The 288,358-nt window shown below is 37.3% G+C and overlaps 1 long non-coding RNA gene across 2 annotated transcripts; it reads right to left on the bottom strand.

Annotated features, from left to right (window-relative positions):
* Nucleotides 1-79,501: 79,501 nt before the first annotated feature.
* LOC129010401 (uncharacterized) lies at nucleotides 79,502-269,787 on the bottom strand. 2 transcript variants are annotated; one of them, XR_008492990.1, is made up of 8 exons: nucleotides 230,184-230,348; nucleotides 200,035-200,230; nucleotides 152,127-152,290; nucleotides 150,459-150,512; nucleotides 116,917-117,055; nucleotides 109,938-110,057; nucleotides 81,063-81,137; nucleotides 79,502-79,520 (listed from the first exon to the last, which is right to left on the bottom strand). It is a non-coding gene; the product is annotated as an uncharacterized LOC129010401 (long non-coding RNA). The 2 variants fall into 2 exon arrangements; XR_010122652.1 differs by lacking the exons at nucleotides 79,502-79,520; nucleotides 81,063-81,137 and adding an exon at nucleotides 269,624-269,787 and having other exon boundaries at nucleotides 107,683-117,055; nucleotides 230,184-230,249.
* Between the last annotated feature and the right edge of the window lie 18,571 nt (nucleotides 269,788-288,358).

The raw sequence follows: 288,358 nt of genomic DNA, 5'->3' as shown, positions 1-288,358 counted from the left end.
AGTTTAAGAGAAAAGGGAAGGGAGTTCCATATATCTGGCAAACAAAACATTAAAGATCCATTAATGATTCAAACAAAAATCATAAAAATTATAATCATCCTTACCAGTTCATTCAGTTCCACATAATTAATTCTGGTTCTGCTTGAGCTCAGGTTAACAGTTTTATGAATCCCTCAGTTTCTTTAGTAAGGGATTAGTGTCTGGAAATTCTTAGACAGCCCATTTGTATGGTCTTAATGTTACCAGAAACTGAGTCTTTTCCATGAAGAATTTTGGCCGATAGTTGATAGTGAATGCTTTTAGATAAGAATCAAATTAAAACAATAACTCTCTGTGCATGACAAAAGTCTCAAAGATAGCCATGGTTAAAGATTTGGTGAGAGTTCATCATAATGTAATTGACAAGGAAATTTGGTTATTTCTGTGGCATATCATATTTTAAGATAACAATTGGCATTATGGCAGATAACATTACACCAGATATATGATGAGCAGTGAGGGTATTGCCAAAGTTTTGGGAATTTTATACAGTTTCTGAAACAGTTATATTAATAACATGGTAAATGTAACCCAAAGAAATCCTGTCATCACTTCTTATTTGACAATGCTTCCCATATAATTTAACATATCAAATAAACTTTGTTAGTTCGATATCTCTTTTACAAGATGAGGGACAATTTCTTTGAATTTTCCAAAGGCCTTCTGAAAAATCTCAGAGTTACTTTGAGGTTACAAAGACTATTTAGAATTTGATTTGAGGAAGTTTATCAAAAATGTCAAAAGATTTGAACACAATTAAATATGACCTTGGTGATCTATTTAACCAAAATAGCAATAAAAGATTTAAAGGCAAATACAGAAAATTACACAGATGTGAAAAAATTAACCCTTTTAATATTGAAAGGACTTGATTTCCTTAAGTAAACATAGACCTGATAAAGACAACATGAAGCACAGGAAATTCTTTTAATAAGACAGAATTTTTATTTCCTAGGCATATTACTTGAAAGGTGAAGACAAATCTTTCTACAATCTTGTATTAGGAGCGACCAATAATCCAAGAACACTTTGTCCTTTTAAAAAAAGGAAAACCAAATTCTAGTTTTACATCAGTGTACTATTCTTACTAAAACTAACTTTTACAAAATCTTATAAATAAATCCATCCAATCTTACTGGCTTTGACTACACAGATGCTATTTTTCCAAAATTCCTTTTCCACAGACCTTCTACAACCTTCCTTCTTCTTAATATTAATTCGGTTTCTGTCTTACTCTTTTATTCTTTCTCATTCTGAAACAACTAGTCATCTTATTTTAGGACAACATTAATTTCTTTTTTCTTTAACAAAGATCACATCTTTTATACTTTGAGTACTTTTCCTTCCCACAAGCACATCTTATTGTTCTTGTATTCTTTATATACAGAGGGGTTTTGCTTTTTTTTTTTTTTTTTACCTTTACTATTTCTATAGTTTCATTTATATAGATTGACTAAAGTTTTAACAAGTTTTAACCCTTAGTAATCCTAATTTCTGGTGAGAACTACGAAGTCAGCAATTATACACTATCACATACTAACATTTAGTAGTAGGTTAGAAAACTTTTGTGCAGGTGTAAAACAAAAAAAAGAAAATTTATGAATACACAATTTCACAATTTCTAGAGGCATGTTTTCTCATACAATTTTCAAAGTGACAAAGGTGTTGTTTATTAAAAAACCCAAATATCTTTCACCTTCAATAAAAATCAAGAGGCCAAAAGTAAACAAACCTTAACTTTTATTAAGCAATTAATGTTTCATTATTTTATTAAGAAATAATATAAATATTAAATGAATATTATTTAATGTCACTTAGTATAGCTTTAAGATTTTGAGTTATCAAAAGGATTTTAAAATCATTTTTAAGTAGACATTATAAAGCATAATTATTGTTGAAAAGTTCATTTATACAATTTTTCCACTTACATCTATTTAATTCACTTTTTCTTAATTATGCTTGAATGGCTCATGAAAACTTCATTAGCCATTAAACAAAGCTAGCCATCACATTAAGTTATTTTTGGTGTTGTTGACAAATCAGACACATATTAAAAATCACAGAAGCAAAGAATCTAAAAAGTTAAACATGTGGTTTTAATCTTTTCTTCTGTTTTTCCTTCTTTTATGGCTGTGCTTGACATACATAAAGCATACATAAAGCCATTCATTTTTATTGTAGCTTTCATTCTTAAGTTGGATTTATAGTATTGTAATTCATAATACCTAGTAATGATAAGGTCAGCTTTTCTGAGTTTAAGCCTAGGTAGAAAGAAAATTATGTCTGTATTACATTCAATGTCAACAAACCTGAAGACATGTCTGTTTTATTTTACCAACAATCTTAAGGCTAGCTTTTTTAAAAAACCAATTATTATCTAAGATACAATAGCTTAAGAAAAAAAAAAAAATTTGAGTGACTTTCTTAGTTTAGCCAGTTAGTCAGAGGAGGAAGAATGAGTAAAATCAGTGGGAAGGAAGAGGTCTTAGAGGAAACACTTTCGGGAGATCTTAAGTTTCACAAAGAAAGCCAGTGACGCTCCAAATTATCCTCAGCAAAATTATGCCAACAAGAAGGAGGTGAACAGAGTTCATAGAGCATATAGTCAACAGTGGTTGACTGTAGTGGAAAAGGGGGTTTCAGTTGACTGAGAAGTTTCCATGGGAAGAACAGACTCAACTAGAGAGAACAGAGGTTTTAGAAAAATAGCTCCCATCAAGCTTTGAATATCAGCTCCCAGTTAGGCCAACTTCTGACCATAGAGCTCTTTACAAGAAAGTAAAAATCCTTTCAGATATCGCATTATCAGGTTTCAGCCAGAACAAACTAAATATTCCCGGCAGTATTGAACTCTTTACTTTTTTTTCTTTTACCAATGGTATACCTATTTCTAGATACTTAAAATCAAAACCAGTAAGTCTTTTATGACGTAACCATGGAGAGCAAGTAGCATCCCCAAAGAGGGTGCAAAAGATGCAACCCTCCCAAAATCCTAAGCCACTCCCAAGGATAACCAAAGTAAAGAAAGATTTAGACAACACCCTGAGGGTTGCCAAAGGCTGGTAGGACATTAGTCACAAATGAAGTGTGACGCACATTGCTGTCTGGCCACACTCTTTGGCCCCCAACCAGACAGTTGGCTGCCTGCTAACACAGGTCCAACAACCTGTGCACCCCAGCAGGTGGAAAGCTAAGTCAAGATCTCAGGACACAAAACAAGACAAACCGGAAAGCAATAGCTGTCCCTGGGAGAGAAAGGATCAATAACCAAGTGGTATCCCCTGCAAAAATTAACCAAATTTACCTGAGTCACAATTCAAAGAGCTAATTTTTACAAATTTTTTTAAATCTAAATTTGGAAAGGAAGGGACAAGCAAACATTTTACCTTCCTTATGTATCTGGGCACTAAAAACGAGATCCAGGAAACAGGGTAAGAATTTATACTTCTGACAGCTTTTTTTCAGTTGTGTCAGATCTCAACTGTAGTTTCTGGAGTGAGTAGAGTACCCCAATCATGGACACCCCAATCTTTGTGATCACCAGAAACTGTAGGGGAGAAAAAATATCTTTTTCCTCCTACCCTTTTTGGTTCTCTGTTGGGACTCTATAACAAAAGATAGATTAACAAGAGAAAAGCATACACATTTATTTTTCACATGACTCAACAGCCTTCATAAGGAAATTGATGACCCAAGGAAATAGTTAGATGAGTATTTTTATGCTAGGTTTGATGAAGTACAGAAAGTTTTGCAAAAAGGTGATAAGACAAAAACAGGTATGAGCTAAGAGTAGTGAACTGAGGGAAACTTTACAAGACCTATTCATTCTGATTCTATTAGCATTTCTCCATTTTGGGAGATAAAGATGTTCGTTTCCTCTGTGTATAGGGAGGGTGCCTCTCACATAAGGGTCTTATGGCCTACTTCAGCGAGGTCCAAACCCCATCACTCCTCTTGAACTTCACATGAGTAGTAAAATATTTGTTGTAAGAGGTTGTATAAAACCAAAAAGTATGTATAGAAAAGTAAAACATTACTCTAAAGAAGAAATAAATTAGTGTACGTTCTCCTAACTTATATGTATACATATACAAATAGGTGCAAAACATGTACTGCATATAAATTATTTCAGTCTAAAAGTAGGTTGCCATTACATGGATAGTTCTACAGCTCTCTTTTTTACATCAACATCTTTTCATGAAAGTACACAGAAATTTATATCATCTTTTAAAACTGGAACATAACAATTCAATGTATCATCTATTATTGACCTATCCTTTAGCTGATTGGGAACCATTGAAAATGTTCTGTAGGAAAAAGGAAATTGTAAATGTTTTAAAATCTGCTAATCAAAAGGATAAATGTTTACAGGAGAAATAGGAGATTTAAAAAAAAAAAAATTACGTGGCTGATGCTTTCCATTACTTTGGGAAGCTGAGATGGGAGGATCACATGAGTCCAGGAGTTCAAGACCAGCCAGTGCAACATAGTGAGATCCCATCTCTAAACAAATAAAATAGAAAATCAGCCAGGTGTGGTGGCTTATACCTGCAGCCCCAACTACTTGGGACATTGAGGCGGGAGGATCTCTTGAGCCCAGGAGGTTATGGCTGCAGTGAGCCATGATCACGCCACTATACTCCAGCCCCAGTGATGGAGTGAGACCCTGTTTCAAAAAGAAAAAAGAAAGAAAATACTTAAACGATTATTACAATAGTGTAGACAAACTATAATAATGAGAGCTTGGAGTAAGACTAACTGTAAGAGATGTTTCAGATAATGTAATAAAAACAGTTTATAATTATCCTAGTTTACCATGTGAGAACAAAAAGAGCACTGAGATGAAAGGCCAACTATGGATGATTAGGGATATCAGGAAGCTATCTCTAGAGAAAGGCAAATGAGCAACACAAAATAGTTTATCTGGGGATTCTCCTACTGTTCACCCTGAGTTTTCTTAGTTCCCCCAGCATCCTATCACTTTTCAAGTTATGTCAACCTGATCACAACAATATTTCCAAATCTGTACCATTTTGTCTATTCCATTCATCACTATCCTCATTCATGCCCTCATCATCTCCCTCACAGCACTGGTCTCTCACTTCTAATTCACCCAAAATTGCTCTCAGATTAATTATACTACAAGGCCAAAAGTCAAGATAGTTCAGGTGGCTAAAGTTCACTGTTAGTCAGATTTCTCCAGAGAAACAGAACCAATAGGATATATAGAGAGAGATGATTGAAATAAAGATAGCAATATATAGAAAGAAATGTGTTTATGATAGGCATTGGCTTATGTGATTATGTAGTCTAAGAAGTTGCACAACCTGTCATGTGCAAACTGAAATAACAGGAAAGCCAGTGGTGTAGTTCAGTCCAACAATGAAGATCTGAAAACTGGGAGTCCAATTGTTTAAATCCTGGTCTGAGTCTGAAGGCCCAAGAACCAGGAGCATCACTGTTCAAGGGCGGGAAAAGTTAGATGCCCAGCTCAAATAGAGAGAGTGAATTCACCCTTCTTCCTCCGTTTTTGTTCTATTCAGCCTCTCGAAGGTTGGAATGATGCTCATCCTTATTGGTGAGGATGGACCTTCTTGACTCAGTCTACTGAATCAAATTCTAATCTCTTCCAGAAACCCTCAGGCACACACCCACAAATAATGTTTTACAAGCTATCCGGGCAACCCTCAGCCCAGTCAAGTTGACACATAAAATTCACCTTCACTGTCACTAACAGATACTGCATATCTGCTACATGCCAAGCACTATGTTTGCTTTGAACATACATTGTTATGTCGTTACATTTTCACAGAAAGCCATCTTTTGGTTTTGTGACTTTAATAAAATTATTTAATATTGCCTGAAGAGTCCATTTCCTCATCTGTCAAATGGGGATAATAGTATCTGCTTTGTGCATCTGTTGCATGAAAAGTATCCATGAATATTAATCGGTATGACCCTGCCACACAGTTAAGCACAGGTATCTTAGCTTCCATCATCATGAGTCCTCAATTGTACCAAAAACTACCTCTGCAGCCTGACAAACTTTCCAATGTCCTGCTTATTACGTATTTCTACATATGCTCCACGTGTTCACATCTTACTGTCTTAGCCCATGCTGCTCTGACTAGAGAATGCCTTTCCTGCCATCTCTACGTCCATACTTGTAAATTCTCCTCACTCTCATAGGTATCAATTACATGAACATATTCTGAGATTTCACATCTAGTAGTATTTGCTCACCTCCCTCATGCCAAAGCATCTTATATGTAGCCACCTTATAACGCTTTGCTTTATCTTAAATTCTATTTTTATACACATTTGTTTGCATGCTTTATACACGTGGTTTATATACTTATAGATACGTTATAGATACATACATCTTTATTTCTAGCTTCTGAACTTCCACAGAAGTTGGGAGCAGGGCCAATTCTTTATTTGTTAATGCTTAAAAAGATTATTTTACTATACTAGGCACACACAAAAGAAACATTGGTTAAGGTTTATGCTACATATCTTCCATTTATTTCTCCAAACACACACTCCATCCTGCTGTCTATGCTGGCAAGCTGATCTATAGGCCTTATCACCAAGCGTTGGAGAGGAACAGGCAAGAGATGAGAGGATGGGAGGAAAGACTCCCTTTAATAACCCTCCATCCTTGAATTATCTGAATTTGATTATGCCATTTTTTTTCTTGTTGGGACCATCTGCTCAAAATTCTCAGAGATTTTAGATAAAGAGGAGAGGATTTGGGAAAGTAACTCCTTAAGTTCTGTCTTTTGAATCAAGTAAAAAGAAGTCTTTGCTTAGATTGAAGAGGACAATAGAGTGGTAGTAAGGTGGAGGAAATTGAACTAAGGATGAGAACAACTGCTGAAGGAAATGCTTTAGGAAGTTAGTTAATGATAAATAAAAAGATAGCAGAACAGCATGAGGGGCCTAATTGCACAGAATTTGATTGTCAAACTAGCCTGAATTTCTCCAGCAGTGCTTAGCAGAACAAGATCAAGAGGGTTGTTAAAACAAAGCAAAGCAAAACAAAATGCGAGTGATAGAGTTTAACTACATTGGGAATGATAGGAGACTAAGAAGTCCTTGGATCCAAAGGTGCTAAGAAGGGTCATGAACAGGACCCAAATAGAAGTCTGAAGGGAGACAAGTGAAGTCAAGAAGAGGTTAGTGGGCAATTTTCACTTTTAAGGGAAACATTGATCAGACTAATTGTTCAACATTACTAACAGCAAAAGATACTGATTGTTTTTATTTTTAATTTACAACCAGAAATGGCTTTGCTTACTTGCAGTATAGTTTATGTGCCAAAAATTAGGCTTCCTATTTTAAGCTATCTTTTCAGATAATATAAGATTTGGATAATATTCTTGTTCTTGTTCTGAAATCTTGGGCTCCCTTTGAAAATTTGATTTTACAAACATGTTTTACTTTCTAAAATTTAAATTTTTAAAACTTCATCTCAATTTCTCCTGAATTCTTCTTTTTGCTTCCAAAAATTTGCGTCTTTGACAAATTAAGAACCACCAGATTTTAGACCTTAAGGTAAAGTAAGCACAAGGGAAAAGAAAAATGAGGAGAAATGCCAAATGATCACATTAACAACAATCAAGTTCTTGACTGCAGTATTAAAACAGGAGAAACTGCTGTGCTAACTCATATGCTCTACACAAAGGTTACCAGGGGAACCATACTTGCACACTTCCCGGTTCTCAAAAATGTACCAATGTGATGTTTGTGTCCGTCTCTTTTCTTTTCCTTTTTGGAAATCTTAACCAAAAATCTCCTGTACTCTTGTGGTTTCCTTGTTATTCAACTTGTAAATTCATTTTTTAATGCTCACATCACAGAATCCACTAAGCTGGCAATATATAAGAAGGCACTGATATTTTTTTCTCCAAAAGTTATCAACGCAGCATGGAATGCAAATTTCTTCTCCTTCTGGAGCCCCTAAAAGTAAAAAAGTGTAAATTGTTTTTGCCTCTAAGTATGTTTGATTTTTGTTTACTCTCTTCCTACTTCTAGATTATAAGTTCCTCCAGGGCAGGCACTAGATCTATAATTTTCTATATAAGTCCCTATAGAAATGAGACAGGTCTAAACCCATAGTGAGAGATAAATAATTCTTTTCAGCTGTTATTACATGTAAGATAAAAGAGTAAGTTTGGAAATTGTGAATTGACTTTTTTTTTATTTGTTAAAATAAACTCAGGTCTCAGATTTTTTTTCCCCCACAGGTAAATACCCACATCTAAGAAAGAGACTGCAGAAAGAAAAGTGTTTTTGTTTTGTTCTGGGAAGTGCATTTGGAGGCTGATTGAAACGGAATTGCCACTCCCTCCTCCAGTATCTACACTAGCTTTGCTGCCTGGTTTATGAAAGAGCTGGGTTGCTTTTCATTTCTGTATCAGAACAAACAAAATGGATTAGGCATGAATAACTTTTACTATATTTAAGGGTTTACCAAAATTAATATTAAATCATTAACAAAGACTATAGGTTAAAGACATACTGATTATGAAAAGAAAACAAATTCTTAGTAATATGACAAATTTTAAGAACAAATATACATTAATTAATACACTTGTCAAACAAACACGTGGATTCACCAAATGTTTATTAAACATTTATATGAATGTGCCATGTTATGTCTAGTAGGTATAAAAAGTTAAAGACAAATACAACATTTTTACTCTCAAGAAGCTTAAAATGCACCAACATGTTTTCATGGAAGGATTGCCCCTTCTATATTATCCTGGTTTCAACTGGCTTATAAGCAAAATTTCAATTTTAGACACTACTGTTCAAGAAAAATATATGATTGTGACACGTTTTAAAACTGCAAGAGAGACTTTATTTGGGATTATTACAATAGGTATCAAGACTACTGCAATAGGAGAGAGATCTGGTACAACTTCAAACACAGCAAAGACAGCTGAGGATTTATAGCCGATTAGCTGAGCGAGGGGGTTAGTGGCCGAACAGTTACTAAGAGGAGACACCAGGGGTAGGGAGATTCTTGTAAAATTGACTTAGCACGAGTGTTGCTGAAGGCAGGCCAGGGGGATCAAATAGTAAGCGTGGAGGATGAGGAATTTCATCAGATACTGAGGGTGAGAGGATTCTGGCTAACTGAGGTAGCGAGAGTTTTGCTACAAGTGGACCAGATAGACCGAAGATAAGGCCCAAGGTCAAGGCCTAGTTAAACAGAGGACTCAGAGGAAAGTGTCTAAAGTTTGGTCTAGAAAGAGAGTCTTTGTTACTATATTGAAGCTGCACTGCTAAATTATTAAAAGTCAGAGTCTCTTGGACTCAATTTGTATGTCTGTAAAACCAACAATGTACAGTATACCAGGGAGCTCTCTGATTTTATGAAATCCAGCCTTTCCACTTATTATTATTATTGTATTTATTTATTTACTTTGGTAGCTTAGGTAAATCACTTTTCTGCTCAGGGCCAGTTTCCTCATCTGTAAAGTGTGGTCAAACCCTGAATTAATGAACTCTTTGTAGCATATAAGATGACATTTTGAAAGTGCCTTGAAAACTCTAATTTCCTATTCGAATCAAAGGTGCTTTTATTGTCAGGAACGCCTATATCTTCTGTATTCATTCAGTGAACTCCAAGAAACCACTAGTCTGTTGCCTTCTGGACCTCAGACAGAAGCAGCCATTATCTCCTACAATTCCCTCTGTATTTTGTTAACACCTATATTGCAGCCTGTTTGACTTTGTGTTACAATTATCTACTCATATAGCTTTCTCTTCCACCACCCTTCCTTTAAGGCAAGCAGTTTAAATTATTCTTCTTTGTGTTCTAGTGCCCATGGCACATATTTGGTTTCAATAAGTATTTGCTGAAAAGATGAATAGTTATATCTTAGTTCCAAGAATATCTACTAAGAGTTCTTTGTCTCTCTAGGTTTCCTGAAGCAGTATCCTCCAAGCAACTAAAGAAACTCTCATTTCCTGGCTTTCCAATTACCTTTAATGTAGCGACTAAAGTTACACATTACATGGAGTTTATGTTCAAGAACATAAACAAAAACATGTGAAATAAAAATCACATAGAGTCAAAATTGTCTTTGAAAAATGCCAAAAGTAGCCCTTTGCTTCTCTTTTGTCATCTTTCTTTCATTAGGGCAATGAAAGCAAAAACTATAGTTACAAGAGGATTTTCCACACAATCTTTTAGCTGAGCATGAGCACTTTCTCTAAGTCAAATGTGTATATGATGAGTTCCATTATATTGTTGGGTCCTAATTCTGACCCCCTCATTTCCTTCTTTTCCCACAGCTGGTACTTTGTAACTCTTGTTTTAGGTCCAGATCTATATTAGTCTCTATTAAAGGCAATGCAAGGCAAGATTTATTTAATAGGTGGGCAGCTAGCATCAAGTAATTGCCCCAAAGAGTTTGGGCTGATCCTGATTCTGGGTCCCAATTAACCCTTGGTGAATTTCTACCTTCTTCCCAAGATTACAGATTTTGCCTCATGCAAGTTCATTGTATCTCTACCCTTTCTCTGATGCATTGATCTCTGTCTGAGGTATCTCCTAGTACCCTGTTCCTCTTAGATTTGGAGGTGGGCTTACAATTGCTATTAGCTCCTATTTACTTAAAGAGGAGTTTTGTTTTCTTTATCCTACTTTCATACTCTACTTACCTTCGTGATATATTTCAAACAGATTTCATAGCAATACCTCTTTTTGTAGTCAACAAACCCATCAAATACTATTTTCTTCTGCAAATGGTCCTCTCTGCCTCCAAGCCCAATCAACATCTTGTTTGAGGTCCTCACAGTCTTGTCTTGCTACTATGAATTGTATCATCATACAATCACAGCATCACATCTAACTCAATTGAGGAAATTCGGGTGAATGACTGACTTTTTAAGGAGACCAGACTATTATTCTGAACCATAAATAATATAGAATTAAATCATTTAACACAAAAATCGTGTATTAAATATTAACAGATTTCTTCACACATTGACTATCTGCTGGATTTTCTACTTTATAAAAAAAAATCCAAAAATTAGTCTCGAAAGCATTAAGTTTTTGGGTCATGAAGAGGTAATTTAATTAGGGAACTGGATTAAACATTAGCTACAATTCATACCTTAGTATATATTTAAAAGATTATAAAAGATGATCTCCCTACCAAGAGAAAACAAGAAGAAATAAGATCCAGGCAATGGTCACTATGAGATACACTGAAGAAAAGTGATTTATTTCAAAATCTGACTCAAAGATATGAGATTACTTAGCGTGATATTCTCCAGGTTCATCCATGTTGTTGCATATGGCAGAATTTCCTTTTTTTAGGCCCCATGATATTCCATTGCATGCATGTACCACATTTTCTTTAGCTCGTCATCCATTCATGGATATTTAGGTTGTTTCCATATTTTGGGTATTATGAATAATGCTACAGTAAACATAGGAGTGTAGATATATCTTCAAGATCCTAATTTCAATTCTTTTGGATATACACTCAGAAGTGGGATTGCTGGATCATATTTTAGTTTTATTTTTAGTCTTTTGAGAAACTTTCATACTATTTTTCACACTGGCTGTACCAATTTACATTCTCACTAACAGTGCACAGGGATTTCAATTTCTTAACATCCTTGTCAACACTTGTTATCTTTCATTTTGTTTTGTTAATAATACCCACGTTAACAGGTGTGAGATGATAACTCATTATGCTAAGTGAAATACTCCAGTCACAGAAAGACAAATTTTGCATGCTTCCACATACATGAGGTATCTAAAATAGTCATATTCACAGAAACATACGGTAGAATAATGGTTGCCAGGGAGTGGGAGTAGGGGGTGGGAAGGATAAAATGAAGTTTTGCTGTTTGACAGGTATAAAATTTCAGTGAGTAAGATAAACAAGTTGTAGAGGTCTGCTATACAGCATTATGCCTACACTTAACAATATTGTATTGGGCACTAAATTTGTTAAAAGGGTCTCAAGTTAAATGTTCTTATCATAATAAAAAATGAAAAAGAAACAAAAGAACCTCAAAATTATAGGGTCAGGTTTTTTTTTTCAGTTTGGAAATAATGTGTCTCTGCTTATAGAAGAATCCTACATATAAACAAAATTATTCATCCAACAGTTTAATAATTTTATATCTGCTTAGATAGTATCCAGCAGTGTGTCACACATATACATATATTCTGTTTTATGTCTTGAATTCGATCTAGAATGTGTTGGAAGTGAGGTATAAAATCAGATCCAGGAATGAGGTGATGGTGAAGATTACATTTTCCTTATAGACACACCAAAAAACTATGAGAATTGGCTCATTTGTGCAGCCTAAGTCTTCAAACACCTTCGCTGAGATATGATAAGAAGTATGTCTTATTTCACACAGCAGCATGATTTGAATTAATTCTTTCCTACTGCTGTTTCTCCTGCAAGAAAGTGCAATATATCTGACCCAACTGCACAAACACAGGAAACTCAGGGGTTCTTTATAAGGCTCTTCATAAGGCTCTTCATTCTATAAAGAAGCACCAATAAAAATCAAAGTGAATTTCAGAAGTATCATGTGAAAAGCTGACCACATGTTGAAAGGTATTTGTATTTTTGTTATTCAAAACCCTCTCATCTAAAGAAAAAAAGAATTGACAGCCAAAAACTTAGGTTTCCATCTATGTCTCTTTATTACCAGGAGTCCTGTGTGATTCTCTACATTTTAGATGCCTTGTAAGGTAAGTATGCTGACCAATATAAACATCCTGCCCCTTTGTGCAGGTTCTCATTGACCATACTTCATGCCTCTTCTAATCTGGTCTGTTAACTACATAAAAATTGAAAAAAGATAGACTGAACAACCATATTTAATTAATCTATCACAGGTTCAGGGAAGATATAGTTACAGGTATTAGGTAGTTCTTTTTTCTGCACATTTTATATTAAAAAGAAACTAACATTGCACAGAGAATAAAAGAGTTAGGACAATGTATTTGATGGGGTCAATGGTTCAAATGGGCCTGCCACAGAGGAGGAAAAAAAAAGATTATTTACAGTATGATTTTTTCCTCGAAGTCCTTTCCAACTTCTTACAAAGCATGACAACACTTTGCTAATCTGCTTTCCTGACTGCGATCTCAGCTTTTAAGTCATACTCACAAAAAAATTCTCTACTGTTCTCAGGCTTGAGAAAATACTCTGTTGCAGACATGCTAGAGGAACTTGACATTTTGATGGAGATCAGAATAAAACTAGACATTCCTCATGAAAGAGCAGTATGAGAAAACGGCTTCACGAACTCATATTAAGAAACAATTATTCACAATCTGACAAAAACTGGGCCTTCACAATCATCAAATGGGAAAATGGTATAAAAATCATTTACCAGCCAATCAGGCTTACCAAAGAAAATGCCTTTCATTGTTACTACTATCGCCCCACTAGATTTAACCAAAAATAAATTTTTGCTGTGAATGCTGTTGATAAGGGGAAGAAAGCTTTTTCAATTTGGATAAGATTAGGCTTTTCCTTTTGTTTTAATTGCCTGGGGATCAACTATCATTTCATTTCTAGGTTCATTCCTATAATTTATAGTCTAGAAGTGCAGCGGAGGTTTAATTCATGGAGCACTAAGCTAGCTTTGCCTAAGTGCTCAATCCCATCATTCAAATTCCCCATGATGTGAGAATTAAAAGGACAGTTGTTTTCTTTTCATTTCCATAATTTCATGCCTACAAGTCCTCTTCATATTTCTTACATAATCTGATAAATTATAAATAATTTCTAAATTGCCTTATAATTTATCTTGCTCTTGCAAAGAGTCTCTGAACATGCTGTATGTTGGACTAGTTGTAAAAGAATTTGAGGAGGGGCCAGCACTAGAGTTGTTTTAAAGCACCTGTGCCGTGTCTGGAATGATAGAAAAGCAAAATACAATATAAAACACTAATAAAAGGTAAAGAGGGGGAGACAGAACAAGTGAAATGGCTAAGAACTACTTTTCCTTTTTCTCTCAAGGATTTTGTTTTTATAATTATTTTCCACATACCCACAAAACCTGTAAAATATTCACTCAGACAACTCATCACTCCTTTCAACAGTATAGTCCCCCACCTACCCCCACAGCCCCTGTACCATTCACATTCGTTTTCCTTCTGAGGTATATCCTGGGTTTGCAAATTGTGACTGATTAATATCACCCTCATGATTCTCAAGACATTTGCAAATTCAGTATTATTTTCCTTGAGAGCATGTCAGTAACTTCAGGAAGTGACTGTGTACAAATGACCCCAAATCATTTCTTGATATATAAGATTAATATTTCTAAATAACAGAAAAAGTATTTCCTAGTCCCATTTTCTGTGGCCTTTCCTAACCATACACAGTTTTCTGGTACTTTAGTTTAAAGCAGTAAAATTATTATATAGTACATTAATGTAAAATATAAAATGAGAGTTATATCATAAATTTAATGTAAGTCTGCGAATTGAATACATTAGTAACTGCAATTAATATTGCAAAATCCCAGCTGTTCAGCTGATATATGCCTCCCATTGATTATAGCTTGTATTATGTCAATAAAGAATAGAATTCATTTAGCAGAAAATCATTGGCAATTCATATGTCTATAGTAAAAGAGGCTCAATTATACATAGTTTATATAATCCTGCATAAGTAAAAGAAAAGAGTAATTTAGAATTCCTTTTTAGAACATATTTTTGTCTTTTCATACACAGGGAGGTGAATTCAATTGTTAATAAATATTTATTTTAAATACATGGTCATTCGAGGTTCCTATATAACTCATTATATAAGAGTTCTCCAGATAAATAGAATTTATAGGACAGATATATACAATAGAGCCAATAGGATTTGTATATCATATATATTTTTTAATAAAGTGCCTAACTTATTTTGTATGCATATATATTTTACATACACATATGTGTGTGTGTATATATAGAGAGATTTATTATAAGGAATTGGCTTTTATAATTATGGAGGATGAGAAGTCTCAAGACATGCAGTCAGCAAGTTGGAGACCCAGGGGCAATGACGGTATAGTTCCAATCTGAGTTCTAAGGCCTGAGAAGCAGGAGATCTGATGGTATAAGTACCAGTTTGAGTTCAAGTTTGAAGGCAGAAGAAAACAAATGCCCCAGCTTAAAGAGAGTCAAGCAGAGAGAAGATAAATTTCCCCTTACTCAGCTTTTAAATTTTATTTAGGCCTCAAGAGATTGGATGGGGCCCATACACATAGGAGAGGGCAATCTGCTTTATTCAGTCTGCCAATCCAAATGTTAAACTCTTCCATAAACACCCTACAGACACACCAAGAAATACTGTTTTACCAGCTATCTGGGTATCCTTTATCCCAATCAAATTAACACATACAATTAACCATGACACTCATTATCTTTAAAAGGGTACACAAACTACCAATTTATATCAAAGCTATTACAGACAACATTCTTTGAAATCAAGTTGACTTACTAACCAAAGTTAATGCTAACTCATCCCATTGTTGAAATAGTATATAAGCTAAAACTTTTTAAAAATAAATTCAAGTATTTTGGTATCATAAAATCTGAACAATAAGTGCTTTGGATTCAGAGACCTGGGTATAAATCCTAATTATATATTTTTGGGCACTTTCCTTTTAATCCTATGCATTTGTATTTTTCATCTGTCAAAGTACTATCAGTTGGTAAATTAGCAGCATAAGCACAGTAGCAGTGTTTTGCACACTACTATGTCCAAAGTTGTGAAAACTTTGGACATCATCATGCAAATTTGAATTTAGATACCTTACAGTAAATCATAGAAACTTTAAGGTAGAAGTGACATTTAAAATGATATATTAGATATGAGCTTTGCCTTTGGTGTCAAAAAGATCTGAGTTTGTATGACAGTCACTGTAGACTGGGTTTTTCAAAATTTACTTAAGGCCTTCAGTTTGCCTTCTTCTACTGCAGAGGCAAAAAAGCTAAAAATGTTTCTCAGTCCCTTATATCTAGAACTCCAAATGGGATTTAGCGTCTTACATTCAGAGGGACTTATGCAAGACTTGAAAAGAAGTCAGACTGAGTTAATTGGGATAAAAGGTCAGGCATCCATTTTCACATAAGATCATAGCATAGGTAGGAGTTTATAACAACATTATCAACAACTGTCAGATTTGGCAAAGGAGACTTCCTGAACTAGCAATGGCAGCAAGATTCTGGAACTGACACTTGTAGAGGTGGCTCCTTAATTCCACAAGCAGGACCCCCTCGTGGCAGAGTTCCAGCTCCCTTTGTGGTACAGTTCGGTAGTGCAGAGTTTCTACTACAGTCTTCTTTCCTAGGAAACATAGGATGAAAAAGTCTCTGTCTGCCCAAGACACATCTAGAAAATATGAACAAGAATTGCAAAAGGACACATGGGAGCTACAGCCCAGCCAAGGGATCCTTTTAAAACAGATAAAGAAACTAAGCTCAGAAAGGCTAGGGACCTGCCCCTGGATCACATTGTAAAGAACTGCTGTGAGAGAAATTCAAATTCAGTGTGACTAGGCCAATATTCAGCCAAAAGGCACTAGTCCATCAATAATAGTTGTATTAGTCTGTTTTCATGCTGCTGCTAAAGACAAACCCAAGACTGGGCAATTTACAAAAGAAAGAGATTTAATGGACTCACAGTTCCATATGGCTGGGGGGGCCTCTCGATCATGGTGGAAGCCAGGGAGGAGCAAGTCACATCTTACATGAATGGTGGCAGGCAAAGAGAGAGCTTGTGCAGAGGAACCCCTCTTTATAAAACCATCAGATCTCATGAGACTCATTCACTATCACGAGAACAGTGCAGGAAAGACCCGCCCCCATAATTAAATCACTTCTCACCGGGTTCTTCCTACGATATGTGGGAATTGTGGGAGTTACAATTCAAGATGAGATTTGGGTGGGGACACAGCCAAACTATATCAATAATTATTAAAATCTTAAAATATTTCTACATGGATGATAAATTGCTGTGGCCATGAGTCCCCTAGATGTCGATGGCTTTTCCCTTAGGGCCTAGTGGACTTTCTCACCATGTAGAAACTAAAAGGCAATGCTTGTTACAGAGCAGGATGCTGGTGTTCTAGCTATTATCCTTTCAGATTGTATGGTGTGCACCATCTAATCGTTAAATATTTTTATTCTCACCCTTGGGTATGACTGCAGCAAGTGCTTTTTGCTACACCAAGTTATTTCTTTACTTAATAAATGCTTTATTGAATTCAACAGAATACTTAGATTTAAAACTGAGATAACATGATTTTTATCTCTTTTTAGAACAATAAAACCATTACTGCTTGTAGAGGAGGGAGGCAGTACTAGAAACTCAGCAAATTTATTTTGTTAGGGGGAGCTCTTCCAAAGATGTCAATTTAAAAAATTTAATTTTTAACAGGTCAGTAGCAGCCTTATATTACTGGTGAGATGCTTAACCAACTGAAAAATGAATCTGAGGAGATAAAAAACCTCAATCTCCAGCACTAATAACAGATACAGAACATAGTCTTACATATGTAATATTTTATAATTTTCACATTTATAATTTATAACAGAAGCTACTTATCAGTAATAAGCCAAGAGAAAATAAGCCAAATAATCACTTGGCTATCCAGCAGTATGTGACTGGGTTATTTTACTTCCAGAAACACTAGATGTTTTGAGAATGTTCTTTTTTATCACATTTATGCCTGTTGGCATCTGGGTTTGACAGGTGCGTTTAGCAACAAACATACAGAATCACTATCTTCCCATTATTGCTTGTTATCATAAATTACCCCCAAATTCTCCAAATGCAAAATCCCCAGACTTTCCAGACTCTTGATCAATAATGAGTGAGTCATTACACAAATACTGCTGGGATAATCGTCCTTTATCTGAGAAATGGAAGATAGATTTTCTGATCTTTCCTGGCATCTAAGTCTGCTGTAAAATAAATGTGTCATAATTTATTTAAAGTTCAGGGAAAGGAGAAAGCCCAAGAGTTCCTGAAGTCTAGTGTACTTACTTCATTAAAAAAAAACTAAATGGACAGATACCTCCTGCTGCTGAATTTAAAAAATCAAAATAAACATAATAGTATAATAGATAAAAGTTGGAGAAACTACAAGATCCTCAAAACAAAAGACACATGTTCCCATCTGTAGGCCTTACAATTTTGCTGAAAGAATGTTTAAAGAGTCAAAAGAAAAATGTTTTTAAAATATTCAAATAGTTGAAAAATAATGCTTGATATTTAGGTAAGCACAGTAATACGAAAGCACATATTTGTTTCACTGTGCTTTAAAACCCCATGAAAATAAATGTATAGATAAATATAAATAATTTTTAAAGTGGGATACTGCCTACATAATCAAAAAAACATGAGAGGGGAAAACAGAAGAAGAAAGATGACAACAAAATTTTAAGTATTGAAATAGTAATTGACAGCAGGGTGACCAAAGCTGAAACTAAGTACTTGTATTTATCATTCACCAAATATTCACTGAGCACCTAGAATGTGCCAGGCACTGTTCTAGAAAGAAGCAAGAGAGCAGTGAACAAAACACAAAAACTGTGTCCTCATGGAGCTTAAATAGAAGAATCCAACCAGAAGAAAGTTAGTTTGTGACATAGAGAAGCTGAAAACAAATTAAAGGCATACGGTAGCTCTGAAAGTGTAAGTGAGGAAAGGTGATAAAAATAAAAAGGAGAAAGTAAAAATCCGTTTAAGGGGCAATCAGACTGGTACCTCCCTTCTCCTAGCCAGCACACCCATGACTGCTCCTTCCTCATCTGAGAACAATGTAATTTACTTTCTGAAGAAACTGAACAAAACAAGAGTGGAGGAGAGAAATGAGGCGTCCTACTGAAAGCAGAGGAATTACATGATCACACATTAAACTGGGACACTCACAGTTATGAATGAATTGTGTCCACACTCCCCAAATTCGTATGTTGAAATCTTAACCCCTATTGTGATGAGGCCTCTGTGAGGTGATTTTCAATAAGATTATGAGGGTGGGGCCCCATGATGGAATTGGTGTCCTCTTAAGAAGAGACACTAGAGAGATTGTTCATTTTCTCTCTGCACAGCCACAGTGAGAGGTCATGTGGTTATACCATGGGATAAGAAGCCATCTACAAACAAAGATAAGAGTCCTGGCCAGAATTCCAGCACGCTGGCACCCAGATTTCAGACCTCCAGCCTCTATAACTGAGAAAATAGATGCTTGTTGTTTAAGCCACCCAGTCTATGCTGTTTTGTTATGGCAGCCCTAGCAGACTAAGATACTCATCCTCCCACTAGCTGTCTTTCTCTGATCAGACAGACCACAGAAGCTGTGCTTCTTTTGAGAAGCTGAGTACATCTCAAGACATTGAGAATGTGAGGGAACTTCCTATGAAATAGTTATGTATGCACCAACATGCATTATCTATATACTTGGATTTCAATCAATTGTAATGTCTTAAATGTGAAGGGACAGTCGAGAAACAATGTGCTTTCAGAGAAAGACTCTCTCATAAAGATATTTTTTAAAAGCAGAAGAAAAAGAGAAAAAAATTGAGAAAAACAGAAATACTAAAAGACATAATCAACGTTGTCTTACCAGAAATGAGAGAAGATACTGTGTCTTTTAAGAAAACAACAAATGCCTGAAACAGATTTAAAGAATAAGGAAAAACACTTAGACATTAAAGATATAATTGTATAAATATAAAATTCAGAGAAAGAGGGAATAAACAAAGAAAGTACTTAAACCTCTTAGTAGACTGAACAAGAAGGTAGAAAGAATTACAGAATCAGTTTAGGAGTTGTAACTTCTCATTAAGAAGTGCAAAACAGACCAGTAGAAAAGATGAAAAAAACAATAAAATAAAATAAAAACTTTGCATAATTGAAAAATTGAGTTTCCTGATTACAAAGGATCACCAAATGTCTATTACAATGAAAAATAAAACAAGCACAACCAATTATACCACATCAGGGATAAATTTCAGAGAAAAAATACATACCCTAAAAACTTTTAAAGATGAAAAAAATGTCACAGGCATTCAGAAATCAGAATGCCAATCAGAAGTCAGAATGTCAAGAGATTCTTGATAGAAAAATTTAAAACTAGAAGATAATGTGTAGCGTTTTCAAATTCTGTGGGAAAAATCTATTTCTAAACTAATATTGTATGCCCATCCTTCAATATCAAGATATTGGGGCATAGATATTTTTGGACATGCAAAAATCTCTAAAAATTTACCTGCTGCATCATCTCCCTGTAAACTACTTGAAGAGTACTCCACCAAAATGCATATATCATTTAGGATATCATCAAAAAGTCAGAAATGTTCTGTGTGATATAGAATAGAGGATTCACTGTAAATATTAGAACATAACATTTTAGGAACTGTTGAAGTAAACTTTGAGGCATCTAATGCTGAGCCTGAAGTTGCTATAAGTTAATCAAACCAGTGGCTGGGAAGGAAAGCTGATGTGAAAAAGAAGGAGGACAATGGAGCCAATGAGGATAAATTGGAAGCCATGAGGACAGCTGGAACCTATGAAGACAAATGAGCTTGCCAACAGAAACCAGAACCCACACCTGTCACTTAGCACCTCCAACCTCTATGCCTTAGATGACCTGCAGGAGAAGTTGGTGTGTTTTGCTATGGAACTCCACTCATGCTAGCCCAGAACTCAAAGATGTTGAAGGAGAATCCTTGGGGGAGAATTTGTGGCACCAGGCATTGTTCCATGCCACTCAGGTGAGCCAGCATCAGCAACAATATGAAAAGATTCCACAGTGCCTGCTATCTTGCACTAATTCTCTCAAAATAAGAAATAATGGCTCCTGTTTCACTTCCATCCTCCAAACGTTCACCAAAATGTCCCATGAAGCCAATGCTGACTTTGAACCACATTGGGAGGAGCATTCTGGGAAATGCGGCTCCAGTTTGTCTAATTCAACGCAATACAAAACCACCATCAAGAAAGATTTAGAATTCAGGAAATAGGGAATCCAAGTAAGGAGAAAAGGAAGAGTACTCTGAGAATGATAATGAAAGCAAGCAAACACAAGACAAAACTCAGCCAAGCAAAATGCCTAGAAAGAAATCAATCTAATTGGAGCAAGAGGACAGAGTGCTCTAAGAAATATGAATTCAAGAAAAAAGTGAACTAATAGACTAATTGGGGTGTTTGATTATAATTAGAGGTGTTTTTCAGTTCCTGCTGGAGAGTAATTAAAACTACAGAAAAAAAAATAGCTGTATAAAAAATAAAGAGTAATCAAAATATGCTACACTGCTCAGTTGATAATGATATTTGCATCATTATAATCATCTCTACATTGAAGTGATTTAACAAAAATGAAGAAGAAATACATGGAGACAGGAGGAAAGGTAGTATGAGAAAACTAAAACAACCTTATTCATAGTGGGAAGTCAGAACAGAATGTGAGGTTATTTTAACCATTAATAATAGAATTTATTTTTAAACAGTTTTAGATTTACAGAAATATTGAGCGTACATTACAGAGAATTTTCAAGTAACCCTCACATACATAGTTTTTCTTATCTTGCATTAGTGTAGTACATTTGTTACATTAATGAACAGAAGGTGATATATAATTATTAACTGAAGTCATAGTTTACATTAAGGCTTACACTTTGTGTTGAATAGTTCTATGAATGAGGGAAGGGGTTAAAATGCATAATTTTATGCATTCACCATTAAAATATCATGGGGAATAGTTTTACTGTCTTAAAAATTTCCTTCATTTCAATTATTTGTTCTTCTCTCCACTCTCTAAAGCCCTGGAAACCACTTATCATTTTATTGTCTCTATACTTCTGTCTTTTTCAGAGCATCATGTAGCTGGACTTATACAGCATGTAGCCTTTTCAGATTGGCTTCTTTAACTTAGTAATATTCAGGTAACATTGCTCCATGTGTTTTCATGGCTTAATAGGTCATTCCTTTTAATTACTGATCATTTTATTCTGTGCATGTACCACAATTTGTTCATCTACTACTGAATGATATCTTGATCGTTTCGGTTGTTGGTGATTATGAATAAACTTGCTATAAACATTTACTCGTGTGGATGTAAGTTTTCAACTTATTCAGATAAATATTTAAAAGAGTAATTGCTGTATACTATGGTAAGATTATGTTTAGCCTTGTACGGAACTGCCAAAGTGGCTGTACCATTTTGTATTCCTACCAGCAATGAATGAAAACACCTGTTGATCTGCATCCTTACCAGTATATGATATTGTCATATTTCAGATTTTAATCCTTCTAATAGATGTGTAGTGGTATATAGTTGTTTAATTTTCAATTCTCTTATGACATACAGTGTTTAACATCTTTTTATATGTATATTTGCTATCTGTATATCCTCTTTAGTGAGGTGTCTGTTCAGATCTTTTTCCCATTTTAAATTGGATTGTTTTCTTATTTTTGAGTTTTAAGTGTTCTTTTTATATTTTAAGTGCAAGCCCTTTATCAGATATGTATTTTGTGTATATTTTCCCACTCTGTGGCTTGTATTTTAATTCTTTTAGTAATATCTTTGCAGAAGTTTTTAATTTGAACAAATTTCACTTTTATGGTGTGCTTAAGAAGTTGTATCTAAAAACATAAGGTCATCTATATTTTCTCCTGTTATAGAAGTTTTAGAGTGTGGGTTTTTTATTTAGTTCTATGATCCATTTTGAGCTAATTTTTGTGAACTGTGTAAAGTCTATGTCTGGATTCTTTTTTTTTCCAGTGTAGATATCCAGTTGTTCCAGCACTTGTTGAAAAGATGATCTTTTCTACAGTGAATTGTATTTGTTTCTTTGTCTAAGATCAGTTGACTATATTTGTGTGGGTCTATTTCTAGGCTCTCTATTCTGTTCTATTGGTCTATGTGTTAATTCTTCCATAACATGCTGTTTTGACCATTGCAGCTTTATAGTAAATCTTCCATTTGAATTGTGTCATATTCTTCTTTGTTCTTCTTCTTGTGTATTATGTTGCCTATTCTGAGTCTTTTTGTATTTTAATATAAACTTTCTTGTCAATTTGTTGATACACAGAAAATAACTTGCTTGAATTTTAATGGGAGTTGCAATGAATGTGGAAATTAAGTTGAGAAGAATTGACATCTTAGCAATATAGAGTCTTTCCTGTCCCTATACATAGAATATCTATCTAGATCTTCTTTGATCTCCTTCATCAGACTTTTGTAGTTTTAGTCACATAGATCCTGTACATATTTTGTTTGATTTATACTTAAATATTTTATGTAATCAACTGACTTTTGTATATTAACTTTTTATCCTACAACCTTGCTATAACAGCTTATTAGTTTCAGGGACTTTTTGCCAACTATGGGATTTTCTACATATAAATCATGCAAAATATGCAATCATGTCATCACCAAACAAATATAGTTCTATCTATGCCTTCCCAATATGTACACCCTTTATTTCTTTTTCTTGTCGTATTGCATTGGCCAAGACTTCCAGTACAATGTTGAAAAGCAATGGTGAGATACAATATTCTTGCCTCTTTTTTTATTTTAAGAAGAAAGCATTCCTTTTAATAGTAGGCAGTCAGAATATAATATGTAATATTTTTAAAGGCAATAAATAGACATCTAAGTGAGTTATTTTAAAATTGAGAGTTTAAAATCAAATAAAACTAAAAGAATTTAATAGTTTGCCTCTGTATCATGGAATGAAGGCATTAACAAGAGGTGATGAGAGAATCTGCTATTTATCACTATATCATTTGTTAGTATTTGACTTTTAAAATATGTTACAATGAATATTTTAATAATTTTCTTCATAATATAATGACAATAAATAATTATAAATATAAATATAAATAATAAGAAACTATAAATAATAATATTTTGAGGATAGCTAAGATAAGTTATGTAAATCAATTAACATTGTTTCTAGCACATAGAAATTAGCCATTGAATGTTGTTGTTTACATAACTCTCCAAAAGAAAAAGATGAGGATATTTTGAAAAGTAAACATATTAGTATTACTTTCAAAGGGAATAATAAGCAGAAAGGAAAAACATAGTAAGTTGAGATACAAAGGTGAATTTCAAAATACTGATGGTAAGTGGTTAATGGTTGCTTAGTAGATTTATGCAAACTTACAAAAGACTTATTTATATGACTCGGTCATGAGAACCTATCCTTATTGAAACAGGTGAACATTAGCTCTGGAAAGATGGAGGAGTAGAAAGAAAAAGAATAGAATTCAAAGAATATATGGAGAGTAAATTCTTATGGTAGTCATTATGAACAAATTTTTTTAGCCCTTTCCAGTTAGTGTTTGATTATATGTCATTTCTTTAGAGCTAAAAAATGAATTGTCTTTTTCCTTTTTTCAATTTCTCTTTTTGAATATCGAATCAATATAAAGTCAATATGTTAACAACATAAAGTCAATATAACTTACCAAACATCTTTTTCTCACCCAAAACTGCATTTTTTTAGTCAAAGTCTTTTCTTCCAAGAGAAACTAATATGTTCTTTAGACTCTACATGTCAACCACAAAACACATTTTTTTCTCATTTCAATTATAAGAATTGAATTTGAGAACTTCTTATAAAAGTAAGGCAGTCTAGACACTCTGAAAGAGCATCTTGCTCAAGACAACTAGGCTTTTGATAAAAAAAAATTTAATGCACTTCGGTTATAAAGCAATTAATAGAAACTTTTTATCACCTCTCAAGTTTCTCATCTTAAACACCATCAACCTTTTATGTCTTTCCTAATCCTTTTGAGAGAAAAAAAAAATAACAGCTGAAACAAGGGCAGAGAGGAGTGAAAAGTAAGCCATCAAAAGGTAAGATTTTTATAGAGAAAAAAATGATAATATCAGGCTTCGATTTTCTTTTCTATGCTACATAACAAATTATCACAAACCTAGTGACTTAAAGCAAAATACATTTATGACATCAGAGTTTCCATTATTTAGGAGTCTTAGTTTAGCTAGGTCCTCTGCATGACTGCAATCAAGCTGTCAACAAAAGCTGGGTTCTTATCTAGAAGCTTGACTGGGAAAGGTTTGTTTCCAAGCTCACTAGTGTTGAATGAATTTATTTCTTTTTATACACCTATAAGACTCATGGAAGCTTCTTTCTTCAAAGCCAGCAATGAGGTCAAGACTTTAGAACAAGTCTGCTAGTAAGATGGAGTCTCATACATTGAAGCACAATGATAAAAATACCATCCAATCACCCTTGCCACATCCTAGTAGTTAGAACCAAGTTGCAGGTCCTATACATTCTCATCTAGAGGGAATTATATAAGTTTGTTAACAGCAGGAGGCAAGACTTATAGTGGCCATCTTAAAGTGTGTCTATAACAAGACTAATATAGACCAAAACTAAGGACAATGAAATGAAAGAGAGTGAAACTTCAGATTGCTTTGTTTAGGCAACACCTCGAAGGGGCCTAAAGAGGTTACTCACGGTTCATAGCACCATCTGGCTTCTTACAAGAGATAAGCAAGTCTTTCAGATGTTTACCTACATAAAACTTATGTTTCCATGTTATTTCCAAATACATTTCATTTCTTTCTTTTCCTGTGAGACAGAATCTTGCTGTTTCACCCAGGCTAGCATGCAGTGGTACAATCACTGCTCACTGCAGCCTTGACCTCATGGGCTAAAGCCATCCTCCTGCCTCACCCTCCCAAGTAGCTGGAACTGCAGGCATGTACCACCACGCCTGGCTAATTTTTTTTTTTTTTTTTTGGTAGAGACAGGGTCTCAATTTGTTGCCCAGGCTGGTCTCAAGCTCCAGGCCTTGAGCAATCATCCTACCTCAGTCTCCCAAAGTTCTGGAATTACAGGCATGAGCTGCCACACCCAGCCTCCAGATATATTTCAAATCAATATATATTTCAAACCAGCTTGTATTTGAAAGTCATCTCTGGATGATAGCATTCTCCATTTAGGTTTCTAGACTTAGTATATACTAAGACCAATAAAATTTAAATTTATAATTTAAAAAATCAAACACACAAGGAAATAAAAATAAATGAGAGTCTGAAAAAGTAACAAACAGCAGCATTATGGCCTCAAGGCATTCAAATATTACAATTATCAGAAATTGTTTGTAAGTTATAAATTAAATGTCTGAAAAGTTAAAAAATGAGATTTCATTTTAAAAATATTCAAAGTGACATTAAAAATAGCAAACAAAATTTCAGAAATAAGAAAGTAAATGTTTCAAATATAAATGAAATTGTTGAAATCAGAATTAATGAAGTTAAAAAGCAGATTAAAAACTGCTGAAGAGATAATTAGTATGTTGGAAGACAGATTGAAAGAACAAACACAGACTCCTACATAAAGAGAAGATGAAAATGCCAACAAATAGCTTAAATGATATGGAAAACAGAATGAGAATTTTAAAAATACATTTTACCAGAGTCTCAAGAAGAAAAGATAGGTCATATGAGGGATAAGTGAATTTGAATAAGTAATGGCTGAGGTTTCCAGAACTAAGAAATATCAATCTACATTTAAGAGACCAAGACCAAATTAATTCTAAATAGAATAAACAAAAAGAAATTCATACTGCTATCTACTGTAGTTAAACTTTAGAATATCAAGCTGATTTTCAAATGTATGTGGATGAGCAAAACCCTATTAGTTGTTAAGATGTTGTTCAAGATGAAGTATAAAGAGGAGCTACTTGCTTTACCAGATATCATCTTATTACAATGCTATTGTAAATAATACAGAGGATTAGTTGTGCGGGAGTAAAAAAACAAATAACCTGTGAAACAGAAAAAGAAAAAAAAAACAGACAGAGCCCCAAATAGGACCACATATACATGCAAACTCATGATATTACAAAAATTACCTTGAAGATTATGAGGGAAAGAAGAAAAATTTAATATAATTCATTTATACATATGGATAAAATCAAATAAGATTCCTACCACACACCATAGACAAAAATATATGCAAGATAGATAAATCCTTAAATGTAAGAGGGAAAACTTTAAAATTTTTATAGAAATTACGTGAGAACAAATTTTAAATTTGGGTTAGGGAATTTTTTTAAATGCTAACCGTTAGAGATAAGATTGATAAATTTGATTAAAATTAAGAAATTTTATTTATAAAAAGGCACTGTGATGAAAGTGAAAATCAACCCATTGTGAGAGACAGTATCTGTAACATACATAGCCAACAATGGATTAGCATCCAAAGAATAAATAACTTCTGCAACTCAATAAACAGAATAAAATAACCCAAGGAAAAATTGGCATAAAAACCAAGAGTAGGAATATCACAAAATAAGAAGCATGAAGAGCCAATACAAATAAAAATATATTGTCATGTAATTACAGAATTGTAAATTAATACCACAGTGGATCACTGGTTGAAGTATAATTTGACATAACTGCATTGGAAACAATTTTGTCCCATCTTACATAGATGAACATCTCAAAGTTCCCATAGCCCATCCATTTTACTTCAAAGGATGATCTTAGGGAAACCGTTGCATGTACACACTAGTAGGCATGTACAACAATGGTTATAATAACATCATTCATAATAAAAATAACTATTTGAATGGAAGCAACACAAATATCCATCAACAAGAAAATGAATAAATCCTCATGAGGAAAATTCTGCAACATGTAAGACGACATTTAGAAACATAATGTTGAGTTAAAAAGTCAGTCACAAAAGAGGACATTAAGATTATTATTCCATTTTTGTAATGCTCAAAAGCAAGCAAAGCCATACAATAGATTGCTTAGTGACATATGTATGTCACTAATAACAATGATGATAATAATAGTTAACAAAACTTACACACTGCCTACTATTTATAGCCTCCTTTTGTATGCTACAAATGTATTAAACAATACAATTCTTATATGAGGAAAATATAATGATCATCAAAATACCAATTTAGAAACTGAGGCAAAGAGGATTTAAAAAAAAACATGCTTATTGCAATTAGTCTGGCTCAGACTGCACTGTTAACCATTATGGTACACTACATAGAAATTATAATTGGGAGGCGTGTGTTAAGGCAGAGAGTTAGGATGAAAAGGAGCACGCAGATTGATGCAAAGGCACTGGTAACATTTAAGCTTTTAGGTTCAGTGATGAGTTATAGGTGTTCATTTTGATACTTTCTACACACACACACATATATAAAATATATGTTCTTTTGTGTTTTCAAGTTGTATAAAAATATTTTTGAAAGAATTCAATATAATGATAATTAGGTTGTCTCACATGAATTGCTACTTCTAACAGCAAGATCAGATCTACCTTTCTCTATCATTCTACTTAATGATGGGTCTCCTGTAAGTATCACTAGCTTGTTATTTTCCTCCATACTAGCATTGTCTGAAATATTTTTTATGGATTCATTGTCTTATTAGTTACAATAACCCTATGCTTCAGATATTTTTATTCTCAATTTATTGTTGAAAAAAAGTAAAGCACAGAAAGAGGTTAAGTATAACAACGTGACACAGCTAGAAAGTGCCCTAATCAGAATTTTAACAATTCTGACAAACCTCTTCTCTTTGTGAAGCACAAGTTAGTCTCATCCACTTAAAGCAGAAAAAGAAATTAAATTACCTATAAAATGGACTATCTCAAATTCACATACCTGATTTTTTGCTAGCATTAATCCCTTATGCCAGTGGTTTCTAAGCATTAATTTATTTACCCTTTGTTCATAATAAATGTTTACTGAAGCCTAATATATAAGACTGATAAAAGCAAAACTGCTCTGGTTAGAACAAAGATAAAGATTTACCTACATAGACTTCCCAGGGGTTCTACTAAGCATATTTAGAAAATTTACAATATTTTATTGGATAATTGAAAGGTGTCAGGGATAGACTGAATTATTGTATCCATTCTCCTATCTCTCTTTCCTATGGAAATGTAACCCATGCAATTGCCAGGATGCTTAGGCATGTCTCCCTTTACAACAGGCAAAGTATATTTTCTCTCTTTGTTGCTGTCAACACTAACCATGTGACTTGTTTTGGCCAATGGAATAGTAGCAAATGTGACACGAGCACTTTAAGTGCTGTTATGTAATTTGGCTTGAATTTTTGTGCTTCCACCATTACAGTTAGAAGAGCATGCTCTAAATAGTGCTTGTTCTACAATGGGATATGTGGAGGAAAGCCCAATCTGAACTGCAAATAAGCCCCCAGCTGAATCCAATCAAGTTCAACCAAGATCAGAAAAACTTCAGCTGACCTACAGATATTTTCACAAGGAATAAAAACGGTTATGGCAAACCACTGGAATTGGGGATTGTTTGTTATGCAGCATTATTGCAGTAAAAACTGTCCAATACAATAACTGTGTTACAATTCAGAAAACATTGTATTAAAATAACAAAGCATGGAAGTCCAAAATATACCAAGTTCCTCAGAGTTTAAAACATTTCCATGAGACACATTACCACACAGTGAAAGAAGCATGACTTGCCTTCCAGTGTCTGACAGACTTGATTTGTAGAAGGGAATCTGCAATTACTAAATATCTGGGCCTCAGGATTCACAACCAACAAATAAAGTATCTGTCTGGATTAGAAACTATATATAGAAAGAGTTTGAGCATGTATATATGTTACAAATGGTAGTTTATATTTATTACTACACGTTCTATTAAGCAAGTTAGTGGAAACCCAAGAACTGTTACAGAAAAAAAGCACCCTGAAAGCAGAGATATCTTATATTTTCCTTTATTTTATTTTCCCATTTCTTATCTCAAAGAAAAGAAAATGGCAAACTCACTATGTCTATGGCATATGTACAAAATAAGGTAGTAACTAATGTAAAATCCCTTTATTTGAGATTTCAAGGCCAAAATTTCAATAATTAAGTTCCTACTATATTCTTTGTTCTAATTATATTTTCTCATTTAATCTTCACAACATGGTTAGTCTTTAGAAAAAGCATAGGCTACATATGGTGACAATAAAAACACTCAGAAATTGCTTTGTAACCAGAATATACCTCCCACCAGAGAATTTGAAGTATATTTTGAGTTAATGCAAATATTCTCAGAAGGGATAATACTTTAGGTTATATTAATCATTTCTACATTATGATGAATCATTTTATCTGCTCTATTTATGAAAGCAAAAAGTAATAATTGGAAGTATATCATAATGGAAAAATTATAACTTATTAGATAGCAGATTGTATTATGAATTACAATGACCAGAAGGGTGAGACACCAGTGCCAAAATAGAAATAAAATACAAATAGAAATCAACACATAAATCATACAACTGGTAAGAGTTTACTGAATAACAAATGAAGCATTTTTAAATCAGAAAAAAAAAAGTAGTGAAAAATCTTGGCTAACTACAATGTGACAAATTTAGATTCTTAGCTTGTACTTTTGTTGTTGTTGTTTGGTAGAGACTGCGTTTTGCTATGTTGCTCAGGCTGGTCTTAAACTCCTGGGCTCATGCAGTCTTCCTGCTTCAGCCTCCCAAAGTGCTGGGATTACAGGTGTGAGCCAACACACCTGGCCGACCTTGCACCTTAAGTCAAATTAAATTCCAAATGAATTAATGATTTAAATGTAAAAAGTAGAAGGGTAAAAGTCCCAGATTGAAAAAAAAGATAAATATTATATATCTGTGTGTTAAGGAAAGCTAAAAGGTAAGCCAAAAATGAAAAATTAATTGATCTAGCCTTGAAAACATATAAAATATCCATCAAAAAAGACCCACAAAGTTAAAGACAAGCAACAAACTGAGAAAAATATATAAATTGTGTATGGTACATCAATGAATTATATTACTAACACAAAAAAAGGTCTTGCAAATGGATCAGAAAGATAATACCACAAATTCAAAACTTGGAAATGCCTGTGAGTAGCCAATTCATGAAACAAGAAAAGTAAAGGACAGGCCTGGTGGCTCATGCCTGTAATCCCAGTGCTGCTTTGGGGGGATGAGGCAAGAAGATCACTTCAGGCCAGGAGTTTGAGACCAGCCTGGGCAACATAGTGAGACCCTATCTAAAAAAAAAAAAAAAAAAGAAAAGAAAGAAAGAAAGAAAGAAAGAAATTAATTATCCAGGCATGGTGGTGCATGCCTATAGTTCCAGCTACTAGGGAGGCTGAGGACAGAAGATCGCTTGAGCCCAGGAGTTTACTATTGCAGTGAGTTATGATCTTGCCACTGCACTCCAGCCTGGGCCACAGAGAGAGACCCAGTCTCTAAAAGAGAGAATCATATTAAAAACAATAATAATTTATCATTTATCACCTATCAGATTATACAAGTACATAAGAACATAATAATCCCTAATATGGAAATGGATACTCTGCATGGATGTGTCAATTAATACAAACTTTTTCAAATGAATTTGAGCAACTTATATCAGAAGGACCATGACCCAACAGGCCACAGTTTACAATTTATCTAAGGAAAATATCCAATAAAATTAAATATTTCCACCTCATTTATAATACCGAAAACATGGAAAAAGCTTAACTAAATTGTGCAATGTTAGCCAATGCCTTGATTAAAAATGAAAATGGGCATGTACATATATAGATATAGAAAGCTACTTAAAGTGAGCAATATAGGCTACAAAAGTGAGTGCAAAGTAAAATGTTTGTGACTACATATACACAAAAAGCCCAGAATATTTTATGCCAAAATGTTAAGAGTAGATATTGCTGGCGATTGGATCACAGATAATTTATTTTCCTTTGCTTATCTGTATTTTCCTATTTTTTTTTACAATTGCTTGAAGAATCACTTTTAAGATAATTCATTCACTGCAGTCCTGATGAAGCTTGGGAGATAGAAGGGTAAAAAGAAAATCAATTTCCAATTAGTGGAAGCAGGAAAGGTGAGAATGCAAGAAACAGACTTTACCTAACTCACAATTTGTTTATAAGCCAGTCTTGATCCCAGAAACACTGTGAGGTGATAGGATAAACCCAGAATATTTCTCAATGGCTCAAGAGCTTCTTCCCTTTGCTTATTTTTTAGAGCGTAATGCTGGCAGAGCAAACAGCTTTGATTTTTTTTGAACCTTGATTATTAAATGGGGATCCCACAGTGACTACTTAATAACAAACATTTAACTTTCCATTTTTTTATTGTTTAAGATTCTGAAGATGCCTGACATTTGTTGTCAAAAATTTATTCATCTATTATGCACCACTAAATCTGTGTGGTGTCCTACATTTGAACTCATCTTCTACAACACACAGAACCTGTTGACAAATGTCTGTTTTTTCCACAGCCTTCATGATACGATGACTCATTCCCCGGTGGGTGGTAGGTAACTCTGCCCTTGGTCACTAAGTGAATGATTTGGAAAGCCTTTGTGGCTGAATGTATTTGAGCTAAATGATGCAGTGGGAAAGATAGGGTCACAGAAAGAGCATAGCACTGCAGATTGTCAAATGGTGCATGGCAGGCATCAGAAATGTGGTGCAGATGGAGAAGCTGTGAATACATTTCAGGTACTGCAGCAATTAGAGCAAGCAGAAATCCACACCGGTTCCCCTTGGATATTGGAATATACTGTTAGTGTTCTCAAAAATACAGATGGTGTTTCAATACACATAATAGCCCTAACTCTCACCATCTGGACCCAAAAGAGACTTTTCTGCTTGGATTCTCTAATCAGTGACCATGTTTTACTGCATTAGGAGCAATTAGAAGTGACATTTCTTTATTTCTGTTTTTTTTTCTCAACTGATAACCTTAGCATTCCCATTTTCTTTCTCTGATTTTTTTCCCTCTGCACTCTGTCACTTATTGCCCTCTCTGCTCTGAGTTGATTAGGACATCTGATTCCAAGCAATTCTACTCTCTCATTCATCATACACAAGCAAATTTATAGATGGGTAGTTTGAGCAGCACTCTTTCTCCAAGGAAAGGTGACATGCTCATAACTAATGTGGTTTTGTCAATAAGCAGAGAAAGAAACATCTGACGTGGACTTTTATGTTGTCTCTGTTGCACGGTTGGAAAGAGAGGCACCAGTTCCTGAGCTACAGTGAAGAAAATGCAAAGCAATCACTCAAGATACCATCCCATCAGAGTGACAGGATAATTTTTTGAGATGCTGATTTGTGTCTTGCTCTCTTTTCCATTTTAAGAAAGAATTGGGGCCTCTTTTGCACACCGTTGCTTCAAAGGACATTGGTATTACCAGGCTGATAGCAGAGGTTACCTACAGACACTTTTATTTCCTACAACTGATTTTCTGGAAAAAAAAAAAAAATTACAGTGAGCAGTTTAAAGTGGAATAGGAAAAGTGTTGTGGTTGAATTGTGTCCCCTAAAAAAAAAATATGAAATCCTAACTCCCAATACTTGTAAATCTTACCTAATTTGGCAATCGTGTTTTGGCAGCAATCAAGTTAAGATGAAGTCACGTTGGATTGGGGTGAGCCTTAAATTCAATAATTGGTATCCATGTGAATACACTGGGACACAGACACACCCAGGGAGAATGCCACATGATGGTGCAGGCAGAGAATGGAGTGACACAACTGCAGGTCAAGAGATGTCAATGAGTTCCAGCAACCAACAGAAAAGAGAGGAAATACAGGAGAGAGGGAAGGAGCATATTCTCCTTCAACCTCCAGAAGAAACCAATCTTATCAACACCTTGGCTATGAATTCTACCTGGTACCACTTCTGCATTCTGCCATTGCATCTAATATTTGAGGAATCTGTGATTTGGTGGGCAGCAGCTTATTAAGGGGAACCAAGCTAGCTTAATAAATAAGACTTGGGAAGATATGTCATTCAATTATGTAAAAGGGTTTTTCATCTCATCTGCATTTACCTTTCTTGAACTTTTGCAGGTGCAAATGATATCAGATTGTACATTGAGCACTCACTATTGACACAGATGGCTTATTTTTAGCAAAATGGCTCCCAGAATACTTTATAGCACCTACACACAGAAAGAAATCTACATCTTGAAAAAACATAGCAAAGCTGTCAATTTGAACATGCAATTGCGTAATGAACGCTATTAAAAACTTATTTTGGGAATCAGGACTGTACACTAAGAACTTTCCCTTGATGTTTTTCTATTAGACCATTTTAACAAGTCAATTTTTTCCAAAGATATCTAAGTGGATATGTATAGCATTTAACATTTCTAGGCATGTACCTAGTATATGTGCCCAATGACTATAGGAAATTTGACGTTTAGAAAAATTTTTTATGGGAGGAAGAGACTGCAACTCTTAGAACTGTTAAGGATGTGATACATTTCTGACCTCAAGAAAGACACAATTTAATCAGGAAATGTAAGCACAAATGGCAAATAACACCACAACGAAACATCTACTGAGCTTGTTTAAAGTCATTCTGATATTTGATCTCTTAAGACTTCTGAGATCTATTTGAGCACTTTCAAACTGTATGCAAATAAATGGAAAATGACAGCTGAAGGTCAAATAGTTTATGTATTTCTTTGAATTCTTTTTAGTACTCCACACCCCGAACCAAACTCATCTCCATAGACAGCACCTAGAAAATATTAGGTCACTAGACTGCAGTTGGAAAACTTATAGAAAAATACATTTCAAAAATACACTTGGAATGGTATCTTCCCCTTCACTGCCTTGAAACATTTTATAAACCTAAATTCTAAAAATGTCTTTCCCACTCTTCTCTGAAATGAAAATCCAGCTGATAAAAGAGAGCCCAACTTACTTTTGATTCTTCTATTTCCACAAAACACACATCAAGTTTTATAATGAAGACTTCTTATAGCTCCTCTTGAAATTTCCAGAAACGTTGTTCCTTACCCATTCAGAAAGAAGTCAGATTCTCTTGGTTCTAATTCTCAAAGTTTGGCACCTTCGGTTCATTTCCATTTCTTTCAAGATGAGCTTTGCCGTCAGGGAAAATGGTTTCCACTTAATTTTCACTCAATCTATTAATAGGATAAGGTCTAAGCTACTGTAACAAAAACTCAAAATAAAGTAGTTCAAATAAATGGACAGTTATTTTGCCATGTTGTAACAGTTAAAAGGGGTTAGAAGACTCTGTTCCACAGAGTTATTCAGGCACACAGGCTGATGCAGCAGTTCTGCCATCTCCAAGGGGCCTCCAAGGTTGCTCTATTCATGGTCTTTCCACCATTAAGATCAATATGAACCTACTCCTGTTTGTCCATTGCAAATGAGGGAAAGAGAGAGGGTCTAAGTCTCGTGATTTTCCTTAGGAATGAGACAAAATTTATGTACATCACTTACGTTCACTCCTCACTAATGAACATTTGTTAATAATAAGTTTATTTTCATTTTATTTATTTTTTATTTGTTATTCACTAATAATAACATTTAACCTAAGTGGCTACAGCTAACCACTTAGGTTAAATGTTAAATAGCCTCACAGGACAGTTATGTGCCCAGAAAGAAAGAGAGAACAGATTGTTTGGAAACAAGAGTTTTCACACTCAAGGGTTACAAATCATATGGTTCATTTATTTTTAACTTTGCCCCCCAAAAATTACTAATAGTAGAGGCAGGTTATTTTGTTAGTTTTTCTTTTTGAGGGAGAAAATTAGAGAGTACCTCCATGAAAGAATATAAAAGGAAGGAAGGAAGGAAAGAAAGAGAGAGAAAGAAAGAAGAGAGTGAAAGAAAGAAGAAAGAGAAAGAAGAAAGAAAGAGAAAGAGAAAAGGAAGAAAGAAAGAAAGAGAAAGAAAGAAAGAAAGAAAGAAAGAAAGAAAGAAAAAGAAAGAAAGGTAGGTAAGGAAGGAAGGAAAGAAAAAGAGAAAGAAAGAAGAAAGAGAAAGAAGAAAGAAAGAAAAGGAAAGAAAGAGAAAGAATACAAAAAGAAAAAAAGAAGGGAGGGAAAGAAGGAAGGAATGAAGGAAATCGTTCACAAGAAGGTAAACCATAAATCTTGGTACTATTTTTGTTCCTTTCTCATTCTGCATTTACTAAACCAACAGAAATATTTCTAGTACCAGTGTATCAAGTGCTATCAAGTTATTTAGCTGGAAAAAATGACAGATTTCTTGCTCAATGGTCAAATTTTCATCCTGTAGAGCTCAGTGGGCTTGCTTGCTCTTATCATCTGCTGAGAACTGAGAGTTCTAGATTCAATTCAAAGAATTAAAGGAGGTTTAGTGCCTACAAATATAAGTTAGACAGATGTGGAAAACTAAACATGCCACACAAAAAAACTGTCACACTAAAGTTAATAGCAAACAAAATTTTTGAATATCTCAGAGGAATAAGAGATGCTCTTCTAAAGGGAAGGGAGAAACGTAGTTGGGCAAATGGCTAAATATTTTTGAAGAGAGAGAATGACTATAAGTTCAATCTTGTTTACCCTGGCTAGTTCTACCAAGAACAGTGCAAAAACTTGATAGGAATAGTCTGAGGCCATTCATCTAGGGAACCCTATTTACTCAACCCTCAAGTTTTAATTTCTAATAATATCCATGATCTCATACTTGTACTCTGCCAACAGTGGCCCTGGGCCTTTGACTGTAGCCAGTATTTCCACTCACAATGGTAGTGAGCACCTGAAATCCAAGAGTCACATATATTGTATGCGTTTAATTAAGACCAGCCTTTAGCTTAATTTCTGGACCCACTACTCATACTAGCATCTCTGTTGCTTGGTGCTATTCTCCGTGATTATCATCTGCCTCTGTCCCTTGTTCTTGGTTTAGTCTTTGTAGACTTTTATCTCTGGCACACTGTGGGTGTCTTTACAAGGCCTAGGCCTGAAGGCATCTGATTTGTCAGACTGCTTCCCACCTAACCATCTTTCTTTTGCTCTGCCCTGTCCTTCGGGAGAATTGGATCTGACATTTCAGGTTCTGCATTGGCAGAATTGGGGAAAGCAGATTTGGGAAGGTTCTGGAAATCTGATAGCAATTAACATTGAATAAACAGTTGTAGTATGTTCTGCAAGGTAATATGAATAATATGAAGTGCCATTCCTAGATGTACAAGCGGCATATAGTCTAAGTGGAGAGACAGCAGAACTGTGCAAAACACATGCAAAATAAAACAAATGTTTACCTGGTACTCACAAAAGCAATGAAAATAAATTTTCTCTGTAATTTAAACCAACAACTCCTTCCTACGATTATGAATAACTAAGTCAGAAGTGTATTTGGGGATGTGAATGATTCATATAATGGTCGAAATGTCTTACTTTCGATGCATGAATATATACAGCTTTGTAATAGAATTACATTTTCCATGACATACAATTTTCTATGGTCATCCTATTATCTTCAGGCAAAATATTATTTCCCTTACCTCTTTACTGACACTAGGGACTAAAAACAAATGTGAAATATGAAATAAAATGCTGAAAGTAAGTAGTGGTGCACTGAAGGCATTGATTTCTTTTCAATCTTTCTCTAATGCATTAGTTTAAATAATGGGACAACACATTGAAGCATGTCCTTGATTTGTCATAAAGTTTAGCATTCTAGGAATTGATTTTGGATGTACTAATGGAAACAAATGCCATCAAGTATGATGGCCAGTGTGTTTATCTGGGAAGTCACCTTATACTTTCAAAAAAACCAAAGAACATGTCTCTGGTAGTGAGTCAGTATGTTCACTTAAAACAGTAGACTGAACTTGATGTGGGAAGAAGGGGTTGTGTCTGATTCTTGTTTTTACTGCAGAACCCAGCATTGTACCTGGTAATTCAGAAGTGCTCAAAAGTCTTTTTTAAGCTGAGCAGGACTCAGAATAGTTGTGGTAGGCAGAATAATGCCCACCCAGGGATAGGTTTTAATGCCTGGAATCTATAAATATGTTAGATTATATGGCAAAGAATGACTTTAAAACAAGGAGATTATCTTGGATTATCTGAGTGGGCCCAATGTAATTGAAAAGATTCTGAAATAGAAAAGAAGCAGTCACAACTAAGAAATCTGCAAAAGAAATTGTCCCATACTATGGAGTCCACCAACTGAGTACCACATTGAATATGGTTTGGCTGTGTCCCCTCCACCCAAATCTTGTCTTCAATTGTAGTTCCCATAATCTCCATGTGTCCTGGGAGGGACCCAGTGAGAGTTAATTGAATCATGGGGGCAGTTACCCCCATGCTGTTCTCATGATAGTGAGTTCTCACGAGATCTGATGGATATAAAGGCGTCTGACATTTCCCTTGCTGGCACTCATTCTCTCTCCTGCTGCCCTGTCAGGAGGTGTCTTCTGCCATGATTGTAAGTTTCCAGAGGCCTCTTCAACCATGCAGAACTGTGAGTCAATTAAACCTCTTTTCTTTATAAATTACCTAGTCTCAGGTATTTCTTCATGGTAGTGTGAGAACGGACTAATACAACATTCTTAAGATAGAACCCAGTAAGCTTGCTATTCTCTAAACAAAACTACCTACCACCTCTCACATAGCTTCCCAGATGTATGTTCAGTCATTCAGGCTGTCTCGGTCTGCTTCGGTTGCCCTAACAAAGTACCATAGACCGGGTAGTTTAAACAACAGAAATTTCTTTTCCCCCCAGTTCTGGAGTCTGGAAGTCTAAGATCAGGATGCCAGCATAGTCATTTCTCATGAGGCCTCTCTTCCTGGCTTGTAGGTGGCTGCCTTCTCTCTCTGCACTCCACATGGCCTTTCTTCAGTGCGTCTGCGTGGAGAGAGAGAGGGAAATCTCTGGTATCTCTTCCTCTTCTTATAAGGCCACCAATTCTATCAAATCAGGGCCCTACCCTTTGTGACCTCTCTAAAAGTTAATTACCACCTGAAAGCCCCATCTTCATATACAGTCACATTGTGGGCTAAGGCTTCAAGATAAAATTTAAGGGAACATAATTCAGTACATAGCACAGTCTCACTCTCATTTACATTCTTTCCCAGTCTCCCTGGCTAGATATAAATATTTCCTCAGCTACAAGGCTTTCTATTGTGTCCTGCTCCTCCTTAGGCATGCCTGCCTTGAATGACTGAATACTTGCCCACATAGAGAAATCAATCAACTTTGTGGTATTCCTCAGCTCAGAAAAGTGAACTAACTGAAACCCTGTAGAATGTAGCAAAAACAGGCCTTTCATCCGCAGTTCTCATAAAGAAAGTGGATACGTCGTTCCAGACTTGTCAGTTGTAATAAAATATGCTCCTCTCCAAGTTATTAGGAATCTCCTCTTAGCATATGAAAGAATGGACTTTTGAATACAGAAATTTTGATCCCTTAACTTTTTTGAAATTAACTATAATAAATTTTGACTGCAAGACAACTTGATCGTGGAGTATGAATTATCTAATTTCCAAGGTATTAGACCTTCTCCTTGATAGTTAAGTGTAGCATCATTTTCAGGTAACCTCACAGTGAACATTCCAAGAACATTTAACATGTTCTTATTATATGTGTTATAATAACAATATTATTATTATATGTGTACATGTAAAGCACATGCAGAATATTTAAACCCAGCCCCTAAAGGAGCTGGAAATGATAGGTCTTATGTTTGCTTTACTCTTGCCAAAGAGAAAGAAAAAATAACACATACACAGGAGAGAGCAATTTCAGATGATCCTGCCTGAAGCTTCACAATCAATTTATGAATCTAACAAATATTTCTTGAACACTTACTTCAATAGAACTGGAATTATGAAAATTAGAAAAATGGAAAAACATCCATTCTTACTAAAAAACATAAATAAATAATCAACCATATAATGAGCTCTCAATCTAGTAAAGAGAGAACTGTAAACAGACAGGTACAAGATCAGAGCTATGAACAAACTGTGACAAGCAGGGACAAGTATGAACATTGGCGCAAGATACCGTGAGGCTACTAGGTAACCAAATTTTTTTTCATAAGAGATAATAATTGAGTGTTTCCCTTCTGCCCGTAAGTGAGGAGAGAAGCTTCTGCCCAAGCTTCTGTTTTTCTCTAGCCATGTCTTAGCAATTTTCTGAGGAAATATTGTTAATCTTATTAGTCAAATCTCAGAATATTCACTGGAACCTACTTTATAGTGGGGCAGTTCCTGAGTTGTAAAAGGCATAAGGCCATGCTCATAGTCTACTCTTCTATTTCTTGCTTTCACTTCCTGCTCCTGTGAGATAAGCATAAGAATGTAGCCACTCTCATCCATGCAACTATTCTGATGCTTCGGATATTCTAGATTACATAAGAGGAGTAGGAAGCCCCTCTTATGCTGGTCCTAAATCATATACTATATCACAGCTCACCGGAGATTATAGACAATGGAACAATAGAAGGTGTTTTCTGGCATGTAAAATAATTATAATTCCCCATTTGGCTATAATTCCTTGGTTATAAAGTTCCCTTACTTTCTAATAGGGAACTTCAAGGAGGAGGATGAGTGGGTGTTTGGACTCAGGGACCAAAACTGCATTTTCAAAACTTCATCATCAAAAACAGCTTGAGCTGAGTCTTAAATGATAAGCAGGATTTTCTAAGTGAGGGGTAGGAGGTGGGGGTGGGAGGTATCTGAAACAGGCAGCATAAGGAGAGCATTTGAGAGCAGAGCAAACAGCATCAGCAAAACTGTGATACAACTGCAACATAGATAGGGTACGTGGAGGAGAATAAAAGATGGCAAGGCTGAATAGGACTGGGTCCAGGTCAGAAAAGCTTGGTGGTCATGCTAATATGATTGGATTGTATTCTGTAGACTGTCAAATGCAATAGAAGAAATTTAAACAAAAGAACGACATAAAATATCAGTATCATTGAAAGGTGTCTTTGGAAGTAGAATGGATAATCACTAGGATTATGATAGCAGCTAGGAGACAATGAAATAATGCAGACAAAGGAAAGCCGTGGCAAAGGAGGAAAGAATGAAGTAAATATTTGAGTGTCTTTGAGATAGATACCATTGTTCTAGGTATTTCATAGCCATTTACTTTTATTTCCCCAAAATAACCCTGTGAAAAATGTTGGGCCTGAGAGATTGCATGGTACTTAGCTCAAAGTCTCAATAGCCATAAAATAAGAGAGCTAGAATTGGAAGCCATATCTGTCTTCTTTCAATTCGTACTCTCTTTTTACAATGAACTGTCTTATACACCAGAGAGAATAAAAAAATCAATATTGAGACAAAAGAAACTAATTAAATGTGGTAGAGGGAAGAAGATGAGGGATGGGACAATTGATTCATCACTGAGACCATAAACTGAATAGAGGTTATCATGGAACAGCTAAGTGGAAATGCCCCATATAGTTGAATGTTCAATATATGGAACACCAAAATGGCCTGTGCTATAGGTATAGACTTGAGTGTCACCACCACACAGAATAACATTGCCCAAGGAAAAGAAAACAAAATGAGAAGAGAGTAACCATAAAGATGATTGTATATACATCAGAAAACCAAATTTTGTGGGGTTTTTGTGTCCTTTTGAGCATATAAAAGTTAACATAAAGATTCTTAAATTAGTATTGAAGTGCTGAAAATGTCAAAATGGAACACTATGGTAAATATAGAGGTAGCAACAGCACAAACAGCTGCCAGCACTAGAGCTTAGAGGGCAGGAGAATTGGAGGTTATTAAAACATAGAAGCTTAAAGAATGGATCCTGTGGAAATATAATTTAGACCTCTGAGGAAGAGCATGCTGGGTATCTCCAAGACTACCCTCACAATCAATACTTAGCTAGAAGGACTCACAAGACTAAGAAAAGTTCTTATACTCATGGATATCATGTATTAAAAGGAGACAATACGGATGAAAATCAGCAAAGGGAAAAGGTATATGTGCAAAATTCTCAACAACTAGGTACAAGTTTGCAAGAGTCTTCTCTGAGTGGAGTCACACAGATCCACTTGATTCTACTAGCAACAATATGTGATGACACATGTGAGATACTGACAACCAAAAAAGCTTACCTTAGCCATGTGTACAGGGTTTTTATTTAGTGAGTTGGCCCCCACCTCCCTAAAAGTTATATCCAAGTCTTACCTGTTAGTGCCTGTGTGTGATTCTGAAATAAGGGCTTTGCATATATAATTAAGTTAAGAATCTCAAGATAATATCACACTCTGGAGGCAGGGCCAAGGGTGCGGAGGACACAAGGCTAAAAGATAGTAGATGTGTGGCTCCAAATTAGTTGGATCATATAAGGTTGATTGGATCCTATCAATCAACTGAGAAGAATCCAGGAATAAAGATGGGATTATCCAGGAATGATCTGTGAAGGAACCTTTGTTCTAATATTATCTAATGTGTGGATCCTCGTGGCATGTATGGGAAAGCCGCAAGGGTTTGAGAATGCTATCCCACCAAAAACACTTTCAGCTTAGAATGAAGGGAACAGAGACAGGATGAAAAGAAGGAGGGCTGTTGGATATCTGAAATTCTATAGGCAGGAAATAGGCTGACAGTCCTCCTCAGCTTCAAACATGGGTTATCCTTCAATAAAACAGAAGAATAACACAGAGGGCAGGACTGTCATTGGTGAGGGAAGCTTCTGTGGGCCCAGAGGGCAGAATAAACCCCTTTTGCCACAAGGGGGTACTGTGTGGCTACTGCTAGTATCTTGAACTCAGAGCCCCAGGCCTCTGGGGAGAGAGCAACAATCACTTGGTGCTGAGATCCAAAAAGGGAATGGTAAAGCTAGTGTATTAGTTTTTTATTGCTGTATAACAAAATGACTACAAACATAGCAGCTTAAAACAGCACCCATTTATTAGCTTAAAGTTCTGTAGGTCAGAACGGCAGAGTCTGCTCAAAAGGCTAAGATTGAAGTATTGACCAGAGCTGCAATCTCATCTGAAGTTGGGCGTTGCCTTTCAAGTTACTTGATTATGGGCAGAGTTCACTTTCTTATAGTCATAGGACTGAGGTTGTCACCTTGCTGGTGGTCAACTGAGGATCATCTCAGCTCCTAGAGACTGTCATTATTCTTTGCCATGTAGCCCCTTTCATCTTCAAAACCATCAACAGAGAATCTCCCTTGCATAAATCCCTTTTAAGTTTCTACTCTTTCTTGCAAGAAAGGATCACATTCTTCTTAAAAGCTCATTTGACTAGGCCAGGTCCACCAAGTGTAATCCCTCTGTCTTAAGGACAGCTGATTTGGGACCTTAATTACATTTGCAAAATCCCTTCACAGTGACATCTATATTATTGTTCAGTTAACCAACTAAGAAAAAGTATGTTTACATCAGAGGCCAGAAATTTAGGTATCAAACAGTAAGAAGCAAGTCCCTTCCCCATCCTTCAGCCTTCCAGTCTTCCCTAGTCCCCCCACTGGTGGCAGAGCCTACCATGAATTTTCTGGCAAAGCAGAAATGTGGTTTGCAATGTCCTGATCCCAGCCCTACCAAATAGGCTACAGCAGCAGGGGTGTGAAGCTGAGAGGTAATAGTTTATAACTACCCCAGATAGTATGCAAGGGAATACAAGCATTGTTGGTGAGGTTGGAGAGAGTATGAGACAGAGAAGACAAGATGCAAGATGATTGGCAGAATCACTATTTCCTCAACATAATCAGAAAATTCTGTTGATTTGCACACAAATATGGTTTGGCTCTGTGTCTGCACCCAAATCCTGTGTTGAATTGCAATCCTCTATGTTGGAGGCGGGGCCTGATGGGAGGTGATTTTAACATGGGGGTTATTTCTAATGGTTTAGTACCATACCCCCTAGTGCTGTGTCATAATAGAGTTCTCAAGAGATCTGGTTGTTTAAAAGTGTGTAGAACCTCCCCCTTCACTCTCTTCCTCCTGCTTCCACTATGTATGATGTGTTTGCTTCCCCTTTGCTTCCCACCATGATTGTAATTTTCCTGAGGCCTCCCAAGAAGCAGAAGCCTGTATATACCACAGAATTGTGAGCCAATTAAACCTCTTTTTAAAATAAATTACCTAGTCTCCAGTACACCTTCATAGCAGCACAGGAATGGACTAATACAGAAAATTGGAACCAGAAGTGAGTTATTGCTATAAAGATACCTGAAAAACATGGAAGCAACTTTGCAACTGGGTAATGGGCAGAGATTGGAAGAGTTTGGAGGGCTCAGAAGAAGACAGGAAGATGAGAGAAACTTTGGAAAATCCTAGAGACTTGTTGAATGGTTTGACCACAATGCTGATAGTGATATGAACAGTGAAGTCTAGGCTGAGGTGGTCTCAGGTGAAGATGAGGACTTATTAGGAACTGGAATATAGGTCACTCTTGCTATGCTTTAGCAAAGAGATGGGTAGCATTGTGCCCCTGCTCTGGGGATCTGTGGAAATTTGAACTTGAGAGAGATGATTTAGGGTAACGGGCAGAAGAAATTTCTATGCAGCAAAGCATTCAAGAAGGGACCAGGCTGCTTCTAACAGCTTATTCTCTTATGTGTGAGTGAAGAGATGATCTGAAACTGAAACTTACATTAAAAGGAAAGCAGAGCATCAAAGTTTGGGAAACTTGCAGCCTGATCACATGGTAGAAAAGAAAAACTCATTTTCAGGGGAAGAATTCAAGCCAACTGCAGAAATTTGCATAAGTAAAGAGGAGTCAAATGTTAATAGCAAAGACAATCAGTAAAATGCCTCTAAGTCATTTCAGAAAACTTTGTTGAAGCCCCTTCTATCACAGGCTTGGAGGCCTAAGAGGGAAGAATGGTTTTGTGGGCCGGACGCAGGCCCCCACTGCCCTGTGCTACCTTGCGACACTGTTCTCTGTGTCCCAGCCACTACTGCTCCAGCCATGGCTAAAAGAGCCCCAGATACATCTCAGACCACTTCTCCAGAGGGGGCCAGCCATAAGCTTTGACAGCTTCCATGTACTGTTAAGCCTGTGGATGCACAGATGGCAAGAGATGAGGCTTGGGAGCCTTGCCTAGATTTCAGAGGATGTATGGAAATGCCTGGATGACCAGGCAGAAGTCTGCTGTGGAGCAGAGCCCTCATAGAGAAACTCTCCTAGGGAAGTGCAGAGGGGAAATGTGGGGTTGGAGCCCCCACACAGAGTCCCCACTGGGGCACTTCCTAATGGAGCTATGAGAAGAGGGCCACCATCCTCCAGACCCCAGAATGGTAAATCCACCAACAGTTTGCACCATGTGCCTGGAAAAGCCGCAGTCACTCAATGCCAGTCTGTGAAAGCAGCTGCAGGAGCTGTACCCTGCAGCAGAGCCACAGGAATGGAGCTGCCCAAGGCCTTGGGGGCCCACCCCTTACATCAGTGTGACCTGGATGTGAGACATGAAGTCAAAGGAGATTATTTTGAAGTTTGAAATTTGGGGCTGGCGGGCATCCTGTAGCCCCTTTGTTTTGGTCAATTTCTCCCTTTTGGAATGGGAGCATTTACCCAATGCTATATCCCCATGGTATCCTGAAAGTAACTAGCTTGTTTTTCATTTTACAGGTACATAGGCAGAATGGACTTACCTTGTCTCAAACGAGACTTTGGACTTGGACTTTTAAGTTAATGCTGGAATGAGTTAAGAGTTTGTGGGACTGTTGAGAAGGCACGACTGTATTTTAAAATGTGAGAAAGACATAAGATTTGGGAGAGGCCAGGGGCAGAATGATATGATTTGGCTCTGTGTCCCTACCCAAATCTCATGTTGAATTATAATCCCCAATGTTGTAGGTGGACCAGGTGCTAGGTGATTGGGCCAGTTGTGAGGTGACTGGACCATGAGGAGCTGTTTCTAATGGTTTAGCACCATACCCATAGTCCTGTCTCATAACAGAGTTCTCATGACATCCGGTTATTTAAAAGTGTGTAGCACCTCCCTTTTCAGTCTCTTCCTCCTGCTACCACTATGTAAGACATGTTTGCTTCCCCTTCGTCTTCCACAATGATCGTTAGTTTCCTGAGGCCTCCCCAGAAGCAGAAGCCTACAGAACCATGAGCCAATTAAACCTATTTTCTATGTAAATTACCTAGTCTCAGGTATGTCTTTATAGCAGTGCAGAAACAGACTAATTAGTTTAGATGTATTAGTTTATTTTTCTATTGCTATAATGATCCAAAGTAACCCTAATTATCATTATAAAATGAAAATGGTTTAGAATGTTTTCTTTAGATTTCCCACATAACTTCAAGGTAGAAGGATAATCTATTTATGTTCTTATGTGAGAGACTCGAATAACACAGAAGTCTTTTAAATGATCAGAACAAAACTGAAGAATATAAAAAGTTGTGACAAAGATTAAAAGCCAAACTAGAAGCAGAAAGAAATCTTAATTCTCAAATTCATTAGGAGGTAATGGAGCACACTTTTTAAGGGAATGACAAATTGCCTTTAATTTTGTTATTTTATGTAACAGTTTAAAGCAATAGTTTTTGAAGTTCACACAAATTGTGATTTACAAAGGTCAATATACTTCTAGAATACAACCAAAGTAGACAAAGGTATGAGCAGAAAATGGAGAGACATGGGATAATATCCGGGGAAGAGTACCACCTTTCAACATTTCTACTTAGTCAATTTTTAAATTACATGCTTAAATAACCTATAACAAAAGTGTGAAACTACAGAAAAGCTTTGGAGAGCTTACTTTTAATTCTAGGTATTAAACTTAAAAATTGTGCATATCATGATGATGTCACTTTTACCTGGAGATTAATGAATTCCCATTCTTAAGAATTTTTAGATATGATCAAGAAGAAATTCATAAATTTATATCTATTTAATCCTCTACTAGAGTGAAGAAGAGATAATTTTTTTAAGGTAGCAATGTGACCTCCAATTATTTAACCTGCCCTGCCAGGGACAAGTGCTGTGGAACTAAAACCCATCATTAGATAACTGATTTGAAAGAAAACCATTGGAAGCAAAGTCAACACTACAATCAGCCACTGATAATGTGGTTAAAATCCCAGCTTCCTAGTATAGATTGTTAGAAATTAAAGATTATTTTAGTGCTTCTCTGATCTTGCCCCCACCCCTGCATCATTGCCTACTCTTTTTCCCAAGAAGAATTAATCATCCTCAGCCATAGTAGCTTCCCTTCTTTTTCCAAATACATCTAGCATGGTGATCTAATGGTTAGGGTACAATGCACTCTCTCAAACACATGTAGCAGGCCCTTACCTCATGGCCTTTGCATCTGTTGTAAGATGTCTGGAGCATATGTAGATTCAGATATTTATGTAAATGTCACTTTTATACATAGTACTTGCATTATTATCCTATGTAAAATAGTTGCCTCACTCCTACACTCCTCCCATTGTTCTTTATTGTATCACTTGTTATAGTTTTCTTCATATGTATTATCACTGCCTAACCCATACCATAGGTTTGTTTATTCATTGTCTTTCTCTTCACCCTAAAACGAAAGTTCTAAGAGGGTAAGGGCTTTTTTGTTTAGTCAATTGTTTTATTCCTAGAACGTGAAATAGTGCCTAACCCTAAGAAGTCCTTCAATAAATATTTGCTGAAAATTGTTCACATGATCTCATTATTATTTTAATCTGTTTCAGTCTTTGTATTTTCCAAAGATCAAATTTAATGCCTTGATGATTATGACAAGGATAGTTAGCTTACCCTTCTTAAGGTCTTGCTATGGGTGAAGTACTGGGTGAAGCACTTTGCAAACATCTCTCTCCCTACAAGCCTGTGAAAGAAGGTATTAATAAATATTTCCATTGTATACAGTAGAAAACACAGCCATAGAAAGATGATTCAGTTGATCAAGGTCACTCAAGGATCTCAGCCTAGTTCTGGCTGACTCTAACCTTTTGCTTTTGGCACTCATAACTGAATTAAATTCCATTTTAAGTAAATACAAATACAATCATATAAAGGCTGTATTCTGTCCTACAGGTCTAAGTGATGTTCTTTATGTGTCTTTTCTTTTCTCAAGGTTTCTGCTAGTCTATACAGCATTTTGGTGTGATTTGCAAGTACCTTCCGGGTGGCCCAGGTGGAAAAAGGTGTATCCACTGGGCAGTAACAGCCCTAGGAGTAGAAAACGCTTTTGTGAAGAGAAAGGTGTCCCTTTTCTCCTGGCTGATCCAGCCCTTCTCTAAGAAACATGGCCTGGTTAGTAGCACACGGGTTGGATTTCAGTACCACTTGCCTCTAAGACTGATGCTTGTTTGCACAGCACAGATGCACAAATTCCCACCACCTTCTTCTGCCTTTCCTTGTTCTTGACTCTGCTGTGTCTACACTTTCCTTTCTCTTGTTCCTTGAACACTCCAAACCTACTCCCCTCTTAGGGCCTGCACAGTTGCTGCTATTGTTCAGGAAATCTCTTTCCCCAGATACTCTCCTAACTCATTAGTCTCTGTAAATGTTACTTCTCAAAGAAGCCTTATAACCATCTTACATAAAAATAACACACCACAGTCATTTTTTTTTACATTGTGCTGCTACATTTTTCTTTTAGATAAATCATCACTGTCGCTTGATATTATGTGACAGGTATTTGTTTAATTCTTTCATGGGAGGCACCCCCATGTTATTTTAGGGGTGAGGACCCAGTTCTGCTAACACATTTTTCTTTGTAAACTTTAGCTAACTCATCTATACAGCTATCTGTGAAGTGATTTAGCTTTCAATTATTGCAAATACATCATCTATGCTCTAAGTTGACATCAGCTCTTGATTCATTAACATAGAAAGTGGAAATAAAATAAAAATAAACTTAGAGTCATAAATACAAATGTACCTGAATATGATAGGTATCTATATAAAGTAGGATATGCTTAAATTAATTTTTAATATGAACATGGAAACACATAATTGAAAAGTGTTCATCAATGACTTATGGATCCCCTCCTCTTAACTTCCCAGCAAGAATATATCACATCTCAGTTTTTAAAATACTATCTTTCAGAGTTTTCATGAAGAATAAGAAAGCAAGTGATTGGAACATAGTAAGTGAACAATAAATATGAGTCCTTGGCTTTATTCCCTATAAATTCCTCTCCCCCCACACACACACACATCATAATATACATTTACATTTCAATTGATCATAGACCATATTTTAGGAAAGGCTGGCTATTTTACCTCAATGATTGCAAGTCTGTGACTAAAATAATTAAATAAAACCAGAAATGCTGTCAGTATGCTCAGATATTTTTACTTTGTAGCATTTACCCTAAGGTTATCAATTCTATTTCTTAGTCAACTAGTCAGTTGCTTTCACGTTGAATTCATTGCTTCTAGATTTGTCTAAAAAGAATATAAGAAAAGCCTATTTGAAATAGCATAAAATTCATTCTTTATTTCTTATATAATAGTGGGAGAAATTTTAATATAGTTAAAAATAATATAAACAAAAGTTAGACAATATCTGACAAATAAGTTGCTGCATAGCATATTTTTATATCCAGTATATCTCAAAACATAAGAACTACATTTTCACAATTTTATAACTGTAACAAATCAGACCAGAGTCTTTTTTTTCAAGATAAATGTAACCCTTTCCATGGTTTAAATTACAAGAAAAAATATGCAGAATAAAGACTCTTTCAGAAAGTTTCTAGAAAAATAGAAAATATTCTTCTAAGAGCACAAAAATATTTTGCAGCTGGTGATGGACAGTTAAATGTTATTATTTCTCATATGTTTTCTGCAATCAAAATCTTTGATTAGCTGATTCTGAAATAACTACCAATTAGTCAAAGACATCAGGACCCTTTAATTATTTAGAACAAAATGGGTTTATGACCTCTAGTGTATAAGCACAGACTTTAAATTTTCTGTAGTTTTTGCTGTAATTCTAATGCATTAAAAACTGCAAACATGAATTGTAAAATGGTGTCTGGGGAAAAAGAGAAGAGATATATGGAAAGAAGCATAGTTCATAGTAGAATATAATTACTAAATCTTCATTAACTCCCTGGACTAAAATTAATTCTAAGAATAAAACTTACTCCTAGCTTTAGTCATTTACAACAAATCTCCATGAGAATGTTCTCTTTGCACTTAAAGTAAATTTCCATATTACAATATAGATTATTGTCATGAATAGTAATGGCACACTTACAAATTTTATCTTGGTAGACAAGCATTGAAATCTAATATAACCAATATTTCAAAGGAGTTGCGACAAATAACTAGGGATGAAGATAGAGTGTCTTGGACCATGCACTACAGATATAAATCAAACCAAATATTTCTAACTCTTCCTTAGCAGGAACAATACAACTTTTTTGTTTCTGGATGGAAATGTAAAGAGGAGTTACATTTCATTTTATATAGTCAATAAATAAAGCTGTTATTTTAATGATTGACAATTATAGATGTATTATATTTAATACATAAAAGTTATATAGAGATATATACATGTAATATAATTAAATAACTATATAACATAATATATATTATATATATAAAATTCTATAACATAAGATATCCCAAAACACAGTGTCTTAAATATGATACTTATGTTTCTGTCACATGGTAGTTCAGAACTGTGTAGATTTGGCAAGGTAGTTTAGTTCCGTAAGGTTGTTCAGGGAATAATCGCACTATATTGTGCCTCCACCATCATCATGAGCATTGTCCTTACCTGAAAGGTGGAAGCTTGCCACCTTCACATTCCCATTCTACTATATGGAAAGATAAGAGAGAAGGTCCAGGAATAGAGGACCATCTTCTTTCAGTAGATTAATTAGAAGTTGTAGGTATCACTTATACATGCATATACTAAATGTGATCCCAAGGCCTCACCTAGCTGCAAAGCTAGGAAATATCTATAGCTAAGTGGCCACGTGTCTGTTTTAACTTGAAGGATTCTATTACCAAAAGGAAAGAGGAAATGGAGGCTCCTGATCCACTATATTTATAATTCCATATACACTTGCAGAGTCTATATATGTATAATTCCATATATATGTGTATGTGTGTACATGTGTTATGTATATATACATACAAATAGCTTTCTTGAAAACTATGTATATATGTATATGTGTATGTGTATATATATATTTCAAGTCAAATTCAAGAATTAGCTAGTGAAATGTAACAAGGGCTTTAACCTAGAAAAAAAAAACAGTTTTGAATAAAAAGCCATAAATTTTATATAAAATTTAGAAAGCATAGATTTTATTTCATAAAACACATCATAAATGTTTAAATTATGACTAGATCGATAAAGGTTAAGAGATAGGCCTAAAATCCCTGAGGGGCCAAGCAGGTCTACACCATTTATTGAAGCTGTCTTTCACTGAGTCACATGGTAAAGTGGCAGAGCTTTGGTGTTCTTGTCTGAAACATGTTACACCTACCCACCTACCCTGAGGGATTTTGTGAGAATTATCTACAATTGATTTTAAAAAACACATCAACAAAGGTATATGTATAATATGTATCTACCCAATGCAATGCCTGGCACATACCAGGTTATCTTATAAATGCTAAAGACTATTATTAGCATTACTTTGAGAAAATATTTCTTTATGAATTGCATTATCAGTCTTTGATATTTACTGATGATGAACAAACATAATAAATATTCCACAAGCACTCAGAATGTAGGGGTAAAGCTAATCAGGAAAGTAAACAATTTCTCTTCATATTTAGTGTTTCTTTCAGGAGCTCTTGCAGGGCAGGCCTGCTGGTAATGAAATATCTCAGCATTTGCTTGTCTGGAAAGAATTTTATTTCTCCTTCATTTATGAAGCTTAGTTTTTCTGGATATGAAATTCTGGGTTGAAAATTCTTTTCTTTAAGAATGTGGAATATTGGCCCCCACTCTCTTCTGGCTGTAGGGTTTCTCCTGAGAGGTCCACTGGTAGTCTAATGGGCTACCAGGTCCCTTTGTAGGCGACCTGGCCTTTCTCTCTAGCTGCTCTTAACAGTTTTTACTTCATTTTTGACCTTGGAGAATCTGATGATGATGTGTCTTAGGATTGATCTTCTTGTGGAGTATCTTAGCGGTGTTCTCTGTATTTCCTGAATTTGCATGTTGGCTTGTCTTGCTAGGTTGGGGAAGTTCTCCTGGATGATATCTTGAAGTGTGTCTTCCAGCTTGTTCCCATTCTCCTTGTCTCCTTTAGGTATTCCAATCAATCACAGGTTCATTTGTTCTTTTTATGAAGTTCCATATCTCTTGGAGGCTTTGTTCATTCCTTTTTATTCTTTTTTCTCTAGTCTTGTCTGCATGCCTTATTTCAGCAAGGTGGACTTCAAACTCTTATAACCTTTCTCTGTTTGGTCACTTCAGCTATTGATACTTATGTATGCTTCATGAAGTTCTCATGCTGTGTTTTTCAGCTCCATCAGGTCATTTATGTTCCTCTCTAAACTGGTTATTCTAGTTAGCAGCTCCTCTAACGTTTTATCAAGGTTCTTAGCTTCTTTGCATTGGATAGAACATGCTCTTTTAGCTCAGCATAGTTTTTTATTACCCATCTTCTGAAGCCTGCTTCTGTCAATTCGTCCATCTCATCCTCCATCAAGTTCTGTGCCCTTGCTGGAGAGATGTTGTGATAATTTGGAGGAGAAGAGGCACTCCGGCCTTTTGGGTTTTCAGCGTTTCTTCATTGATTCTTTCTCATCTTTGTGAGTTTGTCTAGTTTCCATCTTTGAGGCTGCTGACCCTTGGATGGGATTTTTTTGGGGGCTTTTTTTGTTGTTGATGATGCTATTGTTGCTGTTTGTTTTTCTTTCAATGGTCAGGTCCCTCTTCTGTAGTGCTGCTGTGGTTTTCTGGGGATTCACTTTGGGCCCTATTCATCTGGTTCACTCCCACACCTGGAGATGTCATTCAAGAAGGCTGGAGAACAGCAAAGATGGGTACCTGCTCCTTATTATGGTATCACTGACCTTAAGGGGCACCAACCTGATGCCAGTAGATCACTCCTGTATAGGGTGTCTGACAACCCCTGTTGGAGGGTCTCACCCATTTGGGTGGCATAGGGAACAGGATTCGTCATAGGGAACAGCACTTTGTCCCTTGGTTGGGGGGATGTGTTTCACTGGTGGGAAACCCACTTCTCTGGGCTGCCCAGATTCTTCAGAACTACCAGGAGGAAAGGCTAAGTCTGCTGGTCCGCAGAGACTGCAGCCACTACTTCCCCTGGGGGCTCAGGCCAAGGGAGATCCATGTTCCGTCCCTGAACCTCTGGATGGAGTTATTGAAGTTCCTTCAGAGAAGCCACACCCAGTGAGGAGGGATGAGTCAGGGTCAGGCCTGAAGACACTCTGGCCACAGTCTGCCACTGCTTGTGTGTTGTGCTGTTGGGGACACGTCTTGAGACCAAGTCGTTCAGCCTCCCTGGCTCCAGCAGGGGAAAAGCATGGCCTGGAGCTATAGAGATGAATGCTGCCCTTCCCCCACCCAGGAAGCTTAGCAAATTAGGCAGTTGGAGTCCCAGTGCTGGCTGCTGCCCTTCCCTCAAGGAGTTCAAAGGACCTAGACAGCACGCAGCTGCAGCTGTGGTGCTGGTTGACCCTCCCCACGGGAGCTCGGTAGGCTTAAGCAGATTCCAGCTGAGAGACTGTTGAGAATCTGCACGGCTCTGGGGTTGGGAAGCTAGGCCACAGGGGCATGGGCTCACAAATGGGATTTTCTGATCTGTGGGTTGCACAGTTATGTGGAAAAAGCACAGTTTCCCCGACTGGATAGCATGCTCACTCACCGCCTCCCTTGGTTTGGGGGTGGGGGCTCCCCTGCCCCGTGTGATTCTCAGATGGGCTGCCTCACCACACTGCTCTTCCTTCCTCTCTGTGGATCACGCTAGCCTCCTAATCAGTTCTGATGAGAGAACCTGGATACCTTGCTTGCCGGTGAAGCAGTCATACACTTATTATAGTTCCTTTCCATGGGTGCCTCTGATCACAGCTGTTTCTAGTTGGCCATCTTGGCCCTGCCCCCACTAAACATTTACAATTAAAGGTCTCCTTGTTAAGCCTTCTTTGATGCCAAGCTTCAATTCCATTGCATTGTTTGCCAACATCTGCCTTGATTCCCTGTTTTCTATCAGGATTGTCTTGAGATTTACCCAGTTGCCTGCAATTCGCAGGGCTCCACAACAGGGGCTGAGGAGCCTGGGGTACTGCAGGGGACTGGGGATCTGCTGGGCCTAACCAAGGCTGTCAGTCAGCGTGCAGCCCTGCACTCGAGGTCCAGGAGGGAACAACACTTCGTATCAGGACGCAAGCCGCCTCCAGCCCAGGCAGCCCCTCTAGATATTTTATAATGTATTTTAGCACTTTGGAAATAGATATGCCTTTGCTGCTCCGTTTTTTAAAGTTTACTTTCATTTTTTTACATTCACAGGAAATATTTCGTATAAATATACATAAGTACACCTATGTTTTCAATGTATATTTCTGGTAGTCTTAACCAGCCTTAGACATTAAACCAGACCCTAAAGATAAAAGCATGAATGTAATCAACATAGTTCCAGCTTTCATGGAATTAATACCAAAGGGTGGCATGAGATAGTTAGAAAACAGTTAAAACTATAACAACTAGAGCTAATGTCTACATAATTGAGGAGTCTAGCTCCAGGCCAAAATCCTATGTGTGATCTTTGAGGCTCAACCATAGGCAATTACAAAGACTTTACCTGGCAGGCCTTGAGAGGGAGAGCTGCCTCCCAACTCCAGACTTCATGCACAGTCATCATCTTGCAGTCTCTGGAAGGAGTTGCAGTCAGGGATTCAGGCTCCTCCAGCTGGCAATGCTCTTACACACATCACATTGCTAACCAGGAGCCTCCATTCAGAGGCTATGGCCTTTCCCAGGTGTCTCTGCTGAGACCACCTTATTTGGGGAGGCTTGAAGACACATTTCCCCACTCTGACTCAGTATTCAGTACTTTCCCCTTCCTAGTCCTTCCCTCTCTCTTCCTTAATCCGCAGCTCCTATGTTCATCACATGGCAGAAGTCTTTTATTTGAGCCAGGGCATAAAGCCAAAAAGTCAAGCTCCAGGACCCACATACTTAATAGTTATGTTCCACCAACATTTGGTCATTCCAAGAGTGATGGGTGCCATGTAGAAAGTGTAACAGAAAAAAGTGAGCAGCATTACAGATAGTGGCCAAAGAATGGCTCTCTCAGGATGGGACATTTTAACTAAGATGTGAGCAACATGAAGTAACTGAGACTGGGAACATATGGAAGAAGAATATACCAGGCAAAGGGAAGTACAGAAGGCTCTAAAGCTAGAATGAGCCTGGTGTACTCTAGAAACAGAAGCTGGTGGGTGAGACTGCTGCCTGGGAGCACATGATATGGGAAGGAAAGATGGGAGATCCTGGGATTACAGAGGGCCTTGAAGAACATGGTAAGGAGTTTGATTTTATTCTAAGTGCAATAGAAAGTCACTGGTAAGTTTAAATAGGGAGTGTCATGACATAATTTCTATTTATAACAAGATTACATTCACTGCTGTGAGGAAATTGATGAAATATAAAAATATTTATTGTAGGGACATCAATTAAATTGCCCAGGAAGGAGAAAAAGGAGGATGCTCATATTAGGCGGAATAAATGCAACATCCAGAGGCAAAAAGCCAAGAAACAAGCATGGAGAACTAAAGAGGACACAAGCCCTATGGAATGGCTAAATTATTGGGTGCATGCTGGGGAGTGACTAGTGGAAAGGCTGAGAAATTGATCAGCATCCATCCAAATGTGACCCATGCTTTGATAACGAGCCTGATCTAAGAACAATGGAGGCTCATTGATATTTAAAAGAAAAGTAAAAGTTTCTCACTTATGAAGTCAAATATAGCTCTTATAAAGGGACAGAGAAAATAAAAACATATAGCAACATATAGGTCATATATTTAGATACCCAGAGCTACCCTGAAGTCAATTCCTTATAAATTGGACATTGCCACCCCTGGCCTAGAATATCTAAAGTCACCCAAAACAGTAAGTAGATGAGCAGGTCTTCTCCATTCAGAGAACCATCTAATCCTGAGCTAGCCTGACAGGATGTTAAGGGTAGATGGGGTGTGTCATGTACCTGGCTGCCCTTAAGCTGAAAGTTTGGCTTTTCTGAGGCAAACTTCATACCCTTGTGCATATAGAATTTCAGGCTCATTCCCAATCCTTGCCATGTTTGCAAAGGCACTATGATAAGGCCTCTATCTTGATTTCTCAATTATAGTTGCTTCCTCTACTGGGATATGTCTTGTCACAAACTTCAGAAAAGGAGAAAGGACTCTGGCCCTGAATTTCCTGAGGGCTGAATTCTGCAGATAAAAATCCTCATTTTGTCTAAAGCTCTGTTTCAAAAACTACTGTGAAATCACAGTGCTATCTCTGATTCCAAGTATCTCTTCACTGTCTACGTACTTTGTGTCTTAGTCCATTCGGGATGTTATTACAAAATACCATAAACTGAGTAGCTTCTAAGCAAAAGAAATTTGTTTCTCACAATTCTGTAGGCTAAAGGCACTAACAAATTTAGTGTCTGATGGCTACCTGTTTCCTGGTTCATAGATGATGCCTACTCGCTGGAACCTCACATGGTGGAAGGGGCTGTCTTTCTCCCTGTGGCCTCTTTAATCCCATCCATGTGGGCAGAGCCTTCATGACCTAATAATTTCCCAAAAAACCCACTTCCAAATACTATCAATTTGGAAATTAGGTTTCAACACATGAATTTCGAGGGGACAAACATTCAGACCATAGCACTTGTTACTTTGTACTCTTTAACCCCAAATCAACCTCTTTATACAGCCTTATGTTCCTGTAAATATTCCCACTATTTCCTCTCTCCCCATGAGCTGTTAAGTCCAAGCATTTTAAACAGCAATGCCCCTCAGTCCATTACATTAAGCTGATACATTTAGAGAATTAAGTACTAAAGAAGTTCAAATCCTTTTCCCTTTAACCCAGAACTCATTCCATTTCCTGGTGTTTTGGGACTTTTAGATATCACAGACTTTATTTTTGGTAACCACTTTATTTGGCATACTTAAAAATAAAACTATTATCTAACCATAAGAAAAAAAATAGACAAAACTAATTGAGGGACATTGTACAAAATACTGGTACTCCTCAAAACTGTCTAGATCATCAAAAATAATGAAAATCTCAGAAATTGGACACAACTAAGAGGAGCCTCAGAAGACATGACAAATAACATAATGTGGTATCTTGGATGGGATCCTGGACCAGAAGAAGGACATTAAGAAAAAAAACTGGGGCGATCTGAATAAAGTGTGGAGTTCAAGAACAATTACCAATATTTGTTCATTAATTATGACAAATACACTAATATAAGACATAGTAGTAGGAAAACTAGGTGTGATATATAGAAACTGTACTAGATTTGCAAAAATGCTATAAATATAAAACTGTTTTAAAATTGTTATTAAAAATAAACAACACAATTGACAATGATTCTATATTTTGCTTTATTCCAGAAATTATACTCCTTGCCATGAATTTCTTGAACTTAATTTTTAAGTTAAATTTAACTCCCTCTTTTCTTTTTAAGAGATAGAAAGATTTCTTTTTTCCTGAGCATTTTGATGAGGTTATTTAAGGTCAGGTTATGTATAAATATTACAACTGGTCTCATTTGGAGTTAAAAGGAGAACACCAAAAACCATTTTTTAAATTATTTATTTCTAAAGCTACTGATTCTTTCTTTTGTATATTGATTTATATGAGCCAAGCAAAGATCTTGACCAGTTTGTAAAGGTTTCATTATGTTTCCTTTCTATATCTCCAAAATGCATATTCTTAGCTGACCAATTTTCTATCATCTAAACACTTGTAGAAAGAAGATAATGCCCTCATCTTCAGCAATGATGATAAAGGACCATATGGTAGACTTAGGGAAAATAGATGCTCCCTCACTTAGTAGCTTTTTGACCTTGGACAAGCTCTGCAATTTAGTTTCCTCTATATTTCATCTAAAGCAGAAATAATAGTAGTAACTAACATATTGTGTGTTATAATGATTAAATTAAATACTACATTTAAAATGCCTAGCATAGGACCTACCACATAATAAAGTCATAGTAAATGGTAGTAGAGGGAGAAAAGAAGTACTATCTTGTTTTCACCCATCACAAGGTTCAGGCTGAGCCCCCTATAACAAATGGCAGATTAACAAGGAAAAGTATACAAATTTATTTAATGTAAATTTTAGGCAACACAATAGCCTTCACTAGGAAACAAAGACCCAAAGAAACAGGGAAACCTGGGTATTTTTATGCTAAGGTTAATGAGGTCGACAGTTGTGGGAAGTATGATTGGACAAAGGAGGTATGATCTAATGGTAATAAACTGGGGGACTTTAACAATGTCTGTTTTTCAGATTCTTCTTGGCACCTCTGTGTCTTCAAGGATAAGAATACTTCTTTTCATTGGGTACAGGGGGCATCTCTAGAATGAAGATGTTATGACCTGCTTCAGGGTGTTAGCGGCAGTGAATCTGTATGGTTCTGCAGCAACCTCAATTCTTGCCTCCTCAGAAGAAATAATTTGACCAATGGGACATAAGGCAGAGTGAGAGACTGAGGCAAGTTTTAGAACAGGAGTGAAAGTTTATTAAAAAGTTTCAGGGCAGGAGTGAAAGTGTGTCCAGAATTTATTCCTTCCGGTGGGTTCTTGGTCTCACTGACTTCAAGAATGAAGCTGCGGACGCTTGCGGTGAGTGTTACAGTTCTTAAAGATGGTGTGTTCGGAGTTTGTTCCTTCAGATGTTCAGATGTGTCTGGAGTTTCTTCCTTCTGGTGGGTTTTTGGTCTCACTGACTTCAGGAGTGAAGCTGCAGACCTTCGCAGTGAGTGTTACAGCTCTTAAAGGTGGCGCATACGGAGTTGTTTGTTCCTCCTGGCAGGTTCGTGGTCTCGCTGACTTCAGGAATGAAGCCACAGACCCTTGCAGTGAGTGTTACAGCTCATAAAGGTAGTGCGGACCCAAAGAGTGAGCAGCAGCAAGACTTATTGTGAAGAGCAAAAGAACAAAGCTTCCACAGCGTGGAAGGGGACCTGAGCAGGTTGCCGCTACTGGCTCAGGTGGCCAGCTTTTATTCCCTTATTTGGCCCCACCCACATCCTACTGATTGGTCCATTTTACAGAGAGCTGATTGGTACATTTATAATCCTTTAGCTAGACACAGAGCGCTGATTGGTGCATTTACAATCCTTTAGTTAGACACAAAGTTATCCAAGTCCCCACCCGACCCAGAAGCCCAGCTGGCTTCACCTCTTAAAAGGAAGTAAAGTACACTTGGAAGAGGGCCAAGTGGGTGACTTGAGAGAGTTAAGTGCCTGGTTTGACCTTTGGCTTGGGGTTTTATATGGTGGCATGCATCCAGGGTCTTGTGTTACATCTCCCCTGATTCTTCCCTTGAGGTGGGCTGTCTGCATGCACAGCGGCCTGCCACCACTTGGGAGGGACTGTATGCACAGTGTGTTCACTGGAGTTGTGCACATGCTCACTTGAGGCATCCTTCCCTTACCAGTCGAATGTCCCTAAAACTTCTTGTACCAGTTAAACCCTGCCCTTTTGCCTCTTAGTGTGCCTGCTTGAGCCCACTTGCCCAACTCCTGAGATCTTATCAGAAAGCTGCTGTTCACTAGTTTCAGGTTTTTTCCTATCTATTGGGAGACTGCCGTTCCTTAGTGCCAGCTGTGACCAACTTTTGTTTTAGAGAGACAGTGTAACAACTGCCTGACCATCACCTGATGGTTGCTTGACATTCCTGGTTTTGGAGGGGAGCCCTTTCTTGCCCTGCTCATATCTGCCTATTACCTACTGTAACAAAGCGAGAAGGGTAAGGAGAAGGTGAGAGTGATCTCCCTGTTTCTGCTGTTTGCTCCAAAGCCAAGGTGGCATATTTTAGGGTAGTGTGTCCTGAACCCCATCAATGGTTACTGTTTTTAGGGCTGTGACCTCCTATGAACCCATGTGTGGCAGAGAATGCAAACCACCTTAGGTGAAACACATGAAATGTATATAAATCTCTGTCAAGGTCTAGATATTCCAAAGACTGGGAATCAGAACAAAACGAGAAATTAGAGAAAAGACCAGACATTGACCAGGCAATGATGGTGATGCTGCAGAGTCTAGGACACATATGGAAGGGTAGAGCAGCTTTCGCTAGGGCTTTATGTCTGTGCAATGCACAGGAGATATTCCTGGCTTATTATCTCTTTATATGTGTAAAGAGATTGCAAAAGTTTAAGAGAATTTCATTATTTTTGAGACTCTGTAGAGGCTAAAGCAAGTCCACTTTGGATGCTAATCCACCATGTTGGCTTCTGATTAACCCCAGTTCTGGGAGGGCCTCTAGGATTTCCAGTTTATCTATGGTTCCTGTGTAATACCAGGTACTTACCATAAATCCTGTTCTTAGGTCAAACAACCTCGAAGTTATCATACTTCAGTTGTCCTATACATCCCTTCTGAACAACCCCTTCCCTGTGGTAGATAAGTCCTGGTTCTGGGGGGTAATGGCATGGAGATCCACCATCTTGTCTCACCACTGCTGGAGACACAAACATAGCTCTTGTTTGTAAGTCTCTGTTAAGTGTTTTCTCCTAAGAAACTGGGTTTGTCTGCCTCTTTCTTCAGCCTCTCAGCTTCCTCAAACTCGGGTGTAGGTTTGCATAGACCTGCCCTCCTTGAAACAGACCTCCTCCCATAACTGGGGAAGAGAAAAACAAAAGAGAAACAACATGTCACTATTGTGCCTACTAGCTCTCTCTGGAGACCATGTGAAAAATAAATATTGTGTGGGATTATTCAGTAAATAAGTATTTGTTGAATAAATGTTGCAAAAGAGGCAACCAATTTTTTTTATGGAACATTGCATTGAACATTTTATTGAACATTATATATGTGACATGCTTTCTACATATCTCATCTTGTTCATTGTTCACTACAAACCAGAGGTAGATTTGCATTGCCTTCATTTAAAAAAAATACTTTTCTCATTTTAGAGAGCACAAGAGATTCAGTAGCATGTCCATTAGCAAGTCATTAAACTAGAAAAAGTGACTGGATGCCAGGTCTAACTCCAGACAGACATTGGAATACTTATTCATTGCACAGGCACTAGAAGTATAATTGCATGCATGATAGAACTCCTGCCCTCAAGGAACTGACAGTTCTTTGGGGAATAAAGATGGAGTAAGTGACGTGTGGGTGCTATGGGATCACATAGGCAAAAGCCCTCACTCAGAATTAAATATTTAGCCTTTATGACACATACTGAGCCTTTTAAGCACAGTGGGAAATGTACTTTGCTCAATATATGAGCAAAGCAATCCTTGCAGCTAAAAACCTCCCATGTCTGAGGGAGGTTTTTAGCTGCAAGGATGGCATCTTGGGAGATGGACCTGGAAGGTTTTTAGCTGCATGGACTGCAGCTTATCTGTGAGCTACACCACAGTGTAAGTAGGTTCAGTACACCAGCTTCGAAGACAGTACATGGGCCCAAATCCACTTAACACCATGTGACTTTTGGTATTCTGTGCCTCAGCTTTCTCATCTATTAAAGAGAGATGCTAATAATTATACTATTCCTAGGAAAGTATCTTTACAAGGCACTTAGAATAGTGCCTGTCACATAAGTACTCAACTATATGTTTGACTTCTTCCTCTTGCCAGCCAGCATGCCTGGCAACAGCAGGCACTCAGTCAATGTTTCTGAGTCAAAGCAAAGGTTTTGGAAACTCAGAATATATTTTAGACAACCCTGTAAATAAACTCAGACTCAATGGAATAAAAAGCCAATCTGGCACAAAATAACTAAAAACAATAAAGTAAAAATATATAAATAATCTCTTCTTCCAGTGCCAGAAGGTGAATGTGAAAATCCAGGCAACTGCCAGAGGCATATATATGGCAGAATTTTATGATGATGCTATCAACAAGTCTTCTTTCAATTTCTTTATCTGTGGTTCCCTTCTGTTGCCTCCACCATTACCATCTTACTTTATTCTCAGTTTCGGTAAGGCTGGAACATTCTCCTCTCTTGAGTAGGGATGCTGGGGGTGATAGTTATTGGTCTCCACTGAAACAGATAATTGCCTTGGACATAGGCAAGCAATTCTATACCTGCTGGCATATTATTTAGGTTTCTGTGAATATTTATCTACAGTTAATTGTCTTTTAACTTCTCAATAAAGGAGACCCTTGCTGTTCATTACAATAGTAGGGACCAAGAGAAGTAGATGGTACTGAAATCAGAGACACCTGAATTTGAGAGTTTCATTAGAATAACAGAACACAGTAAAAAATCACTTACAAGATTAATTCTCAAACTTCATTCAAGAAGGAACTAGAAAATATGTTAATAAGAAGCACTGTGATAACAAACGAGGATTTTCCAAATTGACCTAGAGGTAACAACAATATAAGAAAAATTTTAATATATCACTTTTAAAATAATAAAAATGATTTCCTTTCCTAGAATGACCCAAACTCTAATTTTGTGTCTGAGGCTCATAAAACTAATCATAATGAATTCATTTAGCATGATTATGGGATGTGGTACAGCTCTTCAGAAGAAATTTTGTTCTATTATAATTTTATTCCAGAGCATTATATCATTAAAGTGAAATATTAATGATATTTTTATTACAATTGTCAAGAAAATTATGGACAGGATTCCAAAAACACAAAAGCTTGGAATTGTTTTAAAAACCTACATTTTTAAAATGTACTATTCAAAGACTTTCAACTTCTTAAGAAAATAATGTATAATGACTCTCATTTATCCTGGGTATTTATTATTCCACAATTATATAAATGCTCAGTTGAATCAAAGAGCAGCAGTAAAAGAATTTATATGAAAGATTAATTAGAACAGAATATTTCCCTTTGGAACAATTCTAAAGGAGCTCGGTGTGTTCATGTTCATTTTAATTAGAATGTTCACTTTAAAAAAAGTAATACTTTTTTTACAACTGTATCTACCCTGAGAAAAAGAATCCTTTCAAATCACGGTTCTTTGGGCGATATTAAAGTCAGGTTTTGGCTTCCAAATGACTATGTGTAACCTAAACCACGAAAATGTGTCTTGTTTTAAATTCCCATGGACAAAATTAGTATGAGTCTTGAACCACTGTTTCCTGTGGAAAATACTAGCCCACACTGGGAATAAATTTTCCCCTAAAACCTTGCTGGTATTATGGAACAATTTTGACAATAGTCTTGCTAGTAAGTAAAGATTTTTTATTTTTGTTGGTTTATTATTATTTACCACTACAAAGTTCAGTAAAGTCATTACCTTAAATTTTGAATGAAAATTTATTCAAAAACGTATTTCAATAATAATAGGCTAAGGGAATTTTGTGGCAAAGGTTTATTTTTCATAATTATTTTTGTATTTCTTTTGTCTTTCTAAGAGTATAGCTAACAGATGAATACAGTAGGTAGACTAAGTAGGTAAACTTTAATAATGGAATGTTTCTCCCAAGGAGAGAAAGTTGGCCTCAAGCTTAAAAGAAAAATATATACACATCAATAAAGTCAAAACTTGTTGATGTATACATTTCTGACTTGCTCAGAGTTCTTTTGTCTAATAGCACAAAAGGCCAGAATATAGCTGAAATTAATAAGGAAAAAAATAAAGTATTGTAGTTGTCACAGAATTATTTTACTTAATCACACATAGTCAAAGGGCACCATCTCAGGACTTTTCTCATGGTTTTTTTTCTTTTTTTTTTTTAACTACGTTTTTCAAACACAGCTCAAATCATGCTGGCGTTACATTATCTGGGCTATGAAGAATCCAAATGGTGATGGGTGCCAGTTTTCCTGTTGTCCAGGATTGTAGAAAAAATGAAATCTCTAGAAAAGGAATCCCAAACAACAACAACAACAACAAAGGCAAAAGAAATTTGAGTCCATTTAATGCAAAACCCCAGTGTTGCAGATCTTCTCAGTTCATGGAAACATCAATCTTCTGCCGAATTGTACAGTATAGTATTAGAATATGGTCAAAAGTCTTGTTTAACAGTTTTAAGAGTACATGAGATGATAGTTATACTGATACGACTGAATAAGCTCCTATCTTATTTGACCCCACTGAAGGTAACATGTGAAACTCTAAGTAAAATATTTCTTAAAACATTATTTGAATGCATGAGAATAAAAAAATAGGCAGATTCTGGAGGGAATTTGAAAGTTGAAAGAATGGATTGCAAGAAATGAGCTGATGGTTTTTATAACATGCAGCACTAAAATGCCATAAAAATGCCAATAGAAAATCTGTAGTTTTTCTGACTTGAAGATTTAGATAAATCAATTTATCAAAAGGAAAATGATGAGGAAGTCCCAGAAAGAAGAGTCATAGAGAGTTGGAATTTCAAATTTTGTGTTTAAATCTTCCCAATTATCTGACCAATAAGCCATACATGCATAGAACAGATTCAAAACATTCCAGGTAAAGATTTTTAAAAATGTACTGTGATCTGAGCTCCCACCTACAAAATAAAGTTTGTAATTTGATTCCTAAAAAGTTACTTGCCCAGTAAGACAAGAACAAAAGTACTCTGAAGAAATACATAGTATAACAGAATCCATAGTCTTCATAATATAGCATCAAAATACCTATGATGCAACCCAAAATTATTTGACATATGAAGATTCAGAAAAATGTGACAAATCCCAAAATCTGAGTTGTTTCATGAGGAAAGACAATCAAGACTACTATGAGATAACTCAAATTTTAGAATTACAAGGCAAGAAGTTTTAAGAATTTCTTATAACTATACTTATTGAGGTAAACGAGGAATGCTTATAATGAAGAAACCTCTGTAGAGAAATATAAACTATATTAAAAGTGGAAATTCTAGAATTGCAAAACACAAAAGATAAAAGAAATATTAGCTAGATGGGATTAATAACATAATGAGGATGACACAGGAAATAATTCCTGAATAGAAAAATAAATTAATAGAAAATATTCAACCTGAAGAATGCAGAGAAAAAAAGAGAGAAAATTAGAAAGCTCTAGTGCCCTCTCGGACAATAACAGAAAGTCAAATAGAAATGAACACTTCAATTAAAAGGTGGAGATTATTAGAATAGATTAAAAAGCATAAACAAATACTGTCAATAAGAGATGCATTTTAAATATAAAGACAGATAGGTCTAGAGTAGGTACCTGGCAAAAGATATACTATGAAAATAAACTTAAGATGGATGACTGGTCCAAAATAATATCAGACAATGTAAGCTTTAAGATACATAGTATTACCAGAGAAAAGGGAGGGCTACATCACAATGATAAAATGGTCAGTTCATCAAGCAGAGAATAACCATAAATGTGTAAATACATAGTAATAGAGACTTGAAATTTACAAAGATAAAATTGAAAGAATGAAAAGGAGAAATAAGCATGTCAAAAATCATAGAAGGAGATTCCAGCAATTAATAGAAAAATAACAACAAAAAAATCAATATATAGATATGGGATATGAACAAAGCTGTTAACCACCTTGACCTAGTTGGTACTTATAGCTCACTATACCCTAGAATTGCAGGATCATTCTTGTTTTCAAGTGTACATGGTATATTTGTTGCGACAGAAACATATGCAAAACCATAAAGCAAGTCTCAATAAATTTAAAGAAATTGAATTTGTAAAGTATGTTTACTGGCCACAATGAAATTAAATGCAAAATGAATAACAAAAATTATCTAAAATAATGCCAAGTATTTAAAATTAAAGAAAACACTTCTAAAAATCAACTGGTCAGATAAGTAATTAGGGGAAAATTACAAAACATTTTGAATTTAAGGAGACAAAAATACAGTTTATCAAAAATTGATGATTCAGTTAGTGTTTGGAGTTAAATTTAACTGGAAATGTTTTTATTAGTAAAGACAGCAGGTCTAAAATCAATAACCTATGATTCCAACTTAAGAAGCTAGAAAAAATAAAAATTCTGAAATTTGATTATTTGATAAGATTGAGAAGATAAATATACAAGATAAAAAGACAGAAGACACATTACCAGTATAAAGAATGAAACACGAACTATCAGTACATATTCTATAGAAATTAAAAGAAAAATAAGAGAGTAGTACAAAATTGTTATACTAACATACTTGACAACCTAAATGAAAATGGCAAATTATCTGAAAAAATACAACTCACCAAAATGGTTACAACATGAAACAGAAGATCTGAGTATCCATATATCTATTTAAAAAATTATTTTTTTATCAAAATTTTTACCGAAAAGAAAGCTTCAAGCTCAGATACATTCAATGTTGAATTCTAGCAAACATTTTAAAACTAAGTATCACCAGTTTTATACAAACACTATCAAAACATAGAGAAGACAATAAAGCCATTATTTAAAAGTTCTAAACCAATATTCCTCAAAAATAGTTGCTACTTAGCAAAATCATAGCAAACCGAATCCAGCAATGTATAAAAGGATAATGCATCATGATCAAGTAGAGTTTATTCAAGAAATACGATGCCAGTTTAACATTCATCAACTTAAATTTACCACATTAATGGACTAGACAAAAAAATACACGATTATCTCAATAATGCAGAAAACGCATTTGACAAAATTCAACATACATTCATGGTAAAGACTCTCACTAAGCAAGCCATGGAGGAAGCTTTCTTCAAATTGATTTAAGAAACAAAACATAACTCTCAGGTAACATCATACTTTATGGCAAAAGATTGAATGCTTTTATTCTAAGTTTGGTAGTAAGGCAAAAAATGCCTATCCTCATAAGTTATATCTGACATTGTACTAAAGGTTCCAGTTCTTGCAATATGGCAATAAAATTAAATAAAAGTCATAAACATTAGAACAGTTTTTAAGTGTTACTATATAAAGTTTTGCATAAAAAGAAAACCATACAGTTGGTGTGCTTTCATATAAGGCTTGTCCATGATTCAGCATAAAGTTTTGGAGGTTGATTCATGCCCATATGTATATCAGTAATTTGTTCTCTTTTATTGCTGAGAAGTATTCCATTGAATATACCCACAATGTGTTTATCTTTTATCTTACTGATGGATAACTTTTCCAAATGTTTTCTGGATTTAGCTATTTCTAGATTTTTGGCTATTATAAATAAAGTTGATATGAACATTATTAAACACATATTTTTGTGAAGACATATTTTCCTTTCATTGCTTTTGTGATGAACTTTCTGATCACAAGTTAAATGTGTGTTTAATTTTGTTCAAAGACTTTTTCCAAAATTAGTTGCTCTTTTATACCAATAGTCTATGAATTCTACCTGAATCAAAGTTCACCAACTTTTGGAGTTGTCAGATTTCTCAATTTTAGCCATTTTCCTGAATTATATAAGGGTATCTCATTGTGGTTTTAATTTATTTTTCTCTGATGATTAAAATTTAGAGAATTTTTTCATGTGTTTGTTTTAAGTATTTATCTCCTTTAATGAAATCCCAGTGAGCTTTTTTATAGAAACTAACAAATTGATTGTACAATAAAAAATTAAAAGACCTAAAATTACCAAAGCAACCTTGAAAATGTAGCTAAATATATTTGATAATGTAACATAATATAAATAATAATAAATATAAGTAATATGTGTTGGCAAAAAACTAAAAATTTTGCCATTGGGTGGGTTGAGGGTGGAGAATGAGCAGGAAAGGGAATAAGGGAATGTTCAGGGTAATTATAATATTCTATAAGTTTATAGGGATTTGAGTTGCATGAGTACATACATTAGTAAAAAATCAGCAAATGTACACTTGAGACTTGTAGATTTTGTTGCATATAAATTTTACCTCAAAAGAAAAATAAATAGGAGAGAATAAATATGCTGACATATTTGATGGGAAGTATACTGATGTCTGTAATTTATTATGAAAGAAACTAAAATTAAGAAGCCTTAATTGTCAAACTGATGGAGGAATAGATGAATCAATACATGTTAAAGATCATATCATAAAATGGTAATAACAGAATCTACACAGGTCGGGGGTAGTTGAATTCTTATAAAATCATTTAAACATTGCTGTAGATGAGAATTTTTAAATACTTTTTGGAAAGCAAAGACATGAAATAGAATAACACATTTCTAAAATATTTCAAATAAAAGTAGAAAATATTAATTTTGGCACTTCAAGCAGCCATTTTCCATCTCTGAAAATTCAACAATGTAGAATAACTTATTTTCCTTTATTGGTAGCTAAGTAAAGCTGTTTTTCCTTATTAAAGAGAGAATATTTTCCAAAACAAATATTTCTTATTTTTTTAACTTTCTCTTGTTGAAACATTTTCTTAAATAGATTATATTCCAAAACAGCTTTCAATGGAAAATGACTTATGTAACGTTACCTGCTGTCCTACAATGTGCTTATTAAAACATCATCTGCGTATATTTTTAATGCTTACAGAATCCAGAGTGATTTCCCTTTTCAAAAGCACTAAAATTGGTTATTTGTGCCTACCATGTTTTTAAGTCTTACTCGGGTTTTAGCAATTTCATTAATCTTTTCAAAAACCTGAATATTTTTATTTTTGTACTGTCTATTGTATATTTGCCTTTTATTTCATCAATTTGTACTTTTAACATTATTATTTTATTTCTTTTGTTTTTTGGGAGGGGGGAAGTTATTTTTCTGTTCTTTCCCTGACTTTTTGAGATAGACAGTTAATTGTGTCTTTTCTTTTCTTATATCTTATATCTGCATTTAGATCTATAAGTTATTGTCTAAGCTCTATCACTCATGGTTTTATGTTGTATTTTCATTTCATTTGGTTTGAGATATTTCACTGTGATTTCCTCTTTGCCCAATGGGTTTTTTAAAAGTATATGGCTTGATTTCTAACTCTGCCACTGTGGTCAGAGCACGTGCATTGTTTTATTTTAGAACTTCAGAAGTTATTTATTACCCAGCTTTTCTTTTTTTAAACCATAATTAATTTAACAAAGTCTAAAGTTAAATACTATTTTAGTCCCCATGCCACACAATATATTTTAACACTAATAACTCCCTGCATATTTACATGATATTGTTTTTCATTATTTTAGTGTTCTTTTCTTACCGTACAAACTAGAGATTATTCATATTTTATACAGCAATGTCTGTTAAGGTTTCATTCCAATTAACAATTTTATTCACTGATCATTAATTCTTGTATTTCTGACTGCCATTTTGTTGGGCTTTTTTTCTTCTTCCTGAAGTTATATTCTTCAAAATTACTTTATATAAGTAATTGGTAGGGAAGTCTCTCTATTCTTATTCATCTGAAGATTTAATATTTGCACTAATTTGGGGCAAACAAACATTTCTTGCAAGAACACAAAAAGCACTATCCATAAGGAACCAGAATGATAAATTTAATTTCATGAAACTTAGAAACTTTATCAAATGTTTAGCAAAAGACAACACTGTGTAAAAATATGAACAACAGAGCACATTCAAAAACATGTTTGCAGTCCATGCAACCAGCAAATATCCAAAGTATTTTTTAAAAAGAGGAAAAGCCTACAAATCAGTAAGACAAAGACTTTCCCAAAAGATGCAATAACATTTCCCAGAAGAGGATCTCCAAATAAATATAAATACAAGAAAAGTTGTTCAGCCTCATTTGGCATTAATGAACCATGTTAAAATTACAAAGCAATACTACTATACTTCACAAGAATAGTGAAAAGTTTAAGGTAACAATACAAATGGATGGCAATGATTTGGAGCATTTAGAACACTTCCACAATCAAATGGTTTTTGCAATTTTTTATATGCTGGTTTTACTCAAATGTAATTGGTTATTTACAAAATGCAAAATGAAATTTCAACATTACTAATAGAAATATTATGTGTATATATACTATAAGATATAATATATGTATATATGCACACACGTATTGTGTGTGTGTGTGTAGTCTGACCTATTAGGGAGTGGAAAGTAAAGACATTAAGAAAATGAGTCAACCAGACAATATTTAGAGGCAAAAAAGGTAAATTTAGATCCATATTTCACTCCAAATACTATAATAAATTCCAAATGAATTAGAGAACTGAAAGGGTTTTAAAAAACAAACAAATTTTTGAAGAAAAACATAAGCAATTTCTTTCATAACTGGAAGTTGGAGAAAATATTTTAAACTATGTCCAACATCAAAAAAACAAACAAAAAAAGATTGATTAAAAAAATTTACAAGTTATTTTTATTGCCTATGGAGGAAAAACACCATAGACAAAGCAAAAACAAAATAATTGAGGAAAAATGTTATCTGAACCTTGTGTGATAAAGTTAATTACCCATTTTTTTAATTCTTAAAAATGAAGAAGAAATAAATAAATTGATATAAACATAGGGAAAATATATGGCAAGGAAATTCAAGGAAGAAAAAATGAAAATGATTCTGAATCACCTGAGAAGGCAATCAACTATTGTGATTGTTAACACTGAGAGTCAACTTGATTGGATTGAGGGATACAAAGTATTAATCCTGGGTGTCTGTGTAGGTGTTGCCAAAAGAGATTAACATTTGAGTCAGTGGTCTGGGGAAGGCAGATCCACCCTTAATCTGGTGGACACAATCTAATCAGCTTACAGCGAATATAAAGCAAGCAGAAAAACATGAAGAAGAGAGATGGGCCTAGCCTCCCAGCCTACATCTTTCTCCCATGCTGGATGCTTCCTGCCCTTGAACATTGGACTCCAAGTTCTTCAGTTTTGGGACTCGGACTGACTCTGCTTGCTCACCATCTTACAGACAGCCTATTATGGGACCTTGTGATCGTGTAAGTTAATACTTAATAAACTCCCCTTTATATATATCCTATTAATTATCTAAGAGAACCCTGACTAATACAACTATTAACAGGAAAATACAAATTAAATTGTGTACAAATTCCTATTTGTCACCATCAGATTAAAAAAATTCAAGTTTAACAACATCTGTGTTGGTCATGGATACAGCCAATGTCATATATTTCGGATAAAAATATAAAGTAATACAACTGTTATGATGGAAAACTTGAAAACATTTAGCTTGCATAGCTAAAAATATTTCATTGTGCACTTTGATCCAGCAATCTTATTTCCAAGCAATAATCCAAATTGCCATTGGCTACAAAGAAAAAGAAAAACCTTTTACACACAATAGTCGATTATGGCATTATTTGCAGTAACAAAATATTGGAAAGAATCTAAATGTCTAGCAATAGAGAACTGGATGAATAAACTATAGTACATTCACACAATAACATTCTATACCACTATGAAAAGTAGGGAGGACAATTTTTATTGACATGACATGATCTTCAGTATTTTTAAGTGAAAAAAGCAAAAAACCAGATGAATAAGAATAATATATTAATGTTTTGAAAAGAATGTAAAGAGACACAAATGTGGATGTGCATAGGTGCTTATATTTGCAAAAGGAAATCCTACTAAGGAAAACCAAAACTAAAATGACTACATGTAAGGACATGGAAAAATAAGAGAAGTCATGAGGAAAGAAGACTTTTCTTAAGATACCTTGTTGTATGCTTTTATTTTAGAAGCCTAAAAATGTTAGCATATTCCAAAATTAATATACAAGAAAAAAAGCAAACCCTAAGAATGAAAAACAAATGGAAATAAATTAACTTAACCACATATCAAGTTGACATCATAGCCAAATGAGGCAAAAAAATGTTTCATATCATTTGGGAGCATAGTAATTTGACTAAAAATTTTTGATAGGATAATTTTCATAAACAAATAGAGCTTTAAATAAACTTGAAACTTTACTAGTTTTAATATGATTTTATGCGTAGTTGCATAAAGTTTATAAGTAATTATGCTAATGTTAAGAATGTTATTAGGAGCAAAGATTTTCTGTGTAAGACTTTCAGTGTAAAATATGGCTGACTAGAGACACTGGACACCCACCCTTACCAGAAAGAATCAAAATTATGAATAGACAACCATACCTCAGATAGAACATCTAGGAGAAAACACTATAGTTCAACAGAGAAGTCATGGGAAACACCTAAAGCACAGGAGGAGAAAAAGCAAGCAGCCAGCTCCTCCAACATCAGCCAGGAGCTCAGAGGGGCTAGGCATTTTAGGGGAAGCATAATTGAGAGAATGTCAGCAGTCCACATTTCCACTGTAGACTGCAGCAATCCAAACCACGAGTGGGCTCCTCTACCCACCTGAACTCTGCTGCAGAGAGCAAGAGAGTCAAAGCTGTGTTCTAGGACCATGGATGGCAATCCCACACCACAGCCACCACCAACACCAGTGCAGGCCACTTAGGACCCAGAGGGTCATTCCACAACTGTTACTGCCATTACCCACACCATGCTGACTTCCTTCCCAAGGACCAGGGAATCCACTTACATGCCCAGCCCACAGTTGCCGATACCAGTATCCAAGCACACCATCTGAAGACCCAAGAATTAGCCCACCTGGTCCCACTAACACCAGCACCAGCATATGCCACCCTGGAGCCCAAGATCAGGCAAACTCTGCCTATTGCTGCCACTGCTTCTCAGCCCAATAAAGATGGGCAAGCCTGGCATCCCTGTCCCAAGGAAAACTTCACCATGACCTCCACTAATAATTACATCCTAAACCATTGAGGAAATCACAGATACCACTGATGTTGTTTACAGAAAAAGGAATTATAAGAAATTACACTACCAGTTGCACCCCAAGTTAGTCAAAGTGCCATACCTTACCAACGCTATTGAGGCATCCTCAAGAGAAAATTCTCCCCGATAAAATCAAATTAAAAAAACTGAAAGAAGCAACTATTACACCAGAGGTGTAGACATCAACAGAAGGACACAGGAAGCATGAAAATCAGGAAATATAACACCTCCAAAGGAATACCATAATTCCCCAGAAACAGATTCCAATTAAGAAAATTCATGAAATCCTAAAAAAGAAATTCAAAATTGTGAAACTAAAGAAGCTCAGGGAGAAACAAGAGAATTAAAACAAATATACAAAGAAAACAATTGCAGAACACTTAGGATATGAATGAGAAATTTACCAAAGACACAGATTTCAAAGGAACTACACACAATTCTAGAAATGAGGCATTCCTTGAATGACATACAAAATACACACAAAAGCTTCAACAATAGACTAGGTCAAACAAAAGAAACAATCTCAGAACTTGAAAACAGATCTTTTCAAATAACCCACCCAGACAAAAATAAAGAAAAAAGAATTTAAAAACTGAACAAATTCTTCATGCTATATGGAATACCATAAAGCAACCAAATATATGTGTTATCATCGTCTCCAAAAGTGAGGAGAAAATGGAAGGTTTTCAAAACCTGTTCAGTGAAATAATAGATTAAAAAGTACCAAGTCTAGCAAGAGATTGAGACATCCAGATACAGAAGACCCAGTATTCCTAAACAGTACAATGCAAAAAGGCCTTCTCCATGTCACATTATAGTCAAACTGCATAAAGTCATTGACAATGAGAAAATTCTAAAAACTGCAAGAGAAAAGCATCTACTCACCTATAAAGAGCACCCATCAGATTAACAGTGTACTTCTTAGCAGAAAACTTATAGGCCTGGAGAGAATGGGAAGATATAATCAAAGTGCCAAAAGAAGAAAACTGCCACCCAAAGATACTATATTCAAGAAAATTATCTGTAATAAATGAAGGAGAAATAAATTCTTTCCCAGAAAGGCAAATGCTGAGATAATTCACCACCGCTAGACCTACCTTACAAGAAATGCTCAAGGGAGTCCTAAACCTGAACGTGAAAGGATGCCAGTTACCATCACAAAAACACACAACAATATAAAACTCACAAACAAAGCAAACACACAAATTAGAAACAGAATAGACTCAAATGGTACCACCACAGAAAATCAACCAACCACAAGGACAAACAGTAAGAGAAAAAGACAGGAAAAAGGAGTATAAAAAACAACCAGAAAATAATTAAACCATATGACAGGAACAAAATGTAAGCATCAATATTAACCCTAAACATATAGGAATTATATTCTTCACTAAAAAGTTTTAAACTGGTTGGATAAATTTTTTTAATGATCCAATGGTATGCTGCCTACAAGAAACTCACTTTGCCTGTAAAAACACATATAGACTCAAAATAAAGGGATAGAAAAAGATACTCCACACAAATGGAAGCCAAAAGCAAGCAGCAGTAGCTATACTTATATCACATAAAACAGACTTTAAGTCAAAAACAGTAAAAACCAAAAAAGACAAAGAAGTTCACAATATAATGAATATAATGATAAAAATACCAATCTATCAAGAAAACATAACAGTTCTAAATACATAGGCAGTCAACACTTGAACATGCGTATTTATAAAGGAAATATTACTAGATCTAAAAAGATATACTACAATACAATAATGTAAGGGTCTGCAACACCCCGCTCTGAGCATTAAATAGATCACCTAGACAAAAAATTAACAAAAAATTAGACTAAAAGTGAAATTTATACCTATGGACCTAACAGACATTTACAGAACATTTATCCAACACCTGCAGAACACATATTCTTCTCATAAGCACATAAAACATTCTCCAGGACTGAGCATATGGTAAGCTACAAAATAAGTCTCAGCAAATTTTAAAAAATTGAAACCATGTCAAATGTCTTCTCAAACCATAATAAAATAAAACTAGAAATCAATTTAAAAAAATGAAATTTGGAACTATGCAAATGCATGGAAATTAACATGCTACTGAATGAAGAAATTAAAGTGGAAATCAAAAAATTTCTTGGAATAAATTAAAATTTAAAAACCAACATACCAAAACGTGTGTATCTCAGCAAAAGCAGTGCTAAGAAAAAAGTTTTTGGCAATAAGTACCTACATCTGAAAAAACAGAAAGACTGCAAATAAATAATTGAATGATGCACCTCAAGCAACAAGAAAAGCAAGAACCCAAATTAGCAGCAGAAAATAAAAGACCAGAGCAGAATTAAACAAAATAGAGACTAAAAAATTTAAAAGGATGAACAAAATTAAAAATTCTCCAAAAACATAAAAAATTGATAGATCACAACTAGACTAATTAAGTAAATAAAAGAGAAGACTCAGATAAATAAATTTTGAGATGAAAAAGTAGACATTAAAACTAATACTACAGAAATAGAAAAGATTTTCAGACTCCATTAGGAACAACTCTATGCTAAAAAATAAAGCCTGGAAAATCAAGAGGGAATACATAAGATCCTGAAAATATGCAATCTACCAAGATTAAATCAGACATAAATAGAAGATCAGAACAGAACAATAGTGAATAATGAGATTGAACCCATAATAAAAATTCTCACAACAAAGAAAAGCCCAGGATATTGGATTCACTACAGAATTCTACCAAATGTTTAAAAAAGAAAAAAAAGAACTAATATCAATCTGCCTCAAACTATTCAAAAAAATTAAAGTTCTTCCTAACTCATTCTATGAGACCACCATTATTATGATACCAAAACCAGAAAAGGACATAACAACAAAAACTACAGGCCAATACCCTTGATAAACATAGATGCAAAAATCCGCAACAAAATACTAGCAAACCATATTCAAAAGCACATCAAAAAGATAACACATGATCAACTGAGATTTCATTGTTGATACAAGCATGGTTCAACATATACAAATAAATAAGTGTGATACATCACATAAACAGAATGAAAGACAAAAACCACATGATCATCTCAATAGATGCAGAAAAACATTTGACAAAATTCAACACCCTTTATGAAGAAAACTCTCAATAAACTAGGCATAGAAGGACCATACCATAACATAACAAAGGTAATATATGACAAACTCACAGCTAACATCATACTGAATGAGGAAAACTTTAAAGCCTTTCCTCTAAGAACTGGAACAACACAAGAATGTACACTTTCACCAATTCTATTCAACATAGTAATGGAAGTCATAGCCAGAGCAATCAGGTAAGAAAAAGAAATAAAATGTATCCAAATTAGAAAGGAGAAAGTCAAATTGTTTCTCTTTGAAAATGACATGATCATATATCTGGAAACACCAAAAGACTCCACCAAAAAACTCTTAGAAATGATAAACAAATTTAACATATAAAAATTAGTGGTGTTTCTATTCACCAATAATAAAATAGCCAAAAAAGAAATCAAGACAGCAATCCCATTTATAATAGCTACAAAAAATAAACTTAACCTAGAAGTAAATTTAACCAAGGACATGAGAGACATCTGTAAGGAAAACTGTAAAACACTAATGAAAGAAATTGAAGAGAACACAAACAAATTGAAAGACATTCCATGCTCATAGATTGCAAGAATTAATATTGTTAAAATGACCATAGTGCCCAAAGAAATCCACAGATTCAATGCAATTTCTATCAGAAAAGAAATAAAGTCAATTTTTTCAGAAATAGAAAAGAAAAACCCTAATATCTGTATGGAATCAAAGAGAGTCTGAATAGCCAAAGCAATCCTGAGCAAACAGAACAAAGCTGAAGGCATCACACTATCTCACTTCAAAATGTATTACAAGGCTCTAGTAACCAAAACAGCGCGGTGTTTGTGTAAAAGCAGACACATGAATATCTTATGTGGACAGTCCTGTACACCTCACTATTTCCTTGATGTATGAGGCAGAAAACAGTTTTAGAAATAGCCTTAGGAAGCAGTTTGAAAAGATTATTCATAGTCCACAAATAAACAAACAAAAAGAAGCAGACACATAGTCCAATGGAACAGAATAGAAAACCCAGAAATAAATCCATATATTTACAGTCAACTGATCTTCAACAAAACAATCAAGAACATACATTAGGGAAAAACTGGATAACCTCATGAGGAAGAATGAAACTGGACCCCTATCTCTCCCCATATACGAAAATCAACTCAAGATGGATTAAAGACTTAAATGTAAGACCTGAAACTATAAAAACACTAGAAAAAATATAGAGAAAACTCTTCAGGACATTAGGCAATTATTGTACAGGTAAGACTTCAAGAGCAAAATCAACAAGAGCAAAAAGCATAGACAAATTGGACTATATTAAACTAAAACAGCTTCTGCACAGCAAAAGTGACAATCAACAGAGTGAAGAGTCCATCTGTCAAATACGAGAAAATATTTTTAAGTAGCTGCTCTGACAGGAGATTATATCCAGAATATACAAGGAACTCAAATATCTCAACAGAAAAAAAATCCCATTAATAAATAAGCAAAGATAAATTTCCACATAACCAGAGAATTCTCAAAAGAAGACATACAAATGGCCAATAGATATGTTAAAGAAAAAAAAAAAAAAGCTCAACACCACTGATCACAAGTGATATGGTTTGGATCTGTGTCTGTCCAAATTTCATGTTGAATTGTAATCCCCAGTGTTGGAGGTGGGGCCTGATGAGAGGTGAGGTGATTGGACCATGGGAACAGTTTCTCATGAATGGCTGAGCACCATCCCATAGTGCTGTTCCTATGATATAGTTCTCATCAGATGTGGTTGTTTAAAAGTGTGTGGCACCTCCTCTCTCTCTTTATTGCTCCTGCTCCTGCCATGTAAGATGTCTGCTCCTGCTTTGCCTTCCACCATGAGTAAAAGCTTCCTAATGCCTGCCCGAAGCAGAAGCTACTATACTTCCTATATGGCCTGTGGAACTGAGTTAATTAACCTCTTTTCTTTATAAATTACCTAGTCTCAGGTAGTTCTTTATAGCAATGTGAAAACTGACTAATACAATGAAGGAAATACAAATCAAAACCACAATGAGATTTCATCTCACCCTGATAGAATGGCCATTATTAAAGAGACAAAAAATAAGAAGATGTTGGCAAGGATGAAGAAAAAATGGAACTCTCATAAGCTGTTGGTGGAAGTGTAAGTTAGTGCAATTGCTATGGAAAACAGCATGGACATTTCTCGAAAAGCTAACAGTAGAACTACCATGTGATCCAACAATCTCACTGCTAGATATCTACCCAAAGGAAAAGAACACAGTATATCAAAGAGATGCCTGTACTTAGATGTTTATTGCAGCACTATTCACAATAGAAAAAGTATGGCATCAACCTAAGTCCTCAACAACAGACAAATGTATAAGACAAATGTGGTATATATACATAATGGAATACTATTCAGCCATAAAAAAGAATGAAATTATGTCATTTGCAAAAATATGAATGGAACTGGAGATCATTGTGTTAAGTGAAATAAGCCAGGCAAAGAAAGAAAAATACCGCATGTATTTTTCCAAGACTGTGAGAGAACAAATTTATATTGTTTTAATCCACCCAGTTTGCAGTACTTTGTTATAGCAGCTCCAAAAAATCGATTTCCTTGTTCTTATTTCTGACCCACAAAAGTGAAGATAATAAAGGTTTGCTGTTTCAAGATGCTATGCTGAGTTTTAGACTAAATTGTTATGCAGCAGTAGATAACTAATACACATATTGCTTTGAACTATATAAATGTGTGACAGTTCCAAGAGTAAAAGGTAAGGGAATGATACACAAATTTCAAAGTAGTGTTTACTTGTAGGAGGAAGGCAGACATGAGATAGAGGGGAATATATTTAACTGTAGTGAAGATATGCTAGTTCTTTTTTGCTTGTATTATTTTTAATTGACCATAATAATCATACATATTTATGGGATACAGTGTGATATTTCAATACATGTATACAATATGTAATAATCAAATCAGGAGAATTAGAATATTCAGCACCTCAAACACATATCATTTCTTTGTGTATGGGACATTCAAAACCTACTCTTCTCACTATTTGAAAATATACAATAAGTTGTTATTAATAAACTGTAGAACAATATAACCTATTCCTCCTATTTAGTGGTACTTTTGTATTTGTTAACTTACCTTTGGCTATCCTCTCTCCCCCTACCATTCCCCACCTCTAGTAACCACTATTCTTCTATTATACTTCTATGAGATCTACTTTTTAAGCTTCCACATAAAAGTGAGAACATGAAATATGTAAGATATGCTAATTCTTAAATTTTCGGAGGGTTCAAAGGTGTCCATCTTAATGTTATGCTTTATAATACAGATATATTTATCAATATCATGTTGATTATGTCAATATTAAATTTAAAAAAATGTAACTATGTCATTTAGAAAAATTAAAAAATTTGATAAAGAAAATAACAAATCCTCTCTAGCCACCTACTTTGTTTATAAAATAAAACTTGCTACATCTCAATTGGTTATTGCATATTGATTCTGAGTACCACAGAAATTAGGCACCATTTCTTATTCATAATGTGCCAGCCTGACTGAATTCCAGATACTTTAAATATGATATCCGGAATGATTACCAAGATGATAATAACCAATAGTTATTTTTATGGACTCAATGTTTGTGTCCACCCAAAATTCATGTGTTCAAGCCCTCAACCCCAACATGATAGTATTTGGAAATGGGGCTTTGGGAAATCAATTAGGATTAGATGATGTTATGATGGTGGGACCCTGGTCTGATGGAATTAGTGCTTTTATAAGAAGAGACACCAAAGAGTTTCTCTCTCCCCCTCCTTCTCTCCCTCTGCCCTCCCCCCACCATTTGAAGATACAGTAAGATAAGAGCCACCAACAAGCCAAGACGAGAGGCCTCATAATAAAACCTACCTTGCCAGCATTTGATCTCGGACTTCCGAACTGTAAGAAACAAAAATTTCCATTGTTTAAGCCACACAGTCTGGGATATTTTGTTATAGCAGCCTGAGCAGACTAAGGCAGTTATCGTTAGCCTACACATTATAGATGAAGATGCTCATGCTCAGAGCGGGATTTGGCCAAGGCAACATATTCACTGTCACTGGAACTCCAGCTCAGATCACTCATCAAAGCCAAAGGTCCCCATGGGGCCCTACCCCGGAACCAATATTCAACTTGACGGTGCCTGAAGCATGACATTTCCACCTTTACTATCATAGTTTATCCTTAATTTTGGAAACATGAGACATCATTTTATACAACTGCAGAACAAGTGTAGGAGGATTCCTGGGTGGACTTGGATATTAAATATACTTGGCCTTTTCTGACTCTTCCACCCAGGACCAGAGTCATGGGCATGCAACCAGTGCAGCCACACATGGCCTAGAACTAGAAAGAATCTCTGCACTTGGAGTTTAATACTTTGTGGTCACCATCTTGAAATTCCTAATAATAATTTTCTGTTGAATTTGTGTTTTGTAAGTGAAATCCAATGAGACAATGGAACATGATGGGCTTGGAGCCTTGACTACACACAGTTTGGCATTCCAGTCCCTTCCACCTTCCTGGAATAGGCTTTGAATAATACACTTCCACACATCACTCTAGCAACTGCTGCGAGTCTTTGCCTTTGTGGGGTGTTAGAAAGGGTTGAGGTCAGATATTCATGTCCTGAACAGCAAATTATAAGACAAGATGTGTGTGACAGTCTATGTCTGCTATGCAAATATCCCTGTGCTCCAGGAAGGGTGATACTAGAGCATGTAAAAAACACAATGACAGGCCAAGGAAGAGACCTAGGAAGAAAGAAAAACGCTTTGTATTTTGAACAAGGAACCGTGCATTTCTATTCTGCACTCAAGATTCTATGAGTCTCTGATTTAGATTTTCTAGTGCTAAAGGAGACATGGTTCTGTCACATAGAAGATATTCAATTCCAACAGAACAGATTGCATTCTAACTTCTGTTTTGAAAACTCTTTGTTTGTATACATGAGTTTCAGCTCTATCATTTGAAGCTTACACTTTCCAAATGGACAACCAGGAGGCAGCTCGCCAAGATGAAGAACATTTTATCTATTTAATTAGTGCCGGTTGCCAAAGGTTTCACATTCTCTGCCACTTCCAGACCAGGATAGTGTACTTTCTGGTCTTCTTATTCTTGGATTGGAGCATTGGACTTATTTTAGCCGATAAGTAGAAGATTGAAATAAAGTGCCACTTACAGGATAAGTATGTGTCATTGTGATAGCTCTCTTTTCTCTGTCACGGCAACCAGCAACACATAAAACCATGGTAAATCGTATTATTGTGAAAATAATTGTCTGTCTCTTACACAGTCCCTCCTTAAAGTCCCCTTCTTATTAGAGGATTAGAAGTCCTCCCTAATGACATCAAGCTTGAGCTGAACAATAGCCTTGTATCAGTGAAATGTGAGTGGAAGTGATGTGTGCCCCTTCTGAGAAATAGCTTTAAGATGACCTACTTCGTTCAGCTGTTCTTTCTTTTTCTTCCAGGATATTATCATGCGCAGATTCAAGGTGCTCCTTTAGATTGGGCCCTGGAATGAAGACAAGATGAAGCAGATTATAGTTGGCTAAAATAAGACATTAATGTGAACAAGAAATAAACTGGTTTGCTGTAAATTACTGAGATTTTGAGGGTGATTATTACTGTAGCATAATTTAGTGTATACTAACTGATATGAACAGAGTAGTCATTCCACCCACCTGGATTTCTTAAGATCAGAGTCCAACTGGGGAGCCATGACGGATATGTAGCATAAGCAAGAATAAGTCCATGTTATGTTAAATCACAGAGATTTCGGTTGTTTATAACTTCTGCACAATCTAGACTAAACCAATGGTTATATAATACATGATGTAAATGGCAATACTTCCATTTTAATAATGCTGCCTTATGAGAAAGTAGAAATACCTACATAAACATAATTATATACAAGAGTTTCCAAAGAAATGACCTACTATCATTCCACAGGAATTTTCCCAGTGATTTTAAATTGTGCAGCATAATAAATAGGTAATTTTCTTTTCTAAATGAAATCAGAGAAGAGAAAAGAAGAGAAAGGCAGAGGATGACACAGTATATCACTTACAGTAAGGATAAGTAAATACTACTTTGTGAAATTTTGTTTTAATTGTACATATATGAACAAGTGTGTATGCATGACATTACAAGGTAAAGGGTATTTCTTACTGGGGATCATGGTAACGCTTGAAAACACTGGTCGTGGATTAGGGTATATTTAGACTTTATGTCTGGGAAAATTACAAATTAATAATTTTTTTTCTTCTTCTGACTTGATTTCATCTTCTAAACATTAGACAATGAATATGTACTAATTTTGTCAAAAAATAGAGTATATGTAATTTCATGTGCATCTTAAGTTTTTGATTACTACATTGCCATTTAGATTTCATCCCTCTTCTCCTCCAACTTCTCCTCTCTCCCCAATTTAAAAAGTAATGTTCTTGTTTTTTCTTTTATGAATGAAATGCTGCAAAGCATATTATATATCTTTAGTCTGTCACTTACCATGATATTGCCCTCTGACAGCATTTATACTCAGGTGAAAAGATTCAGAGCTAGCTACCTAGAGTAACAGATCTCTAACTAGATGTGATAACTCTATCTATTGTGTTCAGATCAGTGGGAAAGAATACAGTGGAGTTACAGCTTATCTGCCTGCAATCACCCACATCTTTCAACTGATATCTATGCAACAGTCCTAAAAAGTTAGAAAGTTATCATTCGTGTCTGTTGCAACAAAAACTTGCTATCATTATCATCATCATCATTATTTTGCTTGGATTGGTGGGCTTAATTTTTATAAATTCGTTTATGGTTAAAAAGAAAACCCTATTCTCATTTGCATATAGTAATCAGGTGCTTGTTCTACTGCATTATCTGAAATACAGATATTAAAAGATGCCAGCATATATTTTTTTAAAAATTGGTCTTCAAAAGAAACTAACCAGAAAAGCACTGACCCTCAATTACTTGGAAAAACAAACAGATATGTTAGTCTGCATACTATTGAGAGATGTTTTATGTCTAAATATTGGATAAAAGAGCCAAGTGTCATGTCATAGAGGCAAGAGAAATGAGGAAAGAGATAGGTGACTTTTTTGCAGCACTAGAAGCAGTGAAGTGGTGGGTAATAAGCTGTGTATATTGGTTGTTCTATTCATAGCTAGGAATATACACAGGGAAAACAAATCCAGATACACAAAGTTGCAACGGAGCCATTCCATTGGACCAAAACATGCCTTCACAGCCTTTATGACTTTAATATACCTTCAAGAATGTTAAAAAAAATTCCCATATAGATTACTTTTTCCTTTGAGGGGAGGGCATGGAATGTAGTACCTTATTGGTTCATAGTCATCGCTACAATCCATGAGAAATTGTTTTCTGCACTTCTCATCTGCCCACATAATTCAGCACTCTATTTAAACAATCTCTCTTTCCCCACTTGGAGAAGATCCTTGAGTCTTAGATTTGCCTTCGAAGCTTTCAAGCAAGTGATGTATTGAAAAGATACATTGAATGCTGGATTAATCAGGACAATTTTGACTGCAAAAGACTGAAAGTCAGCCGTACTCTGAATGGGCGCTGGGGGGCAGGCAGGTAGAAGCCACTTATAGGCTCAGGTTTGACTTTGACTGACTGGATTCAGCATTTCAAACATGTCTCCTCTTCTTTGGTTGTGCTTTCCACATGGCAGGCCATGCATCTGCAAAATGACTTAGCAGCCCAGGGGTGCTATCTGGCCAGTTTAGTAATACCCTCAAGAGTGTTCTTTTTCCTTGATACTTTCTGCAACTGTGGCCTCGCTTAGGTCCCATGTGCTCTCAAAACAATTACTGTAGCTGAAGGTTATGATTCTGTCATTTACCAGGTCCATCATCCCTTTGACACCGAATGGCTTCAGACCCTCTTGAAGAACATGTGCCAAGATTGGGGGCTGGTGATTTACCAAAGGAAAATCCTGTTGTTCTTATCAGAATAAGGGCAACAATAATACTAGATGTCCTCCACAGTTACTTACAACATTTGAGGCACTGTTTCATCTCTGATTACTCTATTCCACAATCAGCTTGACACTAGCATTCTTCTCTGGATGAAAATCAAGACAAATTTGGCCAGTAGCCCAAAGACCCTTAGAATCAAGCAGCTGGAATAGAACTTTCTCTGGCTTGATCCCTTCAATTACCAATAAAAGGACTGAGACCAACAGAGGTTAAGTGACTTACCCAAAGTTATAGACTTAATCTATCAGGGCTGGGCCTAGGCTTCTACATCTTTTGACCTCCAATCCTCAGTCTTCATCTTTACATTATGTGCAGTTATCACAAAACCACTGGCTAATTTGAGGGGATATATTGGAATGGAGGCTGACAACTGAAATTTTCATAGAATTGGTGAATATTAGATGTGGGAGTAGATGGGAGCTAGACAGCTTTGGGAGGCCAGACAACACAAAGCACATAAACTATCACATAACAAGAATCATCTGGCTCATACATGGCCATTAAGATAAGTATATTTCAGACATTTTATGCCCCAGTGTCACTTGCTCTGCATTCACAGTTCTTGAAGAAAGTTTCCAGCTGAGCAAAGGTAAATCATTTTCCTTCTCCTAGTTGTACCAGGCAGATGGAGAAAGAATTTTGGCCTTTGGACTTCCAAAGGAGCTAAGTTATTTACATCTGGATTTACCATTCTGTAAAAGCAACACAAACTGCAGGTGGGGTGGTTCCCCAAAGGAAGCCGAGGTATATACTGGGATATATGCTGGGGGCCCTCAATCCAACATACAAATGTCCTTTAAAAGGAAGTGTATGAAGAAATAACAAAAATGTCTTTGGTATCATTATAGATCAAGAAATCAACACTGTCAACATAAAATAAGGAAGCACCTCCCCAGGAACTGACAACTTACGTGAGATGGACCGGCTTTGAATTCTTCCTCAAATTCCTTTTATTGGAATTCTAGGTGTGGCATTCAGCAATTCATGTACAAAGAGAGGATTAGCAAAAGCAAAGCTTAAATGAAACCACCCTATGCACTCTTTATTTTTTCTTAGAAGGCTTAAAATATTTTGCTTTGGCTACCAGAAAATTTTATTGAGCCCCTCTTTTAGTTACACGCACATACACGCATGGAGTTGATAACACTACAGCAATGAGCAAAAAAAGTAATCAGACTGGTAAAACATCCTCCCATCTTAATAAACAGTGTACTCAAGTACAATATAAATCATTTGTTTTCACTGTATTTGCAGAGAGAAGATAATACACATCAGGATTATGCTCACTTCATTACACTGGAGTGAATCTTTTCCTGTCCTTGATAATTGCCATTTCAAGGAGAATTCTTTTTGTTATTTTTTTTTCAATTTTGTGTGTGTGTGTGTGTGTGTGCATGCACATGTGTGCTTCCTATAATAATTAAAGAGCTAAGTAAGCAGCTGAATAAATAATAGAAAAGGAACAGAGCTTTATTAAGCTATTTCATAAAGCTTACTACTGATTCCTTTTCTGAAGTTAAATCATATTAATGTATCACAATCCGCATGTTTCTAAATTCCTGTTGCATCACAGAAAATGGCATTCTGATGAAGGTACCACGCACCCCACACTGGTATGTTCCTGAGGCAGCTGAAGGCTAGCAATTCCATAACCATAACCGCCTGATGTTAATATCCTAAGCCAGTCTTTAAAGGCTTCTTTGCTTGCCTGTCAGCTGCCCACCTCAGGGAACAGGCAGCATCCCATACCCTGGCAGCACAAGTGAATTTGTCAGCTCCAGCAAGTGCCACATTCGGCATTCTCTGCCACAGCCTGTGCATGCACATTGTTCTTTGGAGAGCTTTGCTCTGGTTCTTCAGTCCCTTGAAGGCAACTACAGTTCCGATCATTACCAGACAAAATACTCAGAGAGTGAACAGAGCCTTCTGGAAATGCAGATATCTCACAGAATACAACTCCAAAGAATGGCTTTTTGAAGTAATGGGATACAAAATCCAAATTCTAAGTATTCAGCTGAAAAAGAGCTAAATACTGACCCTTTATTCATTGGGCCTCCAATTTTCATTCTGCACTACTAAAATATAAACATTGTTTTAAAAGTAAAATATTCATTGTCTTCTATAGTTACCACCTGTAGGGTGTTTTAAGAAGAAATTTCAGAAACCCTATGAAGGAATCCAAGAAGAAAATGCATTGGGAAAACATGCAAGGAATTTATTTACTTTAGGAGCAAAAGCCTCACTCAAAATTTTTTAAGTTTTGGAAATTGGATAAATAATTATTTAGTTTAGCTCAACAGAAAAACTATTGTCCAGTATATATTTTTTAACCTTTATTATAAGTTCAAGGGTACATGTGCAAGTTTGTTACATAGGTAAACTTGTATCATGCGGGTTTGTCGTACAGATTATTTCATCATCCAGGTATTAAACCTAGTACCCACCAGTTATTTTTTCTGATCATCTCTCTCCTTCCACCTTCCATTCTTTGATAGGCCCCATTGTCTCTTGTTTCCTTCTATGTGTCCATGTGTTCTCCTCATTTATCACTCACTTATAAGTAAGAACATGTGGTATTTGGTTTTCTGTTCCCGCGTTAGTTTGCTAAGGATAATGGCCTCCAGCTCCATCCATGTTCCTGGAAAGGCCATGATCTCATTCTTTTTAATGGCTTCATAGTATTCCATGATACGTGCCACATTTTCTTTATCCAGTCTACCATTTATGGGAATTTAGGTAGATTCTAAGTCTGTGCTATTGTGAACAGTGCTGTAAATGAACATACAGAACATACACATTCATGTATCTTTATGATAGAACAATTCACGTTCTTTTGGGCATCTACCCAGTAATGGGATTGCTGGGCTGAATGGTAGTTATATTTTTAGTTCTTTAAGGAATCACCACACTACTTTCTACAACGGTCGAACAAATTTACAATTCCACGAACAGTGTATTATAAGCATTTCTTTTTCTCCACAACCTAGATAGCACCTTTTTAAAATTTTTTTTTTAATTTTTAATAATAGCCTTTATGATTGGTGTGAGATGGTATCTTATTGTGGTTTTGATTTGCACTTCTCTAATGATCAGTGATGTTGGGCTTTGTAAAACGGGCTTGTTGGCTGCATATGTGTCTTTTGAAAAGTGTCTGTTCATGTCCTTTACCACTTTTTAATGGGGTTCTTTTTTTTTTCTCTTGTAAATTTGTTTAAGTTCCTTATAGATGCTGGATATTAAACCTTTGAGAGAAGCATAGTTTGCAAAGTTTTCTCCCATTCTGTAGGTTGTCTGTTTACTCTGTTGATAGTTTATTTTGCTATGCAGAAACTCTTTAGTTCAATTAGATCCCATTTGTCAATTTTTACTTCTGTTGCAATTGCTTTTGTCTTCTTCATCATGAAATCTTGCCCATTTCTAAGTCTCAAATGGTATTGCTTAGGTTGTCTTCCAGGGATATTATAGTTTTGGGTTTAACATTTAAGTCTTTAATCCATTTTGAGTTGATTTTTGCATATGGTATAAGGAAGCAGTCAGGTTTCAATCTCCTGTGTATGGCTAGCTAGTTATCCCAGCACCATTTATTGAATAGGAAGTCCTTTTCCCATTGCTTGTTTTTGTCAGCAGCTTTGTCAAAGATCAGATGGTTCTAGGTGGGTGGCCTTCTGTCTGGGTTCTCTATTCTATTCCATTAGTCTATGTATCTCTTTTTGTACGATTGCTGTGCTGTTTTTGTTATTGTAGCCCTGTAGTATAGTTTGAAGTTGGGTAGCATGATGCCTCCCACTTTGTTCTTTTTCCTTAGGATTGCCTTGGCTATTCAAGCTCTTTTTTTGTTCCATATGAATTTTAAAATAGTTTTTTTCTAGTTCTGTGAAAAATGTCATTGGTAGTTGGATAGGAATAGCATTGAATGTATATATTGCTTGGGCAATATGGCCACTCTAACGATATTGATTCCTCTTATCCATGAGCATGTAATGTTTTTCCATTTGTTCGTGTCATCTCTGATTTCTCTGAGCAGTGTTTTGTAGATCTCCTTGTAGAGATCTTTCACCCCCCTGGTTAGCTGTATTCCTAGGTATTTTATTTGTTTTGTGGCAATTGTGAATGGGATTGCATTCTTGATTTGGCTCTCAGCTTGACTGTTCTTGGTGCATAGGAATGCTAGTTATTTTTGTATGTTGATTTTGTATCCTAAGAATTTGCTGAAGTTGTTTATCAACTTGATGAGCTTTAGAGCCAAGTCTATGGAGTTTTCTAGGTATAGGATCATGTCATCTGCAAACAGAGATAGTTTGACTTTCTCTCTTCCTATTTGGATGCCCTTCATTTCTTTCTCTTGCCTGACTGCTCTTGTCCAGTATATTTTATACAGAGTAATACCCAGTATTTTTCTTCTTGTTTCTTTAAAATCAACATACCTCAAACAAACATAAAAGTATTCCTTATTTCCCCAAACATGTTTGTTCTATTAACTTCTACCTAAGTTATAAAATCACCATCCCTCAGTAATCCAGTATGAAAATCTCAAATCTATAAAATCATCAAACAAAAATTCTTCATCTTGCTATCAAAAAGGTCATCAAGTTTTTTCAATTCTGCCTCCTTTGCATTCATCCCTCTCTATCTGTGGCTGTCAGTGCTTTAATAAAGGCCCTTCTCATATGTCTCCTGGATTATAGTAATACCCCCCACCGAAAAAAGCATCATACTGCCTCCAATCCTTCCCATCTACAATAATTAATCTTCCACACTGCTTTCAGAGTGAGTTTTCCTAGAACACAGAAGCACACCCATCACTTGCAGCTTGAAATCCTTAACACAGTATTCACACCTTTTGATTTCCGAGAGCCAGGCAACCTATCCAATGTTATATTCACCTTTCCACCCACCAACTACACTTCATTAGGATGCAGTATTTCTTTCCTGAATATGCTATGTGTTCTGAAGCCTCTCTGTTTTTGCCTTGTAACAGGAAGAGTCTTACCAAGAAAGAAAAATTTGGACAGGAAAAGTTTAATATAAAGAATGATTAACTATAACAGAGGATTTGAGTTATAAAGGATTGGCTAGAAAAAAGAAAAGCAAACTCTAAAGAATATAGAAATAGCAGCTATAAGGAGCAGCTATCACCTCCAGGACTGAGACAGAGCAACAAGGAAGCCCACCTCTGCCAAACGCTGAGATCCAGAATTTGTTGGAGAGTGCATGGCAATGAATCAGGGATGGCACAGAAGTCATCGTGCTAGAGAAATTTGCTGGAAATTCACTCTCTGGGACTTGCTGAGTAAGCCACTCATAAGAACGTGTCTCGCCAGAGGCACTGTGCTATGAAATGACCACAAGGGATTGCTTTGGGGAGCTGCAGGTTTGTGGGTACTGCTGGCTACTGTGCTCTACAGAAGCTAAAAGCTGCAGAAGCCATAAGGGCACCTGTTCAGCCAACCCCCTGGAACTATAAAGCAAAATCTTTTCCCCTTCACGGTTTCTCTAGCATCTACTATTGACAAAGCTTAACGTCTTTCCAGCTGACAATGGAAAATTATTAAAGCACCCATTTCATTGCTATAAGCAACGAATTGTGAAAAGGCTACTAAGTATGAACATAGACCCAAGAGGCAATAAGTCAGTAACTGGCATATGTGCTTATCTTTCTCTCAGCATGGAATACCCTTCCCTTATTATCTAGTTAAAGTGGTCCCTCTTTGCTAAAGCCTTTTCCCACCATCACACTCTGATCCCAAACAAAATTAAACAATTCTTTGGAACGTTGTCCATATCATTAAAGCAAACTGAATCAAAATTCATTTACATGACTCTCACCTACTATTTATTTTTTTCTGTGAGATTTTCAAGGACTGGAACTGTGACTTATGCATCTAGGTGTCACAGCCTCTCACATAAGATCCAAAATCAGAACAAGCTCTCAATAAATTTCACAATACAAAAGAAAATAGAGGAACTAGAAATTGCCAGACAATAAAAATAGTTTCAGTTGCTATTCATCACTCCTTTTAGATGAACCCAGAGATCTCAAATATTTTTGTCCTTTATCAGCCAAGGCCCAGGGAGGTCAAGTAACTTATAAAATATTATATAACCAGTCAGTGGCAAAGTAAAGACTGCAACCCAGTTGATAGATAGGACCTCAATTCCAATGGTTTCTTCATCCTGTCATAATAGTTTCTACTAGGAAATAAAATTCACACACTATATTATACTTAGATTTTTATTTCTCCATAATTGGTGATTTAAGTTGCCAGATTTCTATCAATAACTTATTCATCATCTTGATATTCAGAAATGGGATCACGAAATAGGAAAACATATAGATCATGTCCCTACATACTCTATGCTCTGGTCTACAGATTGGCTCATCACTTTTTCCTCTGTTTGTAATTCTTCCCACACCTTTTCATCTGTCTTCATTAAGGCTCTCTATAGTTGAAATAATAGACACACATTAATTCTAGCTTAATTAATGGGGATAAAGTAAGTCTCATAATGCAGTGAAAATAAAATCTGAAAAATATATAAAGACCATAACACTCTGTGTGTGTGTCTCTTCTCTTTTCTTCTCATCTACACTTCTTACATATTCTTCACTCTTCTCTTTACATTTAACCAGCCTTCCCTGCCTCTCTATGTTCATGACAAAATAACAACAAAGTTGTCCTGAACTCCAAGTTAACATTTTCTAAAAGGATCAGGACCTGCCACTATCTGCCTGGGATTTTGAAATTGCAACTACAAATCTCAGGAGGACAAAACTGATTAGATCATTTTGGATCAGGATGTCAATTCAAATCCAATCAACTGTAGGTGGTGGGCTAATATGGCGATCTGTTCTGTCTACCTGTCAACACACACATAAATGCAAAGCAAGTGTCTCATCTAACAGAATAGAAAAGGTATCAGTCTGACAGGAGGAGGCTGTGATCTAAGTCAGAACTTCTGTGTTTACTCTATTTTACTATTGAAATCCTATATAGTTTTCAGGCCCAGTTTAAGTGCCTAAAATGATCCCCAGTAACCAGTCTTGCCTGAATCTAGGAAACAAAATTAGTTACTTCTGGTTGTTGTGCCTCTGTTGTAAGATTCAATTCATTCTGCAAATTATTATATATTTTTGCCTACATATCTATCTTTTCCAGCCCTTTGAATTGTCTTTTTACTCCCCAAAGTACTTAGAACAATACCATTAGATAGTATGTGTGACATAGTATCAATTGCACACTGAAAGGGTCTCTGAGCACATATGATGTACTCATTAATTACTTTAACATATTATTGAGCATATACTTTATTGAGCAAATACTTTAACATATTATTGAGCATACACTATGTTCCAAACTCTGTGGTAGATACCATATACATGCATAGTAATGAACAAAACAGTTCACCTGTATGAAGTTCATTCTCTACTGTAAAGTTTAAACTACCAAAAGGCTTTAAGATAGCTTACTAGAGGCATCTGACACTTGCCTCCTCCACAAAGAGGAACAAAAATAGCAAGTAGCTAATCACACTTTAAATAGGGCATCTAAGAAAGAACACTGGAATTCAAGAGAGAAATGACAGGAAACACCTGACGCACAGAAGGAGCAGGAGTCAAGGCAGCCAGCTCAGCCAAGATTGGCTGGAAGCCAGCAGAGGCTCCCTAGTGCAGGCAAAGTGTAAGTGAGAGATTCCCAGTGGTCTGCCTTCCCACTGTGGACTCCTGCAATGTTGCCACTAGAAAATCCCTTGACGGTTCTGAGAATAGCATAGGGACCTTCCTGGAACCTGCATGATGGCATTGCTCCAGAGAGGGAGCTTATGCCAGATTCCACACACCCCGAGTTATAGGCAGCTGCAGCATGGCACCATTTTGAGAGCCCAGCCCCCACTATACTGCATCCTGCCCTGGAGCCCAACATCCCTGCATCTCCATATTCCTGGAGCCTCAATAACATCCCCTCTACGTTCATCCAAGGGTCTGCACAGCACAATACCTGTCAGACCCAGCAGAGCAGCAGGATCCCCAGGACTCTAGCAAACACAGTGTCCTGCATCATGAGGAATGCATGATACAGTGTGCTGGGAGGCTACCCCTGGGACAAAGGGAGCCAAATCACATACTCCCCGGACTCAGAGAACCACCCACCTGGGATTACTGCCACAGAAAGCAATCCAAACCCACCCCAGCAGCAGTGATGCTGCACACACACTCTGAGGACAGGCTCTACTGTCACCCAACTCAAATGCCACTACTGCTGCTGGGGACCAAAGTGCACATCATTAGCAGCGACCCACCCTCCCCACTAGCAGGACTGCTGTCATCCACTGGCATGTACGTTGAGGACTAGTTTACCCCACTGCTAATGCTTCCACGGGGGGCTAAAGAGCACACCCCAAAGAGCCTGAGAATTATCTGCACATGGTTACAGTCATGGTTAGCAACTCTGCTCCCCCTCCCCAAGTAGCAGGACTATAGGGAATTTGCATGCTTTCTGAGAAAAGACTCCCCCTACATTCCATCAATGCTGCTGCAGCCACATAAACACTCTGCAGAGGAGCCTGAGATCACCCCAATCTGCCCACCACAGTCAGCATCCAAATGCACCACCAGTGGGCCTAAGGACAGGCCTTCTCCGCCTGGTACTGCTTTCCATCCAATATCCAAGCACATGGCACAACGGCTTAGGGATTGCACTGCTCTGTCCACCACCACCGGCATCTGTGCATTCCTCCTGGGGATCTGAGAATGTGTTCACCCAACCTGCCACTACTGTCACAGCAAGATGCTGTCACCCATATGTGCCACCTAGAGATTGGCACACTCAGCAAACTGCAGCCGCTGCTAACACAAACATCTGCTGCTTCAGAGCCCAAGGGTTGACTTACCACCACTACCTTCCATCTCTTTATGCCATACACATTATGCAGGAGAACAAAGACCTGCCATCTGCCCAGCCCACCACTGCCACTGCCAGCATCCCAGCAAGCTAGAAGGCCAAGAATAGGCCTATTTGTACCCACTAAAACTCTGTATGCTGACTAGGGGCCCAAGGTCACACATGTATAGCCCACCACTGTCACCAATGGGGCCCAAAGACCAGCGTGATTTGCATCTTCATCCTCAGCAAAACCCCAACACAGCCTCCACTAACAACTGCAGCATAAGCCACAAAAAAAAAATCACAAGCACCACTAACGTTGTTTATAGCCAAAGAAATCATATAGAGACTACACTACTGCATGCACCCAGAATTAAAGATAAAATGTCCTACCCAACCAACGCCATAGATACATCTCCAGGAAAAATATTTCCCATGAAAACTAATCCTCAAAATTTGTAGAAACAACTATGACATCAGATATCAACGTAGGGACTCAAGAAACACAAAAAAGAAACAAAGAAAATTATACTTCCATAGGAACACGATAATTATTCAGCAACAGATTCTAAAGAAAAAATAATTTTATGAAATCCCAGGAAAAGAATTCAAAATAATAGTATTTAAAAAGCCCTGTGAGATACAGAAAAACAAAACCGATAAACAATACAAAGAAATCAGATTAAAAATTCAGGACATGAGTGAGAAATTTATCAGAGAGATAGATATCATTTAAGAAACCAGAAATAAGATATCTTAGAGCGGAAGAGTTCAGTTAATGAAACAAGAAATTCATTTGACAGTTTCAGCAATTGACAAGAGTAAGCAGAAGAAAGAATCTCAGAACTTGAAGACAGTCTTTGGAAATAACTCTGTAAAACTAAAAACAAACAAACAAAAAACACCCCAAAACAAACAAAAACAAAGAATAAAAATGCATGAAAAAGCCTATGTGACATATGGGACACTATAAAGCAACTAAATATGTTAATTTTGGATGTTTCAGAAGGTGAAGAGACCAAAGTCATGGAAAATCTATTTAATGAAATGATAACTGAAAACATCCCAAGTCTAGCAAAAGATTTAAACATTCAGATACAGGAAGTTCAGAGATCTCCAAATAGATGCAACCCAAAAAGTTACATTTTGTCCTTGCCCTGACACACTATAATCAAGTTGTCAAAAGTCAGGTAAAGAGAGAATTATGAAAATAGCAAGAGAAACGTGTCTAGTCGTTTATAAGGGAAACCCCATCAGACTAACATCAAATATCTCAGCAGAAACCTTATAGGCAGGAGTGCTGGAAAACAAGGCCTACAAACCAAGAATACCATGGCCAGAAACATTTATCCTTCATAAATAAAGGAGAAATAAAGTCTTTCTCAGACAAGCAAAAACTGAGGTAATTCATTACTCCTAGACCAACCCTACAATATATGCTTCAGGGAGTCCTACACCTGAAAGTGAAATGACAGATCAATTATCACGAAAATCCACAAAAGCATAAAATGTACTGCCAAAGCAAACATACAAAAGAAGAAGAGAAAGGACATAAATATTACCACCACAGAAAATGACCAAACCACAATGATAAATAAGAGAGAAATAAAGAAACAAAGAATATACAAAACAACCATACAACCAACAACAAAATAATGGGAATAAGTACTCATCTACCAATAATAACCTTGAATGTAAATGAATTTTCCACTTAAAAGATACAGACTGGCTGAATGGATTTTTTTTTTAATGACCCAACTATATGCTGCCTATAAAAAACTCACTTCTCTGTGAAGACACATAAGACTCAAAGTAAAAGGATGGAAAAAGATACTCCACACAAATGGAAATTAAAAGCAAGCAGAAGTAGCTATACTTATATCAGATAAAACAGACTTTAAGTCAAAAACAGTAAAAAAAAGACAAAAGCTCATTAAATAATGATAAAGTAATCAATTCATTAAGAGGATGTGACAATTCTAAGTATATAATGCACCCAACACAGAGCACCCATGTTCATAAAGCAAATATTACTGGATCTAAAAAAGAGATACATTTCAATACAGTAACAGTCAGTGACTTCCACACCACATTCTCAGCATTAGACAGATTATCTAAACAGAAAATAAAGAAACATTGGACTTAAATTAGACTTTAGATCAAATGTACCTAATAGACATTTACAGAAAATTTTATCCAAAAACTACAAATACATGTTCCTCCTATCAGCATATAGAACACATTCCAGGATTTATCATATGTTAGACCACAAACAAATCTTAAGTAAAAAAGAGAGAAGACACAAATAAACAAAATCAGAAACAAAAAAGGTCATATAAAAACTGATACTGGCCAGGTTCAGTGGCTGATGCCTGTAATCCCAGCACTTTGGGAGGCCGAGATGGGTGGATCATGAGGTCAGGAGATCGAGACCATCCTGGCTAACATGGTGAAACCCCATCTCTACTAAAAATACAAAAAATTAGCCGGGCGTGGTGGCAGGCTCCTGTAGTCTCAGCTATTTGGGAGGCTGAGGCAGGAGAATGGCGTGAACCTGGGAGGTGGAGCTTGCAGTGAGCCGAGATTGCGCCACTGCACTCCAGCCTGGGTGACAGAGTGAGACTCTGTCTCAAAAAAAAAAAAAAGAAAAAAAACCTGATACAACAGAAATACAAAAGATCATTAGAGACTATTATGAAAAACTATACTCCAGCCAATTGGAAAACCCAGAGAAAATGAGTGAGTTCCTGAACACATACAACCTACAAAGATTGGATCAGGAATAAAAAGAAAACCTGAACAGCCCAACAACTAGTATCAAGATTGAATCAGTAATAAAAAGTCTCTCAACAAAGAAAAAACCAGGCCCAGACGGCTTCACCACATAATTCTTCCATGTTTTTTAAGAAGTAAAACAAATATTCCTCAAACTCTTCCAAAAAATTGAAGATGAGGAAATTCTCCCTAACTCATTCTATGAGGTTAACATCATCCTGATACCAAAACCAGAAAAGGACACAACAACAAAAAAAAAAACTATAGGCCAGTATCCCTGATGAACAGAGATGCCAAAAATCCTCAACAAATTATTAGCAAACCAAACAACAGCACATCAAAAAGATACTACTCCATGATCAAGTTGGATTTCATTGTTGATTCAAGGATGGTTCAACGTATGCAAATCAATAAATGTGGTACATCATATCAACAGAATGAAAGACAAAAACTATGTGATCATCTCAATAGATGCAGGAAAAGCACTTGGTAAAATCCAACATCACTTCCTGATTGAAAAAAGAAACTCTCAACAAACTAGGTATAGAACAAACATAACCCAACATACTAAAGGTAACATAGGCCAGGGTGGTGGCTCACCCCTGTAATCCCAGCACTTTGGGAGGCTGAGGTGGGTGGATCACCTGAGGTCGGGAATTTGAGACCAGTCTGACCAACATGGAGAAACCTCGTCTCTACTAAAAATTCAAAATTAGCCAGGCATGGTGGCACATGCCTGTAATCCCAGCTACTTGGGAGGCTGAGGCAAGAGAATCACTTGAACTCAGGAGGTGGAGGTTGCAGTGAGCTGAGGCTGCACCACTGCACTCCAGCCTAGGAAACAAGAGCTAAACTCCATCTCCAAAAACAATAAAAAATTTAAAAATTAAAAAAAAATAAAGGTAACATATAACAAACTCACAGCTAACATCATACTAAATGGGGAAAAGCTAAAAAGTTTTCCTCTAAGGACTGGAAAAAGACAGAATGCCCACTTTCACCATTACTATTCAACATAGTACCAGAAGTCTTAGCCCAAGCTATTAGGCAAGAAAAAGACATAAAAGGCATCCAAACTAGAAAAGAGGAAGTCAAATTGTTCCTATTTTTAGATGACAAGATCTTATATTTAGAAAAAAACTAAAAATACTCAAGCAAAACTCTTAGATCTGATAAATTCAGTAAAGTTGCAGGATACAATATTCACATATAAGATTCAGTAAGGCTTCTATATACTAAAAATAGAATTGCTGAAAAATAAATAAAGAAAGCCATCACGTTTACAATAGCTACAAAATTCACCTATGAGTAAATTTAATCCAGAAAGTTAAAGAACTCTACAAGGAAAACTACAAAACCCTAAAGAAACAAAATTGAGGATAACATAAACAAATAGAAATACATCCCACGCTTGTGGATAAAAAGAATGAATATTGGTGAAATAACCACAATGCACAAAGCAATTTACAGATTCAATGCAATTCCTATCAAACACCCACATCGTTCTTTACAGAAATAGAAAAAACAATCCTAAATCTGTATGGAACCAAAAGAGAGTCTGAATAGCCAAAGAAATACTGAGCAAAAAGAACAAAGGTGGAGGCATCACACTACCTCACTTCAAAATACCTTACAAGATCTAGTAAGCAAAACAGTATGTGTATGTCAGTTCTCACACTGCTATAAAGAACCACCTGAGATGGGTAATTCATAAATAAAAGAGGTTTAATTGACTCAGAGTTCCACAGGAGACATGGCTGGGAAGGACTCAGGAAACTTGCAATGATGGCAGAATGCAAAAAGGAAGAAAGTATGTCTTACCATGGTGGAGCAGGAGAGAGGGAGAGAGAAGCAGTGAAGTGGGAGGTGCTACACACTTTTAAACAACCAGATATCGTGAGAACTCATTTACTATCACAAGAACAGCAAGGGGGAAGTCCACCCCCATGATTCAATCACCTCACAGCTGTCCTCTCCTCCAACATGTGGGGATTACAATTTGACATAAGATTTGGGTGGAAACACAGAGCTAAACCATATCAGTACAATATTGATATAAAAGTAGACACAGAGACCAATGGAACAGAACAGAGAACCCAGATAAAAATCCACATAGTTACAGCTAACTGATCTTCAACACAGCCACCAAGAATATACCCTGAGGAATGGACATCCTCTTCAATAAATAGTGCTAGGAAAACTGGATAACCATATGCAGAAGAATGAAGCTGGACCCCTATCTCTCACCATATGCAAAAATCAACCCAAAATGAATTAAAAGCCTAAAGGTAAGATCTAAAACTATAAAACTACTAAAAAAGCAAAACAGGAGAAAAACTATAGGTGGTTGGTTTAGGCAAAAATGGGTACATCAAAATCTCACAAATCACCACTAAAGAACTTACTCACATAACCAAATGCCATCTGTTCCCCAAAAATCTATGGAAATAAAAAATTTAAAATAAATAATAATAATAAAAATAAAAGATTTTATGGGAAATATTTAAAAAGCACAAGCCACAAAAACAAAAAATAGACAAACTGGGCTATATTAAATTAAAAAGATTCTGCACAGCAAAGAGAACAATCAACAAAATGAAGACTCAGCCAATTGAATGGGAGAAAACATTTGCAAACTATTCATCTGACAGGAGACTAATTTCTGTTGTACGCAAGAAACGCTAACAAATTGACATCAAAAAACACTGATAAACATATTAGAAAGTGGGCAAAGGAATATGAATAAAAAATTCTCAAAAGAAGGCATACAAATGGCCAATAGGTATATGCAAAAATGCTCAACATCAGTAGTTATTAGGGAAATGCAAATTAAAACCACATTGAGGTATCATCTTACCCTAGTAAGAATGGTTATTAATAACACAAAACAACAGATACTGGTTAGGACATAGAGAAAAGGAAATTCCTTTGTACTGTTGATGGGAATGTAAATTAGTACCACCACTATGGAATACAGTATGGAGATTTCTTTGAAAACTAAAAGTAGAACTATCATACCCAGCAATTCCACTACTGGATATATATCAATGCAATTATTATATATAAAATAAAATATTATATAATAAATTATTATTTCAAAGGGATACCTGCACCCCCATGTTTATTTCAGCACTATTCATAATAGCCAAGATATAGCATCAACCTAAGTGTTAAACAATAAATGAATGAATAAAGAAAATGTAGTACATACACAATGAAATACTACTTGGCCAAAAAACAAAAACAAAAAAAAAAAGAATGAAATCCTGTCATTTGCAGTAACATGGATGGAACTGGAGGTCATTAAGTGAAATACACCAGGCACAGAAAGACAAATATCACATGTCCTCACTCATATGTGGGAGCTTAAATAGTTGATTTTCATGGAGGTAAAGAGTAGAATGATAGATACTAGAGGCTGGGAGGGGTGTGTGTTGTGGTAGTCGGAGAAGGAAATAAGGAGATTTTGGTTAATGGGCAAAAATATATAGTTAAGTAGAAGTAATAAGTTCCTATGTTCAACAGAAGAGTCGGGTGACTATAAGTAACAACAATGTATTGTATATTTCAAAATAGCTAGAAGAGAGGATTTGAAATCTTCCCAATACATAGAAATGATAAATACTTGAGGTGATGGATATCTTAAATACCTTGAGTTGATCATTACACATCATATGCATGTAACAAAATACCAAATGTACACCATGACAGTGTACAAATATAATCAATAAAATAGTAATTCTCCAAATAATAAGTAAATATAAAGTTACAAATTATGGTTAGGTTTTTTGTTTGATTTTTGAGACAGGGTCTTGCTCTGTCACCCAAGCTGCAGTGCAGTGACACAATCAAGGCTCACTGCAATGTTGACCTCCCAGACTCTACAGGCATGCACCACCATGTCTGGCTAATTTTTTGTATTTTTTTTAGAGATGGGGTTGTGTCATGTTGCCCAGGCTGGTCTCAAACTCCTGGGCTCATGTGACCCTCCTGCCTCGGCCTCCCAAAGTGCTAGGATTATAGGCATGCACCTGGCCTTATGATTAGCTTTATCAGGAAAATATATGGTAACTTGTTGTTACAATGAAGGGACCTAAGTTACATTAAATGGTCAGAGAAGTCCTCTCTGAGTAATGACATATCATTTCTGATGTAAGAGATGGCCAGAAATCTGCAGTTGACTAGTGGCAGTGGGCAGAGCAGGAGGAGTGCTGAATGAAATTTTACTAGAAAAATAATATGTTTGAAGGCCCCAGATGGAAAGAAATTTGGCGTATCTCAAGAATGGCAAAAGGTCAGTATGCCTACAAAGAAAACAGCAATCAGATAAGTGAAGCAAAGTTTAGCTGGACAGGTATGGCAAAATCAGCTTATACAGGACAATGCTTCGTATTTGATTCTGCACAACATAAGAGTGCTACCGGGTGCTTTAAACAAGCCAGAACTATGATTCATATTTGAATTCTTAAAAGTGAACTCTGAATTCAGATTGGAAAATGGATTGTAAATTGGACATGCTGCAAAAATAGAAGCAAAATGTGAGAAGTTCTATAAGGAAGGTGGCACATATATTTTGAGTCTCTGCAGAGATTTTTCTCTATTCACACTGATAAATTTCTCTTTCCACTTTCACCTTCAGGACCCCTATTATTCTGTTATGGTTTGAATTTTTGTCTCCTTTGAAGTTCACATTGAAACTTAATCCCCAATGTAACAGTATTAAGAAGTAAGGCCTTTAAGAGGTGATTAGGTCATGAAGGCTCTGCCCTCATGAATGGATTAATCCATTCATGGATTCACAGACTAAAGGGCTCATGTATTAATGGATCATCATGGGAGTGGGTTAGTTATCATGAGAGTGGGTTTGTTGTAAAATAGATTTTGGTTGCCTGTCATGTACCCCCTCACCATGGATGCCCTGCACCACTTTGCAGAGTCCCCACAAGCAAGAAGGCCTTCACCAGATATGGTCCCTACAACTTGGACTTCCCACCCTACAGAACAGTAAGAAATAAATGTATTTTTTAAACAATTACCCAGTCTGTGGTATTCAATTATAGCAACAGAAAGTGGACTAAGACATACTGTCAAAGGCTGTTTTTTTCTCTTCCTTGTGACTGAACTGTGGATTTTTCTTCTTAGCATTCCTCTCTCTCTCCTATTTTCTCCTATGCCAATTATCTGTCCTCTTAAATGACAATTTCCATATTTCTTTCTTTGGCTTTGGAATTTTAGTCAACTTTAATTTGTTCAAAAACTTTCATATTGATTTATATATTTTATGAATTATGATAATGCCCAAGTACAACTGGTCATTGGAATTATTTAGGGACCTTTTTCAAACTAAAGATTTCTTAGCTCTACTTCCAAAGATTCTTTTTTTTTTTTTTTTTTTTGATGGCGTATGCCTTTAATCACCATACTTTGGGATTCTGAGGTGGGTGGATGGCTTGAGCCCAGGAGTTTGAGACCAGCCTGAGCAACATGACAAAACTCAATCTCTACAAAAAAATACAAAAATTAGCTGGGTGTGGTGGCGTGCATCTGTAGTCCCAGCTATTCAGGAGGCTGAGGTTGGAGGATAGCTTGAGCCAGGCAAGTAGAGGATGCAGTAAGCCATGATCGTGCCACTGCACTCCAGCCTGGGTGACAGAATGAGACAGTATCTCAATTAAAAAAAGAAAAAGAAAGAAAGAAATGGAAACAAGGGAAAAAAAAAAAAAAACTAACATAGTTTTGGAAGGATGTAGCTCTAGACTCTTAACTCTCCCATGGCATCTTAGCTACTTTTAGCATCTGTAAAATGGGTTTACAATGCTCACTTACTCGGTACTAAGTCAAACGGGGATGGCTGAATTTTTAAGAGCCTCTAAAGGAATATTTCAATTGAGCATATTATTTTTTTGCCTAATGTACTTTTCAGACCATAAAATGATAAACGAATCACCTAGGATCTTAAAATACTGCTAAATTGAATAGGTCTGGGGTAGGGCCTGAGAGCCTGAATTTTTTTTTTTTTTACTTCCTCTTTTATTAATGTATTCTTTTTTTTTTTTTATGAAGTATTTATTGATCATTCTTGGGTGTTTCTCGGAGAGGGGGATATGGGAGGGTCATAGGATAATAGTGGAGAGAAGGTCAGGAGATAAACACATGAACAAAGGTCTCTGGTTTTCCTAGGCAGAGGTCCCTGCGGCCTTCTGCAGTGTTTGTGCCCCTGGGTACTTGAGATTAGGGAGTGGTGATGACTCTTAAAGAGCATGCTGCCTTCAAGCATCTGTTTAACAAAGCACATCTTGCACTACCCTTAATCCATTTAACCCTGAGTTGACACAGCACATGTTTCAGAGAGAGCACGGGGCTGGGGGAAAGGCCATAGATCAACAGCATCCCAAGGCAGAAGAATTTCTCCTAGTCAGAACAAAATGGAGTCTCCTATGCCCACCTCTTTCTACACAGACACAGCAACAATCTGATCTCTCCTTCCTTTCCCCACACCTCGCCCCCTTCTTTTCAACAAAACCGCCATCTTCCTCATGGCCCGCTCCAGATGGTCACTGTCTCTTCGGAGCTGTTGGGTACACCTCCCAGACAGGGCGGCCGGGCAGAGGCACTCCTCACCTCCCAGACAGGGCGGCCGGGCAGAGGCGCTCCTCACTTCCTCCCAGACAGGGTGGCGGCCAGGCAGAGGCACTCCTCACTTCCCAGACGGGGTGGCCGGGCAGAGGCGCTCCTCACTTCCCAGACGGGGTGGCCGGGCAGAGGCGCTCCTCACTTCCTCCCAGACGGGGTGTCAGCCAGGCAGAGGCGCTCCTCACCTCCAAGACTGGGCGGCCGGGCAGAGGCACTCCTGACTTCCCAGACGGGGCGGCCAGGCAGAGGCACTCCTCACTTCCCAGACGGGGTGGCCGGGCAGAGGCGCTCCTCACTTCCCAGACGGGGCGGCCGGGCAGAGGTGCTCCTCACTTCCTCCCAGACGGGGTGGCGGCCAGGCAGAGGCGCTCCTCACCTCCCAGACAGGGCGGCCGGGCAGAGGCACTCCTCACCTCCCAGACGGGGTGGCCAGGCAGAGGCGCTCCTCACTTCCCATACGGGGTGGCGGCCGGGCAGAGGCGCTCCTCACCTCCTCCCAGACGGGGTGGTGGCCGGGCAGAGGTGCTCCTCACCTCCCAGACGGGGCGGCCGGGCATAGGTGCTCCTCATCTCCCAGACGGGGCAGCCGGGCAGAGGCGCTCCTCACTTCCTCCCAGACGGGGTGTCAGCCAGGCAGAGGCGCTCCTCACCTCCGAGACTGGGCGGCCGGGCAGAGGCACTCCTCACCTCCCAGACGGGCGGCTGGGCAGAGGTGCTCCTCACTTCCCAGACGGGGAGGCCAGGCAGAGGCGCTCCTCACTTCCCATACGGGGTGGTGGCCGGGCAGAGGCGCTCCTCACTTCCCAAATGGGGCAGCCGGGCAGAGGCGCTCCTCACTTCCTCCCAGACGGGGTGGCGGCCGGGCAGAGGCGCTCCTCACCTCCCAGACGGGGCGGCCAGGCAGAGGTGCTCCTCAGCTCCCAGACGGGGCAGCCGGGCAGAGGTGCTCCTCACTTCCTCCCAGACGGGGAAGCAGCCGGGCAGAGGCGCTCCTCACCTCCCAGACGGGGCGGCCGGGCAGAGGTGCTCCTCACTTCCCAGACGGGGCGGCCGGACAGAGGCACTCCTCACTTCCCATACGGGGTGGCGGCCGGGCAGAGGCGCTCCTCACTTCCCAGATGGGGCAGCCGGGCAGAGGCGCTCCTCACTTTCTCCCAGACGGGGTGGCGGCCAGGCAGAGGCACTCCTCACCTCCCAGACGGGGCGGCCGGGCAGAGGCGCTCCTCACTTCCCAGATGGGGCAGCCGGGCAGAGGCGCTCCTCACTTTCTCCCAGACGGGGTGGCGGCCGGGCAGAGGCACTCCTCACCTCCCAGACGGGGCGGCCGGGCAGAGGTGCTCCTCATCTCCCAGACGGGGCGGCCGGGCAGAGGCGCTCCTCACTTCCCAGATGGGGCAGCCGGGCAGAGGCGCTCCTCACTTCCTCCCAGACGGGGTGGCGGCCAGGCAGAGGCGCTCCTCACCTCCCAGACGGGGCAGCGGCCAGGCAGAGGTGCTCCTCACCTCCCAGACGGGGCGGCCGGGCAGAGGTGCTCCTCATCTCCCAGATGGGGCAGCCAGGCAGAGGTGCTCCTCACTTCCTCCCAGACGGGGTGGCAGCCGGGCAGAGGCACTCCTCACCTCCCAGACGGGGCGGCCGGGCAGAGGCGCTCCTCACTTCCCAGATGGGGCGGCTGGGCAGAGGGGCTCCTCACATCCCAGACAATGGGCGGCCAGGCAGAGACGCTCCTCACTTCCTAGATGGGGTGGCGGCGGGGCAGAGGCTGTAATCTTAGCACTTTAAGAGGCCAAGGCAGGAGGCTGGTAGGTGGAGGTTGTAGCGAGCGGAGATCACGCCACTGCACTCCAGCCTGAGCACCATTGAGCATTGAGTGCGCAAGACTCCGTCTGCAATCCCAGCACCTCGGGAGGCCGAGGCAGGCAGATCACTCGAGGCCAGGAGCTGGAGACCAGCCCGGTCAACACGGCGAAACCCCGTCTCCACCAAAAATACAAAAACCATTCAGGTGCGGCGGTGCGCGCCTGCAATCCCAGGCACTCGGCAGGCCGAGGCAGGAGAGTCACAGGAGCCCGAGGCAGGGAGATTGCAGTGAGCCGAGATCACGGCAGTACAGTGCAGCTTCGGCAACAGAGGGAGACCGAAAAAAGGAGAGGGAGACCGAAGAAAGGAGAGGGAGACCGAAGAAAGGAGAGGGAGAGGGAGAGGAGGGAGAGGAGGGAGAGGAGGGAGAGGGAGAGGGAGAGAGAGAGCTGAATTTTTTTTTTGAGACGGAGTCTCACTCTGTCGCCCAGGCTGGAGTGCAGTGGCGTGATCTCGGCTCACTGCAAGATCCGCCTCCCGGGTTCACGCCATTTTCCTCAAAGATTCTTAATCACAGGCTGGTGGTGAGTCTCAGATATTTATAATTTTAAATAGGTCATTTATGTTTGAGAACCTCTGTTATTAGATTATTATCAAATTCATATCAAAAGAATTTGGTTCTAAAATTGTTCTAACATGTCAGGTTTCAAAGGCCACTCCAAAGTTATTTTGCTTGTGTAGATTTAGAAATCACAATCTAACCTTTTTCAAAGATTTGTCTAAGGCTAGCAACATCCTTTCTATCAGTAACTACATCTCATTAGTTATATACCTGTCCTCAATAAAAGAGAACTGTCTTTTAGATCTAAGATTACATCATGGATTTTTCCAGATCTTGCTGCCACGTTTTATTAACAATTTGATACCAGTTGCACATAATCCCAGCAGGAGCAATAGCATTTTGATACTGTTTCATATTAGGAAAAAAATTGCCTGATTTCTTATTACTCACTCACTTATAAGGTAGATATCAGGTCATAAGAGAGAATTGAAGGATATAAGCTTATGTGATCTGCCTACAAACAAAAAGCAAAAGCAAATTCAAAAACCCTGAGCTCCCAAACTTCCAGTCCTCTGTTTCTTGCCCAGAGCCGTACTACCTCCCACATTGCACATGTTGTAAACTTTATGTGGCCCATCTGTTAAGGAGTTTGTTTTCCAAATTTGCAGGGGCTTGGCACTTCTGTACTGAGACCAGAACTAAATGTGACACCGATTTTTACCTTTTTAATAGTTTTAAATTGCATGGGGCTGGTGTTGAAAAGGGTCAGGGAAACAGAAGAAATACAGAAGCAGTAAGGCAACAGTTAAACATCATAGCTTGGGCAAACCTGTACTTAACATCCACCATGATGACAACAGTAGCAATGCTAAGGATATATTGAGTATTCAGGTTCAGTTGTGGGCTGAATGTGGGCACAGCTTGGCATTTGAAATTAGGCAGATTCAGACTATGATGTTTTCTCACAGTTAATGCAGAGACCATAGATAATAATTATGTTGCTGAGCCTACAGTGAATCTTTACGACTGATCCTCTATTAAACTGGCAAAATAAGAGGATAATGTCTCCAGCACTAACAAGTTGGCAGGGAAGTAGCTGGCAACCCCTCCCACTAATGTTCCATCTGTGCGAACCTTCAGTATGATCCAGGATATTGTTTCCCCACACAGGTTGTGCCTGCAGTGTAATCAAGACAGAGAGACCAAGCACAGATATCTTTATTGTTTTTGAAAATGACTGCCATTGGAGGGTAAGCAGAGCCTGGGATTGAGTGCTAATGCTGTTATGTCCTTCTAAGAAGTATCCATGCAGCGATGTCCACAGGAAAATAACCGTTTCTAAGCACTGGCTTGTGGTCTAAGTGACATAAAAGTCACAGAACAAGAAGAACAGTTTCTTTCATTTTAGAAAAGCCTTTTGTTTCTCTTCTTGGAAACTGGGAAAATTGTTTTTGTTTAAAAATATCTTTTCTGTTGATTGCGAACACAGTGCATGTTACTTTCCCAGCCTTGACGCTCCTCCAGCATCCCCAGTCTCTGGATCAGATTTTGCTCTAAAAGCTCAGGGGAGAATAAAGAAAGGCTTGTGACTGCAAAGAGGGTGCACAAACCAGCTGAGGCAAATCCTGACTCCAATCCCTGAAATGATGTCTGTCATTGTACACTTCCCATGCCACCCAAGAAGTGTCCTCTGATGTTTCAGGCAGCTGTCACATCTGCCTCCTCTGAGCTCCTAAATATTTGTTTTATATTTAAAATGTACTGCCTTGTGTTGGAATATTGTACTTCACGGTTTATTTATTTCTCCTTAAATATAGTTCACCTTGCCTGAAATAGGGCCTCATTGGACATACTTTTGTATCATGACTGAATAAGCAAATTCTAAGCCATCCCTATTGAAGACCATGCACAGGGAAGCACCCTCAGGTTACTCATTAGTGTAGGGAGGCATATTGCCATTACCTCACCTCGGTGGTGAACTCTCTATGGAATAACAGGTAATAATAACTAATATGCTATTATTTTAAAATGCCAGTGTGCTTTTATATGCTGGTTCTAGGCACTTTATATGTTTAATACATTTAATTCTCACCATAGGAAGTAGCTATTGTTATCATCTCCATTTTACAGATGAGAAGACAAAGGCATAAAAAAGTTTAAATTTTTTAAAGATCTTACAACTAGTAGGTGGTGGTGTTAGCTAGCATGTGATCTGTCTTCAAAACTCAAATTCTTAAGCACTCCACACACTGCCTCTGGATGGGAGTCCTAAACGTCTATGAGGGACATGAATCCTATTATATCATTTTTGCAGTATCTCTAAGATCTTATACAAGACAGAAATACAGAGGAGGCAAAGGAGGTTTTAATTATCTGCTTTTTCATGTGTTTTCCTTCATGGAATTCACTTCGAATACATTTTAGGGTTTTGAAGAAGCCCAGGAAATTATTTCCTTCTATCTTCTCTTCAATTCATATGCTTAACTCCTACCCAACATTTGTTCACTACCTTCCTCCTCCTCTAAACAAAGCAGAAGCAAAGAAAAATATTAATGCTACAAGAAACATTTGCAATGATCTATGCAACCCTTTCTCTGGAAGGTTCCATCATTATCAGATTCACCTAACAACTCCTATTCATCCAAACATGGTCTCAATGGAGCTTTTCTTTACCTGTAGGCAGCTTAGTTGCCTCCCACTGTCTTTTGTTCATAGCCACGTCAGAGAGACAGTCTTTTTAGAAGACTGGTAGTTATGCAGTATTCCTAGTTCTGTACATTACAGTGGGCACTTAAAGTTTATGTTTTGAATGAATTAATGAATCCAATACAAAGCCCTCATTTTACAGAGGAGGAAACTGCTGTGAAATTGGAAATGTAAAGTGGCTGATCACAGTCACATATCTAGTCAGTAGAAAAGCTGACCTCAAGTCACTACATTTTCCGTTGTGAGAGCAAAGTTGTCCTTTATAGCCTAAATCAAACCTGACGTTCTTAATACCTGAAAACAATAGCCCAGCAATAATAGCTATCTTCTTTATATCTTATAATGCTTATAATCTGTAGCACTCATTTAGTTCTGGGTGCATATGTGTATATTTTACTTTTCTCTACCTAGATTATAATTATTTTAAAGTTAGAAATGTACCCTATCTTTTCCATTCATGATGCTTTGGTTTCTTGAGTGTTTGAGCTTGTAAAATTAAAAGTTGATCGTCTTATTCACTTTTTTCACTTCTATCATCACCTCTAACTATAGCCCCAAGTACATCCTCAAGTTCCAGATGTTTGAATAGTCCCACATTTCCATGTCTCCCTTGGAACCTGAAAAATACTCTGGACCACTAGTAACTGTCACAAAACTAAAATAAGGCCATTCTGAGATTGGGTTAAGGGGACTTATATTTTCTTTCCCTTAGAAGATCTCTGTGGAACTGCAGGGAATAATTTATCATGCATGAAGACTTTTTTTTTTTTGGTGTGCAAGTTACAAAGACTCATCACAGAGATTATCTTGAGTCTTGAGTGATGGTATGTGGAAATGCAAGCAGGCCTCAGAAGGCCTGGAGACAGATCAAAAATCCAAGTAGCTACTCTTTTATCATTTTCTCTCTCTCTTTATCTCTCTCTCTCTCTGTTTCTTTCAACCTATCTCTACCTTTCTGTCTTACACACACTGTCTCTCAAGGAACACACAGTCTGTCTTTCTTCTATATGGCTGCTTTATCATTCTCTCTCTCCATACATGTTGTCTCTGCTTCTCTATGTACATACAGAACAGCCATTGCCTTATAACTCCCAAGTATACTCATATAAGTCACAGGTCTCTAAATTCCAATTCCAAGATCCTGAAAGAGCCAATATGATTGCACCAACTTGGCTCAGATGTCCTATCCACTGCCCACTCAGTTCTGGCCAGGAGTCATGGTCACGGAGAATAGATGAGTTTCTGCAATTTGACATGGCCTCTGCTAGACACCATGGAGAAACATACAGGTGAGAAAAGTGAAAATGCTACCTTCAAAAATTTAATAATAGGTTACAGAGTAAGATTTAGAATTATATATTTTTAATAGTTTATATTATCTTTCCCACTGTGAAAGAAGACAGGAAGTGCCATCATTATTTGGTCAGAAAAATAGAAGAAAGGCTCTTATTTTCTTCTTCAATATTTCACCATTATACACACCTCAAAATTTCTATTGGAGCCCACTTCTTTCTTATTCAAACTAACCCCTTCACTGAGGATGGAGAAAATAGGGGAAAGATGTATAATTTCTTCAAGGTCCTTGTAATGTTAGGAATGTAGTATCCATCTTCTAGGGCCTACCATGATTGCTGGACCCCTTAGCATGACACCAACATTCCAAGCAACCAACTAAATGAAGGGAGTAAGAAAGACACGTTCCCCTTTTTTGAGTAGCACTTACCAGAGGCTCCACTCAATATTTCTTGTTTATGTAATTGGTCAGAACTATTCATATGGCCCATAAAGATGCAAAATAGGTGGATATATGTAATTCTTTTACTAGGCAACCTTGTGCTCAGCTAAGAATCAGGAATCCATTTGCTTATAAAAGAGAAGAGCAGAATGGGTCTATTATAGGTCAGTAATCTCTACCACAACCTTCAGTTCCTGTCCTCAATCTATGTCTCTTGTCCATAGCTTTTGATCCTGGTGACAATCTTTCCTGCCTCTTTTAAATCTTATCTTCCTTTGAATATGGTGATACTGAACTATGCCAGCACTTTTTATTTTCTGGTTACTTTATAACTTTACTTTCCTTGGTTTCTCAATTTCCTCCTGCCCTCTAAGGATAGGTGTCCCAAAGACTGTCATTTCCTCTTTGCGTCTGCTTTCATCCACTCCCACCATTTAAACTATCAGCATTATTTTCTAGCTTGTGCTCCCTCTCTCTCTCTCCCCCAACTTCCAGGAAGATATTTTAGATCACTTACTGGTCATTTTTAATTAAAAGCCCAATATCTCCCAAAAATCTATTGAGGTATCAGAAACACATTAATATTCAAAATATAATGCAGAGAAATTTCAACAGGTAAACTTTCTCTGATTCCCTATATCAGATAAGTTTGCTTATTCCATACCTACATCACATCCTGCAATTCTTCTTGGGTCCTACAATAATTATTAAAGTTAACTACCTGAAAAAAGATTTCTTCCATGTCTCTATTTCCTAGTATACTAGGTCTTGAGAACAATAAAAATATGTCTCTTGTTATAGCACTGTATCTCCAATGACTTGCACAGTGCTTTGCACATAGCAATCATGAAGAATAGCAAATGGACAAGCAAATGAATGAATAAAGATATCATTTGGTTGCCTTTCCAGAGTTCTCATAGGGTGAAATTACCTTGGTCCTCAATGTATTAACTTAGTTTTTAAGCAGACTAAGAATGAGTTTGTGCTCATTGGTGGAATCAACTGCCACATTCATAAGATCAGTGTCTACCAAATAATTTTCCAAGAGAGACAGTTCATTGGAGATCAGAGAATCAGAATAAAAAGGCATAGTCAAGTGATTTAAAATTTAGTGTAGTTGGGCCCAGATATGATGACATTTCTATCTTCATAATAAGGGTAATTTTGATTATATGGGCAAAACACTGGAAATCTGTGACTTATTCTTACTCACCCTTCCACAGTCCTTAAAAGTATAATAGATCTGAATTTAAATTCCAGCTCTATGTGACCTTGAGCAGGCTTCTTTTCTTCTCAGTCTTCTGTTTCCTCGTGTGAAAAAAAGTATCAATACCTGTTGTAAGGATTAATAAGATAATTATGTAAAATATTTAGCATAGTTCCTGGCATTTCATGAGCACTCAATCAGTGAAGGATATTATTTCCACCCTCCGGGCTTCCACAGATAATCAATGTTTTTTAATTAACAGATTTATTTTTGTTATTTAAAATTTTTTGTCCTTCCAACTTTTATTTTAGGTTCAGGGGGTACATGTGCAGGTTTGTTACATGGGTAAATTGCACATCCCCGGGTTTTGGTGTACAGATTATTTCACCACCAAGGTAATAACCATAGTACCTGATAGGTAGTTTTTCAATCTCTATCTTCCTCCCACCCTCTACTTTCCCAGGGTCTATTGTTCTCTTCTTTGTGTTCATGTGTACTCAATATTTAGCTCCCACTTATAAGTGAGAACAAACTGTAGTTGGTTTCCTGTTCCTATAATAATGTGCTTAGGACAATGGCCTCCAGCTCCATGCATGTTGCTGCAAAGGACATGATCTTGTTCCTTTTTATGGCTTTTTAGTATTCCATCATCTATATGTACCACATTTTCTTTATCCAGTTAGATATGTCAAGTTATATCCCAGCCCTATGGGTCAGGAAACCCATTTTTGTATCTTTATTATGACTCATTGTGTGTTGATTTAATAGTTTAACTCTCAAAGGTTCTTATCCAAAGCTCAGATGTCTCCACTAATCATCAGCCTATTGTTTAAAAAGTCACATTAATGATACAGAAATTTCCCCCTTCTCCATAGTTTTTCTATTTACAGTTTCATTATTCCATGGCCAACTGTGGTACAAAAATATTAAATAGAAAATTCCAGAAATAAGCAATTCATAATTCTTAAATTGCTTGTCATTCTGAGTAGTGTGATGAACTCTTCTGCTAACCCACTCCATTCCACCCAGGATGTGAATCACCCTTTGCCCAGGATATCCATGCTGTCTGTGCCACTTACCTGTTAGTCATCAATATTATCTGCTCCTGACATGCAACCATCAACATTGTCATAGCTTGATAATCCAGGATCACCAGAAGCAGATGATCCTCTTTCTGATGTATGGTCAGAAGGTCAATACTGTAGTAGCCTAACGCTGCGTCACAATGCCTATGTCATTCACTTCACTTCACTTCATATCATCGTGGAGACATTTCATCATTTCACATCACCACAAGGATGAGTACAGTACAATAAGATATTTTGAGAGCGAGATACTCCATATTCACATAACTTTTATTATAGTATATTGTTATAATTCTATTATACTATTAATTGATAATCTCTTACTATGTCTAATCTCTTACTGTGGCTTATTATGCCTAATGTATAAACTAAACTTTATCATAGGTATGTATGTATAGGAAAAAATACAGTATATATATGGTTTGGTACCATCCATGGTTTCAGGCATCCACTGGAAGTCCTGGAACCTACCTCCCGTGGATAAGGAGGGACTACTGTAATAATAATAATAATAATAATAATAATAATTTACATTTCCTGATTCCTGTCTCCATTCACTAATGAAAGAGCTTCAGCTCCCAAAAGAGCTCCCCTCCCACACACAAAAATATTACTGAGAGTCCCCAGGGTGAGTTTCACATGGACTAAATGAATATTCCAATTGCAGTGAAGGGTTTCCCTCCCTCTCTTCCTTCTTCTTGCTTTCTTTTATTGATGGGTTTTGCTTGCCCTCTTTCTATTAAAGATCAACTTAGTCATAGCAGCAAAACCAAAGAAGAGACTCCATCCTGTCCTCTATTCTCTCCAAGTGCATTTTCACCAGCCTTTCCTTTCCTCTTCAGCCAAAACCCCCAAAGCCCACATACTCACGAACACATACCCATGGACCTCTGGTGGTCAGAGAACAGGTTTCCTTGGCTACAAAATTTCAATCCCTGCTTAGATTCATCTGGGGCATCCTGCTGACTTATTTATATTATTTTTAAGTTGTCAGGTCACACAGCACTGCAGTTTCTGTCTAGCTATAATTTCTTTCAAATAACTTCTCTTTCTGTGGTCCATAGTTCTGGTAACAGTACCAGGCTAAAAAAATTCTCACAGTAGTTGCATGTTCTCTGTTTCCTTCCTTTCTCACAATCAATATTAATTTCTGCAGATTTTACCTCCATAATCTCTCTTATTTCTACTTACATCTTTCTCAATTTTCACAGCTGCTAACCAAGGTGAATCATTAACTACTCTTGCCTGTGTTGCTAAGTTCTCTTAATTTGTCCCTTTGCCTCCTATCCCCTTACCTTTCATCCGTTCAACAGTGTTCTGGTCTACAAAACTTGAACACTGGATGAAATCTTACAGCTCTAAAAGCTACTAAATCCATGAAAATCAAGTTGAACTAACCAGTGCCAATTTATATCACTGTTTCCTCCCATTTTAGGTAAATCTGATGAACTGGGTCATTTTTTTCCAGTTCAGACTGAAAACAAATTGTTAAAAGCCAAGCTATACTCTTCTTTGAAAACCAAAAGTAAACGTCCTAGATTTCAAACGTAGAAGTTGCAAAGAAGTACACCAATTGAAGGGGTTGCTACAGGACTACTTTTATCCTAACTGGAAAAAAAGTTAAGTCTAAGAAATATCTGGAATTATCCATAAGCAATTATGAGTAGCTGCTGTAGTGTAGGAGCAAGAGTAATGTTCATGCCATCCTTCCCGAAGCAATAAGCTCTGTAAGAACAGGGTGGTGTTTGCCTTGTATTGCCAGCACATAGCATCTAGGACCTGATACATAGCTGATACCAGATAATTATTTATTGAAAATATAAATCAATGGATATCTATCCAAACTGCAATTCTAATGCTCTATATAATTTATAATTTCATGAAATAAGAAGCAGTATTTTGCATATTGTTCTACACCCAGTAGGGTTCCGGACAGTTCTCTGCACAGATAAGGCATTTGAACAGATTTAAATGATCGATTTTTTACAAATATATATATGCAGTCATGTATATCACCAAAGGAAGTAATACTCTCAGTATGGCAATGCACAATAGAATCTGAAAATGGAAGAAGAAGCCATAGAAAGATGTTGGAAAACCTACAAGGTAAAGGCTTCTCAAATTCATTCCCAACCTGGCCAGAAACCCTTCAAATGTATGAGGTCCCTCAGGAGGAAGCAAAGCAATCTCTCTCCAAAGAGATTCCCGTAAAAAAAAAAAAAAAGAGGTAGTAACACCTCCTTCCCAGCTTTGTGCACACTGGCTTCAAACTCCGATATTACTTTGGAACAAAGAAAAGTAGCTTTCCCTTCTCTCAAAGAGAATAGAAATATTGCTAATGAAAGCATATTTGCCAGACTTACAGTCAGATGACAAAGAGCTCACTAGCCGAGTACTTGGAAAAGTTCAGACACATTTCAGAACCCAAATGCCACATCTATCAAAGGGGCTGATGCTACCAGCCCTGTCTTTCAAACACCATTTTTTGGGAAATAAAGTATCACATACATTAAAATGCTTTCAAAACATGAAATGAAGTACATGTTAGGTGTCATTATTTGCTGCTGACGTAGGTGACCCTGTGGCAAACTATAACAATACCTGAAGATCAGTAGTCACCATAATGCACATTGCTAAGGCGTGGCTGCTCAATATGATTGATTGCAAAGAGTGCCATAATAATAAAATTCCCTAAATAAATTTTCAGTTTGGGATACAGTCCATTTCCATGATTCCAGGTGCAAGTTCAAAAGTATCTCAAGGGAGCCAAAAGGTAATTAAAACTTTGTTAATGAAGAAAAAAAATCAAGAAGGACTATTGGTATTGGAGGTATAGGAGGGAAAAAAATGGCAAGGAAAACGAGTTGTACATCTAGGACGTTGGATAGTTCCAATTATATTAAATTGAACAAGGAATATGCCACTCTGGTTTTATTACTTAAAAAACAACAAAAAACTTGAAGTCCCTCCTCCAAGATTAAGCTCTCAGTTCATTCACTTTCTTTCATTCATCATTTTTCTTTATCTCTGTTGGTGTTATCTATCCCTCTGTCTTTTTATGTTAGGTGATTTCACAATTCCACACATGGTTGTTTTATCGTCTTCTGTTACTTGTTTAAAAACAAAGAAATCAGAAAGCCCCCTTTCCTTCATGCTGTCTTCTCTTATCTTTGCATCAATTTTTCTATTTTCTTCTATTACCAATAATGTTTAATTTCCACTACTTTTGATCTTTACTTTTCTTCGTCTAATTTACACGACAGTTCTGGTGTTTCTGCCTTATATTGATGTCTCTTCTGTCATTTAACCCTTGTCTTTCCCAATCCTACCATTCTGTCCTTCTTTTTTATTATAATTTTTAAAGCATGTGAGGGAGGCCTTAAAGTGTTGCAGGAAGAGTTTGCTACCAGGATATTTGGAGTGAGGAAGAAGCCACAACAAAAGTCACTTATTCTAATTAGTGTATATCTGTGAGTGTGTGGGGGCTGATGGTTGACTCGAATCACTAGGTGGCAGTAGTTCAGATCTGACTCTATTCAGATAGCTGTGTCTTTCTACCTGCTTCCTTAATGTTTATGTCCTATATACCAATTTTTATTCAAAAACTCATGTGGTCCTCTGCAGCATCTACATTTGAAATCTAGGACATGTCACATCAGTTCTCAAAAATAACATAACTTAACACTTAAGGATTTATGACTGCTGATTGCAGCCGAAACTAGGGAGGAAATGGTTTGGTTGATTTGCTTTTTTTTTTTTTTTTTGGCATTTAAAAAAAAGTAAATTTAAAGAACTTTATATGCAAATGTGCTGATGGAATAAAATTCCACTGCCAACATTCAGTTTATGAAGTACAATGCATTAATGAGCATTTCATAAAAACAAGCCTTCCAATACTTCCAAACCTTGATTATTAGATAATGTGGGTAATCCATAGTGTGATCTATTGAATATATAGTGCGTACCTACTACACTTTGCCTACCCTTCACTTCTTCCTGTTGGGAACTGACCCTGCTATACCATTTACTAGCTACAAGACTTTCAACACATTATGAAAGCTCACTGTGCCTTAACTTTTCCAATTTAAAATTGGGAATGTTAATGGTACATACCTAATGAGGTTACTGTAAAGTTTAAGTGAGTTAAATACGTAAAACATTTAGAATGGTATCTGGCATGAATTTCTCCATGGTAGCTATTTGTCCAAGATATCCTTAGATCACCTGTTATGTTTAAGCATTAGATTGGGGGATGCAGGTTAAAAGGGAACTCTCCCCAGGTACATTTTAAAGCAGAGATGCAGATAAGTAACCACGTTATTAACAATGCAATTTGGTAAGTGGGATTTGCGAGGAGGAGCACAGAATTCTATAGGATGAAAGATCAACTTACACCATATTTGGGTATGTAAAGGAGAGATGAAAAACCCTCTCAGATAAAATTATATCTCAGTTTAAAATCTAAGGCTGAGAAGGTTTAAATGGATGTTATTAGGGGGAAAGAAGGTTAGGAAAGGTGTTTCTGGGAGAGGAAGGAGCACATATTCTTCCCACAGTCTAACTAAGAAGATAATACTGGCATTATTCAGAAATTAGGCCATTTTTTCTTAATGCTCACAGGTATCTGAATAATTCATTTTGAGTCCCTATAAAGCAGAAGAAGCAAAGGAAGCATTTCAAAGGCCAAGAAGAAACTATTATAGCCTGGCCTACTGAAGTGTGACTGTGAAGTAATGAAACAGATTTTTAAACAAAATGTGGCATGAATCTTTTCTCTGATAATATGCTGATCTCCTCCCTATGAAATGCTACTAAATGTTTTTGAATAAGGAATGCATTCATGAATTATATTTTCTAGGAGTAGTGATGGGTTTATACTGAGTCATCAATTATTCTCTCCTTGGGAACAATTGTGTGAATTTGCAAATCAGCTTGGTGTGGGATGGGAGAAGGGCACAATCTGGAGCCAGTCACAAGATGAATCCACTGAACACAAGAGCAATAAAAGCCTGAATTAAGCTTTTTTAAAAAAAAATCCATTTACAATCAACTGACCTGAGGTTTTACTCACTAGAACGAGATCACCAGGGGTTGGCGTTGGAGGGAATGAGTTCTCCACAATTTCTAGTCCCATAAAGATGTGATCTTGATTTCCCAAATGGATAAAACAAACTTCCTACAGTATGCAAAACCTGAGCTGGCCTCTCCTTTTAACAGTAGATAGCAGAAATATAGAACAATGAGTTTAACAGTCCAGGAATTTAGTAGGAAAGCCACCTACAAATCCCTGTAAGAAACATATTTCTGCAAGGCAGAGAATTGTGGACACTTTGTGTGATGAAATTTATGAGAAGCCCCAGGGGTCTCTGTATGGATGCAAAGTGATTAAGTTGAGCACTTACTGTAATTGCTTTCTACCATTTAGTTAAGTAGTGATTCAAATGGCAATGGTATGGTTTGGGTGGCAAAAGGGTCATGTGTATTCCTAGCTAGGGGTGTGTCCTTAGTCTTCAATTTTTTTTTATGTTCCTCTTATATGCCTCTCTCTTTTTGTATTATCCCTATCAAACTCCAGAGTTAACACTATCAGGTCTCAGAATTCCTACTCTCTCTACACCCAGACACACACACACACACACACACACACACACACACACACACACACACACACCCCTTCAGAACTCAGATTTAGAAATGAAGTATGAAGTATAATCAGGGACCCTATGTAACTTTTCCCTGACCTAGAGCAATGAAGAGCTTTAATAAGTATGGACAGTTTGAAATAAACCTGAGAGTCATGTTTGCCTGTCAGCAGTTTTATGTACTTCATCTTGAAGGTTAGCTCTTGGCAACCACTTGAGAATTTTTCCTATATGAAGTTTACCAACCAAAGGACTCACCCTTAAAGACAACCTTGTCTTTCAGTGATCTTAATCCAGTAATTACTCCCACACTTCCTCTTCCACCTCCTATTTGAATTATGGAAAACCCTTTCATCTCTTCTGAGTAACTTGTGCCATCTGGTTTTTCAGGGATTTCCTGCAATAGAGAGCAAGGAGCTAGTGAAGTTAGGTTTTTGTTGATGCTGTTGTTTTCCATTTCCCCCAGCAAACCATACAAAGTCATGAGACTCTGGTACAGTCAGCACAGATGTCTTCTCTCACTTCATAAACCTGATCATAGTATCTCTACTTAAAAAGAAACCTATCAACAACAATCATTACTCTCTTATGATAGTTTTTTGCTTCCAATTGGCTGCAATAACCTCATGCCTTTATTATCATGCCCCAAAAAGCTCACATAGTATTAAATATTCAACAATGCCCACCAGCAGCACACCAATATGTATATTATCTCATTTTGTCCACATTTGCCTATTCTATTATTACTATTTCCTTATTTCCTTACTATTTAAAATAAATCCAATCAACTATTTCTGGGCTCTTCCCTATTTGGATTGCTGCCTTGAGATGCATAGATGTGCCTCCTTTTCTTATTAGGTGCCATTCAGATTGGCTTTTAACTTATTTTTTCTGTTTCTCTGGATCTGTTTTTATTCCCCACTACTATGCTCCTACCTTTGTTGGCTGATTGATGGCTCCATCGGTGACTCCCTTTTCTCTTTTTCATCCCCTAAGCCAGTCACTTAGCATGTAATCACAATTTAATCATTTCCCATTCACTGCAGCCCCATACCAAAGCCTATTGAAAAACTTGCCCACATTGGAAAAAAAAAAAACAACAACAACTGAAAGGAGATTCCAAACAAATCAAGTATATTAAAAGAAAAAAAAAGGTGAAAATATATATTGAGTGAGGACCTTATGATGTAATCATCCAAGCATCTCTAAAACATTAGGTATTGGAGTTGGGACATGAAAATTCAGAGATAAATGACTGATGCTCATGTACATTTATAGTGTGTGTGGATATGGTGCTGTACATTGAATATTAAAGGATAGCCGATCTGCACTGAACATGTTGAAAGAGTTTTTCAATAGTAGACAATCCACTGTTTACAACTTTACCCTCTGCCTGGGAAAATCAATGTCCATTCTCAAGCAATCTGCTGCCCCGGTTATAGCAGTTCTGGTTCAAAGGAGCTTTGCATTTAGATGCTTGATCTTTCTGTCCCACTCTAGATTTTTGGAATGGTGCATTTTGTGATCATGATTTTTCTCCTGATTCCATTTCCTTATGTCATTTAAGAACATGAGGCTTTTTAGTATGACTCACTGAATAGCAAATATAGCATCTTAGTGAACTGCAGTTTTTCCTAATCAGAACATAAACTTGCTCTGTAATATCAGACTGAGACAGGAAAGAAAAACACAAAGAAAAATGGCCATTGAATCACCCTGAGCTCTGAAGGAAAGGTGTCAAAGTACTTATTAAGAATAACACTATACTTCTTTAATATTCTCAATATTATCAGGTAGTTATAACACTTCAATTTTTATCCCAGATCCTAAGTGAACTGAGATACAAATTGTCTTTAATCTCAAACCACCGAAGCCTATTTTAAGTAGAAACTTCAGGGCAGATACATTCTTCAACTGTCTTTATATATCCTGGTAGAAAGGGGTACACAAGAAGAATAACCACAAATCGGCCAGGTGTAGTGGCTCATGCCTGTAATCCCAACACTGGGAGACTGAGGCAGGTGGATCACTTGAGGTCAGGAGTTCAAGACAAGCCTGGCCAACATGATGAAACCCTGTCTCTCCTAAAAATACAAAAATTAGCTGGGCACGGTAGTGCACATCTGTAATCCCAGTTACACGGGAGGCTGAGGCAACATAATTGCTTGAACCCAGAAGACGGAGTTTTCTGGAGGTTGCAGTGAGCCGAGATCATATCACTGCACTCCAGCCTGGATGAGAGGGTGAGACTTCATTTCAAAAAAAAAAAAAAAAAAAAAAAAAAGGAATAACCAGGGATTAAGTGTAAAGAGGGCTTCCAGGAAGTCAGTAGTATCAGAAGAAGACCTAAACTGGGCAGCTATTCTAGGATATAATTCCAACAGCCAGTCTAGTCATCCTTCTTTTTGCTCAGGTTCCTCCTCTCTCTCCATCAGCAGGAAGGATTCTAAACCCCGACCAAGCAATTCCAGTCAGGATAAGCTCTGCCTTTAGCCATGGGAGAGAAGCTCAGCTTCTCTGGGCCCTTGCCCTGTGGCATTTGCCTGGTAGCAGGATTTCCAAGAATAACTACTGTCTGTGGTTTTCTCAAACCCTACTCCCTAGAGAAACCAGGGAGTGTAAACTTTTTTAGTCCCAAGGTGGTTTTAAGCATCAGCAAATGTTTGCTTTGAACTTTAGCCAGCATCTTATTTTATCCAAATGAACTCTCGAATCTCGATATATATAAACTAAAGTGCCCACCAGACGGATCAGTAAGTTCCTATTCTGTAGCATGAATAGGAACGGAAGTAATTAAGTGGAGGCTATGTGACCTCTAGAAACAATCTTTGGTTGAGTGGCAGGTAGAACAAGTTGGATTTAAAGTACTATTTGGAGTCACAATTGATGTTGATTGCTAGTGAAGGGAGCTCTTCTAACACACTTCTTTGACTAACTCACAGAGAAATTTAAGAAGGAAAACAGAGTGTCTCTAAATATTCATTTGTAATGGAAAACGAAAAACAGAAGAAGGACACTAAGCAAAAAATTCCTAGCTTCATTCAGCCCTGCACACATAAATAATCTTTTCGAGGAAATGGCTTTTGCCTCTTGATTCAAAATTAGAATTACAGATGGAACATTTATGAATGTCTTCACAAACTTGGCTTGTAAATAGGTCATATAACTTTCGTTTCTTAATTCACCAACCTAAGCCTTCACCTGTCATGTTAACAGGCAACTCACTAGAAAGTCAGCATAGGATAGCAGGAACATGCATAGATGCTGGGGCCAAACTGGCTGCTCTATATCTCTCCTCACTTACCAGTTCTATGAAGTAGGGAAGCTTAAAAAGATCAACTCCCAAGATCACACAACGACAGTTAAGATGGGATTCTCTAAGCAGTCAGAGAATGGGGTTGGATTGATTCGCTTGTGTTCACCTTTCTTTGCCACACTGTACAGTTACGGACACATAGCCTTATAAACTGGACAGAGAAGACTATTGACAGGTCCTAATAATCTGACAGATAAGGCAAGTCTCTGCAGATACAGGTCCCTAAACAGGCCACCATGAAAACTTCAGGAGAATGACTCCTCTCCCTCCAAGGCTGTCTCTTTGATAGAAATGGTGTATTTGTTTTCTGTGGCTGCTGTAACACATTACCATAAATTTGGTGTTTTAAAACAACAGAAATATATTCTCTCACAGTCCTGGAGGACAGAAATCTGAAATCAGTTTCACTGGGCTGAAGGCAAGGTGTTGGTGGGCTTGTGCTCCTTCCAGAGGTTCTAAGGAAGACTCCATTCCCCACTTTTCCCAGCTTCTGATGGCTGCCAGAGCTTTGGCTTGTGGCTGCTTCACTCCAATATCTGCCTCTCTGTTCACATCACCTTTTCCTAGTGTGTGTGTGTGTGTGTGTGTGTGTGTGTGTGTGTGTGAATTCTATATCTGATCCCCTCCTTAGAAAGATACCTGTGATGGCATTTAACACCCATCTGGATGATCCAGGATAATCTCCCCATCTTAAGATTCTTAATCACATCTTCAAGAAACCCCTGTTTCCCTCATATAAATTAACATTCACAGGTTCCAAGGATGAGACATGGATATCTTTTGGGGGTCTATTTTCCAGCCTGCCACTAATGGATTATGCACCTTCACCTTGAAGACCTAAATCAACAGCCTATTCTCTGCCCCCAGTGATCTGCACACTATCAGGGCCCAGAAGGTTTTCCTTTTCAGATTTATATAACAAGATTTTTTTTTAATCATACTCCCTTTCTGAAAAAGAACAAAGCTATCATTCAGCTTGTTCAGTGTAGTTTTTTGCCGCCAGAAAGCCTCAGACTCTCAAACTCAGAAGGCATAAGATCATTATTCACTTTTCCAATGATAGACCTGCCTGCCTGTCCTACTACTTGCAGACACAATATTTACATCTCAGGAAAAATTACATCCGCCTGCACCATTATCTTTGTAAAATGGGAAGATTTTCCAGTGCTTCAAGAATTGTTAATTCCTCTAAGGATATCCAAGGTGACTCTCCAGCTTCTCTCTCACCAAAGCAAAGCAAGTAAAGGAGCAATGTTGTCTATGCAATGCTGAAACAAATAAATAAATAAATTCCAATCTGTGCTGTGAAGTGGTGTGAAAACCGGGGAGCTGACAAAGGAGACTCCACATCCTGTTCCTCTAAAATATTTTAAGGTAATTGTCCTCTCACTTTCCACTGCGATTTACAGAAGTTTAGTCCCCTACCTTCCTGGTCAATATTCTCTTTCTCCTAGGCTTGTCTGCCTCATTTATATTATGGTTGGCGGGTGTGATTGTTAAGGAAGTGGACTCAGGCCCCAGAGGCTATGGTTTGAAGCCATGCTCCAGCCTTTTCCTAGCTGTGTAGTCATGGATGAGTAACTAAATCTCTTCTCTGTGGTTTTTTCTAACCTGTAAAATAAAAGTGCTCATTGCCTGCTAGGAAGAATAAATACATAAATAAAATGTTTAGTATAATGCCTGACACATGCTGTACACATGATAGACATTACTATTATTGTCCTCTTTCCCTTCCCTGTTCTTTCCATGTAGAAAGCTACCATTTATTCACCACCCCACCCCATCCCCACCACCACCATTCAATGAGGGCTTTGACACATAGTTTAGAGGCTTCCTTTCTACTTCAAGGACTGGAACAATGATAGATGATTTTCTCATCCTCAATGATGATTCATTTCCAAGCTCTAAATCTCCAGGGGGTGAATTTACCTTAAGATTCAAGAGCATCCATTCCCCTCATATATGCCCTGTCCAAGACCTTAGGAACTACTCTTGTAATTTGCATTTAAAATTTATATTTTGTTTTTTAATGATGTCCCTCTCCTATTAATAAAAGCTTCAGACTTCACAAAATCTTAACCTATATCTGCTCTTTGCAGTGATCTTCTACATCTCAGCCCCATTCTCCAGTGGACACTCTGGAAATTCACAGCAGCCAAACCTACCCCTGCACTGAAAGCACCTTACCCTGAACATAACACTCTAATCTTTGCAGATTTCTTTCCAGCATTCCTAAGGTATTAGTTTTTTAGCTACATCATTTTGATCTTTATAAATTGTTTACTTTTTTAAAAATTATAGAAACTATGTGATTATACATTTTAAACCACAGTGAATCCAAAACTCAATTATTCTCATATGTAAAATGTGCCCAACACATTTGAAAACCTTGCATTGAAGTTACTAGCTAAGCCAAGGCACAAACCAAGCAGTCCTTATGAAACATAGATCATCAACTTCGAACTTCTCTATTTTATGTCAGGACTTTCCTTACTATTTTGATTTTCAGCAGAGATATTCACAATGAAATTATTTTCGAGAGTTCTCTAACCCCCAAAACATACCTAATTTCACCAATTACTAAGAGCTTTACTTCAGAGAAATAAAAATGTAATATAAATGTCTTTATCTGTGTTCTTACTTTAGGCCCAAAACTAATATTTCAGTGCCTTAACCTTCAAAAATCTAAATTAAAACGTTACTGGGTGAAATCAAAGATGATGATATTAATGAGCTCCAATGATCGGCGTGGAGTGTTATTTTTTCTATTGTTCTGTAATAATGTGAAAGTTAAGAGGGACTACACTGTAAGTGTAGCAGAATGCAGACTGCTGGATTTTAATCCCTGACCTACCCATTACCAGCTGTGAGACCATGGCCAATCTCTCCTTGCTTCAGTTTTCCCATCTATAAAGTAGGGAAACTGCAGTATCTACACACTAGGGTTGTTTTGAGGGTTAAATAAGTTAAAATGTGGAATAGTAAGCACTCAGTAAACGTTAGCTATTGTTATTACCAAATAACACTGCAAATAAGCAGGCCACCTGTTGGAGATTAGAAATATTTCACCATACTAAAAATTTGTGTAGGTTTTTAATATGATCATATTTTTATATAAGTTTTACCTTCAATGTAGACTAGACCAGGATTCACTTCTGAAATAAAAAGTTATATGAGAAGAACTTTATAATCTTGACCTATAAACTTTAGTAATAATCTAAGGAATGAGTTTCAGATAAATTGTCTTTAAATTGTGCATGTACATGTAAAATATAAACCAGAAACTTCAAAGACTAAGGGCATATCCAAGACTCTGTTTCTTACCTTGGAAGAATATTCTTGGGAGGAGTAATTCCCTGTTCAAATGTTTATTAAATAGAACACAGTGATATAATTAGACTATAAAATAATAGTAATAATAACAAATGTACACTCTCATTAGCTTACAATCTGGTAAGAGACAACAACTAAATATACCTTTATAATACTGTGAAAAGTACTATGATAGATTAATATATAGGGTTTAGAGTACCTAAGCTTAAGGGTTCACTCAATTGTAAATAGCTCATCTTCTACAACACCATGCTGGCCATATTAAACAGTTTAGCCATTTGTCTTTATATATATATATATATATATATATATAAAATATATTATATATTCTATATATTTATCTATATAATGTATATTATATATTTTATATATAATATACATGTATTATATATAAATATAAGATATATAATTATACAAACATAAGATATATAATATATTATACATTATATATTATATTATATAACATATGATATAATATATTATATCATACATAATAAATATTTTATATAATATATTATATATTATGTAATATATATTATGTTTTATATACTATATATTATATAATATATATAAAATATTATATAATATATAATATATTATGTATTACACAATATATATATGTTTTATATATTATATAATATATAATATATTATATATACTACAATATATATTATATGTTTTATATATTATATATTATGTATATAGTATATGTTGTATATATAATCTATAATATATAAAATATATATTATGTTTTATATAATCTATAATATATAAAATATATATTATGTTTTATATATTATATACTATATATTATCTTTTATATACATTATATATAATATATATTATGTTTTATATATATAATATATAATATAGAATATTAACAGTTTAGCCATTTGTCTTTATATATAATATATAATGTGTTATATATCTTTTATACATTTAGATATTTATATATAATAAATATTATATAGAATATATTATATATATTATATGTATTAAATATAATATATTTTATATAGAATATATTATATATTTTACATAATATATAATATATATTATATATAATTTATATATTATATGTAATATATTATATATTTATAAAATATACATATATATTTTTAATATATATTATATAATATACATTTTATATATTATATATTATATAATACATTTTTATATATTACATATATTTTCTATATAATATACATAATATATTTTATATATAAAATATGATATATCATACATATATATCATACATATATGTATATATGATATATATATACATATATATAAAATATATATCATACATAAAATATACTATATTATATATACAAAATATAAGATATCATATTTTATATATAATATATATTGTATTTTGTATATATAATATAGTATACTTTATGTATGATATATAGTATATTTAATATACAATATATAATATATAGTATATTATATATAATATATAATATACTATATATAATATCTAAAAAATATTTTTAATATATTATATATAATATAAATTATATATAAATAAATATATATTATATATAAAGACAAATGGCTAAACTGTTTAATATTATATACATAATATATAATACATATTTTATTATATATAAAATATATCGTATATTATATATAATATATTATATATTTTTTATTATATATAACATATTATATATTTTTTATTATATATAAATATAATATATATTTTATTTCATATAACATATATTTACATATTTTATTATATATAATATATATTTATATATTTTATTATATATAAATATATATTATACATGTTTTATATATAACATATATATTATATTATATATAACATATATTATACATATTTTATATTATATATTATAAATATTTATATATACATATATACATATATGTATATATGTATATATGCATATGTGAATATATGTATATATAATATACATATTTGATATTATATATAATATATTATATATTATATGCAATATATATTTTTATATACTATATATTATATGTAATCTATATATTTATATATTATATAAATATATTATATGTAATCTATATATTTATATATTATATAAATATATTATATGTAATATATAATATATATAACATATTATATGTAATATATAACATATATGATATATAATATATATTATATATTTTATAATATATAACATATAATATATAATATTATATATAATATATAATATTATATATAAAGACAAATGGCTAAACTGTTTAATATTTTATATATAATATATAATATATATTTTTATATATATTATATATAACATATTATATGTTATATATTATATATTTAAAGACAAATAGCTAAACTGTTTATTATATGTAATTATATATAATATTATTGTATAATACATAAAATATTATATATATATATTTTTTTTTTTTTTTTTGAAACAGGGTCTCATGCTGTTGCCCAAGCTAGAGTGTGCTGGTGCCATCTCATCTCACTGCAGCCTCGACTTCCTGGGCTCAGGCAGTCCTCCCACCTATGCCTCCTGAGTAACAGAGAACACAGGCCATTTTCATAATTACCTTCATTTTAGACTTTGGTTACTAGTCAGCTTAATTTATGCCATCACTACCTGAAGCCATGAAAATGTGTTCTATTCTATTCCTCAGATGAAATTTTGGTGTCAAAAATGTTAACATTACTGGTTCCTTTGCTCCTTTAAAGAGGTTAAATACAGAGCCATTCTCTATTACTTAATACAGGTACATATCCTAGAGTCTCCTTAGACAGGAAATAATTAAGCCCACTTGTCATCCTTACCAAATTAGTGCCCAAGTTAAGAAGAAATCCCAGGAGAGGATTAGTGCAAATTTAAATCAGATATACAGCTAATCCAGCACCCAAGATAGGGTTTGCATTTCAATCAATCAAAGCACAGGGACTTGCATTTTGACACCAAATGCAGAAAGTCAGAGAGCTATGGTTAGGTCTCGGAAGGCTGCTGATATGGAAATGTCTCATGTGAGTCATTCCACTCTGTGGTGTAAAGAAATTGAGGACTGTTCCCAAGGTGCTAAAGGATGTGGAAGTCATTCTCCCACCCACTAGGTGTGGGTGCAATCACTGATGCATCACTGGGTGTGGCTGGGTTATGACACAACATAAAGTCCTAGCAAAGCAATTGCTTGGAGTGGGCAAAATTCAGCCTCACTTCAGGATAATAGCATTCAGTAGTGGCTCTCTCCACCTCCCAAGAGCAGAAATAAAAGAGATTGTTAAAATGCAGAAAGGAGGAGTGAACAATTTTCTACCCCTTATGTTTAAGGAGGGGTCTAGAAGACAGATGTAAGTGAAATGAATTATATGTCTTAACCTCCTTCACTCTTATCTGGAGTGAATAGATTGCTTTGTCATACAGCTGCCTAAGGCTAATCCTCCACACTCCCACAATCTTCTCAGTCTACTGCCTGAGTACCTTTGAAGCCAGGATTTAAAATCCTATAAATAGAAACAGGATTACTGGTTGCAGACTGCTGAAAAACTTTAAATGCTTCCTGGAAAGTGCAAGGAAGGATGTATAATGGCATGAGAAGAGGTGAATGGGGAGGAGAAATGTAAATTTTTAAGAGAAATAGTAAACTCTAACTTAATACAGTATTTCAATAAATCTGACTTTTCTTTTTGTGACCCTAAGAGATTTTTTGGATTTTCATAATGAGAAATTGCATCCAGGCAAGGTGTAGTGGCTCACGCTTGTAATCTCAGCACTTTGGGAAGCCAAGGTGGAAAGTTTGCTTGAGGCCAGCAGTTTAAGACCAGCCTAGACAACAGAGTGAGACCCTGTCTCTATGAAAAAAAACACAACATATTTTAATTAGCTAGGCATGGTGACACGCACCTCAAGTTACAGTTACTCAGGAAGCTGAGGTGGGTAGATCACTGGAGCCCAGGAGTTTGAGGCTGCAGTACGCTATGATTTTACCACTGCACTCCAGCCTGGGTGACAGGGTGAGACTGCTTGTCAAGAGAAAGAAAGAAAGGGAAGGAAGGAAGGGAGGGAGGGAGGGGGAGAGAGAGAGAGAGAGAAGGAAAGAAAGAAGGAAGGAAGGAAGGAAGGAAGGAAAGAAAGAAAGAAAGAAAGAAAGAAAGAAAGAAAGAAAGAAAGAAAGAAAGAAAGACAGAAAGAAAGAAAGAAAGAAAGAGAGAGAGAGAGAAAGAAAGAAAGAAAAAGAAAAAGAAAGAAAGAAAGAAAGACAGAAAGAAAGAAATGAAGGAAGGAAGGAAGAAATTAAATGGAAGGGAGAGAGAGAAAGAAAGAAAGAAATTAAAAGGAAGGAAGGAAGAGAGAGAAAGAAAGAAAGAAAGAAAGAAAGAAAGGAAGGAAGGAAGGAAGGAAGGAAGGAAGGAAGGAAGGAAGGAAGGAAAGGAAAGAAAGAAAAGAAAGAAAAAAGAAAAGAAAAGAAAAAGAAAGAAAGAGAGGAAAAGAGAAGAGAAAGAGGCCGGGTGCAGTGGCTCACGCCTGTAATCCCAGCACTTTGGGAGGCCAAGGCACGTGGATCATGCAGTCAGGAGATCCAGACCATCCTGGCTAACACAGTGAAACCCCGTCTCTACTAAAAATACAAAAAATTAACCGGGCATGGTGGCAGGCACCTGTAGTCCCAGCTACTGGGGAGGCTGAGGCAGGAGAACGGCATGAATCTGGGAGGTGTAGTTTGCAGTGAGTAGAGATCCCACCACTGCACTGCAGCCTGGGCAACAGAGCGAGACTCCATCTCAAAAATAAAAATAAAAATAAAAAGAGAGAGAGAGAGAAAGAAAAGAAATTGCATCCAGTTACCTTGAGTTTTTACTTAGAAAATGTCCAATTGTCTTCTACCGATTGAAATTCACCTCTTCTATAATCCCCACATCACTGCTAAGGCTGGCTTAAGATATCCATCCACAAGAAATAGGAACGCTTTTACACTGTTGGTGGGAGTGTAAATTAGTTCCACCATTGTGAAAGACACTGTGGTGATTCCTCAAGGATCTAGAAGCAGAAATACCATTTGACCCAGCAATCCCATTACTGGGTATATACCCAAAGGATTATAAATCATTCTACTATAAAGACACATGCACACATATATTTATCAGAGCACTATTTACAATACCAAAGACTTGGAACCAACCCAAATGCCCATCAATGATAGACTGGATAAAGAAAATGTGGCACATACACACCATAGAATACTATGCAGCCATAAAAAAGAATGGGTTCATGTCCTTTGCAGGGACATGGATTAAGCTGGAAACCATCATTCTCAGCAAACTAACACAGGAACAGAAAATCATACACCACATGTTCTCACTCATAAGTGGGAGTTGACCAGTGAGAACACATGGACAAAGAGATGGGAACATCACACATCAGGGCCTGTCAGGGGTTGAGGGGCAAGGGGAGGGAGAGCATTAGTACAAATACCTAATGCATGTGGGGCTTAAAACCTAGATGACGGGTTGATAAGTGCAGCAAACCACCATGGCACACATATGCCCATGTAACAAACCTGTACGTTCTGCACGTGTATCCCAGAACTTAATGTAAAATTAAAAACAAAAGATATCCATCCACAAATTCTACTAGCTCATTCTTCCCTGGGTCCTCTTGTCGGCAGCGCTAGTCTGTCTACAGATGCACCATAGATAGGGGTACCATTGCCTTAGAGTCAGGGTCCAGCAAAGTACCATCTCCTGTACATGTCTCAGGCAGACATGTTGGCTGAACAACTAAGCCTTACATACACTTTTTATAAATCAAGGCCCTCTAGGTGAGCACAGAGTAAGGGCTAATAAATACATCTTAATAATTACATTTGAGACTTGATTTGGAATTGATAATGAGTAAGACTTTTGTGGGTACCTGAGGTCTCAGCCGGTTCACAAATATTAATTTTCATACATTTTTCCATTACATTAGGATGGTACTGCCTCATCCTGATGAATTCACATGTGACCGTATTTTTTTTTGGGCTAAGAAATGGATGTTAAGTGTCATTTTCAAGCAGAAGCTTGAAGAGACATGGTGCACCTTGCCACATGCACTTTTGCCTCTCCCATAGTAAGCAGCAACATTCTGGATAATGGCTGAATCAGCAAGGATGGAAAACAATGATGTAAGGACAGAGATCACAGTCAACTATCCGTGGAAAGCAAGAAACCATTTCAGTTTTAAGTGAGCAATATCTGAGGGTTGTATGTTTGCAGCATAACCTAACCTCTCTCAAGGAGTACATACCATAAAATGCTTCTTGGGTTCACTAAGTTGTTGAGTATCCTGGTCTTCCCATTTTTTTTTTTCTGTTTTCTTATGTCCTGCAACTGTCTAAGTCTTCCACTTCTAAACACATCTTTTAAGGAGGCTGGCTGTCATTGAATGTCTTCAGAGCAATTTTACACATCTTAAAATCAGTCAAGGGAAATGAAAGTTAAGTCTAAATATAATGAAATCCCAGCAGAGTACAAATAGAACTCAAAGCTCCACCTGTCCTCTAGCTTCTATTGGGTAAATATTTTCATAGGAAAAAGGTTTGCAGACAAAGCTAAGCACATTCTTCACTCCAATTTTTCACTAGGGCAAAAGGAAATTTTTATTACACACCAAGTGTTGGAAAATAAATTTATTCTTAGTTCACCCGCACTAGCCTAAATAATACTATTAAACTGATAAATAAGCACAAGCACATTTGAAAACAGAAAAGGTAAACAGGTAGAGGTTTCCAGCTCTACTTTAATGAGATTATATACCACAAAGAATTTAATACTACAAGGCATGCTAAGATGACAACATCCTAACATGTAACAACTCTTCTTTTAATCCCAATGGTATTATTGCTGAAATAATTTCCCTTGTCATTAATTGAAAGACTTTTACTCCTTTGGAATTTTTTTCCCGGGTCTATTTTATTTTAAAATTCATCATATTGCAATTTCCTTCTCAAGGTTTTAGTAGAGTTAAACAAAATGTCATTTGTTCATTTGCCAGGTATAAATTAAAATTTGAGATTGGTAAACGACAAAAGTATTTCTTTCTCCAGAAACAAAAGATTAACTCCAAAAGCCTTTTAAAAGTTGTATGACTTCTTGATAAACACTATTCTGACAGGTGTGAAATTATATCTCTTTGTGGTTTTAATTTGTATTTCACTAATTATTAGCAATGTTGAACATCTTTTTATATATCTGTTGACGAAAGATAACAAATGTTGGCAAAGATGTGCAGAAAAGGGAATTGTTGTACACTGTTGGTGGGAATGTAAATTAGCACAGTTATTATGGAAAACTGAATGGGCATTCCTCAAGAAACTAAAAATGGAATTATCATATGATCCAGCAATTCCACTTCTGGGTATTTATTCAAAAGATTTCAAATCAGTTTGTTGAAGAGACATCTGCATTCTCATGTTCATTGCAGCACTAATCACAATGACCAAACTATGGAATTAACCTAAGTATTCATCAATGAAGAAATGGATCAAGAAAATGTGGTGTACTATTCAACCTTAAAAAAAGAAAATTCTGTCATTCACAGCAACATGGATGGAACTGGAGAACATTATCCTAAGTGAAATAAGCCAGGCACAGAAAGACAAAAAGACATGTTCTCACTTATATGTGGAATCTAAAACAATCCACATCACAAGCAGAGAATACAATGGGGGTTACAGAGGCCAAGGATGGGGGTCAAAGGGCACAAAATCTCAGGCAGGAAAGATAATAGATTTTTTTTTCAGTTCTATGCTAATAATATAGTATTATACACTCAAAAATTGCTAAGAGAATAAATTTCAAATGTTCTCACCACTAAAAGTATTAAGTATTTGAGGTGATGGATATGTTAATTCATTTGATTAATTATATTTTACATTGTATTCATAAATCATAACCACTTTTATTACATAAATTTATACAATTATACATTGGCAATTTACAATTTTAAAAAATTATTTTAAAAGTTGCATGACTTAACTCCATAGCACTTAGACTTTATTCAGTATAGAAAACTAAGAGTAACAACCCTTTACCTCATCAAGGCCTCCCTAGCTATTGCACCAAGTGTGAAACCTAGTACTTTCAGCATAGCAGAACTTTCTGTCTACTGCTTAGAAATGCTCTTAGAAATGCTCAAAGAAAGGTAAAGACTGGAGACTTAGTGACTCAGACTAGAACCAGCTATTTTGTAACAGAAAAAAAAATAAATTGAAGTCTGTGTCATTCTGTATGTCTCATGCACACCAGTTTGCTAGTCTCTGTGGAGCATATCAGTCAAACATTTTTATAATAATGGGGACTTTTCTGTGAGTCTGAAGGCAACCAGCAAGATATTCCATTCATATTTTCTTCAGCTAAGATTCGTAGAAAATGATGCAATCATTATTCTTAGCATTCTACAACTTCTTTCCATATTTTTCAATTTTTGAATGCCTGGCACCTATGTGATAGACACTTTAGTAGTCTTCAAGAATATCATAGTGAGTAGAATTTACATTAGCCCTGTCCTGCAGCAGCACATACTGGAGTGAGAAAGACAACTAAACCAGCAACAGTACAAAGGAGGATAATGCAGGGTGTTTAAGGGTGAAAAGAACATGCAGCACAAGCACCTTCTCTACTGTAATCCAAGAATGAGAGCAGAGGGTCATGCAAGAGAATTTCCAATGTATCACCACCAGATATGAAATTAGTCATGCAAAAACATGCAAGGCTATCTCAGGGTGTTGGAAGCTAGAGAAAGTAACTCTGAGCACAAAATTATGGCCAGAATCTTTAGAAAATTAACGTGGGCTTTCACTGTGCAAAAGTGGACAGTCCTGTCACAGTTTTGGCTCCATAGCTCTAGAAACACAAGAAATAAAGCCAAGGAAAGGGGAGAAGCAAGCAGATGACCACTAGGTCAGAAAGGAAAGGATCAGAAATAATTGCAGAAGCCACACAGAAGTACACTATCCTAGGAGTCAGGTGACTCAGCCAAGCTGCTAGTCCCTGTGATCAGCTTTCCAGCTGTGTTCACTCATTCAACTATCAGTACAAAGCTGTAAGGAAAATATCATATTACCCCATCTTAAAGATGAGTAAAAATGAAGCTTAGATAGGATAAGTAAGCTAACTCTTTCTGCCTTCTAATCCTGAGTTTTAAACCACTAGACTACTACCCCAATTAGAATTGTCCATTAGAATTATACAACAAGGTTTTAAAAAATCTCAATGGACAGGACAACTCCAGAACAATTAAATCAAGTTCTCTGCAGTAAGCTCGGACATGAACATTTTAAAAAGCTTTTCAGGTGACACTAATGTGTAGATGAAATTGCGACCCACTATGGCCTCTGCTACCAGTCACTAGATGGTATTTAAAACATACACATAATGTTTCCCCTGAGGCCCTTATCAATAAATCAGAGAGCTAAAACTAGATGACTCTTCAGGTCCCTTCCAGGTCAAACCTTCCAAAGAATTGACCAGGAATTAGAAGTCACTAAAATGAATGCTTCCCAAAGATTTGAAAATAAGTAAGGAAATTTATGGCCTAAATAGGTCATTAATTACATAGATCTCATTTTGTCAATAGTTATAATCTTGAGGTATATTTATGAATCATCAAAAGCTATGCCTTCCAACATCATAATAAGTCCATTATTGGAATCCAGTAAGTGAGTAAGGTAATCACTCCAGTGTTATCTTTTGTGATGAATTAGAGAAGATGGGAAGAAATGAAAATCAGTTCCAATTAGTGATCTTAAATGCTACGTAAGGCATTGCAGTAAAAACTACGTAAAATTATAATGCTTGTTATTTTTAGAATTACAATGTAACCTATATGCTTTTTCTTCCCAGAAGGGCTATTTAACATAGAGTTTCAGAAAGCTGTTAAATTGATGCAGCCATGTAATGGAGTTGGATGTTTGAGGAGACAGAACTAGAAGCTGGGACCTCATAATAAGAAGGTGTCTGCTAAGACCAACAGAACATTTTCCAGATTTAATGGAATGGTCCAAAGAAGAACTGAATGGAAAAGAAGAGCAGAAGAATTAATGTTAAGTGAGTCAGAAATGCACATGGATTTATATTTTGAAAATCAATAAATTAATGTTACCAGGGGAATGGAGTGAGCCAAGAAGAGAGAATTGAAAGAAAGTCATTTCTTGTTTTAAGAACTGAAGAAGAGACCAGACAAATTAAGAAGAATGCAGCAATTTATGCAATTTTTAAGTTTTCAGATTTATGGCAAGCTGGAAAGTCGTGCTGTGGTGCCATATTCTATTGCATTAGAATAGCGGCAGAAATATTCATAAAGAAATGCAGGCTCCTTTAATCCTAATAAAACAACAATTGGTCTTTAGGCATAAGCAAATACAATCTTGCCAGTTAAAAAATAGCCACAACTGTTCATGAGGTCTATTCGTACAAAATGGGTTAAAAGGTGAACTGGAATTTGGAATGCTTGTGCCTTAGTCATGGGCATTAATGCTGAATCACTAATAAACAGCGTCTGGTGCTTTGAATGTTTCCCATGAATGTTGCTTTCTCAGCCAGAAATTGGACATTGAAAAGCATTAAGGAGCCAGCCACTTTCCTCAATACCTCACCAAGTTTGTAGATTTTTATATTCCTCTTGCCTCCTACACAATAGTATACATATATAAAAATGGTGCATTCTGGCATAGAGCTTAGCTTATCCCACTTCAGATCGACTTCATGACTCAACACAGTGATAACTGTCTATTGACATTTTCACCAAGCCTTCAAGGTAGCAAGTGCATAGAAGAGGCATGGGATGGCCGGGCGCAATGGCTCACGCCTGTAATCCCAGCACTTTGGGAGGCCGAGACGGGTGGATCACAAGGTCAGGAGATCAAGACCATCCTGGCTAACACAGTGAAACCCTATCTCTACTAAAAATACAAAAAATTAGCCTGGCGTGGTGGCAGCTACTCGGGAGGCTGAGGCAGGAGAATGGTGTGAACCCAGGAGGTGGAACTTGCAGTGAGCCGAGATCGCGCCACTGCACTCCAGCCTGGGCTACGGAGTAAGACTCCATCAAAAAAAAAAAAAAAAAAAGAAGAGGCATGGGATATAAATTATATAAATTAAGTCATTAAAGTGAAAGAATAGAGTATAATAAAGAAAGATAGGAAAAGAAGAACAGGAATGAAAGGGAAAAGTAAAAAGGACATAGAAATAAAAGGAAGGATGTGATTTGTTTTTAAAAAAAGTGGGAGGTGATGTTAGTGTAATACAAGCAGCACTGAACTACATTTGGTAAGAATTTAGTTCAATTAAACAAATATTTGAGTACCAGCAAGGTGTCAGTCATTGTCTGAAGAACTAGGGATATAACAACATATAGGATCGGGTCCATTATTTAAGGAACTTACAGCTGTTTGGTGCAAGCAGACACTTGTATGTGCATTCAAATATTCAATTGGCAAACTATTTTTTTAGTGACTACTATGTACCACGCACATCTTAGGGGCGTAGCAAACAAAAATCAATGTGGCATCATAAGTTCTATGCTAGCAGTGAGAATAAAATACCTTGACAGCACAAAAAAGAGAGTTATGGCTGCCATGATGGGATCATGGAAGGCTTCAGCAACTGTTAACATCAGAGGCCTGGCTACTAGTACCGCATCTCACACTTACCAGCTGCGTGACTTTGGACAAGTTTCAAATCACCATCATCCACTGCAATATTGTTAGAAGATGCAGATTTTTTTAATCCTATGAGAATTCTAATAATAGTGCCTGCACATCCAAATTCACAGATTAAAACCATTGGGGAAGCAATGTTTTTTACTCCCCTACCCACAAGGATGACTCTATAATATTTTTCAAATGTAAGACAGTCTGCAATTGAGCAACCACTCTATGTAGATCACAGTTTTAGATAACCAGGGTTGAGGACCTAGGGTACATGTAAAGGAGATAGAATACCTGCTCTCTGCCCATCAACCACAGTGATGACAAGCCAATAAACATAATTATGCTGGACATTACTTAATGGGCACTCCATAGCTATTCACTCCCACAACTGTTTATGGTACATTCAAGTGAGTGAATTCAAATTTTGTTATTTTGTAGAGGCATAGAGTGTTGAAACTGCTTAAATATTATCTAATCTAACTCCTTCAAACTGAGAGAAAAGTTGAATGATATTCCCAAATCATAGAACTAGCTAATAAAGTATCTAATATTAATGGCTACTCAACTCAGGCAAGTAGATGATCCCGTTTTGACAGGGAGTTAAAAAGAAAAAGATGATATTCTGTTCCTGTGAAAATAGTATGATGATATAGGATTAAGGGGAAGTGTCTCTCGGGACAAAAGTAGGTGATGAGAAATCTAATTACACACACACATGCACACACACACATTAGCTTTCAACATTGATAACCCATCTGCTTCTTAAAAATTTTAAAGAAAATATTGAGTGCAAGAGAAGTAGCTCTCAAACTTACACGTTTTCATTTAACAGATAGTTGACTTTTCTACCTTTACAGGAAAGCAACGCAATTTCTTCTCCATGCCTGACATGTTACCAGTTCATGACTAAATAATGAATAAATAGCTGCAGACAAGTAATTCTCAAGGGGGCCTCAAGGTACATCTTGGATGTTTGTGTTAATAAGTCTAGTTTCAAAGTAGAACTGGCAATCTCAAAAGAAATCGTTCTGAGCAATTCAAATCTCCAGCCATTGCAACAGGCAGCTCTTCACAAGCGTTTTGCTAATTCTAACCATGATCATATAATGCAAAATGGGATATGGGCATAACAATCTATACTGGTTGAACATTTCAAAGAATGGCCAAATGTGGCTCATGATTCTGTATTTTACCTAAAAAAATTCAAACTAATTATTGCCTCTAATCACACCAGCTCTTCAGCGAAACTAATATTAGAAAACTCTTCATCAGTGTTCCATCTTTCCTGTTTTGCCACATATTTGCAACTTTTCATCAGAAGACCTTTGCTTATTCTATATGTGATGGCAGAAGGGAGAATCAAAGGGTAGATGAGAAGCCTGTAATACCCACTGGGATTCAACTCTTGTTTATGCAAAGCTTGCAATAACTCACCTGTTAGTTAATACAGTTGCTCATTTCTCCCATCATGTGATATTCAAATATGGTGTTTGTGTGTGTGTGTGTGTGTGTGCACGTGTGTGTGTCTGTGTGTTGGGAACTGAAGGCGAGAAGAAGAAAGACAAGTGGTGATGGTAGAATTTAAAAGTAGAATCCTAAAAGGTATGTCTTAAATAATAAAAGTGATTTATATAAAAGTGATAAAGCTTGGTCATGTCTCACCCATTTATAAATGAGTTGAAAGGAGTCCAGAAACCTCAGTGACTTTCCCGGCACAAAATGGACAAATGAACTGTAAGAGTTAATGTTTATTATCTCCAGTATTATGAATCACCCTTATACATAATGACTTATCAATTTGTACTTAATTGGCAGCTTTGCAGATGTTTTGGATTTACTTTGGCAAATGTTTCATTATTCTAACTACATGATAAGCTCCTACCAGTCACAGTCGATTTGCCTTGTTTTCGCTATTTTTTCTACATGAAGTTTGGGCTTCTAATAAACCCATTGCCCAAGTGGTGAACATAGTACCCAACAGGTAGTTTTTCAACCCTTTGCCTCCTCCTTCCCTCCTCTCTTTTGGAATTCCCCGCGTTTATTGTTCCCATCTCTGTGTCCCTGTGTACCCATTGTTTAGCTCCCACTTACATGTGAGAACATGTGGTATTTAGATTTCTGTTTCCACACTAATTTACTTAGGATTATAGCCTCCAGCTGCATCTATGTTGCTACAAAGGACATGATTTCATTCTTTGTATGCCTGTGTGGTATTCCATGGTGTATATGCACCACATTTTCTTTATCCGATCCACCATTCATGGGGATCTAGTATCAGAGATTATAATGGAAATCTACTTTCTTGACAGATAACAGTTCTGATTCACACCTATTTTATCAGAACATACCATCAGAAAATTCTTCACCTCTCTTCTCAAATGAAATTCTAAAATATTCTACATTTCTAAACTTGCCCTTCTCATTTTTTCTCAGGCTTAAGGATTTTTATTTTGAATACCATAAAGCAGCATTGGACTAGGAGTGAGAAAACATCAGTTAAGTCTTGCTTCTATCTTGGACACTGGAAAAATCTCAGTAAGCCAGTAAGCATGTGCCTTATTCAAGGACTGATGGATGAATTAGCAACTGGGTGGATGAATGTCACCATTTACTCATCAACTTCAGATGGATCACTGGTCTTTGGAAACTGGATTCCTTCAGGTTTATAGTCTGTTATCTTAAATTTGTTATAATCTGTTATAATCTGTTATCTTAAAATTAAGAGAAATATTGGGTAGTTATACTGTGCCAGGTATTTAAAAGGTATTTTAAATATACAGAGCCGAAAATATACAGATAATTATATGGTTATAATTGAGTCATTAAAACAATTACCATTAACCTCATTTTACATCAGAGGAAAACTGAAATTCATGAATACTTTGTAACTGGCCGAAAGTCACATAGTGGGAAAGTGGCAGAACTTATTTACAATCCCAGTTCTCTGGGATTGAATGCTCTGACCTCTTTGTCACATGACTTCTCATTGTCTTTCTCGTTCTTTATCTCTGTGTGAACTCCATGCTGCCAATCGGTGCTTGCTTTAAGGTAAAGAATGCATTAAATCTTAGTAGCTTCAAATGCTTTGCAGTGTCTTTAAAGAAAGTATGCAGAATTCAGAAGAGGTAGGGACTATTTTTTATAATTAACAAGCCAAAGGAATAGTTATGTTACCGAGGACACAGATAGGTATCTCAATTAAAAAGAAAAATTATAGTCCTTCTAAATGTTCATTCACAGTAGACACTTTGGAATGTCTTGCTGAATGGCATTTAAAACTCTGCACAGAGTTATACATCATGCTTCAAGAGACTTTCCTTTTATCTCTCTGATTCACTAGACTTTCAATTATTCTAATAATCTGACATATATCTGGATTTATAAGTAATCTCTTAAGAGAGTCCTGCAACCATTTGCTATTTCCTGAAGCTTCCCATTTCTGGCTGCTGAAAGAATACAGTTCAGCAGCTATGTTTATTTTAATGCTTCTCTCAACCTACAAACCAAAGGTTAGTGACAAGAGCATTAAGTCAGACTGCAGATTCCTTTATTTTTCTGCTTGCATCCCAAAAAAATGTGGTTTTAAAAAATGGTGGCATATTATACTTTTAGGACAGTACTCTAAAGGCCCCAGACATAATATTGATTATTTTCCAAACTCGTTTCACCTACTTTGCATGTGTTCTTCTTTTATCAGATGAATTTAGAAATGGAATGAGTTCAGTCTGCTTGTTTTAAAAGGTGATCTCATACAAAAATATGACAAATTCTTTAGGGTTTTCTATTAGAATCTAGCTTAAATGTAAACAGGACACATTACTGAAAGCTTTGAAATCAGTTATCAGGAACTTCCTCTGCAGTATAATTCCAGTTAACTAAAACTAAACTACCCTCTGCCCATGCCCTCCAATCCCCATCCCGTTTTCCTCAATCCTAGTCCTCAGCCTTGTCTTTTTTCTGCATGTCTACCATGATCTTTAGATTACTGATGTTTGGAATGATCATCTGAGGACGTCATAATATCAGAGTCATCGAGGAAGATCAAGTATCATTTAATAACCATATTTCCAATGATAAGAAAGCTAATAACATTTTGTAATGCCAATTAAGTAATAAGTACGAAAATAAAAATAGCAATAGAACTCACTCTTAAACAACCAGAACTCCAGCTAAACAGAACAACCCATTTACCAAGAAATCTGGTTAATCATATTTCCAGTGCATTTCATACTTTAATTCACAAGGTCAGGCATATCCTGCTGTCTCTGAAGTTAATTTTGGGTTGATTCATGTATAAACAGGTATTACAGGAAAACCAGGCCAAGTGTTCCTGCAGAAAGCCAGTGGATTTTTATGTCTCTTCTGCCCACATGGAGGGAGGCAGGAGGGAATAGAGAATAAAACGATGCATATAGACCTCTGGGGTCAAATGTCAAATTCTACTGAGGTTCAGTTCACACTGCTCCACTTATTCAACCTGACTACATCATAGCAAAGAGCACGATGCCATGAGCCAGATGTAAATACTCTATTTTCGAGCTGTCAGACATTTTTGGTGGTTCACCAGCCTGACCTTCAAAATCATGTTAGTGACATTTATTTCAAGCCTAAAAGTTTCATGCCAGAGAATTTAAACACTGTAAGCATAGAAGTGGTGAGCTCTTACATCAAAGTTCAAATATCTACTTAAAAACAAAAAATGAAAAAAAAAACTTGGTTTTACCACTTAATTTTAAAATCCATCATTTTATAACCAGGGAAAAGGGAAAGAAAAAAGCAGAGAAACTAACCTTTTATTTCATGACATCAAATTATATGAAATTTAAAACTGAAGCTAGGGCACTAATTTTTTTTACACATAAATAGATTTCAAAAATTAGTTAAGGTTTAGTTTTACAATGTTGATTGTTCCACATGAGGCAAGTCATTTTTTTTTTCTTTTCCTGTATGTGTTTTCCATTTATTTTGTGTTCTCAGAAGCATCTAAAAAACTCGGTCATAAAAGTAAAGTATACAGTGTGGAGTTTTTTCTAAATACCTCAAGTGTTTTTGTAGCCAAAACTGTCTGCCGCCTTTCCTTTGGAGAACCACGAACACTGAGTTACCCTCTAAATGAGGCAGACAACTATCTTTCTTCAGCAATGCCATTCTAGAAAATTAGGTTATATTTTGTCAAAGTAAACTATATAATACATTTACAGAGGAAAAAAAAAAAAAAAAAAAAAAGAAGACAATGTGGCCGGGCATGGTGGCTCATGCCTGTAATCCCAGCTTTGGGAGGCTGAGGCAGGTGGATCACTTTAGGTCGGGAGTTCGAGACCAGCCTGACCAACATGGAGAAACCCCATCTCTACTAAAAATACAAAACTTAGCTGAGCGTGGTGGCACATGCCTGTAATCTCAGCTACTCAGGAGGCTGAGGCAGGAGAATCACTTGAACCCGGGAGATAGAGGTTGCAGTGAGCCGAGATTGCACCACTGCACTCCAGCCTGGGCACAAGAGTGAAATTCAGCTAAAAAAAAAAAAAAAAAAAATGCATCTATATCTCAAGTAACGGAAGGTAAGCCCTTCCACAGATCTCTCCAAATATTTTGTCCCTCTTCAACTTTCAACTCTGATTACACTTCCAAACAGGTCAACAGTAAACATGTAGAGACTTTCTAATGGTTTATATATACCAGTCTCCTTAAACAGCTGTATTTTGAGGAAAAAATCTTGTCTTTATCTCCTTTTGTATCTCCCACAGACAGCGCTCTGCCAGGAAGTATTTAAGAAGTACTTGTTGAAGTAATTTTTCTTCAAAACCACAAAGCTACACACACATACATGCATGATACAAAGTTGCCCTACGGAGATAGAAAGGGGCTTATTTTGTCACATAGCAAGGATGATCCATCTAAAAGAAGGAGGCTCAAGAGCTGAAAATGAATCTAAGAGGTACTTCTCCAGGCACTATGAAACTGTCACAGTACTATCCATAGAGTGGAAAACAATGAAGTACTCGTTGACAGTTGCACTTAACACCTGCTGGCCCACCCAGCTAAGTGGGCCAGCAGAGTAATGTAATTATCCAGGTGACTCATGGAAATAAGCCATTTTTAGCTGAAATATCTAAGCAGCTCAAGCTAAAGTAGGTTGTTACCTAGGTCATTCAGGCAAAAGCGGGTTGTTTTGTTTAAATTTTCTGGTGGTAGGGGAAAGTGTGGAGGCAAACTGAACAAGAAGTTCAGCAAGAAGCTCTCTCAAAACCTCAGAATTGCTGCTTATGACATGCCAGGTAGGCTCCATGTAATACTAAAAGGAGAAGGAATTAACATTTTAGTTGTCTCTTATTCTACTGCATGCACACACAGACATAGTTTTAATTTGAAACCAGGAGCTTTCGATCTTTAGAAGAAATGACCTTTTATCATCAGTGATCAGTGAAAAGAACTGTCTTTTCTGATACAAGGTCTCACTCTCATGCCCAGGCTGGCATACAGTGGTGTAATCATAGCTCACTGCAGCCTCAACCTCCTGGGCTCAAATGATCCTCCTGTCTCAGCCTCCCAAATAGCTAGGACTATAGGTGCAAGCCACCATACCCAGCTAATTTTCTAATTTTTTGTAGAGGTGGAGACTTGGTATGTTACCCAGGTGGTATTGAACTCCTAGGCTCAAGCAATCTCCCTGCCTCAGCTTTCCAAAATGCTGGGATTACCCTCCTGATTATTTAAATTAAGACTGTTCAAGCACTGAAAAGTACTTCAAAGACATCAGTTCATTTAACAGCAGGTCCTGACACAAAAACCATAGTAAAGTTTCTGATCCTTATGGAAAGAAACATTTAAGGCCAGTGCTGTTCACGTCGAATACATCTGATGCTCAAGAGTCCTTACACATGCTACTAAAAGGGGGATTGATGGCAGCCACTGGGGGAGTTCTGCACTGGCACAGAGCTTTCCCATCTTAGGGTCTGCCCAACCTGTTTCCCTACTTGTCCATGGTATTTCCTGCCAGGGTCAGGAACCATTTTTCTTTTCTGGCTCTCGACAGCAGCATTGCTTGGACTTGTGTCTCAGTAGGATGCTCTATGTTTTATCTGCATGCTCTTCTCACTGTAAGCTCTAAAACCACAGGCTGCACCAAAGAAACCATTGTGCTTTTCCAGACCACAGCAAGCTCAGCTTCAGTGAAAAGGGACAGAGAGTGATACAACAGGGTAGGGCAGTACGAATAAGATACTCCAAGGAATAAGGACATTCAAGCTCTAGAGACATCTCTTGGCCACAGATCAGTTCCACTGTTAACCCCTTGATAGTTAGTGGTCCACAGTATAGAGTCTGGATCAGGTTAGACAGACATAGGACTCCACTTCTTTCATTTACTAGTGAAAAAACTTTTTAAAAGTTTCTTTAACCTCTCTAAACCTCATTTTTTTCATCTGTAATATCAAAATAACTATAAAAACAGCATTGATTGTTTGTTAAGAAGATCAGATGAGATAATGTCTATAAAGCACTAAGCATAGGGATGGTACATAATCCACTTTCCAAAATGGTGACTACTTGATCACTACCATCATCACTTCCTTCTCAGTGCTTTAGGTCTTGTCCCATTTATCACTCCTCATGAGTAGCATCCACTCCCTGGAACATCACAAAAGGAAACCCAGGTGAATAGTTTTCCACTTTCTTTTGCAACCCCAAATTAAATTCGTGGCACGATAGACATTTTCTTTTTTTTTTTTTTTTTTTTAAATTTCTTTTTTTTTTCTTTTATTATTATTATTATTATTATACTTTAGGTTTTATGGTACATGTGCCCACAAAAATCACAAGCATTCTTATACATCAATAACAGACAAACAGAGAGCCAAATCATGAGTGAACTCCCATTCACAATTGCTTCAAAGAGAATAAAATACCTAGGAATCCAACTTACAAGGGATGTGAAAGACCTCTTCAAGGAGAACTACAAACCACTGCTCAAGGAAATAAAAGAGGATACAAACAAATGGAAGAACATTCCATGCTCATGGGTAGGAAGAATCAATATCATGAAAATGGCCATCCTTCCCAAGGTAATTTACAGATTCAATGCCATCCCCATCAAGCTACCAATGACTTTCTTCACAGAATTGGAAAAAACTACTTTAAAGTTCATATGGAACCAAAAAAGAGCCCGCATCGCCAAGTCAATCCTAAGCCAAAAGAACAAAGCTGGAGGCATCACGCTACCTGACTTCAAACTATACTACAAGGCTACAGTAACCAAAACAGCATGGTACTGGTACCAAAACAGAGATATAGATCAATGGAACAGAACAGAGCCGTCAGAAATAATGCCACATATCTACAACCATCTGATCTTTGACAAACCTGAGAAAAACAAGAAATGGGGAAAGGATTCCCTATTTAATAAATGGTGCTGGGAAAACTGGCTAGCCATATGTAGAAAGCTGAAACTGGATCCCTTCCTTACACCTTATACAAAAATCAATTCAAGATGGATTAAAGACTTAAATGTTAGACCTAAAACCATAAAAACCCTAGAAGAAAACCTAGGCAATACCATTCAGGACATAGGCATGGGCAAGGACTTCATGTCTAAAACACCAAAAGCAATGGCAACAAAAGCCAAAATTGACAAATGGGATCTAATTAAACTAAAGAGCTTCTGCACAGCAAAGGAAACTACCATCAGAGTGAACAGGCAACCTACAAAATGGGAGAAAATTTTCGCAACCTACTCATCTGATATTTTCTAAGATATTTAACTAGTAGTAATATTAAGAAAATCAGGAATAAAATACCTTCAACCTATGAGCTTGTCTTCATCTTTTTGGTCATCTTTTGGCTGACACAATCATAGCCATTCATGAATTTGTATGGCCAGAGTTGGAAAGGCTAAAAGACTAAAGGAAAGAGTCATCTTCAGTGACAAAAGAAAGGCAAGTTATATTGGACATTTAACTAATGGATTGGCATCCTGGGGATTGGAGTTCAGGTTATCAAGATGAGATAGAAGGAAAGTGAGAAGGAGGAAGAGGAGGAGGAGGAAGAGAAGGAGGAGGCGGAGGAAGAGAAGGAGGAGGAAGAGGAAGAGAAGGAGGAAGAGGAGAATGAAGGAGGAGGAGGATGAAGAGGAGAATGAAGGAGGAGGAGAAGGAACAGAAGGAGGAGGAGGAAGAGAAGGAGGAGGAAGAGGAGGAGGAGGAAGAGAAGGAGGAGGAAGATGGAGGAGGAGGAGGAAGAGAAGGAGGAGCAGGGTGGAGGAGGAGGAGGAAGAGAAGGAGGAGGAGGAAGAGAAGGAGGAAGAGGAGGAGGAGGAAGAGAAGGAGGAGGAGGAAGAGAAGGAGGAGGAGGAAGAGAAGGAGGAGGAGGAAGAGAAGGAGGAGGAGGAAGAGGAGGAGGAGGAGAAGGAGGAGGAAGAGGAAGAGAAGGAGGAGGAGGAGGAAGAGGAGGAGGAGGAGGAGAAGGAGGAGGAAGAGAAGGAGGAGGAGGAAGAGGAAGAGAAGGAGCAGGAGGAGGAAGAGGAGGAGGAGAAGGAGGAGGAGGAAGAGGAGGAGGAGGAAGAAAAGGAGAAGGAGGAGGAAGAGGAAGAGAAGGAGGAGGAAGAGGAAGAGAAGGAGGAGGAAGAGGAAGAGAAGGAGGAGGAAGAGGAAGAGAAGGAGGAGGAGGAAGAGAAGGAGGAGGAGGAGAAGGAAGAGGAAGAGGGAGGAGGAGGAGGAAGAGAAGGAGGAGGAGGAGGAGGAAAAGAAGGAGAAGGAGGAGGAGGAGGAGGAGGAGATTGTAGGCAGTGACAGCAAAGAAGAAATCAGAATCCTGATGCTACTAGACATATTTCTTAAAAGAAGAGGGAGACGTGGTTGTCTAGAAAGCATCAATGTCTCTAAAATGTAAGAGAGTTATTTTATAAAAAGACTGTCCTGGAAAATCTGGACTTTGGTGTTACTACCATTGGGACAACAAATCCTTTATATATATTAGAGTTTGGACTGCCTGTGTTTAGTCTAGTATGAAGCCCTTTTCTATGAGACCTCCCTATTCATTTGCATTGAGTCCCCATTGCTAGTTGTCTGAACCAGGTGTTCAGGTAACATTATTAGCTTTTAGAAATTTCACTTCTCTTTTAGAAGTGAAAAATCTGTGATTTATGTTTTTTATTTTTGTACATAGTGGCACACACATTTTGATATTCACCTCAGTTACATCATGGTTATATATCAGGGTATTTTTAATTAAAAAATTATCAGGTTACATTTCTGTTATTTGGTATTTGGTCACTGATAAGAGATCTGCCACTTCTAAATTCCAATATGACAGAGAACTAAATCCAGCAGATTTGCTATTTATAAATTCTTATCCATCACAATGACTTCAAGCTAAGAAGAATGTGGTCCTTCAATTACATACAAATTATCTTCTCTCCTATCTGCAAAAGAAATTAGAATAAAAATTAAATTGAAAAACTGTCTTCAATTAAAAAAAAACCCTGAAGGAAAATTACTTCTATAATCAACAATATAATGCTTTATTAAAATCCCATTAAGCTGTACTGTTTGTCATGTTGCTCCCCTGCTTAAAGCCTTTCAACTACTCCCACTTTCTTTCTGCCAAGTTCGTGATGCCCAGTAAGATTTAGTCCCTCCATATCTCTCCAAGCTGACATTTTGCCAATCTCTCCCATGCTTCTTCTCTCCCTTTCTCCAGTCACACAAGCCTTCATTCGATTCTATCAAAGGACTAAATCTCTTTCTACCCCAGGCCCTTTGCATGTACAGATATCTTTACTTAGGTGCTTACTTCTCAGTTCATCCCATCCCCTACTTTTCCATTACCCTATTGCACAGGCTCCTAGATTCTGTGCTTACCCATTATAGTAGATGTTCATAATCACAATTAATCCACTATTGGAGTACTATCTCTCTCTCTGATAGACTCAGATTTTCAAGAAAGTAGATACTTTATCCTTCATTACTATATCCTCTGCTCCTAACAAGAAAGCATATAATAGGTGCTCACTAAAAAGCAACGAGCTGATGGAATAAATAATAGAAATTTTAGTGAAACCTATAATATTATATTGCCCACATTTACAACTTCTTCCTTGCTTAACTGAAAGTATCATAGCCCTTCTATGTAGCTGGAACTCTTTTATAGGTACCTAGAGGGAGCAAATGTCAATAGTCCTTTTTTTGAAGTCCCAAAGGAAATGATTACTGTAACAGATTCTAGTGGACAGAACTACCTTGACTCAGATCTGCTTCACATGAAAGGATCCAGTATTTTTATTAAAATTCCTTGGCTCTCTGTCTGTCCATTTCAACTGGAATTCTCTCTACTCACCTAACCAAGCCCATGAAAGATAAAATACTTTTCAAAGTCAAATGTTCATTTTTTTATCTTTAAAAAGGAAAATACTGACAACTGAGAAACTGGTTCCTTATAAAATTCTTATCCATTTTCCCTCTTTCATTCTTTCTATGTAGTTACGATGTCACGAATTCAATTCTAGTGCCCCATCAAGTGCTGCAGCTAAGAACTAGAACTACTTTGCAATTGCTCAAATTATAGTGAACATCAGATAAAGCATTTGCTATCTCCTGTTCTCTATTTTTGGGGGCCACAAATAACTGAGCACAAGCAGTGCTACCCACTGCAAGCAACACAATTCATTCTGGAGGTTTGAATGTGGGGAGAATAGTCTTGCAGTTTCAGGAATGTGCTAGTCACATAAGTTATCTTCTTAACAATCCAAGTTGACCAAAATATCGTGAAACCAGCCAAGATTCTTCTTGTGAACAGCATCTTCCCACCAAAATGTCTACTATACAGTGGTGCTATTATTTGCCATCCATGTCTGGTTAGCACTAAAATAGAAAGGTAAAGCAATCATTTCTTGTGAGACTTTTTAAAACAATTTGCACAATAATCAGACAACTCTCAAATGGCCTGTCCCAAGATTTAAGACACAAGATTCTTTCAAATAAATAAAATGGAAACACTACTTCCGACAGCCCAAAGAGAGGTTTGTTGATACTGGTTTCCTTCAAGCTGTCCTGTGATCAAATCGAGTCAACTGCGTAAGTGTCTTCCCAGCCTCAAGAGAGGGTTAGTTCAGGGAGCAATACAGTTTACAAAGGATCAGTTGCCAAAGTGTGAGCTTTGGCTTGGCTCCACTTCTCTTATGAAAGGAAACAATGCAAAGTCTCCTGACATTGGAGATTCGATTAAACAGGATTCAACTATTTAGAACGTGACTACCCAGAATGAAGTAAAATTGAAATACAGTTAATTTGACTAATGCAATCCCTTTTGCTCCTGGGCCTCAATCCCCTCCCTCTCCCACACACACACACACACACTTTTACCTCATTAACTCGTATTTAAAGACACAGATCAGGCTTCTTTTTCTCAGTCCACCTCCTACCCCCTATTCTGGTAGGATGCCTCTACTTAGTGTTCCATAGAACCGTGCTCACTGCTATCATATGACTTACAATTTGTTTTAAGTTACCTGTTTCTTTTTCTTTTGCCTTAAAAAGACTGTGAGCTGCTTAATGGCAGAAATCTTATTTCATTCATCCTTATATTTAAGTACTCAGTTTTGTTCCTGGCCAATAACTATTTGATACAAGAATGAATTAAGGAATTATACTAAAAGATTCACTTTGGAGTCTCAAAACAGCTAACAAGGTAACTTTCTTAGAACTGAGGATATCTTTTTCCTGTTATCCTGAAATCTACAGCCTGAAAGTACAAACTGAGATTACTGACTCCACTTAACTTTTTGCAGATGCTGTAACTTCCCTCCAATTCTTCCATGGAAAGTGCTGCTCCCTAGTATCCACTTAGCCTGTCACATCAAGGAGTCAGAACATGCTCCTCCTGCTTCCCCACAGCTGTTTCCATGCCTCTCATCCACTGTCTTGTCATTTCCTTGAAACTCTCCATTCACTGGCATTGCTCTTATCCACTGTATCCACCATCTCTACCAACATTCAGTGCAGCCCCATATATTCTCTCAGGACATTGTTAATTGGTTTATAGTTGTATTAGTCCATTTTCACACTGCCAATAAAGACATACCCAAGACTGGGTAATTTATAAGAAAAAAGAGGCATAATGGACTCACAGTTCCATGTGGCTAGGGAGGCCTCACAATTATGGCAAAAGGTGAAAGAGGAACAAAGGCACATCTTCCGTGGTGGCAGGCAAGAGAATGTGTGCAGGGGAACTGCCTTTATAAAACCATCAGATCTCATGAGACTTGTTCACTATCACAAGAGCAGCATAGGAAAAACCCACCTTTGTGATTCAGTTACCTCCCACTGGATCTCTCCCATGACGTGTGGAGATTATGGTAGCTATAATTTAAGACGAGATTTGGGTAGGCACACAGCCAAACCATATCATAGCTATTCTCTTCTGTAGTCTCCCCCATTATCTTAAGCAACTCCACTACCAACACTGAAAAATAATCTAAGTTCCCAATTCCTTGACCTCCTCTGCTTCAGTGTCTTACATCCAAGCACTAAGTCTTGATTCTTTGATTTACTTGCCTCCTCCTGTCTGTCTTCCCCTGCATAGGAATGCTGATTAGGAAAGAGAGATATGATTGTGTAGAGACAGGGCTTTCCCTGAGGCTAAGAATCCTAGGCAAAACAGAAATTGTCTATGAGCCACGGAACAAAGGGAAATAGGTCATTCATCTTGGGCAAGGAATACCAAGAAAGTAAATATGGGTTCAAAATATCAAGTACAGTGAAAGAAGATAAAATTAGTCTGAGTGGTAAAAATCCAGAAAAAAAGGTGGAAGTAGTCATGGTTTTTAGCACTCCCTCAGTTGCCAAAAAGACCTGGTAATTGTCAATTTTTCAACTTACTCTCACATTCGTCCTTTCACCCTCATCCCTACCTTTGGAGACAAGCCTGACTCTGCCAGACAGTCTTAAGACTTTTGTGATGCAGAATGAAAGGGAGGGTCTAAAGAGCCAGGAGAAAGAACTGGGGAAAATTAGTAGGAGGAGTATGAATAGGGCTGCTCTCCTTGAGGGCTAGATTGACAGCAAAGAATGGTAGGGTGGGAAGTAGAAGGCTCCAGCAGTAGCCTGGAGAATTGAAAAGGAAAGAAAACAAATGCAAAAATCAGATCCCCATATGTCTTCCAAGGAATGCAAATGGAATTCCTCAGTGTGTGTGTGTGTGTGTGTGTGTGTGTTTATCTGTACTTCACTTTAGGCCTGAACCATGTAGGTCACAACCTCAATTAACTTACTTTGTAATCCAACATGGAATTTTAGTATCAGACAGTGGACCAGAATGAGTGAGGATATTTAGGATGCAGAGTATTCCATGGAGTGGCCAGCTCCTGAGTGAGCAGAGAGCTGAGAAGGCACAGAACCAACTTGGGCAGACTCAACCTCCCACTACTGCTAGTTTGCAGAGTACTAATCCCTAACCTGGATCAACCCAACCATCTGTTTCTGTGGGCTTGCTCCCAAACTACCAAATGCAATTGGAGAAAATTGGCGGAAAAACAAATTTACAATTTTCAAGCTCAGCTGGACCATCCGTATTGCTCAGCAATTCTTTTACTTATCCATGATTGGTTCCTTTTTCCATTTTCAATAGCAGCATTGCCAATATGTTATCTTCTTTTTCAGGACTCCAACCCACTTTCTCCATTCATGCATGCAATTCAACCACCATTTGCTGAGCACTTACTATGTTCTGAGTACTTTTATAAGGGTTTGTAGATGATAAAAAATAGTCACAAATTCTTCATCAAAAAGGCAGAGTCTGTCTCCCTACTTCCCAAATGTGGCCAAGCTACCTGATTTCCTTTGGCCAATACAGTGCATCAGAAATAATGTTGCACTATTTTCAAGCAAGGTCTCAAGAGTCCCTGCAACTTCCTCGCACCCTCTTGGAACTCTGATACCACCAGGCTCTGAAAGCCCCAATATAGGCTCCTTGAGAATGAAAGACAACATAGATGGAGACAAACAGTCAACTCAGCCATCATAGCTAAGCCCAGCCACCAGTCAACCCACCACCTAAATACAGCCACCTGAGGGAGCCGAGGTGCGACCATAGGCTAGGCCACAGAATTCACTATTAGTGATTTATTATGCAGTACTTCACTCTGGCCTGTGAACTCCTCGCCTAGTCCACCAAACATGAACTTTTGGATGTATGTCTAGTCAATGTGACTTCTGCTATAACAGAAAAACACTGAAATCATAGTGGTTTTACATAATAGCAGTTTCTTTCTTTCTCTTTTAAGTCTAATCAGCTGCTGACTGGCTTCTCAAGATTGCTGCATTCCATCGTTTAGGAACCCAGGGTTTTCCATTTGGTGTCTCTATCTTCTCTAAGTCCTCAGAATCCCTTTCATTCAACCAGAAAATGGGAGATACTTAATGGGAGGCAGGCAATATATGAGAGAGGAAGTAGAAGATTACATGAAAATTTGTTAAGGATCAGGAGTGAAATGCCATACCTCTGCCCACATTCTCTCATCTTGACAAGTGCATCTGAGAAATAGTCTATATGCCTAGGAGGAAAAGAGGACTCGTTTTAGTGAACATATAGCAGTCTCTTCAATTATCTACCCTTTGTCACCAAGTGAATATTTCACTCTTTATTTCAAATATTAACTGTCTCCCCAGAGAAGACAACCTAGCAATTCATCCAATCATTCTAATCAGCTCAAAGTTCAAGATCCCTAGGCCAGATGCAGTATCTTCCCTCAGGTCTGAGAGAGGTTTTTATGGACCAGCAATTTATATTCTAAAAAATAATCTCTGAATGATGGAACAGGGAAAGGATAGTTGCAATAAAAATTCACATTTGGGGCCAGACGCGGTGGCTCATGCCTATAATCCCAGCACTTTGGGAGGCCGAGGCAGGCGGATCACAAGGTCAGGAGATCGAGACCAACCTGGCTAACATGGTGAAACCCTGTCTCTACCAAAAATACAAAAAATTAGCCGGGCGTGGTGGCAGGTGCCTGTAGTCCCAGCTACTCAGGAAGCTGAGGCAGGAGAATGGTGTGAACCCAGGAGGCAGAGCTTGCAGTGAGCAGAGATCCTGCCACTGCACTCCAGCCTGGGCAACAGAGCAAGACTCCCTCTCAAAAAAAAAAAAAAAAAAAAAAAAAAAATCACATTTGGAAAAGGAACGAGTGAAAAACACACAGCAGTCATCAGTTCCTAGCAATTCTGAAATTCTGCTGGGTGGGCAGGAAAGCCCTTTGTCCTGGAGTAAGGAAACATCCTAGATTAGACTGATTTTATTCTCTGAGAAGAACTCTCTTGTCCATTGTTCTACGTTGGCCCCGGATCCACCGTCTCTGGAATATTCTTCCTTGCCCATTATCCTCCACGGCTACATATAAGATAAGCTTTTGGGAATATGCCTTCTTTGATAATGTTAGCCTTTGTAGGAACTTCCTGCTAGGGCAAACATTGAACCCATAGTTTGTATTCAGGTTTGAAAAAATCAGTCTTTTATTTTTTACTTTAATCTCATGAATTTTTAGCAGCACAATTCACATAAAAACTTAGTAAGCTTCTGATCTATTTGCTTTCAGTCTCTTCCAAATACTAGTAGCCTAACAATTCTTTCCTCCATATAATTCTACAGCCTACATATTTCTTCGCATCTGTGTATTTCTTTGCTATCTCACTTTCTTGTTATTATCTTTCATACATTAATGGCAGCTATCTTTAGCTTATCTGAAACGAAAATTTCTCTAAGCGGAATGTTAGCATAAGGCTGAGGCTTTTCTTTGAATGAAAAGCCTTATTGGACCTCTGTTGCCCAAACTCTTTCTCAGTTTTCTCTCTCACTTTGCTAACCCTCATAAGACCTCTGGTTTCTCCCCATTTCCTTCTAACTTTGCTTTAATATCAGCCTATTCTTGCCTAATCTCATTTCTTTCATGTAACACTTAGGGCAGCTAATAGTGGCCAACATACACTCTCACTTTGACCCTTTTCAACAATTTCCTCTAGCAACAAAGTCAAGGTCCTTCAAGGTCTGGCTCCAACACCCTTTTCTGTGTCACTCTACTCTGTTATTTATCACGTCCATCAATCCTGTCTATGATCCAGTCCTCTGAGCTGTTCCCTGCTTCCCAGACATCCCATGTCCTTTCACATCACACCTTTGCCTTTGCTGATTTCTGGTGATTAAAAATTCTGACATAAGTTTAAGGTTCTGCTTAAATATATCTTCTCTGAAGTTGTCCACAGCCATGTCTCATCCAATAACTTCAGTCAAAATGAGTTTCTTCATCCTCTGCTGTCCCAAAACAATTTGATTTTAATCCTAGTAGAATACAGAATAACATTATTGTTATAGTTTATATAATTATTTTTGTCCCTCAACTTAACTCTTTACCATTAGTTACTAAAGAAGAAGCATTTAAGGTTACATAACTTTGGCCCCTGGTATATAATATTGATAGCGGGAGCTCAGTTAATGTTTGTTAAAATTAAATAGATGCATAAAAAGTTAACAGTATTCTAGTCAATTGAATAATTCTGCCCACCCACATAACCTCAATCACCATGACCAAATCAAGTATGCAACAATCTACCCTGATGATTAATTAGGCCAAAATAACCAAGCCAGGATAGGACAATCAGATCATTTTGCAATGACAGAACCATTCTAATTTTTTTCAGAGTATTAAAAGAGAGAAGTTACTAACAATGCACAGATGGCCTAAAGGAGCTAATGCACTCCATCTCCAAAGAGCAGACACTTTATTTTCTTGTTGCCACCAAGACAAGACTCATTATCTAATTTTGTGCATCTGTCTTAAAGTTATTTTATAAGTACAGACCGTTACTTTAAAAGGACAATTTTTGGTAACTGTTTAGAACTATTTCATTTAAATGCATGAAATCATGAAAATGTAATGCATTTTCAATGCATGAAATCATTGAGAAATGCAGACAGGCATAGAAAAATGGATATCTTTAGATGATTCTCATTGATACTGCTTTGGATTCCTGTTCACAGCACAAAGTTCTTGAAGAACACGGAATCTCATTTTGTGATTGTTACAGATACGTATGTAACATATTCCATTATGTATCTTTTATTTTCCACTCATTTATTTTGATAATATCTTGAATTTTAATAATTTCACATGTGATTTCTGGTTGTGTTTTTCTATTTTTTCTTAGACCAATAGCTTTTTAGAGCTAGAAGAAACCTAAAAATCCTACAGCCCTATCCCTTTATTTTGTGGAAACTCTAAAAGGTCAAGTGACTTGCCCAAAATTGAGTAATAAGAAAACAGTAAGATTAACAACCAGGTTTCCTGAATCCACTAAAAATGGAAGTGGCATGATAAAACTAACATTTACCAAAGCCATGTTAGTATTTGTTTGTTCTACTTTCAGTTCAGTCCAATTAAATAATTTTTTCCATTTATAAGTCATTGGGGAGAAAATATAATACTGCTTTACTAAATTGGCCAAGGACTATGTACAACATATGTTTACCATAATTCTACCAAAGTATCTGTGACTTTTAAAATTCCTGTTCTTAGTCAGACTAGAGATTTATTTCATATTTCAACACTATTTGCTTACACATACACACACACACACATATTTAGTAGCCCAGGTTAATTGGCAGATGCTTCCTTAACTAATGTTCATGACTAACCAACAATCTTACTCTGTCTGAATGCTTCAGATGCAGCAGCCACTTTTTTCTTGGTGATTTAATCACTTCCTTCCATTTAATTACTTTGAGGATTAACTGTGGGCAAATGTATTCCAATAATAGGCCAATCTACAAAGAGCAGGAAGCTTTCCTTATGGTCCCAAGGGAAATTTAGCACTTCCGATTGTAACTGCGTTACAGCTCTCATGTTTCTTTTAGCCCTTAAGCCATGTGTGTCACCTTGCCTGTTTGAGTGTAAAAAAAATGTCACGGGTTGCACTGTTTACATGCTAGCATTTGTACACAATTTCTGGCAGAATAAAGATGGCTTTTCTTAATCTGGGCCATACAGGAAGCTATTTCTTTCCAAATCAAGTCATTAATGCTTAAACAAGCAAACACTACAGCCAAGACAAAAATCAATTTGCAAAAAGGGGAGGCTTTTTTCCAAACTCTCCAGCAGTCGTTAGGGAAGATGCTTTTACAATCTAGTGCTTTAGAGTATTACAGTATTAGGTTAGGTCAATCCTATTTTTCTAGTTGGATTTATTTTGAGAGTCAAGGTGATGAGTAGTTTTGAATACTATCAGCAGTGTCTCTATCAGCAATGTTTTCACTACCAGAAGAAATAGTTCTTATTCTAAATAACAAGCATAGAAATCTGTCCAGTGACCTTCATTTGACCTCTTGGCCACATGTGTCTGGGTATCTTCCAATGGCTGAATGCTCTATGAGGGTGGTTTCCAAACTTTGCTGCAAATTAGAATTACCCGGGGAGCTTTTTAAAATCCCAGTGTCCAGGTTGCACCCATCCCAATTAAATCAGAATATCTGAAGGGTGGGAGCCAGCATTATTTGTTAATAATCCCTTGAGGATTGCAATGTGTAGAAAAAGTTGAGAGCCAGTGACTGTGACATTTCTGGCTCATGTTGCTTTCTGGTAGATAGATTCTCAGACTGAAAGTAAAAAGGAATTTTTTTTTCTGTTCTGATTTCCAGATTTGTAAAATCAAGAAATATTAAAGATACACGTATTTATTTGGGAGATATGTTTATTAAAATAGAGGAAAACATTTACATCAATAGTCATGAAACAGTTTATATTATTTGACCTACCTATTTTAATTCAGAAATTTGTTTGAAAAAGATAATCAAAGATGCATGTCCATAGCAATGTTAAATTTTAAAATATTTAAAGAAATTGTCCTATTAATATGTCATAATTTAATGAATTACAAAATGGCTGTGTGAAGAACCATATTTTTATTAAATGTGTTTCATTACACAGAAAAGCCCTCTAAGTATAATGTTAAGTACAAAAACATAACATGTATTTGCATATATCATATATATGGACATATACACCTACACATATACATCCATTTATATATCCTGTCTATATATCATATATAAATTACATTTGAAATTATCTGCATGGACAAATATATATAAATGCCTAAATGCAAAAGGACACATCTGGAAGGTCACACTTTAAATAAGGAAAAGGGTTTATTCTATACAGAGTAGTGAGGCTCGGCAAAGTGAAGAGAGAGTTTTTCTTTGTATTACATATACTTCTTTATTGTTTGCATTGTTACAATATTAGCATGAGATTATTAAAATTTAAAATAAACAGAATTAAAACAAACCAGAAAAGTAAACACACTTTAATACAGAGAAAAAGACCCAGCAAAATGTAAATATAAATGGTACCTCTGATTTATCAGACAGAAACATATATTTTTGTACTGTTTATTATACTATAAAATTTTTTTCTCATGATTTTACTAAGCATATATTATTTTATAATGTGTGAAGTAAAAAATATTGACCCTAAAAATAGATTACTGGATAAATAGATCCTCACGTTTGAAAGGATAAATTCACATTTCAAAGGGGCCCCTGCCTCACTAGCCAGGCCACGAACAATTTTGTTTCTCATTCAGGTTTTTCCACTAAGGAGTATAAAAGCACATTAGAAAACATTATTCAAATCTTGATAATCCAGTCATCATCCTTAGTCTATTTCAAAGGTGCCCTTTCCAGGGCCGTTAGCCTGTATAGTTCACAATTCTAAAAAAGGAAGAAAGGTTCACAGTGAAAAGACATCTGAACATTTCATTCTAATATTCCCACAGTTGAAGCATAAAGATTCTTCACATGAGAAAATCATAACTAAGATAAGTGCCTACCAAATAAGTGAAGTATAAATTATACCGAAATTGTGCTTATTATCATAACTTCTATCAAGAATACTTGATTTTGAGGATTTTCAATAAGGTTTGTCTTAAAGAGGTAAAGGTCCTTTTATTTGCGTGTTAAAATTTACTTAAAATTTGAACATACACTCTCTTGATATAATAATGACTACTCTAATAAACAGTTCAGAAAGGTTTAGTGGTTTAACACGACAGAAATATGTCCTTGTTCATATAATATTTCAATGCAGGTGTTAGAAGGGTAGCCTTCCAGGGAGTGATTCAGGTTCCCAGGCTCCTCCCATCCCATAGCCACACCATCTTCTGGGGCCTGGGAATCTTTTACTTCCAGCCAATAGATGATGAAAGAGAAGGTGGAGAAGGTTCACTGATGAACACCAGAAACACGTCACTTCTGCTCATATTCTTCAATGGACATACAGTTGCATGTTTGTGTTCCCCTCCCCTAAACTTATATGTTGAAATTCGAACCCTGAATATGAGAATATCAGGAGACAGGACCTTTGGGAAGTGATTAGGTCATGAGGGTGGCACTCTCATAAATGCAATTAGTCACTTTATGAAAGAGATCTCAGAGAAATCTCTCACCCTTTCCACTGTGTTAGGACATGGCTCTTTATGAACCAAGAAGTGAGCCTCCACCAGCCATGGAAACTGCCAGTCCCTTGATCCTGGACTTCCCAGCCTCCAGAACTGTGAATAATACATTTCTGTTTGGGTTTTTTGTTGTTACTGTTTTGTTTGTTTTTTTGTTTTTTGTTTTTTTGAGACAGAGTATCACTCTTTTGCCCAGGCTGGAGTGCAGTGGCATGATCTCAGCTCATTGCAACCTCTGCCTTCTGGGTTCAAGCGATTCTCGTGCCTCAGCCTCCCAAGGAGCTAGGATTACAGGTGCGCACCACCACGCCTGGCTAATTTATTAGTAGAGACAGGGTTTCACCATGTTGGCCAGGCTGGTCTTGAACTCCTGACCTCAAGTGATCCGCCCGCCTTGGCATCGCAAAGTGTTGGGATTACAGGCGTGAGCCACTGTGCCCAGCCCACTTAACTAATATTTTGCAACCTATAATACGTGGCTATCAGACAAGCCATTTATTTGGTTTCCAAAGTTCTGCAATCACAATTATATATTGCTTTACAGAATTGCTATCTTCGTAATGGTCACTCAACTTCCCTGTATTTTAATAAAGATAATATTTACATTTAAGATTCTTCTCCATTATAATAATCTCATCGTTCACTCCATACCTGTAGAAATAGGTCTTATAACTTCTTTCCTACCCTTGTACTTCCCGTAAAGCAGTCAAACACTGCCTGTCGCAAAGTCCCAGTAAACACAAATGCCACCAGGGACTATTGCTGGGCAAGAGAGTAGAAATGGATCTGGTCAGACCTATCACTGCTACTGGAAAAGCATATGCCCTCCTGAGGGTGAGTCACACATTAATACCAGTCTATTTTTATGTCTTTAACTTTTATAGCCAAGATAAATCTGGTTTACTTTATTATAATAATTTGAACCCTGTTGTTTAAGTGCATTACCATTCACTGTTGTTGAGACAGAAGTCCTTTGGTGGTATAGAAATATCTAAAAATATTGCCTTTGAATGGAGACCAAAATAAATATAAAATAGTTTTCTATTTCTGTAAGCCATAAAACTGCTCTCTATTATCATACCCTATTTTGTACCAGTGGCTAAGAAAATACAATACTTAGATGTTTCTTTGATCTACATTCGGCTTATGTCTTTTTGCCACAGCTGCAGGCATTTCTCAATTGTGTTTAAGAGAGAAAGAGAGAGAGAGAGAATCTGTGATCTGTGAACATACTCTTAAGTCATACAATCAAAGCTCTGGTGCTGCTTTATTTAAGTCTACCACAGAACTCAGTAAGATATATGATGCCTCTATTATTTAGCCCCTATCCAAGGCCATGTTATGGCCATCACTTCCTAAAATATTCTTAAAAATTCATTGTCATTAACAGATATGTAATAATCACTTATGTAAGGCACTATGTTAGGTAACAGGGTAGCAATTGGATGTGGGGAGGCCCCAGTCAAAGAAAAGTAAAAGCTGCAGCATTTTAACAACACAAATTTTAGGGTTAATTGCCAACGTGTAATCTAAACATTGCCCTGTTATTAACATAAGCTGCAGCTTCATAGAAACTTAATTCTCCAGGCCCAAATCCATTATTCTATCTACTGCCTCCTTATCACCTGCCACCAGTATTGGTCTCCTTGATGGCATAGTTTTAGTGTTTTGCATTGAAATTATCCCTAACTTGAGCCATCTAAACAAGTCTTACAACTTTCCTCATTGTTGTTTCAAGTCTTATATAACTTAATCTATTCCATCTTATTGAAGCTGCTATAGACATTCTTCCTTCTATGCGGTTTCCTCACTACAGAATATACCATGTGAAGTTTTAGACTGACTAAATTATTTTAATGTAAAGAGACTGTTGGTGAGTACGGTGGCTTACACCTGTAATACCAGCATTTTGGGAGGCCAAGCCAGGCAGATCACTTGACCTCAGGAGTTTGAGACCAGCCTGGCCAACATGGTGAAACTCCATCTCTACTAAAAATACAAAAATTAGCCAGGCATGGTGGTGCATGCCTGTAGTCCCAGCTACTTGGAGGCTGAGACACGAGAATTGCTTGAACCCAGGAGGCAGAGGTTGCAGTGAGCCAAGATAGCACTACTGTGCTCCAGCCTGGGCAACAGAGTGAGACTCTGTCTCAAAAAAAAAAAAAAACTCATCTTTTCTGGTATATTTATAGGGACTGCCATGAAACTGCTATACAAGTCTCTATTATTATCAATGGTAGAGTATTATCTGCTCACAATAATACTAATAAATAATTTTAGAAAATCAGTTCTATTTTCATGCAGGTAGAGCCATCCCTTTATAGATTAATTTTCTGGGTAGGACATTTGCAGGGACTGCTGTTTATTGCTGATAAATATAGCTTGCTTATTTAAGCTCTTTACCTTGTTCTAACCCTGCTGAGAGATCTTCTGAAGCAAGAAGCTTTAGAATGGCACAGGCAGGTAATGGGCTGAAAGCACTGGACAACCTCTTATTGGAGGCACCATGATCAGGTAATAAAGCAAGCACTGTCACTCAAGGTCAAATGATCCTTAATCTAAAAACAATCTCTAAATGACATAAGAACAGCTTTAACCATAACATCCACTGCATTTGAGGTCCTATTTCATCTATCTGCAGAGCAAAGTCAACAATATGAGAATCATAAACCAAGCAGGGTTGCAAATCCTCTTATGCTACCCGCTAGAAATGAAGGGAGTGGGGGAAAGCATTGTTTTGAAATTTCACTTATGCAAAGAAATGAGAAAATACTTCATAAGGTGATTGTTCTGTGTAAGCAGTGGTCAAATAATGTCATTTGATGGGAATTGTTTTCTTTGCTTGCTTCCTGAACCCTCCATTTAACATTTCTAGGAAATCATTCTGATGGAAAAGGTCAAATACATACAAAAATAAAATTAGGCCTATTAATCCTATTTTGTAATTGGATAACTTGAACATTTTTATTCAAAGAGAAGCTTCCTAATTCTACCCTATACCTTTAGTTCCTCAGAATTTAAAACAGAAATTAACTTCAATGACTCACATTTCTGTATGGAGTTTTATGCCTCAGAATATGTTATACTTATATTTATTTGTGTAACTAAAGGGAAGAAGCAATCATTTGGATAATGTTAAAAAAAAACTGGAATTTTAACTTCAGTTTGTCAGAGACAAAAGCACTGCAGATTTAATTCTTCTCAAACTTTAATGTGAATACAAATCACCTGGGTATCTTGGTAAAATGCAGATTCCAGTGTAGCGGGTTTGGCGTAAGGCCTGAAAACCAGCATTTCTAACAGGCAACCAAGTGACACCTATTCTCAACCAAGGTTCACACTCTGAACAGTAAGATTATAGAATTTTCTATTATACCTGCAGGGTTTCTAAAGAGTGGATAATGATAGGACAAGTGAAAATTTAATTTTTTAGATCTATTTTCTTATTCTCCACTTTCATTTGCATACATAGACATATCTAATGTTTTAAAAAGCAACTAAGGAATGTGATTTATCCTTTTGAAAGCGTAAAATGATACAAATGCAAAATGATCACTATTATAATTTGTATTAAGCTTTGTATCAACATCTAATGCACTTCTTATTAATTCATGGACTACTAATTTAATCTTCTTACTGTGATCAGTCAACAAGTAAACCATTCTCAGACTGTTGAGGAAATGCAAATTTTAATATAACCAATCAAAACATTCAGTTAGGTTACATTGAATAGTTTATAACTAATAGAGTAAAAAGATTGTTTTAAATTGGAAATGCACTAAAAGTAACATTTTCTTTGTTGAGCTAAAAAATTAGCATATTTACTTAAAATGCTGACTCAGACCTTGGACAGGCCATTGACTTCACTGAGGAGTTCAAACTGTGTTAAAGCTTTTAATAAAACTCTGGGGGAAATTCCACTGCTACACAATGAAATTCCATTACGTATGACTTATTTTTGGCTCCCCAGTTGATAATAAAACATATTAAATGGCATTTCCCCTTATTTTTTTTCCTGAGGCTCAGTTTTTATACCACTATGTATTCTTCAAGAATGTTTTAACTTAAAAGTATTTTTAATTTTGTTCTTCAAGAAGTACTAAGATATGTAAATTTTGTTATTGTAATTATGTCATAGTGGATTAAAAATTATGTATTGGCAATTACCCTGCTTAACAATTGCCACAAATATTCTACTGTTTATGGTGTTGAAATGCCAAGGAAGAACTTTATGCAGAAAAGATTCACATTTCTAAAGTGTTGAACATAGTTAGTAACCAATATGTATTTTTGTGCGACCCTGATCCTTCAATGGTTGTTTGAGGATCACTGCAATGGGTCTAAAGACTATCAACTTTAAGAGAAGAAATAACATACATTTAAAAAAAAGTCAGGCCGGGTACCCTGGCTCACTCCTGTAATCCCAGCTCTTTGGGAGGCTAAGGCAAGTGGATCACGAGGCCAGGAGTTCAAGCCCAGCCTGGCCAACGTGGTGAAATCCTGTCTCTACTAAAAACACAAAAACTAGCTAGGTGTGGTGACACTCGCCTGTAGTCCCAGCTATTCAGGAGACTAAGGCATGAGAATCGCTTGAACTTGGGAGGTGGAGGTTGCAGTAAGCCAAGATCACACCACTGCACTCCAGCCTGGGTGACAGAGCAAGACTCAGTATCAAAAAAAAAAAGGAAAAAGAAAAATGTCAGGTTTAATGTTTTTATTTTATCAAGTAGCTATTACAGAGTAGACCCTTAATAAAAGTTTGATCATCATATGAATTATAAAATTAACATTTATAGTAAGTTTTACAGTTAGTTTCTCTCACAAAACCAGGTTTAATAGGTAGGAAACACACAAAAAATGTTACCCAGATCCTGTCAAGGAATGACTTTTTGTTCCTACCACTGAGAGAGCCATCAGGAAGCATCCTTCAACTGACAGCCCCTTCAAGGATCACACCCCCTACATCCTTCCCAGGTGGCACTCATCCAGTGACTGATGGAGGCAGGGGTATGAAGGTCCAGGCATTTCAGATCAATGCAGGACAAACCCGACCTTGACTTTTCCCTATGCCATTCTGATTTTGCCTCCTTAGTTTTCATGGGTGTTGATACCAAGAGCCTTCTCAAATAATTCAGCAAATTAACTTTCTGCTTGCCAGAAACCCAACCTGGCACCACAGGCATTATTGTCCTCATCTTACAGGTAATAAAACAAAGGCTCAAAAATGGTAAGTGGTTTACCCAAGATGAGGCTGCTGGGGCAGCTCGTGTGCTGAGTCCTACTCAATGAAATTTCTAGTTCCTCTCCCATGGGACTTTCATCCCCACGGTCGGTCTGATCCTTGATACTGATTTTATCTGCACTTCAGGAGACACACTCAACAAAGGCAGCTTGAGGTCCTCTTAATTATCTTCTAAATGTTTGATGCCAGTTCTTCCTCTCCTCTCCTTCTTTACCTCCACCCCAGGAGGAGCAAAGGAAACTGGTAAACACTTAAAACTGTCTTCAGGCATGCTGCTCTGAAACTCTTATATCACATTCAGAATGCGTTTGTCCCCAGATCCTTGGCCACAGGGAAAGCACAGGCCCTGAGGCAGGCGAAGAAGCGGGGCAGAGCCAAAGTCAGGCATGAGCCAAATTCAGGCATAAGCCAAAGTTGGACCAAGGTTCACAACAAAGGAGCAGAGATGCGATAAGCATGGGAGAAATAACCAGACAGAAGCAAGCTTGAGGGCAGGGCAAAGGCAGGAGTATATGTCAGAGACAGAGGCAAGAGAAGGCAAAAATAGAACACCCCCCACCACCACTTCTGGGTTTCTGTAGCTTCTCTATCTGAGCCCTCAGACCTATCAGGTCCTGGTTATGCTATGAAAAATGTCTACTCTTACTACTGTGAGCCATTTTCCACTTCTCCAGCTACACTTCTTCAGCCCTTAGGGTTAGGAGAGACCTTAAAAGCCCCACATGGAACATGTTCTGTAGATGTGAATAACTTGGAGCATGGTGTGGTATATTTAGTCAAACTGAACACCAGTTATAAGTCAAACGTATTATAGGTCTCCCTGACAAGAATCATTATAAAAGAATTTTGCAAACCCAATCTATAGGCCCTGTTGTGCTAAATGTCATTTGAAAATACACATTCCCAATATAAAAAAAAAGAAAAATAAGAATTGTTTCTTTTGCACTGGTTATAATAAGATTTGATCTATTTTCCTAAAGAGAAGAATGTGTTCACTGGGGTATGTGTCTTGTTTTAGAGGATTTAAAAGTGAAATAGTGGAAGAAAAAAGAGGGAAAAACCCAGGTAAAACTCTAAAGTATGAAACCAGTGTATAAAGTACCTAGTAATTCACAGCAGAAAATAATTTAAGAGGCAGAAGGACATAGCACTTAGGTTCCTAGTTGTTTGAGTACCAATAGGCCAAAAATACAATTTGATGTTTGCACAACAAAACGAACACCCCCACATAAACATCATTGCATCTTGGTGAAATAGAATTCACCAGAAGCATCTTTCATAAAATGTACTACATTGTGCAAAGGGAGTGGTACTCTGTTTCAAGAAGGTATATACCTTTGCAAAAACCCCCAAATCAGGGACGGCAGAATGATAAAGAGCATCTGGGTAGAGATGAAAGGAAAGATTGCCAAAATGATATTATTGTTGGTGATAGGGTTGGGGATGGTTGGTAAAACAGCCATTCTGGGAAGAAAGAATGGGCAATCATGTCCTAGCATTTATCACAAAGCTAGCACAGATACAGAGGCAAGATACAGAAGAAATGAAGATTCTGCTTATCTAAACATCTCTAGGAAGTCACTACTAGCTAAGAGCAAAGCATGGGATATATCATTCTAATAACTTCATCTTTTAGAAGACAGAAAAAGTAATGAAGGGAGCTGCTTAGGACATAATTCTGGCCAGGAGAGAAAGTCGTCTTCGGCAAAATGAAAATGGTAGAGTTCTTTGCCAGGACAGGGGTTACCAGTAATAGAATCTTACAGTCTGGAAGCTCTGAACCCTGAGCAAAGCTATATGTATGCTCCAAAGTAAAAGAAGATGGCTTTCCAGAGGTTCAGAAAGAAGATATGCAAGATCTCATAGCCAGAGAAGCAGAGACCAGAGAAGAAAAAGACTAGGCTTTTAAATACACCAATCTGAGAGTCTAATCATGGAAGATGAGGGGGAGGCAGTAAAGAAACCACTTCGACAGCTCAACCGGCTCTTAGATAAACAGAATAATTTTAAAGATGCCATTTTTAAAACTTGGAAGAATGAAAACATAATAAAAACAAGTGAAAACTAATACCAAGAGAATAAAGGAAATATTGTAAAAATTACCAAGAAAGATGAAAATCGGTTTTTTGAAAGTATACAAAAAGCAACAGAAAGATTTGGGGACAATAGTGTAAAGTCTGCAGAAGACAGGCAGAAAGCAAAACTTTTCATGACCTTTCTCTGTTGTAGCAGACCTCTGTTTCACAGTCCTGGATCCCTCCTCAATCTCATGAGTCTAATGAGCCACAGTGCCCAGCCTGCCTGGCTATGGCCATGAGCATATAAACAAACATACCAGTCAGATTCTCCCCAGGATATTTGATTCATGGATGCTGAGAGAGAAAGAGTTTCTCATCATTTTGGATTTGAATCAAATTCAGTAGTTATCTTCCCTACCAAGTCGAAAGCTCATTCACAGAAGGAATAAGAGCTGAAATATGGCAAGAAAATTGGGCTCCTGGGGACATCCCCTGAATCCCTGTATCCAGCCATGATTGAAATAAGCCTTACCCCTGAATCCCCCAGCTATGTGAGCCAAGGTATTCCTTTTTGTCCTAAGAGAGTTTAAGTTGGATTTCTTGCATTTTTAATTAAGAGATACTTTATTAATATAGTGGTTAAGAAGGTTAGTTGTCAGTTTAGAAAAGAGAAAGCAAACACTGGGAGGAGGAAATTAAAGTTTAAGCTAGGTAAGGAGGTTGAAAAAAATGCACATTTCAAAGGACTTTGATGACCAAAGAAGGCTCCATTCCACAAGACCAAAAGATGGCTCAGATGACATCCTGACATCAGGGAACTGCAAATAGTCATCTTTGAAGAACTATGGAAAAGAGAAGTCTTGCTGGCAGGTGGAAAACGGGCAAATACATGTTTCCATTTTCAAAGAGGTGAAAGCAGTTCAATTTATTAAACTATATGCCAAAGACATTGGTTAGATCCCTAGCAAAATGTTAGAGTATAAAAGGCTGGTAAACACTTATAAAGTAAAGAGATGATCACTAAGGACCAACAGGTTCATGAAGTTCAAATCATGCCAGGATTATATCATTTCCTTTATATCTATATTTACCAGAGTGGTTGAGGGAAATATTTATTATACCAGGCACTATGCAAGATATTGTTCAGATACAGTTGAATATCATTTGGTGGTTGTGGTCATAGTTTGCCTTATTAATTTTAATATCTACTATTTATTGACAATCTAATATGTTCCAGAATACACATACAGCTGCATGCACACATAATCAATATACACATACACACAAATGCACACCTAATATGCAACAACATACACACATATACACACAAACACAAGCACACACATACACACACACATATAAATACAGCATAACACATATAAACACATGTATACACATACATGCACATACCTACACACATAATACACACAGGCATACACATAAACATATGTATATACACACAATGCAAAAACACTAGAATATACATAGAAACACATACACACATGCACATACATGCACATACATACATGTACACACATACACCAGAACAATAATCTAATGTGGCCAATAAATATCCCCATGATATTTAAAATTATTTGTTAAATTAAAGTGAGGCAATTTGTTCAACTTCACACATCTAGTAACAGAAAAACAAGGATTTTAACCTAGGATTTTCTGATTCTTTAATATTCCTTGTCAATGAAGGGTATCTTTGTGCACTTTTACCCAAAGAATGCTAACCAAAAGAGGAATGTCAAGCTGAAGAAAGGTATGAAGTATCTTTGGCGTCTCTCAAAAAGTTGATTGACAGTAGAGAAATTATTGCAATGAAATCTGAAAATAATTAAAATTTTATATAATATCTGTAATATGTTATTGAAACAATTGAAATCTAGGCTGAATAAAATAAGAAGAAATGAAATAGAGATAAAATGAATATTCAGACACAGGCTACACATAACACAAGTAACTTAAGAAGAATTTTACTTGGCTGTGAGTTCAAGAAATTCACATGAGAAGTTGCTGCTAAAAGAGTGAATTCATCCCTGGGCTGTGTGAATAGCAGTCTGAAGTTCAGTAGACAGGAAATAAATATCCTTTTTTTAACCCTGTGTGGACTAAATTAACAGACTGGTGCTTGCTCAGAGAGGACTGATTATGATGATGAAAAATCAAAACATCATAGGATAGATCAGAGAACAATCACTGCTATTTCTGCGTCTACCTGGCAGGTGTATGAGAATTCATTGCATATTTCTCCTATTCAGAGAGTTTTAAAAGACAAAATAAGAATTAATGGAAAGAAGTTACCGTGAGTCAGAATTCAACACATAAAAATATGAGAGGTCTCTGTTAAGGAAAAGATTAAATGCAGTGCCAGGTAAAGGAGTGATTAAATGTTGTAGAAAGATGATGCTTCCCTCATAAAGGAAGTCAGAGCCACTTCAGTCCTGACAGGAATCAAGTAAGTGCGCTCTGTGTGTAAATGTAGGTACAGTTGGCATCCAATGCCCTAATGGGTTCCCCAGCAAACCCATTAAACAATCCCTGTGGAAAGAAGTGAAGCTACTGTCACAAGAAGTCCAAGGTTCTCCGGGAAAGAAAGAACTTGGATCCTGGCCTGTGGATCCCAAGATCTGAAATTAGGGGAACCTAGAAGTGAGGACTGAAGTGACTTTAACCTCAGTGGGAGAATTCATCAGGAGCACAAGGGAGAAACAATTATGGCTTTAAGGTCCCACATGGAAGTAGGTGTTTATGGGGAAGGTCTAGTGGCGGCACAATATATGCCTTAGGGAGAAAGCCCCTTGGGCTATAGAATCACCCAGGAGAATCTCCCCATTTAAGTTTGCTGGATGTTGTGTTTGAAGAGTAATTAATGAAAGCAAGTGCAGCTTCCTTGGCATCCAAGTGTGGCACACCTGCAGGACATGGGCCAACAAAAGCATAATGGAGATGAAGCAAACATCAATTCATCTTTGCAGAACAGTCTTCAGCAGGACACCATGTGGCAGACAGCAGCAAAGGCCATCTTCAGTTCTATGTCCAACCGCCTGTCCTTCTTTGTACTGACTAGTCTTTAGAATTCCTAGATAATTGGAGTGGGTGATGATCATTTTGAGGTTGGTGATCAAAGGGGAGATATTATGCTTAAAGCCAGGTGAGTGCTTATCTGCCAAACGTTATAGGAGCCTTCCCTCTCTAATCAACATAAACTTTAATTCTTAATCACAAAGAAATGGAAATTATAGGACTAGAAAAACAGAAATCAGCAAAAGGCTTTCACACAAATTTTATTTTCTTATTAATTCAATACCATCAACCATACTTAATATTACCCACACTGCTTTGAGACCTGTGCCTAAAATCAGACAATTTTAAGTGTTCTAGAAGTCCTGAGTCTGAGTCCCAGGCCAGTGTTTCTTGCTTACTGGGGCTGATGAACAGGGGAGAGTGTTTGCAGTTGTATTAGTTTTCTATTGTTGCTGTAACAAACGAACATAAACTTGTTGGCTTAAAACAATGCAATTTACTATCTTATAGTTCCGAAAATAAGAATTATTAAATGAATCTCACTGGGTTCAAATCAAGTTGTCAGCAGAGCTGTCTTCCTTCTGGAGGCTCTAGAGGAGAATCCATTTTCTTGCCTTTTCTAGCTTCTAGAGGCTGCCTGCATTCTTTGGCTCACGATCTCCTTCAAGCAATCTCATCACTCTGATCTCTACGTTTAATGTCACATCTTCTGTCACTCACCTGACTTCTTGCCCTTGTTAAATAAACTTCTGAATACATTGAGCCCACTAGAATAATCCAGGATAAAGTCCCCATTTCAAGGTCTTTGACTTAATTAAATCTGCAAAGTATTTTGCCATGAAACACACTCACAGATTCCAGGGACTTGGGTGTAGATATCTGTGGGACATGGGTGGGAGCCATTAATTCTGCCTAACACAGCAGTCTGCTAACCCTTAGCAGGAATTCTGAGTTATCAATACTGGAGGCAACTGAAAGGAGTGCCCTGGTTCCTTTTTGTTGTTGTTGTTTTTTTGTTTTTTTGTTTTTTTGTTTTTTTTTTTTTTTTTTTTACCTCTAGCAAAGATAAAAGAAACAGAAACAGAGATGTGAGCATTTATTGAAATTTCCACAAAACTTAATCCACTAGACTTCGCAGAGGAGCAAATTTCAGGAAAATCCTTAAAGGAAGACATAGATATCCCAAACTAAATAAAGAAGTAGGGTACCAAGAGATAATAAGATTGCTTAAAAAAAATTCTCCCTTGGCCAGGAGTGGTGGGTCATGCCTGTAATCCCAGCATTTTGGGAGACTGAGGCGGGCAGATCACGAGGTCAAGAGATCGAGACCATACTGGTCAACATGGTGAAACTCCGTCTCTACTAAAAAAATAAAAAATACAAAAATTAGCTGGGTGTGGTGGCATGCCCCTGTAGTCCCAGCTACTTAGGAGGCTGAGGCAGAAGAATCGCTTGAACCCAGGAGGCAGAGGTTGCAGTGAGCCGAAATCACACCACTGCACTCCAGCCTGGCGACAGAGCGAGACTCCATCACAAACAAACAAACAAACAAATTCTCACTTTCAGTGTGGATGTGCAACTTCCTATAGGAAGATAACAATGATCTTTGGCTTAACTGGTTTTGGAAAGTTTTAATTTTAATATTTTCTATCACCATAATAAACTAAATTTATTTTTTGGCCGGGCATCAAGTGGGTCAAGGCTTCATGGGAGAATTTTCTCCAAATTTTCCTTACCGGTGCTCAAGGAGTTAGTTGGGGAAACAAAAAGGAAGTGGCCTTACTTGAAGCCTAACTTGGTGAAGTGAGTAAAAAAAAGCTGTATGAAGAAAAACTTTTAATTTAGTGCAGTTTCCAGTAACACCTGCCTCTTTGACACATTTTTCATTTCTGTTTCTGCCAACACCAGGCAGTAGCCAACCCCAGATTTTGTTCACTTTATTATGATGACAAAAGACTAGTCAATAGTGCCTATTTCTTTCCATGGCCTGACTTGCCTCTTAGAAATTAGAGACATGATATCCCATGATCAGATCAACCGAAGCCAGAAAGTTGGTGGACATTTTGACTGGAGCCATAAGAATTATGAAACCAGACTGGCTTAGTCCATTTATACAGCTTTAAAGGAATACCTGAGGCTGGCTAATTTATAAAGAAAAGAGGTTTATTTGGCTTATAGTTTTGCAGGCTGTACTAGAAGCATGGTGCCAGCAGCAGCTTCTGGTGAGAGCCTCAAGCTCCTTTCATGCATGGTGGGAAGCAAGGGATAGCCACAGGCAAGTAGAGATCATATGATAAAAGAGAAAGTAAGAGAGAAGACAGGGAAGTGTCAGGCCCTTTTTAACAACCAGCTCTTGCAGGAACTAATGAAGAACTCACTCACTCCCCACCACCCCCAGGAAGGGCATTAATCTATTCATGAAGGATCTGCCTCCATGACCCAAACACCTCCCATTTGGCCGCACCTCCAATATTAGTAATCACGTTTCAACATGAGGCCAGGCACAGTAGCTTATGCCTGTAATCCCAGAACTTTGGGAGGCTGAGGCCAGAAGATTGGTTGAACCCAGGAGTTCGACAGCAGCCTGGGCAATACAGTAAAACCCCATCTCTACAACAAATAAAAAAAAAATTAGCCAGGCATGGTGGTATGTACCTGTGGTCCCAGCTACACAGGAGGCTGAGGTGATAGGATTGCTTGAGCCCAGGAATTCAAGGCTGCAGTGAGCCGTGATCATGCCACTGCATTCTAGCCTGGGTGACAGAGTGAGACCCTGTCTCAGACCAAAAAAAAAAAAAAAAAAAAAAATTCACCTGAGGTCTGAAAGGGTCAAATATTCAAATCATAGCAGAGACATGTAAGGTTTATATTTTGTGGTCACTTATATGGGAGAAAAAAATTCTACATGTTCCCCAGCCAGTGAAGGCCAATCATTAATCCCTCATCTGGAGCAGCCTAGGAACTCAGTATCATTAGCCATGGAGAATGAATGCCTAAAATGTCAAAATAGATACGTTTTTAACACATAAATACAGTATTCTTCTTATTACTGTATAATCTGCAAATAAAATATAATATTTTTAATATTACTATCCTATTCTCATGAAACTATTTCTTATTATGTTGGTAGCAAAAAGTTGAGCCTGTTGACTTTCAATTTTGGTAGCCATAAAGTGAGGAAGTCACCTGACATGTCCTTAGAGAATGGCATAAATCTGCTAAATAGGGACATATAAAGTTGCCACACATGAAATAAATAAATCATGAAACAGTGATTTCTAGGAGCTTTTATAATGCTTTAATAATATCTCTGTGTTACGAGTCTTTCTCATAGAGGTATATATAAGATGGTATGATTTCAATGTAGTGGTTTTTTCCAGCAGATATAGAACTATTGATTTGAGTATCTTTTTATTTAAGAACACATTTTGGAAATACAAGCGGAATGTGATACCAATGTTAAATTAAACCCAGGCAACTTCCATCCCTGATTTTGCCTAATTGATTCACCCTATAGCATGGGTGAAATTATGACTGAACAAATCTGTACTTCCTTCTGGAATCTAGACAAGGGAGTAAAACCTTACTCATCACCTCAGAGGAAGGAGGGGGATCAGGATGGGCTCTGAAGGCACATACTCTCTTCATCTTTGGCTGCTAAGTGCCATGAGTGACTACTGAGCTTCAGAAGGTGTCACAATTATCCACTATTTATTTAACAAATAGATAATAGCAGATTACTCTCATAAGAATCTGAAGGACCCCCACCCCCACCCACCAAATCCAAGACTTTTAATTATTTGTAGCACTTTGAAGACAAAACTTTACTTTTCAGTTATAGCACAATATTTTTATCCCTATTTTTTTACCCTTATCTTCCTACTTATAGATAGAAAAGAAGTGCCATTTAGTTTTAAAATTGTCCATTCAGTCTTAAAATTAAAAAGAGATATACAAACACATACTGCTATATCTACTACTACTATATTATCTTAGGCAAATGACTTAGCTTTATTAAGCCTCAGTTTCCCAATCTATAAAATAGAGAAAATAATACTTCTTAGGATACTTTTAGAACTAAATGCGATTATTTATGTTCTCTGCAGCATAAGCACTTGAGTATAGTGGGTCTCAGTGAAGGCTCTGATGTGCCTGTTTGATTCAAATCTCCCTTAGTTTTTTATTTATTTATTTATTTATTTTGAGACGGAGTCTCCCTCTGTTGCCCAGGCTGGTGTGCAGTGGCACGATCTCGGCTCACTGCAAACCCTGCCTCCCAGGTTCACGCCATTCTCCTGCTTCAGCCTCCCAAGTAGCTGGGACCACAGGCACCAGCCACCACACCTGGCTAATTTTTTGTATTTTTAGTAGAGATGGGGTTTCACCATGTTAGCCAGGATGGTCTCAATCTCCTGACCTCGTGATCCGCTCGCCTCGGCCTCCCAAAGTGCTGGAGTTACAGGTGTGAGCCACCACGCCCGGCCTCAAACCTCCCTTTTACCACTCACCAGCTATGACCATGGACATGTTACTCCTTTTAGCTTTAATTCCCTTGTCTATGAAATATAGAAATAAAGTTATTTACTTCACATAACTTTTATGAAAGTCAAGTGAGTATATACATATAAAGTACTTTAAAAAGTGCCCAAAACATAGTAAGTTCTTATTACCACTCAGCTCTAAGTGTCCAAAAACTCAACTAAAAGTAGCTTAAGCACAAAAGGGAATTGCAATTGGGAAATTTAAAAAAGCAATTATGCCTTTAGGCACAGATGGCTCCAGGAGCTCAAACAAAGTCAAGTTTCTGTCTTGCCATATTTTGGCTCTGCTTGTTTCTGCCTGGCTTCATTCTCTAATTGGCTTCTATCCTACCCTAATGGAAAAAGAGGGTTTTCTCAAATTATCCTGGAGGGAAGCTCAAAGAAAGATTCTGATTGGCTTTGTTTGGATCATATGCCCATTTCTGAACCAATCACTATGGCTAGAGAAAAGAATGGCACACTGAAGGACTCCTCATGCCCACTCTTTGATTTTTGGGAAAAAGCTAGGTCTGTCGCATCATATTTGTAATAAATGAACTCCTCACAGGAAAGAGGTATTCAAAGCCAAAAGGGGAAAAAGGTGCTAAACAAACAAAAATAACAAATATTCAGTTCAATGGCAACAAATGTCAGCCACGACTTTTATCATTATTAATATTGTTATCATTGCCATTATTATTTACATAAATAATATATTCGTCTGGATTCTCCAAAGCAGTAGAACCAATGGGATCTATATCTATGTCTATAGAAAGAGATTTATTATAAGGAATTGGCTCATATGATTATGGAGGATAAAAAGTCCCAAGATCTGCTGGGTGAATTGGCAAGCTAAAGACCTAGGAGATCCAATGGTGGAGCTCCAGTCTGAAGGCTGGTGGAATCTACCAGGAAGAGCCAATGTTTTAGTTTGAATTCAAAGGCAGGAAAATACCAATGTCTCAGTTCAAAGGCAAACAGGAGGAATCCTCCGTTATTATGAGGAGCGTCAGCCTTTTTGTTCTATTCAGGCTGTTCTATCCGGCTAAATGGATGAAGCCCACCCACACTAATAATCGCATTAACAAACATTATAAACCACCCAGGAGGAGGGCAATCTGCCTTACTCCGTCCACCAATATACATGTTAATTCATCCAAAACACCCTCACAGAAACACCCAAATATCGGAGCACCCCATAGCCCAGTCAAATTGACACATAAAATTAACCAGCACAAATTAAAAAATAATAGGAGCCTGGGATAAGAAAGCGAATACTGAGTATTTAACACTAAGCTCCAAAGAAACATAGTAGTAGAATCTTCTGACATTTATGGTTTGAGGAAGCCCCCACATGTTTAATATGTCCCCCTCTTTTGAGCACCATTAAGTAGGCCCATCTATTAATGCCTAATGAATTCAGAGACTGTCACCCAAGCTCTCTTTACACAGTCTTGTTAAGCGTTTAAAGTTACTGAAAGACCAAATGAGAACCTGACTTACGCAAAGGTTATTCTAATTAGAAAAGTATAAAACACTACCTAGGTACAAATTTACCAAGGAAGCAATCAAATGTCATCAACAGATGGATATGATAACTATTCACAAAAAAAAATAATAATCAGTGTAGTCCTCCATCATCACCAAAGATACATAGCTATATTTTTGGAAATACGACATAAGAGAAAAGTGTGATAAAAGCTTTAAGATGGCCGGGCGCGGTGGCTCACGCCTGTAATCTCAGTACTTTGGGAGGCCGAGGCGGGCGGATCACGAGGTCAGGAGATGAGACCATTCTAGCTAACATGGTGAAACCCCGTCTCTATTAAAAATACAAAAAATTAGCTGGGCGTGGTGGCGGGCGCCAATAGTCCCAGCTACTTGGCAGAATGGCATGAACCCGGGAGGCGGAGTTTGCAGTGAGCTGAGATCGCGCCACTGCACTCCAGCCTGGGCGACAGAGCGAGACCCCGTCTAAAAAAAAAAAAGGCGGAGCTTGCAGTGAGCCGAGATCATGCCACTGCACTCCAGCCTGGGCGACAGAGCGAGACTCCGTTTGAAAAAAGAAAAAAGCTTTAAGATAATTTTTCCCAAGATTAAGCCAAATGTCAGATCTAGTGACAACCACCACCATGAAACTGAGGCAGTTACTGACTTTTAATGTAAAAATAGTAAGTCTATATATTTGGTTCCTGGGTTCAAGAGTCAGCAGATTAGGTTTCAAACATATTCTCTCCAACACAGACTTGGTGTGCAAACCACCTTCTTAGTGTGTTCCAAAGAAGTTCAGGGATGGAAAGAATTTCAGTCATATATTTAAGAGAGACATCTGGTTTATTCTGAGCAGTGACAGATGTCTTCAAAACTAACATCCAAACAAAGGCATTTCCTCTCAAATTGGTTGGCATGTCTGTTGACATTTTGGGCTGAGGAATTCTTTGTTGTAAGGCACTGGTCTGTGTATTATAAGATAATTTGCAACATCCCTGGTCTCAACTCACTAGATGCCAGTAGCCACTCTCTCCAGTTGTGACAACAAAAAATGTCTCCAGACATTGTTAAATGTTTTCTGGGGATCAAAATCACCCCAGGTTAGAGACCATTGATTTAGGCAAAGTGCTGGTTGTGACTATTTTAAAAAAGGGCCCATGTTGCCCAAAAGTTTCTTGGTATTCTTTTTCTATGCTACCTGCTAACTTATAAAACATTTTGCTGTCTTGCTTGAATAAATTACAATAATTTTATTATCAGAATTTTTTGGAGGAAGCCACAAGAAAGGAAAAGTCTAAGTCTACCAAATAATTCTTTAGGTTTCACTTTTTTGTTTGTGAAAACACACATTCTCTCTCACACACACACACATCATCTATGGTAATTACCACAGAAATGTTGCCTTTTTACACACAAAGAAATTACAAATCACACACACAAGAGCCAAGCTCAAAAACTTTTGAGTTTAGCAAACACTGCATGTTCTCACTCATAAGTGAGAGTGAACAGTGAGAACACATGGACACAGGGAGGGGAACATCACACACCAGGGCCTGTTGGGGGAGTGGGAGGCAATGGGAGGGAAAGCATTAGGACAAATACCTAATGCATGCAGGGTTTAAAACCTAGATGATGGGTTGATACGTGCAGCTAACCACCATGGTGCATGTATACCTATGTAACAAACCTGCCTGTTCTGCATATGTATCCCAGAACTTTAATTTTTTAAAAAAAATTGAATTTAGAGTTCTTTAAATACTGATTAATTTAATGTAATTTGGTACTTGGCACAGTGGCTCATACCTGTAATCTCAGCACTTTGAGAGGATAAAGCAGGAGGAGCACTTGAGGCCAGGGGTTCATGACCAGCCTGGGCAAAATGGCAAGACCTCATCTCTACAAAAAATATTAAAAGTTAGTTGGGTATGGTGGCAAGCAGCTGTAGTCCTACCTACTCAGAAGACTGAGGTGGGAGGATTGTTTGAGCCCAGGAGTTCGAGGCTGGCTGCAGTGAGCTATGATTCCATCACTGCACTCCAGCCTGGGCAATTGAGAGAGCTTCTATCTGTAAAAATTAATAACAATAATAATTTTATATTTGATTATATGAATTAAAATAATTTTTTTAAAGAGAGACGTTAAAATTTTTTTAACTTTTATCATTCCAAAAAAAGTAATGCAATAATATATATCTTTTTAAAAACTATTTCTTGATAATATACTTTCTAAAACTTGTAGAAAAGTCATTTATAATATTTGCCATTTTTAGGTCTTGAGTATTTGACTTTGAAGGAGACGATGTTGTACAACTTGCCACTGAATGATTTTCAGCCACAGTGAGTTATTTTGCAATGCCTTTATCTACAGATAAGGTGTTATTTCCCATGAGGCTACTTATCATAAACAATCCAGGAACCTGTTTATCCATCTGATATTCCAGCTTGGCAAGTAAATAAGTTCTTCATTGTTTGTAGAATAAAATCAAAGCCTGAAATCCACTATTCAAAAGATTGGTTAGGTCTAAGAGATATTGTTAAGTGAAATAAGCAATTTTCAAAATATTATGTGTATGTATAGGTTTATTTAGAAAAAAAGTGTGTGCATATGTATAAAAGAATACACATAAGTATGGAAAGATACAAACCTAGCTGAGCTTAGGAGCTAGAGGTAAGAGAGAGAACACAATAATTTGGTGAAAATTAAAATTTGTTAGAAATTAGTATTTAAAGTTTTTTCATATGTATTTGCTATTTATATGTAATTCATTTAAAGCCAATAATTTATTCTCTTCCCTACTTATGGCAAGGAAATCGGAACCAATGCAAGTGGTCAAAAACTATCAAGTTGGTTTAATATGGTTACTTATAATAGCATTTAAGTGATTCCTACATACAGATTAAGAACACATGCATGTAAAAAGGATATCAAAAATATTCAGAGAAACATAATGAATATTTCTGACTGAATCATGAGTGCATTTATGTTATTTTGCTTGTCTACATTTTACTTTTTTAATGAATATATATTGCTTTTATAATGAAGGACTAAAAATAAAGGAAAAGGATTTGAGGAGTGGGGAGTGAGATGAAAAAGCAGCTGACTTTCCAGAACACTGAAAAGTATGTCAGAAAATGCTGTATGAACAGTGGTCTTAAAATGTGTCAGATTGGTTTTGAAATTTGTCTCAGAGATAGTAGACAAGACCTGCTGGAGGAACTGAGTCATACTTTCACAGAAATCTCTTAGTAAAGGAGGGAGAATGAATTCCAGGAGATAAAAACAGATCAGTGGAAAATGGCTCCTGGGGATTTGTTCTCTTCTGAGTATGAGTTTTATTTCAGTTCAAGATTTTTTATTGTGTGTGGATATGGGAATCTACCTTCATATGATTAGAAAGATAATTTATTTGGGATTAAATCCAAGAATTCATTTTCCATTGGAATAAACTTCCTAAGAACTAAGCCACGCTGTTCTGCACTGTGCATAGCTTGAACTGTAAATACACAGGACGAGGGTGGGAAATGTGTGTGTGTGTGTGCGTGCGTGCACACACCAGCAAAGCTTTATTTGGAAAATAATTGGTATCCCAGGGATATTAACAAAGCCCTTGACACTGTGCTTTCAGAATTGGGGTTGATGACTTCCCAGGTTGTTTATTCTCTTGGTGCAAAGGGCACAGCGGTCAGCCCCTTCCTTGACTTTAGTTCCCTCTCTTTCTTTTTTTTCCACCGCCTCAGAGCTGGAAAATTATACCAAAAGCCACGATTTTTAAGACTGTATATAATATGTGAACCTTCAAGCTCTTTAAAAGGAGGTTTTAATATGAGTTAATAAATATATAGCACGTGCTTAATTTGTATTATTATTTCCCATTTTTAAATTGTTTCTTCTGAACACCCTTAATTACAACAAGAATAAGGGGTGAAGCAGTTCAGTCGAGGACATACAGAGGGCCATAAGGGTGTTAACAAAATTTAATTTGATCTTTGGCTGCTTTTAAAAGAAGCATAGATAGGAGGTAAAACTGGGAGTTTTAACTGTGGCAAATTCATAAGATGTTAAATTCCAAAGTGAGCTATTGGACCACTGAGTAAAAGTTTTTAATTAAGTGACCTAGAGCTCTTTAAAGGCTCTGCACCCCATAAGAAAGATATGAGAAGGTATAGGAGTAGTAACTAAGACTAGGTTTGTGAAGAGATGTTTTGGAGAGAACTGCTTCAGTGCTGAGTCTCCCTTCCCCACCCTTACAGCAGGAGATGGGTACTTCCCCTTTAGCTTCAAGCCTAGAGATCAGGGCTTCTGTGGGAATTGCAGAGAGCTTCATTTCTGTCCCTTGGAGTTGGGAGGCACACTATGCTGATGCCAGAGGAGCCTGAGTGTCTACAGGTGAGATGTCTGAGGGCAGAGCCAGGAGAGAGATGCTGTTGCATTAGGATTCACCTGTACTGAGTTTTGTCAAGATAAAAAGTAATTGAGAGTTTCCCAGCAATCAGATGTGAGCCACGTGTGTGTATGTGCCCCAAGAGAGAAAGAGAGAAAGAGAGAGAGAGAGAGAGAGAGAGAGAGAGAGAGAGAGACTGGCTGGGGCCATTTTAAATGGAATTCTGCTCAAGAGGGCTTCACTCAGAGAATAATAGACCTCTACCGAGTGTCTGAGTGGAATAGCAGTCAAACAAGAAACAGCCTACCTTTTTACCTCTTTATCTCCTCACACCTACCTGTCCCATCACTAGAATCAAAAGAGGTCAGAGACAGCAGCTAGCGGGGTTGATGGAGAAGGAAGCGAGCTAGAAACAGTAAGTCTGCCAGGGCACTTCCCAGAAGATAGGCTGCTTGCCTACAGTCAAGCCCTGGCTTGCGGAAGGAAGAGAAGGGAGTTTTATCTTTGAATTAGGATATAGGGGTTGATATTTTATCAAATTAAGAAAGTGTTTGGTGAATTAATGTGAACAGAGTATTCTATATTGCCTAAGAGTAAGTAGAAAATTCAAGAACCTGACAGATTTTTCATCCAAAGGAGAGAAGAACTTCTACCACTGAAACATTTTTAAAAGAGATTTGGACTACTTTTTAAACAAATAAACAAACACATAAATAAACAAACTTGCATTTTGATTGTCTCTGATAAGATTTGCTTGTTCAAAATCCTAAGGATAATAAGTTTCAAAATAAAGAAGGCTATGCTCATGTTCTTAGCAGAATTCAGAGCAGTGTAATGTTCTTTTCCATGTGATTTTCCTCAAGAGCCATGTTGACAGAGCAACCAAGATGGTGAAGGGATAGAAAAGCCAAACCACAGAAGGGACAACTCAAGGAACTCAAGCTGTTTAGGTTAAAGGAACATCGGGTAAAAAAACAATAACTCTTAATTTTTATTCATAAGCTTGCATAAAAAGAATGGATTTTTAAAATTAAATGTTGTTCTTGAGGGTTGGATATGAACCAATGGAGACATGTATAATGCAAGTATTTAAAAACAAATTTTTAAATTGTTTTGAATTGCCTTGCATTGCAATATATTTCTCATTACTGGGTGTTCAAGCTGAGGCTGGATGACATTTTTCATGGTTCTTGCACAGAGGATCCATTAATCATTTGGCTCTAGTCTAAACTGCCAAAGACTAATTTTTTGTAAGCCAGTTTGCCAAATAATCAATCCACCTGAATGGCCATTTTACTGAAAACCAATTTACCCAACACCAATTCGCCTCATATACTTATTTTCTGTAACAATGTAATTTTAGTTGACTGGATTTCATTTTGCCTTCATAAGAGAGCACTTTAAAGAATATTTAATTGATCGCTACCCTAATTTTCTGGAGTCTGAGAAAGGGGAGACTGAGAAGCAGAGAGAGTGCATTCTTGAGTATTTTCTTAAAGTAATCTTGAATATAATTATTATAATTGTGTTCTTTAAAAATGCTATTGTTCCTCTCCCAGACCCTCATTCTCTCAGCTCTCTCCCTCTTTCTGTTAGTCTCCAGCTTCAGCACCAAGGCCTTGACACATAAACAAATGGAGCATTTATTGGATGTAGGAATGTTAAACACAATACCCCTCTCTTTATTTTAGAACCAACTGAGAGATAGATACTGAAGCCAGTCAAGCAGAGATCAAAACACCATCTTTATTCCTGGTAAGCTGTATTGGAGGATATAGCCTAAATCTGGCCAAATGGCTACAAACTGCAGGTTCAGGCCTTCTTTCCAGAAGCAGCCAGAATTGAGATTTCTACAGTGCTGTTCCCATACCCACAAAATTATTAGCATGTCAATTCCCAGCCTGTAGAGCATTATAACAGGCAAAAACATCACCCCAGAACCTAGAACCTAAGAAAGTCAGTGGTACCTGAGAGAAAGAGAATATACACAGAGAAAAATGTCTTGGTTTATCCTTGTAGGACATCATCAGTTTAGGCCAGTGGTTTAGAGCCCATGACTTGTGATTTTAAACTCTGTTGAAGAAATTTCCCATCAAGTGGTTTATTTTGACTTTACTTGAAATCTTGTGGTGGCTGCCTATTTTATTCAGGTTAAAAGCCAAAATCCTTACAAAGGCCTGTAGAACTCCCTCATGCTAACACTCCTCCAGCTTTATCTCCTCCTGAACTCCCCTTTGCTTGGAGACTCAGCTGCAACTGCACTGACCTCCTTGCTACCCTCAAGCACACCTTTCCTAACTGAAGGCCTTTACATTCAGGTACAGTTAGAGTACTCTCAGTTAGTACACCAATGACCTTTTGTGTGTGCGTGTATGTGTATGTAATATATACATATAATACACATGTATACATGTATTATATGATATAATACGTATATGTTAGCATTTATCTCATTCCATTGAAATTAGTAGATTATACTTCTAATCTCTTATTAAATGATAAACTCCTAAAAGATAGGAACCATATTTTTAGGCCATCAAGTGTCTTAGTACCATATGAGATGCAAAGGTAGATAAATTAGTTAACGAATAAGTGAATGAATGAGTCGATGGATAAATGAATGAACTAAAATGCTTTTGTACTACTGGTTGAAACATCATTATCAAAGTCCCCAGAAGAATCTGTAATTCTCATCTGGACAGTATAAGACACAGTTGTCTAGAAACCCTGGGTCTCACTTATAACCAAACTGATCAAAGCCATTTATGGTTTTGAGTCAGTCTTAACCTGGATGCCTGGTCAACCATGTCCCCTCAGCCCACCATACTGCCATCTGCTACCACCATCCTTCCAGTATCACTAATCCATCTCAAGTTCTTTTAATATTGCTATTGTGAGCTTCAAATATTGAACAGAGTTTGTAAAATGTAAAGTATTCTACCCTTTTAAGACATTCATCATATTGCTGCTACTGTGACTGCCAGTCACTGGACCCTAGGGCTACTTGGTTTGACTACTCTCCTGTTTTGATCCAGAAGAATAGTAATTTATCACAAACTCTCCTCAACTGCTAACCATAGGGATCTCCAATTCAAAACTCTCTTCTAGCAGATAGGCCATACCCACCTCAGTCACTGAGATCCACCAATACGACTTGGTCCTTGCCATGTAAGATGACATACCTTCTCAGTAGGTTCAGGAAAGTGGAAAGTAAATTAGTATAATTAGCAAACTAACATGACCATACCTTAGCACACAACCCCAAGCCCTGTCTCCAGTATCATCTGTAAATTAGACTGGGGAAGCCAGTTATCTTTTACCACAGGTAATTCCTCTGTGACAGGGGACAGATGACCTTTTGATTCTCTCTTTCTGTCTTTTTTTATGGTTACAGTACATATATGTGCTAAAGAGACTGCCTTTATATATTTATGCATAGGTGCATATATTGTATATGTTTATATGTATGTATACACACATAGATATAAACACATAGATATATATATACACAATACATGTATATATACACACCCCAAGTAAAAAATAAAATCCTGTTAGTTGGCATTTTCAATCTTCTCACTCCTTTCACCAGATTTGTGAGCCTTATATGTTTTCTCCTTTATAATTCTTTTGAAAAATTTTATGCCTTATTTAGATCACAAAAATACTCTTCCGCAAGTCTAAATTTTGTTTTTAAATGGCTATTTAATTTTTCTATTCATCCATTTGAAATTAATTTATTTTCTCTATCCTTTCCTGAAATGAGTCACTCAAAATTCTGTCAGAGATTTTTTTTTTAATCAAAAGCAGAAGCTTCTCACTTCTACCACTTCTCATGGAGCTGATGTAAAGGACAGTGTAGTCTATTATGACAGATAGCATCTACATTTGTAAATTGCCTATATATTTATGGAATTATATTATTGGACTCACACAAAGAATCTAAATCTACCCTTCATTTTGCATGGAAGCCAATGAAGCCCCGATAAGTTTATGAGTTTCCCAAGGTCACATGGCAGATATAGATAAAGCCACAACCGAGAGCCAGATATCCTAAGAACTCAATGTTTCCTCTAGTCCAACATGTTGCCTTCCTTAGTATAAACAAATCCCCTTTTCAGAGTTAAATGACAGAAAGAGCATATTTTTGGTGAAGGTAGGGCTTTAGGTTAGGATGTATGTGACAAAACAGTAATATTGGGGGCAAAATTCAAAGGTCTCAGGCTTTTGTTGTTTCATTATACTTAAAAGGAAAAATGATTTCATTGAGCTAAATACTATAAAATGTAATTATAGTCCTTAGGAACAACTCAGCAGAACTGGAGCTATATTTTGCTGTCTTAGCTCACCAAAGCCCTGGAAGATGTTCAAAAACAGATTGTATAACAAGTGGCATACATCATTTCCTTTAAGTTCCAGCACTCAGTCATCAGAAAATGTGACCATTTTGGATTCATTAATAATGTGGTGGTTGCCAAAGTTTAATTGATCATGTGTCCATATGTATTGGCTAAAGCTGGGCACTAGTTATTTTTTTCTGTATATATCAGTAAATACTTAACGTTTCTCTTACTGTAGCCTACATATTTCTGTCTTAGGGAGATAAAATTACTGCTCTGAAAACCAGCTTTTCCAATTTAATCTAAATCTGACTTTTTGTCATCTTTATTTTTAGTTTATAAACTGCTTGAGAAGGGCTTTTTTTTTTTTTCTTGGTTCCTGGCTGGAATTAAAACTGAGATTATGGAAATACCTCCAGAGCAGTTATTTCTATCCACACTGAAATGAGAAATTTGGTGATGTTTAGTTGAACATTCAAATATTTCAGCTTTTACCCTTCACTATTAATAATACCATCATCTGTCTTCCACACAGAAAAAAATCTTTCTTTAACTTTGCATTTGAGAATTTCTTTTTCATTTTATTTCCTTATGAAATCTGCCTGGTCTGATTCATTACATATTGAGGTCATGTCAATTGCATTTCTGTTACACAGGAGGATGTTTTATTCCTAAAATTTACCACAAGGTCCACTGACATGTGTATGAGACTTGAAATGGGGCCATTTGTGCTAAAGACCCCAACTGATGGATGACTAGGCTAAGAGACTTCTTCACACTGCTATTCACATACAAAAGGAGATGGACAGATTTCTTATAGCGTTAGTCTTTGGTACCTATCTCCTCTCCTTTGTAAGTATTCACTTAATTTGATAATGATAGGTGGTGGACAGAAAATAAGTGGTCTCAATTTCTTTTCCCAATGTCTACGTCTCCAAAATTAGCTTTTAAAAGCCTTCTGCTTTTTATCCCAAATGACTTTTCCTTCATTTTAACTAGTTTGAATTAGGATATGAGCAGCTGAAAAAATGAGTTACAAATGATATAGCTTAGTAAGGGGTTACTAGCATCCTGCCAAATTATTCAGTATCCTCTCATAAAGTGAGCGAGTCATTTCCTGTGTGGGTGGAGATGGGTTAGGGAGGGGTTTCACAGTTTCAATTTCACCCTCTATTTAATATCCTTTCCCTTTCATGGACATGTCCATATCCCATTGTCCATATAAATCTCACTATAGACTTTTGTAGATGAAGATTAATCATAGTACAGAGAACAATCAAAGTTGCCTAAGTTTATTTTCTAATCGAATTTTGATTAAAATACTGAGTCTTCCTGAAACTTAGCAATGCATTTTATGTAGACATCTCAGCTGAAATCAATACATTCAGTTGTGTGTCTCAAATGCCTGGTGTGAATTCACAGCCCACCTTGACTCTTCACTTCCATTCTTTCCTTCCTTTACTACCTCCTGCAATAGTCACAGACTCAACATAATTTCAGGCTGAACTAGACCTTAGAGACTGACCATTCAGTCCAGTTCTTCACTTTATAGAAAAGGAAAGCTGAATCCCACAGCATTAAGAGATGCTCCTGACATGACCCAACCGGCTAATGGTAGACCAGGAATAGGTAACCAAGATTCTAGACTTCTACTCTACTACTATTCTTTTCCCTCACTTCATTATCCCACTGCTCTGGCTTTGCAGTTGCTCACTCTCTTGCCAACATTCTCAGGTCTCTTGTCTATTGCCTTGTTCTTTCATCATATCCACCTAGCAAAGCAGCAGCTGTGCTTACCAATGCCCAACCTGCTGAGTATTATTAGAGAAAACTACCCAACTGGGCAAATTGCTACTACTTTCATGTCAGGGCCTTGCCCTCATCTGGTATATTAATGCCTAGATGTGATTCTGTTGTTCCATGTTTCCATGAGGAATGATGTTCCATAGTCAGCACTCATGTTCTGCACAGCAGTGATTCCAAACTTTCTCCGCTTCTCTCAACTCTGACCTGCAGGGTACCTTGTATCTTACTTCCCAGAGAAAATACAAGTAATCCAACTTTTTGCCATCTAACCTACAACCTTCTCTTGGCCCTCTTTTCTTTATTTTTTAATTTTTTTTTATTTTTAAGTTCTATGGATACATAGTAGGTATATATATTTTGGGGGAATATGAGATATTTTGATACAAGCATACAATGTGTAATTGTCACATCAGGGTAAATGATGTACCCATCACCTCAGGCACTTATTTTGTGCCTGAGGTTCATAACTAGAATGTTATGAACATTCTCATTATACCTTTTGAGAGGTATTTCTTACTAAAATGAATGAGGTGTTTCCTATTTAAGCCTAATCCCTGTGATCATGCTTTGGATCACATCCCCTCCAGCATTCCCAAGGCATTTATTCTGTAGTATTCCTTCATTCCTTAATGTTCGCCACTGCTGCCTCCACTGTCTTCTTTCCACAATTATGTAAACATACTCAAACATCTTCCTTTGTCCAGCAGCTCCTAATAAGCTTCTCTTTTCATTCGTCTTCCTTTGCCATACCCTTAAATCTCCATGCTCCTAGGAATCTGTCCTGGATAATTTACTTTACTCATCCATTCCCTGAACCATCTCATCTAATCCCATAGTTTGTAACTTCATATTTTTATGCTGCTAATTCCCAAATCTATATCCCCAAACCTGCTCTCCACCCTCCCCACTCTCCCTCACTCTCACTCTCTCTCTGGATCTTCAGACATTTCCACTTATTTCCACTCTCCACCCTCCCCACTCTCCCTCATTCTCTCTCTGGATCTTCAGACCTTTCCACTTATTAGTGGGAGGCCCCAGAGAGGCCCCAGAGACACCTCAAAATCAACGTGTCTAAAACCAAATGCACGATCTGCCCTCACAAACCTAGTCCTTCTCCTTTGTTCCTTGTTCCATAAAAGGGCGCCATCATCCTAGTTAGTAATTATCTTTAACTCTGAATCACAAAGTATACTATAAAATATTTGGCACAGCAGTTCAGAAAACAGCATTGGTCCTGGCCCTACACCTTAGTTGCTGCATATCTTGAAGAAATTGCTTAAGATCTCTAAGTTTCAGTGTTACCTTTCCATGAAATAGAGACTCTAATAGTAACTATTGAGAATTAAACAAAATAATGCAAACATGACATCCAGCACATGGTAAGCATTCTGCAATTTTCATGTCACTATAAATGCTATGATTATTAGGAGTATTATCATAATCAGTACATATCTCAAAACAAAGTCCACTTCTCTACGTGCCTTCAGCAACAAGCCCAGCCCAGGATCCCCCTCTGTCTCACTCAGAAGCTTCTAACTAATCTCCCTCGCCTCAGGCATGCCCCTCCAATCTACTCTTCACATTGCATCCATAAGTGATATGCCAAACCTTTCAAGTTCTTTCTTTCTACAAAGACAATACCTTCTTCTACTTGCTGCTAGGTTGAAGTCCTAATTTCTTGGAATGGTTTAAAAGTTTCTATATCATCTAGCTCTTCTTTACCTCTCCAACTTCATCTTTTGTTTTCTCCTGTCACTCTTCCTCACTGAACCAAAATGAAATTTTTAAAATATCCCTTAAACTCTTCAGGCCTCTCCCACAACAAGACCTTCACATATGAGTTTTTCTATCTGGAATACTCTGTGTAATCAATTGGACTTGTTAATTCCTAATCATATTTCAGATTTCAGTTTATATGCCATCTTTTTCAAGAAAGCTTTAGCGAACCTTTGCTCCAACTACTCTAGATTGGCAACCTACCTATCCACTTAGAGAGCAACCTAATCATCTATCATAGTACTTACCAAACACAACCTACCCATTTATTTATTTGATGTTATTAGTTTTATAGGCCTGCTCTAACAAAGTCCCACTAACTTGATGGCTTACAAAAACATAGATTTATTTTTTCACAGTTCAGGAGGCCAGAAGACCAAAATCAAGGTTTTACCAGAGCCTCGCTCCCTCCAAAAGCTTTAGGAGAGAATCCTTCCTTGCCTCTTGTAGTTTCTGATACTCCTTGGTTTGTGGCAGCATAACTCTAATATTTGTCTTAGTCTTAACTTGGCTTTCTTTTCTGCCTCTTCTTCTCTTCTTATAGAACACCCTCATTCTAAGATTTCATCGCAAGATCCTTAAGTATAACTGCAAAGACCCTATTACCAAATAAGGTCACATTCTAAGATTCCTGGTGTACATAAATTTTGAGGAGACACTATTTAATCCATTACACTTGTCAATCATATTCACTAGACTATATTCTGCATGAGGGCAGGGATTTTATCCATGTTGGCCATCACTGAAAGTCAGCTTTACACAGGATCTACATTTAAGAAGTAATTATGGAATGAATATATTATTTCCTTTCAATATTTTTCTAGCCTTTCTACCATATTATCATCTTATCCAGCAACCTCAATGATCACTTCCACTTTGTCCGTTAAAATTGACTCATGTCTCAGCCTGAAAACGAAATAGAAATGAACAGACCCAGCATGCAGAAAAGAAGAACATAGTTAAACTTAATAATACTATCAATCAACTGGATATAATGGACATCTATAGATAATTTCATCAATAGCAGCAGAATACACATCCTTCTCAAGCTCACATACAACATCACCAAGACAGACTACATTGTGAGCCATAAACACACATCTCAACAAATTTGAAAGAACAGAAATCATATAATGTCTGCTCTCAGACTACCATGGTGAGAAACTCAGTGCTTTCCCACTAAAATCAGGAACAAGGTAAGGATGTCTCCTCTCACCACTGGCTTTTCAACATTATGCTGGAAAACCTAGCTAATGCAACAAGAAAAGGAAAGGAAATTAAAAGTATACAGATTGGGAAGGAGTAAATAAAAATGTCTCTGTTTGGAGATGACATAATTATCTACGTAAAAAATTTTTAAAAATCAGCAAAAAAGAGAAAAGTTTTAAAACTAATAAACAAAGCATGGTTGCAAGATACAATGTTCATGTACAAAAGTCAATTATTTTTCTATATAGCAGCAATGGACAAATGGAATTTGAAATTAAAAAACAATACCATTTTCATTAGAGACCCCCAAATAAAATAAGAATAACATTATTGAAATATGTACAAGATTTATATGAGGAAAGCTATACAACTCTGATGAAAAAAAAGAACTAAATAAACAAAGATATATTCCATGTTCATTGGTACGAAGACTCAGTATTATAAAGATGTCAGTTTTCCTCAACTTGATCTATAAATCCAGTGAAATCTCCATAAAATTCCTACAAGTACTTTGTGGGTATTGACGCAGAATAGCCAATACAATACTGAAGGAGAACGAAGTTGGAGACTGACATTATTCAGCTTCAGGAATTACTATAAAGCTATAGACAGTGTGATATTGGTAAAACAATAGACAAATAGATTAATCGAAGAGAATAGAGAGCCCAGAAATAGACCCACATAAATATAGACCTTGGACAAAGAAGCAAAGACAACACTCTGGAGAAAAGATAATCTTTTCAACAAATCATGTTGGAACAACTGAACATACACACACAAAAAAATATGAATTTAAACACAGACCTTACACCCTTCCCAAAAGTAAACTCCAATGGCTCACAGTCTTAAAGGTAAAATGCAAAACTATAAATCTCCTAGAAGATAGCATAGGAGAAAATCTAGTTGACCTATAGTTTGAGATGACCTTTTAGACACAACACCTAAGGCACAATCCATGACAGAGAATTGATAAGCTGAACTTCATTAAATTAAAAATTTATAACTTGCAAAAGACATTGTCAAGAGAATAAAAAGAGAAGCCACAGACTGGGAGGAAATACTTGCAAACAACATATCTTCTAAAAGATGAAGCCGGGGACAATTGCTCACGCCTGTAATCTCAGCACTTTGGGAGGCTGAGGTGGGAGGATCACTTGAGGCCTGGAGTTAGAGACCAGCCTGGCCAACATGGTGAAACACTGTCTCTACTAAAAGTACAAAAATTAGCCAGATGTTCACAGGTAATAGATGATAGACTAGCTTTGGAAAAGCAAAAAAGGAAATTCCCTCACTCAGAATGCTTAACAGATTTTTCTGGTTTTTGATTTAAGTATACTAAAACCTATAAATGCCAAAGTCTCCAAGTCTAAATGCTCTACAAGTAGTTTTGTAGGTTCATTTATTTCTTTGGTTCACTAAGCTTATCTTCAAATTCAGGTAAATTCACTGGCAGCATCCTCACAAATATACGGAAAGTTTGTTATCACTGATTTTTTAAAGCCCCTATTTTTTTTCAAGTTGACATGAGTCCTGCCCAGATAACTATACTCACGTATGTATGACTTAACGTATTATCAGAGTTTTATCAGAAAAACAGAGAGTATTCTAGGCATTTGGGGCAGGAAGAAATTTAACAGAGATAATTTGGTGCTTATAAAACTGTTGGAAGGGCAAAAGCCAGAGAAAGCTACCACTAGCACAGGCTTGCCATTGGATTCAGGCAATCAGAAAACGGCTACTGTAACCCAGAGCAGGAATTCTACTTCAATGCCCCCAATTGAGACAAGTGATAATAATCAAGGGAACATCCAATTGAGACCAGTGATAATAATCAGGAGAATATCCAAAGTCCACTGCAAAATCTCACTTTTCAATGCCTGATTATCTGCCTGCCAATACAGGTAGAGGAATAATATTATTTCTATCCACTGGTATGCAAGAAATATCTAACTGATTCATTGGGCATGAAAAAAGTGCTTATTTGTAGTATTTTCCAATTTCTGTGGTATAAAAATTCCCACTATGGCTGATTTAAAGCTACTGAATGCATAGTTGGAAAATGATGTCCATGATCAGTTCCTTTGAACTTGTATGAGCCAACTTGACACATCACTGTTTCTGACACTCTTCTGCCTTTCAAATATTACACAAATGTATCTCACTGATGGAACCTAATGCCAATTCAGAAGCCTGCTGGCAAAGGAGACTGGGAAACATATAGCTCTCAGATTTCCAGCCCCCGCAATGCAGAGTGGAGCAAAGAAGGAGGTGTCAACTCTGCCAAGAGCCAACACAGCTAATGTCCAGATCACATAACATACAGACTGATGTTAAATGTCATCCTTCCTTTTCCTGCAAATAAAAACAAACCAAACAAATCCTTGGTGATTTCATCTTCTTTATGGCTCAATTTCCAAGTAATATTCAAGCTCTATATGGGTCATTTGAAAATCACTGTTTAAGCAGGCACAAAAATGCTAATTCAAGTTAACATTGATTAAGCCATTATACTGTGCTAGGTATTGTTTTAGGCTTTGCATACATTACAACACTTAGTCTTCCCAACAATTTCATGTGATAGGTTTACTATTATCTGAATTTTATAGATGAAAAAAACTGAAAAATTTAAGGTTAAGCAAATGCCCCAGATCACATAGCTACTGAGTAGCCAGCAGCATGTTTCAAACTCAATTTTTCTGACTGCAAAGCTGCAAACATACAATATTTTATGATTAGTTTCTGCTTCTCAGCACCATGTTTGGTTTTAAATACCTAATAGCATTGAGAATGTCATAGAATCAAGATCCTGAATTGTTTTTAGGACTTCCTTGGATCTTAGCAATTATCTGCTATTGGAAATACTGTAATAAGAAACTGCCTAAAAAACAAAATGGTGTAATTCGCAGTTCACAATAATTTGTTCACAGTTCACATAATTTGACCTTGAAGTCCCTCCTTTTCCTCAGTTTCCTTCATTGCCCCTAAAGTTTGAACTCTTCCATTCTTCTGGTTTAGATGAATACCCTCTCTTGTTAATGGTGCCACTGAGCTTAAAGTATAAGAAAGAATAAATAATCTGCATAATTTTCAAAAGGGAAAAAATGTGTGGTAGAAATAGGATCCAATCTTCCTTTTAGCAAATGTAAATTTGCTACATTAAATACTTTGTATGTTTCCAGGTCCAGTGACTGGTTTTAATGTATAAGTTGTATTTTTATCCATTGCTTAGAATCACCTCTCTAATTTTTCATATCTTGCTTAATCTAGTAAAATATCACTCTATGCTTTCACGTCACATTCACATACCTTGCATTCCCTTTTTCAGATTCTGTTTTAAAAGCAAGTAAGCATCTCTCTTTATTAAAAATCATTAAATGATAATTTAGTCACTGTGCTTTTTACCTGTGTGATTTCAAGCTAATTGCATGGCAGCATATTTGTCCAAACAAAAGCAATTGTGCTTTCTTTTTTATTCAGTCCATCTTAATTTTAAAAATGAATAAATTGAATGGCATATTTGTTGGGGGAGGGGCTGTCCTTCGATGAGCAACAGGCCTGATTTCAAGAGCAGGTGCTGTCTGTGTAGGACATCATATCAGTTCTGGCCATGCTTTTGCCAAGGCAGGCTGAATCCATGCCAACTCATTGCCTCGGATGCTTTCAATGCTTGTCAAATACCAGAACGTAAGATGTTTCTCAGCTATGTGATATCTAGTCAAAGCCAAATCAGAATATCAGATGCACCGAAACATAGCAAGATATTGACAACTCTGAGGTTTTTATTTCCTCCACCAACTTTAACCTGAAGATCAACTAATTCAGTTGCCTGGTTGACAGGATAAGAAAAAAAACCTGAGTAGCAGTTACATATTTTTTAAGAAGAAACGAAAGCACTATACTGATTAATCTGCCTATATATCAAGAGACTTTCAGAATTATAAAATTCAGAGATACTTTTCTCAAGCACTGGAACAAACAAGATGTTCTCTTCTGAAGATATTTTCTTTAACATTTGTTGGGTTTCTCTGATATTTGACATACCCATTAAAGCAATTTTTTCAGCTATATGATATCTGGTTATATCTAGCTGGTGTTAAACTAGTTAAACCTGATTTGACAGTCATGTTATAAATCATTGTGGAAGGCTGAACAAAACAAGCGTGGATCCTTGGGCAGGAAATCCACTAAGAACAACAAACCTGAAAGTTGACTATCACTAGTGCAGATGACATCAACATTGACTTTGGTTGCTATTAATAAACACACTAAAAATGCAATAGGTTTAATGACTGTAAATGCTGTCTCCCATCTCAGCACAAACTGCTGTGTCTGGGAATAAATGAGTATTTATCATTTCCTGACTTCTGCTCTGGCCAGTGGCCAACAGAGAATGTACATCAAAATTAGAAGAGATGGGAGGTGAGACTTGGTTCCAAATTGATCTGAATGATGATAGCAAGCTTAAAAGCTGCCTCCCTGCTTTTAAGGTTCACTGTCTGTTTTCAAAAGTAAAAGAAAACATTCAAGAAAATAAAACAGGAAACTGGTCTACAGCTTAGAGAGAATCTTGCTCGATTTGATTCCTTTACAGCATTGCATTATCATCTACATTAAAGCAGAGCTTACCCTGCCAAACCCTGAAATGCATAAAATGGAAATGAGGAGGAAAACTGCCTTTGCCACTCATCTGTTTCTGTCTTAGGAGATGTCTCCAGTTTATCTGCTTGCTGTCTCACGAAGAGGTTTTATGTGACCACATTACATAGCACAGATGCCATGGAGGGACAGACCTGGATGCGTGCTGGCTTGACCTATCTCGTAGCAAATCCCAGATACATTTCATCTTAATGAAACACCCACATGGATCTTCATACTCAGAAGTCACTTGCTCCCTAATCATGTTATGTGTTATTTGGAATTTTGAGGCAGCTTCTTGCAAAACGCCATCAAGTTCACTACTGGCAGAGTCACGAAAATGCATAGGTTTAGATCTTGATCATTGTCCTAGAAGCAATATATAACTAATTAAATTTTTATGAAGGCTGGACAGAGTGGCTCATGCCTGTAATCCCAGAACTTTGAGATGCTGAGGAGGGTGAATAACTTGTGGTCAGGAGTTTGAGACCAGCCTGGCCAACATGCTGAAACCCCATCTCTACTAAAAATACAAAATTTAGCCAGGCATGGTGGCACACGCCTGTGGTCCCAGCTACTTGGGAGGCTGAGTCAGGAGAATCGCTTGAACCCTGGAAGTTGAGGTTGTAGTGAACAGAGATCGCACCACCGCACTCCAGCCTGGGCCACAGAGCAAGACTCCATCTCAAAACAAAACAAAACAAAACAAAACAAAACAAAAAATATATATATATATGCAAAGAGTATTCCAATAACTACTTTGAACAAGGAGATATATTCTAAGGAGTTTATGAGAGGAATATACTACTATTATAATATTATAATTACTATTACGTATTTATTAAATAATTTCATTCTTTAAAACAATATGAAGTAGCTGGCAGAAATTTGAGGTGATAACTTCTCTCACATATATAATCACATACGTACACATATATTAATATTAATGCACACACACTCAAATGTGTGGACACTATTAGTTTCCTAGGGCTGTAGTAACAAAATGCCATAAACTGGGCAGCTTAAAACAATGGAAATGTATTCTTCTTCTCTCCCAGTTACGGAGGCTAGAAGTCTGAAATCAGGTTGTTCACAGGGTCACAATCCCTCTGAAGGATCTAAGAAATCCTCTGTCTTTGCCTCTTCTTACTTTCTGGTGACTGAGAGGCCACCCTCAGCATTCCCTCACTGGCAGATACATCACTATAATCTCTGCCTTTATCTTCGCACTGTGTTCTTCCTTGTGTGTGTCTGTGTCTGTGTGTCTTCTCCCCCACTTATAAGTACACCAGTAATTAGATTGGAGCCCATCCTAACCCAATATGACCTCATTTTAACTTAATAGATCTGCAAAGACTATTTCCAAATAAGGTGATAGTCACAGGTATCAGGGGTTAGGACTTTACTATATCTCTTTGGGGAACACAAGTCAACCCACAACAGACACACATGAAAGAAAAAAAAATGACAGCAACCATATAAAATGCAACCAAAAAGAAAATTATTGTAAAAATATATGACAAAATTGTCTATACTTTTGTAGGTGGGTAATAAATTTAACAATCAACATAAAAAGGGAAATCAGATCACGTACACAATTCAGAGTGTCTATGAATTTTAAAACATATCAAGTGCTACAGAAAAGTTTCTGATACTAAGACCAGAGACTAATAAATCTCAAATTTAAGAATATGCATAATGACTAGGCATGGTGGCTCATGCTTGCAATACCAACACTTTTGGAAGGCCGAGGCAGGCGATCACCTGAGGTCAGGAGTTCGAAACTAGCCTGGCCAACATACCAAAACCCTGTGTCTACTAAAATTACAAAAATTAGGCAAGCGTGGTGGCACGTGCCTATAATCCCAGCTACTCAGGAGGCTGAAGCACAGGAATCGCTTGAACCTGGGAGGTGGAGATTGCAGTGAGCCAAGATAGCGCCACTGTACTCAAGCCTGAGTGACAGAGTGAGACTCGGTCTCTCTCTCTCTCTCTCTCTCTATATATATGACGATTTCCTTGTAGGCAAAAATTTGATTATACACAAAATAAAACATCATTTTCCTAGTTGCATATACATCCTTAATTTTAAAATATAGAATTATTAAACAATAATAAACAGGGAGAAAATATGTTTTATAGTCACTGAAGTCCAAAGGTCATATTTAAATATGGTCGTATTTAAATATTAATATTGGTGATCATCAAGGAACTCCAACTTTATTGGAAATTACAACATCCATTGAGAAGCACTACAAATACACAGTTCAATGATTCCCCAGTCAAGGAGGCACTTCTATAATTTGGAGAAATTTTTAGGAGGGCACAAGAAAAGCACTGTAACATTCAGAATGTCAGTGTCTGAACAGATACAATGCTATGAGAAGGGTCCCAGCTCTTTGAAAACACAGTTTTAGTTAAGATCACAGAGAAGATTTTTCCACAGATGGATAATTCCAAGGATATAGTCAAAATCAGTAGCAAAATAAGATTTGATTTCTAGGGATTCACTTTAGAGCTAAATGTGTTGGAATAATTTGGAAAGTAAATGATACTGCATTTTTAAAAGATATCATCATTATTTCAAATCTTCTTCTCATTTTTCCAAATGGCGGTATTTTATTTCAGGTGCTCATCTTTTGGCTTCCTTTCTTAAATCTGAAAACTAAGTTCCCCATTTCCATGTGCACCATTTCCTCAGCCCACTTTAAAGCAAAGTCAAACTGTTTTCTAAAACCTTACTTGTTAGGCTGGATTTTTTATAAAATTTTCTTAAAATATTTAAAAAGTTTTGGTAGACAGAAAAAAAATAACTCCTCAAATATATATTCCATTTCTAATCCTCAGAACCTGTGACTATCACTTTATATGAAAAAAGAGTGAGAATTACCTTATATAGCAGAAGACCTGATTAGGAATGTTGAACAGGAGCATTATCCTGTATTATCTGGGTTGGTCCTAAATGCAATCACATGGACTCTTATAGAGAAGCAGGCCGGGCGCGGTCACTCACACCTGTAATCCCAGCACTTTGGGTGGCCGAGGCAGGTGGATCACGAGGTCAGGAGATCGAGACCTTCCTGGCTAACAAGGTGAAACCCCATCTCTACTAAAAATACAAAAAAATAGCCGGTCGTGGTGGCGGGCTCCTGTAGTCCCAGCTACTCGGGAGGCTGAGGCAAGAGAATGGCGTGAACCTGGGAGGCGAAGCTTGCAGTGAGCCGAGATCACGCCACTGCACTCCAGCCTGGGTGACAGAGCGAGACTCTGTCTCAAAAAAAAAAAAAGAGAAGCAGAGGGAGATTAGACACAGACACTCAGAGGAGAAGACTATGAAGACAGAGCAGGGAGCAGTGCAGCCACAAACAAAGAAATGCCAACCACCACCAGAGGAAGAAGTAGAGGATTCTCCCCCTCCCCACTCTGGAGGTAGACAACACTCAATTTTAGACTTCTGGCCTCTCGAACTGTGAGAGAGTAAAATTATTCTTTAAACCACTAGATTTACGGTAATTTGTTACAGCCGCCACAGAAAACTAATACAATAGGTAAAAACACAGGAAACAAAGGAAACAAAAAGATGTAATTAAAAAAAAACAGTCCCCCTCCAGAAAAAAATAAATATATCTTTTTCTATTGATACCTATCATTTACCAAGCACCTGCTGGATAGGTGCCAGAGAAGGATTTACATGCTTTATACACATAATCCTAATAATCCTAATGCTTACCAAAACCCAGCAACGTAAATGTGATTATCCCCATTTTGCAGATGAGAAAAATTGACTGGCCCAAGGCCACATACAGTGAGTAAACAGAATTCCTCAGATTCAACCCAGATGCATTCGACTCTAAACTTTCCACTGTTCTGGCAACACTCTGCTGCATCCCATACTTCTCTTTTTAGCCTCCCCTTTCTGTCCCTGTCAGCCCTCTCTCCATCCAATTGCAGAGCATACTTGCAACTGTTTATTTTGCTCTTAACTAGTTGCAAATATTTCCTTCCAAATGCCCAGGAGCCAACCAATTGCATTCCTGGCATTTGTAGGAAACACAAATCATAAAAATAAACCATTAGGCAATATGCCTCAAATACCGTGGCCTGTAATCTTTTTTTTTGAATCTCTTGAATTCCTATGTCCGGGCCCTATGCTATCTAGACAGGTTGCTTGCTCCTCTACACCACACCAACCCCGATTTACCCCAGATCAGACACATTTCCAGCAACTCCCTGGTTTCCAGGGCTACAACCTTGTTTGGATAAAAACCGAATTTGAGATTACCAACAAGATCTTATGCATCCTGCTAAGCTCTCTCTTTCTCCCAGTCTCATCTACTCCCCCGTATCCTTTCCACTGGTTCTTCCATCCCTGATCCACTATAATTTAGGCCTCAATGTGTTTTCCCAGGGCAAGAAATCACTAACAAAATCTCATTCTCTCCGAGACTTATACATGTATATATATACACAAACCATGGCTTTAGCAGGTATTTATTTCTTGAGGCACAAAAAGACAGTTGTACAAAAATAAAAACATTAATTTCTATATTGTTAGAATAACCTAGGACACAAACCCCTCTTTCTCCTAATGGTGGGAAAGGAATACTGCTCCTCTCCATCCTCACCCAGATGACTTTCTCCTTTCTGCTAGGAGAGATCTAAATTCTCAGGGCTTATGTATCATCCTGGCTTAGAGGCAGGAGCTTCTGGTCTGAGAGTCCTCCTCTGGCCTGGCCTGTGTAGTTCAGCCTCCAGGTCTTAGGTTTTAGCCCAGGAGACAGATGGTAATAGGGCTCTGTCTCCAGACTCAAGCATCCATCAAGCTTTGCTCAGGAAGCTCAGTTGTCTTGCTGCTCTGCTCCCCTTCACCCCTTACTAAAACTGCTGATCCTCTGAGACCCTCTAGCCTGGATCTTGACCATTGAGGCCTCACCTCCCAATCACCCCGCTAACCCCTGGCAGACAGACATCTCACAGTTTTCAATTATAGTTTAAATCCCCTCAGGCACAATGTTTCAGGTTTCCTAGATGCATCCAGGGAGGAAGGGGTTTGAGGGTGAGGCAGAGGAAGGGGTGACTCAGACCCTTCTGTGTGAAGTAGCACATCACCATCTCCATCTACTAAGGCAGCCCCACATGGATATAGAGTCTGGAAGGTGTCCCCTTCTGGAATTCCAGACAAGAAGCAGAGCAGCATGCCAGTCCCTCCTATTTTTAGAACCCTTCACCCCTCTGGGGGACTTAATCTCCTGCTCCAGGCTTCAATTGCAGGGGGACAAGGAGGAGGACCCTCTCTAGCATCCACACTCAGGCTTTTCATTGACTATCCTCCCAGAGCTCCTCCCTTAATTAAGCCTAGCAAGAACTCAAAAGTCCTCTTCATGAGGGAAGGAAAGCTGCCCCAAAGGCGTGGTGAATCCTCCATATTCTCTGGTTCAGGGTAGAAACTCAGCACCTCCACCTACTTGGCTTTGCTCTTGGTTTATCATATGAAGTTTTAAAATTTCAACGAAACATTTTTTCTTCCAAGTGCCTCCTAAAAGTATATTGGCTTTTAGAGTATTCTGTGTCTGTGGTGGTGGACTTCAAAAAAGGAGACAAAACTTGAGGCCAAGTGAAAACGACTTTGTCCATGCGGTTGTATCTGCATTTCTTCAAAAGCAGTAAATGTATTGCTCCAGTGCATGGAGGAACTTGGCATATAATTAGAAATTACTAGCAATGAAAGATGCACCACTGAGTTTTTTACAGGCACTATTTTGCAACATTATGCAAACACCATAATCTAGGTTTATACTATGGTTTACAATTTTATAGATTATTATTGTAATGGTGCGATTTAGCAATATCTTTGAAAAATAGTGCTTACTTTTGTTTAGTTTTGAAATCAAAACTGCACATTTATTTGCTCATTTTTATTTCAAAATTGAATAATTTAAAGTAGTTTACACATTTAAAATCTGATGTGATATGGCATATCAGGACTAGTAACACTGCTCACAAAAAACATGTGTATTTTGCAGACTTCTCTATTATTTTTACATTTTGTCACATTTTATTGTTGAAATGTTATAATAACAATACTTGAGAATGAAATTTTAGAGTTACTCTTGGCTCCATCATCCTATGAGGCTAAGAGGATATGCTATAAATTACTAAACTAATTCCATCTTATTGGATATTAACTTTACTTTTTTAATTATACATAGTTTTGGATGATGATGCAATAAATAACTTTGCGTGCACATATTTTCTTTATTACATTACTTACTTGAGATCAAATGCCAAGATTTCAATTACTGAGTCAAAGGGCAGAGTTGGCACTAATCAATGTCTTCACAAGCACAAAGGTTACTTCAATGCCTTTCCTTGCTAAACTCAGTGCCCTTTAATGCTACCTATGAGTTTTTTATGAAGCTAAGATTACTACAATAAAACAAGTTTTTATAAAAGTCTTTACTTCTTTCATGGTAAAGTGACCTTTTTATGTTTACACAATATATCATAAAACAACCTCAGAAGTTCAATAGATCTAAACGCAGTAACCTATAATGTTATCTGCAATCATTTTTTTCTGACTGTTTCAGGGTTCAGGGGAACTTATTGACACATAATACAAGTCAAAGTGCAATATGAGACATGTTACGCATGTGGCTTCACATGCAGATAAGGCATTAGTATGAAAATAAGTACACCTTAAAATAGGTAGCAAATTATAAAATGAGGTTGCTTTTATAATTTATTATATTGAGCTTGTAGCATTATGGTAAATATTAGACCTGAACAACCAAGGAAAGCACTGATAGAGGGGGGGGGGGGGCTTCAAATAGAAAGACTTCTTAGAAATTTTAAACCTTGCTCTTTATATCGAGGCTTTCCTAGAACTTTAAGAATGTTTTTAAGCTTACCTTCGTTATGCAAAATGATTTTCACGTATATCTGAATCTACTGAAAAGAAGTAAAAACCAATGTCACAATGTCATTAACAGTTATTTCAGAAATATATTTATTGGTTCCTAGTAGTCTGTGAAGAACAAAGCAGATCAAACTAGCAAGTTATTAAATTGCTACAGTTACTACAGATACTATCCATTTCAGTAGCTAAGAGGCATGTAGATATACTAAACAATGTGAAGGAGGTATTTTATGCCCAGTGGAATGAATTCTAGGAAATTGAGCTCAAGAAAACCAAATTAACATCTGAGTTCTACTACCAAGGATGAGACCTTTCCTCTCCCTGCACTTCAGTTTGGACATCTACAACATAAGGGACACGGCTGTGCAAGACCTTTCCAAGCCTTGTAATATTATCATTCCACAGAAAGGGCAGCAGCAGCAGCACTACTCCAGCATGAAAGGATTCAATGACAATAACCAATGTAACAGTAATTATCACGTAATTATAATGCAAACCTCTTCACAGTTAACCAAATGAGCAGTATACACAGACGTCCTTTTACCCCTCTCTTAAAGTATGATCAGTGGCAGGTGTAGCTAAATATTCACAGCATAAAAATCTGTATCATGTTTTTATACTTAGTGACCAGCAAATTATTGGATGGCATTACTACCTAGCCCAATCATTACTTTATGACCCTCTAGGAATATTTTTTTCTTTCTTTCTAAGTCTGCTTGCTAGGGAGAGGAATTTTTTTTTAACAAAACCCAGGAATGGAACTCTGAAGACAAAAATTACATTAAATTAAAAGTTGATTGCAAAATCATAAGATCACATCATTTGCTTTCCTCACCCTTTTTGTTTCATTTCGGGTTCTGCCTCCTTTGTGAAGCCTTTTCTGATGTTCCCAAGTCAGAAGTGAGATCTCTCCCCCTCCACCCCCACACCTCTCTTCTGTAGTTCTACCTTCTTCAAGGACCTTATCCTAACTTCAAAGCACATAGCTCTCTCTCTCTCTCTTTTTTGGTAGCAGTGGGTAAATACTTGTCCTAATGTCTCCTACTAGATTTTAAGCTCTTTCTGAGGATAATTTTTTTCTTTTATTATCCACATATTGCTCATAATACATAGTATCTTAACAGTATTATGTTACTTGTTGACTTGAATCAATGATAATTTAATTAATTAGCTCCATATTATTTTACTTCCTATAACAGTATTTATATGATTGAGGCTGATATCAAGCCACCCTGATAGGTCTAAGTGCATGATTATACAGGAGCCTACAATAAAACCATAGTTTTTTGTTTTTTTTTTTTATTCTCATGGAACATCTGGACAACATAAGCTGTGGGTTTGAAGTCATGGGAACCATGAAAACACTTGTGCCGATTCACAAAGATGATCCCATGATGGACCTCTCAAAAAGAGTTTATATTCCTAGTACTCCTTACAGATTGTCCCCTTGCAGAAGCACAGGAATAGCAGGTTCTATATAGCTCTACCAGGTTGGAAAAGTGCATATGCCCTAATCTGCTGCCCTCACAAAAACGGTTTTGTCTATCCTGAATTTTAGGGTCTACTCTTTTTAGGCCTCTCTGCCCTATGATATCTGGATAAGCAGGGACCTTGGAGGCACTATTCTCATGAAGAATAGCCCCCAAAAGACCTCAAAGACTACAGGTAGCTTAAAGATAAAATCAGGGCCACTAGTTTCTAATCATAACACCACTTATAGGAATGTGTTATCCTTACATAAGTCAGCACAAGTCAAAGTCATAAAGCATTTTAAGTCATTAAAATTATACTTTGCCTTTAGCTATAGTGTTGGACAAAACTGGATTAAGATATTTTGCATAAATAACTCTAATAAAGTCATTGATTTAAAATATCCAATTTTTGTTTTGCAGATAAAAGCATATAATGAGCCAATAAGAACAAAATAACATTTACTATCAAATATAAAATATCATGTTCAAAAATGCTTGCAAAACTCTATGGCTTTACATAAATAATAACTCACCCTGCAGAATGTTGTATGTGTTTTGCACTTAAAGAGTTAATCTATGGTTTTATAAAATCTCTTTTAATCTGCTTCAGTTATATTTTAAGTATCACTTTCAACAAGTCAAATAAAAACAAACTCTGACAAACTTGTCTGCCACACTTTGCCCAAAAATTAAGCCAGTAAAAGTTTTCAGATTGTTTAAAAACTATTCAACCTACTGTGCATATTTCCTGAGTTGTGAGTTGACAAAATGCTAGGAAGGTTAGTGCCATATGGTCCATGTACTAATGGAGTTAAAATACAGATAAAACGAAAGTCCTTTGCCATGTATTTGTTGCCAAGTAGCTTGATGAATCTATATTCTATTGTTCAACTTGATCACATTGGGGGCCATGCTTCTTACTTCTTTTGAATCTTAAAAGCAAAATGAAGTTATCGATAAAGGTTAGATAATGTTGGTTAAATGAAAGAATGTAATATAGCTCAGAAAATAGAAAGAAAATCTAATTAAGACTAAGCCACAAAATATTTGTAAATATTGAGAAATGTCTCTGATACATAACTCTATCTATACCTATATAAATTCTCTTAACCTTCAAAATTCAGCTCAAGCTTACATCTTCTACACATCCCTCCTGACTTCCTCTCTCCAAATTCCTACAACACATAAACTCTAGAAACTATACAACTTAGAAAAATTAGACAGGTGTGATATTAATTGTTCTTCCTTGCTCTGTCTTGTCCTGTCTCCACCTCCAACAGAGATTGTAACTCTCTTGAAGGGAAGCAGTGGTTCTTCTGTGTGTCCTCCAAAGTGACTAGTAGTGTACTCAGCACAGAGTGGGTATTCAATTGAATTCAACAAATTACAAAGATGATGTATAACTTAACATTCCTGAGGAGAGCTCTCATTTTGTTAAAATGCACTCCCTATTATCTCAGCTATTGATATTTTCAATATTGAAAAAGCATATGCTCAAGGGATACCTATATATTTGCAGTAGATACTAGTAGAATATTCACGTGACTTTAATGACTACCTAAGGTCTATGCCACCTAAGATGCATCATGACACAAATATAAGGGGTGGGAGAGAGATATAATTATAAGCTCCAGGTGTTTAGATGCATTTTCTTGTGTGCAGCTGCTATTATCTCTACTTATCATTGACGTGTCATTTTACATTCTGGCAGCAATGATTATTCCTAATTATATATGGGAAAATAAATTGTAATATGTATTTAATACAAACACTCTGTCATTTGGGTAGTCATGTCAAATGGTTAATCATGTTTAAAACTAACAGGAACAGATTAGGGAGCAAAAATATGCTATGAAAAGACAGCCCTCTTTTTCCATAATCTTGATTTAAAATTTAATCTAAAGGTCAGAAAAATGGTTTCAAGACACACATTAATATTTTTACCAAAGAACAGTTTCTCCTTGGAACACAAAGAATTCTTTTGAATCAGAATATCTCTGCAAATAAGAGTCTCTTCCTTGTGAGACTCATCTCTCATGTTCAACCTCTTACTTCTGCCCCATGGTAGGACAAGGCAAAAAAAATCCATCATTTCAGCTACAACTCAGCCATTTTCTAACTGACAAGATGTTAGGGAGATTCAGTTCAAAAAAGAAGCTTAGTTTAGTATTTTGTCCCAAATTTCTTTTATAAGTATGATTATTCTGGTTTCTCCCATGCATAACTCTGCTTTGCAAATAAAAACTATTCCATCAGACAAGTCCAATGTAATTAAATAGATTTTAAAAACAAACAAACCTGGATTCTGCAGTCAACCTGATAGAATTATTTACCCTGGGTGATTGGACATGTGGCTATTTACAAAACAGGCTTAGATAATATTGTTTCTTAGCTAAATGCCATCACTGTTAATAAATTTAGAAAAAAATCAAAGAGAATACAAAAGCAACAATCATATCTATGAGCCCTCAAAATATTTCTAGACTTGTACACATCTACTTGTGGTCACATGGCAGCTATTTATTTACAAAAGCATATTTCTTTTGTAAGAAAATATTACGGTTTCCTCCAATTATTGCAACATTTCTTTATGAAATAAGATTTCCAGCTGGTAAAATTCAGGGAAGAATTGCCATTCTTAAGAATCTCTCAGTGACTCTTGTGTCAATTGCAGAGGTCATTCACACCTCTCCAATACTTTCAACATCGTGAAAGTCAAGTATTTAACATTATGAGACTCTGTATTGGAAAATAATGGAAATCCATAGCCACCCCATCTAACTGGAAGCTACTATATATATGTTAACCTATACTTGCCATGGATTGGTGCCTCTCCACACCCTTCTTGGAGAACACCAAAGAAATATTTAAGGGTAAGTAAATTTTCTAGGATTTCAGGAGAGTGAATGTGCAGACAGGCTAATCTGGGAAGAACAAGTGAAGGAAACCCTGGTGTAGGCTAGGAGAAAGCAGCCAGGATGGGGGGAGAATGACCACAAGTTGTGCTAGAAAGAGGGAAATGATAACAACTGTCTCCAGAGTCTGTTCACAAGGCAGCATTTCTCCAAGGTGTAGAAGACATTTTGCATCCCAAGAACAACCGAGAAGCAAATAGAGGATGATGTTCTAGCGATATGAACTCAAGATCCTGAGGCTTTAGGGTCCTGTTAGTCCCCATGACCACTCACCTATTATTAATAAGCCACAAGTGGAGGAACAGGGACTACATTCTTCATTTCTATAAGTTGACACAGCTATTCATCTTCAGTGAGAAGGAGGTCATAAGAAAACCTGGTTTTATGAGCAAGAAGAGTCTAGAAATAAACACTCCCAATTTGCCATTAGCCATTATGAATAAGGCAGCAAAATTAATTTATTTTAATGTTATACCCAAGAGGCAAATGTTTTTCTTTCTATTAGATTACAAAAATGCTGAATGTCCCCTGAGGACAGAAGTCCTTTTTTAGACTTTAAGAACAGACAACCCAATTTTCTCTGAGTTTGTTTTTTCCCCTTTGAGAATGCACTTAATTTGTTAATGCAGGAGTGCATTTGTCACCAATAAAATTCATCTTCACTCTACAAACAGATGCCTGAAATTAGTCCTTATAGAGGGAAAGCTAGGGGGAGTGTACTTGGTTGCATGTTATGAAAACATAATTCAATGATTTAATTTGTAATAATATTTTTTATATCTAACAATTGCATGAACAACACTAAAAAGATCCTGAAAGATCATGATTTTATTCATTTCTACCAAGCACTGGCTTTTATAATTATAGATCAAAAAATCAAATTCTGTTTTTTAATAGGGGCTTCACTGCTGTTAAGTGGGGCCAAAAGCTGTCAGGGTATATTGCTTTCAACATTGTTATTTATCAAAAAGAGTAAAATTGTGACTATTTGCAAGACACTATGTTAAATGTTTTAAAAGGAAGAAAAAAAATGGATGGAACATGACTGCTGCCCTCAAGTTATGCACAACCTAATAGGGACACCCACGTTGACATAAATAACTGCCTACAAGATAGTATAGGGAAGTGTCATGAGTGAGTTTGGTCAGAATGTTTTTGGCTGCAAATAACAGAAACTCAAATTAAACTAGCTTAATGATAAAGAAATTTAGTAAAATGCAAAAGAGGAATTACAGAGTTGGGGTAGCTGCAGGGACTCAATCATGTCCTCAGGTACCCATTCCTCCCATCTCTCCAAGCTGCCCATCAGAGCATTGTTTCATCCTATGGCTGGTTACCTGGTCCTGAAATGGCTGCCAGCAGCAATCAGAGCAACATGCTTCTCTGTTCACATCCAGCAGGAGAGAAAGGCTGAGTTCTTTTTCCCAAGTCCCCTTTCTCGTATGGCACAGGCCCACACTGAGCTCATGCCTGACAAGGTGGGTGAGATTAACCTTGATTGATTTAGACAGATCCAAAGGGTGGGATGGAGGTTGGAGAGCCAGACACAACGTCCATCAAAATGTGGGAAAGAAAACCCTGAAGCAGATCCTGTAATTGCCCAAACTGGGTAGCTTCTTTGGGAGTTGGTGAGTGATCCTGAGGTTCAGAACTGCCAGCAATGGTAGACAATAGGCAACACCTAGTATGGGAAAAATGTTTTTAGAGCCTCTGAGAGATGATTCATTGTGCCTTCATGACATTTCTAAATTTGGATAAGAGGAATACCTCAGTATTCTCCCTTCCTCCTGAAGTCAGATAATCATTCTAAAGTGGTTGCCAAGCATTTTTCCAGCTGATATTTCTAGCTCCTTCCAAAACAGTCTGTCACTAAACTCACCCACTCTACATAGGAGGAGAAGAAGGAGGAGAAGTTGCAGTGATATTACTTTATATAGAGACATGAATTCTTCAGTTTTGTCAGCTTTTGAAGGGTAATAAAGTGCTTTCAATCTTCTTATGCCTCTTGTTTGTGGGCATCCTGCCCCATTCTGAGTCCACACCTGGTTCTTCACACTAATTGCAAGACTACTTTTCTCTTTTAAAAATGTTTAATGTTTACAATATGCCATGTCCTGTTATAAGCTCATTACAGTTGTTATAAACTCATTGCATGGAAATGTTCATTTAATTTTTATAACAATTCCCAAAATAAGAATTATTACTATCCCCACTTTACATGTTAGAAAAACTGCACCACAGAGAGACTGAATACCCCGAGTTCACACAGCAGTCAGTGGCAAAGCTGGGATTTGAACCCGACTAATAAAGGTTCCGAGTCTGAATTCTTATCCAAAATACCACAGTTGCATCTGCGGCCAGTGGATGAGGAGTACAGCAGGACACAAGAAATCTAAAAAGGGTCATGCAAGGGAATTTGAACATTTTCCTAAGAACAGTAGGTATAACCTGAAAGGTAATCAGAAAACTTAGGTAATCAATATTCAAATGAGTCAACAAAGAAGAAGAGGATCTTGTTTCTGAGAAAAGTTGAAGAAGAAAAGGAACGAACATTTATTAAGCATCTACTGTGCAGAGTACAGGTACTTGATGCTTTGGGCATGTGATGTCATATAGTAAGAACTTTCTAGGGCTTGGCTTTCCCTGTTATACAGCTCAGAGAAGCTAAGGTTTCCTGCTTATGGTCTCAGGGCAGACCTGGTATTTGAACCTATACCTGATTCCAAAACCCATATATATATATATATTTTGTTCCACTGTCTACTATAAAGATTCCAGAGCTCCTCCAAGTCAAAGGCCAAAAAGGAGAAACAATAGCTACTTACAAATCTTCATTTATCCTGTGAAATAATATTTCCTTTAATATTAATAACTGTGCGTGACAGAACTAAGTATCACTCTAAGAAATTTCTCTTCTCTCAGATCTTTTAACTAAAGACACCAGGGAATAACAACCCAAATATATGAGCAAAAGCTATTAGGAAGGAATACACACACACACACACAAACAACATCTGATATCCAGCCAGGATAGACAGGAGAGAGTATAAAGTTTCCTGGAGCTTCATTAAGTTGCTCAGCGCATCACTTTTTTTCCATATTCATAAAGTACGCCAATCCTAAAGGATATGATGTCCATTTCTGCTTCTGACAGGGTGACCTTGCAGACTGAGGCCTCCAGCAGAGGAGCAAGCTTCAGGAGAAAAATCCTCATTATTTGGTAAGGCTAAGACTTTGTGTGTTAGGCTCACATGAATAACTTATGGCTGTGCAGCCTCATGAACAGAGGCCTGGACACGGCTGACATGACAGCATCATACACCGAATCCTGGTCCACTCTCCTGGGAGAAAATGGAATATTTGCTCATTTCACATTTCACCAAGACAGACTCTTCAACTATTTATAAGTTGAACAGAAATTTCCACTACTTCAGCTGACACAACTGGCTCTACCTAGTAACTGATAAAAGAGATCCAACCAGAGCCTTTAGAAAGCTGGCTTTGGCAAAAGCCAGTAGTGGCAGGGAAAGAGACAAGGTCTGCACCAAGGGACATCCTCCTCCGGTAGGTGCTGCTCTCTTCCTCCTCATTCACTCTTCACCACCATCACCACAACTAAGACCCTACATTTACAGCTTGTCTAGAATAGGTTTCGCTAATAACTTGGCAAACATACCTGTAGATAGATGCCTGTCTCTTACTAATACTTATTAAGGACTCACTGAAATTGACATTGATTAATATCACAGTGTCCTTATTCTGAAATAAAGGCTATCCCTCTAATTCAGTCCTATTCAATTCAAAACAGATGCATTGAGGACCTTCCATGTACTGGTTCTGGCAATTTAAAGATTAATAAAGTTAAGTCCTTGCCCTCCAAATGCTTAAAACTTGGAGAAGAGTAGACACATAAAGAGAAAATATTGACTAGGATAATTGCTCTGCCACAGGAAAGCCCAGGGGCTACTAGCCCAGGAGCTACTAGCAAGCAGAGGAGGGCACTTAACTCAGGCTGGAGAATTATTTTATTGATAACACATGCAGACCCAATGCTGAATACATTTCTCATTTTACTTAATTCTCACAACAATTCTCCCCATGAGGCTACTTCTTCTTAGCCTAATTTTTTAGGTAAGGAGACCCGGTTCAGAGAGATTAAGTGATTTGCTCAATCTGACACAGCAAGTGGCAGATACAAGAGTCAAACAGTCCAGTCTAACCACAAAGCCAGTCACTTGCTTACAACAGTGTATTGCCTCTCAATGGCAATTTGCAAAGTTTAATGTTCATGGCTATGTTTATTTATTATTCAAAAAATATTTGCTAATTGGCTACTATGTTCATGGGATACAAGGCAAGGGTAACAACTGTACTGGGGTGGTCCTGAACTTCTGGTGCTTGCCTTTCAAGATCATCAAAAACAAAGAGTTTGAAGGAGATACATCAGTCAGTTATTCTGGAAATACTTATAAATATTATAGTGCAGTGTTATGGGCCAGAACATGCTTGATTCTGAGACTATGAATTGGTTTTAAAAAAAAAAGTCTGTGTCCTCATGGAATTTGTAGTCTAGAAAAATATGCAAATAAATACACATTGCACTGAAGGTGGTAAGGGCTTTAAAGAAAAATAAAATAAAGTATTAGAAATCATGGATGAGGGACTGAGGGTAGAACTTGGCGTTTTGAATTGAAAGCTCCTCTGAGAATCCAAGGAAAAACCTGAATAAGGAGAAGAAATCATTATTTATTATTAGGGGATAATCTATGTGAAGAATATGCATAGCCAGGCAGAAGCAACAGCAAGTGCAACAGCTCCAAGGCAGGAACTCATTTAGAGTTTACCAAGAATGGTAAGAGGCCAGATTACAGTGAGAGAGGTTGAAAGCAATACAAGACGGGTGGAAAATCAAAGGCTAAATCATCCAGGACCTTGTTGGCTATGTAAGGGGTTCCATTTTCTTGTCAAGGCAAAGGCAAACCTCTGGAGAACTTTGAATAGGGGGAGTGACATGTTCTGATTAACTTTTTAACTTCACTCTGGTTGCCATATGGAGAGCCGATTATGGGGGCACATGAGTAGAAGACCAATTAGAAGTCTATTATACAAGCCTAAATTTAAGATGATGGTGGGTTAAACTAAAGAGGAAATGCAGAGGTTGTCAGATGGGGATCTATTTTTCATAGTAGTGCTGACAGACTAGATTAGATGTGGGCTGTGAGGAAAAGACAGAGGAGCAAATGCACTTGAATTCCTGGAACAGTGCCTATACAGAGTTTATACTCAACATGTGGAAATTCCATTCCTTTCTCTTGAAACTCAACATGGTTTACTTGGGGAAAATAAGTCACACACATAACTAGGCACAGGGTCTATGAGAGTGGCCATAACATAAGTCAAACTTCAGGGCTACAACACAGCCATGAGAAAGCAGACTAGAATCTACCTCAATTGCTTTATATCAAACTAGTAAGTATCCTCTATTTGCTCTCAAATAAATGAAGTGGAAGAATTCCTAAAAGAATTCTGGTTATACCAAGTGTGAAGGAACTCCTATTCTTGGTGGAAGTGCCTGTTGCTTATTATAGGTAGAAGTTTTACAATAGATAAAATTGTAAAACTCATATTGCTTTCTAAGATAAGTCTTCACAGAATTCCCTGAGACTAGGACAGATCTTCTTATTAGAGCCTTTCAATACTCCTGTATCTTTCCATCATGGCTCTTTTCAGTTTGAAATTTCACATGTAGTTATGTAATATTTGATTAATATCTGTTCCTCCCTCACCTGCCGTCCCATTCTTCCTAACCTTGAAACAGTTTGCCTAGGAAAAAAAGCATATAGGCATTCAAAACTTTTTGTTGGAAAACTGAAAAATGTGTTTAAAATATATTTTATTCACAAAGAGAGCAAATGACCTATGAAGAAAAAATGGAATGACATTTCATAAAGGATAGACATTTAATTCCATTTTTAAAATTCTATTTATAATCACTAGTTATCTTCACAGCAATACATAGGATTCACTTCAAAAGAACCAAAACTGGCATGGGGAAATTACTTCTAAAGAGCCATCTTGAATTTTAGGCCATAATAAAAGTTTGTTTTCTGACCTGACGCAGTGGCTTACACTTGTAATCCTAGCACTTTGGAAGGCCGAGGCAGGTGGATCACCTGAGGTCAGGAATTTGAGAACAGCCTGGCCAACATAGTGAAACCCCATCTCTACTAAAAATACAAAAGATTCGCCAGGCATGGTGGCACACACCTGTAATTCCAGATTGGGAGGCTGAGGCAAGAGAATCACTTGAACCCAGGAAGCAGAGGTTGCAGTTAGCTGGGATGGCATCACTGCACGCCAGCCTGGGCGACAGAGCAAGACTGTCTCAACAACAACAACAACAACAAAAAGTATGAGATGCATTTAGAATTCACTGGGTATCATCTGGCCTATATAGCCAGATGACATGTGCCTCACCTGGATTACAGTAGTCACCTCCTAACTGTTGTCCTTGCTTCAACCTTACCCTCTTGCTGACTATTTTCAACAGAGTGGCCAGGCTGATACTTTTGGACTAGAAGCCACTTCGCTGCATCTCTCCCCATCTCACTCAGAATAAATGTCAACATCTTTATAATGGTCTCCAATGCCTTTATCATTTAGGGCCCTGGAAAAAAAAAATAGGTGACACAATTAAATTGGTCATCAAGGAAAGTTTAAGCCTTAGTCCATTCAGGCTGCTGTAACAAATTACCATAGACAGGATATCCTATAAACAATATAAACTCATTTCTTATAGTTCTGGAGCCTAGGGGGCCAGGAAATCCAAGATCAAGGAGCCAGCAGATTCTGTGTCTGGTGAGGACTCACCCACTGCTTCATAGATGTTGCCTTCTCGTGGCATCCTCACATGGTGAAGGGGAAAACGAGCTTTCTGAGACATCTTTCATAAGGGCAAACTAATCCCATTCATGACAGCTTCACCCTCATGACCTAATCAGCTCCCGAAGTCTCCACCTCTTAATATTTTTGTGTTGGGGATTATGTTTCAACCTATGCACTTTAGGGGGACGAAAACATTCAAACCCTAACAGAGAACATTTACAAAGGTGAGGGTGAGCATTTTAAAAATCATATATACATGGTATGCTACTCTGAGGCTAGCAACAGTGTGAAGCTTTTATAAATGGCAAAGAGAAATGAATGGATCTGGGGAAGCAAATGAAAAACGTTCAGCATAAAGCCCTATGCGATCTGCCCTCGCCTCTTCTGTGTTCCTTCCGCTGCCGTCACCCTAGCGCCTTGATATATCTTGACACACTCCAGGCACTGTACAACGTGGGAATCTTTACATTTGCTGTTCCCTCTGCTTAGAACACTTTTTCTCTAAATATCCACATAGCACACTAACTTACTTACTTCAAGCTCAAATATCACCTTCTCAATGCAACCTACTTGAAAAGCCTATTTAAAATCATAAAACTTCTCCTCTAACATCCCAATCCCCTTAACCCTCTTCTTTCTACCTTTTCCCCATTTCATTTATCACACACTGTTACATGTATATATAATTTTATACTATATTATTTAATTTTTATTACACCTATTGTCAATTGTCAGCATCCCCTTCTCCCTCCATAAAATATAAGATCCAAAGAAGTGTGTTTTTTTTTAATTGATACAGTCTAAGTGCCTAGAATTAGGGCAGAATGCATAAACAAATAGAGGAAAATAATCATTTTATGTGCAGTGTTCAAATGTTCTCATGTGGAATCTTGTTTATAAACACCAGTAGAAATAGATATATTAAAACCTAACAGTGCTGCTTCCCACCCCATTTTCAAAAGGTCGATTAAGTCCGACCAAATGTTGAATGAATTTCTATCCCACCAAAAGTAGTTTATCGTAAAACCGTACCTGAATGGAAGCTCTTCTTTTACATTTCATTAAACTACCTCCAAATGACAGTGAGCCAAAGACTATGTTCCCTTGAATCTGAGCTCTTTCCTCATAGATGTAATGAACATCTGAAACATTTGCTATACTCTATGAAACCTCTAAGAATCCTCAGGAAGGAATACAACAAAGTTCCTATCAGGAGGTACTTAATTGTGCTGAAGGACAAATAAAATCACATAGTGTGTATTGTATATCTTGGTAATGTCTCAAAGAAAGTCATGGACTTGTACAGTTGGAAGAACTTGAAGAGCTCTCGCTTTACAGGCAAGGAAACTGAAGTCTCAAGAAGTCCAGGCGTTTGGTCATAGTCACACCACACAGCAAGCAAGTGGCCTGCATGAAACATAGAAGCCAGGTCCCCACCTGGGTCCAGCCTAGACCAGGACTCTCTGGCCATATGGGGAAGTAAAATTTTAAAAACTGAGAGACCAAAGACCTTTGAAATGATTCTATTTATGCATGTTTTCAATCTATATTTAACTAGAATGGAAAGACTTGGAACCAAAATAAAATGTTTATCCACATAAATATATGAGAAAGGTATATTACACCAAACATACATGATTAAACAATGATTGTTCTAAAAATTCCTTTATATGGACAAATATGTGTCTAATAGATTTATGAGGGTAATAAAACTGGGTACTGAAGAACTACAGTGAGGAAAAGTACTTTCCAATCAGGCTTCCCACGAATTTAAACAAGGATAGAAGTAGATAATGATCTCATCTTCCCCATCAGATCTTCCCCCACAAAGCGGGGAACTCTGGAGCTTATGCAGATGTACAAATCCTCTAGAGTTCTAAAATGAAGGCATATTTTTATAGTGTCGTCGGTAGCCATAAAAGCTTTGCCAACAGTATTTATGTGCATCATGATAACATGTTTAAATGTTAGTTCAGCCTCCAATAGGAAAGTATAAGTATGTAGTGTTTAAAAGCAGAGAATTGGTCTTTTTTAAATATCTAATTTCTTTTCAAGGCAAAGGAAAAGCCTCTCTAAAATTTAGAGACAATGTCACAATATTATATTTGAAGTCACCCACAGTGACAAAGGGAAGACCTACCTAAGGAACTGTGGACCTCATAATAGGAAGGAACTTCCTTTAAACTCCCCATTAAAGGAATATTTTTAAAGTCTGTTAGGTATATCCTTGAAAAAGAAAGTCTCTTCAGATGTCTAGTTTTTGTACCCTTCAGGCTATTGTGCCATTCAGCTCCTTTTATCAAATTCACAGGGGTCATGGCTTCTGAGAGGTGATGTTGTTAGATAAAGGGCCACTTCTGTAGCTCTTTGCCTTCATATGTTTCCACCTCAGGCAGTTCTTTTACAAGCCCACTCCTTGGATAAAAATCTATAGAATCAACCCAGAAAATACAAGGTGGCTTGAAATTGGACGTTTTCTTCCTTTCTTTCTTCTGATATAAACCAGTGAATTACTTTATATGTATGTGAACCTCAAGAACTATGGCTGTGCTCATTAAAGTTAGACAATTTCATCTTAGTAAGTTGCTAGGTAGGCAAGGAAGTCATGAGGAGAAGAATAGGTGTCTTTGGCATGAGTGCATAGAATTCAGGCAAGTCCAAATTTCACTTGATTTGGTGTGAATAGGAGGAGAAAGTATAAGATCAAATATTGGTCCAGAGAAATTGGAATATTTTTCTGCATTTAGAAAATTATCCCATAGGCTCATTCTAACATGGTAAAAGAAGACATAGATCTCAATATTTGATTGTGCATTGACCCTTATAAAATAAATGTGTTGATTTTGCAGATACTTTTCAGATTCATTTTTCTGTCACTTTGATTTGTATCGTTATGATGCCTAAGTTTTTAGAGTATGTGCCATCAATGCCTTCAATTCAGAATGCTTTAAGCTGTTAGGAAAAACTTTGAGCCATTCTTCCAAAAAAGGTTTTATTAGACACATACAATATTTTGGTAAACATTTATAGAAAGAAGCACCACAGAAAGTAAGGAGCAGTACTACTGAACCAAAGGAAAGAGAAATGTTGTTAATTCATGGAAACAGTAAATGCAGTCCACTAGTAAACTACAATTAAAATATATGTCCCATGCAGACAAAAAAGGTGTCTGTATTATTTATCATTGTGTTTCTAATGCCTAGCATAATGTTTGGCGCATTATAGTGGCTCAATAAATAATGCTTTAAAAGGAAGTTAATAGTACAATGGATGAATGAACAGTCTTTCCAATCCAAACGTAATATCCCCAGAAAATCGAAGACCAATTCATCAGAAGGCATTTCTAGCTAGATGAGAACCTCTTTAGGAGCAACACTTTCCCTTTGCTCTTAATATGCTTTCACCAAGCAGCCACATAGGCCATGATTAGTTTTCCTGAATTGTTACACTCAGGATAATAATTTGTAACTGATTATAAATTAAGAACTTGGCTTTCTGAAAGATTAGTCATATAATCTGTGTGGGCTGAAGGAACTAGCTTTCCTAGAGTTTCTTCAGAAAAACCTGACCATATAGGTTCTTACACCTAAGGATACTCCCATTTCAGACAGCAACATATGAGGCCTGGGGTAAACAGCCAGCCCACTGTGCACCACCACGTAAAAAGTATATTTTGCACCTTGTAGATAATACTTTCAGCAGGAAAAGTATGTCTTCCATGAGTTCCATGCCCTGATACATTTAGGGAACTTTGGGCACTTCTTATTTCTTTAAATTTTCACAGTATAAGGACTCAATAAATGTATGTATTTGATCATCAGTAAGATATGGTGAAACATGACTTTTATTGCATCACTACAATTTCTCCTCATAGTTAACATTGTCCAAGGGAAGAATAAAAGGAAGAGTCCATTTTATTCACAAATTATTGTTAAAACCCACTCTAATTCCACACATGCATGCATGCAAGTATTTGTTCCTTCTTTTAACTAGTATATATGATGTGTTTGTGGGCACTTGGTTAGTTTCTGTTCTGTTATTAAGCATACTGATGTGAAGAAGATGTTGGTTAATGACAGTTTACTTAATAAATTCTAGCTAACTGTATTAGTTTGCTAGGGCTGCCACAATAAAAATACCACAGGCTTGGTGGCTTAAACAACAGAAATGTATTTTCTCACAGTTCTTTAGACTAGAAGTCTAAGATCAAGGTGCTAACAGGGTTGGTTTCCTCTGTTCTTGGCTTGTAGATAGATGCCTTCTTGCTGCCTCTCCATATGGCCCTTTGGTGTACATGGATCTTTCCTGCATATCCAAATTTTGTTTTCTTATAAGGACACTAGTCTGATTGACTTAGGGCCTACCCTAGTGGTCTCATTTTAATTTACTTACCTCTTTAAAGGCTTTATCTCTAAACACAGTCACATTCTGAGGTACTGGGTTTTAGGGCTCCACTATATGAATTTGTGGGGGGCATATTTCAGCCCACAACACTAATTTAATGCTACATTAACCCAAGACAATGTAAAGTATTTATTGGAGATGCAGGCTTGAAGAAGTGACAGAGGTACAAAGTACAGTCATATCTGTATGAGTTAGGTAGAAGAGAGGATAGAAAATCATTAAGGTAGACAGTAGGATGAATGATTGGTGTTGGAGGAAAGTGACCAATAAAGGCCAAGCCATCTCAGCTTTAAAAATATCATGGTGATCCCTGGAGGAACACTGGATCACCAAATGTGGGTAGGTTTTCATCTTGGTCTTGCAGAAGCTAGAATATTTCCCAAGTAGAGGTGCACTTACCACAAAGCAAATGAAGTTCAGCTTCCACACCCCTCAAGGCTCATTCCAGGGCAGTTGATCTAATCTTAACAGTTTTGTGTTATTTTCCTTTAAGAGGGCTTTGGCTCCACAAAACCTGAATCTGTTCCTGATTGCAAGTATTTTCAGCCATTTTCAAAAAGAGAGGTTTGGGGCATTTCTTGGACTGAATGCTTAAAACTGGGTATTTACTTGAAACAAATAATAGCTCACATATTATATAAAATACAATGCTTGAGAAACAGTTTTTTGTTGAAAGAGCAGTTACTACAATCTGCATTCCTGTGAATGTGTATCTTCAACCAATTTTCAAACCACAGGTGCTCAGAAATGTCTAGGTTATTCATATACTTATCTCTTCTGTGTAATGTTCTCTCTCACACACACACACATATAATACACACATTTATTTTTATGTTTGCATTCAGATCTGGGCTGCTAATCTGTATAACTATTTTAAAAGTGAATTGTGTATGTTTAATAACTATAATAGAAAAATGTTCCTTAGCATGTTTCTAGTTTCCTTTCATGTGAAACCATCTTTCTCTCACTTCTTCTCCTACAAGTTAGGATTAACTCTTCTCTCTGAGTTTCCTAGGTGTGCACATATATAAGCCCAGCCAGTGTGATTTTTTTTAATTTTGACATTAGCCACAAAATGATTCTTTTACTTTATCTGAAACAAACAAGCAAACAAACAAAACCCATGTAAACATCTTAAATGATGCAAAATGCTATTGCAGAGTGAAATTTTCCAAAGGCATACTCATGATAATAATCAGTTTCATGCTTTTTCCCTTTAGATTGTCTGCATTTTATTTTTAAGTTTTACACATAGCTCTTCCTGAGAACAGCCTTGCAGTTGAAGACATAAAGGTGGCTCTTCGTTGGAAGCAAAAGAAGGAAGTGAGATGAGATTGGTGAAGCAAGACAGTTCAATTTGCCTAACAAAGCAAAATTCCCGAATTGAGTTACTCTTAACGCACTGTAATCAGCCATGTTTCTTAAATGCCTGGGTTATATCGAGCCCCACTCACACTATGGTAATTATCAGCTGCCACCACACAGAAGTGCTGCATTCCCCGCAACTTTTTTTTTTCTTTTTCAAAATGTCAGCTTGTAATCTGAAGGAAAATTACAAACCCTACTTTTTTAAGGAATGTTTAAAATAAACTTACAAAAGTACCAAGCCTTTTATAATTACTGTCCTGCTTAAAGGGAGAAATATCCCAGGTGTTATTTTATCTCTGCAGCATCTATTTCTAAAGGTTAGCCTCAGTGGAAGGAGCAAGAGTGCTTTATATAGCAGACCAATGACAGTGTTTGGAAGAAGCTGAAACTTCTTTGAAAGGCTTTGTGACTTTATTCTAGACAAACATAAGCTACCCTAAGGATTATCACCACTAGTGCTACTTTAATAAAATATTATTGTGTAGAAAAAATACTTGATCATCTTTTGCGTGATTCTAATGTAATGCATAGAGATTTACTCTCTCAAATTTAATAGGAACATAAAGCCCATATCAAGTGGAGTGTTTTATGTTAATGGCAATATTTCCAATTAAATTGCCCATATAAATCATTTTGACATGCCATCATTCTTTATTTTAACAACTGCTTTTACACTGTACACCTTAGAGCCCTTGTATCTTTCAGCTTGTAAAATAAAAATGAAGTATCAGTCAAAAACATAATGTGCAAAACTCTACTGAGAAAACTTTTTAGCATAACAAAATCCACATGAGTTCAAGGCACCCAAGGTTTACAAGAAGATTCTGCCCAGAATTCTAAGAAGCCTTTTAAATGATGAAAGCAAATCACTGAGAAATCCATAGACTCTCTTTTCTTCACACTTTTTAATGTAGGCCTAGGATAGACTGAGGGCTTAGACACAAAAGCTTCAGTTGTGATTGTGGCTCAGCAGCGAACAGTCTAGGTGATGTTGAGCAAATTTCTAGCCTCAGTTTCCAGAAATAAAGTTCCTTTAGTTCTCTTCCAACTCCAACTTTCTACAACAAGTCCCATAAAAGGCAAAGGAAAACTAGGTCCAACTTCAACTTTCTGCAAAAAGTCCCATAAGAGGTAAAGAAAAACTAGGTCACTTCATGAATTCAATGCAATTCAGAACACAATTTCCAGCAGTAGCTTCCTCTTATTCGTTATAAAAGATACACCACTGCTATGTTTGTCCTCTGTTTATATATCCCAAAAGGAGAAAGAAAGTGCAAGGCAGAGCTGGGTTTAGAGCCCATCTGCAATCCCTCATAGCTGTGTGACCTTGGATAATATAAATCTACAATTCCAGTTTCTTCACTTATAAAAACAGGATAATATTTTCTACTTTGTAAGGCTGTGATCATAATTATAGATGATATTTTTAATTCAACTTTCATGATGCCTGCAACCTAGTAATCACTTGGTACTAGTAGTAATTATATGTATATGTATACACATATAACTACACACATGCATTCATTCATATATAATACACATTCTACCAGCCTTGGAGAATATTGCCTCCAGCTCCAATCAGAGATAGAATAATTCTCAAGTCATTAAACCAAATTTGGAAATGTACATCACTGTGGGCCCATTTATAGTGATATGATCAGACTGCCAACCTAGAATAACAATGCAATGTTATAAATTCTTTGTTATCCTTTTCACTACCACTAGCAGGATCCCAGAATGAGTGTTTTCTGTCTGGTCAGAGTTTACCATCTCTAGCAGGTAGAATGGACCACAACTAGGGGGCCTAGTCTGCCATTCCACAGTCAGTCTGAATAACAGATATGCAGGTATGTATCTTTCTAGAACAAATCAGAACAGCACAAAGTCTAATACAGTTTTTGATGCATCTGCTCCAATTTCACTGCATGAACTCACCATTTCAGAATATTTAATCTAGCCAAATAATATAACTAAAGCATGCAAAATACCTTCATATCTCAAATACAAGCCCGACTTTAGATCTCCTACATTCTAAGGAAACTTCTCTTCACATTTGCAGCTTGTCAGCCTAAATTATTTAATTACTTTGCTCTTAAGTTTCTTTAATTCCCTGAATTCTCTTCAGAGCAGTCCATACTCACTGCTTTCAGTTCCTAAATATTCCTCAGTATTATAATTTGGTATCCCATACAGCTTTTCTAAAATTTCCCTTGTGATGATTAGCAATGATGCCTTATGGCCAAATCCAACAGACCTTAGCTGCTGCTCAGGCAGTCCCAGGATTTGAAATTGCTATCCCCTAGAATTCCTGTCCTTCTGTGGCTCCAGGACACCAGGAACTTTCTGCTTTCCCTTCTCCTTCTCAGTTCCTATTTTTCCCTTCCAACCCCAAATTTAGGGAATTTCCAAGACTCAGTCTTTGTCCTTCTTCTATGGTCCGTCAAAGCTAATTTTATATATCCCAACAGTTTTAACTATAAATCTGTGCAGGTGACTCACAAATGTAAATCTCCAGCTCTAATCACTCTTTGAGACTCTCCACCTGGGAGTCTCAACATCTCAACCTCAATGAGTTCAAAGATAATTCCTTATTCCCCTCATGAACCTACTCTTAACAATGTGTCCCCAGATTGTTTCAATATCATCACCTTCTCCAAGGTCTCCCATGCTAGAAGTCTCTGTGATCTTTTCACTTCTTTCAAATTAGTTATTCTACAACAATTCTACCTCCATAACATTTCTAATGTATGTTTCCATCTCTATCTTCTCACTGAAGATGCCCTAAATTATGATATACGTAATATGGATTTCAGAGACAACAGATCACCCAATTCTTGTCACTTTCCACTTCAGCTCCTCTGACAAATTAATCTTGGACTAAGCATCAGAAAACATATCTCTGGTCATTTTCATTTTCTTGTTCACTTTTGGTAGCACCCCATATCTTACAGATTAAAAGCTAATTATTAGAATAGCTGATTATTAAACAATTGTTTAGTAAGTGTTAGGTAATACATCAAACACTATACTATGCATCAATTATCTTACTAACTCTTAGATACATGTGATTTTTACAGTTATTTGTATGATTGTATTGATTAATACATATCTCTTCAATCGGACCATAAACTCCATGAGGTCAAGGACCTGAAATACAGGTACTGATTAAATAAATGAGTGAAGCCTTTTTTTAGTCATCACTACTGAAAGTATTCTTTTCTTTTTTCCCCTCTTAAATTATATAGCAATCTCTTATGTCCTTTAGCATATTGTATATTGTATATTGTATATTATGCCCATGTTAAATGTAGAGAATGACTGCAAATGAATTTTAGCAAGATGACTTCCATTCCTGCTAAGGAAATATACTAGAATATTTCAGGATTAATAATATATCTCATCTTCCTGACAGTAAGATTTCCCAGCCTCTATGATCTGTCTTACATATCTCTTAAAGTCCAGTCCCTTTTTAAAAAATCAAAATTAAATTAATAAGTGGGTGCTCTCCTCTTAGAACTTCCAAGGGAATTTGTTCAACCAACTTTTTTTTAATTCAGAACTTACTGAATAGAACAAAATACGTTATAAGAATACCACGGTGAGTAGTCAGACATGAATCTTGATTTCAAGGATTTGAGGATTAGTCAAGAAAATAAAGCACGTGTTTATGTGGCTGTAATTCCAAGGAAAAATATTTAGGTCGCATAAGAAATATACAGCTAAATTGTGATGGGAACTCAAGGTAAGAATCTATTGATTTCAGTTGAGAGGATCCCAAAAAGCTTCATAGATAATTTGTATTTCACATGGTTTATGAAAGATGAGTAGGATTTAGGTGTCCAGGGATGAGAATAATATGTATTCCAAGAGAAATAGCATTGAGAAAAATGTCGAAGTCTTAAAAATCATGGAATGTATACAAGAAACTTTAGGTGGTAGAATTTATTTGTAATGATTAATTACATTATGACTATAACATTCTTTTTGAAACATGTAAGTATATAATGCTCTAAAATAATTATTTATGCAGAGTCCATTGGGTTGTTGGGCTGTTATATTGGTAAAATGACATTTTTACTATGATAATACCACTTTCCAAATACTTGTCACTGACCATTGTTTTTGTTTTCAGCAAGTCTACCCTCTGTAACAGAATAAGGCCTAGAGATTTGGACATCTCAAATCGTATTGAGCCACAAGAGGACTGAGTTTGCAGAACTATTTAGTTCTTAGATACAAATTCATAAGTCTGGGCATTGTAGACAACTGAGGTAATTGGAATCCCTCTAAGTCAATTTTTAGTCCAAATCTTGTTTTTAAAATAGTCTGAGAAAACTTGACTTTGGGGCTAAACATCTCTGGTTGATATTTTGTTTTGTTTTCCCTATTGGGTGAGTTGTTATTTTAGTTGATTTTGGTTTAAGTTTCTTCCCCTTGGATGTGTGCTATAAATCAGGCTTATGGCAGTTTGCATTCCAATGATGCCTTATCTTGGCTGTACAACCGTTATCTCATCTAAATCCCACAGCTGTGTCACTTCCTAACGACCACCATCCCTGCAAGACAGCTGTTGCTCTTAATTGGCAGGAATGAAACAGATGAGCATTAAGAAACTAGCCCAGATGATGTGCTACACAAAGAATTTACATTTTTTCCAAACTATTTGAAACTAGAAAAGAAATTTACATTTTTTTCTGAACTGTTTGAAACTAGAAATGGCAGGGCAGGAGGCTCCATCATAAATATGTTGGTGGAGTATTTCTTGGTCTCCCACTCAGAATTTTACTACTGAGACTGCATAAAATCAAGCTGCCTCTTGGCTAGTCAAAACTAGAGTCCCACCCGCAAAAACATTGAAAAGCAATTTGAAGTATCTTGCAAAGTTTCCTGATGAGCTGACAAAGAAGAATTCTGTCATAAATCAGTGAAGCTTCTCAAAATCCACTTTTTCCATCTCACCTTCCATAGCACACAGATCACAGCAGCTACCTCAGCATCTAGTGACTTGCTACTCTCAAAAGTGTGGTTCACAGACCAGCAGCATTGGCATTATTTGGGAACTTGTTAGAAACATGCTCTCAGGCCCCACTTCAGACCTACTGAATCAGAATCTGTATGTTAGCAAGGTCTCCAGGTGCTTTATATGCAATTTATTTATATTTAATTTAAAAACATTGCTTTTGTCTATTAATCTCTTGCTATAGTATACTGTATATAAGAATCACCTCAAGACACTGTTATAATGAAGATTCCTGGGCCCCACCCTGACAGTTTCTGAGCCAGTAAGTCAAGTATTTGGATACCACCCTGCTTTGATAACCAGAACCTCCAGTGGACCACACTTTTGATCTTAGTCCATGAAAGCTAAAATCTCATTAATTCACCCTGCTCTGTTTTCTCTCAATCCCTTCCTTCTCTATTTTCTTTCTATACTTTTTAAATGTAACTCAATCTAGCATATCACAACTTGTATGTGTTTATTTGTTACTAGCTTATAATTGTCTGCTGATTAATCTCCCTATAACTACTCTTAACCCTGGAACTCTTTTAGATAAGTCTCTATTAAATTTAAAATTTATCAAAAGTATACAAGCCAAAGACAAAGTGGTAACTAATTTCTTAGTGAAGAGTAATACAACCATTTAATTGTTCTGGCCTCCCTTCTGCTACGGCTATTGAATCGGGATAAAGGTTAAAAGGTCAATTCAGGGTTAAGCAAATAGGAGAGATAGAAGCAAAGAGAAATGGAAATATGTATGGAGAGTGGTGATGAACACACCCATGAGCCTATGACAATAAAAAATGTAAATATACGCACAGAGGTAATGTAGTTTCAGAAGAAAGACCACTGGACTTGGAGTCATGGAATGCAAATTCAAGTTCTTTGTCCAATCCTGATAATAACCACTATGGCTGTGAGTGTATAATAACCTCTAGTGACTTCAAGTTCTTGTCTATAAAATACAAATAACATGTACACTACCTGTCTCACAAGGCATTTGGTGAAATAAAATTCTAAATAAAATATTAATTGCATAAACTTTTGCTGAATGAATTAAGCTGGTGCTATGGAGAAGAAGGAATGAATAAGGCATAGTCCTACTTTCAGGGAATTCACTATCTAGTAATGGATACAGATACACAGACAACAAGCTGTATCACTGAATTAATTAATGTTGCATTAAAAGTATATGTAAAATGCTAAGAGAACCCTGAAGAATGAACCAATTATTTAAAAGAAGGAAGGGATGCTCATGACGAATTGGCAAGTTAGCTTTTAGGTATTATGCTAATATTCTCTATACCATTCTCATATAAGTGTTAATTCAGCTGGAATGATGATAATAACAACATTTCTAATTAGTCCAACAAAAATTGTTATGGTGTTGATTTAGTTTTAAAAAAATGTGTCCTACTAAGTGGGAAGTGCTACAATTTGACAAGAAAAGAATAAGACAAAATCATAGTGCCTAAGAGATATTTTCCCATTCCACAGCATCTACACTCAGAGATGTGTACATTATTAAATATTTAGTTAAGCATTCACTCTAGTTTTATTCCAAAGTAAGAAAATACTAAGCCTTTCATTAGAATATAAATTCTCATTACAAGTAAAGGGAGTGTCTATGTTGTTCACTGCTAAATGTTACCTGATAACATCAATGGGGCTTAATAGCATTTGTCCAGTGAATGAATGAAGGACTAAGTAAAGTCTGCATGGAGCTAATAATTGGCTAGTTACATATGCATACATGTTGCTATCTATGTGAACAGCATATTTGAAGTCAATAAATGGCATTCTGAGTTTAAACTATGGAATGACTTTTACAAATTGTGAACGTTTCCAAATATAATTTGTACCTGAAACAATGACTCCTTATGTAGCTATTATTTAGAAGTAAAGGCAGCCAGAACTTTAGACTCCCTTGCTAAAGGTATTTAGTTAGCCACTGTGTATTTAATTGCCTTAATATATACCTCCTTCAAATTTTTTTCCAGAAGTACTGGTAATACTTGGACTTAAATAACATTTCAGAGATGGATTTCTGTGACTTTTCAGCTTAACACCTTCTCTAAGTAATAGTTTATTCTGACTTTAATATATTGCATTATATAACTTCCAGAGCCATCTCTTGTCTACAGAACGAAGGTGTTGGACAAGATGATGATAGGGACCTCTTTCTCCAACTCTAACATTCTATGAATCCTGTAGCCTCCTCCACTTTTAAAGAAATTATGTTATTAAAAAGCTTTGGAGAACAAATAGCTTAAGTAGACAGTGCAGTAATTATGTAATTGTTTTCTCTTATCTTAATGTTATGTAGCTATTTCATTTAAAAAATAAGAAATTACAAAACAGCTTTTCTTTAAAAGAAAAGGATATAATGATTACTTTGGTGGGGGGAAATCATTGCATATAATGGCAAAAATAAAATATAGGGGAGAATACCTATAATTAATATCACAGATGCTCCCCTTTATCTACTATTAAAAAGAACCTTCTCTTTGAATCCCAATTTAAAGAATACTTTACTTCATATGACTTCTCACAACTTGACTGTTCTCAAAAGGCAAGGATACATATGTAAAGAAATCATCATAAAAGGCAGTTATTATTTCTTCTTTTCAAAAGCAATTAACCTAGAAACCTTGTCACAAGAGATTTTCAGAAAAAAGTCAAATAACCACAATAATACCCCTGACACACACAAATACATACACACACTCAAAATAACTAATGAAAAATAATATTTCTAAAATCTTCTACATGAAGATTTTATATATGGAAAATAATTTAGGGCAAGAGAGTAGGCCCTAGTCCTCAGCAAAGCTCTTAGATCTGAGATAGCAAGCATAGAATGTCTGCAAAGATGGCCACCAACAACTGCTTCCATTCCCGTCCAGTCCATTTCCCCCTCCCTGTGAATCTGGATTAACCATGTGTGACTTGTCTGAACAACAGAATGGGAGAAAAGTGGCAGTTCTGGCTTTAAGAGGCCTATCAGTGTTCACTTTCACCCTCTTGGATCCTGAGTTACCTCATAAGAAGTCAGTCATTTCACTAGCAAAAAAGACTACATGCAGAGAGGCCCCTGAGGATTTTAGGGTAAGAGGACCACCTAAACCCCAGACTTTTTGTCGATACCAGCTGAGGCCACGTTGGATCTTCCAGCCCCATCAGAGCTGCTCCAGCCAAATCACATAGAATGGAGGAGCTTCCCCATCAAGTCCTGCTCAAATAGCAGAATCACAAGCAAATAACTGAAATGCCCAATTCCTAAAACAACAAATACATTTCAATTCCTTGGTCAGTGAAATATATTAAACCATTATATCCCAATCCTTGGGTTACTGGCTGGGAACACAGGACTGAATAGAATGCCTGCTTTCAAAGGGCTCATCATACCATGGTAGTGACACTCACATAAACAAACCTCTGGCAGAGAGTGTGACAGGAGCTGCATCAGAGGCACACACGGTGCTGTGGGAGGGTGTGGACCCAACTTTCTCTCCTGGAAGTTGATCTGGGGCATGGTCCAGGGAAGAGGAGGTGACATTTCAGCCATATTTTAAAATCTGAGTAGGAGTTTTCCTAGCCAGGATGTGTGGCTGAGAAAGAGGAACATTCCAGAAAATCAGATTTATCTGTACAAAAATTGTAAGCTCCTTCTTAAAACCTCAAACTACAGTTATTGAGTCTCTGTGAGTATCACCTGCTAAGAGTTTCATCTTTTTCCTAAGTTAGATAGGAGAAAGAGTATTTTTTGTAGTAAAAATATGTTTGTTGTTTACCCATTTTGCCTCCGACTTTGTAACCTATACATGGCTGAGAGAGAGAAAGGAACTCATGTGACAAGCAGAGAAACTGTTAAAAACAAGAATGTATGTGTTCGCTCTTCTCTCTCTCACATCTTGCTATAGACAAATGCTAAATAAAGAAGATTGTTTTCTTCATCTTTGTACAAAATCAGTTCCCAAGGTTCTTAATGAGAGGTCTAGAATCATTTTGCTGTTTTTTATGGAAGGGAAAAAAGGAGAATTTTTTTACTGGCATTTGTGATGTTAAAGGTCAAACACATAAGACAATTTCTATACAATTTTTATAGCTTACATTCAGTACAAAGTGAGCTGGCAGATAAAGAAAACTAGAATTGGGTAAACTAGTTGATCTCATAGGTGGCTGGAATGTTTATAGACATTTGTTTCCACTTTTGTATTAAATCTCAGTGGATTTGCAACTACAAAGTTCAAGTTTTTGAAGACATCTGCAATCCAGAAGAAGCTACTAAAAAATGTAGGCACCAGAACCCAAACTTGGGAATGAATATTTTTTTTCTCCTCTCTTCATGCCCTACCATGCCTACTTCCTTTTTTCTTTGAGTTGAGAATGAGGATCATGTGAAGTTGAAAAATGCCTCAACCTGCCATATGCTACTTGGATTAGAGCCACGGCTCTTGAAGGGAGCACACAGTTTGAGGTCTCACACGGAACGCTTTATATGCATCACTCATATCATCCTCAAAAGCCCTTCTTGGTTAGGTATTAATATCCCCATTTTACAGATAAACAAAGGGTAGGAAAGATGACTATAATCTTTTCCATAGATGCTCATAATCACATCTGCCTGATTCCAAATTCCATGCTTTTACACTCATGCCACAATTTCTCCCTAAGGTCTTGTGAGATTTATTTTACCTCTAGAATACAGGTTAAATCTCTGCACTCAAAAAAAGGGAAATATTTTTAACAAAGTTAGAAACATTGGCATAAAAGAATGTGCACCATTTGACCTGTGCTTTAAGATAACTAGAGTATGTGATGAAAATAATCAAAAGCATATAATATAGAAGAGGCAGGGAATCAGGTAGAAATAGCATGACTTTGGGACCTTGTAGAACTCTGTTTGAATCCTAGTTTGGGCTCTTGCTATTTTGCGACCTAGAGCAATTTATTCAGGTTCTCTGAGCCACAGTTTTCTGAGTTATAAAATAAAAATATTAATACTTGCTTACATCCCCCAGGTTATGAAAAGTCCTAAATTGTGTAATTTATGTAAAAGCACCTAGCACAGCACTGCCTCATTTTCAGTACTCAGAAATGGCAGCTTCTTTCCTTTGCTACAGAAACTGGGAAAAGAAAGAAAATTGTTAAATGTCACCTGCAAGCAGAGACCTCTGGTTTGAAAGATGGAAAAGCAATGAAAAGTCAGGAATTCTTTTCTGTAGCCATCAAAATATTTTCCAGCAATAGTTGAAGAAGGATATTTGATCTCAATTTTGCTAAGACCATATTTGGAACATCACGTTGAGGATAATAAGCAAGTTTGTTAATGGGTAAGGGAGGGAGACAGATGGGATTGGTTCAAGCGGGAAGACTGAGAGGAACACCCAGGTCTGGTCAAAACTCTGGGCAGAATAAAGAAAAATGTACAAGTTAAAACAGCACATTTCCCTCATCAGCCAGAGTGGGGACCAGCTGTGTCATTGATACCACCCAGCAGGACCAAGCAGCTGCCCAGTTGCCAGACAACCCATCAGTCAGTTGATTAGACAACAAATATTCATTAGGTATCTACTATGGGTCAGGCTCTGTGGGGGCACTGAGGAATCCTGATGAGCAAAACCAAGTCAAATACACCTGTGATGATATGTATTTCTGTTCACTGAGTAAGTGAAGGTGAGTCATGAGAAGCTGGGTGACCTATGACATTGATCCCTGAAGTATGACATTCCCCCTGCAATTTCGTGCCCACAAGCTAGAAAGGAGAAAATACTTTCTTTAAGAGATAACAGGTTTTGAGCACTTATCGTGTGACAGGCGTTATACTCAGTGCTTTACATATATTCTCCTATTTAATTCCCCCAAATCTGTCAGGTAGTTGCTATTACTTCCCATTTTATAGATGCATAAACCAAGGCTTAGAGATATGCAGTGACTTGCCAAAGCCTCAAGATATTGAAGTCCTGGAACTGAGACTGATCTCAGAAATATACAACTCCAGAGTCTGAACTCATGGTGGAGGACCTAAGACTGGTTTTAACACTCTAATGAGATTTTTCTATTTTAATTGCATCTGTTCCCCATAAAGGATTCTTTATATTTTTACTCAGAAATCAAGAATTAGCTACACTTCATGTCGGCCAATGACCATATAGTATAACAGAATCTGTGCTCTTTCTCTCAAGTTAATTTATGAAAGTCTTTTGGCAAGGTCATCATGCTTTTTGAATGTACACACTGCTCCTTTGCTACTCTGTATAAAGGCATTTGTAAATTATTCTAGTTATCTTTAGAATACTTAAAATTACTCTCTGGCATTTATATAATCAGCAAGAGATAATCAGATGATCTCTCTTTTTTTAACAATGAGCCACTTCCTGTTCATTATACTTATGTTTATTTATGGCATAAAACCCATTTTCTCTGTAGAAGGTCACCTGTGGGTTGATGTAGAGGATTTATTTCCTCCTATTTAAACAATTTTACCAGTTTTTGGCATTTGTATGACTGTTGATTAATTATGGCCCTGTCTCAATCATTATAGAAAAAATAATAGCCTATGCTATGGTTCCTTTTATGCGCCACTGAGTTATTCATTAGCTGTGAAAATGCAACATTTTTAAATTTTTGCATATTTAGAGGCTTCTAACAGATAATCCACACCTATGCTATGTGCACCCACTCATCTCAGAGGAAGGCCAAATGTTTAAAGTTAGAAGCCACCTGACACAAGAGGCCCAAAGAACTAACAGTCTTGAGTCACATGTAAAATTTGTGGTTCCCCTCCTTTGGGAACCAGAGCCTTCCTAAATACCAGTCCAAATGCCCCCAGGCTGCCTCCTCACCTTCATGTACTAAACTTGTTGACTATTCCACAGGAGAAGCAATTACTTCCTTTATTAAACTAAACTAAGAGGCCGTGCCTTTCATTCTACTTGCACCTACTACAAGAAGTTGAAAAAACTGCAGACACCTTCTATCCCAATGTGAAAGAGCTTATTGCCCACTGCAGAAGATTTTGCTGAGTTTTGATGCCCTGTATCTGTTTCTTTTCTGTTTAATAATAGCATCCTGAGTTGTTGGTTTTTTTTTAAATATAAGATGCTTCCTCATTCAGTCAATGTGCTTCAAGAGGAAACTGACCACTTTCTGCTTTGGCAACGGACCTTGATTGGCTTCAGCTAAACAAGAGAGCCTACTCCAATGTCCATAGTGATTGAGTTAGACATGGGACTGGTACCCAATGCAGAGCAATAATAAGTAAGGAGATAATTAGATGGAGACCACTAAAAAGAAGATCCCTTGCTCTTCCATTGACATACTCTTCAAGTGTGAACACTTAGAGCCTCCAGAAGCATTGACAGCCATCCTGCATTGATAGAACCCAGCTATCTATTCAATATATTTGCTTTAGAGTCACGCCACCTTTGTTACCTTAGCAGTTTGAGTTATGTCTTCTGTTATTTGCAATGAGAAGATTCCCAACAATACATCTACCACTGTGACCACAATTACACAGTAATCATGAAACCATGCTGCGTTATGGAACTTCTTTGTGCACTTTCTTCATCTAGTACCTCCTCCTATAGTCATAACTTTTTGTTTACTCTTTCCTGAGTTCCATAAGCAAATATAATGAATTATACCAAGAAGCTTATTAGAGAAGTTTAGAATTTTCTGTATGCTAAAAATCATCTTTTTTATTATCTTCATGTGGTTGGTTATCGGATAATTATATTCATATTTCAAGGCTTTCTATAAACCTGCCAGCATTAAGTAGAGATCTTATCACCTTCTAGGCAGAAATAGAGAGAAAGACTGCCTGTGTTGGCACCTATAGTTTCCTGATTTTTGTTCTTCCTCTCTTGTTCTGCATCCTTTTTGTCTACTCTCAGAAACATCAGCTTTGCATACACTTCTGCCAATGAGACTATCCTAATCTGAAATTATAGGGTCCTCTCTTTCTTATGTTTTTTCTTATTTTCATAGCCAGGACCTAGAGGTGACTGCTAAGGACCAGCTGTAGTGTCTACCACACACTTGCTTCCCACATTGCTTTGAGGCAGCATCACAACATTTTTATTATATCTAACTCTAGGAAATTTTGCAGCCTTTGTTCTCAGGAATAATTTCTACATTGCCAACCACTTTATGTCCTTTTCCTCTATTAAAAAAAGTTCTTTGTCCCCCAGTTGAGTAAACCTTCATTTTTTTTCATTTTTTAATCACCCTTTTCAGTGTCATTTTACCACCTTTCACTATGCGATCACTGGATGCATCCATCCACTACCATGGCTCTAAGTTTTTTACCGTGACTTTTCTCAGGGATTTCAAGTTTAAGTTAACTCTTGGTGCTATTTCACACTGATGCTTTTGTAGAACTCCAGGACCTCAGACTCTTGGGAGAGATAATAAGGATTGTGGTCAGAGCACAGTAAAGATTGAGTTTGATGCCAGGAAAATAAATACACACATACTGCCATCTTCATATAACTCAACTACATGCTTTGATGGGAGCGGCCTTCACAATTACTACATAATTGACCTCTGACAGTTTATTTTTTCCTCTTAAAAATAGGGTGGGGAGAGGCAGGGATAATCAACAATCATGTTTGCTCTTGTGACACTCTCAGGTTCCTAGCCATGTATAATTTAACAAATAATCATAGAAATGTCTTCCTGCATTACAGAGACATGGCATCCACAGGTGGGGGTTGGCAGGAACAGCACAGAGAAATCGGCACTCAACACAAATTTAGTACAAGATAGGTAAAATGACACATAACTCCAGAATCACTTACTTAACAAAGAAAAGCTTTCGAGCATCAGCAGATGGCCTATGTACTTGTCTTTTTTAGGGATATTCTCAAATGCTATGTATCACATTATAGTAAGAAACATAGCCTGCACATTGTGCACACGTACCCTAAAACTTAAAGTATAATAATAATAATAATAATAATAATAAAGAAACATAGCTGTCTAGATGGCAGGATACCTTCTAGGGAGAGAATTCTCTCCCAGCTGACATACTTAATAGGAAACCAAATTAAAATAATTCCACTCACACTTCATAGTTTGGGAAGGCTTTCACTGATAACCAATCTCTCCCAGAAATAGCTCAAGACCCACTGTCATGTTTCCAAAGTACTCTTTACATTTATTTTATGTCATTCATTTGTTCAATGTTTGTACCTGCCGTGAGCATGGAAGCCCAGCGAATACAGTCATCACTACATTTCCTAGCCAGTCTTCCACGCCCAGTACTGCATTCACAATGCCTAACCATAGTACCTGGCTCACAGAAGATGCCTAATCTACATTTGAAAGAGCAAGAGGTGGAAGGAAGGAAGAAAAGGAGGAATGAGGGGGAAGGATTGGTTTATGGCTTGGTGTATTAGCTATTTGTTGCTGTATGCCAAATTACCCCAAAATTTAGCCACTTAAAACAGCACACATCTATATAGCTTCTATGACTTACAATTCTATGTGTGGTTTAACTAGGTTTTCCAGCTCAAAAGAGTCTTTCACAAGACTACAAACTATCGGTCAGGGCCATGTCGTCTCAAGATTCAACTGGGGCAGGATACACTTCCAAGCCCACTCGGTAGTTGTTGGCAAGATCCAATTCCTTGAAGCTTGTTTAACTACGAGCCTCAGTGACTTCTTGGCTGTTGACCAAAGGCTGCTCACCATCACATCCCGGCCACATGGAGAGCTCCGCAGTGCAACTCACAACATAGGAGCTGGCTTCATCAGATTGAGATAGTCAGAGAGTACAAGATAGACAGAAGTCACAGTCTTTCATAACCTAGTCTCAAAAGTGATCATTCCATCACTTTTGCTATATTCTATTTGTTAAAAGCCAGCCTTTTAACAAATTACAAATTGTTATTAGGTCCAGTCTACACTCGAGGGGAGGCGATTACACAGAGCATGAATGCCAAGACATGGGAATAATTTGGAGGCCATCTAAGAAAGGCAGCTTAGCACACATAAGCATGCAATCAAAACAAGAGGAGTTGGTTAAAAGAGTCACCTGTTAATAGAATTGGGCTAAGCTAGACTATTGTATCTTTCTCCACAATAGGGAAAACTACTTTCAATATGGCTATAATAATAAATCCATCTGGAAAATGTATTTTAAAGAAATTATTATGTATTCAAATGCTATCTGACATATCAGTATCCTTTGGAAGTGATTTTAACAAATCTGACTTATATTTTTAGGTGAGCATTTTCTATTTCATCCAAAAAAACTGAAATAATCAGACTTTGCAACTGAAGGAAATCTGGAAAGAAAATACCTACTTCGGTAGGAAGCAAGTGTGCTGCATTCTCCGTATTTCTCCTGTCCCACAGGACATGCTGTGTGGCCTGTAAGAGAAAAACATGTCAACGTAGGCAAAAGTCCTGAATAAACCAAGGAAAGTATTTCTGGGTGGCTCAAAATGGGTGAGTTTCTTTCCACGAAGGGCTAGGTGTGCCACAGTCTTGACCAGCAAGTACATGCTAATGGATCCATCTATAGCTCTTAAAAGTCTAATTCCTGCATTCTAAATAGGCAACCAGGGTATTATCATATATACTCTAGTCTTAAAACCTTTTAACATCGTTGCTCCTTTTGATTTTCTCTTGAATCTGTTATATATTTGGATTGGGCTAAAACAAGCAGTTCCATGTAAGTCTGTAAAGCTTTCTGATGGTGCACCTCTTTAATTATTAAGCTACTTCAGAGGTCATAAGCCAGAGAGAAAAGAATTAGAGCTGATTACTGCGTCCCTGTGGCCCTGAAAATCCTTTGGCTGCTATAGAGGTGCTTGCAGCATTCTGAAAGCTTTAACATAATCCAACCATCCTCCCAAATTCCGAGTTGCTTTTATTCAGGCACATTCAGATGTCAGTCTATAATCCTGTGTCATTGCAAAGAGAAAAGGCATGATCTGCGATCTGCTTTTTAAAGCAGATCTAACCTGGTAATTCATGTAGAGCATAAGGATCATGAGCTGCCAGAAAGCAAAATACAACACGCCAAGTAATCTCTCATGATTTTCACAAACACATTCTGTTTACAAAGGCTAAATTATATCCGAATAGTTGATGCCACACTATCCATGAGACTGCAACATGGTATGTACTACAGTAAAGAAAACATTATTTTACTAACAGCTTTGATTTTTAAAGGGTTTGTCTTATCCATGATTATTGCTGCTATGCAACAGTATGAGTTATAAGCTGAACATCCTTTTATATATACTCTGCACTCAGAGGAGCAATTTCATGGATAAATCACAAGGTGACAGCCAAACTATTAATTTAATGACTCAGGGTGAAGTTCCTACAGGGTGAAAACATCTGTAAACAGCTGGGCAACAGCAGTGCCATCAGCCTTTGAGATGAGAAGGTACCATTTTCAGGAAGTGATTCGAGCAGAGTCTATTCTATGGAAAACAGTCTTTCAGGTACCAAGATGCTCCATATTCAAACCTAAATGCTGGAAATCTATTTCCAATGAAGCAGGCACTTATTGTCCTGTTCTGTTTTTTCCTCTCATACCAAAGACCCGGTGTGTATTAAAAGTAAATTTTGAAAAACATAAAGGACTCCTTGATTACATTAAGTAATGAACATTTAAATTTTGAGTCCCAAAATAATATTTTAGAAGGGGCCTTGTCCACCACTCTCTAACTTCATACTTTCCCCTATTTCATAATTTCTCCTATGCACCCTCTCCAAATTCTTCTTGTCTGGGATTTAAAAAAATGAACATCCATATGTTCACAAACCAAGTCATGAAAACTCATGTAGTATACCACGGCTGAAGTAATCTATAGCTATTTAGGAATTATCACCAAGTAAAATCTTAGGTGTAGAAAGTTGCATAGGATTTATTCACAATTTCTAAGTCTCAGTTTGTTCATCTATAAATGGGAACAGTAACACCCATCTTTTAGAGCTGTTGAGAAAAGTTAAAAACAACTCTGAGGCCAGGCACGGTGGCTCATGCCTGTAATCTCAGCATTTTGGGAGCCCGAGGTGGGCGGATCACCTGAGGTCTGGAGTTCGAGACCAGCCTGCCCAACATGGTGAAACCCCATCTCTACTAAAAATACAAAAATTAGCCGGGCATGGTGCCGGATGCCTGTAACACCAGCTACTCAGGAGGCTGAGGCAGGAGAATTGCTTGAACCCGAGAGCCGGAGGTTGCAGTGAGCCGAGATTGTGCCACTACACTCCAACCTGGGCAGCAGAGTGAGACTCCCTCTCAAAAACAAAAAAAAAACAAAAAAAACACTTGTACAGCACATGACACTCAATTTATCTCCTTCGTCTCTCCATACCCACACTACAAAACTGAATGGCATGTTAGCGGACTCACAGGCACTGTCATCAGGCATTGCTGAATAGAATCTTTGTGCTGCCACTTACTAGCTTGGCAAACTTGAACAATTTACTTAACCTCTCTGGGCTTTGATATTTTATCTATAATGGTGGATAATTATTTCTACCCAATTAGGTTTAGGGGAAAATCAGAGTTCAAGCAAGTAAGAAGCTTACCCTCTAACTGCCATGTAGGAGATGTTCAATGAAAGCAGCCCCTCTTTATTGCTGGTAAGATGATTCCCTTTGCCATGTGGCTGGGATAGAAATTTGGAAGTCATAAAGGCAGCATTTCAGCCGTCCCCAACATTATTTCATTCTTTTTTGTTCACATGACACTCAGCAATTCAGGGAAACTAACAGAATGAGCATGCCTGAACTTATACCTCAGCGTGGGACCAAGAGACATATGAAACCTCAAAATCTGAGAGCATTGTACCTGAGATGATAAAGTGCAGATCGTAAAGGCTTTCCAGACAGCAGTGATGCATGCTTATCACCATTAAAGGAATATGTTTCCATGCTTCTATTTGTTTTAGCATCCCACAAATAATTACTGACAACTTACTATCTTATTATGTACTCAGCATTACACTATAGGATTTTTTGTTTTGTTTTGTTTTAAGAGACAGGGTCTTGCTGTGTCACTTAGGCTGGAGGGCAGTGGTGTGATCATAGCTCACTGCAGCCTCGAAGTCCTGAGCTCAAAGGATCCTCCCACCTCAGCCTCCCGAGTAGCTAGGATTACAGGCAGCATCACTGCTATGCATTCTTCTCAAGAAAAGGTGACACTGGCATCTGTATCAAAGCAGATCCCTCTCTCCTATGACTGTAGTAAGCAATCATGGCTGTGGCAAGGTAATAATAAAAAAAAATGGTGCATCCTGGTTGGAATTATTTTGAAACAATTACTTTTAGCTACAAATGCCCAAACATTAGCTCCATGCCTCAGCCTCTGAGTGCCTCAATGATCAATAGATAAGACATTCTTAATATGTCTAAATAGACATAGATATGACATTCTTACATCATTCTTATGTTATGACAGAATGGCATGTCATTCTCATGTCATGCTTATGTCATGACATAGATACGACATGTCTAAATATATAATAGATATGACATTCTTAACATGTCTAGAAAGCTTAGAGAACACCTGGAGTCTGTCTGCATTGCCAAGGGAGTAAGACAAGCTCAAATAGTCAGTTTAGAATATTCTATCTACTTAGCAACAGTGGGAAAAGAATAGAGAACCTTGGGCTAGTGTAATATAATTCAGGTCCCTGAGTTACTATTCAAAGTCCTTACATTTTACAAATGGATATCAAAATGATGCTCTTTAGAATTCCTAAGTGTGCATGAAGAGGGTTCTGAGGCCTGCTCAAGGCTCCCAAATGTGTGCTAGCATATCTTACAGCTTGGTTTCCTCATATGAGGGATGGGAATAATAAGCTTGTTATAACAATCAAAATGAATGTTCTTTAAAATTAATAAGGTCCAATAAAACCACACAATAGTATTGCTACTGGAATCATTCATTGACACAGAAAGAAAGCTGCTAGAACCAGTTGTATGACTCAAATAAGCACAGAGCCTTGAATGCCAGACTTAAGGAGTTAGTTAGCTCACGTTCAGTCAGTAATTGGTAGTTTTTGTTCTGTTTTGTTTTTAGCAGAGTTTTGTATTCTTTGGGCTGGGTTTTTATAAAGATTAGCAATTATTGGCAGAAACATACGAATGGTGGGAAAGAGGTATGGAGGCTGAGAGATCAGAAACGAGGCCTTAAAAAATATTTTTTTTTAATGTCCCTATAGAAGCCAACCCCTAATGTAGCTTGTGACAGTGACACCTGGATATATGCCAAATTCACATGCAACTTACTGAGCCACTTCATTAGTATCCCAACATGCCATACCCCTTATTAATCAGAAATGAACTTCAGCCTCGGTGTCAGTGGCCAAATGGTCAACAGAAGGGGCAGAGTAACTGTGGCCAGGGTGGGCAGCTACCCGGAGGTGCAGCACAACTGCTGAGAAGCGACAGCCGTGCCGTCCAACCCGGTTTGCAGCAAGCAGAAAAGGAACAGCGTCTTTGGAGCAAATGAAGCTTGCAGACTGTGAGGAGAACAGGCAGCGACACAAGCAGGAGGCACAACCAGGGACAGCAGAGAGTCACTTGAGGGCTGGGTGTCCAGCAGGGAGGACGCAGAGCGCAGAGTGTGTTTCAGTCTTCTCAGTGACACTTATCCACATGGATGGGCACACCATCTGGGGCAGCATTTTTTTTTTTTTTTTTTTTGGTGGTGGTGTTTTGTTCTTTTTGCTTTTTTAAATGTAAGAAGCAAAGAGCCATATATGGTATAGATGTAGATATAGATATAGATATAGATGTAGATATAGATATATAGAAACACACATACATATCACAAATTTTACCATTCAAAAACACAGATTTCATGCCTCCACTGCGCCCTGAAAAGAGTTTTCTCGAATTTCTAGCTAATTTCTTTCCCAAGGAATCATTTGCTTTCATAACTTGGTGGAATATTTTCAGATCACAGTGTATCCTTTTGTTTTAAGGACCACTTCATTACTTACATCAGTGAGGTGTCATGTTTTCACTTTCTGTGCTTGAAAGAAGCTGAATTTTTAATAAAGAAAAAAATAGAAAAGTAGGACACCTTTAAAATACAGAATTCCTTTCCTGCTTGGTTTCTAACATTTCCTCACCCCACCTGAGGAACTGTCCCTTGCAAAGGAATAGATTTTAGTTTCTCTTAGGTGGGTGGGGGGAGGCAGGAGACTTAGCAACAACCAGGTTTGTAAAAACCAAATAAATATGTGCTCCCGTTGAATCAGAAAAATCAAAATGGCATTTTTTACACTATTCTGCTCACTTATGCTGAAATACTGTACCAGCCTTATGCCAATCTTTGGCAGATAGACATGTGACATTTCCTTTGCCACACAGACAGTAGTGACTCTGCCAAATTATCTAAGGTTATTAGTAGTATCAGAACATTCAACACTTCATTTCCCTGGCCTTTATTATGCAGTGATAACTTTGAATAATCATAAAATATATATGTTACTGTGTATGTTTTCTCAGTCTATAGATTTGCTTTATCAATAGAAAGATACCAGAAAAAATCTCCAATGCCTCATTTGTTTAGAGAAATGTCTCTCTTTAAAAATCAAATAATTTAATAAATGAAGGCAAACCTTGGTAGAATAATCTAACTACACTGTCTTAATCCATTTGGGTGCTATAAAAAATACCATAAGTTGGGTGGCTTATAAACAACAGAAATTTATTTCTCACAGTTCTGGAGACTGGGAAGCCCCAGATCAAGGTGATGGCAAGTTTGGTGTCTGGTGAAGGCCCATATCCTCACAGACTGCAACTTCTCCTTCTGTCTTCACATGATGAAAGAGATGAAGTAGCTCTCTGGGGTCTGCCCTATAAGAACATTAACCTTAATCCTGAAGGCTCTGCTTTTATGATCTAATCACCCCCAAAGGCCCTACCTTCTAATACCACCATTTTAGGCGTTTAGGTTTCAATATATGAATTTCAGGAAAAACACAGCCACTCAGATCATAGAACATATATAATCCAAGTGTCTTCCTTGTCAGACCTAAGTGATCTTAGGAACATGGTTAATGCCTTTATGTTTGACCGACCTTGATAATTACTGATTTATGTTGACTATTTGATCAAGATCCTGGTTTTGCCTCACAGCACATGCTCACCAATTTACCAGCAAACTATCTTAGTCAGTGGTACCAAAACCTGCTTTTCAGTCTTCTAACCCTTTGTCATAATGAGATAGAAGCCAAAAACCTAAATTCTCATTATCCTTTTTTCAAAAATATTTTGAAGATGCTCCATTTCAGTCTCGGGGTAACTCTGTTACCATCATCACTCTTATCATGAACAATGATGATAGCTGTGTACCAGCTACCACTCTGAAGAAGCAAACGTATTTGTTGACAGCTTCGTTTTTCTTGGGATATTCATCCATTAATTTATTTAACCAATAAGCATTTATTGAATCACTGTTGTGTACCAGGCATTGTTCTAAATGTTAGGGGGTATAGAGACTAATAAGTTACCATACTTCCCTTGAGTTGCTTATAGTTTAGAAAGAAAGATATCAAGGAAATCTATGAAAATGTATGCCATAAATCAATAATATAAAACATGTAAATCCAAAGTGCTCCATTTAAAAGGAAGGGATATGTAGCTGGCTATAACTGCTGAGAAGCCTTGACAGCCTCATATTCCAGGTGGGACTTAAAGGATGCATAAAGCAGCAGAATATTCATTCTTTCATTCAACAAATTTTTATTCAGTGTCTACTACATTCCAGGAGCTTTTCTAAACACCAGGGATTCTGCAGTGAAAAAATAAAAAATTCCTGCTCTTATGGGGCTTTTATCTTACCAGGAGGGAACTAATTTAAAAAAAAATAACTAAATAGGTTGAATAAATGGTTTTTCAGATGATTATAAATATTATGTTTATGAAGCTTTTTAAAAATGAAGAGAAGGGATCAAGAGTGTCACGCAGAGGTTGAGCATGGTGGTTCATGCCTAGAATCCCAGCAAATTTTGGAGGCTGAGGCAGGATTGCTTGAGGTCAGGAGTATGAGACCAGTCTGGGCGACACAGTGAGACCCCATCTCTACAAAAATAATTTAAAAATCAGTCAGGCATGGTGGTACACCTGTAGTCCTAGCTACTTGGGAGGCTGAGGCAGGAAGATCATTGGAACTCATGCGTTCAAGGCTACAGTGAGCTGTGATCAGACCACTGCACTCCAACCTGAGTGACAAAGCAAGACCTTGTCTCAAAAAAAAAAAAAAAAAAGAGTGCCAGGCAGGGGTGAGAGGGGCTGCAATTTTAAAATATGGTGGCCAAAGAAGCCTCCTCTGAGATAATGACATCTGAGCAGAATCCCAAAGGAAGTAAAGGAACAATTCATGCAGATATCAAGGAAAAGAGCCTTCAAGGCAGAAAACATTATGTGCAAAATCCCTGAGGCTGGAACATGGCTCTCATTCTTGAGAAACAGCAAGGAAGCCAGCATGGCTAAGGCAGTGTGAAACAAGATCATGAGACTTATGCTGAGAGTTGAGTAGGACCTTGGAGTTTACTCTAAGGACTCAGGCTTTCACTCTGGATTATTTAGGAAGCCGGCAGAAGCTTGGAGTAGAGTGACTCCATCTGCTTTCCATACTGCAGGTACTGAGAATAGACTACCAAGGAGCAAGGGTGGAAGTGAAGGGCCCAATCAGGAGGCTACTGAAATAATTCAGGCTGGAGATGAGTCTTGATTCAGAAAGGCAGCAGTGAAGGCAGTGAGAATTGGCCAGCTTCTAGATATGTTTTGAAGGTAGAACCTACAGGAATTATTGATAGAGAAGATGAGGGCTATGAGAAGAAGAGATTCAAGTATGTCTCCAAGGGTTTTAGCCAGAGCTAGAAAAATGGAATTGCCTCTTTAAGAGCCCACTCAATTATGAGAGTGAGAGAAAATTTTAAGCATCTCTATGTGTTAGGGTGTGCACAGAGGAGACAGAGTAACTGAACAACACTATTTATCATGACCACTTGCACCACAAAGAGGCTTTTCTCTAAAATTTAATAAGAACAAAACTCCATCCTCAGAGAGAAAGAAACAGAATGAAATATATACATTTCTGATCAGGGGCTCACTGATTCAGGGCCAAGGGAGAGAAAATGCTAAGTGATGTCAGGAATTAGATGCAATCCTCCCTCCCTAAATTTCCAGATGATTCCAAACTAAAAGGTAAGAACTAAATCCTGAGGTTAGACTACAATCCTATAACAATGAATTGGAGAAGTAGTCATAGCTCAAATAAAGCTAGGAGGGAATATAATGTATAAACAGAAAAATAACAATGTAGGTAAAGTTAATTATATTAGGAATGCCTAAAATGGAAGAGTGGGAGAAAAAGTTTCAAAGTAGATTATAATAATAAGAGGTAAATGCAAAAGAATATTGTGCATGAGAAGGAAAACACCCTGAACTAGAAAGTGAAAAGTCTGGGTTTTTTCCTAACGTTAACAATGGGGCAAATTAGTGAACTCGTAACTTCCAAACAAGGATATTTTTGCCTCCAGGGAATGTACTAATGTGCTAAAGATTAAAGGTTTAATATTGCATTTAAAATGTCATTTAAATTCTGCTGAGGATAAAAGGTTTTTCTTTAAAAAAGAAAAAGACAAGTATGACTATATTATGGAATAGAAAAATAATTCTTAGATTTTTTCCCAGTCATTATTTTTTTATTGAGTACTTACTATGCACCAGCAATTATTATAGGCAATGGGCATATAACACTGAACAAGATAGTCACACTCTGATTCTATGGAGCTTATTATTTTACAGTGAAGACAGACATTGGACAAGTAATTGTGGGACAAAGCATGAACTTCCAACAAATCTCTTAGTTGTGGCAGGCCCCAGACCTTCATGGGTGGAGAGTACATATTTATTCTTTTCTAACATCAGGAGTGTTTTGAGGAAATGTCTGATGAAAACTAACTTAAGCTATGAATCGCAGCTTGGAATGGGAAAAGTATTTAGAACTGTGTTCATTGGGTTTGCTATAAAGCAGCTCCCAAGAGTGGATTAAATGTGCAAGCATTTTATTAGGGGAAACGCCTACAAGAGAAAATAGAGAGGAAGTTGGAGGAGGCTGGAAGAGTCATTGGATCATGATGCAATCTGACCCCAGTAAAAGAGCCAGACTGGGTGGAAAGTTGAGTGGAACCATCCTAGACTGCCACGAGGCCTAGGGAAGATTTGCCCCTAAGCCAAAGGTGAACTGCTCATTATTCCTGCTGCCCTCAGTTCCTGGCTGGAAGCTGCCTGTGGGAGGCATGGCCTCTGTGAAAAGTGGAGACAGTTGTGTTAAAAGTGGAGCGCACAGCAGCTTCATCTTTGGCCTATGCTGTTGGGGCTTTTTGGTCAATTATACTACTTACAGTAGGAGGTCTTTGGGGTGCATTGTCACGGCTGCTGAAACAATTTTTTTTTTCTTAATGAGCATAGTCTTTGGAATCAGAAATAACCTTAATTGATTCCAGTTTCAGCCACTTACTAATTTTGTGACATTGGGCAAATTAGTTACAAGTTGATTATAAATGTTAAATGAAATAATAGCTGTAATATGCACCATGCAGTGCCTAGAACATAAAAGATGATCCATAGAGGTTAGGGTTGCCTTCTTTTCCCTTTAGCTGTAAAATACTCTCATTTGTTCAACATGCATTTTTGAGGAACTACTATATGCGAAGTAAGGAAACAGTGATTATGCAAAGGGCCCAACATATAGTCTCTGCCCTCAAAGCTGAATTTATTTAAAAAATGTAGAAGCATAAGGCACTACTAAATACAAAAATGCAATGAGAAGAAAGGATCTTCAAACAGGAGAAAGGAACATTTTCATTTTACATGAATTATTACTGAAGTTGACAGCTTAAAAATTCTTAAAGACAATTCCACCTTCTCAAATGTGATTTTCTGATACTTGGATGAACATGTAGGTGTACAGTGTGGGTTTATAAATGCAACTCTGGCAAGACCCTTAATGAAGTACTGATGATACATCTTCATTTACCCAGCCCCTTGCCATATGGATATCTGGCTTTTCCAGGCCATTATGTTGTGCCTGCCAGCCCTCCTATCTGAATTATCTGCATGTTACGCTGGAGAAGGTGCTGTATGTCAGTTTGCCCCTTAGAATGCTTTCCAAAAGCCCTTTCAAGATCCTTTTATTGTCAGGGCAGAGAACTTGCCTCATCGCTCCAGGCATGTGAATTTGTACTTAGCACATCCAGATGGTACCCAATCAAAATCAATTTAGATATGGCTTGATTATACTTCAGTGATGCAAGAACTTTCTTTCCAAGAATATAGATAACTCAGTGAATATTCTAGGAAAATATTTGTAATAATAATCAATCAAATAAGGCTCAGTTGGAGCTGAGAGAACCTGCTTCAATTTTTAAGAGGGTTATAGACTTGCTGTACGACACCAGGAGAGTCATTTGCCCTGTCTTGGCCCATTAAGTCTGTGTGTCCTAGACAGTGGAGGAAGCAGGGGTGGAGAAAGACAGCCGTCATTTACTGAACACCTCAAATGTGCCAAGTACTAAGATAGAAGTTTTGCAGTCATCACCTCATTAATCAACAAACAACCCTTTGAGGGAGAATCATTCATTCCTCTATGCATTCGTTCACTAAATCCTCATTAAGAGCTTACTCTGTGCTAGTCACTGTATTAGGTGCAGAGTAGAAGACAGTGAAGTGAATAAAGTTGCTCGCCTCTGTGTATTATGATCACGGTTTCAGATGGAAGATGTTTGAAACAGAGAGATAAGCTACACTGGTGGTTAGTGGGCTGAGACTCCTAATAAAGTCCTTCTGACTCCAAAAACCAGAACTTTTTCCTCCATAGCCAACAGTGTTTCCCAAATATTTTGTCATAATAATGAAAGTCTCCCTTACCCACAAAGCCTTTCTGAACATTTATTTCCTATTCACCCCTATGAAATAAATGCTATATTTTGTAACAGAGGTTTCAGCTTTGGAGGATCACAAACCATTTTGGCATCTAAGGTATTTTCACCCTGCTCCCAAAATTCATTTTTTCACCTTGTTCAATGTGTTATTCCCCTGTTGAGATGCGAACTCTATACCATTTCCTTTATATCTTTAGAGACACTATTTTTCAGGCTCTATGAGCATTGCAGTAAAATTTTTTAAAAAATTGTGTGAGATATTATCCCTAACTTCAATCACATCAGGCTTGCAAAACACCCAGCCACAGGATCCCATAGTTCCAGTTCTTGATATATTTAGGATTACTTAACATGAATTACAAACAGAAAATGAGTTACCTATTCAGTAAACAAGAAAAGGTTTTGTCAGCATAGTTACTGAGTAATCATGTAGTGATCTCTGAATCTGGAGCCTTTAAAAATAAGGTAGATTCTTACTTATCATGGAAAGCCAAGAGAATGGATCTGTTAGCAGCCACTCCAATGGGTTTTCATTGCCTCCTCTCTCTATCTTTTATATCATCACTATCAGCTAGAAGACCTTATTGAAATTCATTTGGCTCATGACTCAGCTCATCATAAATAATACAGACTCCTCTCGTATAGCTCACCTCCTCCACATTAATGACATAGAATGAGTACCATTAGGGGATCTTCTTTTATTCAGAAGAAAGGATTTTGATGAATCCATTGCTTACAGGCAGAAGGAAAAAAATAGCAATTCAAAACCACATTTTGAAATTAAACCTTCTGTGGTCTGAACAAGCATGATTGTCAGTTCTTTTATGCGTTTCCAACGTTGCCACAATTAATATTTTAAAAAGGAGCTTCACCAGTGACATATTTAGAAACAGAAATCTTATTCTTTTCCCGGTAGCCACATTCCATTGCTCAGCAAAGTGAAGGAAGCCCCGTGGAAGCAGCAGCAGCCCTGCCAGTGGAAATTGGGGTATGACTGCAAGGGCTTATACTTGAGCCTCTGCAAGTCCTTTCTGCTGCTCACCTCCAGAGAGATGCCCAGGTTGCAGAGGAAATAGGTCTCCTCTCCGCCCCTCCACCAAGCTTATGCCTAGCACCCGCGGGATAACCGCAGTTATTTATAGATAATCCCCTCTTGGAAAGGTCAGATTTTATGATGTGTTTATGACCCTCTCTGGGCAAATATGTTCGCTTGCATTGAATTATCTGGGGCGGGGCAGGGGGACTAGTTTTAAGCAGATTCAATTAATTTCCAAAGCTCTGTGCCTAGTATAGGCAAAGGAGGTTTGGCTCTGTAGTCAGCACCACAAACTAAGAAGGAGCTGTCACTTTAAGGCCCACTTTGACTCCATCTCCTTTTTTCCTGTTTTAGAGATATTTATCTGTCTCCATCCACTGATTTTTATTCACACAAACAGATCCTGAGATTTGACTCTTAGCACACCAGTCACTTGCCAAATCTTTACTGAGCAATGAAGAAGTCCAGTGTCAAAAATCAGCCAACTAACATGGATCAGGCGTGGACGGCAGTTTCCCTTTGGCCAGTCCTTTCTCAGGCTGAGTTGAGAACCAGACTGTGGGACCGACTAACCCTGTATTGCTTCCTAAATGCCATGCCTTTGACTTCAACTTTCATCTCTAGGCAGATGACTTCCACATGTTTATCTCCAGTGCCCATCTCCAGCCCGAGCTCCAGGGCCACATTTCCTACTCATTGCTCAAAGTTTGGGAAGTATCAGAATCTTTATATTTAAAACTAAATCTGCAAATTCACACCCCAAAAAGCAAATCTGCCCACTTTTGTTTCTATAAATGGCATCATCATTCCTCTAAGTCATCTAAGCTCAAGAAGGAGTCTTCTTTGAATTCTCCTTTAACAGGTTTCCTAACCCTGCTTACCTCCTGCTCAGCTAATGCTTTTGTTTCCCTCCTCTCCCCTCACATTTACCCTCTGTTGTCTGTGTTGTTGCAGGACAGCAGTCAAGGACCTTCCCTTGTGTTTTTGTTCCAGTTCCTCTCCAATCTCCTCCAGGACTTCACTCCATTCATTACCCTCATCTCTTTACATTCTACCTCTCCCCCCAGCTCCCCATTAAACAGAGCTTGGAAGTCTCTATCTTGCTCTGTCATTTACCCTCAGAGCCCCTGCAAATTCACTAAGATTAGAAATAATACCGTCCTCACATGGGAGTTATGAGGATAACCCCAAAAAGCCAATTCCAAGTGCCTGGCTCGTTAGCGGCCCTTAAATTCACTCATTCAACACAAATCTTACTAGTTTCCAAACACTTAGCTAGGCACTAGAAATAATAATCAATAACATTTATGGGCCTTCACTACTTGCCAGCCACTAAGTGCTTTTCACACATTAAATCATTTAATAACCACAACAAATGGTTACAATTATTACTAATTGTAGAAGGAGTTATAATTATTAGGCCCAGGCATCTTGAAACCAAGACATCAAGAGGGTAAGATCAAAAAGGGGTCAATGGTGGTGATTAGAGTTAATAGTTTTAAGTGTTCTTACCACACACACACACAAAAAAGGTAAGTATGTAAGGTAATGCATACGTTAATTATCTCAATTTAGCCATTCCACAATATATACATCTTGCAAAACATCGTGCTGTATATGATAAATATATAAAATTCTGTCAATTAAAAATAAATAAGCAAAAAAACTTTAAAAAAAATTAAACAAACTGACTATTAAACCCAGACAAATCTTAACCACTGCACCATATTTTCTGTAAGAGTGTCACAGTTTCTGGCCTCTCATGTTCTATCAACAGGTAATAAGTGCTCTAATTCAAGGCGTCCTGGGGTGTGATGGGAACATGAAGGAAGGATGAATATTTGCTGAGTCAGCAAAGCTAAGCTTTGAAAAACAAATGTTAGTTTCCTTTTCTCTATTGGTCTCTTTCTCATTCAACTGAGTCTGATCTTATTGCCAGAGTAACCAAAGTACAGCTCCTGCTCAAACCCCTCAGGTTTCCAATGCCTATTCAATAGTCTAAGCTCCGAAAGTTGGCGTTCATGTCTTCTCTCCACCTGGTCTCCAGATCCCTGTCTTTGCTTCTGCACCCTCCCATCAATCCTTTGTGCTCAAGTCCTCCCTATTCTTCAAAACTCAAATGATTCCTCTTCCTGTAAGCTTTCATTAAACTTCCAAGAAAACATCATCCTCTCTCACCCCTGAAATTTCATGACCTCGTATTCAAACTGGTATTAAATATTTTTATGTACACGTTATCTGTTCTACTGGATGTGAAGCTCCTTGAGGACAAAGACAGTTTTCTTTCACATCTTTGTGCAAGACACCATGCTAAAACTATTTTAAATGGAGATCCTGAAACTGGGAAAACCTGCAAGATCCTTTTGTCTCCCACATCCCTGCCCTTCCCTCCAACCCAATCATTCACGAAATTCTATTCTCTCTTCCTCCTCAGTAGTTCCTACCCCAGTGTTAGTTCAAGCCATTATATTCTGCTAATTCAACTAATGCACTATGTAAATCAGAAAACTTTCACTGCAAAAGGTCAGATGGTAAATATTTTTGGCTTTGCAGGCCTGTGTTACAACTACAGTCGGCCCTCCGTATCCACAGGTTCTGCATTTGTGGATCCAACAAACCTGGGATAGAAAATATTCTAAAAAATAAAAAAAAAACAAGAAGAAATTATTCAAATAAAAAATACAGCACAGTCATGTGCCACATAATGTTTTGGTCAACAATGGACCGCATATATAATTGTAGTTCCATAAGATTATAATGGAGCTGAAAATTTCCTATCACCTAGTGACATCATAGCCATGTTAACATCATGGCACAACACATTCCTCAGGTGTTTGTGGTGATGCTAGTTGAAACAAACCTCCTGCACTGCCATATAAAAGTATAGCACATACACTCATTTATGGTACATAATACTTCATAATGATATTAAACAACTATGTTACTGGTTTATGTATTCACTATAATTTTAATCTTTATTTTAGAGTGTATACCTTCTACTTACTTTTTTTAAGTTAACTGTAAAAACAGTCTCAGGAAGGTGCTTCAGGAAGTATTACAGAAGAAGGCATTGTTATCATAGGAGGTGACAGCTCCATGTGTGTTAATGCCCCTAAAGACTTTCTGGTGGGACAAGACATGCAGGTAGAAGACAGTGGTAATGATGATCCTGACCCTGTGTTGGCCTACAATAATGTGTGTGTTTGTATTTTAGGTTTGAGCAAAAAAATTTCAAAAGTAAAAATAAATAAATAAAAATGGAAAAAACCTTATAGAGTAAGGATATAAGGAAAAAATATTTTTGTACAGCTATCCAATACATATCCAAAGCTAAGTGTTATTACAAGAGTCAAAAAATTAAAAAAAAATTTTAAATGTGTAAAGTTAAAAAGTTATAGTAAGCTAAGGTTAATTTATTATTGAAGAAAGAAAATTTTTTATAAATTTAGCATAGCCTAGACGTACAGCGTCTATAAAGTCTACAGTAGTGTACAGTGATATCATAGGCCTTCAGATTCTCTCCATTCACTCACTGACTCACCCACAGAAACTTCCAGTCCCGCAAGCTCCATTTGTAGTTAAGTGTACTATAACTTTTTTTACTTTTTATACTATCCTTTTACTGTACCTTTTCTATGTTTAGATATATTTAGGTACACAATATTTATTGTGTTAAATTGCTATTCAGTACAGTCACATGCAGTATGTACAGGTTTATAGCCTATGAGCAATAGGCTATACCACATAGCCTAGGTGTGTAGAAAGCTATGCCATCTAGGTTTTTGTGAATACAATTTGTGATGTTCACACAAGAATAAAATAGCTTGTCTCAGAACATATTCGTATTGTTAAGTAATGCATGACAGCATAAAAACTATTTACATAGTATTTATATTCTGTTAGATATTATAAGCAATCTAGAGATGATTTAAAGTATACAAAAGGATGTGCATCCATCATATGCAAATACTATGCCATTTTATACAAGAGACTTGAGCATCTGCAGATTTTAGTATTCGTGTGGGTCTTGGAACCAACTGTACTCAACTCTTTCCTGGTAGTATAAAAGCAGCCACAGAAAACACATAAACAAATGTGTGCTGCTGTGTTCCAATAAAACTTTATTTACAAAAACAGTTGTGGGCCAGATTTGGCCCTGGCAGTAGCTTATCAAGCCCTAATTTAAATAGATACCTAATTGGTCCCAGCACTGGCATTTGAAATTCATCATCTAGGCTAAGTCAAAGTGATGTTTCTAACTGCAAATCTGATCATGTTCCCCAAAGACTCATATGAACTGACCTTTGCCTTTGTTACAAATCTCATTTCCTTCCTTTCCCTCTCCCACCATCCCACCACCATTTTCCCTGTTATCCATCTGACAAACGCTTACTCATCTTTCTTTTTTTCTTTTTTTGTTGTTTTTTTTTCTCGTTTGTTTGTTTTTGAGACGGAGTCTTGTTCTGTTGCCCAGGCTGGAGTGCAGGGGCGCGATATCAGCTCACTGCAACCTCCACCTCCTGAGTTCAAGTGATTCTCCTGCCTCAGCCTCCCAAGTAGCTGGGCATAACAGGCACCCACCACCACACTCAGCTAATTTTTTGTATTTTTAGTAGAGACGGGGTTTCACCGTGTTAGCCAGGATGGTCTCAATCTCCTGACCTCAGCCACCATGCCCGGCTCATCTTTCAAGATCTAGCACAGAGAGCTCAACTCTTCCAGAAATTCTTCCCTACCCACCACCCGCAAAGCTAGTTACAGACTCTTTTTCTCTATCCCAAACTTAGTGTAAGCTTCTTTTGATTTGAGAGTCTCACAAATTGAAATTGCAATATTTGTTTTGTTTTTGTTTTTGTTTTGATACAGAGTCTCGTCGTGTTGCCCAGGCTGGTGTACAGTGGCGCGATCTTGGCTCACTGCAACCTCCACCTCCGGGGTTCAACTGATTCTCCTGCCTCAGCCTCCTGAGTAGCTGGGATTACAGGTGCCCGCCACCATACCCACTGTTTTTGTTTGTTTTAATTTTTTTAGTGGAGACGAGGTTTCATCATGTTGGGCAGGCTGGTCTTGAACTCCTGAACTCAAGTGATCCACCTGCCTCATTCTCCCAAAGTGCTGGGATTACAAGCATGAGCCACCACACCCAGCCTGAAATTGCAATATTTATTTCCATGATAGTCCCACCTACTATATGGGGAACTCTTTGCAAAGAGCAGAGACCATCTCATCTACTTCTATATCCTTCAGTTCCTGGCATATTTTGAGCATTTGACAAATGTTTTCCTGCTTGTACAATGGTTGTTCCCAACAGAGAAACACAGCCACTTCCCAAGACCCAAAGACATGCTTGCCTCAGTGTTGGTCAGATAACATCAGGCCAAGAAGTCAGGGAGTGGCTGAAGATAAAAGGCAGTAGCCAAGGATTCTGTTCAGGAAGTAGAGAAGAGGTTCTTTGTGGAATACTCAGAACAGTGTGAGGCAATAATTGCCTTTTCATTCATTTTCACAAAGAATGGAAAATCTCATGTCTTGCCAAGTGGCCTTGCAGATACTTCCTTATCCAGATTACCTACTCAGCAAATTGTGGGTAGGCACTAAAAAAGGCCAGCCTGAATGGGGATGGCAAGCAGATCATGTTTGAGAGGGAGGGGGTGGAGTCAAGGAAAGGACAATGAGTTACTGCAAGATAAAACAGAATGAGAGAAAAGCATTTTGTTCCTATATAAAGGCTGTAATTTTCTCCATGTACATTCATAAAAGGACAAGGAAAAGACAATGAGTCTCTCTCTCTCTTTCTCTCTCTCTTTCTCTCTCTCTCTCTCGTGTGTGTGTGTGTTTGTGTGTGTGTCTGTGTGTGTGTATCTATGTGTGTGTGTGTGGTGGATCAGTTGGATAAGGGCAGATAGCATGACCTTGGGAGCAAGATCAAGTCTCTTTATGTATGAGATGGATATATCATAATCTGGTCACAGATGTATTCCTCTTTCCTTTGAGAAATGCCTGTAAAGAGAAAAAGAATAACCAGGGGCAAGATCAGAAGACCCACAGTGAAAACAGTCAAAACCAACTTGTAAACCATAAGCCCACAGCCCCTGAAACAGGTTCATTTGAAGATTTCTATCCATAGAAGTTACATTTTTGGACAGCTTTTCTTTTTTAAGTTATGAATTCTATGTATCTCTAAAATCTAAATGTCAAAACTTAAAATCTAACTCCAACACTGCTCTTAGATTACAGAAAGAAAAAAAAAGTCAGAAAAATAAAAAGTCATGTCTATCTTTGGGTATGCATTTTTTCTTTACGAATTGTTTGGTTTGTAGGGCATGGGATATCCATGTTCTGCAGCACCTTCTCTCTGGAGCACTGTGAAGGGCAAGCTCAGCAGATGGCTCATCAGTTTGACCAGGACAGAGAATTGTATGGAGAATTCAAGCCAAAGGAAAGCCTACTCAACAGGCTGACATATCCTGACTGACTTTCCATAGTGGTTAAATTACCCAGAAGACTCTTCAATCTTTCTCCTAAATGCTATAAAATAGTGGTTAAATTACCCAGAAGACTCTTTAATCTCTCTCCTAAATGCTATAAAAACAGAACTCTGTCACCATTTTATCCAGCTTCAAAGGCAAGCTCGCTCACTTAAATAAGCAACACTTACTTCTTAATCTCTACTGCAAGCCAGGGAATGTGGTCCAAATTACAGGTAACTGACATACAAAGGACTCTTGGGCATGGCCCATCTTTACTGTTGGATTCCACCAGAAGAGATATAAATCTTGAATGCATTCTTTGAGGATTACTGCAGAATTGAACAAGCAAGCTTTACATAAAACAAAGTGAGGAAAAGGGAAAGACCAGTATACAAGATTATATAATCATCTATCTAATGGTACTGTGATTAAGAGAAGGTTAGTTATAAGAGCTGATTTTTTTCTTCTGCCCTGATTAATTAACCTTTAAGAGACCTGAAGTTAATTTACATTAACCTCAATGAACTTTTGTTTGCTCATCTGTAAAATGGATCTGTTTATTTCTGTGTCTCATTCACAAGCTTGAGGAGAGAATCAAATCATAAATATGTATGAAAGGGCACTGAAACCTACAAGATACCTCGAAAGTGATATAAATTTGGAAATGTTTATTGTTTTGTTATTACTGATATATTTTAAAGAGCAAATGGTCACTGTAAACAAGAAAAGACAGGTGTCTTCCAGGCCTCTAACCTAAGTGATATCAGGAATAAGTTTCTTATATACTTGGATGGGCAAGTTTGGGCATAAGTATACAACTAGTTCATCCACTACATAAAGGTGACTGGTAAGGTATCTTCCAACTTCGAGATTCCAATAGAATTCCTGAGATCAGTGTTCCCTGAAATATCTTGTTCCCATTGGATGGCCAGTCTACTTGCAAGAATTTTTTTAAAAAAAATTGAGTGGGAATAATTGCCTTTAATAATATCCACCCATCACTTACTGGAATGGAGATGGGAGAACTTATATTACTGAAGCTTAATTGCCTATGATCTTCCCCTGAAGCATTTTAACTGCCACCTTTAGGTTGAAATTCTAAACTCTTTGGCTTCCATCTCCTACTCTTTCCTAACTCTCTGGTCACTCTTCCTCAGTCTCTTTCTCTGGTTCCTTTTCCATGAACATTCCTTAATTATTGGTGTTCTTCAAGCTTTGTTTTGGCCTTCTCCCTTCTCACCCTGAATGGTATCATTGGATGACTGTGACTACAGATATGTGATGAATACAACCAGTAGGATGATAACTGTCAAATTTTTTATTACCAGCCAAATCGTCTCTATATTGGCCTTGTTTCCAACTGTCCACTGCACACAGGGATCCTACTATCAGGCACTGCCTAAATTTGAACCTTATCTCCTGCCATGGCCTAGACATAACCTAAGATTCAGATATGAATTATGTTTTAGTGAGAAAGCCTGAATATTAGCTCAAACTAACCCAGATTCAAATCCTAGCTCCACTGTTTACTTGCTGTGCCAAAACAGCCAAATTTTCCATTCCATTTGAACCGCATATTCTTAATCTACGAATTTTTGGGAGAATTAAATAATTAAATCAATCTAGCTCAGCTCCTAACACAACTTAGTTGTTCAACAAATGTTGGTTCCTTTCTCTTCCTCTCCAGAAATGTTACACTACTTAGATTTTCTTAATCATGCCACGATTTATTTTCTACTTAACTGTGTTATTGCATGCGCTGTTCCCTTAGCCTAGAAGGCCCTCTCTTCACCTCCCCAACCCTCATGCCTGCCAGGTAAACTATTACACAACTTTAAAGAATGCAATTATCAGGAAATATTTCCTCAACAAGACCACACTGCAGTCAGAGCCAGGTACTCCTTCCTCCATGCCTTGGAAGCATTTTATTTTTGTGTCTATCACTTTATATCATAAATGTTTATTTATATCTGTCTCCCCGACTAAGCTGTGAGCTCATTAAGAGTTCTAAGTAATCCAAATTGAGCAACAGAATGTCATAATTCCGAAGATATTTCAAACCACTGAGTTAATACAAGCAATCTAAATACATAATAATAAATACTATATTAATTAAACTAAATTTTGTAGAGACAAATTATTCAATCCATAGTAGGTACTCGAAACACAAAGTAAACCTAGATATTGTCCCCACCCTCTGGTGTTGAGAGTGAATCTATTGTGTACAAATTTAAATTTTCAAGTGAAATAAAATTTTAATCTGTATTTACTTGTTTTTTACAGAAAGTGATGCAAATGTTTCATGAATTTTAAGTTTCTCTTTAGATTCACTATGTTCTTCACCAAGACTTGTACTATTTCTATAGGTCATCACATTTTTTGAAACAAGTAATTAAAAAGCCATTAAGGAAATTTATTGGATCAAATAAATGAATGTGCAGTGAAGAACAAACATAACAGCTTCTCAAGCAAGTCAATAATATGATTGAGGACCTATATTCTTTTCTTCTCTCCAGTTTTGTGATTGCAAGATGATTGCCAGTGATAAGCCAGGCTACATGTTCCCCTTCCTCACATCTAAGGGGAAATAAAGCGTGCATCTTCCCCAACCGCAGAACATAAGTCCTTCCTCAATCTGATTTGGCCAAAAGAGCTCACATATTCAACCCTGAGCCATTAACTGGCTCCAGAGGAAAGTTATGAAATAATTGGCTTACTTCTGGGTTCTTAAGCAGTTGCTAGCAAGGGGAGTAGGATTCTACGATTGGATACAGCAAATCAAAGTTCACCTGGAAGCTGAGGTCAAAGTACACTAAAGCCACATACTGGGGGAGGGTAGAAAAGATGTTGGGAAGTCAAAGGCAACATCCACGTGCTACACTGTCATAATTAAGTCATAAGAGAAAAGGGTGGTGAATCTTGAGCACACACAGAAGCCCAGGGAAAATTACTGTGTTTTAACAGTTTATTAATGGTTCTTTATTATGGAGAAAAATGAACTGCATTTATGTTATTTTACTTGATTAATTCATTTAGTATTTCTTCCTTACAATAAAATACATTTGCAGAGTGAATGTTTGTATCTTCCCGCCAACCAATTCACAGGTTGAAGCTCTGCCCTCTAGCCCTCTAACGTGATAATATTCAGAGGTAGAGTTCTGGGGAGGCAATTAGGTTTAGATGAGGTCATGGGGGTGGGGACAAAGATGGCATCTGTGCCCTGTCATTTAAGTGATCAATTTTTTTTTTTTTTTTTTTTTGAGATGGAGTCTTGCTCTGTTGCCCAGGCTGGAGTGCAGTGGCTCGATCGCAGCTCACCACAACCTTTGCTTCCCAGGTTCAAGAGATTCTCTTGCCTCAGCCTCCTGAGTAGCTGGGACTACAGGCATGCACCACCAAGCCTAGCCAATTTTTGTGTTTTTAGTAGAGATGGGGTTTCTCCAGGTTGGTCAGGCTGGTCTCAAACTCCTGACCTCGTGATCCACCTGCCTTGGCCTCCCAAAGTGCTGGGATTACAGGTGGGAGCCACCACGCCCAGCCTTAAGTGATCAATTCTGTGGTATTTTGTTATAGCAGCCAGAGCATACTAAGACACAGAATGTGTGAAGTTTTTCTTTTTTTTTTTAAACTAAAATTGACTTTGAGTGTTCAACATCACTTTGGCTACAGGGTTATCTGTCTCTCCTCTATTGTCAATACATTGAACAGTTAAAAAATAAGATTAATCAGCTGTTTTGATTTCTCAGGCATACTGCTAGTGAAAAGAAAAACTGTACTTTTAAAGAAATTAAGTGAATTAAATGATAGAATCAAAAAAATAAAAATTTACTCCTAACATGGAAAACTAGCCTTTTCCCTACCCCAACCCACAGCCTCCTTTACCTCCTCCACCACCAAATATGCACACACACACACACCCCCTTCTAGAATTGAGAAGAGAATATACCATTAGAAAAAACAAGGTATTCATTCTCCAAATTAGACTTTTAGCATGGCATTTTACTGAGCAAATGAGTATGCAATTCTCAGTTCTTCCTTGGCAGAAGAGGCATGCAACATCAGGACAGTCTCAGTTACCTGATTTGACACATGTGTATTCCATGGCTGAGGTCCCAGGGTTACAGGGTTGAGGAGTTAGAATGAAGAGGAGATCAAATATCTCAAGAGTTTCTCTTTTCTATTAAATGTCTTTGGAAATTTGCTGTTAAATATAGGCTGTGACCTTCACCCCCATAAAGGCCTCGATAAATGTCCTAGAGTTTATTTTTTAACTTTCATTCTCCCTATGACTGTTTAATTATCATCAATTATCAGTTCTCGTTGTTCCCTTGAACAATCCTTCTGTTTCTTAAAAAGAACTTTTACTGATAAGGTCAAAGGGTGCCAGGTTTCAGGTTTCTGGCTGAGGGCTGTCACTCACTTGTTCCATTTTCTGCTATTCATGTTCTACCTTGATCCAGGCTAGTATGTCAAGGAAGGGGTCATCTCAGCTTTTTCACATCTTGAATGTAAAAGAGGCAGACTTAGCTGTGAGATTGATTCTGCAGTGATCTAGCCAGGCTACTACTGCTATAGAAGGAACACAGAGCTGTGTTTTTGAGGAGAAGATTTCAACTATGGAGAGTGCTAATCTTTCTTCTCCCTTCGGAAGAAGGAATCTTCCTTTCCACTGTTAGTATCACACCAGGTTGGAAAGACTTTCCTGTTCCAAGCCCCCACCTCTTACCTCCAGTGTGCAGATTCATTAATTATAGAATTGAATGTCCTCAGAGAAGGTAATATCAAGCTAAGATAAGTCTGCCAATGTGTGTCAAAGGACATCACTCTACTTCAACACACAGCCTAGTACTTCACAGAAGCAATACAGGATATACCTTGTAGGAGTTTGTTGTAAAGGTTGAATGAGCTAATTCATGTAAGCACTCAGAACAATGTCTGGCATGAAGTGCTCAGCTATTATTATCATGATAATGATGGTGACTGAGGCAGCCTGGTGTTGCAGATAGAATGGTGTTCGGAAGAGCAAGAGATTTGGGTTTCAGTCCTGCTGCTTCTGCACACTGTGTGGTACTGGACAAGTCACTCAAGCTCTGAGCCTCAAACTCCTGATCTGAAAAACAAGAATAATTTTACCTTCCATGCAGGTTTCTTAAGGGATGATAGAACCACATGTGATAAAGGTTTTTAGAGCCTTTCATGAGCCATGAAATGTGGTACAAATCATAAGGGTCATGGACTGAAAGCACATGAGGACAGAGACCACATATAGAATCTGGTCAGATATCTATTACAGAATAGGCACTCAACAATATGTGTTTCACAGATCGGAGTATCCACAGTAGAATCACCATTATGGCTGTCATTATTTCCTCTCACTCAAATGTGTCCTTCCTTTACCAATATGTTTTCATTCATTCATTCAAGGCTGACGTATATCTGCTAATATTGCAAAGGCTGTACCCATTGGTAAACAGTGACAACTCAATCTTTTCCTTATTTGAACACTTGTTTCATATTTACTACTTGAACACAATACTCATAATGCCATGTGGCACATTTCAAAGCAATTTGAAGTAAATTTTCAAAACAATTTCCTATGTATTCTCTCATCTGACCCTCACTACAACTCTGTCAGGTAGGTATTTTATTATTACTCTTACTTTACAGGTGAGGGAAGTGACAAAGAAAAGAAAAAAGAAAAACTAAGCCCAACAGCAACATGGGTCCTGACGGCCTACAGAATAAAGTTGAAATCATTTCACAGTGTAGCATCATGGTCAAAAACACATTGTAAAACCACATACCCTGGAATTCAAATTCTAACTCTGCCAGGTACTTCTGTGTGACCCTGGGCAAGTTTTTTAATCTCTCAGTGCCTTGGTTTCCTTACCTATAATAAGGAAGTGATAATAGCACTTACCTCTAAGGTAGTTGAAAGAATTCAGTCAGTATACAAAAATCATTTAGAAAAGCCAAGCACTAAATGGATGAACACTAGTTATTATCATAATCTAGTCTGACATTCAGTATTGTCGGCAGTCTAAACTGAGCCTATCTTTTCAGATGCTTCTCCTCTGCCTTTGGATATATTCTGTTGTCCAGCCATCCTCATCCACAGAAGACCTAACACAATCATAGATGCTTGAGAAATGTTTGTTGAAAAATAAATGAAGGAGGCCAGGTGCGGTAGCTCACGACTGTAATCCCAGCACTTTGGGAGGCCAAGGCAGGTGGATCATGAGGTCAGGAGATCGAGACTATCCTGACTAACACAGTGAAACCCCGTCTCTACTAAAAATATAAAAAATTAGCCAGGAGTGATGGCACATGCTTGTAGTCCCAGCTACCCAGGAGGTTGAGGCAGGAGAATCGCTTGAACCCAGGAGGCGGAGGTTGTAGTGAGCCGAGATTGCGCCACTGCACTCCAGTCTGGGCAACAGAGCGAGACTCTGTCTCAAAATAAATAAATACATAAATAAATGAATAAATAAATAAATGAAAAAAGACAAGAAGGAAGACAAGCCATGTTACACCTTTCTCACTTTTATGCCCTATTCCCTTCATCAAAGCCACTACTGGCTTTTTAGTTTCTTCAAAGAGTGTATAGTATAATGACTTTTATAGTCAGCAAATCCAAGATGTTTTTTTGTGTCTGGTCTGACTTGCTTTTTCTGAATTACTTCTGCTTATCTATATATTGCCACCATAAAGGTTTCTTTTCCCCATCATAAACCACCTTTGAATATTTCGCAAGATAGTTTGTATACATTGCAATATGATGAGATGCCATTAAATTTATTTAATTTTTATTCTTGGTATATATCTATAAACAGAAATTATAGCACTGAAAGTATTTTTAAAAGTTTTCAAGCCTAGAAAAGAACTGCATTCCATCTCCCTGCAGGGTTGAGGGTGATTGTGCTTCTCAGTGCTGAAAAACAAGGGAGGAAGAATAAAATTCCTGAACACTGTAATTTGCCTACTCCTTCTGCCAATTTTTTTTAATTTATAGCCTTGCAAAAACTGATTTTGATCAGATCCTTTAAGAAAACATTTATAAAATTTTCATTATTATTTATTCTTCCTTAGTATAATCCCTGCCCTTTATGTAATATAGAACCAGTATGTCAATAAACAATGTTATTAGTGTTTTAAAATAAGATGAATGAGTATTCGATATTTTTGTACAGTGATTTTTAATAGCATGCTTGTATGTTTAACAAATGTTGTATTTATAGATACAAAACCTGACTATCCACTTGAATTTTTAAATATTTGTATTCGGACTATCAGTGAGAGGCTTATGTTACTGCACTGTTTTCATAGTATCTCAGACCCAGGCCTAGGTTTTGGTTTGTGCCTCTGTTTTAGTTGGATATTACATTACCCCAGGAAGAAAATGTCTCTATAGGTAGAAAGAAAAGGAGGAATTTCTATGTTTTATTCATTTCCTCTCCCATATATGAGATGGCATTAGTTTCTACTTTACTACCTGAAACAAATATGGGTACAGGCACAATACTCAAGAGATCATCCTAGAAATTAGTTGAAGGAAATCAATATAATGCTTTTTCTTTCTTTTTTGGGGGGGAGCGGGGAGAGCTAGTATTTCTTATACCACAGCTCAGAAAAGTAAATATTCTTGCCCCGAGACTTGGACTTAAGACTTAAATCATAGTCACTACGTTCCCATTATTTCTAATTCTAATATATTTTATTTTATGGTTGTTATTTTTCATACTTTTCAAGCCAAGCCCCAAGACTGGAGTCTTACTACCATCAAAAACATGGGAGTTTTGCCCACAGTAAAATTTTCAGCGAGGGGGGAAGAATTTTTTTCTTTTCCCTACTGTCTATGCTTTTTTTTTCATTCCTAAACCAAAATTTCAATGATAGAGCTACCCAATATTTTGTGCCTAGCTATCTTCCAAAATGGGACATATTTGATCCTATAAAAAGACATTTTATTTATTCAAAGTGCTTATTTTAAATGTTCCTTCATTCGAGGTGGTCTTTTTCTCAGGCATCCTACAGAGAAATTAAATAAAATTTAATCATGTTCCTACGGTAAAGGAGAAATTCTCCACTGTTGGCAGAATTGAAATTGTGAGAGTAAAATCACAATTGTATGATGATTGGTGATTCCACTGTTCTCCCAGTAGAGGGGTGGAACAGTTCTTTTTCACAGTCACTTCGTTTATTGACTAGTTAACACAGTCATAAAATCCTTTGGCAAGGAACTGATTTTCTTCCTTTAAAAGTAATCAAGAATCTATGGTTTTAAGTGGGTAAGAGGGGAGGAGAAAGGGTCACTTCCTGGAGGCCTGTCTGGTTAAACTGGTTAGGCAGTCTAATTTTTCCAACGGTAACCAGAGTGTGAAGGTAATGAGGTATCATGGTTCAATGGTTCACGCCCATGGCAGAGAGAGTTTGGACTTTTTCTCATAAGCTCTGTGCATTATTTGCAGGATACATTCAGTCATCTGAATTCAATTGGAAGTTCAGGTCCCAAGTGTTGGAACTATCCTTATATATGAGGTGGGAGGTTTAAATGGAATTTTTCTAAAAAGTCAGTTTAAAATTGAATGTAATTTTTAATTTAAATAATGTTTCTCATCCCCAGAAGTGTAGCAGCTTCCTAAATTACAAAACAGAAGACTCACACTAAGAGACTCAAAGAGATCACATCACAAATTTAAAAACAAAAACAAACAAAAAGAACCTCAAGAACAGAGACTCTTGAGTCTTGAGTTGAGAGCCACCTTTACAGGGCAGGTAAATGGCTACTGGAAGATAATAGAGCTAGAATTTCCACTCTTCCTTTCCATTAGTAGGTGCCAGTCTCCCATATACTCCTAACACAGACAATATGTGTAAAGGCTCATTCTTCTGAGTTTTTAGTATGTAACGGAGTGTGTTTTATTGTCTCATTCTTGTGAGTTCTTAGTGTGTAACAGAGGTAGCCTGTCTCTTCTGCCCACAGATCTCTCAAGATGCACAAAAGTGCCCCATTTCCCCCCCACCCCACCCATATTTCAGATAACCAAGCACCTTCTATAGCCCTTCGGGGGTCTACTTGTCATTAAGTGCTCTCTCCCCAGTGCTACTGGAGTTTGTCATCCAGGGTATGATGGTTCACAGAGGGCTTCCAGAAACACAGATCAGAGTAGGATTCTGTTCTTATGTTGGGACAGCCAGAACTACTAATAGGTCTCCAAGAAGGGGTATAAAGATGGATTTTCTAATCAAGTTGCTCTAGGCATTCATAAGAGGACCTTCGATGCAGCCCTTTTCTGGAGTCAGTGATCCTGGAACCTCTGAAACCACTGACAATATCAGAATTAACTTAGGGATAGGACTCAAGTATTAGAAGTGTCCCACTACCCGAGCTCTGCCTGTCTTTCCCTTCTCTCCCCAACCCCTCCCCCTTTTCAATAACAACAAAAAAACAAAATTGACAAAAACTTTCAATTCCCCTCAGAATCCAGCTCCTCTCTTTCATTCCAACACAAAAGAGATCATGCTATTTCTCATCACCGATATTAGAACTTAAGGGCCCCTCAGGATGTACCCAGGCCATAGAACATCAAAGACCTGCACATTCTTTAGAAGAGCAAGAAGGCATGCATGCCATTTCTTTCTGGCCAATAACTCTCTTTTCATCTACCTCCTTTGATGCAAGATACTCAGGGAGACTTCTTGGTACGGAAATGAAAACAAAACTCTAGTTAAGGTCTCAGCAAGTCACCCTCCTAGCTTAAGTTTTTGAGAAGATGCATGTGACAGGGAAGGAGAGTTGCATCTGAAGAGAATCAAAATCCCCTCTTCCTTCAAAAAGGAAGAAAGGATAAAAGAAAGCGGAGAGGACAGATGGAGGGAGAAAGGGAAAGAAAAAGAGAAAGAAAGACAGAGAGGTAGAAAAAAGAAAAGAAGAAAAGAGAAAGAAAAAAAAGAAAAATACAGAAGGGCTCTCAAGGGAGGAAAAAAGGAAAAGTGAAAAGAAGAATAAAATTTTAATTATGTGATAAAATATTTGAAAAAGCAACTCTCTAAGTTATTGACATTTTTATAGTGGTAATATGATGGACAAGGCTTGTCATAAAACATTAAGGTGACACTATAAGCTTCAAAATAATAAAAAGGTGCTCTTGCTGAAGCATGTGATAAGCCCCAAACCCATGAGCTGTAAAAGGGTACATTAAACCTGGTCACCCTGCCCACACATTATAGGATTGCACACCCAGGACTGTTCTAGTGATGACGATGTTGTTGAAACCCTGCCAGCTGACTTTTGAACATGGTGCCTGTGTAACCTAATTCCTTATTCATTAAACAGTCTGCTCCCTCACAAGCAGTTTGTGTGCCCATTATATTGATGGGACCCATGCAGGATTGCCTCTGTCTTCACACTTGAGTTTGCAAGATCCCTGATGACAACATGGATTCCTACCATACAAGAAACCAAAGCAAATTTATTGAACTCCCAATTGAAAACAGTAGCAAATCAAGCTTGCTTAACTAAAATCTTTCTCATAGAAGATGAGATTATCATTTTTAGGGTGACGATCATGAATATTAATTTCTCAACAAGGACTGACTAGGAATCCCCCAGTTCCCTAATGGAAATTGGCAATTCTCCAAACCAGCAGAAACCTATGTGGTCAACCATTTCAGTTTGCCAGGGACTAAGGGATCACCTAGGATGTGGGACTTTTAGTACTAAAATTGGGAAAGTCCCAGGCAAACCAGACAAGCTGGTCACCCCTAGGGAAACTCCCATTACTCACCATTCTCCTTTTGGCTTCCTCAGACTTGCAGCTCACGGGCTATCCTCAGAGTTCTCCAGGATTGCGCTTCTACTTTGATTTTCGCAAACATCTATTTATGTAACCTGCCCCTCCACTGGACACAAGGGTGGAGAGATGTCTCAATCATTTTTATGTTCCAACGTCTGGCTTAGAAGGGCTTGCTGAACTGAGATAGCCAAACAAGTGAGTTGATCTGCTGAATGTCAACTGAATGGGGACTGTGATACCCTCAGGCAAGAACTGTATTTTCTGCACAGTGTATACACTCCCTGCCTCCCTAAATTAAACTTAGCTTGGACAGGACCAGAATCTCTTCTAAAGCTTCACTTTCTCACATTAAACTATGTGGTTTTCTGAAGACGCTTTCATACACTGGCATAGAATGCAGTTCGGGAGTCAGACTAACCTAGATTCAAACCCAGGCTCCACAATTCACCATCTCTGTGACCTTAAACAAGTCATCTAACATCTCTGTACATTACTTTCCTCACATATGTCTTTCATCGTGCTGTTGGGAAGACCAAATGAGACACCTATATGTAGACTGCTTAGCTCTTAGCTTTATGGTAAGAACCAACATATAGTAGTTATCATTATTCTACTTGGAGTTTTCTTTCTAAGCACCAAGGGAGCAAAGATGAGACTAGTTGGAAAACAATACATATAATAAGATCTCCCAAGCTTTTTTTTAAGCCCAGAGGCTCTACCATCATGTATTTTTTTTATTTTTTACACCAAACGTGCACTCTTATAATTATGATAATCTGTCTATGCCTATAATGAGCACAATACTATAATCTAAGGCAAAAATCACCAGCAACTCTACTATGTACACGGCAGGGAAGGCGGAAAGCCTCATCTCCCCACCCTACCCTCCATTTTATTACTTAAACTTCCCATTATGTGAGCCATTTATTCAATTTTTACTGAACTTTTCACAAACCAGAAAGCCACTGGAGTTGGTCCAACCACTATAAAATTTTACTGCTCTCTTTGTTATTGCATAATAATTCCTAAGAGTTAACATTTTACTTTTCTTCTAAAATAAGGGATTTGCTTAAAGCAAGAAATCTCATTATTACTACTAATGATACTAAACCCAGTACGTTATTGCTCTACTAAGAACTGATAAATTATCAGAACAAAGTTTAAAGTTATGAGTGAAGCACAAGTTATTGGTATAATATTATATTTTCTCTTTCTCCTTCCCCTTCTCTTCTTCCTCCTCTTTCTTCTTATTTCTAATTACATATTTATGTTTATGTACCCAAGGAGTATATCATTCTCTGGGGATGCAAATTGAAACAACACAGAAATAATACTTACGCAATCATAAGTGCTTAACGTGCTTTATAATGATGTCTCTTTCAAAATGCTCCCTTTAAGTCTGTTTATAAGATGCTGCCACAATAGGTATTTCTGATAAAATACCACATATACATTCCCCAGAACAACACATCCTGCAAAAGCATGCACTAAAAATAATGCAGCTTATATAAAATAAAGAGTTAAGAGAAAACCACTCAACACTCATGCAATTTTGAGAATTCTGAGAAGGTGGTGGTAATGGTACAGTTTTTGAAGCCCCCTAAATAAATCTTTCTTCAAAATAAAAAGCAATTAAGATCCCAAAACATATACAACAAAATCAAATGACAAGATATCCTCTGAATTCCAAAATCCAAACAGGAGAAGACAAAACACCATTTATATTCGCAATCTTATGACAAAATGAAGTTTGTAAGAAATATATATATATAGTATATAATTATATTTGCTGTGACAATATACCTATATTACAACTATAAAAATGGCAGAATGGGGACACTATCAGAAAAGCAGAATAATCGATGATTATCTTATAGTTACTAAAATAAATTAAATCCAATTATTTTAATACTGATTAAATTGATGCAGAATACTAGCTAATATCAATATATCTCATAGAATGGACTCAACAGACAACAAAGGCAGGGGCAGAACAGGAATGGGTAATTTTTTTAATGTTAGCATAAAAATTAAAACAAAAGAGCAAGCCTTTATTAATACCAAAAATATGTACTTTAAAAATAGAAGAAACAAATAAAATGAAACACCTAGAGAAAGACACACTCTTCAGTGAAAAAGGGAGAGCAGAAAAAATTGTGTAGTATGTGCAATATTTTAATTTAATTGTTTCTGACAACCTTGAGAACCAGGATTCTCGGGAAAGAAAAAAAAGAAGACATAGGAGGAGCCAAGATGGCCGAATAGGAACAGCTCCGGTCTACAGCTCCCAGCGCAAGCGACGCAGAAGACGGGTGATTTCTGCATTTCCATCTGAGGTACCGTGTTCATCTCACTAGGGAGTGCCAGACAGTGGGCGCAGGTCAGTGGGTGCGCGCACCGTGCGCCAGCCGAAGCAGGGGCGAGGCATTGCCTCACTCGGGAAGCGCAAGGGGTCAGGGAGTTCCCCTTCCAGGGGTGACAGACGGCACCTGGAAAATCGGGCCACTCCCACCCGAATACTGTGCTTTTCCGACGGGCTTAGGAAACGGTGCCCCAGGAGAGTATAGCCCGCACCTGGCTCAGAGGGTCCTACGCCCACGGAGTCTCGCTGATTGCTAGCACAGCAGTCTGAGATCAAACAGCAAGTCCGCAGCGAGGCTGGGGGAGGGGCGCCCGCCATTGCCCGGGCTCGCTTAGGTAAACAAAGCAGCCTGGAAGCTTGAACTGGGTGGAGCCCACCACAGCTCAAGGAGGCCTGCCTGCCTCTGTAGGCTCCACCTCTGGGGGCAGGACACAGACAAACAAAAAGACAGCAGTAACCTCTGCAGACTTAAATGTCCCTGTCTGACAGCTGTGAGGAGAGCAGTGGTTCTCCCAGCACGCAGCTGGAGATCTGAGAACGGGCTGACAGCCTCCTCAAGTGGGTCCCTGACCCCTGACCCCCGAGCAGCCTAACTGGGAGGCACCCCCCAGCAGGGGCAGACTGACACCTCACACGGCCGGCCAGGTACTCCAACAGACCTGCAGCTGAGGGTTCTGTCTGTTAGAAGGAAAACTAACAGAAAGGACATCCACACCAAAAACCCATCTGTACATCACCATCATCAAAGACCAAAAGTAGATAAAACCACAAAGATGGGGAAAAAACAGAGCAGAAAAACTGGAAACTCTAAAAACCAGAGTACCTCTCCTCCTCCAAAGGAACGCAGTTCCTCACCAGCAACGGAACAAAGCTGGACAGAGAATGACTTTGACAAGCTGAGAGAAGAAGGCTTCAGACGATCAAATTACTCCGAGCTATGGGAGGATATTCAAACCAAAGGCAAAGAAGTTGAAAACTTTGAAAAAAATTTAGAAGAATGTATAACTAGAATAACCAATACAGAGAAGTGCTTAAAGGAGCTGATGGAGCTGAAAACCAAGGCTCGAGAACTACGTGAAGAATGCAGAAGCCTCAGGAGCCGATGCGATCAAATGGAAGAAAGGGTATCAGCCCTGGAAGATGAAATGAATGAAATGAAGCGAGAAGGGAAGTTTAGAGAAAAAAGAATAAAAAGAAACGAGCAAAGCCTCCAAGAAATGTGGGACTATGTGAAAAGACCAAATCTACGTCTGATTGGTGTACCTGAAAGTGACGGAGAGAATGGAAACAAGTTGGAAAACACTCTGCAGGATATTATCCAGGAGAACTTCCCCAATCTAGCAAGGCAGGCCAACATTCAGATTCAGGAAATACAGAGAACGCCACAAAGATACTCCTCGAGAAGAGCAACTCCAAGACACATAATTGTCAGATTCACCAAAGTTGAAATGAAGGAAAAAATGTTAAGGGCAGCCAGAGAGAAAGGTCGGGTTACCATCAAAGGGAAGCCCATCAGACTAACAGCGGATCTCTCGGCAGAAACCCTACAAGCCAGAAGAGAGTGGGGGCCAATATTCAACATTCTTAAAGAAAAGAATTTTCAACCCAGAATTTCATATCCTGCCAAACTAAGCTTCATAAGTGAAGGAGAAATAAAATACTTTACAGACAAGCAAATGCTGAGAGATTTTGTCACCACCAGGCCTGCCCTAAAAGAGCTCCTGAAGGAAGCGCTAAACATGGAAAGGCACAACCGGTACCAGCCACTGCAAAATCATACCGAAATGTAAAGAACATCGAGACTAGGAAGAGACTGCATCAACTAACGAGCAAAATATCCACCTAACATCATAATGACAGGATCAAATTCACACATAACAATATTAACTTTAAATGTAAATGGACTAAATGCTCCAATTAAAAGACACAGACTGGCAAACTGGATAAAGACTCAAGACCCATCAGTGTGCTGTATTCAGGAAACCCATCTCACGTGCAGAGACACACATAGGCTCAAAATAAAAGGATGGAGGAAGATCTACCAAGCAAATGGAAAACAAAAAAAGGCAGGGGTTGCAATCCTAGTCTCTGATAAAACAGACTTTAAACCAACAAAGATCAAAAGAGACAAAGAAGGCCATTACATAATGGTAAAGGGATTAATTCAACAAGAAGAGCTAACTATCCTAAATATATATGCACCCAATACAGGAGCACCCAGATTCATAAAGCAAGTCCTGAGTGACCTACAAAGAGACTTAGACTCCCACACATTAATAATGGGAGACTTTAACACCCCACTATCAACATTAGACAGATCAACGAGACAGAAAGTCAACAAGGATACCCAGGAATTGAACTCAGCTCTGCACCAAGCGGACCTAATAGACATCTACAGAACTCTCCACCCCAAATCAACAGACTATACATTTTTTTCAGCACCACACCACACCTATTCCAAAATTGACCATATACTTGGAAGTAAAGCTCTCCTCAATAAATGTAAAAGAACAGAAATTGTAACAAACTGTCTCTCAGATCACAGTGCAATCAAGCTAGAACTCAGGATTAAGAATCTCACTCAAAACCGCTCAACTACGTGGAAACTGAACAACCTGCTCCTGAATGACTACTGGGTACATAACGAAATGAAGGCAGAAATAAAGATGTTCTTTGAAACCAACGAGAACCAAGACACAACATACCAGAATCTCTGGGATGCATTCAAAGCAGTGTGTAGAGGGAAATTTATAGCACTAAATGCCCACAAGAGAAAGCAGGAAAGATCCAACATTGACACCCTAACATCACAATTAAAAGAACTAGAAAAGCAAGAGCAAACACATTCAAAAGCTAGCAGAAGGCAAGAAATAACTAAAATCAGAGCAGAACTGAAGGAAATAGAGACACAAAAAACCCTTCAAAAAATAAATGAATCCAGGAGCTGGTTTTTTGAAAGGATCAACAAAATTGATAGACCGCTAGCAAGATTAATAAAGAAAAAAAGAGAGAAGAATCAAATAGATGCAATAAAAAATGATAAAGGGGATATCACCACCGATCCCACAGAAATACAAACTACCATCAGAGAATATTACAAACACCTCTATGCAAATAAACTAGAAAATCTAGAAGAAATGGATAAATTCCTCGACACATACACCCTCCCAAGACTAAACCAGGAAGAAGTTGAATCTCTGAATAGACCAATAACAGGAGCTGAAATTGTGGCAATAATCAATAGCTTACCAACCAAAAAAAGTCCAGGTCCAGATGGATTCACAGCCGAATTCTACCAGAGGTACAAGGAGGAGCTGGTACCATTCCTTCTGAAACTATTCCAATCAATAGAAAAAGAGGGAATCCTCCCTAACTCATTTTATGAGGCCAGCATCATCCTGATACCAAAGCCTGGCAGAGACACAACAAAAAAAGAGAATTTTAGACCAATATCCTTGATGAACATTGATGCAAAAATCCTCAATAAAATACTGGCAAACAGAATCCAGCAGCACATCAAAAAGCTTATCCACCATGATCAAGTGGGCTTCATCCCTGGGATGCAAGGCTGGTTCAATATACGCAAATCAATAAATGTAATCCAGCATATAAACAGAACGAAAGACAAAAACCACATGATTATCTCAATAGATGCAGAAAAGGCCTTTGACAAAATTCAACAACCCTTCATGCTAAAAACTCTCAATAAATTAGGCATTGATGGGACGTATCTCAAAATAATAAGAGCTATTTATGACAAACCCACAGCCAATATCATACTGAATGGGCAAAAACTGGAAGCATTCCCTTTGAAAACTGGCACAAGACAGGGATGCCCTCTCTCACCACTTCTATTCAACATAGTGTTGGAAGTTCTGGCCAGGGCAATTAGGCAGGAGAAGGAAATCAAGGGTATTCAATTAGGAAAAGAGGAAATCAAATTGTCCCTGTTTGCAGATGACATGATAGTATATCTAGAAAACCCCATTGTCTCAGCCCAAAATCTCCTTAAGCTGATAAGCAACTTCAGCAAAGTCTCAGGATACAAAATCAACGTGCAAAAATCACAAGCATTCTTATACATCAATAACAGACAAACAGAGAGCCAAATCATGAGTGAACTCCCATTCACAATTGCTTCAAAGAGAATAAAATACCTAGGAATCCAACTTACAAGGGATGTGAAAGACCTCTTCAAGGAGAACTACAAACCACTGCTCAAGGAAATAAAAGAGGATACAAACAAATGGAAGAACATTCCATGCTCATGGGTAGGAAGAATCAATATCATGAAAATGGCCATCCTTCCCAAGGTAATTTACAGATTCAATGCCGTCCCCATCAAGCTACCAATGACTTTCTTCTCAGAATTGGAAAAAACTACTTTAAAGTTCATATGGAACCAAAAAAGAGCCCGCATCGCCAAGTCAGTCCTAAGCCAAAAGAACAAAGCTGGAGGCATCACGCTACCTGACTTCAAACTATACTACAAGGCTACAGTAACCAAAACAGCATGGTACTGGTACCAAAACAGAGATATAGATCAATGGAACAGAACAGAGCCGTCAGAAATAATGCCACATATCTACAAGTATCTGATCTTTGACAAACCTGACAAAAACAAGAAATGGGGAAAGGATTCCCTATTTAATAAATGGTGCTGGGAAAACTGGCTAGCCATATGTAGAAAGCTGAAACTGGATCCCTTCCTTACACCTTATACAAAAATCAATTCAAGATGGATTAAAGACTTAAATGTTAGACCTAAAACCATAAAAACCCTAGAAGAAAACCTAGGCATTACCATTCAGGACATAGGCATGGGCAAGGACTTCATGTCTAAAACACCAAAAGCAATGGCAACAAAAGCCAAAATTGACAAATGGGATCTAATTAAACTCAAGAGCTTCTGCACAGCAAAAGAAACCACCATCAGAGTGAACAGGCAACCTACAAAATGGGAGAAAATTTTCGCAACCTACTCATCTGACAAAGGGCTAATATCCAGAATCTACAATGAACTCCAACAAATTTACAAGAAAAAAACAAACAACCCCATCAAAAAGTGGGCGAAGGACATGAACAGACACTTCTCAAAAGAAGACATTTATGCAGCCAAAAAACACATGAAAAAATGCTCACCATCACTGGCCATCAGAGAAATGCAAATCAAAACCACAATGAGATACCATCTCACACCAGTTAGAATGGCAATCATTAAAAAGTCAGGAAACAACAGGTGCTGGAGAGGATGTGGAGAAATAGGAACACTTTTACACTGTTGGTGGGACTGTAAACTAGTTCAACCCTTGTGGAAGTCAGTGTGGCGATTCCTCAGGGATCTAAAACTAGAAATTCCATTCGACCCAGCCATCCCATTACTGGGTATATACCCAAAGGACTATAAATCATGCTGCTATAAAGACACATGCACACGTATGTTTATTGCGGCATTATTCACAATAGCAAAGACTTGGAACCAACCCAAATGTCCAACAATGATAGACTGGATTAAGAAAATGTGGCACATATACACCATGGAATACTATGCAGCCATAAAAAATGATGAGTTCACGTCCTTTGTAGGGACATGGATGAAATTGGAAATCATCATTCTCAGTAAACTATCGCAAGAACAAAAAACCAAACACCGCATATTCTCACTCATAGGTGGGAATTGAACAATGAGAACACATGGACACAGGAAGGGGAACATTACACTCTGGGGACTGTTGTGGGGTGGGGGGAGGGGGGAGGGATAGCATTGGGAGATATACCTAATGCTAGATGACGAGTTGGTGGGTGCAGCGCACCAGCATGGCACATGTATACATATGTAACTTACCTGCACATTGTGCACATGTACCATAAAACCTAAAGTATAATAATAATAATAATAATAATAATAAAAGAAAAAAAAAAAAGAAAAAAAAAAAAAAAAAAAAAAAAAAAAAAAAAAAAAAAAAGAAGACATAAGTGTAAGATAGAAGACGTTAAATTTAAAAAACTTGTGTGCCTAAATTTGAACTGGAAGTATCAGTAGGAATCATAATATAGCTTATCTTTTTAAAATATATATTTCTTAAAATATGTATATTATGTTTATATGTATATATACATAAATGCATACACATACATACATACATGATATACATAGATCCATTAGCATTCCTACGTCTGGATTATAATTTCTAATACCATTCTCAAAAAACTAAAAGGACTGGGATAGAAAATATACAAGATGAGTCTGCAGCATCTTGTCAAACCGGATAGCAAGGAAACTATCATAGACTACAAGGTTCATATCAGCAGGATGCAAGAGTCAGCTTGAAGAAACTCCTGTTCCATTTCACAAAAACTGGGACAATTTGAGCATTAATAATTTTACAAAAGGCAAAAAGTTTAACAAAAAATGTTTGAATTCATTTGGCATAACTATACTTACAAAAACATATACTTGGTGACCATTGGTTAAAAAAAGGCAAAAAATTTAAAAAAATCAAGCCTTTATCCAGGATTTCACATATGAATTGAATTCCTATATAATCAATAAGGAAAATTTCACTTATAAAAATGTTTCAGGTAATAAGTGAAGAAGAAATCATAGAATTAGAATATCACAATTTTGCAAATTGTAGTGAATTAATGGTTCATTAACTGAACATCAGTAGCTGCTGAGATCACCAAAAGAGAGCCAACTAAACATCTCATGCCTCATGATAGAAAAGCACAGAATCAGGCCAGGTGCAGTGGTTCATGACAGTAATCCCAGCACTTTGGGAGGCAGTGGCAGGGGATCACTTGAGGCCAGGAGTTCAAGACCAGCCTGGACAACACAGCAAGATTGTGTCTATACTAAAAAATTAAAAATTAGCTTAGTGTGGTGGTGAGTACCTGTATTCCCAGTTACTCAGGAGACAGGGGCAAGAGGATCCCTTGAGTTCAGGAGTTCGAGGCTACAGTGAGCTATGATTGCAACATTGCAATCCAGTCTAGGCAACAGAGAGAGACCTTGTTTTGGAAAGTAGAAAGAAAAGGAAAGGGAAAGGAAAACGGAAGGAGGAGAGGAGAGGAGAGGAGAGGAGAGGAGAGAGAAGGAAGGAAGGAAGGAAGTTCATAGCATCACTATGAAGTAGTCATATCAAAAAAAAGTATCTAACCTGAATTTAATCAAGCTCATATATGCAACTACCAACTTGCAAGAAAGATGTAGATGTTTGTTATACGAAAGATGTAGAAACTTCTTAATATACCCTGCAGGCATACAATTGGCACAATCAAGACCGTGGGAAACATTACAAGACAAATAACCCAGTTTGTTCTACAAAGAAACCAGAAGGGGTAAAAAGGATGGAGAGAGAATCTACAATTTAGTAAACATTTAAAAGACATATCAACCAATCACATTGTGTGGCTTTGGCTTGGATTTTAATTTTTAAAAAAAGAATCATAAAATAAATTATGGCATTGATAATCTAATTGAAAACTTGAACACTTACTGGATATGAATATTTTATGATATTAAGGAATTATTTTAATTTCTGGCTTTGATGATGGTATTGTGATTATAATAACAATAAAAAGCCTTTATCTTTTAAAGATACATACCTAATACTTTATTTTATGAATAAAATCATATCATGTCCAGGACTTGCTTCAAAATAATATGGGAGGTGAAGTAGATAGGGACTTAGATGAAAATTCATTGTCTACGCGTGGATAATTGTTGACCCCAGGTGAGAAGTAATGGCAGTCAATTATACAATTCTACCAACTTTTATATAAGTTTAAAATTTTTCACAATGAAAGGTTTTATTTTTAAAATGAGGTACACCTTGATATATATTATCTAGGTATACATGTTCCAAGTTCCAGGTCCTACAAATACCTGAAAATATAACATAGTATCAAATTATTTATCACAATATTATTCACCCTTGCAAAAAACACAGAAATCTCTGCCAAATTGTGTGATATTATCAGTTTAAAAGAAAAAGAACCATCCAAAGTAATGTTTCTATAGTTGGTTTCTGATATTATCAGTTTAAAAGAAAAAGAACCACACAAAGTAATGTTTCCATAGTTGGTCTCTGAACTTCAGGAGAAAAAAATGTGGTTTTATACATTAATAGCTGTGCCTGATAGACTCACCTCATCTTTTTGGGGGCAATCTGTCCTGGAAAGATAATTTAGCAAATAACTCCAGAATGTATATAATGGGCCGTTCCCACCTGTATCCTCTTAAAGGATGTGGATTATGTTTCTGCGCCTTTTACCCTAGAGCTTCCATGACCTTAAGCTTCCTTGGGAAAACTATGGCAATTTAGTCTCTGTGGCTGAGGAGACTGTTTCAACAATGGAACTGGCATCAGCAAGGTTTCCATGACATCTGAGTGAGAAGAACTTAAGGGCAGTGGGTGGTGTTTGTGCCAGGCCAGATGGGTACTCTCAGGAAGCCTCATGGTGTCCCTGCTGCCTGTGTGCCAAGAACTGGGGGAAGGTAATGCACAAATGCCCTGAGATACAGCCACAGGCAGAAAGCTCAGCAGAGTCACCTGGTCTGCTCCTATCAGTCAGGGAGATGCTGAGAGCCCAGAAACACTTTCCAAAGGTCTCTAAAACATGTGTCCATATATATAAAGCATTTCTATAAGGAGAATCTCTTTTAACAGGCATATTTTCTTAATACTGATTCTATTTCCATAGTTTCATTTACAATTCAGATTCTAGAGGGGAAATAAAATTCTGTTTTCTGTATTTGAGTTTGTAGACCAGAAAAATACACAGAATATTTGGCTTATTCTGTATGTCATTTCTATGGCAAAACATCTCAATAAAACACTGCCAGGGTTGCATTGCCAATAGCGTTGTTCCAAGGCACTTTTCTCATCATCATCATCATCATCATCACCATTATCATCATCATCTTAATTGCTATCCACTTAGCACTAACTACATGCTAGGCCAACATCTATTGTTTCTAGGGAGATATATTCTTCCACAGTGTTTCCACTTCCACTTCTTTGCAGGGAAAAAAGGCATTGTGGACAATAAATAAATGAAAGTAAAATTATACTATTACCTTAAATACATTATTTAAATTTAAAAATAAATTTTTCTCAGGATTTAGTACCATAATGCTTACAAGTTATTTGGAAACTAATGCACCTCACTGTATTGTAATTAATGTTTGCATGTCTGTCATTTGCCTCCATGATTTTGTACTTCAGTAAGGATAGGGACCATGTCTATCTAATACAGACTTGTAGACTCAGAATCTAGCACATAGCAGGGTCTCAGTTCATATTTTTCAAATGAGTAAATAATTAAATAAATTAATAAAAGAGCAAAGAGAGCTCACAACTGATCACATACAAATTGCACCAAGACATGATGTTCAGTTATTCTATAATACTAGAAATAGTTTACTTATTGTCTCATTTAATCCTTATGAAAACTCCTACAAGGAAGATACTATTATTTCTATATTACAGATAAGGAAATTAGGTCTCAGAGGGCCTATGAGACTGACCCAAGGTCACGTAATGAAATAGTAAAGAGTGAGTTCATCAAGGCTGACAGATTCCAGAACCCTTGGTCTTTCCACTGCCCCAGACCCCTTCCGTTGAGTGTTAGGCTGTCTCCCTAAGGGTGAAGAAAACTGGAGACTGGTAAAAGATTCCCACATTTACGAATTGGATAAGGTGACCTCACAGTCACATCCCAGAGCAAGGACACTGTCCCCTTAAGCAGAGCAACTGCTATCAAAGTCTAATTTTAAGAAAAATGTTAAAATGTGTTCATATTCATACACATTTGCCTGTGTGTGGCTTTGGGCTGTGTTCTTTGTTTTGTTCTAAACAGAACTTTTTTTCTCTCTTTTTAGTCACATTTCTGGAATAACAGAACATTGTGTTCTGTATCAAATCTCATCACAGCTGCACATTAAAAAGTGTACCTCAAAGTTTCTTATTTAAAATATAGAAATGCAAGATTATAATAAGATTAAATATTTATTTACTATGCCCTTGAGTGGGGAGAAACAGTTTATTCATTTCCTTCTTCTTCTCCTCGGGCTTGATAGTAACCCTGTTCTCTTTTAAGTTCATGGCTTTTCTGGAATTTCAAATTGTCCACAGAGCCAGCCTCAGGATTATCTATCTTTCATAGGATACATTTGGCAAAAATAGACTCATTTTCAGTGGGATGAAGGGGAAAGGAAAGAAATGGTAATGATTTAGTCCCTTGTTAGTGTGGTATTTTTTTAAAAGCAACTTGCTTTTTACTAGTGATTAATATCTCCAAGATATTTTTGTTCAAGAAATATTTTTTAGGCTTTAAAGGCAGATATAATATCATAAAAATATCCAGAATTCATCGTTCTCATCAGCTGGTAAATTATTTGTTACCTACACCCAAAACAATCAAACAGGTGCCCCTAAAGATGCAAAAATAATCCTGGATTCAAAAATTAGAAATTAAAAACCAAATACCCATTTGTTCTGAAGTATATGAGTATCTTTAAACACTTTAATTGGAAAAAGTTTCTATTCACAAATAGAATCTATCACCAAAATTTTATTTTCAATCAGATAAAGATATATTTTTAAAGGTTTATTTACAATTGAGTAGATGTTTGTCCCTGTTTGAAGGATGAGGAAAGGTTTTCTGTACATAACAAACATAATTTTATTCCTTTTTTTTATTTTTGAATGAATGAAACAGCCTCAGAATTATATCAAATATATTCTGACATTTATTCTATAGCAGTTGGACAGTTAAATGAGCATACAAAAGTACCAGAATGTTACCAAAAATGTTCCTCTTATCAACTCCTCCATAAACTATCATCATCAACTGGTAATCATATTATTTTCTAATTATTAAACTTGTACAGTAATCAAAGGGCCCCTTTGGGTATTTACATGCTCTATCTTTGTTCCTCTTTCTTTTATAATCTTCTTTCGATCTCTAGCCCTCCGTGAAGCACTTTATCAGATAATAAGAAAATCACTCTCCCACATAAAATAATTATTTTTAAAAACTATGGCTAAGTTAATGATCCTTATTTGCTCTGTCAGATCCCTTATACTAGAACTATATTTTGTCTGTTTTGCACAGTACTTTTGCCAGGCACACAGGGGAGTTGAAGAGATAGTAGTTGATGGTAATTATCATGCACCCTTTGTTTGTTCACAAGGGACATTTGCTGAAGATTAAAAATAAATTCACAACTAATTGACTGTCAGCCATAAGCTATACTGCTGGGACTTCCAAACTACCAACTGAAAAGAAAATGACTGAGCAAATCTTGCCAAGGGCCAACCCAAAGATTAAAAACAGCCTCCCTATTTAACTTGCCTACAGCACAATTCATCAGATGAAAGGTAACTTCAGTAGTTCTGCAATTCCCTTCCCCAAAGGGCCCACTTTGGGGAAATAAACCTTTAATTACAAATGCTATAGCTGGGCCTGCTAAGCTGCCCCTTTCAAGCCACCAGTTAGCAGTTATCTACTGAGCACTACCTATTTGCCTGGTACTTGTAGACTCTGAGAATACAATGATAAATAAGATATTCACAACTCTTTCCTTTGTGGTATTCAACCCCAGCAAGGAAGGAGTATAGTTAGAAACTTTAAGTAGTGAAAGAAAGATGAGGAAGAGAGTAATGATGCATTCCAATGGCAAACACACCTCTACTTCTTAGTTTTATTTCTTTGTCACACCTACCTCAAGTTGAAGGCAGCAATCTTCATAGTTCTATACCTCATGCATGAAAGACAATCCAGGAAACATTAAAAATTGTCTGTCCCAATGAACCATGACCCACAATGGTATAAGAACATCGACAAAATATGAACAACAATGGTAAAATATAATCAACTCACTAATGAGTCATGTGCATGATCTATCCGGAGGCACAGGTAAGACAAGACTGGTTTATTTAAGGGCTTAGTTCTCCTTTGGAAATGGAGCTAATCTTGTCAGAATAGCAGTTGAGCTATTTGTCTCTCCTTTCTCTATCCCTCTTTCCCCTTCCCAGATCTTCTCTCTTTTTTTCCCCCCCTTTGGCTTCCTATCTGCATCTACCTTCTTTCTTTCACGAAGCCTGACTTCATAGATGATGGTTGTATGATAGGCATTGTTAATGTCCACCAATTTCTAATTATTTACTTTTGGTTAGACAGGAGATTACATTTCCATGTTCCCTTGAAGTTAGATGCTGCCATGTGACTCATTTTGCCCAAAGGCATGTGAATGACACTCTGGACTAAGGCTTCTACGGCTTGTGTTTGACTTGCCAGCTCTTTCTCATCCCCTGCTGGGGTGAACCCTGAAGCCTGGGGTCATTAGATGGCAGTGTCATAAAATGACAGAGTCACCTTCAGCCTTACTCCATATGTGACAGTGATAAGCAAAGCTCTGCCTGACACCATGAATGAGAAATAACCTGAAATTTTAGAGTTGTTATCACAGGATAACCTACACTATTCTGACACAAGTAAAAGAAGAAAGATACTAACCAGCACATGCAGTCATAAGGATGTCGGCAACAGGATTCATTTAGCACACATTTACCGAATTGGCGCGTAAGTGAAAGAATCCACCATGGGAAAATAGAGAAAAAATAAAGTTGTGCCCTCAAAGAGAGGGCAAAAAAAGAAAAAAAATTGACAAATGTAAAAACAATTATGGTAGAATTTTACATATATATTTTAAATCAGTCAAATATGGTAAGGAAAAGTTTAGGAAATCTTTGTCTAAAGAGTGTGCAGCTGGAAGCTAGGAGTCCAGTCCCTCCATGTTTTTGTAAGTCATTACCATTGTTATCATCATCAACCTATTTATTATTACAGAGCATGTGTGACTTCAGGCAAGGCATTGAACTTTTTTTTTGCATCTTTAAAGTAGACGAAAAATACTATTTCTCTTTTTTAGATTACTGAAATGTGATTAATACCCAAGAGGACAGGATGTCTATGTACTCTGAGTTCTTATGACAAAACAACATCTCAGGCAGAGTGTTTAGTGAAAAGCCCCTGGCTGAGGTTTCAATACTTGTGTACAATTGAGCAAAAGTCAGAAAGCCTTGGTCTTTTTATATCTCAGCCAAAGGTGTCTACTGAGCTTTCACTGTGTGCCAGCCACCATGCCAGGCTCTAGAGATGGGCCAGTGAACAAGGTATTGTGCTTGTCTCACTCTAAAAGCTGGCAGAGAACATAAACATTAAACTTTAAGTATTATGATCATTAATTGCATAATTACAAACATTCTAAGAGCTCCACAGGATTCCACTGGACCATTTGACTGAGAGACCTAAGTGGCTTATCAGGGATGGCTGATAAACTGAGTTTGGAAGAATCTGTAAAATTAGTATCACAATGTACTTTTAAGGTGGCTATAATGGTTTTTAAAACTAAATGTAAAATTTTGGCAAATAGTTGGTTCTCAATAGATGTTAGTTATTGAACAGTGTCATAGAAATCTGTGCATATGTAATCAAAGGCAAAGTTCTAAAAGGAAAGAAAAAGGCCGCAGCTTTTACCACATATTAATCCACATGCTACTACTATCATTATCACAATCAATATTAACACATCGCACTGAGCTGTTTCATAATTGTATTTTTATGTTTCCCCTGACAACTCTTAATTCAACCACTAGGGAAGCCCCTGTCTTCCTGTCTGCCTTGTTTTGGTTTTGTTTCATGTACCTTTCCTGGCAACGGGGTCCATTTACTTCACTGGTTACCATAGAAGCCTGCTTGTTCTGAAGGGCAGTAAGTGTTCTAGGGAAATCAGCAAACTACAGGAAGGGAAAGACTAAAAGTCTCTTGCCCAGATTATGAGTCAACCAGTAAATTCAATTCACTCTATTCCAAATTTCTTCTAGGTGGGGTCCAATCTGGGATGCAAGTGGAAGCTTAAAGGTTGTATTACTTCAATATCTGTTTTCTATAAAATCATTTTTATTTTTATTTGAAAGATTGTAAACGGTTTGAATAAGTAAGTCTCTTGATTTTACCATTTTATTTTATTTGATGACTAACTTTCTTTTATTGCTTCATAAAATGAACCTCATGGAATTTTTGCTTACTTCCCATTGCATGAGGAATAAAAAGGAATTGCTTAAGTGTGTTTGACGATCATTGTAAATAGCATATAGAACAGGACTGAAAATATAGACCTGCTCAATAGTGGGCATAGATACAGTGAAAGATATTGAATACTTATATTCATGAATCACAGTAAGATTTTCAAGATGGACCTATAAAAAGAAAAAAAAGTTATTCATCAGTGTATAATCCAGAGCTGAAGTTTGGCCAACATGGATTTCAATTGAGTAAATCATTTCATTCATTTGTACAAAACGGACAGCTAACATATACTTCATCAGACACATATTATTTCATTTACCCCTCCCAATAACCCTCTGAAGTAATATTGTTATTGTCATTTTTGAATGAGGAAATTAAAATTAAAATCACAGAGAGAGAGACAGTAAGTGCTTTTTAAAAGGGCCCTTAGTCCCTCAAGAACAGAAAAATACGAATTTTATTATTTCAGTTGTTTATGAAGTAAACTAAAATGTATATAGTTCCTAGCAACTTAGCAAAAGTATAACTTTTTAAAACATAAAGAAGAGGACAACTGTGCCATTCACTGCACCACAAAAGCAAAGTTATGTAGAGACAAGAGTACAAAAACAAGGGCCTTTGCTCTGTTGTTTGTTGAAAAGGAAGTGTCATTATATTGGTAAAAACAGCCCTGTCCTTTCATTCAATGGAAAGAAATCAGAAATCCAACCTGGAACAGGCTTGGGCTCAGTGGAAAAATCATGTCCCAGTGCAAAAGTGATGGCTGTTGTAGATTAATAACCATTTACAGCTTTTTATCTTGGTTAAACTGCTATCTTCCAGACTGTAAAAGATAACCTGGGCTTGTTGCAGAGCTTTTTAAAGAAAACACTCTGCCTCTTAGGAAATCCGTCTCCCTGTGCTTTGCTCAGGAGTTTGAAGTCATTCTGTCAATATCTTGGAAATAACATTTCTGAAAAGCAGATTGTTAGCCCTGAGTTACATCTTCCACCAGTGAAATATTTGCCTTGCCTAAATAGCAGGTGGGGCTTAAAAGTGAGAGAATATCTCTGTAGAGAATTTCCGAGCTTTCCATTACTGAAACACAAAGATGTATTTTAGGAAATTGCAGAACTGCTGCATCCAAATCAATTCAACACTTAATGAGAAAAGTGCAGAATATATCATTATTCCTATTAGCAATAAGTATATATGAGTGGATTTCACCTTGGAGATTCTCAGAGTAAAAAATTTACCAGCTGTTCTCTATATACAACAAGACTTCGCCCACACTAATAACTGGAGACTTCATAAACTGTAAGGCACACAACCTATCACAGTATAGCTGAGGAGATTTTAAGATCAAATATAATTATTCAACAAGCAGAATCAAAAGTCTCCATGTCTACACACACTTGGTAAACAGCCAGGATGTAAACTGTCAGCCCCAGGATTCAGTGTTTCCCTGTATCTTGCATACTCTACGCAGTTTGCTCTGAATCATTGTTTAAAAAAAAAAAAAAAAAATTCCAGTGATTCATTCTCCTCTAATCTTAGTAGAAAGCATTTCCACACCAAAGTGGACTTTACTTTTTCTTCCACTTTCAGTCAGCATGGAGTAAGAGAAAAGGTCAGGAGCCTGTTTGCTAATCCTTTCTCTGCCACAAATCACAAATCACCTCTAAGACCTGGAGTAAGTAGCTTCTCATCTTGGCCTTCCTGCCTTCCTTCATCTGTAGAGTGTGGGGGTTGAGCAGGAAAATTTTGAAAGCCCCTTCCAACTTGAGGATTCCGTGATAATATAAAGCTGTTCCCAGGTGTCTGGCAAAACTCCTAGTTTCTGTCTCTCTTGTTTCCTGATGTACAGTTAAATTATGGGTCCCTCAACTGAATTTCAATAAAAAAGGCTCTTACCCAGGGTTAATTGCAAGTTTTGAAAGGGGGAAGGGAAGAACCCACATGAAGAGTTGCTGAGAGCCCAGCAATTGCTACCAGAACTAGAATCAGCATATCTGTTTTGCCAAAATTCTTCTCTGAGGTCACAAAGGCCAATCCTCTTAATAAAAGAAGCAGGTTCAGCTAGAATTTTCCCACCCAGTCTAACAATGATGGAATTTCAAGACATTGTTCAATTGCTGTCATAGGAAATTGAAGTTTTTAGATCGAAGCTGGTGTTACTAGCATCTCTTGTTAAGAGGCAAACCAGCATAGTAAGAGGTTCATAGCTGAGCCCTTCCTGCTCTGGAGTTCTGTCCCACATCATACCAAACATGTTAATACATACATACATACCCAATCTCATCCTAAATATAACATTTTTCTTTAAACTGCAAAAGGATTTTTATAATTTTGTTTTTGAAACTTTCATTTTGTAGTGTATTTCTCTTATTTTGTAGCCTATAATTTTTTTCCGGTTTTTAAATATTTTCATCAGCTTTTAAAAAGTTTCATGTCTATAGTGCCCAATAAATTAAAATCTCCCTGATTAACCTTACGTTCAACATTCTTCTGAAAATACACCAGACCATCAGAACTGGCCACATAGTAAAAGTCACAATCAATGAAGCCTCTTCCAGATACCCCACAAGGCAGCTACATTCCCTGAAGCCAAACTATATTCTGGAGACTTCAACATCAAGTAGGCTGGGTTCCAATTTGACACCAGGATCCTTAACCTCTGGGAAGACCAAATTCGGGAAAAGAAACAAAAGTAATAAGTTTCCCTTCAGAATATAAGTTTGAAAACCATTCAAATATGGACTTCATACCCTTCTAGAAGCTGATTCTTCCTATCTCATTATATATTGACCTTTGAAATGGAGCTTTGCCCAGTATACTGTAGCTGTATTGAATGGTGCTTCAGGTTCCTGGGATGGGAGTTTTCAGGCAAAGCAACCTGGCACCAGGGAAGGCGGGGATTGTAAACCAGAAACTGTACTGTACTTGGTATTGGAAAAATAATCAGTCTGCCAGAACAGACATCTTCTGTATTCCGACACCTAGTATCTAATCTAGAAAACATTCTAATTGTTCTCACTCATTTTTTTCCGTGACAAAACTGTTGCCTCAAGAGGGGGAAAAAAATCCCTGATAATCTTGATTACATTAAGGGGTCAAAGATCCATTTAGGACAGCTATTCTTATCCAGCGTCATTTTCAACATCAATAACGTATTTCATTAAGGCTCTCTTTGAGTGTTTCAAAGCAAAATCACTTTGAGCCTTCATGCAATGGACTAAGTCAATAAAGTCCATTGAAAATTGAGATGGTAAACCTGTTTAAGAATGTGCAGTTTAGAATCACATGTGTGAGAAATTTCTTCTTAATATGTCCTGGCCCCCTGATGAATGCTACATTTTCCCCAGATCTTTCATGGCTGAGTCTTGGTTAGCACCCAAAAATGTACTATCATGCTTAGAGACCTACCCGGAGTGAGTGGATATTCTACCCCAACCCAAAACCAGTACACATGCCCGACAGAGGAATAGAATATGTGAAATTCACACTTTCCTGGAATATCCAAAACATATGATCTCCATGCCAGAGAAGAATCCTCTATGAAATGACATTTAGGGGACAAATGGTAAAATGCTTTCCACAGCCACATTCAGTTTCTACTGATAAATCTGCCTTCTTTTATCCAGGATGGAGGGAAATGGCAGAGAGGGGTGAGGGTACTGGGAACCAGGATTGTCAGCCTACACAACTCTTCTCTTCCAAGGAAAGAACAGCACAAACTGCAAAGAAAGGAGAGAGACTTGCAGACAAACTAATTTCAGTTTTTCCAGGTCTACTCACTCTTGAGATGAAAATCATAGCACATTGATCCAGTTCTGTATTTCAGAAATGTGCTGCCTGGGCTTTTCCTGAGTTGTGTATTATTCCATTAGACAAAATGATAGAAATTTCTATAATTTGAAAGTGACTGGCCCAACCTACCTTTTTTATGGTGATGGGTTTTTTAATTCAATTGGAAATAGTACCAGGTAAAATAGTAGCTCTTATCCCTGATTTAATAGCAAATGGATAGTAGTCTGCATATTTGTTTTGTAAGTTATTTTTTAAATATTTACACTCATACAGTCTTATGTGGGTATCACTGACTATGTGATATATTCATTGCATCACGTCTTTTCTATTAATTGTGCATTGGGTTAGACAAAATTCCTGGTAAAAGAAAACATTGTGGTTAGGGTATTAAAGCTTTCAAGTAGGATATGACAAAAAGCAGGTAATAATATTCTCCAAGAAGAGGATTATGTTGGAAGAAAATTGAGTTAGGTGGCTTATTAGGATTCTTATTGGATTTTAAGAACTTTCTGATTTGTTTTGCTCTTAGAAGGGGCCCATGTACTGTCCTTTGAAAGCATATTATGTAGTCTGTAACCATATCTGCCATGATTAACATTTCTGAGAGAGTTTAACTTTTAAATGAACTTGGGAGATTTACCACTGAGGCTGTTTCGAAAACCGATTATTTCATAACCTTATAAAATTATAAAAATTTTAGCTATTTTCTCTGGCTTCTGATTAGATGTATAGAACCCCATCATTTTAATTAATATTTTTCTTACTAATTTAGAAATTGAGGCCCAAAGTTACAAAATGACTGGCTTCACTGCTACTTACTGGCAAGAGACCTAACATAAAGAGTTCTTTCTATCACATTCTGGTGTTTCGATTTATTTCAATAATTTGTATTAATTTGGTTAGATCTTTGGAAGAAAACTAAATGTCTTTTAGTGCCGCTATTCGTGTTTGTCCTCGAACAAGGTATTTGAGAATCTTGAAATTAATAATGTATTCATTCATTCAACAGACATTATTGAACGAATACTATATACAAGAGATTTTAAGTGAGTAAGGTAGAAGGGGAGTACAAAGTACATAACTCTCAAGAAGGTTTTGGTCTTGCAGAAAATAGATTGTGCCTTGACAATTCTCAAGGCTGACTCACCCAGCAGGAACAGTGTCTAAGGCCTACAATATTTATACGGGCTATGAAAGGTTTTAATATTAATCTCTCTTCAAATCAGAAGAAAAAACGAATATATTCAGCCTAGATTATATTTGTCTTTATACCAATACAGTCATAAAATATAACTGTCACTAATTTTTTTATGGAAAAAGGGTCCCACAAAGGAAAAAGTGCCTGGTGCCCATGAAAGTCATATTGTAGCTCTGAAAACAATACTCCAAATACCTACCCCCAAAATTTTACCCTAAAACATTGAGAAAGCTGAATTTTCAGAAACAGTCTCAGAAAGCTGAATGTATCATTTACTCCAGTTACCATCTTAGAGGCCTATAAATCTACCACCGATCTCTATTTCTGAATAGAACTCTTGGGAATTTTGCTTCACACTAAAATTTCCTTCACAGAGGTCAGGGGACAAAGACAGCTCAGGTGATTCACCAGCAGATAATGGTTTTCTGATCTCTGGAACCAAGCAGGCTTTCTACACAGACCTCCTAGAACTAAAACTCCATGGCCTCAAATTTATGCCATTTTATGACCCTGGCAAAGCCTTCCAAACAGACTAATTTAAGATTTTCCAAACTATATGACGTTAATAGATGTTGCTGAGAAAAAAAAGTCTATGACCAGATAATTTGGGAGCATCCTATATATAATATACCCTGCTCTTGTAGGTTATCAATTAACATAGTAAATGTCATCGGATGTCCTACTGGAAAGAAACCCTGGTTAACTTTAATTCAGCAATTTCCAAACTTGTTTGAATACAAGGCTCTTGTTCAAGAAAGTTTATTAACATTTCACAGGAAACCAATGTGTCATGGGATATAATTTGGAAAACATTAGTCTATACAAGGCATAAGCAAACTTTTTACGTAAAGAGGCATATCATAAATATCTTGGGCTTTATGAGCCAGATAGTCTCTGTCACAATCACTCAAATCTGAAGTTGTCGCAGGAAAACAGCCATAGACATTACATAAACAAATGGGCGTAGCTGTGTATTCCAGGACAACTTTACTTAGAACACAAGCAGTGGGCTGGATTTAGCCCAAGGGCTCTAGTGTGCTAACCCTTGGTCTATGCTTTCCACTAAACCTTTTCAAAGCAGCTATAGCTATACCAAAAATGTTACAAAGTCATCTTTCTACATGTTAATATTCAAAAACAATCAGTTCAACCTAAAGTTTTTTTGCAAAGTATCTTTTTGGTCTGAAACTAATGTCAACTCCCATAAATGGCTACTCTTTCCATCAAAGTTCTTAAAAGTGTTCGCCAAAAGACAGGAAGGATACCTACTAAAAAATAAACAGTGGATATTATTGGATGTGAGACCACAAAGGATTTTTTTTTCTTCATTGTACTTTTCTGTAACATTTTTGTAATTAGAAACTAAAACAGTGGAAGTGAGGTAGGAGGTGGGACTCGACTCCAGAGACAGGGCTCAGACACGAGACCCAGTTGAGGACTAGCTAAAATAGTACCCCCGGCAGAAGCACCTCTCAATAACATAGGCTCACCAGTGTGCCATGTCAGTTTACCATTGCCATGGCAACACCCAGAAACTACTGTCCCTTTCCATGGCAATGACCTGACAACCTGAAAGTTACCACCTCTTTCCTAGAAATTTCTGCATAAACCATCCCTTAATTTGCATAGAATTAAAAGTGGTGTAAATGTGACTGCAGAACTGCCTCTGACCTGTGCTCTGCGCACAATGCCTATGGAGTAGCCCTGCTCCACAAGGAACAGTACCACTGCTGCTGCTGTGCACTGACGCTTCAATAAAAGTTGTTTTAGGCCACCTGCTCACCCTTGAATTCTTTCCTGGGTGGAGCCAAGAACCCTCCTGTGCTAAACACCAATTTTGGGGCTTTCTTGTCATGCATCGGAAGTTATTTTTTTAAAATAGTCTTCCTACAGCTCAGCATTTTTTAAAGCCCTTCTCCATAACACCCCTTTATATTTGCATGGCACTGGGCAGTTCCCACAGCCTTATTTATTTATTTATTTATTGTATTTATTTCATCTCCCCCTCCCAGCTCCCCTTCTAAGTAAAATAGGACAAATACAGGTTCTGCTCTCAGTTTTCCTCAGTCTCATCTCCAAGTTCTAACTCTCTCTTACAACTTAAATTCTCACTTCTTTAAGGCTATTTCCTAAATTTACATTCCTAGTCCTAATTCATCTCATCATAATCACCTTGGAATTTACTTAATATGCAAAACCCTGGCTGGCTCCACCTGAGACCTAATTAATCAAAATATCCAAGGATATAGAACCTGGGTGTATTTCAAAAAATTCCATAGGAATTTAGATGTGTACTCCTTTGTTAAAAAAAAAAACTGTAAACAATTCTGTTGAGAGACTTAATCATATGATACCTTTTTTCTTGGTTTATCTTCTGTACCAGATTCTTAAAAGCAAGGAATATGGCTTATTTACCTTTTTACACTTTTTATAACTATTTAGGGTCTCTATGCTCATTGACATGCAAGATGGATTTTATTTTGGCCAGCAAAACAAATAAATATGTGGTAAACTTAAAAGATATATCTGCATTTACTCACTCTATTTTCTTACCTTTTGTGTACTCCCTAATCTACTACATTTGGGTTTCTTTTTTCTGTCACACCACTGCCATTCTTTTCAAGGTCACCAACAGTTCTTTGGTTGCTAAATCCAAGAAACGCATAAGCACTCATCCTTTTTGTTCTGTCTCCAGCTTTTGACACTGATGACCATTCCCTTGCTGTTGAAATGCTGCTACTTGATATCTACGTAAATGTCCCATAAATACTGCTAGTGCAAACTCCAAACTGAACACATCTTTATAGCTTCAAACCTGCATTTTCTGCTATGTCCCCCTCTCTTGGAATGGTGCCATCATTCAGCTAGCTTCCCCCCAAAAAATACCCAAGTATCAGCCTGAAGTCACTGTTTTGTTTATTCCATTTGCCTCATACAATTATCAACAGTTACCTACAATTCCAAAACAAGCTTCTTGCTTGGCAGCAAAACCTCTCTGAAGTGATTGAGAATTACTAACAGTCTTGATAGATCGAATTTATTGTGAATATATGACTTTTACTGTGCAAATATTGATGTCTTGATTATTGCCCAGCCCTCCCTAAGGGTGTGATGTAATATACTTTATATACATCATACTGCCTTTCTAGGAATATCAAAAAGATTTCTAAACCCCAAAGCATTCCATCTCAGCAAGTCCTAGAGATTGTGGACTCGTACCTCCTATACTCTAACTAGCTCTCAAGGTCTTCCAATTTTATCCATCTCCTTAGAGAAGGCAACTAGTATCTCTTGCCTGGATTGCAGCAACAGCACCCCAACTGCTTCCATTGTCCAAAATCTTGCCTCCTCAAATCCTTTTTCCACTTGCAGCCAGAATAATCAAAAAAGGTCAATCTTCTCTCCCATTTTGCTCCTATCATACAGTCCAAAGGCAGAACGTGACCTAGAAAGCCCCAGATGATCAGGGCCCTGCCTAACTCTTCAACCTTATTGCTCATCACTTTCTATTCCCAATTCTGCCATACCAAGCACCTTTAAGTGCCTCCATGTCCTGCTCTCTTTCATGTTCAGCCTCAAGGACTGGACTCCTAAATATTTGTTGAATCAATTAATAAATTCTTACTTTCAGGGCTACTAAGAGAAAACTGGTAGATATTTTTTCTGAGCAGAGACCTGCTATTTTTTAATTCTTCTCCTTTTGGTGTGAGAAATGGGAGGTGGAGGCAGCAATGGCTACAAGTAATAGTATTAGTTAATAAATATAATGGTACAGGGCTGCAGGGCATGGTGGTTCACACCTGTAATCCCATCACTTTGGGAGGTGGAGATGGGAGAATCACTTGAGCCTAGAAGTTCAAGATCAGCCTGGGAAACATAGCGAAACTCCATCTCTACCAAAATAAAAATTAAAAATTAAAAATTAGCTGGGTGTGGTGGTGCACACCTGTAGTCTCAGCTATTTGGGAGGCTGAGGTGAAAGGATCAACTAAGGCTGGGGAGATTGAGGCTGCAGGAAGCAATGATTGTGCCACTGCACTCCAGCCTGGACAACAGAGTGAGATCCTGACTCTAAATAAATTAATTATATAAATTAAATAAAAATATTGGTATGGACACAAGCAACTTAAATGTTATGACCAGACACAAATGTCCTGTTGCCCTAATAACGTTTCAAAAGTATTTCCTGGAATTTGAGCCGTTTTCTACTAAGTGCTTCTTTAGCTGACATTTAACATTGGCAGCAGTTGTATCTCTAGTTTAAATTATTAAACATCCACCATGCACACAACATTTGATATACCTTGTATAAATTATTACTAATCTTTGTAATAAACATATAAGGTGGGCAAAATTATCTCAGTTTTAAGGATAAAGAAACTGAGTCACTTAGAATTTGAATGATTTTCCCCAAGGTCACAATTTTAGCAAGTGACAAAAATACTCTTCATCTGCAAATCCTTTTCTACCCTCCACACTGAGAATGGGCCATACTGCTAAGCAAGCCTGAAGAGATGATGAATCATAGGTGACAGGGAAGGGAAAGCAGTCAGGGAGGCAAATGGGAGAGTCAGAGTTAACTGGAAAGGAGGAGGGAGGAGGAAAATGCATAGAACTTATAAACTCCTTAATTATTAATATATCTGGTTAGATTGTAAATTCTATCAAGGAAGGGTCCAAATTCTTTTACTTACTTCTTTATCTCTTATACTGCCTGAGATAAGGCTGGAAACAGAGTGGGTACTTAATGAACACTTAGGAACTAACCACTTATTAATAAGATGTTGACTAAGTATTACCAATATTAATCAGTGCCGACTTCTCCCCACCCTTAAGATAGAATGTAGATGAGATCAGAGCAAGGTGTGGCAGGTGTAGTGAGGCTTATCAGGAGAAGGAATTGCAATGCCTATAAAGACTGCCACATTAAACCCTCTGACCTCAGATAATTTTGAAAAAGTACTAGTTGCCAATGAGCCAAAGTCCGGAGTTTGACTTTCAAGGAATTGAGCTGATGAGGAACAAGTTAGATTTCCGTCAATGAACTGTTTAGACATTGGTTCTCATATTGAGAATATTTACTAAGCACTCTGTAGCCAGGTAATGGGTAGACACTATGCATGGAGATATCCAAACCTCTAGATATAGCCAACTGGTATAAATATGCCTTAAAATGGCTTTTTTTGTTGTTTGCCTAAAAAGCCCAAACAAAAATTTTCTAAACTATCAGATATGTAAACAATCATCTTTTTACCTCCAATATGCCTGAAAAAGGGCCTGGAGAATGTGCTTGACCAAAATGAGGGAGCAAAACATGGAAAGCAGAGAATCCAGTTCAGGAAAGAAAATAAAGGTACACCCAGGGTGACGATGAGGAGTTGTCTCAGGATGCTAGCTGCAGAGCAGGTCTGGAGAACAATGAGTTTACATTTTAAACGAGAGAAAGGAGGGCTCCAGGGGGAATGCTTCTATTACAAAATAATAATAATAATTATAAGACATAAGCTTACTAATGTGTTAGAAGACACTGAAAAGAGGTAACCAGAGTTGGAAGGTCACTATGTGATAGGTACACAGAAAAACTGAGCAAATGAAAACTTTAGCAAATTAAGTCCAACAAAACTAAAGTTGTTCAAAAAAGAAAATAAAATCACAGTGTACTAAGTGGCTCAGTTGAAAATAACATGTACATAGTCTTCATAAATAAGGAATATTTATTTTACTGTAAAATAGAGGCTTTTTTTTTTTTTTTTTTTTTTTTTTAGATGGAGTCTCACTCTGTCACCCAGCTATTTTTTTTTTTTTTTTTTTCAGTAGAGATAGGGTTTTGCCATGTCAGCCAGGCTGGTCTCGAACTCCTGACCTCAGGTGATCCACCCACCTCGGCCTCCCAAAGTGCTGGGATTACAAGTATGAGCCACTGTGCCCAGGCAGTAGAGCTTTTTAGAAAGAAAAAACTTTAGTACAGGTTGGAGAGGTAAACTCAGAAGGGTATAACAGAGATTACATCCTCGAAAATATATTCCTTATCACATGCTCAGAAATAACAATGTATATGCCCAAACTTCCAGATGAGACATTTGAAGACCTGCTGCCTTCTCTCTTCTAGATACACAAACTAGGGAAAGTCATATGACTACTACCTAACTCCTTAAATACATAAATAGAAACACCTACCATATCTGAAACATAGGTGTGTTCAATGTGTTTAAAGCTGCCCATGCCTCAGTTTTCTCATCTATAAAATAGAGACACTCATACTAATCCCCTGAAGACTGTTTTTCCCTTTCTGGAAGTGGAATTGAAGGAAGTTCTTTTTCCTCTTAGTGAGTGAACCTTTACGATAAAGACACTGGTTCATTCAAAAAAATAAAATAAAATAAGTAAAACATGGAAACTTTGGCCTGCTGTCCTACAGAGACCCTGTGGGGGAGAAAGTGATCCCTATTCAAAGAGAGTTTGTGTTACATTTTCTCCCCATTCCAGGCTCAGTTCATTGTACAGCAAAGTGGGAGACAGGTGTGTTTTGGGTTGGTTTCTGTCCTACCACAAAAGATATGTTGAAGTCCTAACTCCTAGAATCTGTGAATGTGATCTTTATCGGAAATAGGCTCTTCACAGCTTTAATCAAATGAAGATGAGGTCTTTAGGGTGGGTCATAGCCCAATATGACTGTGTCCTTGAAAAAAGAGGGAAATTTGGACACAGAGAGAGAGAGGGGGATGGCAGGTGAAGACATCCACAGAGGGAGAAGAATGCAGCAGCTGCACACCAAGGGACACTGAGGACTGGCAATCACCACCAGAAGCTAGGAGAGCCAGGGATGGGTGCTAACCAGGCTCTCAGAGGGAGCGTGGCCCTGCTGACATCCTGATTTCAGATTTCCAGCCTCCAGAACTGTGAGACAGTGAGATTCTGTTGTTTCAAGTCACCCAGTTCGTGGCACTTTGTTACGGCAGCCCCAGGAAACTAAGTCAGTGATGTCTTCCAGATCCTCAACAAAACCAAGTCCCTCTTGTCCACTTCCATCCGCAGTGGTGCAGCTTGGGGGCACATCCTTCTGATGCCCAGAGAAAGACACATCGAGCCTTCCCAGAGTACAGTCCTGACACCTGGAGGGACCAGTTGGTAGGCACCTCATTCACTGACCACAACGAAGGTGGTCAAGCATTCCAAAGGTGGGCTGTCAGGGACAAAGTAACTCTCTAATCTATTAAAAGCAAAATAAAACTAAACACAGAATTAAAAGCTATAACACCCACCTATTTCAAATACGATAATTGTACTACTGGTATCTACAAATTAAAGTGCTGAATTATACTCATCTCATCTGTTAGCTTTGTATTTAGAAAGCTATAAGCTTCACATACCTTATGGGACAATATGGTGCCTAAAAGTTCATTACAAAGTGGCATTTGTTTGGGACGACCAAGGCCTCATAGAAGAAATTGTGCCAGGAATGCCTTTCTAAGATATTGCCTTGCAGTGTTCCTCTAAAGATAAAATATTAAAATAGCAAAAAGCATTACTCTCAATGTGGGCATTGTTGCTTGTTTCTTATCAACACGGTTTTGAAAAATAAAAATAAGGAAAGTTTTCTTTTTTTAAATCCTCATTAGTTCACCGGTGGAAATTAAATAACAGAGCCAAGAGAAAAGCAACGTATATTCTGACTGCCAGATATGCAAATGGAGTGTGTGAAGAACTGTCCCCATTAGCTGCCTGTCTGCCTGGAGAACCAGGCCTTGCATCTGACATGCCTTACAGGTTAATTGGGGACAGCTGCTTGTTTGAAGAGC

The sequence above is a fragment of the Pongo pygmaeus genome, chromosome 10 (assembly GCF_028885625.2).
Source record: "Pongo pygmaeus isolate AG05252 chromosome 10, NHGRI_mPonPyg2-v2.0_pri, whole genome shotgun sequence".
Taxonomy (NCBI): Eukaryota; Metazoa; Chordata; class Mammalia; order Primates; family Hominidae; genus Pongo; species Pongo pygmaeus.
The sequence above is the reverse complement of the archived record's forward strand: the minus strand, read 5'-3'. Positions and strand labels throughout refer to the sequence as shown.